General features: G+C 37.7%; 1 protein-coding gene across 8 annotated transcripts; it reads left to right on the plus strand.

Moving 5' to 3' along the window:
- The first annotated feature begins 2,534 nt into the window (after positions 1–2,534).
- Positions 2,535–242,671, plus strand: Kiaa1109 (KIAA1109 ortholog). Of its 8 annotated transcripts, none has more exons than XM_045130867.1 (88): positions 2,535–2,596; positions 3,771–3,847; positions 13,903–14,034; positions 32,600–32,716; positions 35,024–35,102; positions 36,424–36,488; positions 39,168–39,354; positions 45,166–45,247; positions 45,586–45,779; positions 48,120–48,199; positions 49,908–50,058; positions 54,016–54,172; positions 54,992–55,070; positions 61,145–61,236; positions 62,526–62,643; positions 68,105–68,260; positions 68,517–68,614; positions 70,236–70,414; positions 70,548–70,654; positions 70,806–71,014; positions 78,794–79,021; positions 79,813–79,950; positions 82,518–82,697; positions 83,664–83,792; positions 86,362–86,481; positions 87,374–87,654; positions 92,994–93,244; positions 98,279–98,534; positions 99,608–100,445; positions 101,607–101,677; positions 102,719–102,892; positions 104,508–104,628; positions 105,573–105,719; positions 106,041–106,168; positions 106,929–107,128; positions 109,570–109,767; positions 110,492–110,703; positions 111,116–111,267; positions 113,298–113,448; positions 113,844–113,996; positions 116,536–116,776; positions 118,198–118,340; positions 123,646–123,865; positions 124,305–124,463; positions 129,985–130,160; positions 132,847–133,022; positions 152,035–152,741; positions 153,050–153,295; positions 160,975–161,068; positions 162,906–162,956; positions 165,823–166,029; positions 168,936–169,174; positions 174,927–175,171; positions 177,502–177,607; positions 178,160–178,257; positions 179,153–179,338; positions 180,977–181,145; positions 182,413–182,624; positions 186,045–186,243; positions 186,835–186,894; positions 188,852–189,078; positions 189,650–189,850; positions 190,046–190,176; positions 191,357–191,480; positions 196,088–196,197; positions 197,273–197,363; positions 197,830–197,892; positions 200,593–200,846; positions 204,064–204,279; positions 205,897–206,077; positions 206,615–206,816; positions 213,193–213,354; positions 214,887–215,026; positions 217,444–217,645; positions 220,095–220,295; positions 221,012–221,191; positions 222,967–223,104; positions 224,510–224,767; positions 225,778–225,928; positions 227,672–227,829; positions 228,167–228,359; positions 228,534–228,751; positions 230,961–231,212; positions 232,789–232,992; positions 235,232–235,426; positions 236,110–236,244; positions 238,957–239,122; positions 242,253–242,671. In XM_045130867.1, the coding sequence occupies exons 3-88, from the start codon at positions 13,938–13,940 to the stop codon at positions 242,467–242,469; spliced, it is 15,279 nt and encodes a 5,092-aa protein (XP_044986802.1). In that variant the 5' UTR covers positions 2,535–2,596; positions 3,771–3,847; positions 13,903–13,937; the 3' UTR covers positions 242,470–242,671. The 8 variants fall into 8 exon arrangements, with proteins under 8 accessions (XP_044986802.1, XP_044986808.1, XP_044986804.1 ...); XM_045130873.1 differs by having other exon boundaries at positions 206,615–206,711; XM_045130869.1 differs by having other exon boundaries at positions 82,521–82,697.
- The last annotated feature ends 44,345 nt before the right edge of the window (positions 242,672–287,016 follow it).

Below are 287,016 nucleotides of genomic sequence, written 5' to 3' on the forward strand. Positions count from 1 at the left end.
AGCTCCAGACACATGCATCTGGCTTTACATGGGTACTGGGGAATCGAACCTGGATCCCTTGGCTTTGTAGGTAAGTGCCTTAACTGCTAAACCATCTCTCTAGCCCACTTGTTTTTATAAAAATGTTTTTGTGGACATATTTTTATGTTACTGATTGTGTGTTGTATATGTGGGTGTGCATATCTATGAGAAAGAACTATCATCAAACTTGTCATCCTAGTGTTCTATAAAGTACATACAACTTGAGGAATATTCTTGCAGAAGTGTTTTTGAAACAGGTTCTCAATACGTAGATCAGACTATCTTGGAAATTGGTATGTAATCCAGGATAACCTCATATTTCCAATAATCACCCTGCTTCAGCCTCTCAAGTGCTGGAATATCCCATGGTAATACCCTTGAATTTGAGGTCAACCTTTAGGGTGTTGGGATAATGGTGGTGTGTGCTTCACTATGCCTGGTTAGAATGACTCATATTGCATTGTTTGGAGGCCATTTCTTTTGTCCCTCACTTTAGTGGCAAGCTAGTGAAAAGTGCTGGAGAGAGACCTTGTCATGCAAATGAATGACAGGAAATATCAGAGCAACGATTTTTCCAAGATTGTAGGCCTTTGGAATAGAAAGGCTCTCAAATAAATACTTCATCTTTATTATTTCATCTTATGTGCACTTGTGGTTATGGGGTGGCAGGGTTGGGAAGGAAGTAGAGGCAGAAATGCTCAAATTCTCACAGTACTTTTTATGGGTGAAGGAAGGCCATAGTGAATTTCCTCTTTTCTATTATCCTTCTTAACTCTTCCTCTTAGCCTCAGAGCAGTTTACTTTCTTTAGTTTTTGTCTTGGAGGACTTAAACCACATCTAGGTAATTTCTAGCCCCTAGAACTTGTCTGAGACAATTTTCTGTGCCAGCCTCCATTCCATATATGCAATAAAAGTTAGTTATATTTCTTCTTCTTTTTTTTTTCTTTTTGCTTTATCTTACATTTGGATTCATACTTATTCCTTTTAAGAGTGGGACTTGGGGACTGAAGAAACAGCTTAGAGGTTAAGGTGCTTGCTTGGGAAGCCTAAGAACTCAGGTTTGTTTCCTCATAAGCCAGAAGCACATTATGGCACATGTTGAGGTCATTTGCAGTGTGCGCCCATTTACTCTCTCATAAATAAATAAAATAAAATAAAATAAAATATTAAAGAGTGTAACTTAAAGCCGGGCATGGTGGTGCATGCCTTTAATCCCAGCACTCATGAGGCAGAGGTAGGAGGATCACTGTGAGTTCGAGGCCACCCTGAGACTATATAGTGAGTTCCAGGTTAGCGTGAGACCCTACCTCAACACCCCCCCCAAAAAAAGAATGGAAATTGGGCTGGCAAGATGGCTCAGTGGAAGTGTTTGCTGTGCAAGCGTGAAACCTCAGTTCATACTCCCAAGTCCCCAGGAAAGCCCAACACTGGTGTGAGCATCTCTAACCTTAGCATGGCTAGGGCAAGAAGAGTGGTAAAAATATGAGAACCGCTAGAAAGCTGGTAGGCCCTAGCACAGTGAACAAAAGCCCTGTTTCAAACAAGTTGGCAGATGAGAACCCACATCTGAAGTTGTCATCTGACCTCCACACCTGTACTGTAGCATGTGTGCACCTGCACTCGCTCACATGAACACACACGCCATATTAAAGAAAAAAAAAATGGAACACTTATATGGAAGGGTTGAGATGTGGACACCTGAGCTCTCAAAGCAAGTCAGAGGTAGAGAATGAACTTTTGGGAGACACAGCACTTAAATTCAAATCCTCGTCTCCAATTTGGCCAAGTATTTCGCTCTGAGGACCTTAGTCTTAAATCTGCATCTTATAGAAAAATGAGGATACTCTTCGTAGGATTGAGGGAGGATTAATGAGTTCATAATCCTTGCTTGGCAGTTTGCTGTTACTATGGGCATTACATTTGCCTTGTGAGCACGTCCCCTTCGGGTCCACTTTTCCTCATACAGTTTGTGCAAAAGAAACGCACCAACATGTGTTCCAAGCCTGTAATTTTTATAGTTGTTTGCCTTGGTCACCTGCTAAACCATGTTAAAATGGCCAGCACAAACCAGTTTCATTAATAGAATAATCGTGAACTACTCGGTGTACAGATTCATTGTGTTAAAATTTCACAAAATGAGACACATCTCTGTTTTTTGTGTGGGCTCATTCACGTCATACAGCTCTCATTTACTGCCGTGTCCGCTCTGAGGCAAGGCAAGGTGATTCTCAAATCTGTGGTGACCTTGGCGCCACTGTTCAGGCCCGCCCCACGACCCACGTTTCCGCTCTGACCCAGGCCCGCCCGTGACCGCGTCCAAGTCCCGCGGGTTCCTGGGTGTGGCTTAAGAAGCGAGTCTGAGGCGCCTGCGCCCTGACGTGTGACGCGCCAGTTGACGCAGGCGAGTGCCGCCCGCCCGCCCTTCGCGGCGGTCCATCCTCCGCCCCCTGGGCGTCCGCGGTCGTCGGCCCCGCTGGACCCGTGGCCGGGCGGCGGGGTGAGGGTGTGCGCCCGCGGTGAGCAGCGGTCCTGCGCAGCTCGGGGCCGCCGCGCCATCAGAGCACCTGGCCCACGGTGAGAAGCCCACGAGCCTCCGCGCTGCGGGGCTGAGGGGTCGGCCTGCCGGGTCCGCGTCCCTGAGGTGGGCAGCGCCTTTCTCGGGGTGTCCGGGAGGTGTGTCCGGGAGGTGGTTTGTCCTGGCCGCGGTTCTTTGCCAGCCTTGCGGCGCCGGGCCTGCGCCCCGGGATCGGGTCCGGGGCGAGGCCTGGAAGCCCTGACAGCCTGGGCTGGACGGCGCGCGCGCGAGCGGCCTGCGGCCTGCGGCCAGCGGCGAACCCGGACCCTGAACCCGCCTCCTAGGGTCGGCTGTCGGGAGGTGGAAAGCTACGAGCCGGATGCGTTTGGTGTTAGGAAGTGATGCTTGGCTGTCTGCACTAGGGAAGGAACGTCTCCCTGGAAGAAGCCTTCTCTTCTGGTCGTGGGAAGGAAAAGAGCAATTATTTTCCTTCCTGAGAGTACTTACTGTCTCCCTTATCCCATTGGACAAAGTGTTGCCTGATGACTAGAGATGTTTTATGTAAATTTCCTGTGAACTAAGGGTGTAAGTTTCAGGAGGCTTCAAGTTCACCCAGTAGCATTGCGATGAGGCTGACTTGCTCAGCTAGATAAGTAAACTATGAACATAGATGAATCTATCATAGTACAGATCCAATGAACCCTTGGCTGGTATATGCTTTATGTACTTATATCACTTCATTTAATCAGCAACATTTTGTAAAGTATTACTCCCTTATATAAAGTATTATATAAACTTTCCAAATGAGAATTAAAGTCCGTAGCTCTAAATCACAACTTGTCCACAGAGTCGGATTCAAACCTGACAGTCTGACTCAGTTAGAGATACTTATTCTGTGTTATCCAAGCCTCTTAAGGTTTTACAAGGTAATTGTTATTGGGTAACATGTTCCATGTGCTCCGAACAGAAAGGAAACCAAGGCACCCTTTAACAGCAAGGATTCATCAGTTGGAGAGAGAAAGATTTTCAAGCCCACACCCTTGAGTTGTCTTGAAGGTAGAATTGGACCACCAAAGCCCTCAGAGTCCCACCTCCTGCTCTGTAAGAACAGTGGTTTTAAAACTTTTAGAAAATCTAGTCATTATTTGTGTGTTCATGTTTCTAAATCATTTAATTAGAAATTGTTTCACCACTATTAGAGCCTTTTATAATTGGTTAATTTGCCCTTTTCAGGTTTGTAATATGAAACACAGCAGAAGAACCTTCTGAAGAGAAGAGGAAGGATACATTTCAGATTGAAATAAAATTGGGTACAAAATTTTTTTTTTTTTTCAAGGTAGGGTCTCACTCTAGTTCAGGCTGACCTGGAATTCACTGTGTAGTCTCAGGGTGGCCTTGAACTCAAGGCGATCCTCCTATCTTTGCCTCCCCAGTGCTGGGATTAAAGACATGCACCACTATGCCCGCCTTGGGTACATACTTTTGCCTAAGACTTAAAAAATACCTAATTTAGTTAAAACTCAGATAGAGTAAAGATGACTTTCTGTTTCATTTGCCTATGGTCAGGGAATGGAATTCTAGTAGTAGTTGGTATATAATGTAACTTACAAGTCATTTTATCTGATTTTTGGTTTGTTGATAACCTGACAATTAACTCACCTGTTTAGCCTGTGCATTGGTAGTAGAAAAGCAAGGCTACATTACCAACTGTCAGCATGCTTGTCTCTCTTCTGCTTGTTCATAATCTGTCCATGTTTATAAAGGCTTTTAAAAAGTTTATTTTCTGTGCCCAAGTCTTTCCCTGTAGCCCAGGCTGGTGTGGAACTACTTGCTGTCTTACCCTCCCAAGTGCTAGGACTATAGGCTTGTGCCATCCAAGCTTCAAGTATATATTTTTATTGTGAGTTTTATGGAGAATAGTTGAAGAAAAGAGCTAAAAATCATGGTTAAAAAGTAATTTAGAGGGTCTGAAAGATGGCTCAATGGTTAAAGGCACCTGCATGGGAAGTCTGATGGTCTGGGTTCAGTTTCCCAGAACCCATGTAAAGCCAGATGCACAAAGTGGTGCATGCATCTGGAGTTTGTTTGCAGTGGCCGGAGGCCCTGGTGTGCCTATACTCATTCACTCTCTGGTTCTGCTTCTTTTTCTGTCAAATAAATAAAAAATATTTTAAAAAAGTAGTTTAGTACATTTAATAGATATTTATGGAGTGCCATATAGCAGGCTTCATTTCAAACTTCTAGTAATAGAGCACTAAAGTAGTGAATTCCTTTTTAGGAGGCAACATTTTTGTGAACTCATTTTCTTGCTGTGGTGTTTACATAAAAGACTAGAAAATGAGTACTGTCCCTGAAGTAATTGCTATTTTTTTTCTTTTGGTTTTTGAGGTAGCATCTCACTGTAGCCCACGCTGACCTGGAATTCACTATGGAGTCTCAGAATGGCCTCGAACTCATGGCGATCCTTCTACCTCTGCTTCCCAAGTGCTGGGATTAAAGGTGTGTGCCACCACTCCTGGCTACTAATATTTTTAATAAGCCTCTCAAATTATTTTAGCTAAGAAATTAGGGGACCTTATTGCTGACTTAAGGTACACTGGAAAGCTAGGATTCTTTTAGACGTTAGCATCCTGTTGTTTTTTATGTTTAAGACACGGGAAAATTTTTCTTGGGAGGTTAGGAAAATTCTTTTTTATTTATTTATTTTATTTTTTCAAACATTTTCTATGATTGTAAAAAATATCTCCTGGTAATACCCTTCCTTGCCCCCTTCCCCCTTTGAAATTCCATTCTCCTTCATATCCCCTCCCCATCTCAATCAGTCTCCCTTCCATTTTGATGTCATGATCTCTCTCCCTCCTCCTGTGATGGTCTTGTGTTGGTAGTGTCAGGCAGTATGAGGTCATGGATATCGAGGCCATTTTATGTCTGGAGGGAAGGAAAATTCTTTAATTTGAGAAAATTTCTATTCCAGAGGAAATTGAAATAGAGAACTAGGCACCAGTCTGAATGCCGAGTTGAAGAGTAGGGAATTTGGAAGCCTGGCAGTCACTGAGAGGCTGTCATTAGAATCTGAGACATGAGATCCAAAAGTAAAGCAGTGCAAACAGGAAGTGAGGGCTGGAAATAAGAGTCAAGAGATGTAAAGCAGATAGGATGGGTGAGTTTCTTGGGCTGTACAGGAGAGTGAAATCTTGTGTAATTGCTAGCTACTGTTGTGTTCATGCACATAATTAATGGTCAGTCAACATCTGTAGGATGAATGAAACAAGTTCTTTAATAATCTGACTTGAGAAATTGGATTCTGGGGTTATATACTGCAGTAGGCAATATAAAAGAATGGTTGACCAAGGAATGTGATTGGAAGAGATGAATTTACTTTGGGCCATTAATTTCTAAGCAATGTCATTAGGTAACTGTGTGTATGAACCTGAATTGAGAAGACTCAGTTTGAAGTGTAGATTTTAGAGACATAGTTTTCTGAAGTTTAAAAAAATTGTTTCACTAAACACTAAAGGTTAGCCAGCAGCATTTAGGCAAGATTAGAAAAGTGAGGTTTGCTTGGGGCTGAGGAGATAGTCCAGTAGACAAAGTGCTTGCCTTGAAAGCATGAGGAATTGAGTTTGATCCCTGTTACTTATGGAATGTACTGTATGTGTCTATAATCCCAGCACCAGGGAGAGAGAGAGATGTGGGCTTGCTGCCTAGCCAGTTGGTCTAGGCCAGTGAGAGTTCCTGTCTCAAAAAAGATGGATGAGGGCTGGAGATAGTGGCTTAGCAGTTAAGGCATTTGCCTGTGAAGCCAAAGTGCCCAGGTTTGATTCCCCAGGACCCATGTAAGCTAGATGCACAAAATGGTACATGATTGTTTGCAGTGGCTAAAGGCCTTGGTACACCCATTTCCTTCTCTGTCTCCTTGAAAATAAATAAGTAAAATATATATGTATAAAAAAGATGGATGACATACCTGATAAGCAACACCTGAGGTTGTCCTTGGGCTTCCATTTTCCCATGTGCACTTTGTTCCCACATACACATTATGAACACACATACACACATATACACTTATATGGTTTCCTGTGCTAAAAATTCTTCCATATATAGCCGGGCATGGTGGTGCACCCCTTTAATTCCAGCACTTGGGAAGTACAGGTAGGAGGATTGCCATGAGTTTGAGGCCACCCTGAAACTACATAGGTCATAGATCATAACATACATACATAGGTCAGCCTGAGTTACAGCGAGACCCTACCTCAAAACCAATAAAAAAAAGGAAAAAAAAGTTCTTCCATATATAATGTACAGGATATATATACAAATATATACACATACATATGTATCTGGGGGGGGTTGTTGTGATGCTGAGTATTGTGTCCAGCACCTCATGCATGCTGAACATGTATTGTATCATTTAGCTACGTCCTCCATCCCCAAATTTTCCTAGCTTAGATTATATTAAGATGTACTTCACATTTATTGAGTTTACTGATTTACAGTGTTTGGGTTGTCACTGCCATATTTGAATATTTGTTCTTTGTTGTATTTGATTTTCTTCCAAGAGTCATTCATGTTCACATTCATATTTGTGGATCTCTATTATTTGTGATAATTTAATACTTTTTTGATATACCAAAAGATTTGGTTATGAAATTCTATTGTTAAATGTATGTTTTTTTCTTACATATTATAAAGAATGAGACAGATTCTAATTACTGTTTTACTACCATGAATTATTATTTTAAAAAAATATTTACTTATTTGTTTGAGAGAGAGGGGGTAGGGGGAAGAGGCAGAGAGAAAGAGAGAATGGATGCTCCAGGGTCTCCAGCCACTGCAAACAAACTCCAGACGCATGCATCCCCTTGTGCATCTGGCTTATGTGGGTCCTGGGGAATCAAACTGTGGTCCTTAGGCTTTGCAGGCAAACGTCTTAACTTCTAAGCTATTCCCCAGCCCTCATGCATTATTTTAAACTTTATTTAAATAATTTTTCTTTTTTTGAACTGAATTTGCTTTTGTCCTTTTAAGAGTTTACCTATCTTGAAGCACCACAGGTTTTTGTGATATTTGTAGGTCCTACTTGTCATTGACAATAATGCTTTGATGAATTAATTTACACTAATAAAATATGGCAATAGTTAATGGTAGAAAATATTGAAAAGCCATAATGGGCCACATATGTTACTGTGTTCCCTTAAGATTACAATATAGCTATTGCCTAGATATGTTGTAGCTTATAAAGTGTTAGCACAGCATATTAGATATTTGTGGTGATGCAGTGTAAACAAACCCATGGCTCTTCCCATTTTATAAAAACATAGCATATATACTTATGTGCAGTACATAATACTTGATAATGATAAGCAATTCTTAAGTCCTTTTGTAAGCTTCATTTGTAGTAACCCATATTATCCTATACACATACACCATTTAAAACAACCTCTTATACCATATGTTAGTATAGTACCATTTCATTTTAGATGTTTAGGTATATAAAATACTGTGTTAGAGTTGGTGACATTATTTAATAAGCAATGTACTGTACAGATTTATAGCCTAGAACAAGTAGGCTGTACCATAAAGCCTAGGTGTGTAGAGGAGTGTATCATCCAGGTTTGTGTGAGTATACACTGACATTTTCAAAACAGTGAAATTGCCTTGTGACGCATTTTTCACCATGATTCTCAGTAATTAAGCACGGGCATGGATATATTTACATTTTAAGAGTATTAATATCCACTTTATGTGAGCATGGCAGAATTTTAGGCTTTGTATCCTGATGAATAAAAGTTTTTACCTAGAGATGGTCCTTTAAGTCACTGCTTGCTGTATGTGCAATGCTAATCTTATTATTATTAATTTTTAAAATGTATTCCAGGGCTGGGGAAATGGCTTTAGCAGGTAAGAGTGCTTGTCACATTGACGAGAGCCTGAGTTTCATTCCGCAGAACCCAAATAACCAGCAGAGCATGGCTGTTCACCTCTGTAACCCCAGACCTGTAGGGAGCAGTGTCTAAAGAGTCACTGGGGCTCAAAAAATCTGCAGCTCCACCTTCAGAGGGTGACTCAAGAAAATATACAGATGAGCTATAGAGTAAAGACACCTTGACCTTCTCCTCTGGCCTTTGTGCACCTGTAGAGGTGCATGCTTCTGCACATACATGTGCATATACCACACATACATACCATATCACTTCAGATATTACTACATACCAACAGAAATATATTCTAGTATTATCTTTTTTTGTTTTATTTATTTGAGAGTGACAGACAGAAAGAGGCAGATAGAGAGAGAGAGAGAGAGAGAGAGAGAGAGAGAGAGAATGGGTGCACCAGGGCCTCCAGCCACTGTAAATGAACTCCAGATGTGTGCGCCCCCTTGTGCATCTGGCTGACGTAGATCCTGGGGAGTTGAGCCTCGAATCTGGGTCCTTAGGCTTCACAGGCTAAGTCATCTCTTCAGCCCTCTAGGTGTAAAGCTTACATTTTATATTATGTGAAGTGTTCATTTACAGTGGGCTCATCACTTATGTTTGTGTACTGTTATTTTATTATTTATTTATTTGAAAAAGAGAGAGAGAGAGAGAGTGTGTGTGTGGGGGAGAGAGAGAGAGAGAATGGGTATGCCAGGGCCTCCAGCCACTGCAGATGAACTCCAGATGCATGGACCATCTTGTGCATCTGGCTTACGTGGGTCCTGGGGAATTGAACCTAGGCCCTTTGGCTTTGCAGGCATGCACCTTAACCTCCAAGTCATCTCTCCAGCCCTCATGTCCTTATTTTAAATATATATATATTTTTAATTATTTATTTATTTATTTGAGAGCGACAGACACAGAGAAAAAGACAGATAGAGGGAGAGAGAGAATGGGCGTGCCAGGGCTTCCAGCCTCACAAACGAACTCCAGATGCGTGCGTTCCCTTGTGCATCTGGCTAACGTGGGACCTGGGGAACCGAGCCTCGAACCGGGGTCCTTAGGCTTCACAGGCAAGCGCTTAACTGCTAAGCCATCTTCCAGCCCCTCATGTCCTTACTTTAAACACTACAGAACTGCAATGAGAGATTAGGTATTTTGGCCCCAGTCACACAACTGTAATGTCAGCTGTTACTTGAACACAGGTGAGATAGTACAGTCCCTGCTTTTAATCTATTTAGTAGGCTGCTCTCTTCCTCTTCTGAAGCAGGTCCTGTTGATCTTATCTTAAAGTGCCTCCTTTTTATCCCTCCACTCTTTCCTTTTAGTGTTGTTTGCCTTTGTCCTTGTTTGTTTATTTCAGAGTATTACAGGTTTATTGTTTACTCACTGTTGTGACCTGACAAGAAGCAGCTTCATTATGAAAGGGTTTATGTCAGCTTATAGTTCAAGGGCACGTGGGGAAGACAGCTGTAGAAGCAGGAGGCTGACTTGGTCACTTTTCATCTATAGTCAGGAAGCAGAGAGCAGTCGATGCTGCTGCTTAGCTCAATTTTTCCTTTTTAGTCATTTCAGACCCAGTTTATGGAATGGTGACACCCACAGTTAGAGGGGCTCCTCCTACCTCAAGCAAATACAGAAACTCCTTTTACAGACATTCTTAATGATTTGTTTCCACTCTAAATCTTGTCAAGTTGACAGAGATTAACCATAGATTCCTGGTTTACTAAATAGATTAAAATGTGTTACTTCCACTCATTTTCAAGTTGTTTCAGATTTATTAATTATTAATTAACATATTTATTTTGAGATAGGGTCTTGCTGTGTGGGCCAGGCTGGTCTTAAACTTGGGACCTTCCTGTTTATGGAATAGAGGGATTATAGACATGTGCCATCATTCCCAGTTTAGGTTGACCCAGAATTTGCTCCTGTGAGTCCCCTGTAGTTGGCTGTGTCTTTTTCACATGTCCCCATCATTCCTTGGGCAGGTCTTTTCTTTTTGGAAAACAGGCTCACCTTTACTTTCCCTGCCTTTTCTCCTAGGGCCTGGTTCCTCTTAGAGAGCCCTTTGGAGAAAGAGAGTTGTCTGCTCATTTCACTGTATTGCTACTGTCTAGCTATTAGTGGACATATACATGCATTTGTCACTCACTTGCTTTGGTTTTCTGCTTTCTCCTGAGTTCTCCCCACCACTGTATTAGGCAGCCTTCCTGTGAAGATGCTCTTAGTCTTCTCAAGCCCTCAGTCTCTCAGCCATGGAGAACTTGAGCTGGACAGCTTCTGGCCACTCCCAATGCTGTGGATGCTCTCCTTCTCTGGTACCTGTATGCTCTTCTCATCCTTCTCTGGTTTCACTTAGCCTGTCTGCACAAGTGAATCCTAATGAACTCTTACCAGATCCTGTCCACCGAGACTCCTGTCCCTGTCTAATGCTCATGCTGATGACTGCCGTAATCTACTTTCTGTTATGTGTCCCAGGATTGCTATTAATGCGGCCTCAACACGAATTGTAAACTTAAAACATTAGATTTTCTTTGTAAGTTGATTGCACAGTTCTCAAGTGCAAATCTTTTTGGTGAAGATGTCCCGTTACCATCAAAGTACTGGCATGAATGCAAAAGGAAAAGGAAACCAACTTTTTTTTTCCTGTTTCATCATTTGTTACATAAAGATGACATACTTTCCTTTATCTACTTCCAGCTCCTCTTCATTAAGCATTTGGTGGTGTACCACTAATTGTAGCTAAGCCCCAGCTCCTTAGGATGCTTTGTTGTCCGGATTGATTCCCTTATACCAGAACCCACCCTCTCTTACTTTAGGGCCCTTATTAAGCCTTAGCCTTCATTTCTATACTTACTCACTCAAGTATGAGCCATTATGTGATGATTTCTTCTAATGGCTTTTCATTAATCTGATATTTGGAGAAATATCAGTTGCAACTGATACTGCAGTTTTCTATCTTTGCAGTCACGATACTCTCTTCGATTCTCTTTGATGAGAAGAGTGAGTTGTTACAGTGGTGCTTGTTGGTGATTTTTGACGAGGACTGTAGATTCTTTTGTGGATAGATCACTATTTGGAATTGATTGGAAACATTTCACCTTCTAATGTGGAAATCCAATTTCAGTGCCCCTAAGTTATCATCAGTCAGTAGGCCATCTTGTCGTCTTCAGTGGTGTAGTCATAGGACACCTTTAACATGTTAAAATAAAATAAGGCTGAGGAGATGGCTCAGTGGTTAAAGGTGCTTTCTTGCTAAAAAATGAGCATATGATAGGCACATACATTATTTTACAACATATAAACCATTATAAAATATGTGAATATTTGGTTTACTTAGTATTTATGTTTTCAGATAGAGTTTCACTGTGTAGTCCATGCTGGGCTTGAATTTACCATTCTCATGGCTCAGCCTCCTGAGGAACTGAGATCACAGGAGTGTGTGATAGGCTTTACTACATTGATACTTTGCCTTCTTTTTCTTCAGTGCTATCAAATCCATATTTGCACACAATTTTTCTTAAATGATGGGTCTTTTCAAAGTATTTTCTTTGATCTCAAGTTTTGTCTTTGTTTTTAATAGCTAAAAAGGATAAAACAGAAAACTCATGTTATAAAGAGGTCCCTTTTCCAAATTTTAGGCTGCTGGTTGATGAATTTTTCAGAGCTTTGAGAAATATGAGAACATGTTTTTACTCAGTTTATAGAAAAAAGATTTAAAAAGCAAAACCATTCTTTAATGGTCTCTAGCTCTTTTACTGCTGGTTTTTCATATAAGTATCACTTTTTATATTGATCTTCTTTCTCTCAAAGAGATGTTTAGTTAGCCTTTCTAAGTTATGCTAACATTGTGATAACATATGAAAGTAGAAAATTGTAATCTGTTGTAGAATGGCATCTGGCAATATTGTCTTACTCAGTTTCAAGACTTTTGTGTTCTCTAAATATGAGGGTTGTAGTGAATAAATAGGAAATACATTTAGAAATGTTACAAGTCATTTTTGAATTACAGAGAAAACCCTGTCCTTATATATTCTTTTTGCATCCAGAAAAACATTAACTATTTTTCTAGTTTTCTGTAAAAAATAACTGTGCTACTGGGCCATGAAGCAGTATTAACTGTATAATTCTTTTTATGATTAGGTCTAACTTTTTCCCCTTTTTTATGTTTCATTTCAAGATAATTTTCTTATATAGTTGTACTGGGGTTATTATGTTGGTATTGTATTAACAGAGAAATGATTTTCTCTTTGGGATCAGGACATAAGAACCTTATTCATTAGTTTTTTAAAAAATTTTTATTTTTACTTATTTGTTTGACAAAGAACGAACGGGGGGGGGGGACAGGGAGGGAGAGAGGGAGAGAATGGGTGTGCCAGGGCTTCCAGCCACTGCAAATGAACTCTAGATGCATGCGCCCCCTTGTGAATCTAGCTAACATGGGTCCTGGAGAATCGAACCTGGGTTCTTTGGCTTTGCACACAAACGCCTTAACTGCTAAGCCATCCCTCCAGCCCTGATTCGTTAGTTTTAATGCATTCTTGGTTTATTTAAATATCCCTATTCATCCTGCATATGTCTGTGTATACACATATATATGTACACATAATATGCATGCACAGTCATATGCGTTCAGTTTGATAGTCTTATAATTTGTCTTGAACCTGTGATGGCAGATCTTTTTACTGTTCAAACTCCCTAGAATGAATCTAAACTAAGAAGATTATTATCTTGTGACATAATAGAACTCAGAGGTGTTAGCAATTGAGAGGACTTATCCCACCTAATATACAAATGTAAAATTATTAAATAAAACCTTTAGGGACGAAAAAATCAAGACATTTCAAATATGATTCATTGTCTTATATTTTAGGTAGAAATATAGACATTTTTGTTATATATTTGCATTCACATTCAAAGAAACAAATTGCTTAAATTAGCCACGTAATTCACCTTTTATTTGTTTGTTTTTATTTTATTTTTTCTTTTTTGTTTTTTCGAGGTAGGATCTAGCTCTAGTCTCAGGGTGGCCTTAAACTCATGGCAGTCCTACTATCTGTGCCTCTCAAGTGCTGGGTTTAAAGGCATGTGCCACCACACCTGGCTTAACTCACCCTTTTTTTTTTTTTTTTTAAATTTTTTTTTTGTTTTATTTTTATTTATTTGATAGTGACAGACAGAGAAAGAGGCAGATAGGGAGAGAAGAGAGAGAGAATGGGCGTGCCAGGGCCTCCAGCCCCTGCAAATGAACTCCAGACACTTGCGCCCTCATGTGCATCTGGCTAACGTGGGACCTGGGGAATCGAGCCTCGAACCGGGATCCTTAGGCTTCACAGGCAAGCGCTTAACCGCTAAGCCATCTCTCCAGCCCTTAACTCACCCTTTTAAATTTAATTTTTGTTGCAGTTTTGTTAATGTTTGATTCTAAATTCTACTGTTAACTTTTTTAGGCTTTTAGATGCTTTTTTCTGGACAAACTTAAGTAATGGATCAAAGAAAGAATGACAGTATTGTCCCCAGTATCACTCAGTTAGAAGATTTTCTTACAGAACACAATTCCAATGTTGTTTGGCTTCTTGTTGGTAAGTAGAATGTATTTTTCTTGTACTTTATTGTGTTTTCTGTGTGGTTTTTAAGTAGTGGTTGCCTGAACTTGGAATGCTACAGTACCATTCATTTGATTTAGGAAAGGAGCTTTTATATATGTTTTTGAATATTTGCTCTGGAAGGCTATTGAGCAATGTGAGAAAAAAGATAATTGTATGTAGCTTATTTTTCTTAATTCAGATTTCCTAGTTCTCTGTTCCTACCCCAGCATATACTCAGACCATTTTAGTGTAAAAGTAATAAGTCTTCATAGAAAATACATTATATAGTAAAATAAAATTTTTTTTTTTTTTTTTTTTTTTTTTGCTTTTTGAGATAGGGTCTCACTCTAGCCCAGGCTGACCTGGAATTCCCCATGTAGTTTTAGGCTGGCCTTGAACTCATAGCGATCTTTCTACCTCAACCTCCCAAGTGCTGGGTTTGAAGGCATGCACCACCATGCCTGGCTGGATATGCAATATTTTATTCTGTTTCTTTACTCCTTGTGCACTAGGCAGTGGGTTCTACTACTCATAATTATTTTGTATACTATTCTAGAGGTATTTTAGGTATACTGCACACAAATAATTCAGAATGATAGAGCAGAGAGAGGGGAGAAGAAGGAATGAGCAATGAACAAATGAATAAGAATGGAGAGGAAGAAATACAAAGATTATAACAAGGAAGGGAGAGATTCTGTAGGCTATTATTGACAAGGAAGTTGCCATGAAAGAATGGTTTTTGGTTTGAATTTTGGCATATGAGATTGACATGTAAGAAGATTAAGAAAGGATAAGGAGGGTAGTGGAATTTATTGAGCATCACTGTGTGCCAAATAACAGAGGAACCTTGCATTTGTAGTCTGTGCTCAGAGCAGCTTTATGAAGGTAGATTTTAGTTTTTCCCTTTTAATATGTTGGACAATTGACGCTCAAACATTAAATAACTTATGTAGATTATACAGTTGTTTTTCCTTTCATTATGTTTTATTTATTTATTTGTTTGAGAGAGAAAGAGGCTTTGTGTGTTTGAGAGAGGGAGAGGGAGAGGGAGAGAATGGGCACTCCAGGGCCTTCAGCCACTGCAAACGAACTCCAGGTGCATGCGTCCCTTTGTGCCTTTGGCTTATGTGGGTCCTGGATAATTGAACTGGGATCCTTTGTCTTTGCAGGCAAACGCCTTAACCACTAAGCTGTACTCCAGCCCAACAGCTTAAGTGAAGATTTATTATGCTTATTTCATGGGGGAGGTATATGGGTAGAGGTGAAATAGATAAAAATCTAATGCTTCATCATTTGTAGGTAGGATTGCATTACAATCAAGTTCTGTATGTTTTATTTGATAACAAACTAATGGATATTGCTAATGAAATCCAAACAATAAAATGACTACTAAATATTAGCATAGAATAGCACTTAAATATTAGCATGCAATATACCTCTATAAACACAGCATTGAAAATTACCTTGTAAATTTAGTAAATTGCAGCATTCTTCTTTATTTCATATCTGTCCCTTTTTCTGTCATGTAGAATTTCTTACTATTTTCTGTTCTATATCAACCCTGTTCTTCAAGAAAAAAAGAAAAAGGAGAAACAAAGCAAAATAGCAATAAGGAATAAAAGAAATTTTCTATAAATAAGTTTCATGGAGAAATTATGGTGCTTCCCATAACAATGCTATTATCAGTCTAAGAAATGTCACATTTTATTATGCCAGTGACTGCTTTGCTTTTATAAATCATAATAATTTCAACAGTTAAGATCTTATTGGGATGTTAACTAAAAGTTAAATGTATATTATTTTCAACTAATTTAGAAAGTAGTTAATACATTTAAAAGTAAAGAAAAAATTATTAAACTTCTTTCTTTTGCTTTTTATATATCCATGAGATAGATTAAAAAATTATTTGTGTGTTTGTTAGTTAAAAACCAACAATTTTTCTCACTTAAAAAAAAACAAAGCAAACTGTCACTGGAAGGCCATCGATGAGGTAGTAGCTAAGGCAGCCATGCAGGATAAAATGAATGAGATGGGGGCAGTTTGGAAGATGGGTAGGACCTTGACCTGTCTACTTGTTCCTGGAGCTGAGATGTTTGCTTTTCCTTACTGGCACATTGCACCAAGCCTTAGCTGGTTAAGGAAGTATGTTATGTCAATGAATTTAAAATCTGGTGACTGGGAGAGATGGAAGATGGTGAATTATTCTCATTGCTGCACTGCTAGAATCTCTGGAAAATAAATCAGAGATACTTGGAGAGCAGCCATTCTATAAGGTGGGTGACAGTAGAAAAATCATAGTTTTAGTAGTAATGAAAGAGGAAACTTTGGGCAACAAGTTTCCTTTGTGCTATGCAGAGAAAGGCCAAGCCACCAGGCACATACTAGGAACTATGTATGTACTCTGCATCTCCACCTAGTTCTCTAGTTCTCTTTCTTTTACTTTTATACTTACATTGTATCTAGTTTGTTTAGTGAACCAGCTTTGTTCTGCCTGATTCACTTTCTCCTTTTATTTTGGACTTTCTCAAAAAATGGCCTGAAGATGGAGGTCTTTTTTCCTCATCTCCCAAGTGAAGGGTTATTGTAGGTTTTCTGATTGCTTTTCATATGGAGTTGCTTTATCTTCTCCCTTTGTCTTTATTGTTTCACCCTTTGTTTTGGTTTGAATGTGAAATATCTTTCATAGGCTTATGTATTTGGACACTTGGTCTCCAGCTGGTGGTGCTGTTTGAGAAGATTGTGGAACCTTTAGGAAATGGAACTTGCTGGAGAAAGTGGCTAACTGGGGATGGGCATCAGGTTTGTAGTCTGGTCCTGCTTCCTGTTCCCACTCTCCTCTGACTGTTGATATCAGCTGGTATCTATGATGGAATGTATTCCCTTGTTACTGTAAGCCAGAATAAACCCTTTCTTCCTTTAAATTGCTTCTTGGCAGGAATTTGGTTACCACAAGTAAAGTAACTAGTATATCTTTCTGTTGGCTGCTTCTGTTTTCTATATGTTGCTTATTTACTAATGGTTAATCTTACTTTATTTTAGTAACAAATATCTTGCTTGGTACAATGTACTATATTTTTTCTTCTATTCCCTCAAATTATTGATGTTGGAAGGATGATTGTTTTTAATCAGCTGTTCCTATATTTTCATAGTAGTGTATCCATTAGTTGTGGTTGCTTCTATAATTCACAGTAGTCTACTCTTGAAGACTACTAGTCCAGTCCAGTAGGGAGAAATAACATCTCAATCCTACTGCAATGCAGTCCCACTTGAACACTGCAGAGACTTCCACTGAAGGAATCTGGGTAATTAAAAAAGAAAATTCTAATCTAAGATTTAATCCCAGGTGTGTTACTCCCAAATGAAACACAAGAAACATGAAAAGTTAAAGCAATATAACTCATTTGAAAATTGATTCCAGGGCTGGAGAGATGGCTTAGAGGCTAAGTTGCTTGGCTGCAAAGCCAATGGACTCAGGTTTGATTCATAGGACCCACATAAGCCAGATGAACAAGGTGGACATGTGTCTAGAGTTTGTTTGCAGTGGCTGAAGGCCCTGGTGAACCCATTCTATATTTCTTTCTTTTTTTTTTTTAATTTTTAAATTTTTATTAACATTTTCCATGATTATAAAAAAAAATCCCATGGTAATTCCCTCCCTTCCCACCTCCACACTTTCCCCTTTGGACTTCCATTCTCCATCATATTACCTCCTCATTACAATCATTGTACTTACATATATACAATATCAACCTATTAAGTACCCTCCTCCCTTCCTTTCTCTTCCCTTTATGTCTCCTTTTTAACTTACTGGCCTCTGCTACCAAGTATTTTCCTTCTCACACAGAAGCCCAATCATCTGTAGCTAGGATCCACATATGACAGAGAACATGTGGCGCTTGGCTTTCTGGGCCTGGGTTACCTCACTTAGTATAATCCTTTCTAGGTCCATCCATCTTTCTGCAAATTTCATAACTTCATTTTTCTTTACCGCTGAGTAGAACTCCATTGTATAAATGTGCCACATCTTCATTATCCACTCATCATTTAGTTGAGGGACATCTAGGCTGGTTCCATTTCCCAGCTATTATAAATTGAGCAGCAATAAACATGGTAGAGCACGTACTTCTAAGGAAATGAGATGAGTCCTTTGGATATATGTCTAGGAGTGCTATAGCTGGGTTATATGGTAGATCAATCTTCAGCTGTTTTAGGAACCTCCACACTGATTTCCACAATGGCTGGACCAGATTGCATTCCCACCAGCAGTGTAGAAGGGTTCCTGTTTATCCACATCCCCGCCAACATTTATGATCATTTGGTTTCATGATGGTGGCCAATCTAACAGGATTGAGATGGAATCTCAATGTAGTTTTAATCTGCATTTCCCTGATGACTAGTGACGTAGAACATTTTCTTAGATGCTTATATGCCATTCGTATTTCTTCCTTTGAGAATGCTTTAATTAGCTCCATAGCCCAGTTTTTGATTGGCTTGTTTGAGTCCTTATTATTTAACTTTTTGAGTTCTTTGTATATCCTAGATATTAATCCTCTATCAGATATATAGCTGGCGAAGATTTTTTGCCATTCTGTAGGTTGCCTCTTGGCTTTTTTCACTGTGTCCTTTGCAGTGCAAAATCTTTGTAATTTCATGAGGTCCCAGAGATTAATCTGTGGTTTTATTGCCTGAGCAATTGGGGTTGTATTCAGAAAGTCTTTGCCAAGACCAATATGTTGGAAGGTTTCCTCTACTTTTTCCTCTAGCAGTTTCAGAGTTTCAGGTCTGATGTTAAGGTCTTTAATCCATTTGGACTTAATTCCTGTGCATGGCGAGAGAGAAGAATCTATTTTCATCCTTCTGCAGATATATATCCACTTTTCCCTACACCATTTGCTGAAGAGGCTGTCTTTTCTCCAATGAGTATTTTTGGCATTTTTATCGAATATCAGGTGGCTATAGCTACTTGGGCTTACCTCTGGGTCCTCTATTCTGTTCCACTAATCTACATGTCTGTTTTTGTGCTAGTACCATGCTGTTTTTGTTACTATGACTCTGTAGTATAGGTTAAAATCAGGTATGGTGATACCACCAGCCTTATTTTTGTTGATCAGTATTATTTTAGATATTCGAGTTTTTTTGTGATTCCAAATGAATTTTTGGATTGTTTCTTCTATTTCCATGAAGAAAGGCTTTGGAATTTTGATAGGGATTGCATTAAATGTGTAGATTGCTTTAGGTAAGATTGCCATTTTCACAATATTGATTCTTCCATCCAGGAACAAGGGATTTTTCTCCACTTTCTAGTGTCTTCTGCAATTTCTCGCATGAGTGTTTCTCATTGTAGAGATTCTTTACGTCCTTTTTTTTTTAAAGCTTAGTATTTTATTATTATTTTTATAATTTTTATTTATTTATTTGAGAGTGACAGACACAGAGAGAAAGATAGAGGGAAAGAGAGAGAATGGGCGCGCCAGGGCGTCCAGCCTCTGCAAACAAACTCCAGACGCGTGTGCCCCCTTGTGCATCTGGCTAACATGGGACCTGGGGAACCGAGCTTTGAACCAGGGTCCTTAGGCTTCACAGGAAAGCGCTTAACCGCTAAGCCATCTCTCCAGCCCCTTTACGTCCTTTTTAGGTTTATTCCAAGGTACTTTATTTTTGTTGATGCAATTGTGAATGGGAGTGATTCTCTGATTTCATCCTCTGTGTGTTTGTTGTTAGCATATATGAAGGCTACTGACTTCTGTGTATTTTTTTTGTATCCTGCTACATGGCTGTAGGTTTTGATCAGCTCTAACAGTTTGCTAGTAGAGTCTTTAGGGTCCTTTATGTATAGAATCATGTCATCTGCAAATAATAACTTGCTCTCTCTTCCTTTGAAATTTGTATCCCTTTTATGTGTGTCTCTTGCCTTATTGCTATGGCTAAGACTTCCAAAACTATATTAAATAAAAGTGGGGACAGTGGACACCCTTGTCTTGTTCCTGATTTTAGTGGGAAAGCTTCCAGTTTTTCCCCATTTAGTAATATGTTGTCTGTAGGCTTGTCATAAACAGCCTTTATTATATTGAGATATGTTCCTTCTATCCCCAGTCTCTGTAGGACTTTTATCATGAAGGGATGCTGGGTTTTGTCAAATGCTTTCTCTGCGTCTAATGAGATGATCATGTGATTTTTGTCCGTCAACCCATTTATATAATGTATTACATTTATAGATTTGCGTATATTGAACCATCCCTGCATCTCTGGGATAAAGCCTACTTGGTCAGGCTAAATGATGTTTTTGATATACTCTTGTATTCTGTTTGCCAATATTTTGTTGAGAATTTTTGCATCTATGTTCATGAGGGAGATTGGTCTATAATTTTCCTTTTTTGTTCTAACTTTGCCTGGTATGGGTATCAGGGCGATTCTGGCCTCATAGAAGGAGTTTGGTAGAATTCCTTCTTTTTCTATTTCCTGGAAAAGCTTAAGAAGCAATGGTGTCAGCTCTTTTTTAAAGGTCTGGTAAAATTCAGCAGTGAATCCATCTGGGCCTGGGCTTTTTTTAGTTGGGAGATTATTGATAACTGTTCGGATATCCATGTTTGTTATAGGATATTTAAGTGATTAATCTCATTTTGATTTAATGTAGGTAGGTCATGTAAATCAAGGAAATCATCCATTTCTTTCAGATTTTCATACTTTGTGGAGTATATGCTTTTATAGTATGTCCCTATGATTTTTTTGAATTTCTCTGGCATCTGTTGTCATGTTACCTTTTTCATCTCTAATTTTATTAATTTGTATCTCTTCTCTCTTTCTTTTGGTCAGGTTTGCTAAGGGTTTATCAATGTTGTTTATCCTTCCAAAGAACCAACTCTTTGTTTTATTAATTCTTTGAATTTGTTTGTTTGTTTCTTTTTCATTAATTTCTGCCCTAATGGTTTTTATTTCTTCCCGGTCTACTGATTTTTGGTATGCCTTGTTCTTCTTTTTCCAGGGCTTTAAGATGAAGCATTAGGTCGTTTACTTGCGACCTTTCTTAATTTCTTAATATAGGCACATAAGGCTATAAATTTACCTCTTAGAACTGCCTTCATTGTGTCCTAGAGATTTTAATATGTTGTATTCTCATTATCATTTGACTCTATAAATTTTTTGATTTCCTTCTTGATTTCTTCATTGACCCATTCATCATTTAGTAGTGTATTATTTAGTTTCCATGATTTTGTGTATGCTCTATAGCCTTTCTTGCTACTGATTTGTAGTTTGATTCCATTGTAGTCAGATAGAATGCAAGGAATTATTTCAGTTTTCCTGAATTTGTTAAGATTTGCTTTGTGTCCTAATATATGGTCTATTTTAGAGAATGTTCCATGTGCTGCTGAAAAGAATGTATATTCTGTAGCCTTTGGATGAAATGTCCTGTATATATCTGTTAGGTCCATTCCTTCTATAACCTCATTTAGTCCAGATGCCTCTCTGTTTATTTTTTCCCGGGATGACCTGTCAATTGATGAGAGTGGGGTGTTAAAGTCACCCACCACCACTGTGTTTGGTGTTATCTGTGACCTTAGTGTTTGATGAATTTGGGAGCCCCCATGTTAGTGCATATATGTTTAAGATTGTAATGTCCTCCTGTTTGAGTGTGCCCTTAATCAATATAAAGTGACCTTCCCTATCTTTCTTGACTAACGTTGGACTAAAGTCTACCTTGTCTGATGTTAGGATAGCAACCCCTGCTAGTTTTCTAGGCCCATTTGCTTGAAACACCGTCTTCCAACCTTTCATGCTAAGATAATGTCTATCCTTTGTAGAAAGGTAATTTTCTTGGAGACAACAAATTGTAGGATCCTGCGTTGTTTTTTTTTAATTTTTTTTTTTATTTATTTGAGAGCAACAGACACAGAGAGAAAGACAGATAGAGGGGGAGAGAGAGAATGGGCGCGCCAGGGCTTCCAGCCACTGCAAACGAACTCCAGACACGTGCGCCCCCTTGTGCATCTGGCTAACGTGGGACCTGGGGAACCGAGCCTCGAACCGGGGTCCTTAGGCTTCACAGGCAAGCGCTTAACCGCTAAGCCATCTCTCCAGCCCAGGATCCTGCTTTTTAACCCAGTCTGCAAACCTATGTCTTTTTTTGGGGGCATTGAGGCCGTTGATATTAAGAGATATTATTGAAAGGTGTGTATTTATGTTTGCCATTTTTTTTTTTTTTGTGGTTGTTGTTCAGGTTCTACCTGTGCTCTCTTCTGTTAACTAGTATTTGAGTATTGCTTGTTTTTTCTAGGTTCCTTATATGTGCTTTTCCTTTTCTTTAGCATGGAGGATTCTATCAAGTATTTTCTATAGAGCTGGGTTTGTCTTCAAATAGTCCTTTAACCTGCTTTTGTCATGCATTGTCCTTATTTCTCTGTCTATTTGAATAGATAACTTTGCAGGATAACTTAACCTTGGTTGACAGTTGTTATCTTTCAGACCTTGGAATATATCACTCCCAGCCCTTCTGGCTTAAAAGTTTGTGTTGAATAATCCGCTGTAATCCTGATGGGCTTGCTTTTGTAGGTAATTTGATTTTTCTCTCTAACTGCTTTCAATATTTTTTCTTTGGTGTGTGTGTTTGGAAGTCTGATTATAATATGGGGAAGAGAGGTTCTTTCCAGGTTTTGTCTGGCTGGGGTTCTAAAGGCTTCCTGTATCTGCATTGGCACCTCTTTCCCAATTTGGGGGAAATTTTCTTCTATGATTTTGTTGAAGACACCTACTATGCCTTTGGAGTGGAATTCTTCTCCTTCTAATATACCCTGAATTCTTATATTTGATCTTTTCATACTGTCCCGAATATCTTGAAATTCCCACTCATACTTTTCTATAAGTTTGTCTTTCTCTTTGTTGGACTGTATTAGATCTGCCACCTGGTCTTCTAGCTTAGATATTCTGTCCTCTCCCTCATCAATCCTTCTGGTAAGATTTTCTACAGTTTTTTTATTTCATTAACTGTGTTCTTCATTGCTAGTAATTCTGACTGGTTTTTCTTTATTATTTCTATTTCCTTATTTATGTCTTGTTTTGCTTTCTTTATTTCATTAAATTGGTGTCCTGCGTCTTCTTTTTTGATTCCTTTGATTTCCTGTTTGATTCTTTTGATTTGTTCTTTGACCTCTTTGAACATATTTACAGTCATTCTTTTGAACTCTTTCTCAGGCATTTCCTCTAACTCGTTCTCACTGGAGTTCATTTCTGATGCATTGGTACTTTTTTTTTCTTGCTTTTTAGTGTTTCTTGTGTTATAATGTATACATTTTTGCATCTTGGATTAAGTTAAAGCTTGGATTTTCTAGCTAGCTGGGTATTCTTAGCTGTATCAATTGATTTGATGTTATATATTTTCAGGGTAGGAGCTTAACGTGTTAGGTGTGGCTCTTAATACTCTCAGAGTATCTACCAAGGTGTTCCCTAGGGGTTGAGTTTTCCTGCTGTGGGAGTATTCAAGCAGGCTGAGTGGAATAAAGTACAGGTAGATTCTAAAATTTAACTAAACACTGTACACATTCAATCAAAACCAGCCCCAAGTATGTATGTAGTTATTATAACGACCAGATCCTCTGTCAACAAAGAGGTTAAGATTTCTGGTCTGTTGAGGGATCCAAGTTAGCTTGTGACCAAGTGAGACCCTTCCCTGGTGCAATCCCAGTTACCTTGGATAATTTTGGTCTCAATGAAGTTGCTGCCTGGGTTGTCGGGCTGCTGTTTTGATTTCTGGAGCTGGGCACTGTCTTTTCCTGCGGGGGAAACCGAGCCTGGCAAGTGTGGCCCTGCAGATCAGCACTCCTGCTGCTACTAAAGCTGCCGCTGCTGGGTCTGTGGCCGCTGCTGCTGGGCCCACCGTTGCTGCTGCCTCTGCTGTTGCTGCTGCTGTAGCTGCCACTGCTGGAGCCACCACTGCTGCTGAAGCTGCTGCTGCTATGTCCACTGCCGCTGCTGCCACTGAAGCTGTTGCTGTGGGATCTGCCGCTGCTGCCGCTCCTGGGTCTGCTGCTGCTGGGTCTGCCGCTGTTGCTTCTACTAGATCTGCTATTACTTATCCTATTACTTATCCTCTTCCCTTCCTTTCTCTTACCTTTATGTCTCCTTTTTAACTTACTGGTCTCTGCTGGGGCCGCTGTTACTGGTGCCAGAGCTACTGATGTTGCTGCTGAACTCTGCTCCTGCTTGGGTCCCCTGTTGGCTCAAGTTGGTGTGGCTGGGTCCCTGGACCGCTGCTCTGTTCGCTGGAGCTGGGCTTAGGTGGTGGGGGGGGGGGGAGGGAGCCACATCTGCTCTGGTTCTCTCGCTGTTCCATGTGTTCTTCTACCTCGTGGTCTGTTCCTCCGTTGCTCACTGCCGCTCTCCCTTCACGTTTCCTGAGTTGTGGAAAGCGCCGGTGTGAGGGGAAGCTCCTGCGCCTGGCTTTTCCTGCGGCTGGAGCCGAGCCTGGTGGCTTTCTGGTGCGCTGCCACTGCGGCGGTTGGCGGAGCTGCCGGGCTGCTTTTGCCGGCCTGTGCGGGCTCTGGATGCTCTGGATCTCTTCTACTTCTCCGTTGCCGCTTCAATTTCCTATACACCTCACTTTTTAGTAAAAGTGTGTATTTTGCTGAGTTATTTTGGTCTTTTTTCCCCTTAGGCTGCTTTGGTGTGATACCTACACCACTATCTTAACCGGAAGTCTCTATATTCTTTCTTTTTTTTTTTTTTTTTTTGCAGCTTTCATTTTTTATTTATTTATTTTTAATTTTTAAATTTTTATTAACATTTTCCATGATTATAAAAAAATATCCCATGGTAATTCCCTCCCTCCCCACCTCCACACTTTCCCCTTTGGACTTCCATTCTCCATCATATTACCTCCTCATTACAATCATTGTACTTACATATATACAATATCAACCTATTACTTATCCTCTTCCCTTCCTTTCTCTTACCTTTATGTCTCCTTTTTAACTTACTGGTCTCTGCTACCAAGTATTTTCCTTCCCACCAGAAGCCCAATCATCTGTAGCTAGGATCCACATATGACAGAGAACATGTGGCTCTTGGCTTTCTGGGCCTGGGTTACCTCACTTAGTATAATCCTTTCTAGGTCCATCCATCTTTCTGCAAATTTCATAACTTCATTTTTCTTTACCGCTGAGTAGAACTCCATTGTATAAATGTGCCACATCTTCATTATCCACTCATCATTTAGTTGAGGGACATCTAGGCTGGTTCCATTTCCCAGCTATTATAAATTGAGCAGCAATAAACATGGTAGAGCACGTACTTCTAAGGAAATGAGATGAGTCCTTTGGATATATGTCTAGGAGTGCTATAGCTGGGTTATATGGTAGATCAATCTCTAGCTGTTTTAGGAACCTCCACACTGATTTCCACAATGGCTGGACCAGATTGCATTCCCACCAGCAGTGTAGAAGGGTTCCTGTTTATCCACATCCCCGGCAACATTTTTGCTCATTTGTTTTCATGATGGTGGCCAAACTGTGTATATTTCTTTATCTGACTCTTACTCTCACCTCTTTTTATCAAATAAATAAAATATTTTAATAATTACAAAAAAGAAAATTACTTATTCTAAAGCAGTAAATTCCAGTAAAGTCAATTAGATGACATCCCAGTGAATTTAAAAGAATGATTAGAAGAAGGTTCAGAGGACTCAAGGAGTACCTGAGTAAACTCCTGAGTTAACTCTGAGAGAATACAAAATAGCCAAATGAAATAAGGAAGTCAATACAGGATATGAAAGAGTAATGAAATAGAGATAGAAATATTTAAAAAAATCAAATTTAAAGTTTGGAAATGGAAAGATCAGTAAGTCTCATAAAAAAAAAAAATTGGAAAGCCTCACAAATATATTGAATGATCATGTATAAAGATCCAGTCATCAGGGTTTGAAGACAAGGTAGATGAGTTTGAATATTCAGACAACAATAAAGTAATAAGGAAGTACAAACAACATTCATGAGATACTATTCTAGGGCTATATTTATAAATTGTGGATATAGAAGAGGGTGAATAAGTTCAAGCCACGGGCATTAAAAAAAAAAGCCATATCATTGTAGAAAAGTTCCTAAGTTTAGGTAAAGAAATGGCCATTTAGTAAGGGGACATTTAGAACATAGAATGACTACTTCAAAAAAGAACTTCCCAACAATATATTATAATTAAAGCATTCCATATAAAGAACAAAGAAAGAATACTGATGGCTGTAGGAGTGAAGTAACAATATACGGGTAAAACCATCTTAATAATAGAATTCTCAATAAAAAAACTAAATGCCAGGAAAACATGGACAATATGTTTCAAGCTCTGAAAGACAATAGCTGCCATTCCAGGTTACTATATCCAGAAAAGCCATTCTTTGTAGTTGAGTGAGAAAGGAAATCTTTCTGGAATACAACACAGACTAAAAAAAAAGTTCATGGCTGCTAAGCCAATGCTACACAAGATAATTGAAGGAATCCTATCCACTAAAAAGAAAGATAAATTCAAGCCTGAGGCTATAGGAAAGGATAAACAGCCCTAGAACAATAAATGAGCAGTGAGGGTCAGGAAAGTGCCAGACAATAGAAAAACAACAAAAGAATACTGTCAGTATAACTCAGTAATAACAAAGCTAATGGTTTCAGTTCTTTATTCAAAACACAGATTAGCAGACTGGAATATAAAACCAGACTCATCTATTTGTTGCACACCAAAACACATTTTACTATCAAAGATAAACACTGCTTTAGGGTGAAAATAAGAAAAATTTATTCCAAGTTAATGTAGCTAGAAGGTAAGCAAGTATAGCAGTACTACTATGTGACAAAGTAGACTTCAAACCAAACTTAGAAGAAATAAGGAAGGGTTCCTTCATATCAACTAAAGGAGTAGTCCATCAGTGTTTACCATTCTAAATGTTTATGCACCAAAACATCTTTTCACCCAGTTCTATAAGATACGCACTTTTGTATGTAAAGGCACACATTCATATCAACACAGTAGTGGTTGGCTTCATTATCCCATCTCACCAACAGACAGGTCTACCCCTGCTTCCAAATCAACAATGATATATCAGAATTAAATGATGTTATAAATCAAATGGACTTACTACATCTACCAAACATTCTAACCAAGCACTGTAGAACACACATTTTTCTCAGCAGTTCATGGAACTTTCTCTAAAATAGACCATGTAGACAAAGAAGGTTTTAACAAATGCAAATAAATAATAACAACAGTAATAACAATAATAATATTAATGGTAAGAAGAAATTTCTTGTGTCCTGTTTGACTCCAATGAAATGAAACAAGAAAACAACAGCAAGGAAATTCTGGAACATACAGAACATCCTGTCATGCAGATTGCACACATGCTTTGGAATAATGAATACCATTAAAGAAACCTGAAGGGAAGTTTAAAAATTCCAGAATCAAATGAAAAGCAAAACAAAACTAAAACCCCCACAAAATCCCCAAACATGTAGAATAGGATAAAAGTGTTTCTAAGAGGGAAGTTTATAGTTACAAATGACTACATTAAAAAAAAGCCAGAGGTCCTGGAGAGATGGCTTAGTGTTTAAGGCAAAACCAAAGGACCCTGGTTTGATTCCCCTGGACCCACTTAAGCCAGATGCACAAGGGGGCACATGCACCTGGAGTTTTTATTTGCAGTGGCTGGAGGCCCTGGTGCTCCTGTTCTCTTTCTCTCTCTCTTTCTCTTCCCCCTCTTTATCTCTTTCTTTCAAATATATATATATGTTTTTTTTTAAAAGCCAGAGAATTCTCAAATAGTGATATACCTCAAGGCCTTAGAAGAACAAGAGCAAGCCAAACTTCAAATCAACAGATAGAATAGACTGGGGAGATGGCTTAGTGGATAAAGTACTTGCTACACATATACGAGGAAAAAAAGAGTTCAGATCATAAGCACCCATCTAAATGCCAGGTAAGCATAGTAATCTGTTGTAATCCCAGCTGTTGGAAGGTTTCAGGGGATTCTCTTTATCAGCTGGCTAGCTAGAATAGCTGAATTGGCTATCTCTATATTCTAGTGAGAGACCTTGCTTCAGTAAAATAGTGATGGAGGAAGACACCTGATGCTAGCTTCTGGTCTCCTCATGTACTCGCACACACCTGCATACATATGAACATGCACATATACCACATGTAAGAAAAAAAGAAATAGTAAACATCAGCGTTGAAATTAATGAAATACAAAAAGAACGATATAAAGCATCAGTGGGATAGTTGTTTCTTTGAAAAGGAACAATATTGACCATCCCTTAGTCAAACTAACCAAAAGAACGAGAAGACCCAAATTAATAAAACTAGAGATGAAAAAGGAGATATCATTGGAATTCAGAAGATATTTTTCAGTAAACTAGAAAGTCTAGAAAAAAGTGTAAATTTCTATACACATGACCTATGAAAATTGGGGCTGGAGAGGTGGTTTAGTGCTGCCTGTGAAGCCAAAGTACCCCGGTTCAAGGCTTGATTCCCCAGGACCCACATAAGCCAGGTGCAGAAGGTGGTGCATGCATCTGGAGTTTGCAGTGAGTAGTGGCCCTGGTGCACTCATTTTCTCTCTCTCTCTCTGCCTCTTTCTCTTTCTGTCTGTTGCTCTCAAATAAATAAAGAAAATTTTTTTTAAAAATTGTACTAAGAGAACATAAACATGTTAAGTAGATATATGATAAGTGATGAGTTTAAAGCAGTAATAGATACTCTTCCAGCTATAAAAAGCCTAGGTCCAGATGGAATCACTGCTCATTTTTACAAAACTTTTAAAGAACTAACATCAGTGCCCATAAAATTTTCTGTAAGATAAAAAGGGAAGGGATATTGTCAAACTCATTTTACAAATCAGTTCTATCCCGATACTAAATGCAAATAAAGACATGACAGGAAAAGAAAATTTTAGTCTAATTTCCCTGATGAATATGAAATGAAAGCTTCCTGCTAAAAAATACTTTTAAATCAAATTCAGCTATACATCAAAATATCATTCATCATGACCCAGGTGGGCTTCATTCAGGAATGCAAGGCTGGTTAAGCATGTGTGAAACAGTAAACAATAATGCATCATATTAAAAGACTCACGGACAGACACCACATCTGTCATCTCAGTAGACCCAGAAAAGGACCTTTGGCATATCTAGTATTCCTTACCCCCCCCCCAAAAAAAAAAAACCCTTGAGGAAAGCAGGGAGTAAAGAGACCTGTCTGAACATAATAAAGATTATATATACAACAGACCTGAAGCCAACATTATAGTAAATGGGAAAAATACAAGCCATTTTCTCCAAAATCAGAAATGAGACAATGGTCTTCACTTTTACTCAGTGTAATCCCTGTAGTCTTAGCTCATCATGCAATTACACAAGAAAGAAATGGGATACAAACAGGAAAGGAACAGATCAAATTGTTCCTTTTTGCAGATGATACAATCCTGTACTTAAGAAACCCTGAAGACTCCACTAGATAAACTGATAAACACTCTAAGTAGCAGGATACAAATCAACATAAAAAAAATCAGTAGCTCTTCTACATACCAACAGTGAACATGCTGTGAAAGCAATCAGGAAAACAATCTCACTTACAATAGCCTTAAAAAAAAAACATTAATTAAGGCATATGCCTGCGAAGCCTAAGGACCCAGGTTCAATTCACCAGGACCAGATACACAAGGGCCACATGTGTCAGAAGTTCATTTGCAGTGACTATTGGCCGTGGCATGCCCATTCTGTCTCTGTCTTCTCTCTCTCTCTGCTTGCAAATAAATAAATAAAATAAATTATAAAAAAAAACACTAAAATTATGTTAGGAATAGACCACCCATCTAGGGAAATTAAAAATCTCTAAGATAAAAAAATTTTAAACATTAACAAAAGAAATAAAAAATATTACTAAATATTGTGAAAATGGCTTTATTATCAAAGACAAATTACAAGTTCAGTTTAATCCATATCAAAATTTTAATGGTATTCTTCCTAAAAATAGGAAAATAACCTTAAAATTCATGTTGGAATACAAAAAACTTAGATAACCAAAGCTATTCAGAACAAACACTGATATAGATACCACCATACTTGATTTCAGGTTGTATGATAGAGCCCTACTAAACAATAACAGTATAGTACTGGCACAAAAGTAGAAATTTACATTATTGGATTAGAAAAGAGGACTGAGAATTTTACCCACATAGCCATAGCCGCCTGATTTTTGACAAAGATGACAAAAGCATATATTGGAGAAAAGATAGCCTTTTCAACAAATAGTGCTGTGAAAGTTGATTATTAACTTATTGAATAATATAACTGTCCTGTCTCTCACCCTGTGCAAATAGCAACTCAAAATGGATCAATATCTTAATGTACACCTTGAAACTGATACTTTTGGAGGAAAATGTAAGGAAGATATTTTAAGATAAAGGCATAGGAAGGAACTTTGCTGAAAAGGAAATAGGAAATAACAGCATAAAGGACAAATGGGATCCCATGAAATTAAAAAGCTGCACAGCAGAAGAAATAATCAAATGTAGAGACAGCATACAGAACAGGAGAAAATTTATGCAAGCTATTCATATGACAGAGGAACAATCTTTAAATATATAAAGAACCCCCCAAACCCAATCAATAAATGGGCTAATGAACAACCAGTTCTCAGATGAAGTACAAATGGTCAGTAAGCATATGAAAATATGCTAAACTCTTTTGCCATGAGGGAAATGCAAACTACAACTCCACTGAGATTCCATCTTATACAAGGCAGAGTGACTATCTAACAAGTATGAAGTGCAGTAAGGATTTGAGGAAAGGGGACTGGCGCAGCCATTATGGAAGTCAGTATGAAAGTTCTCCAAAAAGCTAAAAGTAATTATTGAGTGACCCAGCTATATCACTTTTGTGTACATACTTGAAAGACATTTTTTAAAAGTTAAGATACCATGGAGGTACTTGCACATCCATGTTTGCAGCACTATTCACAACAACCAAGATACAGCCTATTTGTCCATCAACAGATGCATATAGAAAATGTGCTATACATACACAATGGAGTTTTCCTCAGCCACAAAGAAGAATGAAATTATTTTGCTTGCTAGAAGTGGATGCAACTGGAGATCATGATATTAAGTGACATAAACCAGATTCCAAAGCTTTACATGTTTTCAAATTATTTATTTGTACATTCTAGGTTTTTGTAGACACATAAACCATATGTGTATATACATATTCTTATACATATATGTGCATATATATGTATGAATACACATGACATGAAACAATGGAGATTGGGTGAAGTAAGGAGACTAGTGGGAGTGGGAAGGCAGAATAATGAGAAATAAGATGGAAGGGTAGAGGAGCTTAGCTGTTAAGGCACTTGCCTGCAAAGCCAAAGGATCCAGGTTCGATTTCCTAGTACCCATGTAAAACTAAAAGTGCAAGATGGCTCATGTGTCTGGAGTTTGTTTGCAGTGGCTAGAGGCCCTGGCTCACCCATTCTCTGTCTCTCTCAAATAAATAAATAAAATACTAAAAAAAAAAACAAAAAAAAAAAAAAAAGAAAGATGGAGGGTTGTATGTGAATATGGTCAAAATACATGATGTACCAGAAACAAATTATCTTTGTGAAACCAAAAGAATTCTTTTTTTTTTTTTTTTTTTTTTTTTTAGTTTTTCGAGGTAAGGTCTCACTCTAGTCCAGGCTGACCTGGAATTCACTATGTAGTCTCAGGGTGGCCTTGAACTCATGGCGATCCTCTTACCTCTGCCTCCCAAGTGCTGTAATTAAAGGCATGTGCCACCGTGCCCGGCAACCAAAATAATTCTTAAAAAATAATTACCAGGTGGTCTCAGGCCCTTTCACATTCTCATGTCTGCATGACTAGATTTAGTTATGTGTGGTTACACCCATCTGTTTAAAAAAATTTTTTTTTGTTTATTTATTTGAGAGCAACAGACAGAGAGAGAAAGAGACAGATAAAGAATGGGTGCGCCAGTTCAAACGAACTCCAGACGTGTGCACCCCCTTGTGCATCTGGCTAACGTGGGTCCTGGGGAATTGAGCCTTGAACCAGGGTCCTCAGGCTTCACAGGCAAGCATTTAACCGCTAAGCCATCTCTCCAGCACCACCCATCTGTTTTTATATGGGTGCTTAGGAATTGAACTAAGGTGGTCTGAGGCCCTCTCAGGCTCTCATGTCTGTGCAGCAAGCATTCTTGCCCTCTGAGTCATCTCCTTAGTCCATGTATCAGCTTTTGGCCTAACATAGGCTAGTGGTGTTTTGAATATTTTAAAATGTCTTTTTTCCTCTCAGAACATAAATACATATGTTTAGTAACTAAAATGGTGCATACATAAAGCAGTGAAAAAGGAAGTAAAAGCCAACAAAACAAAACAAGCAGATACACTTGAAACATTGTTCTTTTGTTCTCATTGAAATATTTGTTGTTCTTGTTAATCACTAAAAGACTACGGAAAGTTGCATAAGATAGGATTAACCTGTTACCATATGGTAGTTATCCTGTCCTTACTGATTTTTTTTTTTCCCTCCCAACAGCTACCATTTTGTCCTGTGGCTGGATTATTTATCTCACATACTATAACTCCCGGAATGTTGGTCTTATTTTAACACTGGTTCTAAATAGACTGTACAAACATGGCTATATCCACATTGGTAAGTGTGAGTAACACAGTAATTTTTTCCTTTTACATAATTATAAAATGAGATAAATTTATATTTTGTAAATAGTAGTTTTAGAAATTTAGTAGGTAAATACCTGTGGGCACACATGTGTGGAGGTGTGTGTGCATGTATATGTGTAGGTCACATGAGGCCAGAGGTTTACATCTATTGTTTTCCTCAGGCATTCTTTTTTTTTTTTTTTAATTTTTTTATTTATTTATTTGAGAGCGACAGACACAGAGAGAAAGACAGATAGAGAGAGAGAGAGAGAGAGAATGGGCACGCCAGGGCTTCCAGCCTCTGCAAATGAACTCCAGACACATGCGCCCCCTTGTGCATCTGGCTAACGTGGGACCTGGGGAACCGAGCCTCGAACCGGGGTCCTTAGGCTTCATAGGCAAGTGCTTAACCGCTAAGCCATCTCTCCAGCCCAGGCATTCTTTTTTTTGACACAGGGTCTTTCACTGAACCTATAGAGTTCCATCAGTTCAGCTAGACGAGCTAGCTACCAAGCCCTGGGGATTCTCTTTTCTCCACCTCCCTCTACCACTCCACCTGGCTTCTGTGCAGGTGATATGGATCTGAACTCAGGTCTTTATGCTTGTGTTTCAAATCCTTAACCAAGTGAATCATGTCCTCTGCTCACTTTCACCCATTCTGATTCCTTTAAAGTATTTTAAAAATAATTTTGCTTTTTGATTTTTGCTCATGAAAAGTACTTAGGAAAAATATTTGGAACATCTGAAATATAGAAAGTTTATGTCTACTATCCAAATAATATTTTTTAAAGAACTTTAAAAAGTATTTAACGCACACACACATGGGGGGGAGGGAGGGAGGGAGGAAGGAAGAGGGAGAGAAAGAAAACATGAGTGGGTACACCAGCTCCTCCTGCCACTGAAAATAAGCTCTGGATATATCTGCCACTTAGTGTATCTGGCTTTATGTGATTACTGGAGAACTGAACCCAGGCCATCAGGCATCTATCAGGCTTTGCAAGCAAGTGCCTTTAACTGCTGAGCCATCTCTTTAGCCTCTACCTTCAAATAACGTTAATGTTCAATTCATTTTTTATATAACTCATACTAAAATTCTCTATGTGGAGATCATCTTGTATTTCATTTTGTGACCAACTTTATTCATTTAATTTCTGTCAGTGGAAAATATATTAGTATATTAGAAAGCCATATTCTTTGAGAAACCCTATACCAGGGATAGAATGGAGGTGGTTAGGAAGTGACTGGTTAGAACTCTTCCTTATAATTGAATACTATTACTACGACTTCTACCTCTTATTCTTTTTTAAAAAATATTTTTATTTATTTGACAGAGAAAGAGGGAGGGAGGGAGGGAGAGAGAGAATGAGAATGGGTGCACTAGGGGCTCCAGCCACTGCAAACAAACTCCAAACATGTGCGCACCCTTGTGCATCTGGCTAAGGTGGGTCCTGGGGAATTGAACCTGGGTCCTTTGGCTTTACAGGCAATTGCCTTAAGTTCTAAGTCATCCTTCTTTTGTTTTTGTGAGGTATAGGCCCCGTCTCTGGCCTAGGCTGACCTGAAATTAGCCTCAGGGTTGCCTCAAATTCTCGGCAGTCCTTCTACCAAGCCTCCAGAGTGCTGGGATTAAAGGTGTGCACCACCACGCCTGGCTCTGAATACTTCTTGATGAACACAAATGAATCTTTTTTTTAAAAAATTTTTTATTTATTTATTTGCAAGCAGAGAGAGAGAGAGTTGGAGAGAGAGGAGAGAGACAGAGAATGGCCATGCCAAGGCCTCTAGCCACTGCAAACGAACTCCAGACACATGTGCCCCTTGTGCATCTGGCTTACATGGGTCCTGGGGAATTGAACCTGGGTCCTTTGGCTTCACAGGCAAATGCCTTAACTGCTAAGCCATTTCTCCAGCCCAACAAATGAATCTTTTAAAACTAAATTGTCTTCTATTAATTTGGGACAGCAACTGGTTCCTAAAGCCAGAGAGATTAAGGTAAAAAAGTAGTGAATCAGGTACTGCCTTGTGTTTAATGGCTGTGTATAATTAAGGGACTTGTCCCTACAAAGCAGTTACTTATGTGGTTATTTAATAGTAGCTCAGTCTATAATGAGGATATTTCTGGCATTTTTTGTTACACTGGAGAAAGAAAGATGAGAATTTGGTAAGACTGTAAGAATATTGGGAAGGAAGTAGACAGAGATATTGAATAAATTGAATGCTAAAATTATTTTAGCTGTAAGTGGTTTACTGTTTATTTAAAAAACTACTCAAATTACTATTGTTTTTCCTTCTACAACAGGTTCCTTTTCTTTCTCTGTTCTTTCTGGAAAAGTCATGGTTCGTGAAATCTATTATATTACAGAAGACATGTCTATTAGGTAACAAAAATGAAAATGAAAAGACTCAAACGTACATGAAATATTCTAAAAATGTTCTGAGCATGATTTCTGTTGACTGTGACTTGTTTCTTGAAATAAGCTATACATCCAAAATCATTTTCAGTATATTATACTTATTGAATTGATATTTAACTTTTTTAATCAGTGAGTTAATTTAGCTAAGGTTTATTTAGATTAACAAAAAGTTTCTTAAACATTTATAGAAATGAATAATTTCATTTCATTTCTAGATGGGGAATTAAAGTTAACTGACCATGTTAGTGGTTTGAAATAAGGGTCAAGGGTCTTTGTAGTTCTTATTAAGTAGCTCCTTATTCAAGGAAAGCTTAAAGAAGTATTCAGCATGTGTTAAATGCAATTTTACTGTGAGAAGGAAATAATAATCTCAATAGAATAGGAAATGATAACATACTTATTTTCTGTGATCTTTGAATAAAAGCCTACCCTAATTTTATGCTATCATGAAACTTGTGACCTCGAAAAATTATTGAGCTAGTTGAGATGTACTGTCATTTGACAATGTTCATTCTTCCTTTAAAACTGTAGAGAGCTACTTTTATGCTAGTCTGAAAATTATTTCCAAATCCGAAGTAAAAAATAAAAATTAAGAGGTGTAAAAATTAAGAGGTAGAGAGTGCATCCTTTGAGGGTATGAAATCAGAGGTCATTGACAGATGAGAAGTGTTTTCGAAAGTTTTCCCTTAGTGTGCTAACATCTCCCTTGAAGATTTGACTTAGTTTTAAAACTTCATTCTTAAAATACTATTTAAAGTGAACATGGAAAAATTCTTTTAGCATTTCATTTTACTGCTAGAAGTAATCTAGCATTGTATTTTACCTAAATTAAAATAATCTAATAATTCAAACATTGTTTGACTATATAATTTTGTCAATTAAATAAAAAAAATTTTCCTAATTAGGTATGTAGTCTCCTTTTTTTAAACTGGAAGATTATGAAATATACATTATAACTCATAGTTTTGAAAAAGTATAAACTTACGTGTGTTAGGGTTTTTTTGAGAACTTTCTGGTTTCCCTTATTATCAGTTGCCCATTTTTTGTAGGAATAATTAACCAATGGGTTAAGTACAACCAGGTGTGGTCATTCACACAGGTCATTCTAGTACTCAGGGGTTGGAGACATGAGGCTTAGAAGTTCAGGGCCAGCCTGGACTACCAGTCTCCAAAAACAAAACAAATGGGGAGAGAGGGAGGGAGAAAAGGAAGGAAGAGGGGGAGAGAGGGAGGTGTTAAGTAAACTATTACTTAAGCGCTCATTTTTGTTATGTACCTTGTTTAGAATTCAAGATGGATTTATTATTTTTCGATGGTGGAAAATGTATAACCCAAAGCAGAAGCAACATGGTAAGCTTTCAATTTTATGTGTAGCTAATCAAATAATTAGAATGTTCACTTAGATGGTTCACATGTTATAAAACATTTATTTTTTTGAAGGGTTAGAGTTTACAAAGCTGAATCTTTTGCTTACTTGAAAATTCTTGAGCCTGATTTTAGCATATTATTCACTCATGTTATCCTCACTATGATCTCTAACCATGTTTCTAGCCTCCTGCTTTTGAGTCTGTGGGCCTAAGCATATTATAGCAAAATATGGGGGAGGGGAACTGCACAACACTGGTACAGGTACTGATGGCTAGGCTTAACCCCAAAAGCATAGGCAACAAAAGCAATTCAATATAATTACTTGAAAATAGGTCTTAGGTGCAACAAATAAAATAATTAACAGAAGAGACAAGTAATGTGTTGGGAGAAAAATATTTTTAGCCCACCTATCTATGAAAAGATGGGTGCACAAAATATATAGGAAGAAAATAAATTATGTGATAGACACTTAGGCAAGGGACATGACAAAAATTAGTTTGATGGAGGAAGGGTTTATTTGAGCTTATAGTCAAGTCCATCATGGCAGGGAAGGCATGGCTACAGGAGCCTAAAGCAGATTTAGTCAAATTCAGCTCACAGTGAGGAAGGAGAGAGGGATGAATGCTGGTGCTCAACCAGCTGCCTTCTATATACACAGTCCATAACCTCAGCCCATGGAATAGTATTATCCACAGTTAAGATGGATCTTCTTACCTCAATCAACCTATCAAGATGGGCCTTCACAGGCATGCCTAGAAGTTAACCCAATCTAAGTAATCCTCATAGGTGATTTTAGGGCCTGCCAGGTTGGCAATCAATATAAACCACTGAGGAACTTAGTAGCCATTTCTCAAAAGAGATGGCTAGTATATGTGAAAAGGTACTCAACATCTCTAGTCATCAGGGAGATGTAAGTTAAAACTGTAATGAGGCATGGTGGTTTGTGTCTATAGTCTCAGCTATTTGAGAGGATGAGCCAGAGCCAGGAGGATCACTTGACCTGGAAGCATAGCATGTATGAATAAAGAAGTTGAAGGGTATGTTTGTTTGGAGTACTAAACCTTTTATAGATCTTTTTGCAAGTTATTTGAAATAAGTAATTTGGGTGAAATATGATGTCTTACTTAATATACCTCCTGTTTAAATGACAGCTTCATCTATGAAAGTAAAACTTAACAATTTTATTCACTCCTTTTAAAAAATTAGTATTTTAAAGTTGGGTATGGTGGTGTACACCTTTAATCCCAGCACTCAGGAGGCAGAGGTAGGAGGATCACTGTGAGTTTGAGGCCACCCTGAAACTACATATTGAATTCCATGTTAGCCTGGGCTAAAAACCAAAAAAAAAAAAAAAAAAAAAAATTAATATTTTATAACCGGTCATCTAATAACAGTTTTTAGTAGGATTTGTTGGATAAAAGTAAAAATGTATCCAGATTTTAAAAAGTTGTTATTATAAAAGGAATGATTTTATTTCAGGACCAAAGAAAGCTATGGTATCTTTCTTATCTCTTTGATTGACATGAGATACACTGCTTTAAATTATTTCTTCCATAGAAGCAATGTACCCTACCTTTTACTTTGTAAGTGGATTTATTAATTAACTATAGGTTCAGTATCTCTGATCTAACAATCTAAAATCTGAAATACTCCAAGATGTAAAAACCTTTGAGTGCTGACATGGCACCAGAATTGGAACAAACTGCAACTGACCTCATGTGATAGGTCTGTCAAAATGCAAGTGTAATAAAAATACTTTGTAAAGTACTTATATAAACTTCAGGTTATATAGGTAAGGTGCCCATGAGACACATTATGGGCTGGGCTGGGCACAGTCTGGAATGCACATGATCCTAGCTTTTGGGAGGCAGAGGAAGGATGATTGAGCACTTGAATTTAGTGTGTATTATATGGCAAGACCCTGCCATTAAAAAAAAATCTGGGTTGGAGAGATGGCTTAGCAGTTCAGGTGCTTGGTTGCAAAGCCTAAGGACCCATGTTCAGATCCCCACAAAAGCCAAATGCACAAGGTGACACAAGCAGACAGGTCGCATATACACACAAGGTGGTGCGTGCATCTGGAGTTCAGTCGCAGTGACTGGAGGCCCTAGTGTGACAATTCTCTCTCTCTTTCTCTCATAAAAACAATACAAAAAAAGTCTGAAAAATCTAACATTCCAGTCCCATTTGTTGGATAAGGTATAACAACCCATGTTGCTATTTCTATGAAATGTAATTCTGTCTTTTTTTTAGAACATTATTGTTTGAAATCTACAGTATAAAATGTGTTAGCATTATGTTTTTTAAAAAAACAAGTGTTTATAAAAACCATACTTTTGAAACTTAAATGAATTTTAAACATTTTACTATGTGTTTTTTGGTTTAAAATTATGTATATATTAGGGCAAAGTTCCACTTTCTCAGTGGCACTTTTCTGTTCATAGTATAAAACACTTTAATTTTATCAATATGTAACTAGAATCCAGCAACTCCTAAATTCAAATGTAATGGTAACATCAGCTCTTTTCTTTTTTCATTATTTTATATTTACTTTAATATCTGTATATCATAGGACTCTTTATAGCATATTTGAGACACTTTGTGAAACAAAATTTGACAAAACTTTGAAGCCTTTTTATGTTTTGTAATTGGTGTCTTTAGATCCAAAGGCAGAAACCAGATTGTATATCACAGTTAATGACTTTGAATTTCATGTCTACAATCGTTCGGATCTTTATGGACGTCTTCAAGAGTTGTTTGGTTTGGAGCCAACGATAATTCCACCCAAGAAAGATGATGATAAAACCCGGGAAAATGGAAGAACCAGAACCCAATCCAAAATTGAAAGGTTCAGTGGCACACTTGAATTTTATTAGTTTACAACATTTAAACACTTATTCTTTATTAGAATATCTTCTGTCTACCCAAACAGAGTGAAATCATAGTAAAGATAACTATATAATTTTAAATATTAAAATGGTATAAAATTATTTAATGTCTAAAGTCCTGTTCTTCCTTTAGCTCTTGTTTTTCTTTATATTAATAACTACTGTTTTTAATTTGGCTTTTATCTTGTAAATACATGAATGTATACATACAACATTTACATATTGAAAATATTCATGTCATGATAAATTTTTTCTGTATGTTTCTAAAAGTAATATGCATCCTCTTACAGTATCTGATGTTAGTGTGATTTGCTTTTTTTGTGAGGGTCCAGTGGTTAGCACTCTAGACTCTGATTTTCTTTTTTTTTTTTAAGACTTTTTATTGATAGTCTCCACAAGTATAGACATTTAACAGTGATAATTCCCTCTTACCACTCTTATTTTCCCCCTCCTGAACCCACCTTCCATTAAATCCCTTCTTACCAATTAGTCTCTCCTCTATTTTGATGTCATCATTTTTTTCCTCCTTTTGTAAAGGTCTTGTGTAGGTATTTTCAGCCACTGTGAGGTTGATTTGCTTTTTTTTGTGGTGCTGAGGCTCAAACCCAGAGCTTTGCATATGCCTGGTGAGCACTCTACCACTGAGATAATCCCCAGCTCTGTAATTTTATTTCAAAGGTTTTTTTTTTATGATTTATTTTTATTTATTCATTAGAGACAGAGAGGGAGGGAGGGGGAGAGAGAGACAGAAAGAGAGAGAATGGATTTGAGGTGGAGGAGCAGGTACAGGTTAATGAGGCTATATTAAAAAAGAACTACACCTTTTCCTGGGATAACAAGGAAGCAAAAGATGACACAGAAATATTTTGAAGTAATGATGGCAAATCTAGACGAAGTATTGATGACAAAATTAGAAAATAAGCCACATGCAAATTCATTATTAAATTGGATGACTCATAGCTTTTGTAGAAAAATGAAAATTTAACAATTTTTACATAAATGGAAAACAAATGAAAGAAGAATCTATAACTAAAATAGAAAAAGGTGAAATGATTTTGATTCTTTTTATACTGTGCTTGTTTGTATGTGCCCAAGTGCATGTTTGCTGTGAAGGCCTGAGAATGACCTTGAGTGTTATTAGGAAAACTTCACAGTTGTTTAGAGACAGGGTCTCTCATTGGTCTGGAACTTGCCAATTAGGCTAAACTGGCTGGCCATTGAGCTCTGGGGATCCTTCTGTCTCTGTCTTGATTTTGAGTTTAAAACCATAGTTTCACAAAAAGAAAAAAGCCTCTTCAATAAAATTTATAACTCAGGAAACTATTTGTGGCTAGCATTCAGATTATCCAAACCACTTACAGTATCTTCATTACTCAGTTATTCATGTCAACTCCAACCACCATACCTTAACCCCAGAAAAATATTTGTTTTTACAGTTAATCATGAAAACATTTTCCCTCAGGTTACTGCTTAGTAATCCCTTCTTATGTGCCAGGCAGAGATCTGAGATACTGGGATGCAACAGCTATTCTCCTGTACAAGAGTAAAAATAGTAAATAACAAAGAAGTGATCTCATTGAACTCTAGATGCATGTGCCACCTTGTGCATCTGCCTTTATGTGGGTATGAGGGAATTGAATTTGGGTCTTTAGCCTTTAAAGGCAAGTGCCTTAACTGCTGAGCCATCTTTCCAGCCCAAGAACAAGATTCTTAGATAAGGATCAGATAGGGTTGGGATCCAAGGGTGAAGGAATTAGGCTAAAGAGAACCTTCCACAGAGAAGAAGAAAGGATAGTATTCTTACTGTGGATTATTAAGAGTGGATTATTTGAACTGTGGATAAATTAGACCAAACATTTAGAGGGTTCAGGTGTTAGAATTTGATTTTTCTCCAAGGCCTGTGATGTAGCAGTATTATTGGAGGGTGATAAAGGAGAGAGCAGGGAAACTACATGGATGTTGTCACAGTTGTCACAGTTCCGTTAAAAGAGAGCTGGCTGTGGTGGTGCAGGTCTAATCCCCAGCACTGGAAAGGCTGAGGCAGTCAGATCTTGAGAGTTCAAGGCCAACCAAGGCTTCATAGCAAGACTTTGTTGCAAAGTCCAAACTTTAAGCAGAAATGATAGACAGGCTGGGCATGGTGGTACATCCCAAACCCAGCACTGAGGAGGCAGAGGTAGGAGGATTGCCATGAGCTAGAAGTTACCCTGAAACTATATAGTGAATTCCAGGGCAGCCTGGGCTACAGTGAGCCACTACCTTAAAAAACCAAAATAAATAAATAAATAAATTAAATTAAATAAAAAGAAAGGACAGACGGTTTAGAAAAGAGAAAACCTTCAACCTTGTTGGTAGCAGATAAGGGAGAGAAGTGGATGGGTTCCAAATAATATTTTTGAGATTGAAGCCACACAATCAGTTAGATATAGAGAATGGACAAGTCCATATCATTTTTGGACACTAATCTTTATCAAGTGTGTGATCTGCAAATGCTTTTACCATTCTTTAGGTTTGCTTTTGGTTGTTCAAAAGCTTTTTGGTTTGATGGAATCCCATTTGTCTCATTTGTTTTTGTGGCCTGTGTTTTAGGATCATATCCAAGGATTCTTTGTCAATAGCTTTTTCCCTGTTTTCCATTATCTCTTAAAATATTTTATATATTTATTTGAGGGGACACAGAGAAAGTGAATATGGACATGCCAGGGCCTCCTGCCACTGCAAATGAACTCCAGGTTTATGTGCCACTTTGTGCATCTGGCTTTACATGGGTACTGGGAAATAAAATCCAGGCTGCAGATCTTTGCAAGCAAGCACCTTTAACTATTGACTCATCTCCTCCAGCCCCTTTCCCAGTATTTGTATAGTTAAAGGTTTTATGTTTATATCTTCAGTACATTTTGAATTCATTTTTATGTGGTCTGAGAATAAGGATCTAGTTTCATTGTATATGTAGAAACCCAGTTGTTCCTACACCATTTATTGAGTAGACTGTCCTTTCCCCATTGTGTCTGACATTTTTGTAGAAAATCAGTTGCCTGTGCATGAATTTATTTCTGAACTCTGCTTTGTCTGTGTGTCTTAATGCCATTGTCATGCTGTTTTGATTACTATCCATTTGTAGTATGTTTTGAAGTCTAGTGGGATGCTTCCAACTTGCTGTGTTTGCTAAAGAATGATTTGGCAGTTGCCACTATTCTGTGTTTCCATATGAATTTTACATGTTTCCCCATGTTATTGAAAAGTTTCTTTGGAGAGCTGGTTCAGCAGATAAGAGTGCTTTCTGCTTGAACATGAGGCCCTCTCAGGCTAGATACTACTATGTTCTACTCCTTAGAACCCACATGAAAAGCTGGGTCTGTCACTTCTGCAGGGGGCTCGAAGAGGGAGATTTGGGAATGGCTGGGGTTTGCTGATGGACAGCAGCTCCAGGTTGAGGGATAACCATGTCTCAAAGGAAAGTAGTACACAGATAAACACCGTAAGGTGAGGACACCCAACATTCTCCTCTGGCTTCTGTACACATGTGCATTTACACATGTAAATATACACACCACGGGACACATACCACGCACGGGCACGGGGGGCGGTGGTGTGGGAAGAAAACAACATTGGGACTTTGACAGACATTATAATCTGTAGATTTCTTTGAATTGCTTGAACATTCAAATGGTAGCCTTATGATGATGGACTTAATTTCCGTTTCTTGCATCGACGTTTTATACTTTTGATTTATATCCTTGGTTACATTAATTCCTAAATATTAGAGTTTTTGAAGTTATTGTAACTATATTTTATATATACATATATATATTTTTATATTTACACTAAGGCATATATATATTTTATAATATATATATGTTTATAATATATTTTATATATACATATATATATTTTTATATTTACACTAAGGCATTCCTACAACCTCCTACTGGCCCTTCTCCAAGCTTCCATGATGCAAAATGACGACTATTTCAGTTAGAAACTTATTACTAATTCTGTAATATATTCATAATACATGTAGGGAATCTAGTAGTTAAAACCAACCTGATTTAAAAAATGGGCTAAACTTGTAAAGAGAAATTTCAAATGACTAACAAGCTTATGAAAAACTCAAAATTATTAATTATCAGGGAAATACAAATTCAAACCACAAGATATCATCTCTTACCTGTTAAAGATGGCTATGATCAAAAGAGTTATAGGATGTTGGGGAAAGGACGTTCTTTAGACTAAGATTATTAGATGACTGAAGCTATTATGGAAATCAGTTTTGGGTTCCTCAAAAAGAAAAAAACCCATATATACCATATTGTCTGGTAATCCTACTATGTATGTCTGTCCCAGGGGCATGAAATAGCTGTTGAAGACACCTGTATGTCTGCCCTCTTTTCAGTACTGCTCTCAGTAGCAAAGGTGCCCATTAGTGGATGAATGAGTAAAGAAGTTGTATACAGATTGTGTGCATTTCAGTGGCAGAACACTTGTATAGCAGTATGCAAGGCTGTGGATTCAATCCTTAGTTATCCCCCACACCCCACACCGACACACTGGTAGGTATAACCATTCAGCCTTAAAAAAGGAAAACAGCACATGGTGTTGCTTATGTGTAGAGTCTAAAAAACTTGAACTCAGCCATTCATGATAGCACATACCTGTAGGAGAATTATGAGTTTGAGGTCAGGCTAGGCTACACAGTGAAACCTAGTCTCAGAAAAAAACAATTAAAAAAAAAATAAAGTACATATGCCTAGACATGGAGTAGATTAATGGATACCAGGGCCAGAGGTGGGGGGGAGGGGGCTAGGGAGATCTTGTGCTAAGGATCCAGAATTTCAGATAAGAATGATTTCAAGAGATCCATTATGTACAAGATGACTATATTTGAAAATACAGTATCCTTTAAAACAGTGGAGTAGATTTTAAGTATTCTCACCATGAAAAATGATGTGACTTAATATTTGTATTAGTTCAATTTAGTCCTTCCGCAAAAAACAGAATTAGTAATAAGTTTCTAACTGAAATAGTCGTCATTTTGCATCATGGAAGCTTGGAGAAGGGCCAGTAGGAGGTTGTAGGAATGCCTTAGTGTAAATGGTTTCAGAGTAACTAGGTTATTGGAGATACACCATAAGTTTTTTTTTCTGAAATTTTAGTGAGTTGTTGTGAACTTTTGCTTCTGTATGATCAGTTTTCTTATTCTCAGCCTATCATTTTCATTTTATCCAGGGAAAATTATTTTAGCACAAGTTAATGAGAGGAAGGAAGGAAGTGGCCCTACACTTCTGTTTTCAGAAGTGCTTACAATTGTAGAAACCATCAAAATGACATACCTGTTTTTGCTGTGTGTGTTCATCTGTGAGTACAGGTGCATGGATACCACAGCCTACATATGGAGGTCAAAGGACTGCTTTCTAATGTGGGTGTTCACCGTCCACCTAGTTTGAGGCAAGGCAGTGACACGCTTGATGACATGAGTCACCTTGCTGGTTTCCTAACTTTGTTGTTTATGAAATGTGTGGAAGGTAATGGGCACCTTCATCTAGTAAGGATAGTAGCATGTTCTGTTTTACAGTGTGGTCTTTAAGGCTTTTATTCTAAAAGCAGTCCAGTTATCATAGTTTGTAAATTTAAAAGTCTGTTGCTTTTACTGAAATAGTCATGAGATGTGTTTGGAAATTTCAGCTTGCATTAATAGTGTATAATGTGAGATGTTAATTGAATTTTCATGTGTTCAAGCTTTTCTTTATGTCACTTTTATTTTTTCTTGTCAGAGTTAAAGTAAAAACAGAATCTCAAGATCCCACTTCTTCATGGAGATCACTTATTCCAGTCATAAAGGTCAATGTGAGCACAGTAAGTAAATATATTACAACTGATGTTTGATGGGTTAAAATAGAACTTATTTTTGCAAATACAATTTTCATGTAAGAAAAAATAATTTTATATAAATTTTCATTCATATTTCTGTGAAATATGAGAGAATAATTTTAGTATCAGCTAAATCACAACCTTTAAACTTCTCTTTAGATTTCTTTGAATATAGGTTTTTAGACCAGTATAACGATTTAACTAGTATATAGTGCTGACAGGAATCATTTACTTGTTGCTTGAAAATATTTATTAGTGGGATGACTAAGAAAAAGCAGTATGACCAGAATATCATAGTATAGTGTCTCTTCTGATTATTTTAGGGACGATTGGCCTTTGGCAACCACTACCAACCTCAGACTTTGTGCATCAACTTTGATGATGCTTTCTTAACTTATACTACAAAACCTCCTTCAAGTCATCTGGACCAGTTCATGCACATTGTGAAAGGAAAGCTGGAAAATGTTCGTGTCATGCTTGTTCCTAGTCCAAGATACGTGGGTCTACAAAATGACGAGTAAGAAAACATCGTAATAAAAGCAATAACTTGTCTAAGTTAAGTAGATAATATAAATATCACCTGAACCTTAACGTGCATCTAATTTCTTTGGTAGAAGTTGTACAATATTTAATGGCTATTTCTCAGTCTATTAAAGCCTTTATGTTATCTAGTGATAAGCTATACTTTTAAATATGTTTCTGTTATGATTAGAACTACAATTTTTTTCACATTCTTCTGCTCATTGTACTTTGGAAATTTATATTTTATGTCTAATTTAAGCCTTGCTGTTTTTATGTTAGGAAACAAATATTTTGATTTTTTTTTTCTTTTAGTCTAGAAGGATTAGATAAGTAGTAAATTGAAGAGTATAATTGTAATGGAGTTAGTGAATGTTGAAAATTGAATCAAAATTGCTTTAGGGAAAACTGATGAAGTTAGGGTAGTGCAGCTTTGAAACTCGCTAGATTATTCTTAAAATACCCAAGTTTCCCACCTAACATTCTGTTTGCATTTAGGAGACACGTTACCTGAATAGTGTATACTATACTCACCTCACTATGGTGCGATGTTTGCACAGGGTAAATTGGGCCCTTGAGGAGAAAGCCTCTTCTTAAATCCCATGGTATCAGTAGATATACTTGGGTGGAATGATGGGCTCCAGTGGATTTTGTTTTTCTCTCAGTCTTCTTTTTTTGGATGGGAACTCTGGTTGAATCTGTGTCACTTAACATTTTCTGTGGCGTTTCTCTGTTGTAGTATTTTAGCTTTTATTATTTATTTTGCTTTTTCGAGGTATGGTTTCACTCTAGCCCTGGCTGACCTGGAATTCACTGTATGTCTTAGGCTGGCCTTGAACTCATAACCATCCTCCTACCTCTGCCTCCTGAGCTAGGATTAAAAGCATGAGGTGCCATCCAGCTTTTGTGTCTGGGTTTTTTTTTTTTTGTGTGTGCATAGACAATATGACAATATAGGAAGCAAGTCCTAGCTCTTGAGTACTTGCTATTACATGTTTTTGTCTAGCATAATGGAAAAGGTTTTCCCTTGATGAGTTCCAGGTGGCTGTGTCTACTTGGCCTGTGTAGACTTGGTTAGACATTTTCTATAATGTGGGATATGTGTACAATTCTATATATATATATATATATATACATATATATATATATATATATATATATATATATATGTAAAAATATACTGAATAGAACTGGATTTTTAAGTCACCAGAGGGTAAGATGAAAAAGTATTCTATTGGTAATAATTGGTGTAAAGATATTTAAATATGGGACTGGAGAAGTTTCTCAGTGGTTAGAGATGCTTGCTTACAAAGCCTGCTAGACCTGGTTAAATTCCTCAGTACTCATGTAAAGCCAGGTACATAAAGTGGCACATGTGTTTGGAATTTGTTTGCAATAGCAGAAGACCCTGGACTTTTTTTTTTTTTTTGCCCTTTCTCTCTCTTTCTCAAATAAATAAATAAATATTTAAAAATAATATTTAAAGTTTTTCATTTTTAAAAAGTGTGGCTGCTGGTTATGGGATACATGTCTATAATTCCAACACTGGAAGATGGAGGTTAGAGGATCAGGAGTTGAAGGTCAGCCTTGGCTATGTAACCTGGGTTACATGAGACCCTTTGTCAAAAAAAAAGTTTCAAAGTATGCAGATTCACAAACCTTTGTGATTTAATACATGTTATAAGGAAATTGTTGACTTTGTGTATGCTATCTAATGATTGAGAAGTTTTTGTATAAACATTTATTATAGTATGTATGGCAGAGAAAAGTTAAGTCTAAGAAAAGATTAATAATTTTGGGGAAGCTGATGGTAGGAAAACTTTCCTACCAACTTTTAAGTTCAAGATGTTTTCTTGAAACTTAAGTTGATTAGTTAAATATTCTTAGAAATTATTCATTGTTTCTGAATGGTTATTTTTATTACACTAATAGAGGAACTATTAGGATTATAGTGCTACTAATATAAAATGGTTTAAGTTTAATTTGTTATAATGCAGAATGTGACTATTCTGTTCAATGATAACTATTGTATTTAACTTTTGTTTTAAATGGATTTATCTTCATTTATTAAAATGAGAGTTGTAAACCATTTTTGAGCTAATTTACCAGATAAAATTCCAGTACCATTTTGTTTAGCCTAATATAAGTACATATAATGAAATAATATAATGAAACAGTTTAGAGTGCTTGTCTGTGAGAAAGATACACTTCCTTTTTCATGATGCTGCCTGTGATGTGCTTTGTAGTTCTTTCTCTTCTCACTAACTAACATCACCTAAGGTACTGAACATTTTATTCTAGAGATGTATTTAGTTTGCCTCACTTCTCCTTCTCATAGACCACCAAGACTAATGGGAGAAGGCTTTGTGGTGATGCAGTCTAATGATGTTGACATCTATTACTACATGGATGAGCCAGGTACAGTTCTGTTTCTTATATGAAAGTCTTACTCAGTATCTAAGTGGTAAATAACTATGAACATTTCTTCTTAAAAAAAAAGTCACTCTAAGCCGGGCGTGGTGGCGCACACCTTTAATCCCAGCACTCGGGAGGCAGAGGTAGGAGGATTGCCATGAGTTCAAGGCCACCCTGAGATGACAGAGTTAATTTCAGGTCAGCCTGGCCCAGAGTGAGACCCTACCTCGAAAAAAAAAAAAAAAAAAAAGTCACTCTAAGCCGGGCGTGGTGGCGCACGCCTTTAATCCCAGCACTTGGGAGGCAGAAGTAGGAGGATTGCCATGAGTTCAAGGTCACTCTGAGATGACAGAGTTAATTCCAGGTCAGCCTGGACCAAAGTGAGACCCTACCTCAAAAAACAAAAAAAAACAAAAACAAAAACAAAAAAAAATCACTCTGTGCCATGTCTCAAAAGTTAAATATTACAGTAGTATTTTAGACTGAAAGACTAAATCTTCCAAATTCTTTTTGAAACAGAATACTTCAAAAACTGAGTGTTCAGGGGACTGGAAAGATGGCTCAGCAGTCAAAGTTGGCTTGCTTGTAAAGCCCAACTGCCCAGGTTCATCTCCAGAGCACTCATGTAAAGCCAGATGTACAAAGTGGTGCATGCGTTTGGGGTTTATTTGTAGTGTCAAGAAGCCCTGGAACACCCATCCTCAGCCTCTGTCTCTTTGCTATCACATAAGTAATTTTTTTAATTGAATGTTCAAATAACCATGAGTGAAAACCTTTAGGGAATGTAATGATAGATAAAGGCATTTGACCTTATTTTAGGAAAGAAAAAGTCCATAGTATGTTAGATTTACATTCTAAAGCTTACAAGTTGAAATCTACCTAGTTATAGTGCTTTCTTGATAGGTGGCTTCTTTATGATAAACATTCCTAAATGCTAGATTATTTTAGGTCTATTTATGTCTTTCGAGGAGATTGTGTGGTCACGTTATTTTCAAAATAAAAGCAGGGTGTTGTCTTAACTATGACATTGCAGACGCATGTGCCACTTTGTACATCTAGCTTTACATGGGTTCTGCGGAATCAATCCCAGGCCCTTAGGTTTTGCAAAAAGCACCTTTAACCACTTAGCCATCTTTCTGCCTTTACACTTAAATTTTATTAAATTTTTCTTATATCAACATATTGAGAGTTTATATTCAAAATGAATTTCTTAAAAATTGTTGAATTTTAGTTTTTTTAAAAATTTTATTTATTTATTTGAGAGCAACAGACACAGAGAGAAAGACAGATAGAGGGAAAGAGAGAGAATGGGCGTGCCAGGGCTTTATATGAGAGTGACAGACACAGGGAGAAAGACAGATAGAGGGAGAGAGATTGGATGGGCGCGCCAGGGCTTCCAGCCTCTGTAAACGAACTCCAGACGCGTGCGCCCCCTTGTGCATCTGGCTAATGTGGGACCTGGGGAACCGAGCCTCGAACCGGGGTCCTTAGGCTTCATAGGCAAGCGCTTAACCGCTAAGCCATCTCTCCAGCCCGAATTTTAGTTTTGAATCACTAAAATTTGATAGATTATATAGAGATTCCTTGATACTCTTTAAGTGTTTAAATATAAAGGTTTTCTGGGACAAACATTTAAGAGCTGGTAATCTAAGGGCACTCTGTAATGGTGGTATTAACTGACTGCTTTTATATCGTATGTTCCAAAACATAGGGCTTGTTCCAGAAGAAACAGAAGAAAATATTGATGGAGAAATAAGCAGTGAAGATTGCAAATTACAAGATTTACCCCCATGTTGGGGGCTGGATATTGTATGTGGTAAAGGAACTGATTTTAATTATGGACCCTGGGCTGACAGGCAGAGGTAGTTAATTATATTTTTAATAAAGTCTTTTAAGTGCATGCCATACTTTATTATATATTAGCTTACTATTTTTGTAACCTATTATGGCGTACATTTTGGTCCAGATATTAACTTGCTTATAGAAATACAAACAGATTTACTCTAAATGAATAGCATATTTATTGGTTTCCTTGTTTTTTCTGTTTTATTTAATCAGTAATTTATTTGTTGGCCTTCTAAGTGATGGGAATTATTTGTGATATAGGGATCCTGACAAAAGATTTCCAGCTGTTCATTTTGGTGGGGCAGGGAAAATTCAAGAGTTTTTTTCAGTGCTAGCAGACTAAGTAAAGGGTTTTGGTGACAGCTCTAGACTGTGTTAGTTTCTTAGAGCTGTAGCAAAGTACCAGAAGTGTAACATGTTTTCTCACAGTTATGGTTGTCAGAAGTCAGTCTTTAAGGTACTTGGTAGGTTGGTTCTGTGTGAGCCCCATGAAGGCAGGATGTGCTCTAGGCCCCTCCTTGAGGCCAAGGAGATTTCTGTGCCTCTTCCTTTGCCTTTTCTGGACCTATGTGTAGTCAGGTTTCTTCTTTGTGTGTGGACACAAGCCACACAGGGTGGCGTGTGCCCTGAAGGTCCTACTTTAACTTTCTCACCTCTGAAAAGAACCGTGTTTGAAACCAGGAACCAGGTTTGAAATTTAAATATGCAGCTTTTTTATCATAAGAATTCATCTTATGATATCTGTCACATATTGAAGGCTAGAGAGAGCCAGGAAAGCCCTTAGTAGAGGTAATATGTGCATATAATTTTGAAAGGTAAGTAAAAGTTTGCCAGGGAAAGAAAAAGGGTGTGAAGAATCGAGGCAAATGACTGAGGACAGTGGAGAGTTGGTGTGTGGGTCTTGTAGAGTTCAGAGTTGTGTAATAATTAAGAAATATGGCCAGATACAATGGTTCATGGCTATATTTCCAGCACTTCAGAGAAAAGACAGGAGGATTGTGAGTTAGAGACCAGCCTGGTCTACACATTGTGAGAAAACCAAGGGTTGAGGGTTTAGCTTTGTGGTAAAGTGCTTGCCTAGCACATGCAGGGCACTGGATTAAATACCCAGCATGGGAAAAATGAATAAGTGAATGAATAAATAGATAAGAGATTTTTATCATAATAGAGAGTGTCTGAAAAATTTTGTTTGTTTTGAGGTGGGTTCTTACTATAGTCCTGAGCCTGACCTCAGACTCCTAGCTCATATGATCCTTCTGCTTTAGCCTCCTGAGCTGTGTATCTGGGGCTATATATAGTGTTGTGTTACAATACTTTTCTGTCTGAATGATTTTTTATTAGTTAGTCTATTAATTGTAAAGTCATTTTTAATTTCAATATATTCTACTTCAGAAATTTAAAGGAGGGGACATTTTGAAGGAATATTGAAATTATTAAGTGTACATGCCTTACTGTTTATATTCATGATCTAGCTTTATTGAATAGAGAAATAAAAGTCAGGTTATTCACTGAATCAGATATTACTGGCCTATTGATAGACTAATGAAAGAGATGAAATTGACTCTTGATGAATTAGCTTTTTAAAAAGTACTTATTAATTTCAAAACGAGCTACTTATATTATTATAAAAAGTACATACTTTGGAAAGTAATAGGGTTTGCTTGTTTATATATATTTATTGTGATACTTGCAAATCAAATCCTGGGCCTTGTATATACTAGGCAAACATTTTCAGTAAGTTCTTTTAATATTAGTATTTCCAGCATATAGAAATATATGCCTCAGTAAGTAGTTAATTAACAGCTGTTAGATAATTGAATAAATTTTTTACTTGAAAACTCTTGGAGTATGATATTATGGTATTTTACTAACTTCTAGGTAAGATTATTTATTAAACTTGAATGTAAACAAAGCTTAAATGTTAGATTAGAAAACATATTCTACATTATTTGATTGTTTTTCTTTCATGGTAAATTTTTTCCTTTAGTAAGTTGTCCTGTATTTATTCACTGTCCCATCAGCTAAAAATGAATGTTTTTTACATTTTATTAAGTAATCTAATTCAACTATATTCAGCTAAAAATGAATGTTTTTTACATTTTATTAAGTAATCTAATTCAACTATATTCAGAAATCTTAAGAGAAATTAATTTTTTGTCTGTCTTGGTTGTCTAACATTATATAGTGAGAGAAAAAAATTACAATAATCCTTTAATAGACACATAATAAAATCTTGCATTTTAGTGCCTGAATAAAGCATGATTCATATTCTAAATTTAATTCTATTACATTAAAAAATTAGTATATATTTACAAAAACATCCAAACTAAAATCCTTATAATTAATTCACTTTGGAGACAATCTAGTATTAGTGTTGTTTAGAGAAATGACACTGAAGTTAATGTGAAATAGAAATCTGCTTTAATTACTCCCTTAGCAGATTCTTCCCTTGCAAAGCAAGACCTGCAGTGTGTTTTTAATTTAGACTTAGCAGGAACATTCAAGTTTTAATCATTTGAAACATGGAACTTAGTTTCAGTGTGTTTTGTTTACTCATGTCAGTTGGCCCCATTTGCTTCCTTACTTGCGTAGGCATATGACTGTGTACCATTTTATCCTTTCTCATCTTAAGTCTCCTCATAAATACAAATGATAGTTGGCAATCAGCTTCCATGTGTGAATGATGTCATAAATATAGGGGAAAATGTCAGCTGTTCTGTTCCTGAATCACTTACCCAGCATTGTAAGAAGTTCTGATCTAGCATCATTATAGCTTGTAGATATTGACGTTGGTTCCAGTGTCTATAAATGGTTTTTTGAACCTTGAAGATATTACTCAGTTTTTGTGATGTTTTCTTTTTATAACTTTTCATGACAGTTGAATATAAAATTATCAGAATGAAACTTAATCCTTAGATAGTAATTTCAATAATTTTGGTTGTGTCAACTTAAAGGACTTTCATTTAAATTTCCCTAATTGAACCAATGTGATGATCTCATGTACTTGTGAGGAAGTGGCGATGCTGAAGGTGCAGTGATGTGGAGAAGGTATTAAAGCCATAGCAGTAAGAGCTGAGGTTCACACCAGCTCTTCCAGTTCAGTACTCCTTTCAGTGAACCCATTAACCACCTGTAGGTGGCTGTAGTCTAGTGAGCATGTTGTCATATCTGTACTTGATACTGTTACTATAGTATGTTTGTGAGTCTTATCAGACATTTGCATACTTTCATTTTCTCATACATTTTCATCTAGTGAAGGCAAATTATGGTCTGTGAGTCTCAGTTCTCAAATTTGATTTTACTTTTTCCCAGTCTCTGATTCCAAGTGACATTTCCTATCATTACTTCCTTAACCTCCTATTTAAAAGCCAGAAACTGACATCTTGTCTGACCTTAAGAGTAATATTATATTAATATTGGCTAACATAATATTTTGAATTGAACATTTAAGTTCTTTCATCTTTGCTAAATGATGTAAGAGAGCAAATATACAGCACTCAACATCTAAATACCTCTTAAGATTTTAGAAATATATTGCCCTTTAGTCTTTCATTGATATTGCATGGATTAAAAGTACCTGTGAGTATACCAACAGTTCTCCTGTGTGTCATAAACTGCAGCCTTCATTGGTATGTTGACATTTAGTCCTCAGAACTACTCTGAGACAAGTTATTCCTGTCTTACAGACTAGGAAACAGGTCAGGTTTTCTTAGGAAAGCTAAGCAGCTAGTCCAGTGAGGAGTTGATGATTTGAATTAAGCTATCCTCTTCTGCTCTTTATCATTTGATTTTACGATTCCTAGTGTAAGTAAATAGTCCTGCCTATAGCTTCTTGGTAATCTCATTGATCTTTGGAAGTATAAAGGCATGGGAAAAATGTCAAATGATAATGTAAAGTTAGAATATGATTTTGATCCCTTATTAAAGGTAATTTTGTTTTGAATAACTTGTTATTCTTTTACCTCTTTATGTAGAGATTGCTTATGGAAGTTTTTCTTTCCACCTGATTATCAAGTTCTGAAAGTTTCTGAAATTGCACAGCAAGGAAGACCAAGACAGATCCTTGCATTTGAACTACGAATGAATATAATTGCAGATGCTACAATTGACTTGCTGTTCACTAAAAACAGGGTAGTTATTATAATTGCATAGTAAAAAATGGTGTTTACAATTTGAACATTACTTATCAATACATATTTTTTTGGGTGACTAGATCTTTGCTTAATTTCTATGAGCTCCTTTCCATTACTCCCCAAGTAATGTTATTTGTCTTTCTTTTAAAATTTGTGTGCGTGCGTGTGTGTGTGTGTGTGTGTGTGTGTATGTGTATGTGTATGTGTATGTGTATGTGTATATGTATATGTTTGTGGTAGAGCCTATTGCCACTGCCAGACACTTGCTCCATTTTTTTGTGCCTGGCTTTATGTGATTGGCTTGGGAATTGAACTTGGGTTATTTGTAAGCAAGTACCTTTAACTGCTGAGCCATCTTCATGGCCTGTATCTTATTTTTTTTATTTTTTGGTTTTTCAAGGTAGGTTTTCACTGCTGCTCAGGCTGATGTGGAATTCACTGTGTAGTCTCAGGGTGGCCTCAAACTCATGGCAATCTTCCTACCTCTGCCTCCCAAGTGCTAGGATTAAAGATAAGCACCACCATGTCCAGCCTATATATTATTTTCCTAATATTTTTTATTAAATGTCAAATAATGGAAAGAAATTACTAATAGTTAATAGTAACTATAATAGACTTTCATGCTGTGTTCTAGGTTCTCATTATACTTTGCAAAATTATTTCAGTGTAATTTTGGTATAAATTTGAACTTCTGTTCATAAGGATTTTTAACACTTATATCATTACTAATTTACATTTATTTTATAACTTGAAAGTAAATATAATGGGACTATAACTCTAATAAATAATATATAAATGAATTTTGTCCTTTTGGTAGGAAACAAATGCTGTACATGTAAATGTAGGTGCTGGATCATATTTAGAAATTAATATTCCAATGACAGTTGAAGAGAATGGTAAGTTATCATTTTAATCTGAAATGACTAGTATATAGTAGTTTCTTAGTAAGTTAATATCATTTGTTTTATTTTTAATTTAAAAATTTTATTTTGTAATTTAAATTTAATTAGAAATTGATACATAAAACAAAGCTATGCATGTTTATGGCCTGTTATATGATGTTTAAACCCATGTATACACTGTTTAACATTCAACTCAGGGATAAACATGTCTATTTCCTTAAACATTTATAATTTCTTTATGGTAAAGACATTTAAAATCTTTTCATCTAGCTTTTTTTTTTATTAGTTATGTACACAGTATATACAGTTATGTTGGTACCATTGTTAGCCTTCTCCCTGTCCTCCCCACTCCACAGAAACCCTCCTTGTTGGGGAATATGGGTCATGCATGGTGGGGTTAGCCATCAGTTATGGGTAAGAGACCTGTCTCTGTTCATAATGACCCAACGTGTGGCTCTAACATTCTTTCACCATGTTGGGTTCATTGTAGGTCTTCTTCAGTGATGGTCTTGGGAGCCTCAGTGTCTCTGGACATCTGGTTTGGTAGGAGTTGAGTGTTCTCTGTGTCTATCTCCTTCACCCTTGTACTGCTACCAGATTCACCTAGAAAGTAGCACTCTTGCTCATTTCCCCAGTTACTCTTAGGGTTCAGCTGGGGTCCTTTTGAGATGTGTTGGGCTGGTTCTCTCCTTAGGATCTGCATCCATCTGAAAAAGAGAAGCAAATTCTCTAACAGATTGAAGTCAACACCAGATAAATGGGATAACCATTATTATTTTAGGGAGATTTTAGTAGCCCATGATTGGTGGGTGGGAGCTTGATAATGGAGAGCAGGCATAATTTTGGATATGGTTCTGCTTGTTTCCCAGCTCTAGCTATGGGCTCCTTTCCACTGAGCAGATCATTTAGCTAAATCAAGGCAGTTGTTTCCCTCCATGGCTATGTGCCACTATTGCACTTGTGTGAGCATCGTGTCAGCTTGTTTGTTGTTGGGTAGCTTAGACCATGAGTTGCTTGGACAGATGTTGGTCATTTTCCCCCAGTTGTTCATGCACTACCTCTGGGCACTAGACAAGCTAACTGTCAGAGTACTGACAACTCTCTTCCAGATTCCAGCCAGGTCTCTTCATGTTCTGTACCAACAGCATATGGTGTTTTCAGCAGTAGGGTCTTACCACTAACCTTTGGTGGGTCATGAAGTACTCTGATAGAAATGTGTCTTCCTTGGGGAAACCTTACCGGACTCTCTGATCAACAGCTCATTGTGGATGTTAGCCATATGCTGGTACTGGGAATTACAGGTCAGTGCCAAAGAAAAGAAGGAAGAAAAAGATAGGTAATATAAAAGAGATAGAGAGAAGAAGGAGAGGAAGAGAAAGAAAGAGAGAAAGAGAAATAGAAGATTAAGGTTAGTCTTCATCATAGTCTTTCCAGGGCCTTGTGATTTAGGTGTTCCCTCTCCGGACCTGATGAAGGTTCAACCATTTAGTCTGTCTTTTAGGATGTAGACTTTCATGGTACCATTGCCATTTGGGTCCAGTTTTGTGTCTCTATCCCCTCCTTTAGCCTCCCCTCCTGCCCCACCCACCCTATTGTCTGGTCCTCGAGATGCTTATTAGGTATGTTAGCATCTTGGGTAGATTTGGGTTAGCTGCACTAAATGAGTGAGACTATGTGATGATCTGTTCCTGAACTGACCATTTTTCTTCAAATTTCATTGTGTCATTTTTCCGTACTGCTGTATAGAATTCCATCATGTAGATATATGACATCTCGGTTATCTATTCATGTAATGATGGATATCTGGGTTGATTCCAGCTCTGACCTGGAATTCACTTTGTAGTCTCAGGGTGGACTTGAACTCACAGTGATCCTCCTGAGTATTGGGATTAAAGGCATGTGCCACCACACCCAGCTTTGTTTACTTTTTAAAAGAACCAGCTCTTTGTTTCATCAAGTTTCTTTCTTTCTTTCTTTTTTTTTTTTTTCTTTTGAGGTAGGGTCTCACTCTGGCTCCGGCTGACCTGGAATTAACTATGTGGTCTCAGGGTGGCCTTGAACTCACGGCGATCCTCCTACCTCTGCCTCCCAAATGTTGGGATTAAAGGCATGTGCACTATGCCCAGTCATCAAGTTTCTTAATTGTTTTCTTAGTTTCCAGTTCATTAGTTTCTGCTCTGATATTAATTAGTTCTTTCCATCCTGAGCTTTTTGGGTTGGATTCTTCTTGCTTTTCCAGTGCCTTTAGGTGGATGGTTAGCTTATTGTTTTGGGAACTCTATCTTTGTTCTGAAGTCATTTAGTGTGATGAATTTTCCCAATAGGACCACCTTCATTGTGTTCCATAAGTTTTAGTAGGATGTGTTCTCATTGTCATTCATATCTAGAAATTTTGCAATTTCATTTTTTATTTTGTCCACTACCCATTTATTGTTTAAAAGTCTGTAGTTTAGTTTCCAGGAGCTGATGAGATATCTGGATTCTTGTTAATTTCTAGCAGTACAGTGTTGTGATCTGATAACAAGCAGGAAATCATGTCAGTCTTCCTAAATATATGGAGGCAGCCTTTGTGACTCAGTATCTGATCTATTTTAGAGAGGGTTCCATGGGCTGCTGAGAAGAATGTGTAATCCATGGATTTGGGGTAGAATTTTCTGTAGATGTCCATTAGGTCTAATTGGTCTATAGTGTTGTGTCCATAGCACATTATCATTGTCTCTAGTCATTCCACTTTGCAGATGTTTGCTAGAACTTTTTCTCTGATCTTAGTCATTGGCTGCTGATTGTCCACCTTTCTTTCCCTCCTTATTCTCCCCAGCTTTGGATCTATCATTCTACTTTCATCTTCTGTGAGATCAAATTATTTAGATTCCACTTAGTGTGATTGTGTCATACTTCTATTTCTGTGTCTGGCTTTTTTCACTTAACATAATGACCTTCAGTTCCATCCCAGTTGTTACAGATAACAAGATTTCATCTCGTCTTATGGCCAAAGAGAATTCCATTTTGTTTATGTACTATGGGTTCACCAGTTGATGGATACTTAGGTTGTTTTCAATTATGGGTCATTGTGAAAAGTACATGGGAATATAGGTCTCTTCAACATACTTACTTCATTATCCTTGGATATCTACCCATGAGGTTGCTAGATAATCTGATAGCTGTAGTTACAGTTTTTTTTTTTGTTGTTTTTTTTTGTTTTTTCGAGGTGGGGTCTCACTCTAGCCCAGGCTGACCTGGAATTCACTATGGAGTCTCAGGGTGGCCTCGAACTCACGGTGATCCTCCTACCTCTGCCTCCCAAGTGCTGGGATTAAAGGCGTGTGCCACCACACCTGGCTAGTTACAGTTTTTGATGACTTTATATGCTGTTTTTCCGTAACAGTTATACTAACTTGCTTTCCTACCTACCACCTGATGTAGAAATATTTTGATGTGTCTGTTTGTTGTTGTTGTTGTTATTATTTATTATATTTATTATTTTTATATATTATATATATTTATTATAATTATTTGATCACTGAGTGAGAATACCTTTATAGTCAAGTTATGTCTCTTAATAGCTTTTCTGTGCTATTATTATATCCTGTATGTTCTGAACATAATTTGCACAAGTCATTTTTTCCTGTGAGGATTTCACACTGTGAGATCAGATGCTGTGTTTTTTACAGCAGCTAAGTGCTCCTGTATTGAACTTGGCACTAAGTGTTTGGACAGTAATTAATTAATTGGCTTATGTATTTAGGTTGTAGTGTTATGTCTGGGGTAAGCTGGGCACCTAGAATGGTGTAGCTATTGCCTCACACCTATAGTTTTATTTGAGCACAGATAATCTAGTATTTGTGTGTGTGTGTATATGTGTATGTCATACATACTATTAATAAGTATGAAATTTAGACACTTAATCAGTAATGTGAATAAATTATTTTTGTGAAATGTATCATATTATTCTGTAGCCCTCTATTTTGTTTTATTACTCCCATCTTCTTAGTATATTTTAAAAATATTTGTATTTACTTTTATGAGAGAAAAAAAAGAGGGAGGGAAACAGAAAAAGGATGTGTTCACCAGAGCCTCTTGTGTGTAAACAAATTCTAGGTGTATGTACCACTTTGTGCATCTGGCTTTATGTGGGTACTGGGGAATTGAATCCAGGGCATCAACCTTTATAAGCATGTACTTTAAATGCTCAACCATCTCCCAGCTCCCAGTGTATTTTTAACCAAGAATAATTAAAATGAAACATTGGTCACTTTCTTGAGAGTAGAGAATAGTAATATTCCAATATTTTGAAACCATTAAGTGGAAGTGTTAACTGTGGAAATTTATAATTAATTTCATGTATTTTCTAGTTCTCCTGTGTGGCCCTGTTGTTTTCTGTTGTTGCACCAGAGGGTTCAGAGAAGTTGGCAAGATTTCGTAGATTTCCATAAAGTGGTAGCATTTGGGCTCATGTACTTAGATAATCAATTTAAATAGTAGCTGATAATGCAATAATATATCTTTCCCTATAATTTTGGGTCCCTTTTTGTGAGGAACTAAACATTACATTAGCTGATTTCAAAATAATCATGTGAGGTTATGTAGGAGGGATTGAGACTCGGTAAATTACCTGATTTGGAGGAGTAAGTTGGCATAAAGCATCTTTTAGAAAGCCTTAATAAGTTGCAGTGTGCCATGAAGAATTAAAACCATGGGTGGTTGTATAAAGTTGATATCTTAATTAAAGAAGTGCTGCCATTTTGTTTGGTAACACACATAGCAAATGTGTGTGCATTTTTGTCGCATGTAATTATTGCACAGATATTGGCACATTGAGATAAGCAGGGCACCTGAGGACTGAGAGGTCAATATTGAGTATATATTTGTGTTTTGCCTGGTTAGGTTTTAAGCATAAAGGTGAGGTGGCTTTTAAGAGACTGCCTGGAGATAAAAACGGACTTAGTCTCAGAAAAGAATAATACATGTCTCTAAACTCAGAACCTAAAATACTTTTCTGATTTAGGTGTTTAGAGAGGGAATAAAAGACAATATGCATGTGGAAGTAGCTGTAGAGTAATGACTAGTGTTCTTAGAAAGGACCCTGTACAGAAAGGAAATGTGGTACTCTCTTTCCTGCTTGTGTTGAAAATGGGCTGTGTTATTGGGAAATGTTCATTATGTGATGAATAGATGTTATTTATTAACTGTCAGTTTATACAGAGTAGAAGAAAATGATGAGAATGTATCTTCAAGGCAGTGGGTAAAAGAAAAGCACGGAGCTTGTATTAAATAATCCAAAAATGTTTAGAATAAACATGCCCAGTCAGTCCTCCATATCCAACGGTTCTGCATTTATGGTCTTGATAAACCAACCATGTGATAAAAATAGTCTAGAAAAGTTATGTTTGTACTGAAAACATATGCTTTCTTCTTGTATAGTATAGTGAATGTTTATATAGCATTTACATCTCATTAGGTATCATAAGTAGTTTAGAGATAATTTGGAATATGTGGGACAGTGTCTGTAGGTAAAATGCAAATGCTGTGTTATTTTACAAGGTTTTGAGCACATGCAGATTTTGGTCTCATTGTGAGGTCCTGGAACCATCCCATATAGACACTGAGAGGCAGCTATATAAGCTTGCACTTAAAAGAAAATCAGAATAGCTGTTATGTGGTGAAAATTTCCACCCAGAACTATCCAAAATGAGAAGGATGCCCTGTTATATTAGCAAGTCCTCATTGCTGATACATGTTAAAATAGTGACTAATCACCATTGGTTAGGGTTTTCATTTTTGAATAGTAGGACTTGGTGATACTCCAGATTTAAATGTTTTAAATATTATTTAAGAGGGGGGAGGGAGAGAATTGGCACGTCAGGACCTCTAGCCACTGCAAACAAACTCTAGATGTATGTGCCACCTTGTGTATCTGCCTTATGTGTGTACTAGGGAATTGAACCTGGGTCCTTAGGCTTTTCAGGCAATCACTTTAACTGCTAACCATTTCTCCAGCCCACTCTAGAATTTTTGAATGTATAGTTTTAATTCTGATTCTTAAATTTTATGTTTTTTTTCTTAATTAGGTTACACCCCTGCAATTAAAGGACAGCTGTTACATGTTGATGCCACTACCAGCATGCAATACCGGACCCTTTTAGAAGCAGAAATGTTAGCAGTAAGTCTTGCAGATACAATGATATACATAGGCTTGGTTTTAATTTCTACTATCTAATTTAAATAACCAGAAAGTTGAAGGACTTTTTTTTTTGTTTTTTACTCAAGAACCAGTAGATAATCTTGCCTCCATCTTTGGGGAGAGAGGCAACAGACTTCTCTGCTATTGATTGCCTTGGGCATGTCCATCACTCTGCTTTGAATATGGGGGTAGTGATTGCTTTATGTTAGACACAGGAACAATGGGAATGCCCATGATTAAAATTGTAGATTAGGCCGGGCATGGTGGCACATGCCTTTAATCCCAGCACTTGGGAGGCAGAGGTAGGAGGATTGCTGTGGGTTCGAGGCCACCCTGAGACTCCATAGTGAATTCCAGGTCAGCCTAGGCTAGAGTGAGACCCTACCTCGAAAAACCAAAAAAAAAAAAAAAAAAAAAAAAATTGCAGATTAGGAATTCATCAGCACTTTATTTTTTTCATATGACGGACAGTAATCATCAAAACCACTTTGTAGAATGATTGATTTTCACGGAAGATTTATTTATATAGATGATGCCGTAAGTTTCTTTCTTTCTTTCTTTTTTTATTTTAGGGACTGTCAGAGAGATTGAGAGAGTCAGAGAGAGAGAGAATTGGCATGCCTGAGCCTCAGCTATTGCATTTGAACGCCAGATGCTTGGGCCATCTAGTGGGCATGTGTGACCTTGTGCTTCACTCATCATTGTGGTCTAAGGCCATCTTACCCATGAGCTATGTTTCAATTAAGACAAAAATTTCACAATTACCAAGAATACATCATATCGTAAATATATATTAAACTAATAAATTCAGTATTTATTAAAATCCAGTATTCCTTAGATTTCTTGAGCTCTTGGCAATAAATGGACCTATATGCATTACTGTTTCTAAGCATGTGGCGTTTTCATTTAGAGAAACTCCAAGGTCAGTATTTTGGCAGTGTGCATGGCTTCCATATTCTACTAACAGATGAAGCCTGAGGAGGAATTGCAGATATCAGTTATTACCCTGCTGCATTAGCTGGACTTCAGTGCCAAAGCAATAACTTGTTTCCTTGTTCTTAAAGGTTTTTAGCCATGTCACAGCTTAATATTTCAAAGACCTGGGTGTTTACTAGATACTGACCTCCAACTGCACATTGTTAGAGTTTCAAAGGGACCTTCTGTTCAGCTCAGTAGGAAAATGAGTTTTAATTACTCACCAGTGTGTGTGATTCATTTCCAATGCTATTCACAGCATTACATTTTAAGCTGTAACATTTGTTTTATAGTTCCACATCAATGCCAGCTACCCTCGAATATGGAATATGCCACAGACATGGCAGTGTGAATTAGAAGTTTATAAAGCTACCTATCATTTCATCTTTGCACAGAAGAACTTCTTTACAGGTACTTTCTGGGAAATATAAACTGCATTTTATTGTAGTGAGCTTGTTTAGATTCAGCAAGCTTTACTCTTAAATTAATACAGGATTCAAGTTTTCTCAGTTTGTTTTAGGTTAAGATTATTAAAAGGATTCTTTCAGTACAAACTTTTACATTCTTTTTTAACTAAACTTGGACAACAATAAAAATATTAACCGAAGCTGGGCACGGTGGTGTACATCTTTAATCTTAGCACTCGGGAGGCAGAGGTGGGAGGATCGCCGTGAGTGTGAGGCCACCGTGAGACTACATAGTGAATTCCAGGTCGACCTGGGCTAGAGTGAGACCCTACCTCGAAAAACAAAAAACAAACAAAATTAACCCAATTTTAAACTTAGAAGGAAATGAAGGAACTCAGTTTCAGCTGGTACTTTGTTTGAGGCTAGATGGAATTAAAAGATGGCATTCATGAATCACTTTCTGTCTTCCTGAGTATGACACTAGTGTAACTTTGTTGTTTTGTCTTGATTATTGTCATCTACAACAGAATGCTCAAATGGTCAAATATGTTATTTTTATATTTATAGTCTTTTATTCTTTTCTGTTAGTATTATCACTAGCTAGAATCATATTTCTTGGTGCCCTCATTTCACATGCAATAGTCATTTACAAGCGTCTAGATTTTTCCAAGTTCCATTAGATATTTGGATGCATACTGATTAAAAGACACGTAGATGGTTGTGTTCATAGATGATCCTTTCCAGACATTTACCTACTACCACTATGGTGCTGGCTAAATTACTTCATTGGTTTCCACTTATTTGTGAAGCAGGAATAAAAGTTTTCACCCTGATTTTGTTAATGCTAGAGTTTTGACCTTTTTACTACAATATGTTCAATCCAATCATAAGTTTTTTAGGTTTCTGTTTAAAATTTTTTTTTAAACAAGGAGCTTATTATCTTGGGATATAAATAGAGTACTACTTTCTTGGAGCATATACTATTTTTCCAAGATGTGTATCAGTGGCTCAGTAGTAGAAATTTTAATTCTTGAAAGTAAAATAAAATGTTGAATAAACACTTGAAGTTTATAGAAAAAATAGCTAAAACTTATAATATATACTATGTGTCTGGCTCTGTCTAAAGAAATTTGTAACTATTATGGTTGAATCTTCTCACTAAGTCTGAGACAGTTTTGGTATAATCCCTGCTTCACAAATGGGCAAGTGAGTTACATAGATGGCCATGCAGCCAATGTTAGCTGAGCTAGGATTCCAGTTCAAGTAGTCCAGCCCAAGACCCTGCTTGTGTTAGCTTCTCTCACCGTAGCCTTTTCCTACTCATGTAAAATTCTGTAGCTTTTAACTTTGTAAGTGTTTTGAATCAGGCTTCTGTTTTCAGATATTTAATATTTCACATCATTTCTCCTTCAGACATTTCCCATCTGCAGATAAGAGGTGCTAAAAATAGCTGGAGTGGAATGAACTTGATGTAAAACTCCCCCCCCCCCCAAGGTAGGGTCTCATTCTAGCCCAGGCTGACCTGGAATTCACCATGTAGTCTCAGGCTGGTGATCCTCCTACCTTTGCCTCCCTAGTACTGGGATTAAAGGCATGCACCACCATGCCTGGTTTAAATTTTTTTGTTTGATTTAAATTTATTTGATATAAACATAGTATTGTATTACTTACTTTTAAATAGCCAAATGTACATCTTCAATTACAACAGATTTTTCATAACCTACTTTTCTGTCACTTCAATTTTTATGCGTTGCCTATTGAAATTCATTATTTTTTTCTAAAATACATTTGGAGAAATAGTTTTTAAAAATATTAAGCATGTTATAACAATAAGCATGATCAACATTTAAATTCTCATCTCTTAGAGTGGATATCCTTCCTCATAGTGTTAGAATTTTTTTTTTCTGTTGACATATTTTACAGAAAGGTAGTTATCAATTTGGCATCTCATACCAATATGCCTGGTATTTCTCTACAGCCACTTATACCACTTACTAAGATAAAATATTTAAGAGATTTTGATGCAGAACATAGTTTAATTAGAAACATACAGAGCCTTAGGAGTGAAAGCTACAGGCTAAAATTCTTTTGTGGAAATAAACAAATTGACTTGGCTTTATTGTGAAAAGGGTAGAATGATGTATTGACTTTCAAAGCTCTAGTATTGATCAACATTTTGTAAGGTTTTTACATAATGCTAATTATAAAGTAAGTCATTGGTATATATTTCAAATTTGAAATGAGCTTTTTGCCTTTATAGCTTTTTAAGATCTTGTCCAAATGAGTAAGATGGTCATGAAGAAAGTGTTCCTTTTCAAAATCAGGCTATTGGATAAAACCATCTGCAATGAGAGTAGCTTTTGATTTCAAGAGAAATGCATATTAAGGGCTGGAGAGATGGCTTAGCGGTTAAGCGCTTGCCTGTGAAGCCTAAGGACCCCGGTTCGAGGCTCGGTTCCCCAGGTCCCACATTAGCCAGATGCACAAGGGGGCGCATGCGTCTGGAGTTCATTTGCAGAGGCTGGAAGCCCTGGCGCGCTCATTCTCTCTCCCTCCCTCTGTCTTTCTCTCTGTGTCTGTTGCTCTCAAATAAATAAATAAAAAATTAAAAAAGAGAAATGCATATTAAAATGATTACTGTGAATATTAGCAAAATATTTTTCACCATAACTTAAAAATATTTTGTTTGTTTATATATTTCTTTGAGAGAAAGAGAGAAAAGCAGATAGGGAGAGACAGAGAATGGACATGCCAGGATCCCTAGCCACTGCATATGAACTGGACACATGCCCCATCTTGTGCACACGCTGCCCTGTGCATCTGACTTTACATGGGTATTGGGGAATTGAACCTGGGTCCTTTGGCTTTGCTGGCAAGCATCTTAGACACTAAGCCATCTTCCCAGCCATCACTATAACTGTTGATACTTATGACAATAAGGAATCCTAAACCACTGTGACTTTTACATGAAATAAGTGTATTTAATGTACATTAGATACAAATTTCCCTTCTGTGTTAATAGAATAAGTTAATACCCATCTGCTTTTATTGTTATATGTGCTTAATTAAATTAATTACATTTAATATTGTCATTATATTAATTCAGGAGTTTCCATGGCAGGTAGATTTTAAATTGTTCTTATGATATTATGTAAGATTTATTTCTGATTTTATTAATGGGTATAGTTGACATTTTTAGTTTACAGATCCCCTTTAAAATTCAGAGAAAACTATATTAAATATTTAATACCTCTTACCTATAATTTTCCTTATAATATCTTTGCTAACAAATGCCCTTATCTATAAAGTGCTTACTTGGTGTCATTTACTTTATTAAAACTTTATGGGCTGGAGGGATGGCTTACTGGTTAAGGCGCTTTCCTGCAAAGTCTAAGGATCCAAGTTCAATTCCCTAGTACCCACATAAGCCAGGTGCACATAGTGATACATGAATCTGGAGCTCATTTGTAGGGGCTAGACACCCTGGTGCACCCATTTTCTCTCTGCCTCTTTCTTTCTTAAGTAGTCATCTTATTTCTCCTAATAAATTGAGAAGTTGTCCTCATTTTGTAAAAGGAAAAACTGAAAGCGCTTAAGGTTTTTGTTTTTTTTTTTTCAAAATTAAATGTCTGATAAAAGCCAAACATTGAACTCAGCAGTATGTGGTGATAAAGTCTGGTATGACTACACTGTGTCTAATAGTTTCTTTGACACATACACTTCTGATTCACTGTGCTGAACCAAAATGAGTGTGGCACTTCTAGGAATAGAACTACTGTGGAAAGATACTGGCGAGTATATAAAAGACATATGGATGATACTGATGCCAGAAGAAAAAGTTATAGAAACTCCAGTAGACTGGAGCAAATATATTTATAGAGAAAGCTTTTACTTCCTTAATTTAAAAATAAATTAAGGTACCAACATAAACAAATTTAGCATGAATACAAATTTTAAAAGGTCCCAATTAAAAGATGGTTGGTTATAAATTTTAGGTCAAGTTTGTGTTTTATTCATTATATCAGTCCCAGTGACTAGAACAGAGGCTTGTACCACAGTAGGTACTAAGTAGATACTTGTTTCATGGGAAAAAAATTCCCATTAAATTACACTTGCTATTTAAAAATTCAAGTTGAGTTATTATTTTTCATGCATGAAATAGCAAGATTCTGTGTACCCTTATGTATTTAAAAAAATAGGTAGAAATAAGCCGGGCGTGGTGGCGCACGCCTTTAATCCCAGCACTTGGGAGGCAGAGGTAGGAGGATCACCGTGAGTTCGAGGCCACCCTGAGACTACAGAGTTAATTCCAGGTCAGCTTGGGCTAGAGTGAGACCCTACCTCGAAAAACCAAAAAAAAAAAAAAAAAAAAAAAAAAAGGTAGAAATAAACACAATGCATGAGACAGTTCAAAGAAATAATTTTGGGACTGAGAGATGTAATCATAAAGGCCCAAGCAGGCCTTGGTTTAATCCCAGCTGGCATTTTTAAGGTAGGCATGGCCATATAATGACCCTAACCCCAGTCCTGTGGAGGGTGGATACAGGAGAATTGCTAGGGTTCTCTGATCAGCTGGTCTGACCAAAACACACCTACCAGGTTCAGTGAGACTCCATGTGAAAAAAATCTGCAAGAGTGATAAAGGAGGCCACCCAGTGCTCTTCACTGGCCTCCACATGCACACACGGGGTGCATGCAGTTGAACATATACATGCATGCACTGTATATACATGCAGCCCACACAAAATAAGTGTAAATACATTCTTGGTAGTAGTATAAGTGGATTCAGTTGTTTTCGAAAGTAGAAATTCTATAGTTTACAATTGTCTTGAAATTTGCCCAAGTTGACTGATCTGTTCTACTTCTAGGATCTGTAATGAAGAAATGGTTATGAGTATGTAAAATATATTGCAGAAATAGGCATTAAAATATATGTAAGAAATATTTGGAGAGTTTAAATATCCAAATACAGAAAACAGCTAAATGAATTTTAAGATAGTTTTTTTTTTCAGTGAACCACTAATGCAAAATCTATGTTAATGTGTATAAATTAACTAGGGAAAGTATCTTTTCCTCAAAATCAACACATAAAACACGTACATGGGATTCTATGTAAATCCATCTAGAAAAACAAGTGGAACGAAATGAATCCACATTAATTGGATTATTAGTCCAAAAGGTGATTTTTTTTTTTCTGTTTTCTTATTCAAAAGCTGATTTCCCCTCGTTTTCGAAAATGTCCTCAAAATAATATGCATGATATATAAACTTTTCTTACTTTGGACTATTAATAAATAAACATTTGTTTACTGCCACATTATACTTAGTACTATCCCAATCACATTTAAGATATTTGGTATAAAAATTCTCTTTTTAGTTACAAAGGAATAATTCATTTTTGACTAGAATTTCTGTGTTTCTTCATGTCAACTAACTTCACTTTCAATTCTATGCCCCATATTCAGATTTAATTCAAGATTGGTCTAGTGATAGTGCCCCAGACATCTTTTCTTTTGTTCCATACACTTGGAACTTTAAGATCATGTTTCATCAGTTTGAAATGATCTGGGCTGCTAATCAACACAACTGGATTGACTGTTCCACTAAACAACAGGAAAATGGTAAGAAATTTAAAAATGTGTTCACTTACTTATTTTGCTTATTAAGACATATGTCAATAAAGAAAATTAGTGTTGATTTTGAAGTTTTCATAGATACTAGATTTTGATTTTTTTTCCCTTACTATTTTGTGAGGCTCTCAGAGGACTATTTCAGAATTGGCATCAGACTGTCCAAATTGTTATACATTTATGGCAACTTTTACATTTAACATTTGTTGATATTAAGGTAAATTTGCTTTTTCTTTTCTTTTTGTAGTGTATCTGGCAGCCTGTGGAGAAACATTGAACATTGATTTTTCTTTACCTTTTACGGACTTTGTTCCAGCTACATGCAGTACCAAGTTTTCCTTAAGAGTATGTATAATTGGACCTATTGTTTATTAGAAAGTTTTTTACCCCCAGAGCATCTCTTTGCTTTCTTTCTGTCTATCTCGTTGCCACTCTTAGAGTTTAGCTGTTGTCCAATGTCCACTAAGACTCAGTGTCATAGAGAGTTCCTACTCTCCTTTTTGTTGTTAAAAGCTCCTAAGAAACTGACAAATAAAAATATCTCAAGTTGATGTTCTTAGAACTAATTTCTGGTCTCTGTTGATAATCTGTATGTTCTTTAAGAACCTCTTCCATTCTAGCTGTAATGAAGAATGAGCAAAATTTATGCTTCCATGTATTTGAGTCATAATTGAACCATGAATTCAGGGACAAACTGTAGGTACCTTTCTTCTATTTATCCAATTCTTCTAAGCTCAGAATGTTAGAGAATACCTAATAACAGGATATGGATAACCATTAGCAATTAATTGTAGTATTAATGTGGATTATTGTGGTAAAGGCACTAATAACGAGAGTGTCTGATACCTATTAAGCATTTTCAATATACCAGGCACTATCATGAGTGCTTTATGTATAATAGCTTATTTAATTCTTTAAAAAAAACCTATCTCGCAGTGGTTATTGTCTGTATTTGCACATTAGAAAACAGCTGTAGTTGGGTGAGGTGCCTCTAACCCCATAGTCAGTACATGGAGACAGGAGGATCATGAATTGAAGCCAAACTGGTCTACAGAGAAACTCAGAGAAAAGAGGGAGGAAGAAAAAAGGAGAAATGGAAGGGGGTAAGCAACGAGTAACAACAGTGTTTATGACAACTATCAGCTAGTATGTTGCACATTGGGTTTTGAACACTGACAACATAGCATCAATCACAACATTCTTTTTAAAAAATATTTTATTTATTTATTTATTTATTTATTTATTTATTTATTTATTTATTTATTTATGAGAGAAAGGGGGGCAGATAGACACAGAAAGAATGGGTGTGCCAGGGCCTCCAGCCACTGCATATGAACTCCAGACACATGTGTCACCTTGTGCATCTGGCTTATGTGGGTCCTGGGAAATTGAACCTAGGTCCTTTGGTTTTGCAGGCAAGTGCCTTAACCCGTAGGTCATCTCTCCAGCCTAGTCACGGTAACTACTCTGTCATGCTGTCTTTTAAGAAAGTGGGGATCAACTGAGTAAAGGACCCATAAGGAAGAAAGTGAAACTTGGTAAAGGTCCTCTCACGTCAATTTAGAATTCTTAAAATGGAGCAATAATACTGCTCTAAAAATTAAAAAATATATATGTAGGACATACTCCTCCTGAGCTTATATTAGAGAAGTTTTGCTTTTTCTCCTTAAGTAGATTTTGATTAAAAATATCTATGGATCACCATGGAAGATAGTCTTTTTATTGTAATTTGAAAAAAATGTGCCATTGTGTTCTGTAATATTTTATGCAATCAGAAACTAGTTTTAGGTATTGTAAATACAATTTCAGGTATTTGTTTGACTTTTCAATGTAAAATAAACCATTGAGAGTTTCTCTAATTTTGAACTTATTTTCAAGGTTATTATAGATAGAATTGGCTGTATAAAATGGTCTAACATTTATTTATTAATTTTATTACTTTGGGACATTATGAATTATTTTTTAGGGAGAAGATGTTGATCTTCATTTGTTTTTACCGGATTGCCACCCTAGTAAATATTCATTATTTATGTTGGTAAAGAATTGCCACCCAAACAAGATGGTTCATGATACTGGTATTCCTGCTGAGTGTCAGAGTGGTCAGAAAACAGTTAAACCAAAATGGCGCAACATTACCCAGGAAAAGTAAGTACTTCACATTAGTGATGTAAGTATTTTGTCCTAAATATATAGACATTTCTTCTTCCAAGTACTAATGAAGTTTCTATAGGATTAAAGAAATAAGTGTTTGATCAGAAACTGTTTTATTCCTTAATAGGGCTGGTTGGGTTGAATGTTGGACTGTTCCAAGTGTCATGCTTACAATTGATTACACATGGCATCCAATATACCCACAAAAAGCAGATGAGCAGCTAAAACAATCATGTAAGTGGATTTTTTTAAATAACAAGTCTTAGAGATATATCAAGATTATTTTATATTTGAAAGCAACTTGTTTTAGAATTTCCTTGAAGAACATCTAAGAGGTTATTTTCTCCTTTCTTCAAACCTTCTCCCCACTTTGAATTTGTTCCAGTATCAGAAATGGAAGAAACAATGCTATCTGTATTAAGACCAGCCCAGAAAACATCAGACCGAGTTGTTTCTTCTCCATCTACTTCTCCACGCCCTCCTGTTGATCCCTCTGAACTTCCACCAGATAAACTTCATGTCGAAATGGAACTCTCCCCAGATTCTCAGATAACTCTCTATGGACCTTTGTTAAATGCTTTTTTGTGTATAAAGGTATGATTTTTCTTGGGGGGGGGTTGAGGTAGGGTCTTGCTCTAGCCCAGGTTGACCTGGAATTTGCTATGTAGTCCTCAGGATGGCCTAGAACTCACGGTGATCCTCCTACCTCTGCCTCCTGAGTGCTTAAAGGCATGTTCCACCATGCTTGGTCTAAAGGTATGTTTTTAAGAACATTATAAAAAAACATTTTATTTATTTATTTGAGAGATGCCGCGGACTGACTCTCGGGGAGATCAGGACCGAGGGAGAACAAGGGCGAAGGCTCAAGGAGAACTCGGGATTCGGCGAGGAAATGACAGACAGACACACTCTAGGTAGAATATGCTGCTGCAATTTACTGAAGGTTTCATGAAGGTTTTATACAGATTGAACAGGGAAACTTAGCAAGCCAACAAGTGATCTCAGAAATCATTAATCTAAACAGTCTTAAGTATTGTTCTATTGTAAGCATACATGTAATATTTATCAGGCAGGAATGTACCCATTTTTTAAGAAGGACGCCTTGCATCATTGACCACAGCTTTACATGAATAGAGCTTGGGGTAAGGGATGTAAGGTGAACAATAGGTTATTTATTTTTTATAAACCGAGCAAAGAGCCATCTCTTTCCACTTATAAGATTATTTATATAATCCTTATATTCATTATAAAAGTGTTTCTATCCAAAAGACCACCAATATTTTAAGGCTGGTTTAATGTTTTCCAGGAATTCTTTTCTTACTTGTCTAGAGTATAAGCACCAAGGCTTATGTGTCTTTGCTAAGCATTTCATAAATGGAAGAGAATGCCATAGCCTCCTTATTCCTTCATAATTCATTCATCTATTACCAAATTCATCATATCCTCCCTCATAGGGGAATGGAACTAAGTAGATTCCAGCTCTAGGAGTCCACCATCTGCCCTTGATCAAATACTGAACATATCCCCCAGGAAGTTTCCTGGTGGGAATGCCTAAGTTTTGTAACTCCTTTTCTGTAGAACTGTCATGTTCCTTATGAACACTACCGATTAACATTTCTACTTTCATATTCTCAGGCTCAGTATCGTTCTCAAACATCATAAGCTGTTTTTACTTTACACCATCTAAAAACTGTTCTAGAGTTAATTTTTTATTCCTAGTAGAGTTATACATTCTCTCCATTGCCCTAATCATAGGAGGGGCACATTTAATGCTTAGATTGTTTCTTGTACTCTGATTGCGTGCATGATTACTAATAAGTGTTGAATTAGCTGTTCTTAGACAAACAGCTAGAAGAAAGCAGGAAAGAAACAGCATTGGCGCCAGCAATTAGGTCGTCGTGACTTCATGGGCAGCAGGAACCTTTACAGTAACTGACTACCAAGGGGTCACCGGGGGCATCCCTCTGAGGAGTGCTGGCCCTCTGTCCTCAGCTCTCTTCCAGTACAGAAGCATCTCTGCTTGCTACACAGGCGAGGTCGCCGTGGACGTAGCAGAGAGAGATAAAGAAAGAGAAAGATAGGGAGAGAAAGAGAATGAGAATGCCCTTGCCAGGACCTCCAGGCACTGCAAATGAACTCTAGACACATGCACCATCTTGTACATCTGGCCTACGTGTGTACTGGGGAATTGAAGCTAGGTCCTTAGGCATTGTAGGCAAGCACCTTAACCACTAAGTCATCACTTCAGCCTCCAAGAACATACATACATACATATGTGTGTGTGTGTGTGTGTGTGCATATATGTATATGTATATGTACTTTTTTTTGGTTTTATAAGGTAGGGTCTTACTCTAGCCTAAGCAGGCCTGGAATTCACTGTGTGGTTTCATTCTGGCCTTGAACTCACAATGATTCTATCTCTGCCTCCTGAGTGCTGAGATTAAAGGCATGTAGTACCATGCCCAGCCATATATATTTTTAAACATAGACAAAACTGTTGTAATTGAAAACTAAGGCCACATGAAGTAGCTAGTTGAATGATTTACATTGTTGGAATATTATGTATTTTACAGAAAGAGTCAGTTGCAAAATTACTTAAAATAGTACTCCTCAGTTTTTTGAGTATTTAGTATGTTTTATGAATGTTTCTAGTTGCTAAAGGGATAACTACAGGCATAGGAAGGGTAGACAAATATGTGGTCACATTTTAACACATGGTAACTAATACTGCTTATTACCTGAGAATAATTAGTAGCAGGCAATCTATTGAAAACAGATGACAACCTTTTGTGATAAACAATAAGCCAAGCTGTGTTTGGAGCACTACTGTAAAAATGGAAACTAATAAAATCAGGTTATCTTAGAGTATTCCAAATTTAGGTTCTTGTTCTGCTTTCTTGGCATTATTTTGCTACTGAGCTTGTGTCATTGCACAGCATGACCGCACTTCAGCACTTTTAGGTTGATGTCTTTAGCATGATTATGAAGAGATGCTGTTTTTTGGAAAACACCTTTAGGACCTCAGTTTTCTAGAAATCACTTGTATTCGTTTGCTAATCACTCCTTTAGAAAGCCCCCAACAAGTCAAGTCTTTCCAGTATGTTCTATAACTCTTCAGCTCCTATCACTAATAGCTTTACCTGTGGTTAGTTTTTCAGTTTCTCATGACACAAACTTCATGAAACTATACTAGCACAGGAGTTTGCAGACTCACTGTGCTTTTATTTTTATTGCTACTAGATGCAAACTGTTTGAAAAAGAGGTTTTCGCTGTCATCCTGAAAGTAGAGGTACTTTAGGGAAAGATGTTTGGTGAGTCTGTTCTTTTTTTATATATATAATGGATTTTTTTTAAAAAAAACATTGATTTGAGTGAGAGAGGTAGATATATATATAGAGAGAGAAAGAGATAGAAAGAATGGACACATCAGGGCCTCCAGCTGCTAGAAAGGAACTCCAAACACAGGCACCACCTTGTGTGTCTAGCTTATGTAGGTCCTTTGGCACCCTAACCACTAAGCCATCTCTCCAGCCCAGGTTAGTCTATTCTTAATTTATGTGCTTCCTTTTTCAAGTTTCACAGCTACAGAGATTTGGCCAGTACTTAGTTAAAAGAAAAATTCTTACAGTTGGATTCATGGGGACACCTAAAGAGATAATTACCTTATATGGAGAGGACAGCAATAGTCAGAGAAGTGATTCTATCCAAGTCTGGTTTGGTGAATCAAGGAGTTTACTGTGGTTACATACAGAAGCATAGGTAACTCAAAGGTAGCTACATTTGAAGTCCCATGGTCAGCTATACCACTGAGCCTCTAAGTCTCTGTCCCATTCCCTCCCCACCCCTGCCCCATCAACCTACCACAGCCTCTTTATTCTAGAACAAGGATCTGTGGTGAAGTTCTTGTGACTTTACCTGCTATTACTACCTTATTACCTTTACCACAGACCTACTTTTACCATACATCTACCTTTTAGTTGCATTACACTTATTGATAGCCAGCATCTTCTGTGGCTCACCGTAGCCACTCTGCTTCATGACAACGTGGTCATGCCATGTCCAAGGAAATTGTTCTACTATATTTTCCCCTTTCTATGGCTCTTTTATGTTCCTCTGCTCCCACTTTCACAGCATTCCCTATGTCATGGACACAATATATATATAATAACTCTTGGTCACTGTGCCACAGCACTAGATACTTATTCTCAGCAGTTTGAAGAGTTGTGTCTCCATAGCAATGCCACTTGTAAAAAGAAGCCTCCCTTGACCTTGGTTAGCAGAAGCAATAATCTATAAGCATAAGCATAAGCACAAATGTTTAGAGGAAGATTTGGTAAGCACACTATACCTGTTTATAGTAGTAGTAGCTACCCTGATGAGTTTATTTCTCCAATCACTAGTTTACTTTACCAAACACAGGAACTCTCTTGCAGAGAGGACCTCAAATCTGATTACAAAGTTGGTTGCACCAGTAATACTCATACTGCTATTGTACCAGTAAGTGCATCTTACGTGGTGTGCTGATAGCCTAACACATAGCAAGACCTTTGGCAACAATTCTCTCTCAGCAGCCTGATAACTGCCTTCTGGCATTATGAAAGTTATCCAGGAGGGAGCTTCCAGCTCTGTCCCAGCTTGATTTTTCTTTTCCTGCAGCTAGAGGATGTGGTGACATCAATGATGGGGACTCATCCTGTAGTTCTGGTGGGCAGCCAACAGCAGTGGCAATTGACTATATAATGTGGTTATGTGTATGTTATGTGTATGTTGGGTGTGGGGGGAATACTTGCACTTCTCTAGCCAACAACTCAAGTTGAAAGCTTATCCCTACCACTGGGATTTTTATTCAATAACCTCATGATTTTAGGCATACCTTTTTCTACTCTTCTGTGCTTTACCTAGTTTGCTGTTCTTCTAGACTCTTTTCCAAGATCTGTGGGATACTTAAATGTTGGCATTATATCATATATGTAATGAAAGTTTTTTAAAGAGGGTAAGTGGTGTGATTCATAGACAGAGGACCAGGACTTGACTCTTTATGTTATACTTGATTCAGAGAGAAGACAGTTGATTAATATCTCAAAGATCTGCCTTGCCCAATCCTTCTCTTGTTAGCATTTTGTAGGAAACTGAAAAAGGCAATGAATCTGTTCGAAGTTTTATCTTATTCTTCTGGCTAGATGGGTCTTGTCTCTGTGAATCTGCCTACCTTTATTATATATAGTCTTTCTGTGTAGTAGGACAGGAGTTCCATATTCCAAAGGCCACCACTGAGTCCTCTTAAGAACATTAGCAATGTTACACATACTGATTATAGTTTGCTCTTTCATCAGGTAGTCAGGACAAAAAAGCAAAGTTCCAGGTCACATCTCATAAAAAATAACTAAGGAAATACTCTGGAGTTCTACTGCCATCTTTCCCAAGTGACTGCAATTGTTCTTGGAATTCAGCAACTAAGGGAATATTTACAGAACAAAAATGAATGTTAGCAAGGTTTAGTAAATCCTGGAAAAATCTCATCACTTGAAACAGTGTCAGGTATAGCAATGTAGATGGTGAGGAAGTACTACTTTATTTAGCTTTTTTTTTTTTTTTTTTTTGATTTTCAAGGTAGAGTCTCACTCAAGCTCAGACTGCCCTGGAATATACTATGTAGTCTCATGGTGGCCTCAAACTCATGGAGATTTTCTTAACTCCGCCTCCCAAATATGGGGATTAAAGGCTTGTGCCACCACATCTGATTTATAGCCCTCTTTAGCTCAATGACTGTGGCTATTTGAATGTAAAATGTCCCCCATAAATTCATGTGTTTGTATACTTAATCCCCCAGTTGGTAGTGCTACTTTGGAAGGTTGTGGAACCTTAAAGAGGTGGAGTCTTGCTGGAATGTTTCCCTGGGGTTGGGCCTTGAGGTGTTACAGTCTAGCCCTATTTGTTGTCTCCTTCCTCTTTGTTCATATGAAATGTGATGCCTGGCTGGCTGCTCCAGCTATGCCTTCCCTGCTGTGATGGTACTTCCCTCACAACTATAAATTGAAATAAACCCTTCCCTTCCATAAGCTGCTTCTCATAGGGTATTTTGTCCCAGCAACAAGAAAATAACTGATACACTTTCCATGTCCATACAGCCTCCTCCCTGGCCATTGGAAGGGCCTTGGACTAGGAAAATACTCTTGCAGTTTTATAGACTCCCATGTTGTGTCCATCCATTTATGACTGTCTCTACAGTTTTCACCTATAGGCCAAAGCTCTCTGACAATGGTGCAAGGTGTTTCAGCAGTCTATCCACCCTCAGTAGATTCTCAGGATAGTGAGGTTAACTTACCCTTAGGGCAAGCGTAATCTTTTTCACCTGCACTACTCCCATCTTTACCTACTGTTACCTGCTATCCCATGTACTTTTGGGGATTGCTATGAATTGAAGTAGTCTTTGCTTCAGCATCTATTCTGTACATTAGTAGGGTTTTTTTCTGTCTTAAGGTCAGATCTGTGGGGTATCTTCTATCACTTCTGCCTGATTTTTTCCCTTTTTCTCTGTCTCTGTCCCCATGAGTTCCAAGTTTTTGTATCCTAGGAAGACCTCTATAAAAACACAGAGCTAATTTGTGTTCTTTCCTTTACTGCCCCTCCCCTCCCAAATTAAGCTAATACCGGAATCTCAGCCTCACTCTTCTTTACTTTTCCTACCAAACTAGAAAGCTAACATGGAGAATATCTCCTGCGGAACTATTTCCTACTGAGATTCCTTTCTTATGTTGGCAGGTCCCCTCTGGGCAGACAGCTCAGCCTCAGTTCTATGTCTTCCCACCACACAGCTAAGCTGTTCCACCTAGACTCATCTTTGGTTCTTTTGGTTCCCTGTTCTGATCTTATATTTTTCTGGTGAGACACAAAGGAACAACTAATTACCCCCACGTAGAGAGATCACTGACAGACCAAAGAAATGATTATGTCTAAGCCCAGCATGGTGAGTCAGTGAGGTTATCAGGAATACTTACAGGAACAGAGGTGATTCAAAGGCAGCTACACCACTGGAAATTCCCAGCGGAGTCAAGCTTCTGTCTCCTATGTACTATAAGCAGGTGCAACTCAAGTGTTGTGATCCTGCTCCCTACAAGTGAATGCTACTAGCCTCCTTACCTTGTCAGAGACCTAACTATTACTCTGCTAACTTTGTTGACAGGACTATGGGTCAAGGTCTTCTGTAGGTCACTATAGCAACTGTTCATGATGGTGACGAGAGGAAATACTGCCACATAGAATTCCATAGTGTACAGTAATTAGAGCAGTAAATTCTGGAGTTAGGACTAGGATGTTGAGGGTTGGTTTGAGAAGGTCAATTAAGGTTTGTTAGTAAAGCTATCTGGAGGAAGTGCTGACTACAATGAATTTTGATGGTATACTGTATTTACCAAAAACTTTTAAATCATTAGATAATTTAAGATAAAAGATGCAAGGGAAATATGATTTATATTTGTGGAAACTGAGAGTTTTGCTACTTTTTCTTCCCTCAGAATTTTTTTAAAAATATTTTTATTTATTTTGAGCAAGAGACAGGGAGTATGAACATGCCAGGAACTCTTGCCACTGCAAACTAACTCCAGATGCATGCACCACTTTGTGTATCTGGTTTTATGTGGGTACCTGGCAATTTAAACTGGGCTGTCAGGCTTTGTAAGCAAGTTCTTTTAAGCACTGAACCATCTCTCCAACCCTCTTCCTCAGCATTTTAAAGGGTATTTCTGAAGTAAATATTCAGATTTAAGGGGGAACACAAATACACTTTTCTTTTTCTTGTGACCACTGTTTGAAGTAAAATGTTTTTCAGGTGTTTCTCCCAGTGTGACTTTCTTTCATTGCTAGCTATAATGAGAGCCATCTCCTTAACACTATAGTGATATATTTATTGTTAGTGGTAGGAGTTTGCACAACTCTATACTGTCACTTGGCAACTATGCATAGATTTGTTTTTATATCTCTATTTTTTTGCATGTGGTCATGTGTATGTATACTTAAATTTTTGTGGATGCACATGTGTGTGGATATGTGTGCACATATATATGGAGGCCAAAGGTTGATGTTGGGTGTTTTCCTCACTTGCTTTCCATGTTATCACTCTGAACCTAAAGCTGGAATAGACTTGGTTATACTAACTAGCCAATGAGCCTTAGGGATTCCCTGTCCCTGTCTTCCCAGAACTGAAATTACAAGTGTGAGTCACCATACTTCACATTTTACATAAGTATTATAGATCTGAGCTTAGGTCTTTGTACTTGCACTAAAAACACTTTACGTCCTGAGCCATCTTCTCAGTTCTTTCTCTCTCTCTTAATAGCAGCTCTTTTGTTCTTTTTCTTTTTTAACTATTTATAGGAAAACTACTTTGGGGAAGATGACATGTATATGGACTTTGAAGAAGTCATTTCAAGCCCTGTTCTGTCACTCTCAACATCCTCCAGTTCTGGGTGGACTGCTGTTGGAATGGAAAATGAAAGAAAGGAAAATGAAAGTTTATCCAGGTCAATTCATCCACTTACGTTGCGTCCTTGGGATATTACTGTACTTGTTAATTTGTACAAAGTTCATGGGCGTCTTCCTGTGGTAAGTATTTAAATTCAGAATGGTCTGGGGTATGTTATGGCATCTATCTAGCATAGCAAAATACATGTTTGTACTTGGGTGCACACTCCTACAACACACGTACACAAGAGAAAAAAATCAAATTTTAAAGCTTCTAAATTTATCGTACTTGTTTCCTCATTATGTGATTATTTGATTATTGATAATTATACTTCTGTATCTCTTCTTCACTTTGGCTCCTCTCCTATTCTTTGTAACGTTAAAATATTTTTGCCATAACTTTAAAATATTTTTGCCATGATGCTAAATTAATCTGGTAGACATTCTAGGCTTTGCATTTTCTTAGCTTATGTCATAAGGGTATAGACCAGTTTTGGTCCTTGAGGCTGCCTGTACAAAATCAAGTTTCAGGCCTGACCTAGGTGGTTGCATTGTGTCATAGGTTTGGAGTCAGCACAGTATCCTCATTTACTTTAAACATGCCCTTGGGTCTGCTGAGCCTCACATAGCCTGTAATAGATTGCCCCATGAAATGAGGGGCTTCAAAGTTGGACCAAATAGGAAAGAAATGGTTCTGGAGCATTGTGCTATGTACTGGCTCCATGTCACACCAGCATTGCATAGCAGACTGAGTCATTTCTGGCTCTATGTCCTTAACTAGGGTACAGATTTTTTTTTTTTTCCAGTATGCACTGTTATTCCCTTGAAAAATTAAATTCTCCTAATTATGAAAAATGCGGTTTTTACTTTCTTGTACCTTTTCACTCATGATGTTTTCTATGTCTTGTTTGTGGCATTTTGATTATCGGCAGCATGGAACTACTGATGGTCCTGAGTGCCCAACTGCTTTCTTGGAAAGACTATGCTTTGAAATGAAAAAAGGATTTAGGGAAACCATGCTGCAACTAGTCCTGTCACCCCTGAATGTGTTTGTCAGTGATAACTATCAGGTAATATGAAAATGAGATCTGGTAAAGACTTAGAGGTTTATTATTAATATTTATGGTATCAGAGCAATATGCTTTCTCCTTAGTTTGTCATTTTATTTTCACTGTAGTATTAAGTTTTGTGTGTATGCATGTGAGAGTTTTCTCAAGAATCTACTTTGTTTCTGTTTGTGATCTTTCCTATTTATATAGTATTAATGGTGTTTTATAAAACTTTTTCACTTTTAGAAGTAGAAATGCTTTATAACTTTCGGATATATTTATAGAAAGGGAAATGAGCTAGATTATAAAGTTTTAAAACATTTATAGTCATAAAATTGATGAGTTAATTGTTATTTATCAAAAAATACCTAAAAAGCATTTAAAATTTTTCCCTTATTGTACTTCTTGGGACTCTTGGAAGAGAACCATTGATATTAATCACATGAACCTTTCTGGGTTTGTAGATATTTCACTCAAATTTCTGTCTCCATTTTTCCATGACATCTTCTTTATGTCTTTTTATTCTATTTTTTAAACATATATTTATTTATTTATTTATGAGAGAGAGAGAATATGAATGGGCATGCCACAGCCTCTAGCCACTGCAAATGAACTTCAGACACTTACACTACCATGTGCATCTGTCTTAATGTGGGTTCTGGAGAACTGAACTTGGGTTCTTAGGCTTGTCAGGCAAGCACCTTAACTATCTATCCAGCCCTATATATATATATTTGTCTTAATATGAACACTGGTATACCAGGGTCTACTCAAATTCAGCTTAACATCACCTTAACTTAATTACACTTGCAAAAACCCCATTGAAACGAAGCCACACACACAGTGTTTAGGGCTATGTACTTAGCCTTTTTAGGAACTGCACTTCAGCTTGATGTAAAATGATTCATCATAATACAGTTTAAAATACAATCCTGTTTTTATTGTATCAGACAGACTTTACTGGAGAATAGGCTAGGATTTATGTGTATTTGTAAACTCTCCTACACCCCAGAAAAAAAAAAAATCTATAAATTTTTTGGCCAAAAGAATCTTTTACTGATTATTCTTTCCAGCTGTTTCTGATAAAAGGTTAAGGAATTAATACCTAGAGAATAGCTAGTTTTATGTAAAGTCACACAGTTTCTATAAAAAATTTTATCTGAATGCTTCTAGAATTATTATAATCACAATTTGAAATGTTCACAGATTAGCTCTTTAAGAAAATTGTTTCCAGGGCTGGAAGAGATGGTTCAGTAGTCAAGGCACTTGCCTTCAAACCCTAAAGACCCAGATTCTATTCCCCAGAGCCCACATAAGCCAGATGCACATGGTAGCTCATGTGTCCAGAGTTGGTTTGCAGTAGCTAGAGGCCCTGGCACTACCATTCTCTCACAAATAAATGAGTAAATGATTTTTTTAAAAAAATATAGTTGTTAATACAGATGTGTTGCAAGGCAGGAACTAAGCTTGTGAGATGACCTACATATGAAAAGAAATGCCATAGAAAAATATTTCTGAACTATTTCAATGTGTACTGGTATGTTGTAATGCTAGGAAAAGAAATCTGCTTTTTGTGGTTACATTGTTAGGTAAAGCAAGAGTCCTGGTGAACAAGACAGAAATGGTTATTACCCTAATGATTCTGGTGGAGAAAGTAAATATGGAGGAAAGTGGAGTTAAAATAAGCAATTTCAAGTTTTAAAAAGTGATGCAGGGAGAGGCATACAATACCTTAGTACTATATGATGGTCTTAGAGGCAAGCACATGATTTGATTTTCACTTTTTACTCTTTGGTTGTTGTTAGAGTATGGAGCAGAAAAATGAAAAGTGAATTCTGGGAGTCACTGCAGAGGTCCGTGCAAGTTTATTGTACTGATAGACAAAGATGATAATAGTAAAGATGGAAACGTGCATGTGTTTTGTTCATTTCCTAAGTAACTTATACCACCCCACTTCCCTGCCAGGGGGATCAAACTTAGGGTAACCGTTCTACATTGGGCTATATTTCTGGGTTTGTATTTATGCTGTATGTTCTGTGTTTCATAGAATACACTGATTTAGAATGCAGCTTTATCTCTCTGAGCATGTGACACTTACTCTAAGCCAATATGTTTGAGAATTCTGAATGTCTTCGAAATTTTTCTCTCTGAAATGTATGCTTCTTTTTCATAAGTTGGAAATAGCCTTCTTTGATTTACATATCCTTAAAATCTGTATGGACATTGGCTGCCCCTCAGCTCTTGTTTTTAATGGTCTTAATTTTCTCTGTTACCTTCTTTTAAATATTTTAATTTTATAATTCCTAGCCTCCCTACCAAAGATTGGCCTCTAACATTTGTTACAGAGTACTAGCTTGTTTCCATTTATGGAGGCAATTGTCAGTATGAGGTTTGCATACATTCAGGACTTAGCTGTCTGTTTTAGGCTCCCATAAATACTGCACTACAACTGCTGGATATATGAAGAGCTTGTAGGTCCTGACATCTTACTTTCCAGATAACATGATTTCAGTGCACATCTTTGTGGGGATAAAGCAACAAATTCCAGCATAGTTTGCTTGTGCTTCTTACCATTTTGTTGTTTTTAGCAGCGCCCCCCAGTGGATGAAATACTCAGGGAAGGTCACATCAATTTGTCAGGTCTCCAGTTGAGAGCACATGCCATGTTCTCAGCAGAGGGTCTTCCCCTAGGAAGTGACTCCTTAGAATATGCATGGCTGATTGATGTGCAGGCTGGAAGCCTTACAGCTAAGGTCACAGCACCACAGGTATGGTTTTCATAGTACTACCCTGTTAGTTTCTCTGTCCTTGCTGTGCCTTCCAAATGTCATTTTTAACTAATGGCATTTTCATGATGTCATTCATGTCATTCACAATATTGTTAGCAGTAGACGAGTCATAAGTTTTATTTTCTGAGCCACATATAATTGACAGATGTAATGCTATGTAGTTTTTTGGGGGTATGAAAAGTGTTTCAATATTGCAGTTATTTCATTTTAAAAATATTTGATTTCTAGAACATTCTTATTTTGAGCTTTTCCCAAGGAAAGTCTCAAATTCATGTATAAATGGAATTGTATAACATTACATGGACACATAGATAGTTTTGTATTTATTCTCTATATTCTGAAAACAAAATGTATATTGTATAGTTGATATTATGTGCTTCTGAGTAACACCTTATACCCATATCTTAATGTGCTTATTATTAATGACTAATAAATTATTTAATCAAGGTTTTTTAGTCATTATCTGATTGTTTTATGATAACTTAAGCTTCTATTTACATAAACTTCAAAGTACTTTAATATTTAAAATACCTAGTTTTCTAAAATTGTAGCTCAGTGTTATACATAATTAGATACTCAAAAACTTAAATCAAAGTTTGATTATTAGATAGAGAGTTTTAGGTGCCTTTATATACAGTTAGATATACAAGGAGACTGCTATAACCTTGAAAAAAAAATATTTGCTTCAGCTGTAGTAGAGGAATTTTCAGGTAAAATGAATTCTCATTTTAAAATATAGTTTGCCATTCACAAATAAACAGTAGTAAGTTTATAAATATAATATCAAGAGAGAAAAATTACTAGCTAACAGGTAGATTTTTCAGCAACAGGTATAAGACAGCATTTGAATTCTTTCAAGCCTTGTTATTATGTATTAGCTTTTGGATGCTGATCACTTCTTCAGAGTGTTAACAGAATTGTCATCCTGTCACTGATTATCTGTAGCTGGCATGTCTCCTGGAATGGGGACAGACATTTGTTTTTCATGTGGTATGTCGGGAGTATGAACTGGAGAGACCAAAATCAATAATAATATGTCAGCATGGAATTGATCGCCGGTTCTGTGAATCCAAGGTATGTTAACAAACATAGTAGGCTTTTTAAAAAGGAAGATTGATATTTAGCCTTAATTCAGATACACATAGCCAATTCAGTTCAATATTTCTCAGTTAATCATTTTGTAAATTCTTAGCCAGTTATGTCTAAAATATAAGGAAATTATGAAAATATTCAAGTTGCAAGTAGGGATATTATAACAAGTTTATCTTATTTTTCAATGTAAAAATACATGTTGCCGTATTATACAGTCTTTTTGCAATATTAGCTATATATAGAAGATTTAGAAACAATCATGATGTGAGATGATTTGCAGACCTCTAAAACTTATCTCCTTTCTAGTTTTGGGCATTTGCCAGATTTTTTTAAATTTAATTTTTTTTTTTTTTAATTTGAGAAAGAGAGAAAATCGTCACACCAGGGCCTCAGCTACTGATATTAAACTCCAGATGCTTGTACCCCTATTAGGAGAAATAATTAAAAGTAAAAATGGGATGTTAGAAGCAATAGTTAGAAGTAAAATGGGAACTGCTAGAAGCAATAATTGGAAGTAGAAATGGAGCACTCACTAAGCAGTGACAAGGTTGCCTTGGTAACCAGGGGCCAGGACCAAGACTGACCAGAGACCCTCTGCATGCTGATATGCAAATGAGCTAACCCTAAGGTGGCTATCAGCAGCCAGGATGAGGAAAAAATGGGTATAAGAATTCCAGCAAAGACTCAGGAAATTGCCACTCAACTCAGAGGCAGATTTCACTCTCTCTCTCCATGTTGACACCCGTCCCTAGGAGAAGCTGCAGCCCATGGGACCCTTAGGCAGCCTGGTACAGAGAGGAGCTAGGCCCAGACCCAGAAGTTGCTGCCTGCAAACCTAGTGTAGTCCCTTTTGAGTGCCCCAGGGGGTTAAGGCCAGGAGGCTAGGGTAGTGTTGAGAGGATAAGGAAAAGGGAATTGGCTTAATTAACATGTGTGAGGAGTGAATAAAGTTTGTAAACTGAATCTACACAATCTGCCTGTAGACTAATGAATTTAGCGCTCGCAACAGCCACCTAGTGGGCATTTGCGACCTTGCGCTTGCCTTACCTTTGTGTGTCTCATTTGCCAGATATTCTGACTCTAAATCTTAACATTTCTTTCTGAGTACTGAGCTGCCTTCAGTGAAGGCCCTTTCATCACCTTCACACAATTTATGAAAAGTAGGCATTAGCTCCCAAAACCCTTGTACAGAGTGACAGAGAAACATGCAATGGTACTATGCACTGCATGTCCCTTCTTGTGGGCTTGGAATGGGTTATTTTCTCCCTTGATTCTAGAAGTATACTTATTTCAGAAAACCAAGAAAATATGGCAGTTTCAAACAAGGAAAATGTCATAGTTCTATAATTAATTTTTCTTTCTAGTGCTTTCCCTGATACGTACCTTTCCTCTTCTGTTGCCATGCAAACCATTTGATTTATTATATTGCTATGAATTTTATGTCTAAAATGCCCTAATCCAATTAAAGAAATAGCTCTGTTTAGCAAAATCTTTTCTGGTGCTGTGTACACATTTGTAGGCTCTAGGGAACTGGTTTCTTTCATTTGTCAAACAATGAGTTTCTCATGGATAATTCATCTCTTTTACATGCCACCCTCTTAAAGAAAAAAAAAAATCCACAAACCTTTTTTTTTGTGTTATATTATTAATGTTTTAAATAATTAAATTTATCGAGATATAATTTACATACATTAAATTCACGCTTTTTAAACTGTGCAGTTTAAGTTTTGAAAAATTCTATCTAACTACATGTAAATATTAGCACTGGTGAAGATACAGAACATTTCTATGCCTTGAAAATGCTCTTGTTTTTTCATTTCAGTCAGCTGTTAGCCCACCCATACATTTACTGATCTGACTTTTTTCACTTCAGATTAGTTTCTATAGCTCTCTTTTTGCCTGGAGGAACTGTATCAGCATATGGCACTGCCTGTCTTGCAAGGCACCTGTTTCTAGCTTTGGCTATGCTACTAGGGAGACTTTACATGCTGTCTTGCCAGCAGTTTACTTGGGGCTGCCATTTTCTCAAGATGCTCATTAAAGTGGGTGATAGTGTTTGTTTTCTGACAACGTAAACATTATGAAATCTATGTTCTAGGAGCAAAGTAAAATGAAATTTGTGTGCATTATCCCAGATAAAAGCCAAAGTATATACTGTTGATGTCTGTGTGAGTGGGTATAAGAATGTGTGTATATATCTTTGTATGGTTCTCATAGGAAATTTTATAAATGTTAAGCATCTTCTAATTTTTGCTAGAATTTGTAATAGTTTATCGGTTTGCTTTGACTAGTTTTGAGTATCAATAATAGGTTAGTTACATGTACTATGTCAGATTTACCACTTGCCCCCTTTGATTGAAAGTGGTACATGGTTACTTAAGACTAGTTTTTTTATTGTAACATCTTGCTTAATTATCTCATTTATCATTATAAAAGAATGAAATTTAATTAATTAAAAATATGTAAATTGAGTTTATTCAAGGAGATTTACTTCAGTCAAAATAATACCATGATGGCCAATAAATGAATTACACACTATTTTTAATTTTAGTTGAGTTGCATTCCTGGGCCTTGTCCAGCTTCGGATGATTTAAAATATACTATGACTCGTTTAGCAGTGGATGGAGCTGATTTTTACATTGTGGAGCATGGTTGTGCTACAAATGTAAAGGTAAAGATTTGTGTTCTTCTTGGCCATAGTAATTTTTTTTTCCTTGTATTGAACTAAGCCTCCACATCTTAAAACACAGTATTTATTTGTAGACTTGTCATCTCTTAGATTACACGATTCTAGAAGATATTCCTGCTGTTCACATACCCATGTTCTCATGCAGTACTATAAGCACTTTACCACTTTTCACTCTGAGTTATTAAATTTGATTTATGGCAGGAATGTAAAATACAATTGTGCTTATATCATAATATAAACTGTGGTAATGTTTTCCAGAGATTATACTTTGAATAGCTTTTTGTTTGGATACATTTATTTTTCCTGCCTGGCTGCTGAAAGGATTTGCCACTTTACTTCATGGATTGCTATTTTTTTATCAGCTCTCATTAAATTTTATTGCTTAATACCCATCTAACTTTTCTTTCGTATTTTTCTTTTGTATTTATGCTGCTTTATTTTTATCCACTTTTTAAAATTGTATGTTTACTTTTCTTTTCTTACTATATTTTTACTTTTTTATATTTCCCCTTTCCCTTCCTAATTTATCCCCATGATTTTCTGTATTCTCTCTTTTCTTCCACCTTTTACTCTGTTTTTTCCACCTATCTTTCATCTGTTTTTTTGTTTTGTTTGTTTGTTTTGTTTTGTTTTGTTTTTCAAGGTAGGGTCTCACTCTAGCCCAGGCTAACCTGGAATTCACTATGAAGTCTCAGGGTGGCCTTGAATTCATGGTGATCCTCCTAACTCTGTCCCCTGTTGGGATTAAAGGCATGCACCAACACACCCGGCTCTCACTCTGTTTTATATTATCAGTGGTTCTGTAATTTGTGCTAACAAGCTACCTAAAATACTGAAATTACAGCTGTATTTTGTTTTCTTAATTTAACTTTAGATGGGTGCCATTCGGGTTGCAAACTGTAATCTCCACAATCAGTCAGTTGGGGAAGGAGTAAGTGCTGCAATTCAGGATTTTCAAGTGAGACAGTATATTGAGCAATTAAATAATTGCAGAATTGGACTTCAGCCGGCAGTGCTACGGAGGGCCTGTTGGCTTGAAGCTGGGTCAGCCAACCTAGGACTTATTACTGTTGACATTGCATTAGCTGCTGACCATCATTCTAAGCATGAAGCACAAAGACACTTCTTGGAAACTCATGATGCTAGAACTAAGAGGTGGGTATAAATTTTAAGAATGGTCACGTTCAGATGAAAATTATTGGATTTTCTATTAGTGATGGATTAAGAATATTTTAAATACATGTATGTATGTATATGTATAAAATCTGATATTCATTAACTAAAGGAATCATATTATGTCATCTGTCAACAGTATGGTTTCTGGAAATAACAGTTTTTCTAAACCCATACTCTGTATTCCAACAGTTACACAAGTTTACATTACTGCTTCCCAGAGTAGGGTCTCACTCTAGCCTAGGCTGACCTGGAATTCAGTATGTAGTCTCAGGGTGTCCTTGAACTCATGGAGAGCCTCCTACCTCTGCCTCCCCAATGCTGGGATTAAAAGCAGCATTTAATTTTTTAAATGTATTTTGTTTATTTATTTGAGAGAGAGAGAGAGTGATAAAGAGGCAAAGAGAGAGAATGGGCATGCCAGGGCCTCTAGCCACTTTAAACGAACTCCAGACTCATTGCCACCTTGTGTATTTTGCTTTATGTGAATACTGGGGAATTGAACTTGGGTCTGTAAACATTGTAGGCAAGTTGTCTTAAACGCTGATGCATCTCTCTAGCCTCAAGATAACATTTTATAAGGTACTGTTTATTCTTTCCTGACCTACTTACCATTCCTAAAAGCTGTCATACTCTCATATGTTGCAGAAAACTCTTAGTACCCTTTGAAATTGCAGGCACATAAACCTGTTTCCATTGGTCCTTAGGAAATGATTATATCTCTTTCTTAAAGAGTTACCAGATTCTCTGACTGAATCATTTCCTTTTACAATAACATATGTTTCTTTTCATCCTCAAATCCCCATTTTAGGGTTAATGCATGCTTATTTTAAAAATACAGGAAACTATTAAGAAGCAAAGGAGGTCTGGAGAGATGGCTTAGCAATTAAATGCTTGCCTGTGAAGCCTAAGGACCCTGGTTCAAGGTTCGATTCCCCAGGACCCACTTTAGCCAGATGCACAAGGGGTGCATGTGTCTGGAGTTCATTTGCAGTGGCTGAAGGCCCTGGCATGCCCATTCTTTCTCTTTCTATCTGCCTCTTTCTCTGTCTGTCACTCTCAAATGAATAAATAAAAATGATTAAAAACTTTAAAAAAAGAAACAAAGGAAAATAATGGGCTTAATTTTACTTTCTCAGAAGTTTATATTTCTTACCAAAATCATTTGTTTTTTATATACTTAAAATCATCTTAAAAGCCAGGCGTAGTGGCGCAGGCCTTTTATCCCAGCATTTGGGAGGCAGAGGTAGGAGGATTGCTGTGAGTTTGAGGCCACCCTGAGACTCCATAGTGAATTCCAGGTCAGCCTGGGCTAGAGTGAAACCCTACCTTGAAAAAAAAAAATCATCTTGTATTTGCATTTTAAAATTATGTTTGTTTGTATTAACTTATATTACTGGCATCTACCCACATGATTGAAATTTAATAAAGATCCTTTTAACAACAAGATACTATCAGAATTACATGTCATCTTTTACTCATTTATCTGTTGTCCTGTATTAAACATTCAGATTATTCTGCCACGTGATTGTTGTAAGGGAAACATTTCTACATAAAATATTTTCTGTGCCACACATTTTGTCTATTTCTCTCTCTCTCTTTCTTTGCAGTATTTTCAAACTTTTTATTTGTGTGTGTGTGTGTGTGTACACATACCAGGGACTTGTCCCTGCAAACAAATGCCTATCTAGCTTTTTATGGGTAGTTGAGGAATTGAACCCTGGCTGGCAGGGTTCTCCCCAGACCCTACAGTGTGTTTTTTTTTTTTTGTTTTTTTTATTGTTGTTGTTTTGTTTTGTTTTTAACTTTCTGTTGACAACTTCCATAAGTATAGACAATAAAACCACGATAATTACCTCTTTCTGTTCCCATTCTCCCTCTCAAATCCATCGTCTATCAAATCCCTCCCTTTCTAACTAGTCTCTCTTTTATTTTAGTGTCATCATCTTTTCTTCCTTATGAAAGTTTTCTGTAAGTAGTTTCAGGCTGTGTGAGGTCATGAATATTAAGGCCATTTATAGTATTTTCCTAGAGGTTATGACGGCTTAAAATTGAGTCTTTTTTTTAGAATGTATATTTTCAACTTATTTTCCTTAACAATGATTTTAGCTTTATCCATGGATTTTAGGATTTCCTATATCACAATTGCTTGCAATCTCTTGAGTGTTCTTTGGTAACTGAAAAATAGGTTTTTTTTACTTGTATTTATTTACCTCTGAGGTAATTCTTTATATACTTATTTGCTGTTTGAACTTCCTTATTTATGAATTTCTTTTTCGTAGACTATATTGCATTTGTGTGGGCTTTTTAAAACCAATTTTAAGAGCTCTTTCTGAATCACCATTTTTTAATGATCCCTGTTTGCTAATATTTTATAGTTTATTTCATCCTTTAATTTTCTTTATTCTCATATACAGATTCTTTTTTGTTTATTTTTATTTATATGAGAGCAACAGACAGAGAGAGAAAGAGGCAGAGAGAGAGAGAGAGAGAGAGAGGAGAGAGAGGGGAGAGTGGGCACACCAGGGCTTCTAGCCACTGCAAATGAACTCCAGACACATGTGCCCTCTTGTGCATCTGGCTAATGTGGGTCCTGGAGCATTGAGCCTTGAACCGGGGTCCTTCTCAGGCAAGCACTTAACCACTAAGCCATCTCTCCAGCCTTCATATACAGATTTTATTTTTTATGTATTCAAATATGTCGGTTTTTTTCCCCGTGGTAATATCTACAAATTTCAGAATGTACTTTTGATAGTAAATAAGTAGCACTTGTATTTTATTAATATTTTTCTCTTTAAAATATGAATCTTGATCCATCTTGGCTTTTTGTTGACTTCTTATTTTTCTTACATAATTTTATTTATTTATTTGCAAGGAAAAGAGAGGAAAGGAAAGGAGAGAGGGGGAGGGAGGGAGGAAAAGGAGGGAGAGAGAAAAAGTGAGAATGAATGAATAAGAATGTGTGAATGAGAATGGATGCCTTTTGCCACTGCACACAAATTGCAGATGCATGTACCACTTTGTGCATTTGGCTTTATGTAGGTACTGGGGAATCAAACCTGGGCTTGTTTGTCTTTTCAAGCAAGCACTTTGAGCTGCTGAGCCATTGATCTAGCCCCTAATCCACTATAGATAAAGTTATGCCAATTCAAATCCATTCAGTTCTCTATTTTATAAAATGTTTAGTTATTTTACTCTATTAATTTTCCCAAAAGAGCTTGATGACTTTTTTGTTCTTAACATTTATTTTCATTATTGAGATCACATTAATCTTTTAAGTTAATTTTAAAAAATCTCATATGAGCATGAAAGTTCATGTGTGCAAATGCCTAAAAGAACTCGGATTTATCAAGGCTCTGGGCTTGATCCTTATCACCACTCAAAAGAAGCTGGGTTTTCTTTTTGCTTTTTTAAACTATTTATTTATGTGAGAGGGATATATATATATACATATATCCATATGTATATATATATGGAGAGAGAGAGAAGCAGGTAGAGAGAAAGAGATTGTACTCTAGGGCCTTTGGCCACTGCAAACAAACTCCAGATGAATGCACCACCTTGTTCATCTGTCTTATAGGGGTCCTGGGGAATCGAACCTTGGTCCTTAGATTTCTGGGCAAGCACCTTAACCACTAAGCCATCTCCAGCCTGGGTTTTCTTGCTCAGGAACCAGGTAGTGTGAACAGAATGTGTGTCTGCCATTACCTTAGGTGTCAAATTGCTAATAAAACTACAGAGCTGGGCTGGAGAGATGGCTTAGCGGTTAAGCGCTTGCCTGTGAAGCCTAAGGACCCCGGTTCGAGGCTCGGTTCCCCAGGTCCCACGTTAGCCAGATGCACAAGGGGGCGCACGCGTCTGGAGTTCGTTTGCAGAGGCTGGAAGCCCTGGCGCGCCCATTCTCTCTCTCTCTCCCTCTATCTGTCTTTCTCTCTGTGTCTGTCGCTCTCAAATAAATAAATAAATAAATAATTAAAAAAAAAAAAAAAAAAACTACAGAGCTGGCTCCTATGACTTAGATTGACCAAGGGCTCTCTTGGATTGGTTTCAGTGCCTTACTCTGTCAGTAATTGTGGGGAGTCTAATTTTATCCTACTTATAAGCTAGCCTGCTAGCCACTTACTTCACATGCAGTTTTTATGTGTTACATAATTTTAAAAAGTTACAATGGAAAACATTGAGTCTTAAAATATTTACTGTTAGGTGGGCATGTGGCACAGGCCTTTAATCCCAGCACTTGGGAGGCAGAGATAGGAGGATCACCATGAGTTCAAGGCTACCCTGGAACTACATAGTAAATTCCAGGTCAGCGTCAGCCTGGGGTAGAGTGAGACCCTCCCTACCTCAGAAAAACAAAAACAAAAACAAAACAAAATTACTGTTACTTAAATCTAGATCTAAATGCCTGATTTGGTGGCTGAAGAGATGGCTTAGCAGATGAAGATGCTTGCATGCAAAAACCTGCTTGCCTGGGCTTGATTCCCCAGTACACATGTAAAGCCAGATGTGCAAAGTGGCAAATGCATCTGGAATTCATATAAAGCAATAAGAGGCTCTGGCATGCTCTTTCTCCCCTTGCAAATACATAAATAAAAATAATTTAAAAATAATATCTGATTTTTGCATTTGCTTTTTTTTAAGGCGTGCACCACCACACCTGGCTCCTTGAATTTTTTTTTTTTTTTTACTTTTTTTTGTCCATTATTTATTTCTTTGAGAGCGACAGACATAGAGAGAAAGGCAGATATATATAGAGAGAGAATGGGTGTGCCAGGGCCTCCATCCACTGCAAATGAACTCCAGATGCGTACGCCCCCTTGTGCATCTGGCTAACATGGGTCCTGGGAAATCGAGCCTTGAACCAGGGTCCTTAGGCTTCACAGGCAAACACTTAACTGCTAAGCCATCACTCCAGCCTTGCATTTTTTAATGCTTTGCTTTTATGTATATCTCTATGATTATGCCTTATTTCTGTCTTGCTCCAGTAAAACATTTTTGTAGGTTTTTTGAAATGTAAAGTTATTAAAAAGACAATACATGGGCTGGAGAGATGCTTGCCTGAAAATGGTAAGGACCTGGGTTTGATTCCCCAGCACCAGTATAAAGCCATATGCATAAGGTGGCACATGCATCTGGAGTTTGTTTGCAGTGGCTGGAGGCCCTGGTGCACCATTCTCTCTTCCTCTCCCTCTCGAATAAATGTATAAAATATTTTAAATAAAAAATACAATATTTCAATATGTATTAACAATTATTTTTTTAAGTACCCATGAACAGCTTTATTCATGAGTTTTCTTCTATGTTTTTGTTTGTGTGTTTAGGTTGTGGTTTTTGTGGCCAGATGATACTCTGAAGAACAAGAGGTGTAGAAACAAGTGTGGTTGTCTTGGTGGCTGCAGATTCTTTGGTGGCACAGTAACTGGCCTAGATTTCTTCAAACTTGATGAGCTGACACCTTCCAGCAGCTCTGCATTTTCAAGCACAAGTGCAGAGTCTGATATGTATTATGGACAGTCTTTGCTACAGCCTGGAGAGTGGATTATCACTAAAGAAATTCCTAAAACTGTAGATGGTAATAAAATGTGCTGTATTTCTGGTGTTAATCTCTTGTTATCTCTGTCCTTTGTCATTCTGAGAGAGGTTGTTCAGCTTATTTGAGTAGTCGTATGTGTATGTGGCTTAGTAGCATCTATATTATTTTACAGGTTACTTAAAGCCAGGTTAGTAATTGTTTTTCTTCTGAAGTAGGGTCTTGCTCTAGCCCAGGCTGACCTGAAATTCACCATGTAGTTTCAGGCTCAAACTCATGGTGATCCTCCTACCTCTGCCTCTTGAGTGCTGCAGTTAAAGGTATGTGCACCCATGTTTAGCCAAGTTCAGTAATTTTTTAAAAAATACTTTATTTGTCCTTCTTTATTTGAGAGACAGAGAGAGAGAATGGGCACACCAGGGCCTACGGCCACTGCAAATGAACTCCAGATGCATGTGCCCCCTCATGCATCTGGCTTATGTGGGTCCTGGGGAATCAAACCTGGGTCCTTTGGCTTTGCAGACAAATGCCTTAATCACTAAGCAATCCCTGCAGCCCAGATTATTTTTGAGGTGAGGTTACTGAGTCAAAGTAGGTAGTTCACAATGGGTAGCTTTCTTTGCAAAGGTTATATTTCCTTACATATCACTTCCCTGTCACCCAGGTTATAGAGCTACACTTAGGAATTGCTGTGCTTTATAGCTTCATCTTATTACCTTGCTTTTACAGGGAAGCTCATTGGTAGTGATGTTTTTATTCTTGACCCCCTGCTACCTACTAGTTTTGCAAGCTGTTTTTCTTATCACTGAAATTGAATGTGTCAAGAAGAGAAATACCTTCTCTTAAGAGTGTCTAGATTTATTTCACAAATGCACTACTTTGTCATGAGCAGCTTTGTAAATTTAAGTATGTTAGATGTGGATTTAACTAATAATGTATTTTCTCCAAAGACTTCAGAAGTGAGTTTTTCTTTGGGTTTCTTAGTTGTGTCTTCCTATGATAATTGTCATATTTACTGCTTAAGTTTACATGTTGCAAAGATGTGAAATATAGAAAACTCTTGGTGTCTCACCAGTGTTTAGCTTTCCCTTCAGTTTACTCAAAACACTAAGTTAGTTGTACCTTTTGTCAGTGGAAAAAAAGGATAGGAAAGAAAGAGTTGTAAGAGTTTATCAGGTTGATTTCCCATATGTTGGAGGCTCTTACAGGAGACAGCTGGGTGACATGCTGACTTGCTGTTTAATGACAATACTATAAACATGTGCATGTTATTTTAAGTTCCTTTAACTTCACTGTTACTTGAATATAAGTAGATCATCTTAAAAAATCAGAAAGTAGCCAAAGGTTTTTGACATTTTAAGAATAAAATGGATAGTAGCTGCTTAGCAATTCTTGGTAACTTTATTCTCTTACACTTTAATGCTGTTCTTCAAATGTTAACACTGGCATTTTATCCTTTAATCTTTAAACTACCATGTAAGATGGCTTTCTTTTTTTTTTTTCTTTCTTTTTTTCTTTTATTCTTTTTCTTTTCCAGGGTAGAGTTTCTTTCTAGAACAGGCTGACCTGGAATTCAATATGTTGTCTCAGGTTGGCCTCAAACTCATAGCAATCCATGTTATCCATGTTTTATTATTTTTAGTTAGGTATTTTTGAAGCATGATTTTGCTGTATACTAGTCCATGTGGTCTTCAAATTCATAATTACCTTGCTTCTGAGATTATAGGCATGAGCCATCATGCACATTTTTTTTATTTTAAAGTAAATATGGTTTTATTGTACAATAATAAAGGGTACCATTGGAGAAATTTATGGGGCACAAAGAATTTTCCAACTGATAGGAAGCTTCTCCCCATGAAATACACAATACCTACATTTATAGTGTTGATAATTTACTCATTTACATAGATGTGTTTGATTGTCAATCTGTTTGGGCAGTACTCAGTTCTACTTTGCTTTTATAACATATTCCTTTTTTTAATTAAGTAGAAAATTATATGGACACCTATGTTAGTACCATCATTTCCCTCCTCCCTGTCCCCATTTGACTAAGGGTCATCCTTGGTGGGATTGCTGGTGTTTTAGGTTTGTGGCTTATGAGACATGAGACCATTAGTCAGTCATTGTAAGAGCACTGGAGGATGGGTAGGTAGAAGTGCCTGTGGATATTCCCTTCCACTCTATGGCTCTTACACATTCTTTCTTCATCCTCTTCCACAAAATTCCCTGAGCTATAGTGGGTGTATTTTAAGTCTACTTTAGTATTGTGCTCTCAGCAGGGCCTGGATTTCTGCTTTTGTGCTTTTTGAGTATCCTCAGTAGCTGTCTCCATGACCCTGGCACTGGTTGCCAAGCTTGCCATTGAAGCAGTACTCTTGCTCATCTTGCTAATGCCTCTGTGGTTTCACCTGGGCCCTGGTTGATGTGCAAGGGGTGGTATATCTCCTTGTTCTAGTTGCCTTCTGACAAAGAAATACATTCTCCAAAGGAGACTGAGGTCACCATAGCTTCTTTGGGATAAGCATTATTAATGAAGAGAGATTTTGGTGAGTGTAGCCTTTCTTTTGGCCAAAGACTAGTGGTAGTTTCTTATTGGAGTCCATGATTTTGGTTGCCATAGGATTCTGACTCAGTTCCAGCTGGGTAATCAAGTCCATCCATTTTCCTATGATTTCATTGTATCGTGTTTGCTAGTGAGTAGAATTTTATTGTGTAAATGTTCCACATCTTCATTATCCAGTCTTCAAATGATGGGCATCTGGGTAGATTCCAGGTCTTAGCTATTGCCAATTAAGGAACTATAAATACAGTTGAGCAAATATCTCTGCAGAGAACCTTAAGGATAGATGTCCAGTATAGGAATAGCTGGGTCACTTGGTACCTCTTGTACAAGCTTGCACTCCCACCAGCAGTGCATGAAGTTTCCTCTTTCCCCATATCCTTACCAACATTTATTGTTGGTTGATTTTTTTTTTTAAATGATTGCCATCCTCATGGGCATAAAGTGGAATCTCATAGTTGTTTTAATTAGCATTTCCCTGATGATTAAGGATGTTGAACATTTTAAGTATTTGCCATTTGCATTTCTTCCATTGAGAATTTCTTACTCAGTTCCTGCCCCATTTTTTGAGTGGTTTGATTTTTTTTTATTGTTAGTTTTTCTTTCAGTTCTTTGTACTTTTTTAGATATTAGGCCTCTCTCTGGTATAGCTGGTGAAGATTTTCTCCCATTTTGTCAGTAGTCTATGAAGTCTGTTTATGGTATGTGTGTCCAAAAGCTTTTGAGCTTCATGAGATCCTACTGGTTGAGTGATTGTTCATTTTCCTGGGTTACTGGGGAAGTTTTTCTCCATTCCTATATCATAGTTTCCTCTATTTTTTTTTCAGAAATTAAGAGTTTCAGGTCTCATGTTGAGGTCTTTAATCCATTTGGAGTTGGTTTTTGTCATGCCCAGTTTTTAATATGTTTTAGCAGGAGTAAATTGAGTTGTGTGCTTTTTTTCTTTTGCTAAGACTAAATTATACTAAGTCATACAGCCAAACGGCCATGTGTATGTCTTGTAGAAACTGGAATTAGAGTTATTGAGGCTGCATTGGTAATTCTTCCTACTATCCTACAGCTGGCACAAATTATGAGCACTGCTTGATTTTCTGATCTGCAGATAAAAACTTAACCACTTACAGACTCAAGATGAATATGTACAGGGATTGTATAGATGGTACAAAGTGGGAAAGATACTAATTTCCCTTTTTAACCATGAACTGAGCAAAGACAAAGCTAACTACGATTCTCACACTGTAATCAGTAGTATATAAAAAAATCCCTTAGTGATTTTTAGTGGAAGATTGTGGACATTAAGTGACCCTAGGTTTCTTGTATAGCAGAGATTGGAATTAGTATCTGCATGTATATGTGAGTCTGCCTTAGTCTTTCCAGAGCTGAATACAGATGTGTAGTGTCAGTATAGAACAAGCAAGTTCATCCTGCTGGAATTAAGGATCCACTTAGTTCCTATCATTTTGAAGTGAATAAAAGCCATTTTTGTTTTAGCTTTTGTTGTGTTTTGCATTTATGGTAGTAGAATTAAATACTAGAATAAGTTTTTAAGTCATACTCCTCTTTGAATTTCATTTAAAACTGTGTTCTGATTGGGTTATATTTTCTCCTTCCTATCAGGTTCTTGTTCTTGGGTAGCACAGGGATGATTGGAGAAGAAAGGAATTTGAGCAAGTTCTTTATTGTGGGAACTTGCTAAGGAATTCTCCCCTGTTGAAGTGTCATGTTACAGAGCTTGTAGGAAGCTTTGAAACCGTGATACTCTACTCTGGCTGTGATGTCATTATTTATTCATCCAGTATTGAGTACTTACTGTGTTTAAGTTGTTCTAAGCACTGAAAGTACATCAGTGAATGAAAAATGCTACTATTCCTGCTTACAGTGAACTTTTTAAAAAAATTTTAATTTTTTTTGTTCATTTTTATTTATTTGAGAGTGACAGAGAGAGAGAGAGAGTGGGCGCGCCAGAGCTTCCAGCCACTGCAAACGAACTCCAGACGCATGTGCTCCCTTGTGCATCTGGCTTATGTGGGTCCTGGGGAATTGAGCCTTAGGCTTACAGGCAAGCATTTAACCGCTAAGCCATCTCTCCAGCCCTTGCAGTGAACTTTTACAACAAATACAGAACAATGTCTAAAACAAACTAATATCAGTAAAAAATATGTTCTTGGTATTAAAGTTTTCTGTAAATTTGAATTGTGAGTGTGTATGTGTGCTGGGGATGGAATCTAGGATTTGCACATGCTGTAAGTATTTTCTCTACCATACCCTTAGCTCTGATTTTTAAAATTTTTAAATAAATAAAAGGTTAACGCGAGAAACTTTACCATCTGTAGATCTAGATCCATACTTACATGGATATCTGTCTGTCATGCTTAACATATTACTGTGTGAAATTAGATACTTGTGCTTTTATAAAATGAGTTTACTTAAAAATGGACCTATATTAAGTTGCCATATTTTTCATCTATTGAACTGTAAATGTTTATGTTAACTTAACCCATGTTTTGTTTATGTAGGTAATATGAATGCAAAAAGGAAGGAATGGGAACACAAATCAGTAGGAATAGAAGTAGAAAGAAAAACTCAGCACCTTAGTCTCCAGGTGCCCTTACGATCACATAGCTCATCCTCTTCCTCAGAGGAGAATAGCAGCTCTAGTGCTGCTCAACCATTACTGGCTGCTGAAAAGGAAAGCCCCTCCTTTGTTGCTGATGACCAATCAGTTCAGAATGATGTCTTACATGGTACAAAAAGAGATGAAGGCCAAGGAAGGTGAGTGTTCATGTTGACTTAGAAACTTAGTCATAACCTGATTACATGTGTTTATGTCACGAGTAACAACTTCTTTCGCTACTTGTATATGAACATATTTTGAATTTTTAATTTGCCTTTTTGAATAAAAATAACACATTCTTTGCAGACATTAGGAAAATGCAAAAGAAATGGAAATGCTGCTTGTCATCTCTCCTCTGAGACTGAATTATAGTTTCTGTTCAGATACTGAACCAGTCTACTGAATGATTTTGCTCCACCTTTTAACACATTAACTATTGGCTACTCCCTTCTTTTGAAGCTCACTTGACTTTTGGCTGACAGTAGATTTCACAATTTCTTTAATTGCCTTGGATATTCCTTCTCTCTCCTTTTCCAGGATCTTCATTTTTCCTTCCTCTTTTTTTTTTCTCCTGCAGCCTGCCATTTCTTGAGTGGTGGTATCACTATTAGCTGCACTGTACATCTTTACTCATTCTGTACAGTTTTTCTAGACAAGTCTCAGTAGTTCTTTGGCTTCACTTATGGCCTTTATCTTTTGAATGTAAAACTCCAGCAAAAGTCTTTGTATCTCAAGCTTTTATACTTGCTGGCTACTTCTACTTGTGTGTTTCATGGAGACCTTAATTTCAGTGTATTTAAAAATGTATTTATTATTATAGTCTGAACTTGTTCTGCCTCAGTTAGTGGCACTACTACCTCAGTTGCTGAAATCAGAAATATTTTTCTATGACTTCTCTCTTTTCAGTCCCTCTCTTTAGTCAAAGATCTCTAGTGTGTTTTGTTGAACAAGCTTTTAGAGGAAGTAGAAAGAAAAGGCATATAAACCATATCAATATGCTAGTATCCTGGCTTTCTTTACATTTTCATTGTGTTCAAGATGCCTCAGTTGTTTTTGGAGCTATGTGGGGGATATGAACACATATTGTGCTGTTTTGCTATTGTTTGCTAATATTACATTGTAAAATCTAAAATTCTCCTTTGTAAAATGGTCAAATTACTAAGCAGTACTCTGTGTACATTTAAATTACGTGTTGCTCTGAAAATAGAAATCACTTTTCTTTTTGATTTAGTATTCCTACAGAAATTTCAGGAACCAGCCCTGTATCTCCTAACATCCAAGACAAATCAGTAGGTCAGTCTCCTCTCAGATCTCCTTTGAAGCGACAAGCCTCTGTATGCTCCACTCGACTTGGAAGTACTAAGAGCCTCACTGCTGCTTTTTATGGGGACAAACAGCCAGTTACAGTTGGCGTCCAGTTTAGTAGTGATGTCTCCCGAAGTGATGAGAATGTACTAGACTCACCAAAGCAGAGGAGAAGTTTTGGTTCATTCCCATACACACCATCAGCTGACTCTAATTCATTTCATCAGTATCGATCAATGGATTCCAGCATGTCAATGGCTGATAGTGAAGCCTACTTCTCTGCAGCTGAAGAATTTGAGCCTATTAGTAGTGATGAAGGCCCTGGAACTTATCCGGGTAGAAAAAAGAAGAAAAAGCAAACACAGCAGATTGACTATAGCAGGGGTTCCATATATCACAGTGTAGAAGGACCTCTCACTGTCCATGGAGAAAGCATTCCAGATCCCAGAACTCTTCCATTCAAAACACATCCTTCCCAGGCTTCATTTGTTTCTGCATTAGGTGGAGAGGATGACACAGTAGAACATCTGTATGTCATAGAAAGTGAGAAGACAGTAGAGGGTGAGCAGATTACGTCTCAACAACCTGTGATGAATTGCTACCAGACTTACCTAACTCAGTACCAGGTAATTAACTGGTCTGTTAAACATCCCACCAACAAAAGAACCTCTAAGTCATCATTGCATCGTCCCCTTGACCTGGATACACCAACCAGTGAAGAAAGCTCATCATCATTTGAACAGCTTTCTGTTCCAACATTTAAGGTAGAAATCAAATCATTTATTGTGACTGGCATATTTACAAGCAAATTTTTAAAAAGTTATTTTCAATATTGCTCGTGTCAGCTACCTTTCTGAATGAGACTTTTTGAAGTCATGGTTCCATTTATAAGTTAAATCTTAGGGTTAGTATTATAAATTTAAGCACGTTGAATTGATGAGTAGATTAAGATTTTATTGCATTATTGTAGCAAATATAGTTTGTGCTTATTTATATTATACAGTACTGCTAAGGTTAAGATCAAATCTCTTTTGTGAACTCACATATTCTGTCCTAAAGATAAGATTTGGGGTATATTTTGAATAGTATTCTTTCAATTTATACCTAACTGCTTTAGTCAAATCTGGCTTCACTCATTGGACTTGAGTTCTTATAATTTAGTATGAATGATTATTCCCATGTCTATAATATGTTCTGTATATAACTTCCTTAGAAAAGCTAAAACCACCCCCAAATAAATTTAGTGCTAATAACTAATATAAAAACTATATTTAAAATGAGTAAGACAAACTTGTGACCTTGAAGATTAAAACTATATGTATAGAGTCTTACATAGTACATACATATGCATACATTCATGTACATTTGTTTATAGCCATTTGTTAACTTGAAGTATCTACATTTTAATTTGTTCAAACATTCTTAATTATATCATATAATTATAATTGTATAATTATTGTGAGGCAGGCATTAGATGAGAAATAGGGAGGGAAGTAGATGCAATGTTTATAGTGTAATAAAGGTGGGAGACAATTAATAGATAAGCAAATAGACATATGGTTTCAAGTTGAGAGGATCTTGAAAAGATAATCAAAGGGATGTAGCATTAGATAATAGTGGGGATAGAGTGCCCAGGATTGTATTGACATGGAAAGTCAACCTAGAATATGTATGTAAACTGAAAATTGAAGCATGAGGAGTAATTGAGGATGAGAGGATTTGAATAGACAGTGTTATCATCAGTTGGATATTTTCTGTGAATTTCTCAGTGTTTCTGTTATTTATATTGAAGATGTCAAAATCATTAATAAAGTAACTTGAGTATTCACAAATGTGGGTTATCATAAACTCCCCCAAAATAATATCAAATAATATTATTAAATAATATTAAAATTTTAGACTAAAAGCATTGTTTTCCATTCTAGGTTATTAAACAGGGACTCACTGCTAATTCTTTGCTAGATAGAGGCATGCAACTTTCAGGATCAACATCAAAGTAAGAAAGAATTACATATTTTCATCTTTTCACTCTTTTTGTTGTTGTTGTTTTTAAGGATAGGTCTTGCTGTTTTTCCAGGGTTGAACTTGAACTCCCAGGCTAAAGGAACCCTCATGCTTCAGTCTCCCAAGTAGATGGGACTATAGGTGCATACCACCATGTCCAGCTACAGATTGCATATCTATGATCTGTTCCATTTCCAACCCTGGGCTATTTTACCCTACCTATCTAAGGTAGTCTGGTATTACCCCACCCCTGGGAAGTCATCATATTGATTCCAAACTTAATGCAGAAGATACTCCATGTACATAGTATACTCTAACCCAGCACTCCTAGACTCAAGCAATCCTCCTGCCTCAGCTTCCTCAGTAGCTGGGAGTACAGGAGTGGGCTACTCAAATTGTATATTTACAGAGATAAGTCAGACCTTTTGGATTGTAGGATAAGTATATTTATTCTAATAATAACCATTCTTTACTTGAAGTATCACCTTTTAAGAATGAATTACCAGGCTGGAGAGATGGCTTAGCAGTTAAGCGCTTGCCTGTGAAGCCTCAGGACCCTGGTTCAAGGCTCGATTCCCCAGGACCCATGTTAGCCAGATGCACAAGGGGGCGCACGCATCTGGAATTGTCTGCAGTGGCTGGAAGCCCTGGCGTGTCCGTTCTCTCTCTGCCTCTTTCTCTGTCTGTCGCTCTCAAATGAATAAAAATAAACCAAAAAAAGTGAATTACCTCAAATAAATTCCCATGTTTTAGAACAAATGAAAAGTATTTTTTGTATTCTAGGATAGGTCCATCAAGTAATTATATAAAAAGCAATTTTTCCTCATTTGATATATATCTTTGGCCAATTTACATCTTATTAGTACGTCATTTGGATTATCTTGGAAAATTATTTGGGATATGAAATATTAAGTCTACTTCTGTGAATCATATTGAAATAAATGCAGTTTAAGTGTGTATTCACCTTAAGGAAGTCCTAACTTCTTTTCTTTGTTTTTAAATATATGCTTGCTTTGCTTATTAAATTTTGTAGTACACCATATACTCCACTGGATAAGAAAATTGTTGATAACACAGATGATGAAACAATAACAGAAGAATGGACTCTGGATCAGCCAGTTTCTCAGACCAAGACAACAGCCATAGTTGAAGTGAAAGGAACTGTTGACATTGTTCTGACTCCACTGGTAGCTGAAGCCTTAGACAGGTAATGCTTTTGTCTATATGCATAGCTCTTACCTTATAAACTATCATTATAAGCAGTATAAGTAAATATAATATGATATGTTTGTATAGAAATGAAAACACAACATACAGAATGGAAGAAAATATTTGTGAACAAATAGCTAAACCAGGTTGAGACCCAGAATATATTAGGAACTCCAAAATCTCCAAAGCACAAATCCAAACAACCCAATTAAAAATGGATAGTAGTCCTACATAAACATTTCTCAAAAGAAAACATACAAATGGCCAACAGGTATATGAAAAAAAAAAAGGTAAGCATCACTAATCATCAGGGAAATGCCGCTCAAAACCACAATGAGATATATTACCTTACCCCAGTAAGGATGGTTGTCATTGTAGTGCGGTTGCAACCCCACTACATGACATATATATATAAAGTTAATGAAATCAATATGTGAAGAAGACCTCTTTCCTCGATGTAGCACTATTTACAGTAACTAAGAATGGAGTGACCAATATCCACCAACCAACAATGTAGGAGGTCATTATGGTAACTGAAATAAGCCAGGCACAGACAGATACTGCTGCATGATCTCACTCTTGTGGAATCAAAAGTAATTGCTATTAGAACTTGATGGTAAAATGGTTATTATCAGAAGTCAGGGAGAGTAGGGAAGAGGAAAGGCAGAAAAAGAGTAATCAGTGGGTTCTGAGTTAGAGAGGAAAGAAGTTGTGGGTGCACCGAAGAAAAAATTTTAAGTTTTTACCATAAATAAATGATAAATGTTGAGGAAGTAGATGCTTAACATAATGTAAATGTTTCATAATAATTACATGGTATTCTGCTAATATGTACAATTTTAGTGTCTGGTCTGTTTCCTAGTTTGTAAAGCTTGGATTTTAAAATTGGGTGTTAAGATATTAGATACTATGTAGATGGCCATGGGGAACAGGGTAGTGAGAACACATGCTTGTTTGATGATGGAGAAATTAGGAGAAAAGAATGCTTGGATAGGAATGTTAAAATAGAAGCTTGTAGAAAAATGTAGGACTTCATTAAAACCATGCCCAATCAGATGTGTTTCATCTTGGGATTAAAGTGGTAAACAGAGAGGTAAAAATCTCAAAAATGTCTCTTACATAATTCGTAAAAATGTAAAGTGAGCTTTCACATTTCAGTACTGAAAATTATCGTGAAAACTCAAATGAGGCTAAATTTCACTGATAGGTTTAGAAGAAAGATCATATATAGCAGTTACCTTCTTGTTGTTAAGACCAAACACACCCAACCAGAAGCAGTTTATGAAAGGAAAGATTTTCTTTCTAGCCTCCAGTTTCTAGGGGAAGTTTCGTCATAGCAGGGAAAGCATGACAGGCCTAATAGGAAGCCTGGGTCACATGGTCCTAAGGATTTAGTCAGAGGCAAGTGAGGCTATATTTTAAAATCCCAAGGCTCTCTCTCAGTGACATATCTCCTTCAATAAGGCTCTACTTTCCAAAGGTTCCACCAGCTGGAGGACCAAGTACGTTTAATCATAAACACTTGAGGCTATAGGGGACATTTCACCTTCAAACCCCCACATAACAGTTTTAAGTGAAATTGTAAGTTTTCATTTCCTTTTCCCTTTCCTCAGATATATTGAAGCAATGGTTCATTGTGCTAGTACTAGACATCCAGCTGCAATTGTAGATGATCTTCATGCTAAAGTCCTTACGGAAGCTGTGCAAAATAGCAAGACTACCTTCTCAGAAAATGTAAGTTTTTTTTAGTAGTGGGCATAGCAAGTTAAGATTTCATTATGTATACCAATACTGAAACTTGATTAAACTTAAATGTATCAAAATATTATCTGTAAAGTAAGTTAGAATCCATAGACATGTTCCACAAGCTTCTGTATGTCTTCATAAAAGATAGCACAAATAACTCAATTAGCAGGTAGTACTTAAAATTATAGCTTATTCTTTTTATTTTGACTTTTTTTCAAACCTTTTGTAAAGAGCTTTGGCTCTTAGGTTAGTGAACATTCTTTATGACTAGTACCTTAGTGCCTTTAAGAAGCAAACAATACTGTCCTCTTTCTCTCTGTTTTAATGTTTTGATAATCCTCATGCACACTCCTTGAATCAAGTCACTGTCTCCTACAGTGTGATGCATCCTTCTCTGCTTTAGTCTGGCTGTAAAGTCAGTTGCTGAGCCTGTGCTCTTCAGGTTTAACACTTTTTTTTTAAATCAGTATCTTATTTGGATTAGAGAACAGGTGAGTGGAGAAAATGAGCCTACTTATTTTTGGTGAGCCATTTACTCATTCTATATTCTGTACCTTTCATATGATAGGTATTTAATATACAGTAGTATGAGAAAAATATATTTGGGAATATTCCCAGAAACCAAGTCAGCTTTCAGGACAGTAGAGTTTAGTAATCCCCAAAATAAAACAGGCTGTTTCTGTTATCATCTTTGTTTCTCTTTGGGGTGATTTCACTTTACTATATATGATTTTTTTTCCCAGCCCTGAAACTATTGTATTTCCTGCCTTTTGTATGGCTTAGATTTTAACATTGGATATTAAGATGTTGGCTGGTATATAGATGGGGCAATAGGAATACAAGGAGTGCACCATGGATACACATGCCATTGCTGTTGGTGATGTAGAAATTAGGAAAGGCCTGGAAAATAATTTCACTTTGAATCCTTTCAGTTTTCTTCTAAGCAAGATGTTCGAGGAACAAAAACTGAGCACCCTATAATAGGAACAACTAACCAAGGACCAGCACAGACAAATCTCTCAGTGAAGCATGATAATGTAACAATTAAAGGTCTTCAGGCTAATGTTAGCATACCAAAGGTAATATGCATTCCAGAAATATTGTTTGACTACCTTCTTTTGCATTTACCAGAGTGAATAATGGTGGACCAGTTAATAATATTTAAAAATGTATTTCATTCTTTTGGTGATCTAATATAGACTTAGTATATATAGCTTACTTGAGGAGACACTATAGTAAAATGTTCTGTGTCTATCCCGTTTGATGATTTTTTTCAGAATCTATAAGCTTTGTCTATGTATGGGTATGCCATTTTTAGTAGTAGTTTATCTTTATTTGTATTATAGGTGTGTCACCTTTTTGTTTTTCAACTCATAAATTTATGACATTCTGTGTGTTAGGTTAACTTATGCTTGTTGCAAGCCTCAGTGGAAGAATCTCCAACCACAGCTCATTGTAGAAGCGTGACTCATGTTTCCCTCGTGGCTTTATGTTTTGACAGGATTGCTACACAAGTTCGTATGAACAGGTGAAAAGATCTTATTAATCTGAGCCATAGTTATTTTGTTAGATGTGAAAACAAGCCTTTGTTATCTATACATTTTTGAGAATTGTAATGATAAAACTCAAAATGTTTTGGAACTTCTCTTTGTACATGAGTGTAACATAATTTAAATTTTTTGATTTTTATAGTTATTTTCAATAAACGCTGGGTAATTTGTTACTAATGTTATTTTATTTTATTTATTTTGGTTTTTCGAGGTAGGGTCTCACTCTGGTCCAGGCTGACCTGGAATTAACTCTGTAGTCTCAGGGTGGCCTTGAACTCACGGTGATTCTCCTACCTCTGCCTCCCGAGTGCTGGGATTAAAGGCATGCGCCACCACGCCCGGCTTAATGTTATTTTAGTTATAATAGTGGAGTTCTTTTCAGGCAAACTCAACAGACAGGCTTGTTTCTTTATTTTTCTTTTTATGCATGCACACACATGTGAGAGAGGGAGGGAGAGAATTGGTGTGCCAGAGCCTCCAGCCACTGTAATCGAACTCCATCATGTGGACCACCTTGTGTACTAGTTCGACCTTGCGCACTTGTGTCACCTTGTGCGTCTGGCTAATGATGGACCTGGAAAATTGAACATGGGTCCCTAGGCTTTGCAGACAAGCACCTTAACCACTAAGCTATCTCTCCAGCCCAATAGTGGAGTTTTTAAGTAAATTATTTTAATGTTTTCATTCAACTATATTACTTAAATGTTAATTATAATATACTTTTTCTTTTTTCTAAAGGGGTGTAGTTGAAGAAACTTCAAGTAACACAGACCCTAGCAAAACATCAAGTTTTGATAGATATGTTCATGCCAGTAAGATGCAACCTCAGTCATCTGGCTCTCTCAGGTCAAATGCTGGAGCAGAAAAAGGGAAAGAAATAGCTGCCAAGTTAAACATCCACCGAGTTCATGGACAGCTTAGGGGCCTCGATACTTCAGGTAGTATTCTCCAAGTATGTTCTTCTTTTAGTATAGGTAAGCATGATACAGTTTTATAAACTAGAACATGATTTTTTTCCCACTTAAATATTGCTACAGTTTGAGAGCTGTATAAGAAAGAGAAAGCCATTTCTACATATATTAAGCACTGATATTTAACAACTCATTGCTCACAAACTGGTCAGAATGGAAAGTGAGTGAGTGGTATTGCCCTGGATTAGGAGTTGTTTCTTATTGCCTCCGTTTCTTTATGACAGTGTCTACTTTTTCTTGTAGAGCAAAGCTAAAATGATCTTTAAAGCCCTTCTGCTTCTTTTCCTTCCCCTCCTCCATCTTTCTTTCTTCCTCCTTCTCTTTTTTTTTTTAATTGTAGCTTTAAGCAGGGTATGGATTAATGGCTCACATCATTAATATAACCTTTGTAAGGCTGAGGTAGAACGATTGCACTGAGTTCAAGGCTAGCTTGTGCTATAAAGTGAGGTCCAGGTCAGCTTGGACTAGAATGAGACCCTGCATCAAAAGTTAAAAAAAAATTGTTTATAACTTAAAGTTAAAAAGTTCAAAAAGATCCAGTTGTAGTATTAACCCAGTCTAGATAGATATTCTTCTTAAATTCCCTGATGAGCAAAGGAAAAATATAGGTTTATATACCATTTAAATATTCTTGACTCTATTGTCTTTTCTAACATAGAGGGAGGCTTAAATGACCTCTGATTGTCAGATTTAATTAAGTTAAATAAGTTATGCTCATTGGTCTTGTTTGGTTGAGATGATCTGTCTGTTAGACATATGACCATTCTTGAATGAATAAATGGATTCCTTGAATCTGCTTGTTATATCTTGTAGGTTCTAAAGGTATTATGTTCCTGTCTGTATTCTGGGTCTGTATAACTGTTAATGACTTTCACAAGTTTAGTTCACTATCCTTGTGTATGAAGCCACAGCATTTGACTTTTAAGGATTTAAAAAAAAATTTTTTGTTTATTATTTATTTATTTGAAAGTGACAGACAGAGAGAGAAAGAGGCAAATATAGAGAGAGGGAGAGAATGGTCACGCCAGGGCCTCCAGCCACTGCAAACGGACTCCAGACAGGTGCGTCCCCTTGTGCATCTGGCTAATGTGGGTCCTGAGGAATCGAGCCTCGAACCATGGTCCTTAGGCTTCACAGGCAAGTACTTAACCTAAGCCATCTTTCCAGCCCGACCTGAGGATTTTGAGAGACTAATAACTACCTGCAAACCCTATTTGTAAAACTAATGGAAATTATGATGGCTAAAGTTGAAAAGCTTTGTAGTTTGCACTGATAACCAGTTTGCACCCGGTTGTCCTACAGATTGTGCACAATACCTTATGTTGTTTGAAATGCATCATCCAGAGAAAATATGGGTGAATATTTATTCCTCAAATAGGAAATAGTTTCTAATGATAAATGCTAAGAATGGTATTTCCATGTAATGTAATAATACATACTATTTAAAATGATACCTTGGAGGAATTTTTAGTGATCGGCCTGAGGAAATTATTGTGGTTTCTTGTTACAAGAACAGCAGAAACCAAAGCTGGGTTTGCAAAATGATCTCTAAAAGGCTAGAAGGCGGTTTAGTTCAAATGTGGATAAGTTATCCTTGGGCTCTAAATTTGCATGCGTTTTTATATTCCTTTTCCTTTTCTATATTAATGAGCTTTAGTCAGAGAAAGAAACAAAAAAATGAAAGGTAAACTAAAAACTTGTCTTATCCATCTCATTATGTTTGTGAATTAGCAAATGCCTGTGACAATTTCATTTATGTAAACTATATTAGCATAAGTAGTCTTAGTCACAGGCATAATTTTCCAAGAAAATAATGTTTTTCCTAAGGCTGGATAATGAATCAAAGTACTTGTTCTTCTGTAAAATGACAAAAAGTATTTTAAATACTTGATCACAAAGCTGATTTGGGAGTTTATTAATGTTGTTGTTAGAATACTTTGTGATCTTTTAGAAACAAATTGATACTAACTTTGAACAATTTCCTTCAAATATCAAATCTTCTTTACTTCTTTGTACAAGCACATAATGTATGTAGCATTATTTTAACAGTAAGTTTGTTTGTTTTGACAGACTACTAAGGTATTGTTTTAAATCAACCACTGTAACAGTTCTTTTCTTTTTTTAAATTTTTTTTTGTTTTTATTTATTTGAGAGCGACAGAGAGAGAAAGAGGCAGATAGAGAGAGGGAGAGAGAATGGGCGTGCCAGGGCCTCCAGCCACTGCAAATGAACTCCAGACACGTGCACACCCTTGTGCATCTGGCTAACGTGGGTCCTGGGGAATCTAGCCTCAAACCGGGGTCCTTAGGCTTCACAGGCAAGCGCTTAACCACTAAGCCATCTCTCCAGCCCAGTAGCAATTCTTTTCAAATGTTTTAAAAAATATTATTTTCCTGTCTTTATAATAGACATTGGGACCTGTGCCATCACTGCCATTCCCTTTGAGAAGTCTAAAGTTTTATTTACTCTTGAAGAACTGGATGAATTTACTTTTGTAGATGAGACAGATCAGCAAGCCATGCCAGATGTAACTCGGATAGGTCCCAGCCAAGAAAAATGGGGTTGGATAATGTTTGAATGTGGACTTGAGAACCTAACCATAAAAGGTAAACTTTTATTTCCTGATTTCTGCTTAAGTGAGGACAGTTAGGCCTCACAATGCTAACTAATGTGTTTTGAATGGTTGTTGCTTTGAGTGACATAAATCAGCATTAGTATAACAGAAAGCACTACCTAGTATCATTAATTATCTACCTGGGTAGATGGTTACCCATCCTAACAACAAAAAAGGCATTTCCTTCAGTTGTGAGATACAAAACCAGGCAGGGTTCAGACATATAAACCTCAGGGCCAGACCAGAAGTTAGGTATCAGAAACTCCCAAGTAAATGATGGAGCCTCCAGCTGTTTGAAAGTTTATATCTTTGAAAACTGGCCTTTGAGTTTTAGAGCTTTTCCATGTAAGGTGTAAATATAACTCCTTTGTTTAGTGAAAATTCTTATACTTGCTTCTTAGGAAGAGTGAAAGTATTGGGAAAGAAAAGTTTATATTTTTGTTAAAAATGTAAAGTGGAAAGGCTGAATTGTGTATTAAAGTTTTCAGTTTAGTTTTGTAAGATACAATAACTACTATGTTATTAGTTGTTATATATGTCTTTAAGTATTTATATGATAAATCAATTGTATATAACCATTTTAGATAAGGGCCAAGTCTTAGTGAAGAAAGATACAATCTTGATGATATTTTATACAGGTGTAAAATGTAGCATTAAAACACCTATTTGTATTTAAATAAATAAATTTGTATTTAAATAAATCCTTTTTTTAACAGGAGGAAGACAGTCTGGTGCAGTTTTATATAACAGTTTTGGAATTATGGGTAAAGCTAGTGTTACAGAAAGGGGTGGAGTGCTGACATCCAATAATTCTTCTGATTCTCCCACTGGCAGTGGCTATAATACTGATATTTCTGATGATAATCTTCCATGTGACCAGATAAGCCCTTCCTCAGATTTGAATGGAAATTCGGTCTCAGATGAACAAGTGGGTGAATTTCTTTCTTTTTTTAAAAAAATTATTTATGAGAGAGAGAGAGAAGACTCTTATTGTTGCAAACAAACCCCAGATGTATACACCACTTTGTGCATCTGGCTTTATGTGGATACTGGAGAATCAAACCCAGGCCCTTAGGTTTTGCAAGAAAGTGGCTTTAACCACTGAACCATCTCCCCAGCCCTAAGAGGGTGTAATTTCTAATGATAATTATGATGCTTTAAAAATAGAGAGCTTCACACTTGATTCAAAATTAATTTCTTAGAATATATTTACTTATGACTTTCTTTTTATCAAACCTGATGGATGAAAACATTTCATTTTAAAGCACTAGTAAACCTCTGTGTTAGTGGATTTAAAAGGACTCTACATTGGTATGTTTTTGGCTTTCTATGTTATATAGGATGAAGGAGTTGAATCTGATGATTTGAAGAAAGACCTACCTCTGATGCCTCCACCTCCAGACTCATGTAGCATGAAGTTGACCATTAAAGAAATCTGGTTCAGTTTTGCAGCTCCCACCAATGTGAGATCTACCATACATGCATTTTCTAGGTAAAAAATGTTCAATGATGTTTCTTCTTTATTTCAAATATACTTTTATGCGTCATGTACTTCTTTATGTTGTATGTTGTTATAAAATTTTACTGAACCATAACCACACTTTTTTTATATATTTGTACTTTTGCATTACAAAGACAGAAATATATGGCCACAAAAATCCAACTATGTAATCTGTCCCTTAACAAAACTCAATCCCCTATGTTCCGCAAATACAAACAATTTAATATGTCTCTTTGCCAAAAAAAAAAAAATATGTTGCCAGCCCTTGCTTGAGATCATTTTGAGACCTGACATGTTGATAATACTGTTTCATCTATAAACATGTTTCCATTTATCAGGTCTTCCAAAATGTTTTGTACCTCTTTGAACACCCTCCTTTTTCCGTGTTTTCATCCTTCTGTTTTGATGCCTTATTCTTTGTGTCCTCTTATATCTTCTATGCCAAAATGTTAATGATCTTGTGGGGCTAAAAATTGCTATTAAGGATATGAATGCACCAGTGAGTTAATGTCCATATGACAATGCTCCAGGGTATTCTGTTCTGCTCTGTGCCTGCTGCCTTTTCTGCAATATTTGCTGAGCCTTAGAGCCTGTGATACAGGCCTCTCCCCCCCCCCCCCTTTAATTTTTGAGTTAGGGTCTCACTCTAGCTCAGGCTGATCTAGAATTCACTATGTAGTCTCAGGGTGGCCTCGAACTTACGGCGATCCTCCTACCTCTGCCTCCTGAGTGCTGGGATTAAAGGCATGCATCACTACATATATTTCTTGTTAGTGTTGAGTTCTCAACAGCCATTAGCTTTCTTGATTTGAGTCTACTCCCATCTCTATAAAGAAGCTTCTCTGACTAGCAGTGGGAGCTGCACTAATATTCTTTCTATCACCTCTACAATGTTCTCTGAGCCCTGGGGAGTATGATAGAAATAACTTGTCTAGTGCTAAGCACTGGGCTTTCTCTTTTTAACTCCTTGATGTCTTAACTCCTTAGGTCTTCCCAGTATTCACTGCCACTTGTAAAAAGAAGCTTCTCTAACTAAAAGTGAGAACAATATTAATCAAGCAGACATGAATTTTCTTCATTGAGTGAACCTCAAATCCAATCAGAGAGCAGTTGATTACTCCTGCAAATTATGTACCACTTTTGCCCCCATAGGCACATTTGACTGCCTGGTTGATTGGGTAGCTTGCAGGATCCAGTGCTTGTTAAGACTGTTGATGATTTTCCTCCCCCAGCAGTCAGCATAACACTTGCCAGTACTATAGCAGCTAGCCAGCAAGGAGGTAGCTTCCAGCTCAATTCCCGCTTGATGTCTCAGTGTCATGAATCATGTGTGTCTTCAGCAGTCAGGGCTTTCCATTTAGTTCTGGTGGATAACCAATTGGCAATGGCCTTCATTGTTTTGGGTACCTCTTGGGCCATCCTAACAAATAACTTATTGGGGGAGAGACCCACCCCTGGCACTACAACCTAAGGCTTCAGGGTATAGAGCAGCGTATGTCTGCTGTCTCTTTTAAATCATCTATATGTGTGTGTGTATATATAAATATATATATATATATATATATATTTTTTTTTTTGGTTTTTCGAGGTAGGGTCTCACTTTAGCCCAGGCTGACCTGGAATTCATTATGTAATCTCAGTGTAATCTCAGTGTGGCCTCAAACTCATGGTGATCCTCCTACTTCTGCCTCCCAAGTGCTGGGATTAAAGGCGTGAGCCACCACTCCTGGCTTATATTTTTAACTTACTAAATGACAGAATATGTTTCTTAATTCATAAAGTATTTCATTTTGTATATCCCACTCCCCTTCTTTTTTCTCCCTCCATCTTTCCCCCTTTTCCTTTCCAAATGTCCATTTCTTATATTTCTTACTTAGATTTTCATAATTTGTCAGCAATCAAATGGAAAACAAAGTGATTTTACCTGAATAAAATAGTGGTAATTACTGTATATATCAGAGATTATTTGAAATATAAAGGCTGAGAGTTGTTCTTACACTTTTATAAATTCATTTTAAAAGACAGCTGAACCTTTTAAGCACAGCAACCCCAGCTGTTGGTGCATGGCTGGTTCCCATTGATCAACTCAAGTCATCCCTGAACAAATTAGAAACTGAAGGAACCTTAAGAATTTGTGCTGTTATGGGTTGCATAATGACAGAAGCTTTAGAGGTATGTCTTTTGATCATATTAAGGTATCAGATATGATTTGTTGTTATATGATCCTTTACTATTCATAATTGTTAGAAATATTAGACTTGGAAATTTTTAAATACCAGCTATCATATATTCATATATATATAATTGTATTTATTTATTAGAGAGAAAGAGATACAGAAGTAGGCAGGTAGAGAGAGAGAATGGGCATGCCAGGGCCTGCAGCCACTGCAAATGAACTCCAGATGCATGTGCCCCCTTGTGCATCTGGCTTATGTGGGTCCTGGGGAATCAAACCTATGCCCCTTGGCTTTGGAGGCAAGCACCTTAACCTTTAAACCACAGATATCTTTTATTGTATGATCTTTCATACATATCATTCTAAATCTGTTAATGTTATTTGGTTTCAGAATAAAAGTGTACATTTTCCCCTAAGGAGTAAATACAACAGACTAACGAAAGTTGCTCGCTTTCTTCAAGAAAATCCTTCATGTTTACTGTGTAATATTCTACACCACTACTTGCACCAAGCAAATTATTCCATCATTGAAGATGCCACAATGGTGAGTCAGCATTAAAGAAGTCAGTATTCTATAGTAAGAGTACTGTTGTCTAGGTTGAGATGCATAGGGAGAGATATGATTAGAAATACTGACCAATAGACAGTATTGTTGTTGTCAGACTAACAGTTTGGCTATTGCCAATATACAGGTGTTAGTAGAAACTGTGAACATGGATGAGATTTCTCAGCACAATATGTTCAGTGAAAACCTGATCAAGGGTGGAATTATAAAAAAAAGCCAAGCTTCAAGGAGGACAAGCAGGTTTGTTTACAGAGAGCAGAAAAGGAAGGGAAGGGGTAGGAAAAGTAGAACAGGTTTTTCTTGAAGTTACAAACTGTTTCAAGCCAGTTTACTTCACATAATGGTTTAATAACATAAAGACTAATTAATGATAGAGGGGAGGTTATATAATTACAAAATTTTTCTTTGCTGTAATATAGCATAAAAAGAATAGTCAAACTAGAGACCAATATAAACATTTTTAATGGCCAACTCAACATTGACCAGGCAAGAATCTAGAGGCTGGGGAGATGGCTCAGTGGTTAGAGGCACTTGCTGGCAAAGTCTGCCAGTCAGGTTGTTTCCCATTACTGGGAAATTACATACTGAAAGGTACACAAGTAGTGCCAGCCTGGCTTGCCCATCTTAAGTATTGGCAGAGAAGCTAGAACAGAAAATGGCAGGCATTTACTATGGATGCATGCTCAGCTAGATGTGCTTTTCATGTGAGAGGAACAGGTAGGAAGGAAAGGACAGGCCTAACATTCCTCAGAAAGTAAATGGGGTGATTTTTGCCCTGTAGACAATGGTGCTGTTTGTGACCAAACTGGCCATTTTGTTCTAATATGAGGAATTATAAGTTAATATATATTTTAAAGCCTGAATCATTAGGCTTTGCAAGCAAGTGCCTTTAGCTGCTGAGCTATCTCTCCAACCCAAGTATATTTTAAATTATATAATTGTTACTGATAATACATTTAAGTTTTAAGACTAGGAAATCCCTTTATGTCCACCATTTTTATTAGTTTATTTTTATATGTTTAAAAGGTTGCTAGCTAATCTTTGAAGTATGTGATTTTGCCAGTAGCTCAAATACGTTTTGAGTCTTCATTTGGAACAAAAACTAAAGTGAGTTAAATGCTTCTTTAAAAAATTCTAATTGTTTTTCTTCTTAAAATTGTTTGGGTTTGTGTATGGTATATGCACATGCCTGTATAGAAGCATATGCTCTTTGTGTGTAGAGGCCAGAGGAGAATGTTGGGTGTCCTTTTCTCTTACTCTTCCACCTTATTTCCTTGAGACAATCTTTCACTGAATCTGGAGCTTTTTGTTACTAGACTAGCTAAGCATTGAGCCCTGATGATCTTTTTCTCTATCCTGGGGTCACTGGCATGCATAGTCATGTCCACTTTTTTACATAGGTGCTGGGGATTGAACTCAGATCCTCATACTTGGTACTCTTAACATGCCATCTTTCCTGCCCTCAAATTTCAGTTTTGTAATTTGTGTTTTGTGTCCTAAGTACCTGGTGCTGCTGTGTTTTATAATGGAAATAAGCAGTGTCGAGTGCTCCATCAGTAAAGTAAGTCTAAGGACCTGAGTTCAGATCTCCAGCACGAGGTAAATGCTGGGTGAACATGGTGAGCTCCCTGTCATCCTAGCACTTAGGAGGCAAAGGCAGGGTTAGGGGATTCCCCAGGGCAAACTGGCCAGCTAGACTAGCTGAATCAAGCACCTTAGAGTGAAGCCACAGACTTGGTTTCAGTAAATAAAGTGAAGAGCATTCAAGGAAGGCACATGCACACACTCCACATATCCACATGCAAAAGTCATTTATAAATTTAAAAAGTAAATATGAAATGTTATATTTAGGGTTTGGGTTCTTTGTTATTCTGTTATTAGATTGAAATACCTGGAGCTGGTACTTTATGAAGAAGTTTCCATGTTTTATTTAGAGTTTGGGTTCAGTGTCAGTCTGTTTTCTGTTACCATTACCATAATGAAATAATTGGCACTGCTACTTTATGAGAAAAAGTAGTTTCCACAGTTCTAGAGGGTCCAGGTTATGGCATTGACATTTGCTTGGGTCTGGTGAGGGCCCCTTGGCAGCCAGCCTCATGGTGGGAGTGAGCACAGGTGAGAGTGATAATGTGATAAAACAGGACACAAGAGACTATGGAAGCGTAGAAACTAAGCAAGGTCCCACCAGAACTGTGGTAATGCACCCTAAGATCACTTACTGTCTCTAGTTGTTTCTACCAGGCTCCACCTCTTACAAGGTCCTTCTGCTTTTTCATAGTGCCACACTGGAGACCAAGCTTCCACCACACAACCCTTGAGGGCATGCTCATTCTCTGTCCAGCCAGAGCAGGTTCTATAGTCAGCTTGAAATCTGTCTGACTTTGTACAGAGTATCTCAGTTTTACTGTCTTCATCTTTAAGTGGAGGTTTTGAAATTTAAATAAGGAACTGTCTGCTGAACCCTTAAATGATAAGTTTCTATTTTAGTTTACTTATCAGTTCACTATCATTATTACAGAGTGATGGACTTCCTGCTTTGGTAACTTTAAAGAAAGGTCTGGTTGCATTGGCAAGACAGTGGATGAAGTTTATTGTGGTAACTCCAGCCTTTAAAGGAGTTAGCTTGCATAGACCAGCTCAACCACCAAGACCTCAAGCCGCTGTGGACCGTGAACATGAAAATGGAGTTGGCATGGACAATGGGGGTGGTCTTCAAAGTGATACCAGTGCTGACGGAGCAGAATTTGAATTTGATGCAGGTAATGTTAGTATAGATGTTTTCTTTCCTTAGCGTAGTCAGTGTGTATATATTCTGCTTAGGTATGTATATATTCTATGAGTCATGTGTCTCTTGAGGTGGTATCATTCAAGATGTTTACCTATTTTATATATATAATTATTATATATGTATTTATTATATATATTATTTATATATATTATTACATATTATATATACATAAATATATTATATGCTGTATTATATATTATACAGCATATATTACATTAGTAATATGAGCAAAATCCTTTAGATAACTGTTGCATACTTGGGAAATGGTACTTATGATAATTTTAATAATTTTATCCCAAATTGGAAAATCCTATGGTGTAATTATACAAGTGTGAATTTTGTTAAGCTAAATTTATGATAGTGATATGGGATCTTTTTATTGATGGGCTTTATATGTTTGATCTTGTTAAATGAAGTAGATATCTGCTCTTCCCATAAAAGTACATCTTAATATAACAAATGCTTCCAATGAAACCCACAAAAAATGTGTTTGTACATTTATCTGTTTTTAAAAATTATTTTTCTTATTACCTATTGCCTGTTTGATCCATAATTTAAGCAAATTTGGGGCCTGTGTTATGCGTACAATTATTATTTTTAAAATTTTTTTGTTTATTATTTTTATTATTTATTTGAGAGTGACAGACAGAGAGAGAAAGAGGCAGATAGAGAGAGAGAGAATGGGCGCGCCAGTGCCTCCAGCCACTGCAGACGAACTCCAGATGCGTGTGCCCTCTTGTGCATCTGGCTAACGTGGGTCCTGGGGAATTGAGCCTCAAACTGGGGTCCTTAGGCTTCATAGGCAAGCGCTTAACTGCTAAGCTATCTCTCCAGCCCCTTACAACTACTTTAATAAAATGATTATATCTGAACAAGGTGGATAGGTAATGCTGAAATGTATATATATACTTTTTTTTGCCAAAAGCTAATTGTTATTATTATCATGGTATATAAATTAGTGCCATGGGGTGAGAAGGGTTGTCTTAAAATTTTCAGAACATTTATACAGCTTAATTTAAAACACAAAACTTTATATTTAAAAGAAATTTGGCTGGAGTTTATTGCTTATTTTGAAGAGTCTACACAAAGTTGGTGACTATCCCTTTCTAATTCCTCACAGTTGCCTGTGTGTATCTATAGCATTCTGTCCATTCTCAGGTTGGGCTTTGGTCTGTACCATTTGTATGTAAAATTAAGTAGAAACTCCTTATCCCTTCCTGAGGAGTGAGTAAGGATTAAAGTTGGGAAATAAAGGAGAGAAAAGAATAAATATAACAATCCTACAGTTGGTGAAAGATGAAAATTGAATTACAGTTAAACAACCTGGGACATCAGTTGCTGTTTCAAGACATGTCAATAATATATAAATTTATTTCTTTTGAACTGTTTCAGCCACAGTCAGTGAACACACAATGCTACTAGAAGGAACAGCTAACAGACCACCACCTGGTAGCTCTGGACCTGTAACTGGAGCTGAGATAATGAGAAAGCTTTCTAAAACTCACACCCATAGTGACTCTGCACTAAAAATAAAGGTATATTGCTGATTACTTATTTATTTCTTTTGGATTTTTAAGGTAGGGTCTCACTCTAGCCCAGGCTGACCTGGAATTCACTCTGTGTTTTCAGGGTAGCCTCAAACTCACGGCGGTCCTCTTACCTCTGCCTCCCAAGTGCTGGGATTAAAGGCGTGCGCCACCACGCCAGGCTACTATTATTGCTGATTTTGGTTAAAGGCTTAACCTTACACAGAAAACCTAAAACTTTATTTCAGTATTAAATATTAGGTATAAATATTTGAGTAATTTTTATGTTGAAATTAATTTGACCAGTAAATTTCAGTATATATGTATATGTGTGTGTGTGTGTGTGTGTGTGTGTGTGTGTGTGTGTGTGTGTATTTCTGGGAAAACTACATCATTAATAATTCATGTTTAGGGACTTTATTGGTCTCCTGTTTCTTTATTTAATGTGTGTGTGCCTGCTCATATGTTTGTGCATGTGTGTGTGGAGGCCAGAGGGCAACCTCAGAAACACCATGTGCTTCCTTTGGGAAGGATCTCATTGGCTGAGAGTTAACCAGTTCAGCAACAGTGGGTGTCCAACAGGTCCCCGGGATCCTCTTGTCATCACCTCACCAATGCTTGTATTATAGTCAGTACTTGGGTATTAAGCTCCAGGTTGCAAAGCAAGTACTGACTGACTGAGCTATTTTGTTTCCCAGGGTGCTCCTTTATTATGCAGTGAAATCCATTATTAAAAATATTAATATTCTTGCCATTTTCTGTTTTAATAAAAAAGATATTGTTTGGTAAATACAGCTTTTAGGCTAGGTAAGTTTTATGGCTTTAATTGTACTCTTTTGTCTTAACAAATTTAATAGTGGCTTCATAAGAGTCACCATACAGCAAAGTGGCTAGTCTAATCCTTGGTAGCCATTCTGCCCTGGTTTGAAGCTCACTCTGTGACTAAAAAGATTTCTAAATGTACTGTGTCATATGCTTTATCTGTAAGGTGGACATTTTAACATGAAACTCATTTGGACAATTTTTAACAAATGACAGTTAAGACATGAAAAAAAGCATAGAACAAAGCTGGGCATGGTGGTGCACGCCTTTCTTTAATCCCAGCTCTCAGGAGACAGAAGAAGGAGGATTGCCATGAGTTTAAGGCCACCCTGAGAATACAGAATGAATTCCAGGTCAGCCTAGATTAGAGTGAAACCCTACCTCAAAAAACCAAAAAAAAAAAAAAAATAAGATGAACCATATCTGGAAATTAATAAGCTGGGTTTTATGGCTTATTTATTTATTGTGCTAATTTAACTTTTTTGAGGACTGAAAACAGTCAGGTTTATCTTCTCAAAGTCTGCATTACATTGATACTTAGAATCTATAAGGTAAGTTGATCATTTTGATAATATTAAAATTTTTAGATAAAAATTAAGCAGTGGAGCTGGAAAGATGGCTCAGTCAGTAAAGCATTTGCCACACAAGAATGAGGACCTGAGTTCAGATTGCAAGCACCCACATAAGTGTTGGGCATGGTGATATGTGCCTTTAAGCCCAGCACTGAGGAGCAGAGACAGGAGAATCCTTGGGGTTTGCTGGCCAGCTCATCTAGATGAATCAATGAACTCTAAGTTCAGCAGGAGAACTTGTCTGAAAGAATATGGTGGTATGCTGGGCATAGTGGCTCTCATGTGTAATCCTAGCTAGCACTTAAGAGGGCAAGATAGGAGGATCACTAAGTTCTAGGCAAGCTGGGTTTAGAGGGAGAACCTACCTTTAAAAAAATAATAATAAAGGAATAAGGTGGAGAGTGACTAAGGCAGACCCTGGACGTTTACCTCAACACACATGCATAACTGCACATATGTACTTCCACACACATACGCACATGCACTAAAGTGTAAACAAAATAGAAAAGTAAATGAAAAATGCCTATTAACCTAAAACAGACCAAAAAAATTCTTGTCCTAGTCCTAAGAAAAAAAGACCAAGTAGCAAAAAGAAAATTAAGATGGTTAAGTCACAGGAAAAAAAATATTTGTGTACATACTGAAGATGTATTCTCTTACTGGTAAAGAAATGTAAGACAATGGGGTTTCCATTTTTACCTTTGAGATTGGAGAACTAAAACTTGGTATTATATATTATTAGTGAGAATTTAAGAAATTAGGAGCTGTATTATAATATAGTATAAATTATTGCAGCATTTTTGAAGGACAGTTTGGCATATATCAAATTTAAAATGGGATGCCTTTGTTTAGCACTTGTATGTGTAGTAGTTCACTCTGGAGAAGTGCTAGTAACTGCTCACACAAGGGTAAAAGAGTAATCTTTGTAGTACCATTTTTGTTGTTGGTTTTTTTTGGTTTTTCTTTCAAGGTAAGGTCTCACTCTAGCCAAGGCTAACCTGGAACTCTGTAGTCTTAGGGTGGCTTTGAACTCATAGCAATCCTCCTACCTCTTCCTCCTGACTGCTGGGATTAAAGGCCTGCGCCACCACACCTGGCTGTAACACCATTTATATTGGAAAAATAGTGGACCCACTGACTAAGCATTAGAGGACTTACACATTAGCACACACTGATGCATATGTACACTCTGAAGTCTAAAAAGATGAAGTACATCCTTAAGCAGATATGAGGTATCCCCAAAGTTACTTGAATTGAATTAATAGAAAAATATAGGCCATTATGTACTTGTGTGCATATATCTGTGTGTATGCATGCATACATGCAGCACATATATATTTTACAGCACATGAATGTTTTATGAAAAGTAAGATTCTGTTTTGTTTAGATAAATATTTGAAAGATTAGAACACAACTTTCTTTTGACTAGCTTTTTATGCTTTTAAAGTTTTTAATTCCATGTATTGCTTTTTAAATTAAAATGTTTAAAATATAATTATTTTTTAATCTTTTAAAAACTTTATTTATTTATTTAATAGCAGAGAGATAGAGAGAGGAGACAGACAGAGAGAATGGGTGTACCAGGGCCCTTCAGCAAAAGAGCTCCAGACACCTACGTCCCCTTGTGCATCTGACTAACGTGGGTAGTGGGGAATCAACCTGGGTCCTTTGGCTTCATAGACAAGCACCTTAATTGCTAAGTGAACTCTCTAGCCCTAAAATATAATTCTTAAAAGAAATCACAGATTTAGGACACTGAATGATAGATTGATATGCTGTTGTTGGACATTTGGGTTGTTGGGCTTATTCTCTTTTCAGGTACCTTACATTCTCAGTTTCAAGTCTCTGTGCTTTCTTTTTATTGACCATTTTTAAAAACCCTCAGTTCATATTGAGATGTGTTACTATTGATGTTCTACTTCAGACAGATTTAAACTTTCTTTTACTTATGAATTATATAACCTTCCAAAACAAAATTCCAAATTCTCCATTTCAGATCTCTGCTTTTTAAAAAAATATATATTTATTTTTAAATTTTTATTTATTTATTTGTGAGTGACAGGCAGAGAGAGAGAGAAAGAGAGAGAGAGAGAATGGGTGTGCCAGGGCCTCCAGCCACTGCAAACGAACTCCTGATGCATGCACCCCCCCCACCCCGTGCATCTGGCTAATGTGGGTCCTGGAGAATCAAGCCTCGAAATCGGGGTCCTTAGACTTTACAGGCAAGCACTTAACCACTAAGCCATCTCTCCAGCCCAGATCTCTGCTTTGTGAGACCTTTTTCTTTGTATATCTTCTTTTGTATCATATTTTAAATTGATCTAAGTATGGAATATTCCATGAAGAATTCTCTCTAGGACTGGTTTGGTGCTCATGTAGTCATACAGCTGGCTAAATTTACGAAAGGTTTCTCCTTAACCTTCTAATATGAGGCATAGATTTGCTAGGAATAATAATTTGGGTTGGCAGCCATGGTCATATAGCTTTTGAAATACTCCATTTCAAGCTCTTCTGGCTTTAAGAATTTCCAATGGAAAAATCTGAGTTAATTCTGATGGGCTTACTTTGTATGTTATGAGCTGTTTTTCTCTGTAGCTTTTAGTACTCTTTCCTTGTTTTCTGTGTTTCTGACTATTATGTGATGAGGCCTTTGGTCTTATTTGGTGTTCTGTACTCCTCCTGTACCTGAATTGGTCTGTCTTTTGGAAGGCTGGGAACGTCTTCTTCAGTAATTTTGTTCATTCTCTATGCCCTTGGCCTTTATTTTTGTCTTAGATGTGGCAAAATAGGTAGACATTGCAAGAGTCAGTACTTTTTCATTGAAGAATTGGTAGACATTTTTTGGTATTTTAGTGCTTTCCAGACAATCAAATGTTATTAGATTTTTTTTTTTTTAAGTTAAGATGCGAGAAGGAACAGTATAGTATTGGGATTTTTGGAACAGAAGTAAGGTAAAAAAAGGTTCGACTTTTCCTGTTCTTGGTTATCTGAATGCTTTTCTTTTTTGAGACAGAATTATCTACTTTAAGAACTTGTTTAATAACGTATGAAATATGTATATTGAGTAGTTAGCATGTTACAAGTGCTTTTTTTTTTTGCCTCCTACCTCAACATGCTTCTTTCCCTGTCCCCCACCAAAGTGAGCATGTGTAAATAGCAACAAAAACTTGATGGGCCTTTGCTCTGCATTCCCTGTTATTATCAAAAATCCCTTCACTTTTAGGTGACTTCCAGTGAGAAAGTACATAGAAGATTGCTGAAGGAAGATAGCTTTCCTATCTTTAGTTTTGTTGCTTTGTTTATTTTGACAAATGTCTTGCTATGTAGACTTGGCTGGCATGGGATTTGCTTTGTAGACTTTCTGAAGTTGTGATGCTCTCTGACTGCTCCTTAAACATTAACCAGTATTTTATTTATTGCATTTAAAAAAATATTTATTTATTTGACAGAGAGAGAGAGAGAGAATGAGAACGGGCACGCCAGGGCCTCCAGCCACTGCAAACAAACTCCAGATGCATGTGCCCCCTTGTGCATCTGGCTAACATGGGTCCTGGGGAATTGAACCTGGGTTCTTTGGCTTTGCAGGCAAATGCCTTAACCACTAAGCCATCCCCTCCAGCCCTATTTACTGCATTTTGTTTGATATGCTGTTCTATGCCCTATTGTGTCTTTACACTCCCTCTTCAGATTTAAAAGTGAATTAATGATACATTGTTAAAATAAGGACTATGCTTCAATATAATAATGATAGCAAGAGTGGCCCTTATTACTGTACTGTGGTGCTATAGGAAATGATTATGTTTACTTGAGACTACCATGATTATATATATACAGTTTGGATTTTAATAGGTAGTCATGGTAGTTGTAGTCATTATCTTTTGTTTTTATATGTTTAAGAAAGAATCTTGTATTCTTTGTAGGGCATTCACCCATACCATTCTCTGAGTTATACCAGTGGAGACACTGCTACAGATTCTCCTGTACATGTTGGACGTGCTGGTATGCCAGTCAAGGAGAGTCCAAGGAAGGAGAGCCTTCTCAGCTACCTTACTGGAAGCTTCCCAAGCCTGCACAATCTGCTGGAAGGCACGCCTCAGAGAAGTAGTGCAGCTGTAAAAAGTAGCTCCCTAACAAGAACAGGTACTTCCTCTAGACTTTATAAATTTACTTTAATGGAGGAGTTTAATAAAAAACAGGACAAGGACAAGTTTATTTATATACTTTGGTTGCATAACTCATCTATTGTTAGTATACTTTAATTTTTAAACAGTATTATAGGAAAAATTGAGCCTATCTTTAACCCTTTATTTGCATTTTCAAATTGTAATGCTGGCTGATGTCTTCCTTGGTGTTTGGCATGGGATGATAAGATTTACCAACATAGAATTGTTACCTTGTGACAATAAAAACAAGCTCTTTACCATTGCCCTAGTGTTTAGATACCATCAATATTTGGTGGAAGTTTATGAATATCTGCAAAGAAAGACATTTTAATCTGACATTTTGAAAATAATTGTAGGTTGCATTTTTTATTTCTTAATGCATAAGTAATTCTGTACTTAGTGATCCTTGTTTATAGGAAATACAATGGCTACTGACATGTTATCTGAACATCCTCTGCTATCTGAGCCATCATCTGTGAGCTTCTATAATTGGATGTCAAATGCTGTGGGTAACCGAGGAAGTATGGTACAAGACTCTCCTGTTACAAAGTCAGGGCATAACAGTCTTCCAACAGGTATTAAATTACTGGGTTTTGTTTTTTTGTTTGTTTGTTTTTGCTTAACTGTCTTGAGTAGCATAAAGCAGTTTCAACAAAATCCCATTTTTCAAAGGACAATTAAACTGTCATAAATTTTAAGTGCTTTTTGCCCTGTTTAGAGAATAGTGAATTGTCACTTAACTGTACACATGGAAAGGCAAAATATCTCAAATATATGATTATATAGAATTCAAACTTTCCGTTTAAGGTGGGTCGTTTAATAGTTACAACATCACAAGAAGGCAAATGAAAAAATGCAAAGTGTAATTACAACATCATGTGCCTACAATTCAGAATATGTGTTTTAGTTTGTCCATTTCCCTCTAGGACATATTATCTATTATTAACATATACTTAACTCTAAGGGAGTACTAAGAGCAATAAAGTAAGATTTCTTCCTTCAAGGAGAGACAAATGAGGGCCACTTACTAATTTGAAAGGATTGTGTGTACATGTGAGATGAAGACTTGGCAGGAAATTCACCAAAGAAATAGTGGCTGACTATATCCAGAGTATAAGTGGACCTGCCTTTCTTTATCAGTTGTTTTAAGTTTTTCCATGTTTATTAAATATATGTATTTTTTAAGTATTTTATTTATTTAAAAGAGAAGAACAGATAGAGGCAGACAGAGAGAGAATGGGTGTGCTATGGCCTTATGCCACTGCAAACGAACTCCAGACACGTACTATTTTGTGCCTCTGGCTCTATATGGGTACTGGGGACTTGAGCCCAGGCAGTTTGGCTTTGCATGCAAATGCATTTAACCACTGAGCAATCTCTCCATTGTTTTTTTTTTTGTTGTTGTTGAAGTATATTTTTTAATTTATTTTCAAGCAGAGAGAGAGGGGGAGGGGGAAGGCAGAGAATGGGCATTTTACTGTCTGGCTTCAATGCCTGTACATACATGACTGATGTTTTTCTGAAATTTTAATTTTATTTTTTCATTAATCACATCTGTACAATAATCTCTTATTACTAATTTTTAAAAATATTTTATTTATTTATTTGAGAGAGGAGAGAGAGAAAACATGTGTGTGCCAGGGCCTCCAGCCATTGCAAACGAACTCCACATGCATGCGCCACCCTGTGCATCTGGCATACGTGGATCCTGGGGAATTGAACCGAGGTCCTTTGGTTTTGTAGGAAAATGCCTTAACCACTAAGCCCTCGTATTCCTAATTTTTAACATTTATTATTATTATTAACAAACTGTTTCATATGGACATATCATGTTTTGATGCCCCATTTTCCCTCGTCCCTGTCCCCATTCCATTGGGGACACTCCTCAGTGGGGTTGTAGGTATTCACCATGGGGTTGTAGTTATGTGTTGTGGGAACAGCAGTCAGTTATTTTTAGAGGGCAGGAGGGAATGTCTTTGGGCATGATATCTCACCCTGTGGCTCTTACAATCTTTCCGCCACCTCTTCCACACAATTCCCTGAGCCATGGTAGGTGAGTTTTAAGTCTACTTCAGTGATGAGTTCTTAGGAGCCTTTAGATCCCTTGGTAGGTATAGAGTTTCCTCAAGGTCTGTCTCCTACCTCCTGGTGCTGATTATCAGGAACAGCATGAAAGCAGCACTGTTGCTCATCTCCCTATTTCTGTGTGGATTCAGTTGAGGATTGGCTGAAATGCGAAGGATAGTTTATCTCCTGTAGTCTCACTACCTTCTGAAAAAGGAACAGGTTCTCCAATAGAGAGTGAAGTCAGCATAGTTTAAATGGGATCAGCATTATTAATTTAGGGGAGAATTAGATATATGTAACTCTTGTTATCCAAAGACTAGTGAGAGCTTGACACTGGAGAACATAATCTTTGTGCCCATAGGATTCTGATCTGGTTCCCAATTTCAGATATGGGTTTCTTTATACTGAGCGGATCTCTTAGCCAATCAGAAAGCTATTGGTTATCCATTGAGGCTGTGTGCCACTATTGCACTGGCATCAGGATATTTGCTTCTGAGTAGCTTAGACCTCTGGTTGCTCAGACAGTTGTTGGCCATTTTCCCCAGTAGCCCATATAGCGCTTTCCACCACTAGACAGGTTAACTGCCTGGGGACTGTCTTTCTTCTGAATTCCAGCCAGGTCTGTCCATGCTCTGTCAGCAGCATATGGTGTCTTCAGTAACAGGGTCTTAGCTTTTGCCTCAGGCAGGTAATCAAGTACTTTGACAGAAAGCTGTCTTGATTTAGAGACCTTGTAGGTCTCTCCAATCAACAGTTCAGTGTGGGTAGCAACCAACCAATCTCTGACACTGGAAGTTACAGTTCAGAGACCAATAAAAAAAAATTTCTTTTAAGCTTAGGCTTCATCCCACCCTCACCAGATACCTACTTTCCAGGTGCTCCTCCTTACTCCTCTTGAGGGTTATGTCTATAAAGCTATCTCCAAGGATAAAGATTTCTGTGGTATCATTTCAATTTGGATTTAATTTTGTACGTGTTTTCTCCTCCCTTTTCTCTCTTCTTCCCCCAAACCCTTCCATTCCTATTGTCTAGGCCTTGAGTTGCCTATCAGGTATGACTGCAACTCGAACAGGTCTAGTTTAGGAATCACAGATAAGTGACACCATGCAGCATTTGTCTTTCGGTTCTTGTGTGAGTTCACTGCGTATGCTGTGTTTCAAGCCTGCTCATTTTTCTGCAAATTGATCATTTTTTCTCATTGATGAGTAGAATTCCATTGTGTAAATACACCACAACTTTGTTATCCAGTGATGGGCATCTGGGTTGATTCCAGTTCTTAGCTATAATGAATTGAGCAGCTATAAACATGGTTGAGCAAATATCTCTGTATTGATGCATAGAGCATTTATGATAAATGCCAAGTAAGGGAATAACTGGGTCTGTTGGTAGCTCTATGTTCATCCTTTTCTGGAATCTCCAGATTGATTTCCATAGTGGTTGTACAAGTTTACATTCCCACCAACAATGCATGAGGGTTCCTCTTTTCCCACATCTTTACCACATTTGTCATTGTTACATTTTTTAATGATTGCCATCCTTATTGGAATAAGGTGAAATCTCATGGTTGTTTTAATTTGCATCTTTCTAATGGTTAGGGATGTTGAACATTTTCTTAAGTGTGTGTTAGCCATTTGTAATTCTTCCTCTGAGAACTCCCTATTCAATTCTCTGCCCCACTTGGAGTGGGTTGTTTGATTTTTTATTGGTTAGTTTTTTGAGTTCTTTGTAGATTCTAGATATTAGGCTTCTGTCAGTGGTATAGCTGGCAAAGATTTTCTCCCATTCAGTGGGTAATCTGTTGGCTCTGCTTATGGTGTGTTTGTGGCAAAGATTTTTAGTTTCATGAGATCTCACTGGTTGAGTGGTTGTGTAATTTCCTGGGCTACTGGGGTTTTGTTCAGGAAGTCTTTTCCCAGTCCTGTATCCTGGAGAGTGCTTTCTATTTTTTTTTTTTTTTCTTCCAGTAGTTGAAGAGTTTCAGGTCTTATATTGAGGTCTTTAATCCATTTGGACTTGTTATTTGTGTATGGTGAAATGAGTGGGTCTAATTTCATTTTTCAATATATGGTCATCCAATTTGTCTAGCACCATTTGTAGAAGATGCTGTCTTTTCTCCAGTCTACATTATTGGCACCTTTCTCAAAGATCAAGCAGCTGTAGTTACTTGATCTAAGGTCTGTCTGGGTCTTCAGTTCTGTTCCATTGGTCTATATTTCTGTTTTTATTTCTTCAACTCTGTTCCATTGGCCTTTGTTTATGTTTTTTATGCCAGTACCATGCTATTTTTGTTAAGAGTTTTAACTGTGATGTGCCTTGGAGAGTTTCTTGTTTGGTCCTGTCTATTTGGTGTTCTGCAAGCATCTTGTATCTACATGGATCTCTTGTGAGAGATTGAGAATATTTTCTTCAATAATTTTGTTGAATATGTTCTTTATGCCTCTGGCCTGGATTTCCTCTCTTCTGGCATACCCATGATCTGGATGTTTGGTCATTTAAAGGTATCCCACAGTTCCCTCATAGTCTGGTATTCACTTGAATTTTAACTTAGCAAATTTTTGGCCCCCTGTCCAATTTCTTCTGTCTTGTCTTCCAGGTCAGAGGTTCTGTCTTTCGTATGAGTAACTATGTTGGTGAGGGGTTCTAGAGAGGAAAGAGAGAGAATGGGCACACCAGAGACTCCAGATTCATGTGCCCCCTTGTGCATCTGGCTTATGTGTGTCCTGGAGAATTGAACTGGGGTCCTTTGGCTTTGCAGGCAAACGCCTTAACTGCTAAGTCATCTCTCCAGCCCCCTAGAGAGGTTTTTATAAGTTCTGTTTGAATTTTTGGTTTTTGTTGTGTTATTAAGTTTAATGAATCAGTTATTGAGATCTTCCATTTGTTGACTTACCTTCAATTCATTCATACCACTTTTGAGGGTTCTCATGTTTTCTTCACTCAAGTTAAGCATACTATCAAAAGCTGAATGCTCCAAGAAACAATTCTGTTCAATTTCATTAATATAATTGTTGGTTTTTTGGTGGTTTGCTGCCAGTTCAGCAATTCTTTTGACCAGGGTCTCATTTATTTTCATTTTGGAATTGAATTTCTGTTGATTTCTCTATGATTTCATTGGAGGGTTCCATTGTGGAACTATGCATCCTTGGTGGAGACCTCTCAGATTTCTGACTTCCATTGGCTTTTATTGCATTGTGGTCTACCTATCTGTGGGAGAAACTTTATTCTATAGAGAAGGAAGCAAGTTCTTGTCCTTGTAGGATCTTCAGAGGGTGTTCTGTTTTAAATGTGAACCAGATTGGTATACTGGTGTATGATGGGGTTATAAGCAAAGATGCGCAGATTGTGGAGATTGCAGGTACATCAAAGGTACCTGGGGAACTGGGAGCTCTGGTCTCCTCACTCCACTTGCATGTACTTCTCAGCTCACAGGAATCACAGGTTGGGGAACCAGGAAACTGGAGAGCCAGAGGCAAGAGGCCTGCTCCTACAGTGGCCCATGTACCCTCTGACTCAAGGAAATAGAGATGTTGGTACAAAGGGGCCAGTCAGGATACCAGAGCAGTAGGCTTGTTTCCACAGCTCCCACACAGGGATCATGCCTCTCTAAACCAGATGCAGGGGGACCTATAAGGACCAGGAAATGGGGAGGAGCCTGGAGAACAGGGATCTGCCCTACTTTTCCCACAACTTCTGCAAGCACTCCCTGGCAGAGGTTATCTGGGAACTGAGGAGCCAGGTCAGTTTCGATCAGGAAGGTGGAACAAGGGGCCTGCTTCTTCAACGGGCTCATGGTCCAAGCAGTCCTTAACCAGCCATAGGGGGACCTACTGGGACCAGGGAGCTGGGAGGAGCAGGGATCTCACCTACTCACTACTTGCCTGCTGTGTCACCCCTCATTACTGAGTTTTATTTTCATTTAAAATACTCTGTTAATGGTGCTATAGCATAGGTTTCCAAAGTTTACTTTGCTATGCTTTATTGTTTCTATTTCCTAATGATTTACATTTGCTCTTGAAATTTTGTTGTTAGGTGCTGCACCCAATCTTCCTACAATCCCCTCAGCATCTGATTTCAACACCGTCTTGTCTAGTGATCAGAATACCCTGGATGGGACACATTCTCAGCGTAGCACTAGTCAAGATGATGTGGCAGGTGTAGAGGAAGCAAACCAGGGGTTTCCTGCCGTTCAGCTTGCTGATGCACAGGTGGGCTAGTCTGCTTTTCCTCAGTCCTAACCATCCTTCCTCAGCAGGGCTTAGCACCTGGAACTAATAAGCAGTAAGTACCTTGGAGTTAAGTGAAATCTTTGTTCTGTGAAGAACAGGAGGACCCTTTAAAAACATGTAAATTTACTACCAGCAGATGATCATTACTTGAGAGTTCATATAGTGATGTTTTTGTTTTATGCTAAAAATTAGCTGTCATGACTAGAAAGTTAAGCTTAATCATATTAAATCATAATTTAATCTTGAGTGCAAAGTTGAAACTTAAGTGGATAACTGGGAAGCATTGGCTTTAGAACAATGTGAGTAATATTGTGTTAAATGGGTCAAAGAGGGGATAATAAGATTCTAAGCTTCAAAGGTATGACTTTGAAAAGGTAAGAAAGAAATATTGTGAGATCATTTGAAATGTGTTTTAGTTTGAATGAATAGAAGGCCAGTGGGAGAATGAGATATGAGAGTTGAGAACATTCAGTTTTGGGGGATAGAGGAGGCTTAAACTATGTACATACCTATGAGAGACTGTCATTATCAAAACAAATACTGGGAATAAGGGTTAGATAATGGGATGACATTTGTACAGAAGTTAGAAGTATTGGAATGTAAAGCCATTTAAATAGAGAGCTTTTAGTCATGCTATATATTTTTTTCTTTTAAAAGTTTTTTGAAGGCAGAAATTCTCAAATTATTAGCTTTGCTTTTTTTCTTATATAAGGAGGAAGCATGTTAAGAAATCCACCAAGCATGTAAGTTTTCATTAGATTTACTACTCTGAAATATTGGAATAATTCTTATGGACTCCATTTTTTAAAAATATTTTTTTTTTATTTATTTGAGAGTGACAGACAGAGAAAGAGGCAGATAGAGAGAGGGAGAGAGAATGAGCATGTCAGGGCCTCCAGCCACTGCAAATGAATTCCAGACACGTGTGCCCCCTTGTGCATCTGGCTAACGTGGGTCCTGGGGAGTTGAGCCTCAAATCGGGGTCCTTAGGCTTCACAGGCAAGCGCTTAACTGCTAAGCCATCTCTGCAGCCCCGACTCCATTTTTTTGTAATGGGAGAGAAGGAAAAGAATCATAGGGGTGTTGTATATCAAACTCATTGTACTTATTAGTATTCAGTAGGTATTTTAGAGATTACTACCATGTGTTACTGATGAGACTCCAAAAATTTCCAAGGACATGAATATTAACTAATCTAACAAAAGATTATGTAAGGCACGGTCTTTGTGGAAAACAGAATGGAGATTCTTCAAAAAAATTAAAGATAGAACTGCCATTTGATCCAGTAGTCCCATTGCTGACTATATATATTCAAAGGAAAAATTCTCCCTAAGCCTCCAGACTAGTGCTAAATTGTTTGAATATTTTCATTCTAGACCTTCAAAATAAGAGTGGCCTGTCTTTTTAAGCACACACACAAATGCATTGATCTAGGACAAGTGAAAATATGGACTTGGGTTTCATAGTACAAATGGTCCTTTTCCATTTTGCTAGGACTTTTTAAGCTTCAAGAGAACATCACTTGGGAGAATAGATGTAGAAGGATCTGAGTAACATCCTGGCTACACATAGAAGGAGGAGGCAGACAGCACAGAATCAGTAGTGACAATGATGGTGGTACTCTTGTCTATGAAGTCAGTTAGCAGTGTAACCAAAGGAGTGCATGTCCATAAACATCTAAGGATGGGCACTTTAAATGGAAACTGATTTCTCTGGTAAAAAAGAAAGAAAGAAAGAAAGAAAGAAAGAAAGAAAGAAAGAAGGAAGGAAGGAAGGAAGGAAGGAAGGAAGGAAGGAAGGAAGGAAGGAAGGAAGGAAGGAAGGAAGGAAGGGAGGGAGGGAGGGAGGGAGGGGAAAAGGAAAGGAAAAGAAAAAGAAAAAAATCAAAACCAAATGGTAAACAACTGATACATCCCAGTGATGCTATTTAAAATGGATTAGAAACATTTCCGGTGTTTTTTATTTTTATTTTTTTATTTATTTGAGAGCGAGAATGGGCATGCTTAGGTCTTCAGCTGCTGCAAACAAACTCCAGATGCATGTGCCTCCTTGTGCATCTGGCTTATGTGGACCCTGGGGAATCAAACCTGGGTCTTTTGGCTTTGCAGGCAAGCACCTTAACCACTACACCATCCCTCCAGCCCTCAAATGTTTTCATATTACCATAGAAAGTTGAAGAACTGCTAGTGAAGTGAATATATTAGTTTCAATTGGTGGAGAGGCAGTTGTTGTCATTGTTTTTCCAGTGCTGGGGATTGAACCTAGGGCTTGCTCTTGCTAGGCAAGTGTTCACTAAGTTAACTCAGGTCAGCCTTGAACTCAATAATCCTCCTGTTTCAGCCTCCCTAGTAGCTGGTATAATAGACTTGTGCCACCTGGCTTGGATAATGTACCAGTTATGTTTTGCTTCCTTTTCTTTTTTCTTTTCTTTTTGACAGGAACACACCAGATATCCCTGGCTTTTAAAACAATAGCAAGTGGTGTAATTTATTTTACTTACAGCCAGGCAGGTTAAAGGGTAATCTTTGTCTTCAGTAAAACAATTATATGAAACTTTCATTTTTTTACTTCATACTATAATAGTAATATTTACTCTGTGGTAGGATAAGAAAAAAGTAAATAGTAAGCATATATTATAATAATATGTGTGTTTAATATCTTTCAGGTTGTTTTTAAACCTCTTCTGAGTCATACAGGCATCCAGTCACAGGATTCAATGCCACTCTGCTACCGCATGTACTTTGGTGAACACCTTTCATTTTCAGGAACTTTGGACTGCCTCAGAGCAGATATTGTTGATTCAGACACAGCCAAAGAGAGGAAAGGCAAAAGAGCAAGAAGGTGCATCTTTGTATTTGTATAAAATGTTATGCAAGTGTTTTAATTTTTCAAACTTTCCTTTATTTTGTGTGTTTGTGTGTGTGTGTGTACACAATGTGTATATATGTGGAGGAAGGGGTGCACATGCCATGACATGCTGTTTGGAGGTCAGAGTGTCAATCCTCTGCCTCCACTTTGTTTTGAGGTAGTATCTCCCTTGTTAACTACTATGTTCGCCAAATAGTTTGCCCACAAGCTTCAGGATTCTCCTGTCTCTGCCTCTCTTCTCACTGTAGGTATATAAATGCTTGTCCTACATATCCAGTTTTATATGGCTTTTGCAGATCTGAAGTTAGGTCATCAGGCTTGTGCAGCAAGTGCTTTACCCATTGAGCAATCTCCCAGGTTCAGTTTAACTTCTAGATCTAAAGAGGGTGCTGGACTCTGAGATCACCAAAGGTCTGCTGAGTCAGAGACTCTGGGTTCTGAATCCCACTGAAGTTGCAAAATAAACCTTATGGACAAAATGATGCATTTTAAAGGAGAGACTTTATTGTAGAGAGAAAGCAAGTTTGATTAAGAGCTTATTGCAGAAAAGAAGCGAACATTATTGTATACAAAAAGCAGAGATAAGAGCTCTCATATGGGGATATTCAATACAAAGAACAAGTTGCACATTGAAAAGTAAGACTTTATGAGAGTAGTGCTCTCTGCAACAGAGAGAGTTCCCAGAAAGTCTTAGAGCTTTTAAGGTTTTCTGACTAGAGAAATAAGTTGATCTTTAAAAGGACTCTAAGATAGGGAGAAGTGAAGGTCTGGCTCATCATCATTCCCCACGAGCTATTCATATTTCTTCCTTCCAGTCATCAAATTGACCTTGTTCTTTGTCTTGGTGACTGAGCCAGTGGGGGGAGATTTTTTGGCACTTACCTACAAGCTTTGCAATGGAGAATCAAAATAGAATCTAGAAGGGAAAATAAGGGGGCACTTTATGGGCACCAGGCAGAGCCTGCTGAGACTAGCTTTGTTATTTTTCCGAGTCCCCATCCATCCTTCTTACCTAGTCAGGTTGGCTGCCTCACGCATAGCTACAAAACCCTCCTATTCTTCCTTCTCAATGATTTTGACTTTACCATTTTAACCATAACATTCACTTTAACTGTCACGTAAGACTGCCAATTTTCAAGGTCATTTCCCTAACAGCCTAGTAACTTTCTTCCTTCTACTCTATCAACCATAAAGGTGAAACTGTGAAGTGATTCTAAAGATTAATGGGGAAAATTTTGTTTGACACCTTGATCAATGTTGATTATAAATGTGTAGGAAGGACTGGAGAGATGGCTCAGGAGTTAAATACTCACTCTTGTTTGTAAAGCCTAATGGCTCAGGTTCAATCCCCAGTACCCATGTAAAGCCAAAGCACAAAGTGACGCATATATTTGGGGTTCATTTGCAGTAGCCGGATGCCCTGGTGCATTCATACTCACTTTGTCTGCTTCTTTCTCTCTTCTCCTCCCAAAACAAATAACTTAAAAATATTTAAAAAAAAAATAAATGTGGGGCTGGAGGGATGGCTTAGCAGTTAAGGCATTTGCCTACAAAGCCAAAGGACCCAGGTTCGATTCCCCAGGACCCACATTAGCCAGATGCACAAGAGGGCACATGCATCTAGAGGTCTTTGCATTGGTGCACCCATATTCATTCTTTTTTTTTCTCTGTCAAATAAATAAATAATAAAAAACATATAAATGTGTGGGAAAATTTTTAAAAAATAGTATTTGGTATAAAACACTAGCAACATCGAGAATTGAGCTTTTCTTTCTTTTTAAAAAGCATATTACAGGGTAGTTTGAATGGTTCTTTCCATCATATCATCTTGTAACTTAGAGTACAGGATAAGCATGTTTTCAGTGTGTGCTAGAAGGTCACAGTCCATTGTACAGAGCAATATGCTCAAGCATCTGGTCTCTGCACTTGCAGCTTCTTGGAGTGCCTGAGATCCTTTACTGGAAAGTTTTAATCAGCATTATTTCCACAGACACATTCTCATCTTTCCTCACATAGCCACTGTTTTCTGAATGTCAGGCTTTGTTTCTTTGCTTCATTTTCATCTTTGTCCATTTTCCTCTTGGAACTATCCATTTTTATAAAATTCTGCAAGGATTTGTCACTTTAAACTGCCTTAAAAATGCACTCATCACTGACAGACTTTGAAAGAAATAATGCAATTAGCGGTGATTATGATGTATACCTGGTATTTATATACTAACTTGTAAGCAAAGAACAGGTGATAGGCTAGTACTTTTTCAACAGTAAGTTAAATTTTTGTATCTTGTTAGGGAATTTACTTAACTGCAGCAACTGACGTTTATCTTATTCATATAAAACAGTCAGATCTAGACATCAAAACACTTGTGTCTCTACTCTGTATTTAGGTTATTTTAAGTTTCTATTTGAAATTTTGGTTTTCAGAGGCAAATGAATATATTTGTGTATAAATGTATGTATACAAGTACATTACGCCTATTTACCTATATGATTATTTTATATACAACTATATTACATGTACCTAGCATATATTTAAAAACATATAAAAATTGCATGTAGTGACACAGGTTATGTATGTGTATAGTTAAGGGACAGTCACAGCTTGCTTCCTGGCCTAGTAAATTCTGTACAGTATTGCCCAAGCCAGATCGGCCACACTTTCCTTTAAAAAAAAAAAAAAAAGTAATTCATTTGCAAGCAGAGAGATAGAGAGAGAGAGAGAATGGGTGCACCAGGGCCTCTAGCCACTGCAAATGAACTCCAGATGCATGTACCACTTGGTGCATCTGGCTTTACATAGGTACTAGGGAATCAAACCCAACATTACGCTTTGCAGGCCAGTGCTGAGCCATCTCTCCAGCACTACACTTCCCTTTTAATGTCCAGTGATTCTATGATCTTGATTGCCTTTCCAGGCAAGTGTAACATTATTTGTGCTTCTAGCACATCAGCTCTGAGTGTTCCACATTATTTATTTGAGAGAGAGAAAGACCGAGAGAGTGAGAGATTATGGGTGTACCAGGGCCTTCCACTGCTCAAACAAACATAATACACATGTGCCACCTTGTGCATCTGGCTTGCATGTGTCCTGGGGAATTGAACCTGAGTCCTTTGGCTTTGCAGGCAAGCGCCTTAAAGCTAAGCCGTCTCTCCAGCCCTTCTCCACATTCCAAAAACTAACTTGGGCTGGAGAGACGGCTTAGCGGTTAAGTGCTTGCCTCTGAAGCCTAAGGACCCCGGTTCGAGGCTCGATTCCCCAGGACCCACGTTAGCCAGATGCACAAGGGGGCACATGCGTCTGGAGTTTGTTTGCAGTGGTTGGAGGTCCTGACACGCCCATTCTCTCTCTCTCTCTCTCTCTCTCTCTCTCTTTCTGCTGCTCTCAAATAAATAAATTAAAAAAAAAAAAAACTAACTTGTAAGTGGCTTTTGTTTCTCATAGGTGTTGAAATTTTACCCCAAGCTCTCAGTAGTTTTGGAGGAGATATTTACTAACACCCTACTTTTCTCAATCATTAATTTCATTCTTTTTTTTTTTTTGAGATAGGGTTTCAGTCTAGCCCAGGCTGACCTGGAATTCACTGTGTAGTCTCAGAGTGGTCTTGAACTCACAGTGATCCTCCTACCTCTGCCTCCCCACTGGGATTAAAGGCACGTGCTACCCCGCCTGCCTTATTAATTTCATTCTTGATCAGTTTGTTTGTTAAGGTTCTGTGGTACATCATTTATTCTGCTAGCTGTTGCACAATACTTTCTGATTTCTTATATAAACATGTATAACTCTTGTCAGGCTGCATAGCATAGGCATTTATGAAACCTTTTAGCATAGAGGTGGGCAAGTGGTAAGTCTCATAAATACTTTACTTTGCTATCTCTAATATGTAGTTGCATATTAGGAATTTAACAAACAACTTTTAAATTTTAATTGTACCTTTATCTTCAATATCCACCCAGCATATTAGTTACCTGGCTGCTTTATTACACACCCAGCTGTTTTTTGGCCATAACGTAACTGTCCTGCCTTTAAGATTTTGTTGTCATCAGTTGTGGAGTACTCTTACTATCTTTAAGTGTTCTGCCTGTTCTAGATCTGTGACTAGTTTTTCTTACTATGATCACATGCTGATTTTCAGCTTCCTGTGAGCATATGCATTTGTATAAATTGCAGTACTTACTATTAATAGGAATACTAACACTTGACAGGGAATTATATTCTCTGATAATAAATTCTTAGACTTGATAATATCAGAGCAGTCTTTGTTACCTTGACCTATCTATTCACAGTGCACATAGAAAAAGGAGGGAAAATACTACTTCACTAGGTATTTATTGTTATTATTGGTGGTTGGTTGTGAGACGTTCTGGCTTTTTAAAAAATAAAATATTATAGTTGACTGCAACTGTAACATTTTTAGATGAAAATGTTTAAATAATCAGAAAGATTTACCAAAATGATTTTGTATAAGATTTAAATTTTTTTCGATGTGTGTATTTTCTTTCTATTGGTTTACCTTTCCACTTGCAACTGGGAAACCTAGCATGTGAGGATAAATAAAATTATATTCAATGTGAAGAAATTGAATACATAGTTTAATATATGGGATGAGGGGCAATCCTAATTGTTATGAAAGTAAGTCTAAATTTCCATAATGTTGGGTGTGCCATTGGGTAGCAAGAATTTTTTTTCTCAATTTTTATTAACATCTTCCATGATTATAAAAAATATCCCATGGTAATACCCCACTTTCAGCTTTTTTTTTTTTAAATTTTTTATTAGTTTTCTATTCAGCAAATACAGTCAGTTTGGTACCATTATTAGGCTCATCCGTGACCTACCCCCTCCCTAATGGCCCCTCCTTGTTGATGTATATGGGTCGTGCATTGTAGAGTTAGCCCACAGTTATTGGTACGATAAATGTCTCTGCATATTATGGACCAACATGTGGCTGTGACATACTTTCCACCCCCTCTTCCGCAAAATTTCCCTGAGCCATGTTGGGTTCATTTTTGGTCTGCTTCAGTGATGAGGTGTTGGGGGCCTCTGAGGCTCTGGCTCTCTGATTTGGTAGGAGTTGATTTTTCTCTGCGTTGATCTCCTTCCCCTTTGTGCTGGTATCCGGTTCATCAGGAAAACAGCACCCTTGCTTGTTTCGCCAATTTTCCTTAGTTTCAATCAGCCCCTTTCGAGGAATGTTGGGGCAGCTCCCTCCTTAGGATCTGAATCTATCTGAAAAAGAGAAGCAGATTCTCCAACGGAGAGTAAGTTAGCACCCGGAAAATTGAGATAACACTTTTTTGATAAAGAATTTAATAAGTATAGGCCCTCTTGTACCCCATGATTGATGGTAGCTTGATATTGGAGAGTGGGCTTATGTTTGGATATGGTTCTGACTTGTTTCCCAGCTCCTGCTATGGGTCTCGTACCACTGAGGGGATCAGTTAGCCAAATCAAGAGCAGTTGGTTTCCCACCATGGCTGTGTGCCACTATTGTACTTGTGTGGGCATCACACCAGGTTATTTGTTGCTAATTAGGTTAGACCATGAGTTACTTGGACAGATATTGGTCGTTTCCCCCAGTCACCCATGTAGCACCTTCTGGCACTAGACATGCTATCTGGGGGCTGACTCTCTCCTGGCTTCCAGCCATGCCATCCATTTTACATGTCAGCTGCATATGGAGTCTTCAGCAATAGGGTCTTACCATTGACCTTTGGTGGGTCATCAAGTACTCTGACAGATGTCTGTCATTGTTTTAGGAAACCTTGTAGGTTTCTCTGATCAAAAGCTCATTGTGGAAGATAGCCCCATGTTGGTAGTGGGGGTTACAGGTCAGTGCCCACTAAGAAAATGAGGAAAAAGATAACTAAATATACAAGAGTTAGGGAGGAGGGGGGAAGGAGAGGGAGGGAGGGAAGATGTAGAAGATTTAGGTTAGACTTGATCCTACCCTCTCCAGTGTCTTGTGGTTTACGTGTTTCCTGTAAGGGCCTGGTGAAGGTTCAGCCATTTGGTCTGCCTTTTAGGAAGTAGAATTTTATGGTACCATTGCCATTTGGGTCTAGATTAGTGTTTCCCATCCCTTTGATGCACTCCCCTCCCTCCCCCTCCATCCTATTGTCTAGTCCATGAGATGTTTCTTGGGTATGTAAGGTATCTTGGGTAGATTAAGGTTAAGTGCTGTAGATGAGTGAGAGTATGTGGCAATTTTTTTCTGTGATTGGTTAGTTCACTGAGAATGATCTGTTCTAGGCTCAACCATTTTTTCTCAAATTTCTTTGTGTTATTTTTTCTTACTGTTGTATAGAATTTCATTGTGTAGATATACGACATCTTAGTTATCCATCCTTCTAGTGATGGACATCTGGATTGATTCCAGCTCTTAGCTATTAAAAATTGTGCTGCTACACACATGGTGAGCAAATCTCTCTGGCCTGTGGTTCGAAGGTTTTAGGGTAAATAACCAGTAAGGGAATAACTGGGGAGTCTCCATATTGCTTTCCAAAGTGGTTGTACCATCCTACATTCCTACCAACAGTGGATGAGTGTTCCTACTTCTCCACATCCTCGCCAGCATTTATTTTTGTTTGATTTTTTGATGTTTGCTGTCCTTACTGGGGTAAGGTGGAATCTCATAGTTGCTTTAATTTGCATTTCTCTGATGATTAGGGATGATGAACATTTTCTTAAGTGTGTGTTTACCATTTGTGTGTCTTCCTCTGTGAACTGCCTGTTAAGCACTTTGCCCATTGTGTGAGTGGGGTGTTTGACTTCTTACTGTTTAGATTTTTTAGTTCTTTGTATATTCTAGAGATTAGGCCTCTATCAGTTGGATAACCCGCAAATATTTTCTTCCATTCTGTGGATAGTCTATTGGCTTTGCTTATTGTATGCTTGTGTATAAAGAAACTCTTCAGCTTCATGTGATCCCATTGGTTGAGTGACTGTTTAAGATCGTGAGCTACTGGGGTTTTGTTCAGGAAGTCGTTTTCCATTCCTATATCATGGAAAGTACTTCCTAAATTTTCTTCCAGTAGTATTCGGGTTTCTGGTATTATATTGAGGTCTTTGATCCATTTGGATTTGAGTGTAGTGTATAGGGAAATGTGTGGATCAAGTTTCAGTTTTCTGCATGTGGTTATCCAGTTTGTCCAGCATCATTTGTTGAAGATGCTGTCTTTTTTCCAGCCTATATTGTTCAGGCCTTTGTCGAATATCAAGTAGCTATAGTTGCTTGACCCAAAGTCCGGGTCCTCAAGTCTATTTCATTGGTCTATACTCCTGTTTTTATGCCCGTACCATGCTGTTTTTATTACTATGGCTTTGTAATATAGCTTTAGATCAGGTATGGTGATGCCACCAGAGGTATTTCTTTTGCTGAGGATATGATTGGATATGCGAGGCCTTCTGCCTTTCCATATGAAATTTGAGATCATTTTTTCTATCTCTGTGAAGAACACCGTAGGGATTTTAATTGGAATTGCATTAAATCTATATATTGCCTTTGGTAGGATTGTCATCTTCACAATGTTAATTCTGCCTATTCAGGAGCATGGGAGGTCTTTCCATTTTCTCAAGTCCTCCTCAGTTTCTTTTTTGAGTCTTTTTATGTTTTTGTTGTATAGATCTTTCACTTCCTTGGTTAATGTTGTTCCAAGGTATTTTATTTTTTGTTGTTGTTGCTATTGAAAATGGGACTATGTGTCTTATTTCTTTCTCTGTATCTTTGTCATTTGCATATAGAAATGCTACTGATTTTTGTGCATTGATTTTGTATCCTGCTACTTTGCTATAGGAGTTAATCACCTTCAGGAGTTTTGGGATGGAGTCTCTCGGGTCTCTTACATATACAATCATGTCATCAGCGAATAGAGCTAACTTAACTTCTTCCTTTCCAAATTGTAACCCTTTTATTTCCTTCTCCTGTCTTATTGCTTGAGCTAGGACTTCTAGTACTATATTGAAAAGCAGAGGTGAAAGAGGACATCCCTGTCTTGTTCCTGATTTTAATGAGAATTCCTCCAGCCTATCTCCATTAAGTATTATTTTGGCCTTTGGAGCTTCGTATGTTGCCTTTATTATGTTAAGATATGTACCAACTATGCCAATTCTCTCCAATGTTTTGATCATGAAGTGATGTTGTATCTTGTCAAAGGCCTTTTCTGCATCTATCGAAATGATCATATGGTTTTTATGTTTAAACTTGTTTATGTGGTGTATTACATTGACAGATTTCCATATGTTAAACCACCTTTGTGTTCCTGGGATAAATCCCACTTAATCAAGGTGGATAATGCTTTTGATGTGTTGTTGGATTTGGTTTGCGAGTATTTTGTTCAGGATCTTTGCATCTAAGTTCATTAGGGAAATAGGCCGGTAGTTTTCTTTTCTTGTGGCATCTCTGCCTGGTTTTGGGATCAGGGTGATACTAGCTTCATAAAAGGAGTTGGGAAGCTTTCCCTGTTCTTCAGTTGTGTGGCACAGTTTAAGGAATGTTGGTTTGAGTTCCTCCATGAAGGTTTAATAGAATTCGGCTCTGAAGCCATCTGGTCCTGGACTCTTCTTTTTGGGGTGGTTTTTTTAATTACTTTTTCAATATCCGTGAGTGTGATGGGTTCATTGAGGTGATTAATCTGCTCTGAGTTTACCTTTGAAAGATAGTATGTGTCCAGGAATTTATCCATCTCCTCCACATTAGCCAGTTTTGTGGAGTAGAGGTTTTTGAAATAATTCCTGATGATTCTCCCAATTTCACTTATGTCTGTTGTGATCTCCCCTTTTTCATTTTGAATGTTGTTAATTTGAAGCTTCTCCTCTTTTTGCTTGATCAAATTGGCCAGTGGTTTGTCAATCTTGTTTATTTTTTCAAAGAACCAGCTTTTTGTTTTGTCAATTGTCTTAAATGTTTCCTTGGTTTCCAATTCATTAATTTCTGCTCTGATTTTAATTATTTCTCTCCTTCTGGAGCTCTTTAGGTTGAATTTTTCTTGTTTTTCCAGTGCCTTTAGGTAGATGATTAGGTTATTGATTTGGGATCTTTCTGTCTTTTTTATGAAGGCATTGAGTGCTATGAATTTTCCCTTGAGGACTGCCTTCATTGTGTCCTATATGTTTGGTATGATTTGTTCTCATTGTCATTCAATTCCAGGAATTTTGCAATTTCATTTTTTCTTTCATCTACTATCCATTTATTGTTTAATAGTGTGCTCTTCAGTTTCCAGGTGCAATTGGGATTCTTGGTGGGTCTTTTGTTGTTGATTTCTACCAATATAGCATTGTAATCTGATATCATGCAGGGAATTATGTCAATTTTCCTAAATATGTGTAGGAAGTCTTTGTGACCCAATATATGATCTATTTTGGAGAATTTTCCATGGGCTGCTGAGAAGAACGTGTAGTCTGGATTTGGGATGGAAAGTTCTGTAGATGTCTGTTAGGTCTAAGTGATGTATGGTTTTGTTGAGCTCTCTTACTTCCCTTTTGAGTTTCTGTTTGGTTGATCTATTACTGATAACGGTGTATTGAAGTCCCCAGCTATGATGGTGTTGGTGGTTATTTCTGTTTTATTGTCAAGTAGGTTTTGTTTTATGAACTGTGGTGCCCCTGTGTTTGGTGCACACAGATATATGATTGTAATATCCTCTTGATGGATCGTTCCCTTAATAATTAAGAAGTAGCCTTCTTTGTCTTTTTTGATTATATTTGGTTGGAAGTCTATTTTATCCGATACTAATATAGCTACACCTACTTGTTTCTTATTCCTGTTTGCTTGGAATATTGTTTTCCACCCTTTCACCCTGAGGAGGTGTTTGTCTTTAGTGGTGAGGTGGGTTTCTTGAAGGTAACAGATTGAGGGGTCTAATTTTTTGATCCATCCTGTTAGCTTGTGTCTCTTGATGGGTGAATTAAGGCCATTAATATTTAGACTTGAGATTTGATTTGATCCCTGCCATGTTGTGGTGGTAGAAGTGTGTTGGTGTTTTCATGGGCTTTGAAGTTTTTTGTGCCTACTCTGGGTTTGGTTGTTGTGATCTGCTTCTTGTAGGCATTTGAGTTTGGTTATTTGTTTCTTCTCTTTGAAAAATTTCCTGATATACTCTCTGTAGGTTTGGTTTTGTGTTCATATAATTGTAAAGGTTCGTTTTGTCATGGAAAGTTTTTCTTTCACCATCTATTATGAGGGAGACTTGCCGAGTAGAGTAGTTTGGGTTGGAATCCATAGGTTCTTAAACTTTGGAGGGTTTCATTTCAGGCCCTTCTAGCTTTAAGAGTTTCCATTGAGAAGTCTGAAGTAATTCTGATGGGGTTACCTTTGAAAGTAGTGTGCTGTTTTTCCCTAGTTGCTTTTAGGATTTTCTCTTTGGTGTCGATGTTTAACGTCTTAATGATAAAGTGTCTTGGAGAGTTTCTCCTTTGGTCCAATCTGTTTGGAGTTCTGTTCGCTTCTTGTATTTTGATGGGCCTTTCTTATAAGAGACTGGGAAACTTTTCTTCAATTATTTTGTTAAATAAGTTCTGCATGCCTTTGGTCTGAAATTCTTCTCCTTCTGGGGTATTCCAGTGATTCTGATATTAGGACGTTTAAGTTTATCCCACAATTCCCTCATGTTTTATTCACAGGAACTTTTGAACTTACTGAAATTTTTGAACTCTCAAACTGTTTCTTCCATCTTGTCTTCCAGATCAGAGTTTCTATCCTCCACTTTGCTGAGTCTATTCTTGAGAGCCTCTAGAGAATTCTGGACCTGTTCAATTAAGTTTGCATTTGCTACTACTTTTTTATGTTTCATTTCCATCGCTATGTCAATCTCCCTTTTCACATCATTTTCTGATTTTCTTGATGATTCTTAGAATTCATCCTTGCATTTCTTTATGTCTTCATTTAGTGTGGCCAGATGATTTTAAAGGTCCTCTTTTTTTTTCACTCTCCCTCAAATCTTTTAATTCTCTTTGAACTTCTTCCAGTTGATTATCAATTTTTTTCTAGCTTAGTGATGGTAGTATCCACACGATTTTTGGTCCTTTGTTACTTTTCTACAAGTTCTAGCAGTAGGTTGGTCAGGGTTGCATTGCTCATAGCTTCCATTTGATGTTCTGATCCTAACGACTCTTCTATGTTTTGGTTAGATGTATTCTTTGTAGGACTGGGTGATCTATCTGGATTTTCTTGCATTTGGTTTTTCATGGTATTTCTTTTACACTGTGGTCTACCCATGACAGTGTACCCGTGGGCAGGTAGGCTGGTGGATCAGCCTAGGCTCTAACGCAATGGGAATCTGAGGCAGGGGCAGTTGCCAAGCAGCCTGGACTGTGGCTCTCACTTGCCAAAGCCGCCTATCTACTGCCTGACAGGGGTGCCAAAGTTGCCTGAATTCTCATGTGGTAATGCTGCCAAAGCTGCCTGCCTTAAGAGCTTGGAGGGGGACTGAGATACCAAGCCCTGAAGCGGCCCAATCTGGCTGGGAACACTGGGACAGGGAAACAGTTTGTGCTTCCCTGCCACAGAGGAGTGGGGGATGGCCAGGGACAGACAGGTAGGGGATGGCACCTGAGCTTCTGCTAGTTAGAGACTCAGTCTGGGCTTGTGTGGCCCTTGCTGTGGGACTGGGCCCGCTGAATGTGCGATCGGAGCACAGAGGAGCGCAGAGGCACCTGAGTCGGCGTGTGATTTTTAGCACAGCAGCGGGCCTGAGAGGCACACGATCAAAGCACTGCGCAGCCACCAGGCGGGCGCAGGATTGGAGCATAGTGGCGGCCAGCCGGGAGACACAAGATCAGAGCACGGCGGATCAGAGCACAGCGGCGGCTGTTCAGAGGAGGGGGTGGTGTACCCGCCTAAGAGGGGATCCGCGATTCCCTGTTTTTCCCCGTTCTGTGCCCTCCCACTAACTAGAAAACTCTTAATGTCTTGCCTTTCTTTCCCAGGTATTTTTCAGGGCAGCTAGGCGGTTGCCAACTTGGCCAGAAATCCTCTACTTTCAGCTTTGAAATTCTATTGTCTATCATATCCCCTCCCCATCTCAATCAGTCTTTTATTTTGATGTCATGATCTTTTCCTCCTGTTATGATGGTCTTGTGTAGGTAGTGTCAGGCACTGTGAGGTCATGGATATCCCGGCCACTAAATGTCTGGAGGGAACACATTGTAAGGAGTCCTACCCCTCCTTTGGCTCTTACATTCTTTCCGCCACCTCTTCCACATTAGAACCTGAGCCTTGGAAGTTGTGATAGAGATATTACTCAGTACTCCAGTCATTTCTTTCAAGCACCATGATATTCTGAGTTGTGCCAAGGTCACTGCCATCTGAAAAGAGAAGTATGAGTAGCATTAATATAAGTTGTAAACATTAACAGAAGTGCTTACTGGGAAGTTTGATAAGCATATTATATACATTTAGCCAGATAGCATCAGACGTTACACCCTTAGGGCTCATGACTACCCCTGTTTTAAGTTTTCAGTATCAGGGATGAATTCTGTCCCTTGGAGCGGGCCTCCAGTCCAAGTAGAGGGTAGTTGGTTTCCACCATAGTAGACATGCCACTATTGCACCCATTGGCTCATTTGGCCTGGCTGACCAAATATGAGGCTTGCAGTATCCACTGTTGAGTATCTTCACTGGTGATTTCTTCTCTCCCATTGAACTGCATGTAGAATGGCTTCTTCCAGCTTTCTGTCAACTGGTCTACATGGAGGAGGTTCTCAGTTCAGTTCCACCAGGATTTCTCAGTGGCCTTACAGCCCAAGTATGTCTTCAGCAATAGGGTCTTACCATCTATTCCTGGTGGGAAACCAAGGGCCTCGGCAATGGCCTATAATGTTTTGGGGGCATAAGGGACCTCCCTGGGCAACAGCTCCCTGGAAGGTATTCCATCCCTGGCACTGAAAATTTTCTAGCAACAATCTACAGCTCCTGAGTATTCCATTGTCCAAAATGGAAGATTCCATCTGATTTATTTATATCCTCTTAGATTTTGATTAGCCCTCTCTCCACCTTTCCTTTACTCCATCTCTTCATCTGACCTTTTCATCTCTGTTAATCTGCCGCTTAAATATATACAACACCATCCTATTAAGTACCCCCCGCTTCCTTCCTTTCTCTTCCGTTTATATCTCTTTTAGCTTACTGGCCTCTGCTACTGAGTTTTTCCCTTCTCACACAGAAGCCCAATTATCTGTAGCTAGGATCCATATATGAGAGAGAACATGTGATGCTTGGCTTTATGGGCCTGGGTTACCTCACTTAGTATAATCCTTTCCAGATCTATCCATTTTCCTGCAGATTTCATAACTTCATTTATCTTTACCACTGAGTAAAACTCCATTCTATAAATGTGCCATATTTTCATTAACCATTCATCAGTTGTGGGACATCTAGGCTGGTTCCATTTCCCAGCTATTGTGAATTGAGCAGCAATAAACATGGTAGGGCATATACTTCTAAGGAAATGAGATGAGTCCTTAGGATATATGCCTAGGAGTGCTGTAGCTGGGTCATATGCTAGATCAATTTTTAGCTGTCTTAGGAACCTGCACACTGATTTCCACAATGGCTGGACCAGATTGTATTTCCACCAACAGTGTAAAAGTGTTTCACTTTATCCACATCCTTGCCATCGTTTATGATCATTTGTTTTCATGATGGTGGCCAACCTGACAGGAGCGAGATGGAATCTCAATGTAGTTTTAATCTGCATTTCCCTGATGACAAGGGATGTAGAACATTTTTTTAGATGCTTATATGCCATCTGTATTTCTTCTTTTGAGAACTCTCTATTTAGCTCCATAGCCCCCTTTTTTTTTTAAATTTTTTATTTATTTATTTGAGAGCGACAGACTCAGAGAGAAAGACAGATAGAGGGAGAGAGAGAGAATGGGCGCGCCAGGGCTTCCAGCCTCTGCAAACGAACTCCAGATGCGTGCGCCCCCCTTGTGCATCTGGCTAACGTGGGACCTGGGGAACCGAGCCTCGAACCGGGGTCCTTAGGCTTCACAGGCAAGCGCTTAACCGCTAAGCCATCTCTCCAGCCCCCATAGCCCATTTTTTAATTGGCCTGTTTGATTTCTTATTTAATTTTTTTGAGTTCTTTGTATATCCTAGATATTAATCCTCTGTCATAAGTATAGCAGGCAAAGAATTTTTCCCATTCTGTAGGTTGCCTCTTTGCTTTATTAAAAGTGTCCTTTGCACTACAAAATCTTTGTAATTTCATTAGGTCCCAGTGGTTAATCTGTGGTTTTATTGCCTGAGCATTTGGGGTTATATTCAGAAAGTCTTTGCCAAGACCAATATGTTGAAGGGTTTCCCCTACTTTTTCCTCTAGCAGTTTCAGAATTTCAGGTCTGATCTTAAGGTCTTGAATCAATTTAGACTTAATTCTTGTGCATGGAAAGAGAGATGAATCTATTTTCATCCTTTTATAGATACATCTCCAGTTTTCCTAGCACCATTTGCTGAAGAAGCTGTCTTTCTCCAATGAGTATTTTTGGCACTTTTATTGAATATCAGGTGGCTATAGCTACCTAGACTTACATCTTGGTCCTCTATTTTGTTCCATTGATCTACGTGTCTGCTTTTGTGCCAGTATCATGCTGTTTTTGTTGCTATGGCTCTGTAGTATAGGTTAAAATCATGTATGGTGATACCACCAGCCTTATTTTTGTTGCTTAGTAATATTTTAGATACTCGAGGTTTTTTGTGATACCAAATGAATTTTTTGATTGTATTTTCTATTACCGTGAAGAAGGCCATTGGAATTTTGAAAGGGATTGCTTTAAATTTGTAGATTGTTTTTGTTAAGATTGCCATTTTCACAATATCAATTCTTCCGATCTAGGAACAAGGGATGTTTTACCATTTCCTAATGTCTCTGCAATTTATCACTTGAGTGTTTTATTGTTTTCATTGTAGAGATGCTTTACTTCCTTGGTTAGGTTTATTCCAAGGTGCTTTATTTTCTTTGGTGCAATTTTGAATGGGAGTTATTCTCTGATTTCGTCCTCTGTGTGTTTGTTGTTAGCATATAGGAAGGCTACTGATTTCTGGGTATTTATTTTGTATCCTGCTACATGGCTGTAGGTGTTCATCAGCTCTAACAGTTTGCTGGTAGAGTCTTTAGGGTCCTTTTTATTCAGAATCATGTCATCTGCAAATAAAGATAACTTGATCTCTTCCTTTCCAATTTGTATCCCTTTTATGTCTGTCTCTTGCCTTATTGCTATAGCTAAGACTTCCAAAACTATATTAAATAAAAGTGGGGAGAGTGGACACCCTTGTCTTGTTCCTGATTTTAGTGGAAAAGCTTCCACTTTTTCCCCATTTAGTAATATGTTGGCTGTAGGTTTCTCATGAATAGCCTTTACTATATTGATATATTTTCCTTCTATTCCCAGTCTCTGTAGTACTTTTATCATGAAGGGATGTTGGATGTTGTCAAATGCTTTCTCTGCGTCTAATGAGATTTTGATTTTGATTTTCGTCCTTAAATATAATATATTGCATTTACCAATTTTTGTATGTTGAACCATCCCTGCATCTCTGCGATGAAGCCTACTTGCTTAGTCAGGATGAATGATCTTTCTGATATATTCTTGTATTCTGTTTGCCAATATTTTATTACGAATTTTTCATCTATGCTCATGAGGAAGATTGGTCTGTAATTTTCTATTTTTGTCCTATCTTTGCCTGGTTTTGGTATCAGGGTGATGTTGGCTTAATGGAAGGAGTTTGGTAGGATTCCTTCTTTTTCTATTTTATAGAAAAGTTTAAGAAGCAGTAGTGTTAGTTCTTCCCTGAAGGTGTGGTAAAATTCAGTAGTGAATCCATCTGGGTCTGGACTTTTTTTAGCTGGGAGATTTTTGATAACTGCTTAGAACTCCATGCTTGTTTCGGGTCTATTTAAGTGATTAATCTCATCTTGATTTAGTTTAGGTAGGTCATATAAATCAAGGAAATCATCCATTTCTTTCTTATTTTCATACTACCTCTGTGTTTGGTGTTATCTGTGACCTTAGTTTTAATAGCATTTGTTTGATGAATTTGGGCTCCCTATTTTAGGTACATGTATGTGTAGGATTGTAATGTCCTCCTGTTGGAGTGTGCCTTTAATAAATCGTAACACATGTTGCACTGAAATCTACTTTGTCAGATATTAGGATAGCAACTCCTGCTTGTTTTCTAGGTCCATTTGCTTGAAACACTGTTTTCAAACCTTTTACCCTAGGATAGTGTCCATCCTTTGTAGAAAGGTGGGTTTCTTGGAGGCAACAAATTGAAGGATCCTGATGTTTAACCCAGTCTGAAAACCTGTCTTCTGGGTATGGCATTTTGGCTGTTGATATTAGAGATATTATTGTCAGGTGTGGTGGTGCACGCCTTTAATCCGAGCACTCGGGAAGCAGAGGTAGGAGGATTGCTATGAGTTCCAGGCACTGTGAGACTCCATAGTGAATTCCAGGTCAGCCTGGGCTGGAGGGAGATCCTACCTCGAAAAGCAAAAAAAAAAAAAAAATTATTGAAATTTGTATATTTATTTTTGCCATTTTTTGGTAGTTCTTCCAGTTTACCTTTGCTCTCTTGTGTTAACTAGTATTTGGGAGTTTGTTTTTTCCAGGTTCCTTATATGTGTGCTTTTCTTTCTTTTCAGCATGGAGGATTCTTTCAAGTGTTTTCTGTAGAGCTTTTTGCGTCTTCAAATACTCCTTTAGCCTGCTTTTATCATGGAATATCGTTATTTCTCTGTTTGAATGGATAGCTTTGCAGGATAATGTAACCTTGGTTTACAGTTGTTATCTTTCAGAACTTGGAATACATCACTCCATGCCCTTCTGGCTTTAAAAATTTTTGTTGAATAATCTGCTCAATCCTGATAGACTTGCCTTTGTAGGTAACTTGATTTTTCTCTCTAACAGCTTTCAATATTTTTTGTTTGGTTTGTGTGTTTGGTAGTTTGATTATAATATGGCGAGGAGAGGTTCTTTCCAGGTTTTGTCTGGCTGGGGTTCTAAAGGATTCATATATCTGCATTGGCACCTCTTTCCCAATTTGGGGGAAGTTTTCTTCTATGATTTTGTTGAAGATGCCTACTATGCCTTTGGAGTGAAATTCTTCTCCTTCTACTATGCCCTAAATTCTTATGTTTGATCTTTTCATAGTGTCCCGAATATCTAGATCTGCCACCTGGTCTTCTAGCTTAGATATTCCTTCATCCATTCTACTGGTGAGATTTTCTACAGAGATTTTTATTTCATTAACTGTGTTCTTTATTGCTAGTAATTCTGATTGGGTTTTTCTTCATTATTTCTATTTCCTTATTTATGTTTAGTATTAACCTCTTTATTTCATTAAATTGGTATCCTTTGTCTTCTTTGATTCCTTTGATTTCTTTTTTTTGACTTTTTGAACATATTTATAATGATTCTTTTGAGATCTTACTCAGGCATTTCTTCTAACTCGTTCTCACTGGAGGTCATTTCTGGTGCATTAATACTTTTTGGTGAACTTATATTGTCTTGTTTTTTTGTGTTTCTTGTGTTATAATGCATATATTTTTTCATCTTGGATTATTTAATGATTGGATTTTCTAATTATCTGGGTATTATGAGATATATCAATCAATATGATGTTATATATCTTCAGGGTAGGAGCTTAAGGCATTAGGTGTGGCTCTCAAGACTCTCAGAGTATCTACAAAAGTGACCCTAGGTGTTAGGTTTGCCTGCTATGAAAGTATTCAAGTAGGCTGAGGGGAACAAAATATAGAAAGTTTCTAAAATTTGACTAAACAGTATACACATTCAATGAAAAACAGAACAGTGTTTATCCAAGAGTAGGTATTGTGATAACAAGATCCTCTGTCTGCGCCTTAAGGCGTGTGGTGCCCCACCCTGTCCCTTAATCCTGACAACAAGGAAGTTAAGATTTCTGATCTGTAGAGAGTTCCAAGTCAGCTTGTGACCAGGTGAGGCCCTTCCCTAATGTATAACAGAAGAGGAAACAAAGCTACTATAAATCTAGAAGCAATAAATAACAAGCCCAAAATGTAGCTTATTTAAGAATGGCAAATCTGACCTTCCATCAGATTTAACACATAATTTATCCTGATATGGATGGTGTAATTAGCACTTCTGGTTCAGGCCTATATACCAGGTTTATTAGGTGGGTCCTGACCTGGTGTAATCCCAGTTACCTTTTGGGATGATTTTGATCCAGTTATGCTGTGCTCCTGCTTGGGTTCCTCTTTGGTGCACTGTAGGTTCAAGTAGGCTGGTGGGATTGCTGCTCTGTTAGCCGGAGTTGGACACTGGCATTGGGGGAGGGGTGGCTGCCTATGCTAGCTCTAGTTCTCTCGCTGGTCCATGTGTTCTTCTACCTTGTGATGCTCCTCCGTTGTTCACTGCCATTCTCCCTTCACGTTTCTTGAGTTTGCGGAGAGTTCCATTGTGAGTGAAAAATCCCCTCACCTGACTTTGCCTGCAGCTCAAGCTGAGCCTGGTGGCTGCACTCCCACAGACCTGACAACTGCTGCTGCTGCTGGAGCCGCTGGCCTGTGTGGGCTTTGCGGGCTCTGCATCTCTCCTACTTCTCAACTGCCATTTCAGTTTCCTATACACCTCACTTGTTAGTACAAGTGTGTATTTTGTTGTGTTTTTTTTGGCTTACCCCCCCAGGCTGCTTTGGTGTGGTTCCTACCCTGCCATCTTAACCGGAAGTCAAGTAGGAAGAATTTTTAATCATTTAAGTGAAATTATTTCATAATCCAAGATAATTTATTTTAGAAGAAAGTCACCAAGAGAAATTTAAGGTGCAGCTGGTGACGTATAACAAGGTTTGACAAGGTAGAATAGAATAATCTACTAGATACCTTGTTTAAGATTAAAAGGGCTATACCACATTTTATCCTGGAAGTTATTTTGCTTATAAGTTTGCAAAAATGTGCAGTTTTACTAAACACTAATCATTACCTTGTCATTTTCTTTTGGACTTTTTAGGCAAGGCCATGTGAATCTTCCCCCACTTGAGTTCAAACCTGCATTAATGTTGGAAACCTTCAGCATCAGTGCTGTTGTGATGGAAAAATCAGTGTGCACTCCTCAGACTTCCACCAGTGCCCTTTCCTTTCATGATCTCAACAAGCGTTATTATAATACCTTCCATTGCAACTTCACCATTTCTTGTCAGTCAATAAGTCAGCATGTAGATATGGCTTTGGTTCGCCTTATTCATCAGTTTAGTACGATGATAGATGACATCAAAGCAACTCAGACTGACATTAAACTCAGTAGATACACAGCTGGATCAGCTTCTCCAACTCCTACCTTCAAAACCAGGAAGCACCGGGATTTTCGTTCATCTGACTTCAGCCGGAGTTCCAGAGGAAGTCTCAATGGTGGCAACAGAGTAAATAATGTTAAGAACAAACGAGCCAACAATGAGAATAACAAAAAGGAATCTCGAAACAAAAACTCATTAGGACGATCTGAAAGGAGAACCTCCAAAGTATCCAGGAAAGGTTCAAGAGATGTGGTAGATCACATGACTGTTCATATGGATGACTCAGACTCTATTACAGTGTCAGAGCAGAGTGAGCCTTCAGCTGAGTGTTGGCAGAATATGTATAAATTGCTTAATTTCTACTCACTCATTTCTGATCCAACAGGAATATTGGAAAAATCTTCAGAAACATTTGGACCAGCAGGTAAGACGTTTTTATAATTTTAAAATTTCTATTCAGAAGTATAATAAAGCAAACAATAGGTTGTTCATCATATCTTCCCAGTGTTAAAAGTGTGTAATTGAAATGCAGAAAAATTGTCAATACCAAACAGGGAAAACAGTACTGATTCAGATACCATGCCAGTGACTTCTTTTTGGTGAAAAAGTTGTATCAGAAAAGGAAAGGAAGAGAACTAGTGGGCAATTTGAGGGCAAGAAAGGGAATATGCTTGGAATGTTCTAGTTCTCAATTTTCATATCTAAAACTTCACATTTCCCTTTGCTCATAAGGAGTCCGGAGCCCTACAGAGGCAACATGTAGAGTTGTGTTTGAGAATGAACAGGACAACAACAGTTTGACTAAAACACAAAGGAAACGCAGCCTGGTAACATCTGAACCTCAGCATGTGACTCTAATAGTTTTTGGGATTGGTATGGTAAACCGCACACACCTTGAGGCTGACATTGGAGGGCTAACGATGGAGTCAGAACTGAAAAGGATCCATGGCAGTTTCACGCTTAAGGAAAAGATGAAAGGTACAGTGCTTATCTAGTACTGTGATGCTGCTTTGCTGAAAGGAAACCAATACCATGTTTCTGAATTGGGAAGGAGCAAGGTAGAGTACCAAAAGTTTTCAATGTCATTGAAGATCAGTAGTTGAGGTAGCCTGAATATCCAGTGAAAACTTTTGGGCACAGAGATATGTAGATAATATCTCTCACATACCTTTTTTTACTCTATTTGAATATCAACTAATAATAATGACTGAAAGTATGAAGAAAATAATTTCTGCAATATTTGCTTTTCTCCTAGTACTCATTTTAATAGACTTATAAAAAGGTTCATAGGCTAATGAAAATGTGCTGTCATCTAAAGAGTGATCACACAGTGGTGGCAGTACATCAGGTCTAAGAGAACAGCTGTCTAAATATGCAACATGACTTTATGATCACAAGAGAAAATCATGGTGCCTGATACCGTTCATTGTAAAATTCATCCCAGTTTTAGAGATGCTAAAATAAATCTGAATGCTTACAATGTGTGGATATAGCAGTGTGCAATTGAGCCTGCAGAATTCTAGTGTTTTTATTCTGGTCTGCAAAAGAAATTTTGACTGACCATGTGTTTTTGTTAATTTTATGATTGTTGTATATATTGATCTAAGCCAAAGTTATTTTGAATCTATTGTGTATTGAATATTGTCCTTTAACTGTTTTGTTTTATACTGTACCATTTATGATTTAAAAGAATATTTTACATTGAAATTTTTGTAAATAAATGGGATGGGCCATAAATTGCTAAGAAGAATGCAAGCATATTAGCCTCAAGGCAAAGGATATGGACAGTGTACAAGAGTAGAGATGACTAAATTGATGTAAAATTTTCTCTGACTTGTTTTAAGAAGAAAGAATGATATTGCCCAGTTTTGGTGAGAATGATTTTTTAAAATCTTGTTTATTTATTTATTTATTTGAGAGCAACAGACGGAGAAGGAAAGACAGAGAGAGAGAATGGACACGCCAGGGCCTCCAGCCACTGCATACAAACTCCAGATACGTGCGCCCCTTGTGCATCTGGTTTATGTGGGTACTGGAGAATCAAGCCTCGAAGCAGGGTCCTTAGGCTTTATAGGCAAGCGCTTAACTGCTAAGTCATCTCTCCAGCCCAATACATATATTTATTTGTTGACACCTTCTATACTTACAACAAACCATGGTATTTCCTTCCCCTCCCCCACTTTCCCCTTCATAACTCTGCTCTCCATCATATCCCTTCCCTCTCTCCATTAGTCTCTCTTTTAATTTGATGTCATTATCTTTTTCTGCTAGTATGAGGGTCTTCTGTAGGTATTGCTAGGCACTGCGAGGTCTTGGATATCAAGGCCAAATTCTGTCCAGACAGTTATATGTAAGGAGTGGTACCCTGCCTTTGGACCTTACATTCGTTCTGCCACCTCTTCCTCAATGGACCCTGAGCCTTGGAGGGTGTGAGATGTTTTAAGTGCTGGACACTCCTTTGTCCCTTCTTCTCAGCACTGTGTTGCCTTTTGGGTCATCCCAGTGGTCATCACCATTAGAAAAGAGAAGCTTGGGCTGGAGAGATGGCTTAGTGGTTAAGCGCTTGCCTGTGAAGCCTAAGGACCCCGGTTCGAGCCTCGGTTCCCCAGGTCCCACGTTAGCCAGATGCACAAGGGGGCGCACGCGTCTGGAGTTCGTTGGCAGAGGCTGGAAGCCCTGGCACGCCCATTCTCTCTCTCTCCTTCTATCTGTCTTTCTCTCTGTGTCTGTTGCTCTCAAATAAATAAATAAATAATTTAAAAAAAAAGAAAAGAGAAGCTTCTCTAACCAAAAGTGAAAGTAGCATTAATATATGACTATGAACATTAAGTGTAGTGCTTTCAGGGAAATTTGGTGAGAGTAAAACATTCATTTATCCAGGCAAGAACAGGCTTTATATCCCTAAGGCTAATGACCTCCCCTGCTATAGGCTTTTGATTAAGTTTTCAGTACCAGGCTTGTATTCCCTCCCATAGAGTGGGCCTTCAGTCCAATTAGAGAGCAGGTGGTTTCCCCCAAAGCAGGCATGTCACTGTTGGACTTGTTCAGTCATTTGGCCTGTCTGGCCAAACTTGAGGCTTCCAGTGTCCACTGTTTTCACCACTGATGACTTCTGTTGCCCATAAGGTGGCATACAGTGCCGCTTTTTCCAGCTTTCCATTAGCTGGGCTATAGGAGAAGGTTTTTTGCTCAGCACCAGCTTGATTTCTCAGTGACTTTGCTGCATAGGCATATGAAGTCTGCAGCAATAGGGTCTTACCATCTCTTTCTCATGGGAAACCAAGGTCCTTGGCAGTAGCCTATAATGTTTTAGAGGCAACAGGGACCTCCCTGACCAACAACTCAATGGAAGGTATCCCATCCCTGGCACTGAAAATTTTCTAGTAACAATCTATGGCTTCTGGATGTGCTATTATTCAAGAAAGTAGATTTTCATATGTCTTATTCAGAATATCTTGAATTTTGATGGACCCTCCCCCACCTTCCTTTTATATAATTTCTTCCCCTGACCTCACTTAGGCCTTTCCCCTCCCTGTAATCTGTTCTTTTACTTACATATATATAATACCATTCCCTTTCCTATCTCCCTTACAGCCTTTTCCTAGCTTATGGGCCTCTGCTACTGAGTTTTATTTCCAGATCACACACAAGTCTATATACACTAAGATAGTAAGACGAGTCAATAGGATATATGCCTGGGAGTGCTATAGCTGGAACATATGGCAGATCTATTTTTAGATGTCTCAAGAACCTTCACACTGATTTCTATAATGGCTGTACCAGATTACATTCCCACCAACAGTGTAGAAGGGTTCCCCTTTTACCTCACCCTCGCCAACATTTATTGTCATTTGTTTTTTGATGGTAGTCATTCTGATGGGAGAAAGGGGATCACAAGTTAGTTTTAATTTGCAATTTCCTGATGGCTAAGGATGTAGAACACTTTTTGGTATGAGGGTGATGCTGGCTTCATAGGAGTTCAGTGGAGTTCCTTCCTTTTCTATTTCATGGAAAAGTTTGAGAAGCAGTGGTGTTAGTTCTTCCCTGAATGTCTGGTACAATTCACCAGTGAATCCATCTAGGCCTGGGCTATTTTTAGTTGGAAAACTTTTTATAACTGCTTGGATCTTTGTACTTGTTATAGGTCTATTTAAATGGTTTATCTCATCTTGATTTAATTTTTGTAGGTCATATGAATCAAGGAAATCATCCATTTCTTTCAGATTTTCAAACTTAGAGGCATATATATTCTTAATGTATATCCTTAAAATTGTCTGAATTTTTTTGGTATCTGTTGCAATGGTGACTTTTTCATCTCTAATCTTTTTTCTTTTTCTTTTTGAGATAGGTTTCTCTAGCACAGGCTGACCTGGAATTCACTATGCAGTCTCAGGGTGGCCTCTGAGTGCTGGGATTAAAGGCATACGCCACCACGCCCGGCCCTCATCTCTATTCTTATTAATTGCTATCTCTTCTCTCTTCTGGTCAAATTTGCTAAGGGTTTATCAATCTTAGTTATCCTTTCAAAGAAACAACTCTTTGGTTCGTTGATTCTTTGGTGGTTTTTTTTTTTTGTGTGTGTGTGTGTGTTTCTATTTCATTAAGTTCTGCCCCAAACTTTATTATTTCTTCTTGTCTACTGTTTTTTGGATTGTCTTGTTCTTCCTTTTCAAAGGCCTTAAGTTAAAGCATTAAATTATTTGTGTAATCTCTAACTTCTTAATATAGGTACTTAGAACTATAAATTTCCCTCTTAGGACTACCTTCATTTTGTATCCCAAAGCTTTTGGTATGTTGTATTATTGTTATTTGATTCTGTGAATTTTTTTATTTCCTTTTTGATTTTTTCAATCACCCATTGATCATTCAATAGTATACTATTTAGTCTCCATGAATTTCTGTATCTCTTTAGATTTTCTTGTTGCTGATTTGCGTTTTAATCCCATTGTGGTCAGATGGAGTAAAAGGGATTATTTCAGTTTTCCTATATTTGTGGAGATTTGCTTTGTGTCTAAATATATGGTCTACTTTAGAGAACGTACCATGCGCTGCTGAGAAAAATGTATGTTCTGTAGCATTTGGTTGTTATGTTCTGTAGATATCTGTTTGGTCCATTTGTTCCATGACATGATTTAATTCAGATGTCTCTCTGTTTATTTTTTGTTGGGATGACCTGTCAGTTGATGAGAGTGGAGTATTGAAGTCTTCCACTACAATTGTTTGATGTTATCAGTGACCTTAAGTCTATTAGTGCTTGTTTGATGAAACTGGGAGCCCCTATGTTAGATGCATATATGTTTAGTATTGTAATGTCCTCCTGTTGGAGTGTTCCTTTAATCAGTATAAAATGACCTTCTTTATCTTTCCTCATTAATGTTGGTTTGAAGTCCATCATGTCAGTTATTAGGATAGCCACCGCTGCATGTTTCCTAGGCCCATTTGCTTGAAATACCGTTTTCTATCCTTTCACCTAAGGTGGTACCTATCTTTTATTGAAAGATGAGTTTCCTGGAGGCAACAGATGGCAGCATCCTGACTTTTAATCCAGTCTGCATGCCTTTGTCTTTTGGTTGGTACATTGAGGCCACTGATATTAAGAGTTATTATTGAAAGGTATGCATTTATTCTCACCATTCTTCTTATTTTGTAGTGTTTCCTGTTTTCCCTTTGCTCTTTTGTTTTAAGTGTTGAGTGTGGTTTATGTTTTCCTATTTCTTCCTGTGTGTGTTTTGCTTTTTCTTCAGCATGAAGAATTCCTTTAAGTATTTTCTGTAGAGCTGGTATAGTTGTCATAAATTCCTTTAGCCTGTTTTTGTTGTGCAATGTTCTTATTTCTCCATCAAGTTGGATAGATAGCTTTGTAGGATAAACTAATCTTAGTTGACAGTTGTTATCTTTCAGAACTTAGAATACATCATTCCAAGTCTTTCTGGCTTTTAAAGTTTGTGTTGAGTAATCTGTAGTTATTCTAATGGGCTTGCCTTTGTAGGTGATTTACCTTTTGTCTCTAACTGCTTTCAATATATTTTCTTTGGTTTGTGTGTTTAATAGTTTAGTTATAACTTGATGAGGAGAGGTTCTTTCCAGATTTTGTCTGTTTGGTAATCTAAAAGCTTCTTGTATCTGCATTTGCATTCATTTCCCAATTTGGAGAAAATTTCCTTCTGTGATTTTGTTGAAAACACCTACTAAGCCTCTGGATTGAAATCCTTCTCCTTCTGTTATACCCTGAATTCCTATGTTTGATCTTTTCATAGTGTCCTGGATATCTTCAACTTCCCATTCATACCTTGCTATTAGCTTTTCTTTCTCTTTGTTGGACAGTATTAGGTCTGCCATCTGGTCTTCTAGCTTAGATATTCTGTTCTCCTCTTTATCCATTCTACTAGTGAGACTTTCCACAGGGTTTTTTATTTCACTGACTGTATTCCTCGGAGCCTGGTCTTCTGTGATTTCAGCCTGGTTTTTCTTCAATATTTCTATTTCCTTCCTCATGTCTTGTAATGACCTCTTTATTTCATTAAGCTGGTTTCCTGTGTTCTCTTGCAGAAGTTTTTTTCTTCTTTAATTCCTTTGTTTTCTTCTTTGATTTCCTTCATTTCTGCTCTGATGTCTTTGCCATCATTTTCTTAAAATCTCTGTCAGGCATTTCATCCAAAACAGTCTCATTAGTGATCATTTCTGATGGATTTATAGTTTTTGGTGGGGCTGTATTGTCTTGATTCTTTGGGTTTCTTGTATTATACTGTAGACTTTCGCATACTGAATTGATTTGATGGTTGGGTTTTCTCCTTATCTGTAGTGTTCCCAGAAGTGGCAGTTCACCTCTATATCCCCTCAACATATGATTTCAATGTGCTAGGTGTAGCTCTTGTCCCCCAGTCAAGTCACAGTAGTACTCCTTGGTGTTGAGTTTGCTTGCTAAGCAAGTATTCTAGTCGACTGGGTGGAATAATTTACTCTCAAATTCTAAACTTCAACCATGTAACATAGACAATAAAAACCAGCCCAAAGTATGCAACTGTGGGGATTAAAACAAACAGATAGTCTATACGGGCAAAATCCCTAAGGATGTGTGTTGTTCTATACCCTTAATCCTGTCAGTTGGGAGGTAGAGATTTCTGTTTTGAATTGAGTTCCAGGTAAACCTGGATCTGGATCAGATCCTGCCCTCAATAATGACAGAAGCAAAACACAAAGGCCCTATATATATATGAAAGCACCAAAGGCAATAAAATTCAACCCCCAAATACAGGTTATTTGAAAATGGTAGAGCCAACCAAGAATATATGCCCCATAACCTGCCCTGACAAGGAAAGAGATTAGCTCTTGCAGGACTGTGTTCCTGTGGGTTTTTGTTGTTGTTGTTTGTTTATTTATTTGTTTTTTGTCAGTCAGCCTCATTACCTTTTGGGGTGGCTTCCGCTCTCATCAACGCTGAGTGCCCACTCAATCCCTCCATGTTGTGCTGTGCAGCTGTACCTCTCTCTGACCTGCTCTCCTGGCTGTGCTGCCACTGGGGGCTGAATGCTGTAGGTTCGATATTCTGATGGTGGGGGATGGGAGACTTCAGACTTTCCGAGTTGCTTGCACTTTCTGTAGCTCTTTAGTTGATCTCAGCTATCTTTCCTTCAGAGTTCTTAACTTTGCAAGAAAGCTGATGGAGTTGAAAAATCTGTTTTTTGGTCACTGCTGCTACTGTGTGCCTGGTGGCGTGGTGCTGGGCAGACCCCGAGCGCCTCACTGGGACTCTCACCATTTTTCTCCTTTCTGGGGATCTTGGTCTCTGGCTTCTCCTCTATGTCTAAGAATAACCTATACTCCTTCACTTTCCAAAAGAGTGTATTTTGCTGGGGTTTTGCTTAAATCCCTCCATCGGCTGGTTTGGTGTGGTTCCTATGCCGCCATCTTACCCAGAACGAGAATGATTTTTTTTTTTTTTTTGCTAGAAATGGATGTTTGCATTCACTTTTAGATAGATATAAATTAGTTTAGCCTTCCAGAATGTTACTTTTAATAGGTTTTATCAGTAAAACCTTTAAAAACGTTAAACTACATACATCTGTTGGTTTGGTAATTTTAGTTTTACAAACTCAGATAGAAGAATCAGAGGTTTGTGAACCTGTGTGTACACAGAAGCAGACAGTTGTCTGTTAGAGAGTTGATTGCTTGACTACGTATAGTTCACCCATTACAGATTGATTGCATTGTGGAATCTCCTTATGAAAAATGCTAAATGAAAAAGGCACAATTACATGTTAACATATTAACTTTTGTAAGTAATGAGAATAGTTATACTTTCTATTTAAGTCCTAGGAGTTTTATGTGGACTAATAGCTCATGCCATTTCTTTTTTCTTTCCTTTTTTCATTTTCTAAATGTGTGAGCAATAGGGACTGTTTCATAATAGTAATTTAATTAATGCATGCTGCTCTGTCAAAATTATCTTTGCATAAGTGCAGTTTCCTATAGCCGGTCATGGTGGTGCATGCCTTTATTTCCAGCATTTGGGAGGCAGAGGTAGGATGATCAATGTGAGTTCAAGGCTACCCTGAGACTACATAATGAATTCCAGGTCAGCCTGGGCTTGAGTGAGACCCTACCTCAAAAATAAAATCATATTTTCAGAATTCAAATTGTTTTTTCTCATATTTAAGATGTTCTACATCAAAAGATGACTGAGACATGTGCCACTGCTCATATTGGTGGGGTTAATATTGTGCTGCTTGAAGGGATCACACCAAATATACAGTAAGTGTGTTATTTTAATATTTTATTATACATGTTTGTTATAGCTTTATAGAAAACTAGAAATTCTTTGCATGAATTGACACTTTGTGAATTTTGAGTTTTGTGCAATGCTACCAAGTATTGACATTTTGTCATTAAGAATATCACCAAGTAAAATGTTGTTTTGCTACCTGTGCTCACCCAGCCTCCCCTCCAAAAGAGAATCTGACTCCTAGTAAAATTATCACATACAGATTTCTGTTTTGTACATACTATGCAAGTAATCATATAATTCAAATAGTTAATTCAAATTAAGGACATAGAATACAGGTTTTCTTTAATCATTACTCATTTTCACTTGAATTTCAAAACTTCATCATTTTTACATTTAATAAGCATAACAGTAAAGTCTTTCAAATCCATGTTATACTGTACATTATGCCTTATTTATAGAACATAAACAAGCCAGGTGTGGTGGCTCATACCTATAATTACAGCACTTGGGAGGCTGGGCTACACACTGAGACCTTGTTTCAAAACAAACAGAAAGTATATCCTAAAGCTTTTATTTTGACTTTTTCTCATAAGCTTTGCTTTTGGATCTTTGAGAATTACTCTAGAATGATAACCTTTGCACATGGTATGCAGACCATTTATCTGTGATAGATACGTTTAACCATTGACTTGCTTATGTCCTTGATCATATGTCATTCCTGACTTTCTTACAATGGAACATTTTATATTATAACTGCAAAGTGTTTTGATAATTTAGATCATATTTCAAGAAAATACTCTCTATGGTATACTAGTTAATGTGCTAGTGTTATTCTGTAATATATCATCCTGCTAAATAACCACTAAGTAGAATTTTGGTCCCATACATTAAAAAATATTCATAGACTAACTAAAAACTGTCATCAATTATAGCTCCAGTCATAATATTTTGAAAATATGGATAATGCAAAAGCTATCTTGGGCAAAATTTCCCTTAAGTAGATGTTGATAAGTAGGCCATAGACTTCTGTAGGGAATTTTGGTTAACATAGGGAACACTTGAGCCTGTTCAAGGCTGTGCTTAAAACATCTCAGGTTTAAGACTTCCTAGTAGTTTAGTCCTATAAATTATAGAAGTAATGATAGTACATCTCACAATAGCTTTTTAGGGTCCAGATCCTACTTTCTAAGCAGTCTTTTCACAGAAGACCAGGAAATTCCCATCATTGGAACAGAGACCTCTCTGCATTCATTGAGGAAATGGGATGGGGTGAAGTGCTTGCTGTGAGCCCGGAGCCTCACATGAGTTCTTTTATCTAATACTCACTGCAATCTTGTGAACTGAGGAGGTTCTATACCTGTTTTATAGAACAATAAGAATTTGAAGTTCTAAAATATCAAAATATTTGGTTAAAATACTTAAAATTATACATTGACAAATGATGCCCAAACTATGTTTTTCCTGAAGAAAGCTACACAGGTGGCAGATTCTGTGAATTCTCCATTAACTCTAAATCTGAAGAATCATGGTTACTAAACCATGTGCTGTATTTACTGTGTCCTCTTAAATCTTTATCTGTTCTCTTTCAAGTAAAGGGCTTTATATCAACTTTGATTTTGTAGAGCCTTGTAAAATGTCTATAAAAAAATATGTCATGGATACTTCTTGCCTTTTCCCCCCTCAAGTAAGGGTCTTTATTAATTTTAATTTTTTAAGTTATTAATTTGTCATGGCTAGTCTCATAGAATTAAGAGTGGAAATTAGTAAAGCTTTTCAGATTGGCCATGTTATAACTAATTTACATATGAATGCTTACTTCCTTCCTTTTTGTTTTCCTGCTTTCTCTTGAATCTTCATCTGTAGACTGGAGGATTTTCCTACATCTCCTACAAGTACAGCCAAACAAGAGTTTCTGTATGTCATATTCTTTTTCATGGCTTGTAGTTAACATAGTATTGAATGATTAATTATCTCAGGGATGTATATTGTTACAGACACAAATTCAAAATGGCAGTCAAAGAAAGCCCAAGGGAGGTTTTGGGGCCAGGTTGTAACCATATAGTTAGTTGAATGTTGTTTGTGCTCCTGTACACATATTACTGTGAAGTTTCTATTTTCACTGATGTTTGTTAATGTTTGATATGATAATAGAAACCAAAAAAATTATTTATATCAAAGAATCCTCCTAATGGCAAAGTAGTTTTCAGCTTTACAAAAACACACCTGTATATTTCAGCTAAGTCAGTTTTTGGGGAAAAGAGTTTATTTTCCTGTTGACAAGTTTTATCTATGGCATTTAGTATATGCAACTTTATATTTTGAGTGGCTTAATTTAACCCATTTTGTATCTGATATTTTGTGTTGATAAACTGTAATTGCAGTATGTAATTAGATGTTCATCACGAGTCTATCACCATGACAAATTCATAAGTTACTTAGCGCTAATTTTTTCACTGTTTGAATATGCTGAATAAATAGGTAAATCTGCATATTATGTTCCCTGATGGTAAGAATATCATATTTGATGAGACAACAGGCCATAGACAAAACATTAAAAGTCTTTTGGTAGGCTTATTATGATGTTTTTATACTTCATCAGTCAACTAAAAGTTCTAAGAGACACTAATATTAAATAACAGGATTTTCTACAAATTAGTCTTATGTATTTATGTTATTTTAACAAAACACACACACACACACACATTTAATTCCACTTCAGAGCTAGGAATTTATTGTTTTCTTTCCTTTATTCACTGTATTCTCTGGATATTTAGCAAAAAAAAAATATCAATATTGACTTGAGAATATTTTTAGTAGCTGAAGATCACACCTCTGCAATAATCATTTATTTATATATTATGTGCTAAAAATTATATTTGGCTTCTGGAAGGCAAAAGAGGCAATCTTTATTGTGATGTCACTTATAGACCACCTTCTTCCCTTTGAGAGATTTATGCTGACAGGTAAACATGTGAACAGCAGTTGCCAAGTTTAAAGGAGGTTTTGGTGAGTTTTAATCATTGACTATGGAGTATGGAGTCATTGCAGTCACTCCACATCCCATTGTATATGGGCTCTTCATGCATAGCTAATTTTAGGTAAACAACATAGGCAAAGTTAAATCAGTTTGTGTACTCCTTCTTGCCTCTAAGGTTTGGGGTCTACCTGTTGAAGGAGAAGGGATAGGCTAGTGATCAAGTTGGAACTAATGGTAGGTGTAAGACAATCATGTTGTCCAAATCCAAAGAATGTCTCTTGAATTAGTTGACATCGTTGGTATAGGTATCAGTATAAATGAGCCTCACTAATATTGGGCATGACAGATCCCTGAAACTCTTTACATCAAAATTTTCATTGGAAATATCTCACTAGGATCTGCATTATCAGAGCAGACAGTCCCATTTGTTTTCAGTTCTGACTCTGGGGTTAAATTGAAAATCAAGCATTATATATGTCTTTATGAAATTTAAAGTAATATTTATGCAGACTACTGTTAAGTTATAAAAGTAGACTGGAAAATAAAGAATAAATTCAGTTTATATTTTTACTATGTTGAAGAACTAACTGATACATAAATAGCAGTAAGCTTTCTGGTATAGTCAGCATTTTGGAGAGTCAAATTATATTATGATCTTGCATTGATCAAAGTAATGGAGGCTTTGGGGAAGGGGTGTAAAGAGACCTGGACTATTAAATCATTGACACACTATCAATAAGAGTCATCTGCTCATTGTTTTACTATAATTCTTGAAGAGATTTTTCAGTTAGTCTAAGCCATACAACATTTAGTATATATTGAAGAGTTTCCTTTTGTTGAAGAGTTTTCTATAAGAAAGGAGTAGCCAAAATCTTTCCACAGTGGTGACTTTAAAAGTTTGTAGGATGCTAGTTATTTGCTAGATTCATGAAAAGTTCATGTCAGATATCCAAGAAGACTGAACGATTCTGTGTAATTCAGTCTATTTCACAGGGCTCTCCAAGATCCATTGTGAGCCTCCACTACAACCACCACAGTGCCCCATCATACAAGGACCCATTTCCAGTTTCTTTTACTTTCTGAGTTCAAGCAGTAGTCTTTTTAAAGGAAGACAGGGGCTGGAGGGATGGCTTAGCGGGTAAAGTGTTTGCCTGCAAAGCCAAAGGACCTAGGTTCAAGTCCCCAGGACCCACGTTTGCCAGATGCACAAGGGGGCACATGAGCCTGGAGTTCCTTTGCAGTAGCTGGAGGCCCTGGTGCACCCATATTCTCTCTTTCTCTCAGTCTCCCTCTTTCTCTGTCAAATAAATAAATAAATAAATAAATAAAATATTTTTTTAAAAGCAGGACAGCCTGCCTTCAGCTTGTTTCAACAGAGTATATGATTGATGATTTGTTATATTCTTTGATAAGACTAGAAGTATAGACAGCAGTTTTTTTTTTTGTATTTGGTGTTTTTTCTTTAGATTCCTAAAATAAGTTGGAGAAAAAAAGGTAGTTCTGTTTGGCAAAAAAAAAAATCTGAGTGGAATTTTATGTGTGTATGTACTTATGTGTCAAGTTTTGTGCTTTTACTTACATGTTTTCTATGATTATAAAGGAATAACATGCTATTCAATGCAATATCAAACATGAATGCTTTAATATCTTTAGAAAATATTTTCAGTACATCTTTTAATACATAAAATAACTCATTTTAGCTCATTGAATGATTTAAGAAAATGTCTCTTGCTCTTGACTTTTTTCAAAAGTTTTGTTGATTTGGGTATATATATTTTAATGATCCTCCTTCTCTCTTTATAGAACTGTAGTGAAATGTAGCATCGCCAAGTCCCAAGCTCTCTACAGTGCCCAGAGAGGGCTGAAGACAAACAATGCTGCAGTGTTCAAAGTAGGAGCTATCAGCATCAATATTCCTCAGCACCCTGCCACCTTACATAGCATGATGGTTCGAAGTTCTCACCAACTATCCAAACAAATCTCAGACCTCATTAGGCAACCTTCTGCAGTGTAAGTTAGTGTAGTTTGTTCCTATTCTCTTATCTGATGATACTTTTTTTTTTTTCTGTGACATGAAAAGTGTATAGTCAAATGAATGGATACTGTAAGCATTAACCATTATGGACAGTGGGGCAGAGGAAGATTAGACAACATCATGGGAATATTGATGGATATTGTTAAAGCATTAGTTTAGAAAGGCTACCATCATCATTCCATATGCATAAATACAGAACATAAGCCTAAAGCTTCAGAGATTCTAGAAATTTGTGGATGCGCAAGAAATACTAATAAAAAGCAAATTGATGAATTTTAAAACTGTCAATTCCTGTATACTTTTAGTTCATTGAAACTTATGACTGAATAATTTTAAGAAATTGCAGTTGTTAGTCCTTTGCATGGCTTTGTGCTCTCATTTATAAGAAATCATTACATATTATGAAAACATTACTTAAGATACCAAGGAACAAATATTTTAGGACAGTAAATCAGACCTCTTCCTTTTGTCTCTTGCCACTTTTCATGATAATGTGCATTGCTTAGCTTTATTCCTAGTCTCCAAAAGCTATAACAGTTTGTCTATGTGTTTAATACTTTTAAAGTCATTATGTGTTCCCCCAAAGTATAAAATGATAAAATGTTAGTATGCCCTGATAGGTGAGTGATTTTTCCCCCAGGTGTTTTATCTAGGTCTTTAATTTTCATATAATAATAAATTATAATTTAAGCTGACAAAATCTTAAAAGAATTGACATATATTTCTCCTGAGAATGGGATATGGAGTGTATGAATCTTAGTTTTAAAATATTCTAGGAATGCCAGGAATGATGGCACATATCTATAATCTCAGAATTGTGGAAGCAGGAGGACCAGGAATTCAAGGCCAACCCGGGTTACATGAGATCTGTCTCAAAAAGTAGTTATAATATGGGGCTTGGAAGATAGCTCAATTTCTAAAGTATGTGCTATTGAAGCATGAGGACCACATAATAGAAGCTAGCTAGTGTGGCATATGCTTATAATTCCAGTGCTAGGAAGTCAGAGTATCCAGTTTAGCCTAGTTAGACATGTTCCAAGGCAGTGAGAGGCCCTGCCTCAAAACAAACAAAAAAATAAAAGAATTTGAGCCGGCCATGGTGGCGCACATATTTAGTCCCAGCACTTGGGAGGCAGCAGTAGGAGGTTCGCTGTGAGTTTGAGGCCATCCTAGAGTGAGACCCTACCTTGAAAATAACAAAACAAAACAAAACAAAAAAAAAAGTGCTTTAAAATGGGCATAGTGGCACATGCCTTTAATCCCAATCTGGAGACAAAGGTAGGACCACCGTGAGTTGGAGGCCTCCCTGAGACTACATAGTGAATTCCAGGTCAGTCTGAGCTAGACTGAGACCCTACCTCGAGAAAGAAAAAATTTAAAAAAGAAAATGCTTTATGGCTAGGTTTGGTGCATGCCTTTAATCCTTGGGAGGCAGAGGTAAAAGGATTACCATGAGTTCAAGGATACCCCAAGGCTACAAAGTGAGTTCCAGGTCATCCTAGCTAGAGTGAAATGGTAACTGGAAAAAAAAAGTGGAATGTGAGCCAGCAAATGTCTTAATGGGTAGGAGTACTTGCTGTGCAAGCGCAAAGGCATAAGTTCAGTACCTAACATCCACATAAAACCTGGGCTAACCTCACATACCTTTAGCACCAGTGCTGAGGCAGGCAGAGACAAGAGGATTTCTTGGGCTTGCTGTTCAACCAGTCTGTCCAAAAGTTAGATAGCTTCAGAATCAGTGAGAGACCCTTCTGAAGGAAGTAAGGTAGAAGCGCAATAGAGGACAGCCAGCATCCTCTCATATCTACCAGTGTATGCACGTGTGATGTTTGCATGTGACCACACATGCATATACTATGTGCAAACGCACCACACATTAAACTCATGTATTAAAAAGGAAAACTGTGGACAGCACCAGCAGTCAAGTTTGTCCTTTGGCCTCCACACATATATGCATACATGGGCATGCACACGCACACTAAATGTGGCTCACACCTTTAATCCCAGCACTCAGGAGGCAGAGGTAGGAGGATTGCCATGAGTTCAAGGCTACCCTGAGACTCCATAGTGAATTCCAGGTCTGCCTGAGCTAAAGTGAGACCCTACCTCAAAAAACAAAACAAACAAACAAACAAACATACATACATACATACATACATACATATTTTTTTCTAAGTAATTTTCTTGATACTAATTGTCAGAGGATATAGTAGTTAAAAGTCAGGCTTTAAAAGCTGGGCGTGGTGGCCCACACATTTGATCCCAACACCTGGGAGACAGAAGTAGACGTATTCCTGTGAGTTCAAGGCCAGCCTGGGCAAGACCCTACCTCAAAATACCACACACACAAAAAATGCCTGGTTTGGAGTCACACAGATTGGGTTCAAATACTACTTTTAACCACTTTCTAGCTAGGCGTCTCATTTGAAAAGTGGAGATGAGATAGCTGTATCACTTTAAAGGATTTTGTGAGACAAAACTATACCAGGTAGACAAATGGTGATGTTGGTGTTTTTATTAAATCGTAGTACTAGTAGTGGCAATTTTCGTAGCATTGTGGTCAGCTGTCGCATGCATAATGGAAGGGTCAGAATTTGTAATTGGGTAAATCTGAGCTTAATTCCAGCTGTATGTTAATGATATGTATCACACTGGAAGGGCAGCAGCCCAGGGTTCTTATCATTTCTTCCTGTTTGCTTTTCTAGATCACTAGTGTTCAGTAGTTGTTTTTTTAACTGGGAAATCTAGTGAGTTTATTCAATGTGCTACATCTCCATTCCATTTCCTAGGTATTGTGAGTAGAGTGGCCATAAGTGTTTATTTAATAAAGTGGTTGCTATTAGTTACATAAAAAAAACAAACCTCTTTTTTTGATTTATAGCCCACAGCCTGTGAAAGAAGATATTGCCACCCCATTACCTTCTGAAAAAACCCCAACTAGTGTCAATCAAACACCTATTGAAACAAATGAATTTCCTCAACTACCAGAAGGCTTAGAGAAAAAGCCTATTGTTCTTAAATTCAGTGCCATGTTAGATGGGATAGCCATTGGAGCAGCACTTTTACCATCTTTGAAAGCAGAATATAAAATGGGAAGAATGAGAAGTCATGGGATGACAGGTAACATTAAAATTTTGAATTCAACCTGTTAATATTGATAATAGTTTTGAAAAGAAACTTTAGTTTTTAATTCTTATTTTTAAATTTTATTTATTTATTAAAGAAATGGGGGGGGGTAAGAATGAATAGGTGTGCTAGGGCCTCTAGCCACTACAAATGAACTCCAGGCACATGTGCCACCATCTGTATCTAGCTTATGTGGGTACTAGGGAATCAAGCCTGGGTCCTTAGGTTCCACAGACAAGTGCCTTAATTGCTAACTCTCCAGCCTGAAACTAATATTTTGATGAAAGATAAACTTGGTTTTTAAAATACTATATTTATATGAAATAATTTTGATTACTTAAATATCAGTAATGATGTTCTTTTTTTAATTTTTTTATTTGAGAGAAAGAGGGAAAGAGAAAGAGAGAGAGAATAGGTGTACTAGGGCCTCTAGCTGCAGCATACGAACTACAGAGGCATGTGTCACCTTGTGCATCAAGCTTTCATGGGTCTTGGGGAGTTGAACCTGGATCCTTTGGCTTTGCAGGCAAGCACCTTAACTGCTAAGCCATCTCTCTAGCCCAGTAATGATATTTTTAGTCAAATAAAAGATTTCAATAAGCCTCCTTATAAGGTTAATCCTCCTTGAATTCCTCAAAATTATTCAACTGTTGAGGCCCTGTCTTCAATTTCAATTTAAAGTTGGATAAATGAACCAATTTCTAGATCTATCAAGTTTGTTTTGTTGTTAGTTTTTATGAGGTAGAGTTTCAATCTATCCCAGGCTGACCTGGAACTATGTATAGTTCCAGGCTGTCCTCAAACTCACAGTGATTCTCCTACCTCTGCCTCCTGAGTGCTGGGATTAAAAACGAGCACCACCACACCAGGCTTTGTCAGGGTTTTAATCATCTGAATTTCTCAATTTTTCACATTGAATGCCTTTAGTTTAGAGATTGATGCCTTTAGAATAGCTACTTCTATCTCTCCAAAAACTTTTCAGTTCTTAATTTTTATTATGAAATTTGTCATTTATACCAACATACACATTTCAGTAGATAATCAAGTAGCATGAATTTGCCAGTCTGACAATGACAACTCTTCAGCAGGTGCCTCAATGCCTGTTTAACTGCTTAAGGAAGTCACTGTTGGAAATTTTATTTTTTTTTCCCACCACATGGGTATATTGACAAATTATTTAAAATTTGCCTTTACCATTTGTGACCTATATACATACATATATGTGTGTATATGTGTGTGTGTATGAAATCACACTAGATGTTTTTTCCTTTTGCTGTCTGTTGGGCTTAAGATTCATCCCTGTCCATTCATCCATCTAACTTACTCATTTTCTGTAGAAATTTAATTATTTATTTGAAGGGATGGGGGAGGAGAATGGGCATGCCAGGGCCTCTAACTGTTGCAAATGAACTCCAGATTCATGTGCCACTTTGTGCATCTGGCTTTACGTGGATACTGGAGAAATTAACTTGGACCCTTAAGCTTTGCAAGCAAGTCCTTAACTGCTGATCCATCTTTCCAGCCCATCCACTGAAATTTAGCAGCACAGTGCAGTAAGTGGTTATGTAATAGCTTACTTATACATTCTGTTCTTTGTTGGATCTTTGGACTTTCTTTGTGATTATGAGGATGCTCACACACAGTTGCAAGATGTTTTAAGGTTTCTTATGTGGCAGCACAATTAGGTAATGAAGTAAATGTACTTTCAGATTTAGTAGGAAATGGAAAACTTCCTCCTAAAGTATCTTTTCCAACTTTCTTTTCCACCAGCATTAGAGTTTCCATTGTTCCACCACTTATACTACACAGACATGGCACCATAGTCTGGCTTTTTAATTTTTGCTTGTGTAGGGTCACATTGTAGTTTTAGTGATTATTAGTGAAACTAAATTTTTATATGATTAAGAAACCCTTGTATTTTTTCTCATATTCTTAATGGTTTTGTGCATATGTTTAGTCAAATATTTTCAATCCATTTGTATTTTTTTGATGCAGAAGATTATTTATGTGTTGTGTATAGTAAATCTTGGATTGTATTTCCTTAGCACATATCATCACTCAGTTAAAGACATATTATTTTGCTTAATATTTTGATAAAAACATATACCTAAATTTAGTATAACTGAATTTACCAATATTTCCTCTGTGTTATTTTTTATTTTCATTTTTATTTTTTTATTTTTTTTGAGGTAGGGTCTTGCTCTAGCCCAGACTGACCTGGAATTCAATATGTAGTCTCAAGCTGCCCTTGAACTCACAGCGTTCCTCTTGCCTCAGCTTCCCAAGTGCTAGAATTAAAGGTGTGCACCACCATACCTGGTATGTGTTGTGTATTTTTGAAGAAGTCATTCTCTTCCCAAGATAGGAACATATTCTCATTGTTTTTGTTTTTGTTTTTGATTTGGTTTTACGAGGTGGAGTCTCACTCTAGTCCAGGCTGACCTGGAACTCACTATGTACTCTCAGGGTGCCCTCCAACTCAAAGCAATCCACCTACCTCTGCCTCCCAAGTGCTGGGATTAAAGGCGTGTGCCACCATACCCGGACATTCTCGTATTTTTATTCTTCTGAAATCTTTTGAGCTTTTCTATTCTTACCTAAGTACATACTGTATCTAAAGCTGATGATGTTTAAAAACTTGCTGTGGCATACTTTAAATAACTTGTTATCTCAGTATCAATTATGGACTATTCCAGCCCTGTTTTTAGCAATACATGAATCTGTACTGTGTTAATAGTTGCATGTGGGAATCTTTTTCTTTGCTTGCCCTTCCATAGATGTTTTACATTTGTAAAAGAGCCCTTTTACATTTCTTATAGGAATTTCTTCTACGAATCTATAGGTTCATTCAGGAAAAATTGATACCTATACAATATTTAACATTCATATTCTTGAATAAGTCTGTTTTTCTGTCACTGTGTCTTTAAAAATGTTCTGCATAGAATTTAAATTTTTCTCCCTAAAAGCTTTTATGTATCTTTTGCAAAGTATGATTTTTCTAAACTGTTGGTATTTACAAATGTGTTGGAAGATATGGTTATGTTAATCTCATATTCAGAGACCATCTTAAACAATTATATTACTGGTAATAAGTTTTCTTTCTCTCTAGAGCATACTATTTTATATATAATTTTTATTAGATCTTTTTTCCCCCTTTCCACCTTTTATATCTTCTTTTTGCTGCTTTGTGGCAGGGTCTCACTGTAGTTCAGGCTGATCTGGAACTCATTCTATAGCCCAGAGTGGCCCTGAATTCAAGCCTGTTCTCCTACCTCAGCCTCTTGAGTGCTGGGATTAAAAGCATGAGCCACCATACCAAGCTTCTTTAATGTCATTTATCTTCTATATTATGCTTGCCTTGTCTTAATCTCATCTTCACTGATGATGCAGATATTTGCTGTAGGTCTTTCATAGGTCTCCTTTGTCATAATAACAAAACATAATTCTTAGCTAGTGGGTTGTGATTTTCTGTGAAGAATAATTTCTGAATATGTATAGGTATTCTTACTTCTATATCTGTTGAAATGGAAATATCTTTTACCTTTACCGTTTTTTTTTTTGTTTGTTTGTTTGTTTTGAGGTAAGGTTTTACTCTAGCCCAAGCTGACCTGGAATTCACTGTGGTAGTCTCAGGCTCGAGCTCAGCAATTCTACCTCTGCTGCCTGAGTGCTGGGATTAAAGGCATATGCCACCGTGCCTGGTTTCCCTTTTTTTTTTTTGACATAATAAATTACATTAATTTTTTTAAAAACTCATAATACATTCTTACATTTTTATGCAAATATGTACATATATGTATATATTCCTGTCTCTCACATTTCAGATTTTGTTCATTAAAAAGGAGTTTTTCTGGCTATAGAGATTGCTGAGTGGTTAAAGGCATTAGCTTGCAAAGTGTGCCATCCAGCTTCAGTTCCCCAGTACCCAAGTAAATCCTGACCATCTGCAGTTCCATTTGCAGTAGCTTAAGACCTTGATGTGCCCACACACACATTCATGCTTGCATACAAATAAAGTTTTTCGGAACATTTAGACCTTTTTATTGCCAGAAACAGAAGCACTGTCAAGTGAGCATATTGATTAGGCAAAGTCAGGACTGAGCTTTCAGATATTAGATGCAGTGCTAACAGTATGATATGCTGATTTGCTTGTGGCTCCTGTGAAATGCAAAGGTCAATAGAAGCAGCAAGTCAAAAGCCAGACAGGCAGTTTAGAACTACAAACAAAGAAATATTTAATATCTGTCAAATATCCAGACAGATTACAACCCTAACTTCTTGCTGAAATGGAGGAAAACAACAAAAGCAGTGAAAGAATGACACTTGTGATTAGGAGTATTGCCAGAGGCTTGGGGCTGCTCTGATCTAGGTGTTATCTAGTGACTCCAGCGGGGCAGTGCATGTCAGATTGTCCCCATCTTTTGCAGCTTTCAGGAGATAGTTGAAGAATCTCCCTAGCTATATTGGAAATAAGAGGAGTCAGTGTGCTTTCTGGCCATTTCACAGATGCTGTACTAGGAGAGTGGCAGCTTCTATTTATGATTAACTCATTCCCAGTAGGAAGATTATTGCATAAATAATGACAGTGAATGGCTATGGATTAGTGTTTGAAAAAAATATTATTTCTGCTTAGATGAGAGAATTGGAAGTATATCATAAATTATATATGTAGGTAAAAATAACCTAACGTTGTTTAAGCAGAGGCAGTTTTAAGAAAGTCAGTAAGTACTATGTATATATTTATATATGTAAAGGGTAGTAACTGATGTTGTCTGTAAATATGGCTTCTACTGCTCCCTCATGCCTGTATACACAGGTGGAAAGTATGGGCATAAAAATGGTAGAGGTTGTATGTTCAGATTTGTTTGTGCAACTATGTGCCAGATAGCTAGTTGATTTAAAGAATTAATACATTAAACTAAAATTCATAACATATTCTTGTTTGGTGTATGGCCTCATTAATAGTTGTTAAGCTCAAAGGAATGTGTGTTTGTTTCTCTTTATGATGTTTTTAGTGAGTTAACTATAATTGATTAGACAATTTTTACTATGGGCTTGGGTTTTTTTTAATGAACTGATTTCTGTTGGTGTAACTGTTGTATAATAATTTTTCCCTCCTGCCTTCTATGTATACAGACATGTGTGCTTCTCCATCATCTGATAAAGTGTTGGCTAGTAATACTTGTTGACTGATATATAGTAAGCATAAATGAATTTAAAGTTAAGAATTTTGTAAGCAATTCAAATATGCCTTTATGTGCTTCACAGTAGATTGTGAGGAGACTACACATCTTTCTTAGACACTATTTTTTTTGTGAAAAAGAAAAAAATATGAGCCCCTTTTAATCTCAGCACTTAGGAGGCTAAGGTAGGAGGATCACTGTGAGTTCCAGGTTACCCTGAGACTACATAGTGAATTCCAGGTCAGCCTGAGCTAGAACAAGACCCTACCATGACAAACCAAAAAGGAAAAAAAAAAAATGCTTGAATAGGGGCTGGAGAGATGTCTTAGCAGTTAAGGTCCTTGACAGCAAAGCCTAAAAACCCAGGTTCAATTCCCCAGTACCCAGGTAAGCCAGATGCACAGTGGCACATGCATCTGGAGTTCGTTTGCAGTGGCTAAAGGTACTAGCAGGCCCATTTTCTCTCTATCAATGTCTGTGTTTTTAATTTTTTTCTCTCTCTCAAATAAGTAAATGCTTGAAATAAGTACTTGTACACACATAGCTTTCCTTATTTCTTGCAGGTGCACAGACAAGATTTACATTTGAATTACCAAATCACAGGTTGCGTTTTACTTCAAAAGTTTCTGCCACAGATATGTCAACAATTCCACCTTCTGCCAGTCTTAACCTTCCTCCTGTTACTATGTCAGGGAAATACATAATGGAAGAACATGATAGTTATTCAGACCAAGTATGGAGTATAGATGAGCTGCCTTCTAAACAAGGGTACTATTTACAGGGAAATTATCTACGTTGTGTGGCAGAAGTAAGTTTATTTAAAATTCTTTTACTCTTTGTAATTTACATCTTTTCAAGATTCAGGTGCATCCAAATAATGTAATGATCCAACTTTAAAGGTTAAGCATTAATCATTGTCTACAGAAGACTAATTACCAATCAGGAGTAAGAGTACTTGTATCTGTCTCTCTCTTTCCTTGTATTGTTATTCAAGCATGCTTTTTGAAACAGTATATGTCTCTTTGAATTTATGTCTAAACTTTTATGGTCCTTTACCTTGTGAAGCAAACATATCTTCTCTTTCTAAGTGAGGGAGACTGAGTCTCAATGAAGTTACATGATTCAAATAGATACACATAACTATTAGAGATAATCTAAAGGTCTTATGGAAAGAAAATGGTAAGATTAGTACACTGTATCTTCTTTTTTACTTTATATGTACACATCTATAAAGAGCTAAAAGTACTTGAGCACTTGTATCATTTGGTTTGAAACTCTCTAACAAACCACTTTGGGTTCTTTAATAGAAATATTAGACACAGTTAGGAGAGTCTGGTATGCCTTCCATAAACTGTACTTGCTATAGACCCAGCAAGTGGGATTTCTATATGTGAAAAATGAATATACAAAGAAAGTATAGAGATTCTAAAAAGCCAGAAATTTACTTAGGAGATTTTTTTAATCTTTTTAAAAAATTATTTATTTTATTTATTTGAGAGCGAGAGACAGAGAGGCATATAGAAAGAGAAAGAGAGAGAAAATGGGCATGTCAGGGCCTTCAGCCTCCACAAACAAACTCTAGATGCATGTGCTACCTTGTGCATCTGGCTTATGTGGGTCCTAGGGAATCTAGCCTGGGATTGCTAAGCCATCTCTCCAGCCCAAAATTTTTGTCTAAGTGCCCCAAACTCTAGGTGAACAATACTACTGTTAGTGCTATTCAAAAGTAAAATAAATTTAATTGAATGTTTTGTACAATTCCATACTAAGATATTAGAAAGCAATAGAATTTATAATTCAGGTAAATACAATCCCAAACTTAGCACAAAGGCAATTGATGCCAATGAAACAAAAGTCACATCCCTATTTTAGAGTTGCCTATTTTACTATGGCTAAACCTGTTTCTGCAACTCTATACAAGATAAAAATGCCCTATTCATGTAAGTTTTCTGTGACTTGTTATTTAAGATGCAAGATCAATTTTGTTGGTTTAGTTTTAGATCAAAATATGAGTCCTACCAAAGTGGTAAATGATGAAGGCCTTTGACTTAATCTTAAGGATGTTAAGTCTATTTTTCCTGTAATGGCAACTTCAGATATAGATTTTTTCTATTTCAACTGTTGGCTAATTGTTATCAGAAATTAATACCTGTACTAATCACAGGGTAGATATTATATGTAGCAGACAGCTTCAGGTTTTCTGAGATGAATTTCTAGACCAGGCACAGTTATGGAGGAAGGGATTTATTGAAGCTTACATATCCAGGGGAAGTTTCATAATGGCAGAAGAAGCTGGTCTGCTTTCACAGGTCCAAGCAGAGAGAGAGAAAAAAGCCACAAGCCAAAACCACACCATACAGCATACTTTAGGAACTCCAGGTGGCACAGGGCACTTTGCATATCTTTAGATTGGAATTTCAAACCCACCATCAGATCTGCCCAGTGACACCTCCTCCACCCAGGTGGCTGCAGATTCAAACTACAAACTAATAAAACACTGAATATATTGAGGGCCATCTATTCAGACATTATATAAACTTCATTAGGTTTGCTAATTCACTTATATGTAATCCTGAGATCTACAGCTTGGTGTTTTGAGTTCTGTTTTGTTTTGATTTTATTTATGACCATTAAAAATAAATTTTACTCTTAAGAAATTTAATTTTGAAGTTTATAAATTTATTTTCTTTTATTAACTAGTCTTTTATGAACTAGGTTTTTTGTTATTATTATTTATTTATTTATTTGAGAGCAACAGACAGAGAGAGAAAGAGGCAGATAGAGAGAGAATGGGTGCACCAGGGCCTCCAGCCACTGCAAACGAATCTGGCTAATGTGGGTCCTGGGGAATCAAGCCTTGAGCTGGGGTGTTTAGGCATCATAGGCAAGCACTTAACCACTATGCCATCTCTCTAGGCCTTAACTAGTTTTTTTAATGCACATCATTTAGGGAATGGCTCCTATCCATAAATTATTTGGGACTGAATATTTTCAACCCTTTATTTTATTGTTCTCACATAGTATGGAGATTGTTATCTCTGTTTTCCTCAGAGATTGAGGTGACTGGCTTCAGGGGAAAAGTGTAAAGATAAGATATATCATGTAGTTATAATCTAATAGTCCGGTTTTGCTTGGCAGGTTGGTTCTTTTGAGCATAATCTCACAACTGATCTTCTAAACCACTTGGTGTTTGTACAGAAAGTGTTCATGAAGGAAGTTAATGAAGTAATACAGAAGGTTTCTGGTAAGATGGTCTGGCACTTCACAGTGTGATGCAAGTGTCCATTCTCACTGGCTACATGACATTCCATAATCTCAAATAAAACTAGACTGACACAAAAAGTACAAAAAAGTACAAAAGAAGAAAAATTGGTTAAGTAACTCACCCCATGGATAATCATAAAACTTGATTAAGATTTTCTTCAGATTTATTTGTATTTTATTAAATATTTAGATTGTCATACAAGGTAATGAGTTTCATTGTGGAATTTTTATACATAGATGTCATTATACTTTGTTTTCATTTGTCCTTTTTACTGCCCTACCCCCATGCCTATCAAAGGAGCTACTTCGACAGCCTAATGTCTTAATTCTTTTATTTTGAGGTATATGTAAAATGTTCTTAATAAATTTCTTTGTAGAATCATCATCATCTTAGACACTTTCCTCTTGTGAAATTTAAGTTGGTTAGAGGTTGTAGTTGAAGATTAGGTTATGAGTAAAAGGAAAATACGTGTTTAAATGGGATTTTAAAAAATGCATCAGATAGTACTTTTTACTGTTCAACCTCTTTTAGGTGGGGAGCAGCCTATTCCTCTCTGGAATGAGCATGATGGAGCAGCAGATGGAGATAAACCCAAAATCTTGCTCTACTCCCTTAACTTACAGTTTAAGGTAACATTGCAATAGTAATGTTTTTGGAAGTAATTTTCCAATTTGTATATGTTTGTCTTAGAAAATTTACATAACACATAAATTACAAAGTAAAAATGTTCTAAAAAATATCCATTAAGAAGAAAAGTTTAATAATTATTTAAATACTCTGTCAGGTTGTTTCTTGTTGTTTTCCTTTTCTTTGGTATTGCTGGGTTTTGAGCTCAGGTCCTCACATATGCCATGTAAGAAATCTAGCACTGAAGTATACCACCATTGCTTTTCTGTGTGCATGTATTTACACATTTTGAAAACTTTCCATACCACAATAATTAGATCAATTTTGTCTTTCTAAATGGTGTTGTATGTTACATAGCTATAGCAATTTATTTTATTACTCCCTTCTGATGAACATTTTCTCCTAATTACTGCCTTTTATATTCCATAGGAAATAGTTACTGTATTTGTTCAGGGGCTGGGGATACAGTTCTATAGTAGAGTATTTGCTTAGCATTTATAAGGATCTGGTTTCCACCCACAGCACAAATACATACACAAGTAAATAAGTAAATAGGTAAATAAATACAAAAACTGTAATATTTTAATTAAGACCTTGGAGTTGAAATATTAGTGCTCATAAAAATAGACATTCTTTCCAAATGGCTGCATAACTTTAATTAATGTATTCATCCCATGAATATTTCACATTTTAAATATAAGATACTAAGATGAAATTTAATAACTAAAAGTTCTACGCGTATGAGTAATAGAATATTGCCTTAACTATGTCATATACATAGTTATACGTATTTAAAACGGTACCATTTTATCATATATTGGAAGACTACATTTGGATGAGAGTATATATATTTTTATTTAAGTTCTTTTTTTTTCCTCATAACATGTAATCTGCTAGGGCATACAAGTAACAGCCACAACCCCATCAATGAGAGCTGTGAGATTTGAAACTGGATTGATTGAACTGGAACTTTCTAACCGACTCCAAACTAAAGCCTCACCAGGAAACAGCAGCTACCTGAAACTATTTGGTAAATGCCAAGTGGATTTAAATCTGGCATTAGGGCAAATTGTGAAACATCAGGTTTGTATATAACATATTGGTATTAGAACTATTATTTTGAATTACTTTAACTCATGAATAGCTTTAGAAGATTGTAGTTATAGGGGGCTGGAAAGATGACTCAATGGTCAAAGGTACTTGTTTGCAAAGCCTGCCAACTGAAGTTCAATTTCTAAGCCACCCATATGACTCCAGATGCCATGGTGCACCATATATACATACATGCATGCAAACAAATAAAATTTTAAAAACTATTTAGTGTAAGTTCCTAAAATTTATGTTGAAAATTCTAATGAAAACTCACTTAAGGCCCTTACTGTTTTACTCTGCTAATTTCGTGTGGGTATTGACCACATATTAGAATAGGTTAGTGTGAAAGCAGTCTCGTGAAACTTAATCTAGTCTATTTTATTGTCTTCCTCCCCTCCCCCATAGTTAAGGGTCTCATTGTATCTCAGGCTGTAGCACTAGACTGTCCTCTCATTCACAATGAGCCTCTCAAGTGCTGGAATTAAAAGTATGTGCCACCACGCCTAGTTTAATCTAGTTATCTTAATAAATGTTTGTGTGTAATTATTTTAGTTTGTTAAACATTATTTTTTTACTTCATTGCCTTATCAATTCTTAAAAATGTTGCCAAGCTATCACTTCCTTGTAGAATATTTTCAAATCTCACATGTAATAATCTTGAATTTATAAAACTTGAGAAAATAATTTAATTCTCTAATAAAGTTGATTTGTGCTGCTCATTAGAAATATTTTTTGGTTTTCCTTTTATTAAGAGGTATGTAGCTTTTAATCCCTCTCCATTATTTGGAAGAACCAGTTTTTTAAAATGACACTTATGGTTTAAAATTGAATTGCTACATTAATTTTTTTTTAATTTGGCTGGAGAGATGACTTAGTGGTTAAGGCACATGCCTGCAAAGCCTAAGGACCCAGGCTCAATTCCCCAGTACCCATGTAAGCCAGATGCACAAGATGGTGCATGTGTCTAGAATTCATTTGCAGTGGCTAGAGTCCCTGGCACACCCATTTTCTCTATCTGCTTCTCTTTCTCTGTGTGTGTGTGTCTCAAAATAAAATAAGTAAATAATATATTTTAAAATTTTTTTCAATTAAGAACTTATTGTCATCTCTTTCTTCAAATGGATACTTTTCTTTTTTTTTTTTTTTTTTTTTTTTTTTTTGAGGTAGAGTCTCACTGTAGCCCAGGCTGACCTGGAACTCACTCTATAGTTCCAGGCCGGCCTTGAACTCACAATGATGTTCCTACCTCTGCCTCCTGAGCGCTGGGATTAAAGGCATGCACAACCACACCCAGCAAATGGATACATATTTTGAGAGAAGAAAGGGTCTAATTATTTTGAGATAGTTAACATATTGCCATGTTTGTCTCTGTTCGATTGAACTCATTTTGCTAGGATGTGCTCTAGTACTGAGCCACACCCTAATTCTATATCCAGTTTTTACTTGTTTATTTCTGTTGTGAAGTGATTTAAGTATTTATGATGCAACATATAAAGACTAATCATTAACTACTGGCCTTGAGGGAAATGTATTATAGTTCTTTTGGTGAATAATACCATTAATGATTTTTAATTTTTTACGATAAAAATTCCATTATTTGATTTTATTGAGCTTTAAATTCTATTTTAGGTTTATGAGGAAGCTGGTTCTGATTTTCATCAAGTTGCCTATTTTAAAACTAGAATTGGATTAAGGAATGCCCTTCGAGAAGAGATCAGTGGTTCTTCAGACAGGGAAGCTGTGCTTATTACCTTGAATCGACCAATTGTCTATGCACAACCTGTGGCCTTTGATAGAGGTAAGCCATCCATTACTGTCTTCTCAGCTTTAGGGCATGCCCAGGTTTTCCTATAGTTTACTAGTGTAAATGCTTATCACCTAGCTAAACCACTCCCTGATCTAAAATGTGACCATCCAGAACAACTTCTTGCTCAGTTTCCATTAGTTTTTAAGTCATTGTACAGTGATTTTACTTTCTACATAGATGAATAAATAGGAATGTCTGATTCTGAGTTTCAGTTTTGATACAATTACAGTTTTTCTTTTATGGAGAATCTACTCATTTCTGTTCTGGCATTGGTCAATTCATTTACTCTATAAGCATTTATTTAGATTAAATCTATATACAAATGGGATACAAAGTAGATAGCAGAAATCTTGTACTTAAGGACCTTAATCTGGCTGAAGACTGAAATAGACTTCAAAATCTGAGGAAGTCAGTCACTTCCTGTGCTTTTTAGAGGAGAAACAAATTCTCCAGATTCAACTTTGAGTGAGTTGTTCACCAAGAAGATATGGAAATCGGTGTCTGTTACTCACCTTTGTATCTTACAACTTGGAGCAGTCCTAATGTGCAGGTAGAGCAAACTAAACGTTTGCCAATAATGGTTGAGTATATGAGCACAGAGGCCTAAGAAAATGTGGCAGCAGCTTTCAGAAAAGAAAATAATTGGAAAGTGCATAGACTATAACGTTTTAAGTTGTTTCCTAGTGGCTTTGAGGAGACATTTTTGAAACCATTTAAAATTTCAGTAAGTAGTGGCCTTTGGCTAATGATTAATCTGCTTGTTAGAAAATTACCTTTTTGATGGTGTTACAGCCTGGCACATATTTTTCCAGCCTGATTTTACTAACCATTAATTGGCTTTCACTAGCTTCTTAAAATCCCATTTGTCAATGAAAAATATTCATTGTATTTCTTTACTTTAAAAAAAAAAACGAATTATTTATTTATGTGAAAGGAGAGAGAGAGAGAGGATGAATATGCATGCCAGGGCTTCTAGCAACTGCAAACGAACTTCAGATGCATGTACCACTTTGTACATCTGGCTTTATGTGGGTACTGGGGAATTGAACCCTGGATCATTAGGCTTTCTATGCAAGTGCCTTAACTGCTGAGCCATCTTTCCAGCCCTCTTATTAGTTACTTTCTGATCCTTATACCCAGTGATTTAGAAGTAATTTTTATTAAAAACAGGATTTTGCAGTTGTTAAGATTTGTTTACCATAGTAAGCCATTTTTAGCATTGATTTTAATTTTTCTGCTTATCCCTAATTTGCATAAGCTGTACTGTTTTGGCTGAATTATAAGGCTGCCTATGACAATTGGAATGAACAACGATTGGCTTTACATAAGGATATTCACATGGCTACAAAGGAAGTAGTTGACATGCTCCCTGGTATCCAGCAAACCTCAGCCCAAGCCTTTGGGACTCTCTTCCTCCAGCTCACTGTGAATGATCTAGGAATTTGCCTGCCTATCACAAATACTGTACAGGTACAGAAACATCAAGTCATGGAATCAAACTCCACATGCTTGCTCCACCTAGTGGACATGTGTGACCTTGTGTGTTGCCTCACCTTTGTGCATCTAGCTTAAGTGGGATTTGGAGAGTTGAACATGGACCCTTAGGCTTCACAGGCAAGCACCTTAACTGCCAAGCCATCTCTCCAACCCATCTTTTATATTTTTATTGAGAACTTTAATATGTGAACATATTTTAAATTGATATTATTCCCATTGAGTTATCATCTTATTTCCCCTCTCCCTCACTCCCATTCTAGTGAGGACTCTTCTCAGTGGGGTTATCAGTAACCATTTGGGGTCATGAATACAACAGTTACTCCCTATTGGGTGGACAGTGTCTCAGAGTATACCTTATACCCTGTGGCTCTTAGATTCTTTTTGCACCTCTTTCGCAATGTTCCTTGAAACTTGGAGGGCAAATTAGAAGTTTCCTTTAGTGTTGAGCTCTCTTAGTAATCTAATTTTCTGCTTTGATGAGTTTTCAGTTGCTTCAGTGTCTACCACTATTCCCTGGAGAAGGTTCTCAGGCTAGCTATGAGAACAGCACTTGGGTTTAATTCACCACTTCTTCTATAGTATTTTCTGGGCCCTGAGAATTATGATAGAGATTTTTTGTAATGTTTTTATTCATTTTTTATTTATTTATTTGAGTGTGACACACAGAGAGAGAGAGACGCACAAACACACACACAGAGAGAGAGAGAGAGAGAGAGAGAAAGAGAGAGAGAGAGAGAGAGAGAATGGGCGCGCCAGGGCTTCCAGCCACTGCAGACGAACTCCAGACACGTGCGCCCCCTTGTGCATCTGGCTAATGTGGGTCCTGGGGAATCCAGCTTTGAACCGGGGTCCTTAGGCTTCACAGGCAAGTGCTTAATCGCTAAGCCATCTCTCCAGCCCGAGATTTTTTTTTTAATTTGTCTCATGATAGGCAGTTGGTTTTCTTGTCATTCTGATGCGTCTTGGGTCTCCTCAGTATTCACTGCCATTTGTATAAAGCAGATTCTCTGGTCAAGACTGAGAGCAACATGAATCAAAGGGGATAAATGGACATTTTCAAGACTTTTTCATGGGTAGAACCAAAGGACAATGGAAGTTTCCCTCTAGATCTATGACCTTCCAAACCACAGGCTTCTGATTTGGTTCTCGGTACCAGACATGAATTCCCTCCTACTGAGTGGGCCTCAGATCCAATCGGAGAGCAGTTGATTACCTTATAATCTATATGAAACTATTGCACAGGCATGTACATCTTTCCAGACTCTAATTGTTATATTAATTTTTGTAGCTTGTGGGATCCATTTCTTGTTCACTCTCTTGGTGACTTTTATCCCCAACAGTTAACACAACATTTTCTAGCACTATGAGGGCTAGTCAGCAGCAAGCTTGTTTCCATCTCAGTGCTGGCTTCATTTCTTAATGTGGTTACAGCCTTTGGTGTTTTCAGCAATAGGGTCTTACCATTTAGTGCTTTGACAAGGGCTTTGACAATGGCCTGCATTGTTTGGGGGCCTCATGGACCTCCCTGACCCATAGCTCACTGTGGGAGATAACCCAGTTCTTGCACTGGGATTTAAGAGCAACAGCCTATAGTTTCAGGCTAAAGCTTTTTCCACTCCTGTAGGGTATTTCTTTCCAAACTTACTCTCTTTTTAAGGGAGTTACATATTTTAATTAGTAATAAGAAGGTAGGCTTCTGTACTACTAATTCCTACCATCTTTAATTTTGTGTATCCTGTATCTCCCTCTTCCCTCACTCTCTTACCCATGTTCTCCCCTATGCTCTTTCACTCACAGTGTCCCTCCGTTTACCTGTCTACTATCCCCTCCTCTGATACCTCCTTACTTCTCTCTGGAAGCTTCATTCTAGCTATAAACCAGTACCACTGATACTTACTATAACTCTTAAATCACATTATTCCATGGTAGAATCCACATATGGAAGAGAACATGTGGTGTTTGCTTTCTGAGCCTGGATATCTACCTCAGTGTAATTTTTCCTGCTAATTTTATAATTTCATTTTTTTCTTACCACTGTATAGAACTCAGTTATGTATATGTACCATATCTTGACCTATACATTAGCTGATGAGCATCTGGGCTGATCCTATTTCCTAGCTATCATGAATAGAGCAGCAACAAACATGGCTGAGCAATTATCTCTATAGTAAGGAGTAGAAAGAATCTTTAGGGTTTATGCCCAGGAATGCATACCTGGGCCAAATAATAGATCTTTTTTTTAGATTTTTGAGAAAAATCCACATTGATTTCCATAGTGGGTGTACAAGTTTACACTCCCACCAACCGTGGATGAGGGTTCCTCTTCCCCCATATCCTCCCTAGCATTTGTTGGCATTCGATGTTTTGATGACAGCCATTCTGACTGGAGTGAGATGAAATCTCAAAGTACTTTTAATTTGCGTTTCCCAAATGGGTAAAGATGTGGAACATCTCTTTAGTTGCTTATTGGCCATTTATATTTCTTTCTTTGAAAACTCTCTATTCAGTTCCTTGCCCCATTTTTTTAAGGATTACTTCAGAGATACTCTTGTGTTTTTATTTTTTGAGAGAGTGAGTGAGAAAGAAATGGGGGGATCGGGGAGGAGAGAGAAAATTGGCGTGCCAGGGCCTCAACCACTGAAATCAAATTACAGGTGCTTGTGCCACCTAGTGGGCATGCGCAGCCTTGTACTTGCCTCACCTTTGTGCAGCTGGCTAAAGTGGGATCTGGAGAGTAGAATGGGGGTCCTTAGGCTTTACAGGCAAGTGCCTTAAATGCTACGCCATCTCGTCAGCTGCCCCATTTTTTGAGGGGGTTGATTAATTTTTTATTGCATAGGTTTTAAGAAATACTTTATTTATTCATTAATTTGAAAGACAGAGAAAGAGGCAAATAGAGAGAGAAACTGAATGATCACAACTCTAGGTACTGTAAATGAACTTAATACAGATATATATACCACCTTGTGCATCTGGCTTTACAAAGATACTGGGCCATTGAACCCAGTTCCTTAGGCTTTGCAGACAATTGCCTTAACCACTGAGCCATCTCTCCAGCCCTATTGCTTAGTTTTGTGAGTTGTGTATTCAAGATATTAAACTTCCATCAGATGTGTAGCTGGCAAAGATTTTTCTCCCTTTCTGTAGTTGTCTATTGATTCTGTTGATAGCTTGCTTAGCTACACAATATTTTTTTAGTTTTCTTAGATCCCAATGATTGCATGATCCTTGGCTAGTATAGTCTTTTTCAGAAAGTCTTTCCCTACACATACATCTTGTTTTATAATGAGTATTTCTAGGCTTGATCTTTTCTAGATTTTCATAACTCTGAATGTCAAGATTTCTCAATTTAATGACACCTTTGGTCTCATTTCTTCCTTATTGCTTTTGCAGTCAAATCACACTGGAGACCTTGACACTGGCTCTGCTCTAGTACTAACCATTGAAAGTACACTCATTACTGCTTGCTCTTCAGAGTCTCTGGTCAGCAAAGGGCATTTCAAAAATTTTTGTATTCGTTTTGCTGATGGCTTTGAGACATCGTGGGATGACTGGAAACCAGAAATTCATGGAGACCTAGTAATGAATGCCTGTGAGTGTGTTTTATTTTCTACATGAGGCTTACAACTTGAAAAACAAAATACCTACATTTTAAAACTAAGGAATGCTGAAATACAGGAATTTTTTAGACTGTGAAATTAGGTAGATCCATGATCTTGAAATTAAAATAATCAGGTGTTTTTCCCCCATAAAGTACTCATCAAAGTGAATACAAAACTGATAGATCATGTGTCTGACCTAATGTGGCAGTTCTTAGTTGTCAAGATTTTTTTTTTACTCATTTCCATTGTTAAAATACTATTCATACCTGATGGCACAAATTGTCATGAAATTCTAGAGGTCATCTTGAATAGACCGGATGATGTGATTTGGATCAGGAATTACATTCATAAAGTAAACTTATAACTGCAGGAAAGTAGTTAAAATGCTGTGAGATATGGAAGAGCTAATGGGTAATTAAAAGCAGCTTCTGCAGGTTAACAGCTGAAACCTAGAGAGGCTAATCATCCTATTTGTGTTGAAATATTTATCTTTGGGTGAAAATTGAGTATAGCATTTAACCATAGCATTTTTTTATTTTTTATTTTTTTTTACTATAAACTGTTGGGTCATTTTCATGCAGGTGTCGTTCCAGATGGCACCTATGAAGTTTGTTCAAGGACTACAGGACAAGCAGCAGCTGGTAGGTTAACATTCAATTACTTTTGCTGCATATGTTGTTTTGCAGTCTACCTAAATTGCATAACGTAGCTGAATTATAGCCAAACTACTTTTGGTTTCCACTAATTTCTTAAAAACGATTTTGTGATAATATCAGCATGCATTTCATGGGTATTAGTTAGACATTTACATTGTATAAAATGCACTGCAAAATATTTTTGGGAAAGATAAAGATGAATAGGATGCATTTACTCCTCATACATTTGCATTCTGATGATATAGTTAAGGTACATGTGTGAAATTATGTTGGAATAAAATATGTTCAAAATCTCAATTGCTGTTGAGATGTACAGGAATGTGCGAGTATTCCAAATATTGCAGAATTTGAGTATCAGATAAATCATCTTAAAATAAGCATTCAAATACAGACTCTAGTTGTGTACAGGTTCTGTACACAAAAACTGAGAGGTGTGGGCCAGAGAAAATTTAGACAGAGGCTGGGCATGGTGGTGCATACCTTTAATCCCAGCACTTGAGAGGCTGAGGTAGGAGGAGTGCCATGACTTTGAGGCCACCATCCTGAGGCAACAGAGTGAGTTTCTGGTCAGTTTGCGCTAGAGAATAAGACCCTGCCCTGCCTTGAAAAATGAACAAACAAAAGAATGAAGGAGGAAAGGAAAGGAAAGGCAAGGAGAGGGGAGGGGAGGGGGAAGGAAAAGAAGGAAAGAAAAGGAGGATGAGGGAGGGAGAGAGGGACCGAGGAAGGAAAAGGAAGGAAGGAATTCAGAGAGTCAGGATACCACAGCTATAATGTCTGCTCAAGAGTTGCTCAGTTTGGCTGAAACAAAGTTAGGTGAAATTTCTATCTAGAAGATAGAAATTGTCTTAAAGATAGAAAGATGGAAGATATAAAATGTCTTAAATGACAACTCCAGAGTTGGTTTTGACGTTCTGGGAGTGAGGAGGTCATTGAATATTGGACAAGAAAGCATGAAAAACCATCAAAGGGACACTTCCAAGGATTAGAGGACAATAAAACAGGAAACTGTGGAAGTATAATAGTATATTGGGTAAGTGATAACACAATGTAAAATTTTTATTATTTTATAAATTTAGACAGTGAGCTAAAGGCAAACATTTACTTTAAGACTGTTAAAATGTTAAAAAGAGTAGAAACTAATTAAGGTTCTCTCTCCATGCTATTGTCTTTTGCCCTCCCCCCTACAACATTAACCACAGGGTTCATCCTATGAAAGGTATCTCATATTGCACCAGGGCCTGCAGCCCCCAGTGACAGAGAACTGAAAATTTCTTACAGTATAAGAAAAGGCTGGTCAAGCATACATTTTGAGAGCAGTGTCACATGTCTTTGTCAGGACCCTTTGCTTATAAGTAACAACCACATATTTAAGCTTTAAAGGACATTTTCATATTACATACATTTATAGGAATGCTATCTTAGTGAAGAGAAGGAACCAGTTAAACTCAGGGGCCCTGAGCAACAGCTGGAACCAAGATCCTCACTTGACACCAGGACTTGTACAGCTCTTGCATTTGATCTACTCTGGCTACCTCACTTAATTTTTAATTATGTATTTTATTTCATTGATGACCTCCTTACATATGGCAAGGCACATGGCTGTCAAGAGGTCATGTGACCCCCATCTGTCATTAAATTGTTTCTCCAGAGAAAGATTTATTCTTCCAACTTGATACTTATTTGGACCAGTTACCTAGTTACTAAGGAGCTAGGTCATGGCAAAGAGGAAATGTGTAGACCTCAGTATAAAGAAGGGTGCTGAACACAGGAAAAAGTAGATACACACCAGGGAACACATGGAAGTCTCTAACGGATCACTCTGAGAAGTACCTTTAGGTGTCACATATGGCTAGCATATTTTATTTTTTAAATGTAGTATTACTTAAGTTCTTCTTTTTATAAGTTTGTAAACCAAAAAATTTTTCCACTTCTTAAACAGAAAGTAGTAGTGCTGGAACTTGGACACTAAATGTATTATGGAAAATGTGTGGGATTGATGTACACATGGACCCAAACATTGGCAAAAGGCTCAATGCTCTGGGCAATACGCTTACAACACTGACAGGAGAAGAGGACATAGATGACATTGCTGACCTAAACTCAGTGAACATAGCTGACCTGTCAGATGAGGATGAAGTTGATACTATGTCACCTACCATCCATACTGTAAGTACATTCACTACCTGGTATTTCGTAGTGGCTTTACATTGAGATAGGGATATTAGTTTATTGTTATTGTTGCTATTTGTGGAGGAAGGGAAAGAGGTGTGGTTCCCTAGGTCTGTATTTCATAAAATTGTTATTTGAGTTTTGTATTTCATGATGTCATTCAACTTGTGCCTTAATAAACATGTAGTGTATAACATTAAAGGTGGGTGCAGGCAAATCTGTAGACACAGATCTATAGAAAACATATCAGTGGGACCTGGCACTGGGAAGATGGGGGTAACTAGGAACAGGATGGGAAGAGACTATTAAAAGGAATGAAGTTCCCTTTTGGGTGATGAAAATGTTCCTGCTGAGAGTATGATGGTGATTGCACAGCTCTGTGAATATGCTAAAAACCACTGTTATACATTTTAAATGAGTGAACATTATGGTAGGTGAACTATATTTTAGAAAAATGTTTTTACCTATTCTATCTATACTGTATATTCTATAGTATTGTTATTTATTGCATCATGAAATAATGTTGTTTTAGAAAGTTTTAAAATTAATAATACTGTTTATTATTTAGAGTTCAGATGGAAGTTCAGTAAATGGAGATGGCCACAAGCTTACATTTGGGCAGCGACTTGTAAATCATCTACTAGGCCTGACACCCCCAAATCAGCGCTATTCTGTTCCTGCAGAGTATCTGTGTGACTCAGAGATGCGGGGCTCCCCTCAGTCTAGCCAGTCCCATTTGAAAGCATGCAGAGCACACTCATGGGGAAATGTAGGTAGCAATTCAGTAGATTGCTTCTGAAATGAGGGGCTTTGAATGAGTGGAGAATCACAGTCCCCTTTCCTCTTGTAGATGGCTTTGATTCTTGCATGCCTTCTTTGATCTGAGGTGCTAATTTTGTATTATAGATTGGCTATGTGAATTGAGCACGGTATTGACAGATGCTTTTGATTTTTTTTTTTAAAGGAAGCTGTAGATTATCGAAGACAAGGAGCATCTTCTAGCCAGCCAGGAGAACCTAGAGGAAGAAAAGTTATGAAGCGTTTGGTGGACATCAGAGAGCTGAATGAACAGGCCAAAGTTATAGATGATCTTAAGTATGTCATGATTTTTAACTTAATACAGCATTTCTAATAATGGAATCATAGAATGCTGAAAATTGAGCAAACTGGATCTGGGCTAATGCAGAACCCTTTAGTTGGTCAGTAAGATGACCAGCATGTAAAGATTGTTATGATAACATTGAGTCTCAACTACTAGTCTGCAGTTCTTCACTACTCTTGATTTCTGAGCAGTGTATAGCTTACTTTATATCACATATATATATCCACATGTGTATATCTACATGTTTACACAAATCTTCACGTGTATATATGAATTGCATTACTAGCTTACTGTTTTTGAAATAGAATTTTTAGAAAAGAATCAGCTTTTATTAAGTACCTATTCTAGGTTTGACATGTATAGTCTTAGTATAATCCTCACAATGTAGCTGCGAGGGTAGACGCATTTTTAAAAATTTTTTGTTCATTTTTATTTTTTAATTTGAGTGTGACAGAGAGAGAGAGAAAGAAACACACACAGAGAGAGAATGGGCACGCCAGGGCTTCCAGCCACTGCAAACGAACTCCAGACATGTGCACCCCCTTTTGCACCTGGCTAACGTGGGTCCTGGGGAATCGAGCCTCGAACCAGGGTCCTTAGGCTTCACAGGCAAGCACTTAACCACTCAGCCATCTCTTCAGCCCCTAGATGCAATCTAAATGAAGAAAACTCTTTTAGAATAAAGAATTGAAATTTGGATTTATGTGTAATATTTAACATGTGTAACTTGAGTTCATTTTTCTTCCTCCTGTGTGGGTCATAAGTTGTCATATAATGATTCACAGTTTCCTGTTGGCTTATATTACAACTTGTGTTTTATCCTCAGGAGAAAAAATGGCTTGGAGCAAGGTGTATTTTTCCAAAATCTTACCTAAGGTTTATATGTAGAAATTTACATAAAGACATACAGACATTTTTCTACATAGCAGGTCTGTGATTTCCATGAGATTGCTAGACTGAATACATCAGTGGATAGAAAGCATTTCCTTAATGGTAGTAGTATCTCTTTGTAATCTATCACATATGAGTTTTAAGCACACAGGGGGTTTGGGCCTGTCCATACATAACTCTGCTTTTTTGAGAAATGAGGTAAGTAAAGGAAATAGTCAAAAATCATTTCTGCTTTGTTACGTCTTTATAGTAATCCCCTGCCCCCTTTTTCTTTGCATTCAGAAAATTAGGTGCAAGTGAAGGAACCATAAATCAGGAGATTCAGCGATACCAGCAGCTAGAGTCTGTGGCTGTGAACGACATTCGGAGAGATGTTCGTAAAAAATTACGGAGATCCAGTATGCGAGTGAGTACATGTTTAAGAGTTCATGAATGAAACTGATTGCTGTTCTCTTTCATACTGTTGATAACACCAACTGATTTATACATATCAGAACAACTATGCACACTTAACAACCTATAAATTATCACAATAGTCCTGTGAGGTAGTTTTATTCATTTACTTTCCCATTTGAAAGATGAGAAAAATGAGACAAAGGTGAAGTAATTTGACCAAGTTTATGCTGCTAGTAATCCTAGCAGAGCCAAGACACAAACACAGAGTGCCTAAGCCACTCTGCTTTTCCAACCTTTCATGAAGTCACACTGGCTTTTTACCTTCTAATATGAACTGTGAAAATGTGAAGTCTTGTCTGTTCTTCCTGTTTTTCATAGTTGGTATTTTTCAGACAGCATTTTCTCCCTTTTCTGTTTAGATAAACACAATTTTTAGAGCAGTTTTAAATTCATAGCAACATAAAGAAGAGCATAAGGATTCCTGTGTGAGCACATGCATAACCTCAGTATTCTGTTCTGAGCTTCACTCATGGTGTGCATTCTATATACCTTGACTTTGTTTATTCATTTATTTATTTACTTTTGATTTTTTGAAGTAGGGTCTTGCACTAGCCCAGGCTGATCTGAATTCACTATGTAGTCTCAGGCTTGCCTTGAACTCATAGCAATCCTCCTACCTTGGCTTCCTGAGTGCTAGGAATAAAGGTGTGTGCCATCGTGCCTGGACAAATTGACTTTTATATATTAACTTTATATCCTATAATTTTCTGTAATAGTTATTTACTTCTAGGATATTTTTGTCAATTTTGGGGGGCTTTATATATAGACAACTGTTATATCTGTGAGTAACAATGATTTTTTTTCTTCCCAATCTGTATACCTTTCAGTCTATTAGTTAATATTTCCAGAACAATATTGAAAAGGAATGGTGAGAGGGGAAATGTCAACTTTCCTTTATTGTGATAAAATACCTGAGATAATCAGCCCTGTTGTTACTGTAGCTTATAAATTTTACTATTATAGGTCTATTTTTATTGTGTGTGTGTGTGTGTGTGTGTGTGTGTGTGTGTGTGTGTGCGTGTGTGTGTGTATTATATGCATGAATATGTTCCCTTGTGGAACCCCATACGGTCACCTACAGCAGAGGTTGCTTGCCTGGGAGTGACTGTAATGGAACATTGGATATCCCACTCCATGTTTTGAGCCGGAGTCTCTTTATACATATTCTGGAGCATGTAGTGGTCCTACAAGCTTTGGTCTCTGCTCCCCTGTGCAGCTGGTATTATAGTCATGTGTGGCCATACACAGCTGTTTTGTATGGGATCTGGAGATGAGCTCGGGCAGTCTCAGGCCCCCTCAAGCCCCCATGCTTGTACAGAAGGCACACTTATATGCTGAGCTATCTCTCCAGTCCTGTAGTTTGATTTTTATCTAGTTTAAAATAATTTAAAATTTCTCTTGAGATTACTTGTTTGTACCCTTGCTGTTTAGCAGTGTGTTAATGCAGTTTTATATTCTCCTGGTATCTTTCTGAGATACTTGTGTACACACAAACAGACATGGATACAAACACACACACATACATATGCCTGCAGACATGCATGCATGTACATGTTCCAGATATACCTTACTGATTACTGGTCTGACAGCAATCATCATATGGCTTCAGTTCTTTAAATTTGTTGTGTCTTCTAGCCTAAAATGTAGTAGATCTTGGTGAGTGTCTTATGTTTACTTGAGAAGAAGAACATTTTGCTATTGTTTGAAGTTGTCTATAGATATTGATTTATAGTGTGACTGAGTTCAGGCATGTCCATGCTGATTTTCTTACGTCTGTTAGAGCTTCCATGTCTGATAAAGGGTCACTAAAATATCTAACCATGACAGGGAATTCATCTATTTTTGCTTCACATAGTTTGGTACTACGTTAGGCACATAGAGTCTTCTTAGAGAATTGGCCCTTTAATCACTATATGATTTTCTTTATCACTCGTAACTTTCTCTTTTTGAAATTAATCTAGCTACTTGCCTTCGATGATGCAGTGTTAAGGTACCTGGAGAGGTAACATGTTTTATCATCCTTTTCTTAGGACTCAGTCTTTAGTAAGTCTCTGTCTAGGCTATGAACCTCTGAAGTGTTTTGTTTTGTTTTTTACTATTTCAGTGGGATAGTATGATAGAGCTTTCTGGATCTCAGTATTTTCCTTTTCTTTGTCAGTTATGCTTTTGCAGTGCCACACGGAGCATGTTGGACTCAGGTAGCTAGTTTCTCAGATATTCCTATCTCAGCACTGGTGTTGTGGCATTCTCTACTTGTTGAAACTCCCCATAATGCTTATCTAACATATCTTGGAGGCAGCAGTTTGCTCTGGGTCCTCCCCAATCTTACAATATAGGAAGAATTGTTGATTTTTGTCTGCTCAGCTTTAGTATGGAGTGGTGACTTCCAGGGTTCTTATATAGAACTGGAAACAAGAAAGAAACAAAAAGTGACTTTTCACGTTGGAGAAATAGATGGTTTAACGGGTAAGGCATTTGCTGGCAAGACAAAGACCCAGGTATGGCTCCCCAGTAGCCACATGAAGCCAGATGCACAAAGTGGTGCATAAATCTGGAGTTTCTTTGCAGTGGCTAGAGGCCCTGGTATGCTGGTTCTTTCTATCTATATATAGCTACCTTCCTCTTTTTTTTTCTCTGTCTCTAAATAAATAAAATTTTTGAAAAAATGACTCTTCAAAAGAATACATAGGTTTTTAACTTTTTTGAAAATTGAAGAATCCCAAGGAGATAAACTGCCCCTCACACTTCAGCCAAGCCACAGCTAAAACCACAGAGGAATTGGGAAGGCGAGCAAGAGTGCTACTTCCATGTTGAACCTGATAATCAGCACCAACATAAAGGAGACAGACCCTGAGGATACTCAACACTTACCAAAGCAGAGATCCAGAGGCTCTTAAGAGCTCCTCACTGAAGTAGACTTAAAACTCAGCCACCAAGGCTCTGGAAATTTTGTGAAAGAGGGGGTAGAAAGATTGTAAGAGCCGCAGGTTTAGACATCATGCCCAAAGGCATTTCCTCCATCAAAAAATAACTGACTGCTGCTCCCATAATACATAACCCACAATGCCATGGGGAATACCTGCAACCCCACTGAAGAGACTCCCCAACGAAAATGGGGGTAGGGACAAGGGAAAAGAGGGTGCCAACACATCATGTATCTATACAAACTATATTATTAAGAATAATAATAATAAGGGCTGGAGGGATGGCTTAGTGGTTAAGGCGTTTGGCTGCAAAGCCAAAGGACCCAGGTTCGATTCCCCAGGACCCACGTTAACCAAATGCACAAGGGGCACAAACGTTTGGAATTTGTTTGCAGAGGTCGGAAGCCCTGGTGTGTCCATTCTCTCTCTCTCTGTCCCTCTCTCCCTCTTTCTCTGTCAAATCAAAAAATAAAATTAAATTAAAATATACATATATTTAAATAATAATAATAATAAAATAGAAGAATCCTTCCTTTTTTGTCAGAATGAAGTTTTGTTGGTACCCTCATACATAAAAAATAATATATATATATTAGCTGATTAGGCTGGAGAGATGGGTTAGTGGTAAAGGTGCTTGCCTACAAAGCAAAAGGACCCAGGTTCGATTCTTTGGTATCCACGTAAAGCCAGATGCACAAAGTTGCACATGAGTCTGGAGTTTGTTTACAGTGGCTAAAGGCCCTGCACACCCATTCTTTCTCTCTCTCTCTCTCTCTTTCTCTCTTACTTTCCTTCCCTCCCTCTCTCAAATAAATAAAATTAAATTTAAATTTAAAAACAAAAGCTCTGATCTGCTGCACTTAAAAGAAAGAGAGAGATTGTGGGGAATCAGGAGGCACTAGCTTTTGACCTTCACTCTAAATTCCCAGAAAACCTTATTTAAGTTAAAGATAAAATCTAATTTATTTATTGGTATTCTCTGAAAGTAAGAGACTGTTGAGCTATAATGCATAGTTCTGTATTTAAATTTTTGATAACAGTCTGTAAGTAAAAGACTGCTTGTGTGCTATTTGAAAGTTATCCTTGTTAGTAGATTCTTAGAAATTAAAAAGTAGAGGGAATTAAAGAAATTCTTGAAATTATATGTGCATTCTTGTCTCATTCAGCACTTCCTCTTTAATTCTTATGCCCTTATTTGAATCCAAGTCTCAATTATATTAATATCTTTTTAATAGCTAGGCCCTTAGCACATCTGAGTGTCCAAATCTTCTCTTATTTTCTGAGCTTTTTCCCAGACTAGCACCTTAGCTCATTTTCTTCCTCCAGTCCTTTATAATGATTTCATTTCTTCTCACCTTGTTTCTAAACTCCTGACTCTTGCCCCCAGTCTTTTTTTCTCTCCTCTCTGGTCATCCAGTGGCTCTTACATTGCACAGCCTCCTCAAATATGTTAGGACCTAAAGACACCTGAGCATGGCACTATTTAGAACTCATCTATACTGCATAACAGCAGATGAAGTCTCCTGGGGGTAAGCAAGCTAACTTAATTAAGGTTTTGTTGTAACTGCAGTGAAATGTCACATCAATATTCAGCTGCCCACAGTCAATTTTTTTTTCTCTACCATTTCATTAGGCCGCTTCCCTGAAGGATAAGTGGGGTTTGGGTTATAAGCCAAGTTACAATCGATCAAAGAGCATTTCTGCTTCTGGAAGACCACCTCTGAAAAGAATGGAAAGAGCAAGGTAATTCATATTTAAACCAATGAAACAAATAATAAAGTTGCTAATCGCTATTAAGATTCACAATTTTTAACTATGTTCTAATTTGGTATTAAAAATGGGGGATGGTTACAATTAAAATAGCAATTACATTGGTTTCTGCTAGACTTTGTTTATCTTTACTTCTCAATGCAGTGACTACCTTTTAGTAACAAAGCATAGTGTAATTTAGATGAGCTTTATGTGTAAACTTGTAGACTACCCATCAAAAAGAAAACATGCACACTGGCAGATACTGTCTAAATAGTCAGTGTAGTAAAAGTATGCTTATTCACATTAAAATCCTGTTTCAGTATTAAATCAGAAATATAAAAATAAGTATAATATAATATATATATATATATAATATCTGTAATATATATAATAATATAATAAGTAAATATAAAAATAAGTATAACTGGGAATTTAGCCCAGTTGGTAGACTGTTTGCCTAGCATACATGAAGCCCTGGGTTCAGTCTCCAGCACTACGTGATCCAGGCATAGTGGCTGACACACACCTGTAATCCCAACACTCAGAGAAAGATCACTTCTGATCTTTCTGAAGGCAGAAAGATCAGAAGTTCAAGGTCATCTATGGCTACATGGTGAGTTTGAGGCAATGTAAGAAACATGAGACCCTGTCATAATAAAACTTTTTTATATGATTTAATTTTAGAAAAATTTGAGTTAATCAAAATGGTAAGTCTTGCTGGGCGTGGTGGCACACACCTCTAATCCCAGCACTTGGGAGGCAGAGGTAGGAGGATTGCCATGAGTTCGAGGCCACCCTGATACTACATAGTTAATTCCAGGCCAGTCTGGGCTAGAGTGAGATCCTACCTCAAAAAGTCAAAAAAAAAAAAAAATGGTAAGTCTTTGTCATGAAATGTTAAAGGTTAAGAAATTAAATGCAAAAAATATCTTTTAATTAAAGTCAGTATGTAGAAATAAAAGGCTAATATTATCAATAAGACTTCTATAAAGCCCAGGGATTTTTAAAACAAGAATATTAGTACTTTATATTATTTATATATCATAACTTTACATTTCACTTCTAGTTCTCGACTAGGAGAGACTGATGAGCTCCCAGAAATCCGAGTGGATGCAGCATCTCCCGGACCCAGAGTAACTTTTAACATCCAGGATACAGTAAGAGAAAGAGTGTTTGTCAGAAATTCTTGTTGCTAAATAGCTCCTACTAATTACAAACTTACAGTATTACAAAGTCTCAAACAACCAGTTCTTGCCTGTGACTAAAGTGAAGATTTTAGTAGCTGAAGTACCTGTATTTGACTGGCCACCCGTTGTTGCCCCATGCCTCTTGAGCTGTGTTGCAGGTAGTTGTGCTTCACATGCACAGTAAAGAACCCATAGGTACTTGTGAGGATCCACATTAACTATGTCTTTTATATGATTTTAGATGTGAAATATGTGCTGACTTTTGTGTATTTTAGTACAAAATGTATAAAAATGTAGAAGAAAGTACAACTTCAAAGTTTTATTCTAAATTCATAGCAGGTTAAATTTATGTTAAAATGTTTCTTTATTTGTATATTTATGTTGTCTTTTTATTTTTCATGAGTTTTTATTTTATTTTCTTATTGCTTTAATTAAGTTGAAAAATACACTATGGGGAAGTTCGCCACAGTCCAGGTCTCCTGGGAAAGGGTACTTCCAGGTACTTATGAAGAACAACATACAATTTTACTTTAAAGCCAATTTAATTGCCCTGAAAATCTACTTTCAAAATATCTTCCTTTCTCTTCAAACTTGAGACCTCAGGGATATTGTACCTAAAGATTTATGATTGTTTGGATTCTTTTTCATGTATAGTTCATAATATCTTGCATGCACGTATTTTTGTTTTATACTTAAATGTAGTTTAATATTATTTTGATCTTCAAAATTAAGAGGCTTAAATCAGCTTATCAACTCAACAAAATCATAAATCAAAAACTGTCACTTATGATGTATAGATCCTGAAATTAGTCTCTCTTTTCTTATATTCAACCCCAAAATGAATCTTAAAAATCCAGAATCTTGTTAAAGTACTTCAAACTAGAGTCAGGTCTTAACTCAGAGCAATAAATTAATCAACTGGTATTTCTTTTGTATCACTTGATAAGAAGAACATTTATTAAAGGATCTGCTGGGCCAGGGTCCACATGCCTATAATCACATCTACTATGGAAGACAAGTCACAGAGTGACTTTAAGGTCATCCCAGACAACTTGTTTTGTTTTGTTATTTTTTTTTTAAGTTTTTTCAAGATAGTCTCCTGTGACCCAGACTGGCCTTGAGCTTACTGTGTAATCTAGAATAGCCTTGAATTCCTGATCCTCTTGTGATTATAGGCATGTAACACCACACCCTGTCCTCAACCTGGGCAATAGAGTAAGACCCTGTCTCACAATAAAGAGAGTTGGGAATATAGTTCAGTAGAGGAGAAGTTGCTTGCCAAACACAAGGCCCTGGGTTTGATCCCTAGCTCAGTGACAAGGGGGAGAAAGATTGATTTCAAAAATTGTTTTGTGTTCAGAACAGTGAGAAAATATGCTACATAAACTTACAAATATGATTAACATTGTTAAAATGAAATTCCCCCAAATATTCATAAATCTAAAATAAACTTTAAAGATATCAGACATTTTAATTCTTGCCTAGAATTTTTCTTGCCAATTACAGTTTAAAAGTTGGTACTTAATCCAAATATAATTTGTTTCCTTGTCTTTGCACCTTAAGAATTAAGTCTCAACATCTGTCTCATAGTTTTATTGAATTTAGATTATGATGTAGCAAAGTTGACAAATACTTCCTTTTTTTTCAAAAAGCAAAAATCTTAGAAGCAGCCAGGCATGGTGGCGCACGCCTTTAATCCCAGCACTTGGGAGGCAGAGGTAGCAGATCACCATGAGTTCAAGGCTGCCCTGAGACTATACTGAATTCCAGGTCAGTCTGAGCTAGAGGGAGACCCTATCTTGAGAAAAAAAAAAAAATCTTAGAAACCAATAATTCATATGAATTAAATTTTATGTTTTTGCTTTTTGCTTGGTTGGTTGGTTTCTATGATCCTGAGGATGGAACCCAGGGCCTCCCACATATTAACCAAGTGCTCTACCACTGATTGGGTCTGGGGCTCTAGTTTGGTGGTCCTCACAGGCATTAATATTTAATGTGCTTCACATCCTGTTTTTTTTTTTATTAATTAATTAATTTATTTATTTGAGAGTGACAGACACAGAGAGAAAGACAGATAGGGGAGGGAGAGAGAATGGGCACGCCAGGGCTTCCAGCCTCTGCAAACGAACTCCAGACACGTGCGCCCCCTTGTGCATCTGGCTAACGTGGGACCTGAGGAACCGAGCCTCGAACCGGAGTCCTTAGGCTTCACAGGCAAGCGCTTAACCGCTAAGCCATCTCTCCAGCCCCACATCCTGTTTTTAAATACCAATGTTCCTTCTAAAAAATGGCATATTAAAAATCATAAATGAGATGTGAGGTTAGATGTTAGAATTGCTGATTATAAATTAGAAAATAGATTTATTTTAAAGGTTTTCATATAAATATCAAACAAGGAGATATTTTGTATGGAATTTTTTTTTAATGTTAGAAGATGTCCTAATAGCTCAATTACTTAATTCACTTAGTAGCTTGTTTATTTTTATACTGAAGAACTCCTGATTTATACAGATGTGTGAAGTTTTGATTATAGGATTTTGCTTTGAACTTCACAGTAGCATCCATATTTTTAATAATAATAACATTGCCTTACTCATTGCATTTACTAGAGTAGGTCATTTTTACATGCTATTTAAGCAACACCTACAACTTGGAATTTAAAGTAGGTCATGAGAAGTTTGGGTGGTTTCTTAGGCACATAAAAACAGTGGCTCCAGGTCAAATCATGAGTTAGTGACATGGTATTTATGTAAATTATTTACCTAAGTATGCAGTAATATTAAGTTACTTTGGTTGATGCATGTTTTATTACTCAACTATATACCTTCCCTCAACCAATGAGGGCTTATTTTTAAAACTACATCCACAAAAAGTTCCTACCAGCCTGATGCAATAACTACTCTGTACTGACAGGCCAGCATGCTTATCACTAACTGCTCTTCTATTCTGATAGTTGATCATGTTGCTTTTCTTCCCACACATTTAACTTCTGCTCAGTGTGTATTAATGAATATGATGCTGTATGTTTCTATAAACTAAAATTTCATTCTGATTTTTAAAGTGTCAGCTCAGAGTGAGAAAATACAACTCTGAGGAAATTTTAAAATGTTAGACTTACATGTTTATTATTTTTTTCTCTTTCTCATTGAAAAGGGACTTGAAAATGAATTTGATCCATGTTTTCTCTTTTGATAATCAGTTTCCAGAGGAGACAGAACTGGATCTTTTGTCAGTAACTATTGAAGGTCCATCTCACTACTCATCAAATAGTGAAGGATCCTGTTCCGTGTTCAGTTCTCCCAAAACTCCAGGAGGTTTTTTGCCAAATATTCCTTTACAATCTGAAGACGGCCGGCGGGATGATAGTCTGTCTTCTAGTAGTGAAGACTCTGAGAAGGATGAAAAAGATGAAGATCGTGAGAGGGAAAGGTTCTATATTTATAGGAAACCCTCGTAAGTAGCCTTTATGATCCTTAGGTAGTATTTCAGAATCCAGAACTAAGCCTAAAACATGGTATCTGACATAACATTTGCCAAGCTGGGTATAGCGGTGCACACCTGTAACTCCAGCAATTGAGAAGTAAAAGAAGTAGGATCAGGTGGTCAAAGTCATCCTGGACTACCTAGTAATTTCCAAGACATCCTAGGCTATGTGTGACTCAAGAGAAAGTCAGGGAGAAAGTGAGGGAGGGAAGATACAAAAAAAACATTTGATTTTTGAGTAAGACTAAAAAAAATACACATAATTTCTAATATAATGTACATGCATATGGTGTTATTTTCTCTTTTATATAAATGAGTTTATTTAAATTGCTTTAAATCTTCACAATAATTTCTGTCAATAAACTGGAAACAGAGGTGTGATTATGAGTTAAAATAAAGAATGGACACTTTGTTTCCTGGGCTTAGAAAGTAACAAATTGCAAAGAGGCACAGAGAAGCACTATATAATTAAGAAAGATAGTGAAGAAGAAGTATTTAGCAGTAAATGAAGATTACAGCAAATTAGAAGAAATAAGGTGAGATGTTATCGATGAAGTGAAGGACACATATATGAAATCTTGCTCTGAATGTGCTCTTAAGAGAAGCTGGAGGGCTGGAGAGATGGCTTAGCGGTTAAACGCTTGCCTGTGAAGCCTAAGGACCCTGGTTTAAGGCTTAGTTCCCCAGGTCCCACGTTAGCCAGATGCACAAGGGGGCGCATGCGTCTGGAGTTCGTTTGCAGAGGCTGGAAGCCCTGGCGCGCCCATTCTCTTTCTTTCTCTCTATCTGTCTTTCTCTCTGTGTCTGTTGCTCTCAAATAAATAAATAAATAAAAATTTAAAAAAATAAAGAGAAGCTGGAAGGATCTTTAAAACTTCTAAACCACAGCTCAACTTAGGTGGTAAGATTAATACTGACAGTTTCTAATGGAAAATGGGCTAGGTACAAGAATGATAACTCCATTTCCTGTCTCCTCTGTCTGAGTTTAGAAGACTCTCTTCTCAAGACTGATGTCACTAGCTTCTCAGTCTCTTGTATCGGCACATTTTGGATTTGCTTCATGTTTTGGGATACAGCCTCAAATAACTTTCTAACAAGAGTTATAGTATTATTTTCTTATTTTTTAAAGAAAAAATAAAATTATGGCTCATATGTTTGATTGTTGTATTGAGTACAGAAGTCTACTCTATTATTTCTTCAAGAAAAACTTTTTCAGCATTAGTATTTAGCATCTGACATTGGTAACCCTTTTTCAATTCTGCAAATATGACTTGTTTTATTTTAATATCTATTAGAATAAATGTATCTGCATATTTTAATTTTATTTAATTTTATAGTGTTATGTCCCAGTTTGGGTCTTTTCTAAATAGTTTTCTAGATATTTTTATATTTTTCAAAATACTTTTTTTTTTTTTTTTTTGCTATAGGAAATACCATTTTATCTTTAGGTAAATTCTTTGCCTTATGTTATGTTCTTTTAATAGTAAATTAGGCATTTTCCCTGGTGTGTGTGTGTGTGTGTGTGTGTGTGTGTGTGTGTGTGTGTGTGTTATATTCTCCTTTTCAAAAATACTTTATTATTGATGTGGATATAATTTACAGAGGCCTCTAGCTATTGCAAACAAGCTGCAAATGCATGTGCCACCTTGTGCATCTGGTTTTATGTGGATACTGGGGGATTGAACCAGGGTCATCTGGCTTTTCAGCCAAGCACCTTAACCACTAAGCATCAGTCTAGCCCATGTATTAAATTTTATTTTGGCACAAACACTCGGCATGAGATGTACATGAGTGCATGTACAGCACTCCACTATTCTCTTAGGAAGTTACTCACAACAGATCTTTGGGCTTGAGTAATGGATTTAATGCCTGTTGGTTGGTTGCTCCCTGGGGTAACTATCATCCCATTCATTTCTTCTATTATGTTGACAATTTGAGCTTCCTTATCAAAGTATTTATCCTCCTGTGACTGAATTGTTCACTTGGTATAATGTCCTCAAGTTCATTCATTATCATTGCATATTGTAGCATTTCTTTCTAAGGATGAGTAATCATCATTGTGTATGTACACTATTAACTAGATATTTTTTCTACATCTTGCTTCCTGTGGAGAAGGCCACAGTGAAGTGGAAATGTCTTTTCAAGATATTGCTTCCCTTATTCTGGATAAATACCCAGAAGAGGACTGCTGATCATTCAGTAATTCTGTTTATAAGGAACCTCTACACTGTTTTCTCAAGTGGCTGCACCATTTTGCAGTCCTACCACATATGGAAAGTGGATCAGTTTATCCACATCCTGGCCAACACTTGTCTGTTTCCAATAGTACATAGTTGATATTAGAAATGCATATTTAAGTCTTTAGCCCATTTTGTAATTGTGTTACTTACTTTTTCGCTTTTGGGCTATAGGAGTCCCTTATGTAGTTTAAAAATTAACTTGTCATCAGATTTATAGTTTACAGATATTTTCTCTCATTCCATGGGTTTCTTTTTTACTCTTGATTATTTTCTTCACTATGCAGACACTGTTTTGCTTTGATATAATATTTTGTATAATATTGTCAATTTTTGCATTTATTTTCCTATGCTGTTAGTTACTATCATATCTGTGAAATCATTGCCAAGTTTAATGTCATGAAGATTTGCCTTATAGTTGCAGTCTTAGATTTAAGTCTTTAATCCATTTGAGGGGTCTTTTTGTTTTGTTTTGTTTTGTTTTGTTTTGTTTTGTTTTGGAGACAAGGCCTTGCTATATTCCAGATGAAACTTTTAGTTCTCCTGTCACAGCCTCCCAAGTGTTAATCTAATAGGGTCAGTTCTACTTCCTAAAAGCTTTGACATCATTTTTCTTTATTTTTATATTCTGTCTTTGAATAAGATCAGGAAATTAGCATTAATATTTTACAATTTGGAAAAATGAAATTTCTGGCATACAGAATGTAGCCATGCACTAATACTTAAGCCCACTAATAGCAGTGATTATGTCTTTGTCCTCATCACTTAGCACACTGCTGGGCATATAGTAGTTGTTCATAGTTGTTGTATAAATTGTAACTCCATTAAATTTAGGGGGAAAAAAATCAACCATTTACTAGTTGAGTAAGTTGTATGAATGTATAGAATAATAAAATTTCTTTACAGTTTTGTCTCTTTACTGCAGTGTGGTAACCCCTTGTTCTCTCTAGGCATACCTCTCGCAAGAAAGCAACAGGCTTTGCTGCTGTTCATCAGCTGTTTACAGAGCGCTGGCCTACAACACCTGCCAACCGCAGTCTGAGTGGCACAGCTACTGAGAGAAACATTGATTTTGAACTGGATATAAGGGTTGAAATTGACAGTGGAAAATGTGTACTCCACCCAACCACCCTTCTACAAGAGCATGATGATATAAGTTTGAGAAGGTAAAAAGTCAAATGTAATTCATTTGAGATAAATGCAAATTTTAAAAGTAATTGTTGATAATTATCGTAATTATTTGCATAGCATACAATTTTTTAAACAAATGAAAAATGGATATCTGATTTAATCTTGGTTAGTTTGTTAGTAAAAATAGTTTTATTTGAGGCTGGGAATGCAGCTCACTGGTACAATCCTTGACTATCAAACTTGAGCTCCTCAGTCTGCCTCCTACACACACAAAATGTTATGTCTTCGGAATTCCCCATTTAAAAAGCATGAATTTCTCAGTCTCTACCTTTGTATTGTGTACATTTCTGTTTTATTTTTTTTAATTTTTTTTGTTTATTTATATGAGAGCGACAGACAGAGAGAGAGAGAGGAGAGTGGGCACACCAGGGCTTCCAGCCACTGCAAACGAACTTCAGATGCATGCGCCCCCTTGTGCATCTGGCTAATGTGGGTCCTGGGGAATTGAGCCTTGAACTGGGGTCCTTAGGCTTCACAGGCAAGCGTTTAACCACTAAGCCACCTCTTCAGCCCCTACATTTCTGTTGTAAATAACAGTGTGGTATTCTTGGTTATGAAGACTTTTGATGTGTTCCTATAGAAAGAAGAAAGGTTGGAAACATTTGCACAGAATATTCAGGGTATAACCATATTCTTACCATTTGTTCTACCATTAACTAAACAGTGATACTAACAGATTTAACATTGTTTCTTTGAATATTTGTTTCAACATCTAAAAATGAATTTTACAACTAAAAGTTACTAGTGAGCAAGTGGATAAAAATGTGACTGGAAGAAGAATGGCAGTTTGTCAGCAGTTGGAGCAGGACTTAGTTATTCTCTATACCATTCTTTGCTTTTTATATGTTTGAAATTTTTCATACTAAATTTTTAATGACCTGCTTGTCTAATGAAGATTTTATTCCGTGAAACAAACAAACAAACAAAAATCTTAGGTGGTTAAAATGTCTTACAAAGAGTGATGCTTAAAAGAATGACTGATAGGTCTTTTGTTTTGTTTTTGTTTTTCAAGGTAAATTCTTGCTCTAGGCCAGGCTGATTTGGAATTTACTATGTAGCCTCCTACTACCTCTGCCTCCCAAGTGCTGGGATTAAAGGTGTGCACCACCACACTGGGCTTGGTAGCTCATTTTAAATGAACCATAAAAATCCATATTTTAAAAAAATCCATATTAAACTGCTGGTATTTATCTCATTTTCTACCTACTTAAAGGACATTTTCATTAGGTTTGTCCTAATATGCTCAAGTGAAACAGTTTATTTAACCTTAGAAAAGTATAAGGGCAACTGGATGTGACTGTGTACATAATCCCAGAATTCAGAAAGCAGGAGGGTGCCTGAACTTGGTAGTATGACCCATTCTCAGACAAACAAAAAATAAATAAAGATAGCTGCCCAGTGTCATTATAAAGCATACACTAATGTCATTCATTCAAGGCATTAATCAACAATCAAGACACTGATCATTACTTTTTCAACTTTTTAAATAATTACTTTCTATTGACAGTGTACAGTTGGCTTTAAAACAAAAGGGCTGATACATGGTTTTTTTTTAAAAAAAAAAAAATAAAGCATTTGTCTCTTTTTCATAGGAGTTATGATCGAAGTTCCAGGAGCTTAGATCAAGATTCTCCTTCAAAAAAGAAAAAATTTCAAACGAATTATGCTTCTACCACCCATTTAATGACTGGCAAGAAAGTGCCATCATCTTTACAGACAAAGTCTAGTGACTTAGAGACAACAGTATTTTACATTCCTGGGGTGGATGTAAAGGTAAAAACCTAGTTGTCTACAATAGAGACTAGATTATTGCTAGGGGTATTTATTTTTTGCCATATGTATTCTTCTTTTGCATATTATATAAAAAGTGAGACTTCTTGGGTTGTGTAATATAGTCATAGTCTAAACATAATATGTAAATTGCAGATTGCAATTCCCCTGACACAGATTTTTTTCTTTATTAGTTTGGCAGAAAGAAGTTATATTGATACTTGTAGTAGGCATGCTAAGCCTTGTCTAATGAGTGCATCTTCCTTAAGGATTTTTTTTTAGGTTCTAAAACTATAGAATCTTAGACTAGTAACCTCAAAAGAACATTAAAGATTATCTGGATTGATCCTTTAAAATGATTTTTTTTTAAAGCAGATACTTGACAGGATCTTACAACCAACTTGTGAAAGTTAGGACCGAGTCTTCAGATACCTGAGCCAGAAAGAGAACAAATATTCTTCTAAGCTAACTTGTCTGTATTTCATGGTGTTTGCTCATCTATAAGATCTTAATTTTAAAAGCATATTTTTTTCATTACAGTTGCATTACAATTCCAAGACTCTAAAGACAGAATCACCTAATGCTTCCAGAGGGTCTTCATTGCCTAGAACTCTCTCCAAAGAGTCCAAGCTGTACGGTATGAAAGATAGTGCAGCACCTCCTCCTTCTCCTCCTTTACCTTGCACTGTTCAGAGCAAGACTAACACCTTACTTCCTCCCCAAGCCCCGCCTATTCCCTCAGGTACTGAAGGAGAATTTACTCCACTGTTTGTGTGCTTTTCTTACTTTTTAGTTGTCCGCTTGCTGTATTGAGACTTTGGAATTCAAATGTTTAAGAAAAAAGGACATATTTAGTGACTATACAAAATTCATAAATGGAAGTGTGGGACAGTTATTCTAGACAATATATTAAATTGATATTATTTTAGAATACCAGTTATTAACATAGTAATTAGTTTACTTAACCAGATTTTTAGGATAGGTATACTTAGGAAGGGGCAGCTTTATGGGGTTCAAATTTTGGAGCTATGATCAGATAGAATTATCAAATTGATACATATACAAGGACACTAGAACACATTGATTGTGGGGACTGGAGAGATGGCTCCACAATTAAAGGTGCTTGCTTACAAAACGTGATGGCACAGGTGATTCCCCAGTATCCATATAAAGCCAGACTTACAAAGTGGTACATACACCTGGACTTTGTTTGCAGTAGCAAGAGACCCTTACACACCCATTCCCGCCACTCTCTTACTCTGTCTTTCTCTGTGCTTACAAATAAATAAACATTTTTAAAATGAATGAATATAGTGGGCTTAGCAGTAATTATTAAGTATCTGTTATGATATAGCATATTACCTAAAACTTAATTTTTTTTTAAATTTAATTTATTAGTTTTCATTTCAGTGAATACAGGCAGTTTGGTACCATTATTTAGGCTCATCTGTGATCTACCCCCTCCCATTAGACCCTCCTTGTTAATGAAAATGGGTCGTGCATTGTGGAGTTAGCCCCCAGTTATTAGTGTGATAAATGTCTCTGCAAATCATGACCCAACATGTGACTCTGACATTCTTTCCGCCCCCTCTTCCGCAAGATTTCCCTGAGCCATGTTGGGTTCATTTTTGGTCTGCTTCAGTGCTGAGGTGTTGGGGGCCTCTGAGGCTTTGGCTCTCTGATTTGGTAGGAGTTGATTTTTCTCTGCGTTGATCTCCTTCCCCTTTGTGCTGGTATCCGGTTCACAGGAAAACATCACCCTTGCTTATTTCGCCAGTTGTCCTTAGTTTCAGTCAGGCCCCTTTTGAGGTATGTTGGGGCAGCTCTCTTCTTAGGATCTGCATCCATCTGGAAAAGAGAAGCAGATTCTCCAACGGAGAGTAAGTTAGCACCCGGAAAATTGAGATAACACTTACTTTTTTGATAGACAGTTTGATAGGTGTAGGCCCTCTTATACCCTGTGATTGATGGTAGCTTGATATTGTAGAGTGGGCTTGTGTTTGGGTATGGTTCTGACTTGTTTCCCAGCTCCAGCTAAGGGTCTAGTACCACTGAGTGGATCAGTTAGCCAAATCAAGAGCAATTGATTCCTCACCATGGCTGTGTACCACTATTGCACTTGTGTGGGCATCACATCCGGTTATTTGTTGCTAATTAGGTTAAACAATGTGTTGCTTGGACAGATCTTGGTCATTCCCCCAGTCGCCTATGTAGCGCCTTCTGGCACTAGACATGCTGACTGTCTGGGGACTGACTCTCTCCTGGCTTCCAGCCATGTCATTCCATTTTACGCGTCAGCTGTGTATGGAGTCTTCAGCAATAGGGTCTTATCATTGGCCTTTGGTGGGTCATCAAGTACTCTGACAGAAGTCTGTCATTGCTAAATCTTAATTTTTAAAAAATAGCCTTTATCACAGTTTTTGTTGACCAGAAACTCAGCAGTTTGGCTAGCTGAATCTTTTTTTTTTAATATATAGATAGAGATGTAGATATAGATATAGATATTTAGATTTTATTGACAGTTTCTATAGTTATAGAAAACAAGCCATGGTTATTTCCCTCTCCTCCCCCACTTTTCCCTTCATAACTTTGCTCTCCGTCATATCCCCTCCCTCTATCCATTAGTCTTTTAATTTGATGTCATTAGCTTTTTCTCCTATTATAAGGGTCTTGTATAGATATTGCTAGGCAGTGCGAGGTCTTAGATATTGAGGCCAATTTCTGTCCAGTCAGTTCTATGTAAGGAGTGGCACCCTTCCTTTGGCTCTTACATTCTTTTAGCCACCTTTTCTGCAATGAACCCCAATCCCTGGAGGGTGTGAGATGTTTCTGTGCTGGGCACTCCTCTGTCCATTCTTCTCAGCACTATGATGCTTTTTGGGTCATCCCAGTGGTCATCGCCATCTGAAAAGAAAAGCTTCTCTAACCAGAAGTAAGAGTAGCATTAATATATGAATATGAACATTAAGTATAGTGCTTTCAGGGAAATTTGGTGAAAGTAATATATGTAATATATGTATTTATATGTATTTATCCAGACAAGAGCAGGCTTTATACCCCTAAGGTTTATGATCTCTCCTACCATAGGTTTTCAGTATCAGGCATGTATTTCCTCCCATAGAGCAGGCTTTCAGTCCGCTTAGAGAGCAGTTGGTTTCCCCCAGAGCAGAAATGTCACTATTGCACTTTTTTCAGTCATTTGGACTATCTGGCCAAATGAGGCTTCCAGTGTCCACTGTTTTCACCACTGATGACTTCTGTCTAGCATAAGGCTGCATGCAGTACAGCTTTTTCCAGCTTTCAATTGGCTGGGCTACAGAGAGAAGGTTTTCTGCTCAGCACCAGCTTGATTTCTCAGTGACTTTGCCACTCAGGCATGTGAAGTCTTCAGCAATAGGGTCTTACCATCTCTTTCTCATGGGAAACCAAGGGCCTTGGCAGTAGCCTATAATGTTTTGGAGGCAACAGGGACCTCCCTGGCCAACAACTCAATGGAAGGTATCTCATCCCTGGCACTGAAAATTTTCTAGTAACAATCTATGGCTTCTGGATGTGTCATTATTCAAGAAAGTAGATTTTCACATGTCTTACTCAGAATATCGTGAATTTTGATTGACCCTCCCCCACCCTTCTTTTATATAATCTCTTCCCCTGACCTAGGTTAGGCCTTTCCCCTCCCTGTAATCTGTTTTTCTACTTACATATATACAATAAAATCCCCTAAAGTCCTTCCCTCTCCTTCCTCCCTTATAGCCTTTTTCTAGCATATGGGCCTCTGCTAATGATTTTTGGTTCTAGTTCATGCACAAGTCTATACATTTGTAGCTAGGATCCACATATAAGAGAGAGCAAGTGATGCATGGCTTGCTGGGCCTAGGTTACCTCACTTAGTATAATCCTTTCCAGAGCCACCCATTTCCCTGCATATTTCATAATTTCATTTTTCTTTACTGCTGAATAGAACTCCATTGTGTAAATGCACCATATCTTTATCATCCATTCATCTGTGTATGGACATCTAAGCTGGTTCCATTTCCTAGCTATTATGAGTAGAGCTGCAATAAAGATGGTTGTACAAGTATCTGTAAGGTACTGAGAAGAGTCATTAGGATACATGCCTAGGAGTGCTATAGCTGGATCATATGGTAAATGTATTTTTAGCTGTCTTAAGAACCTCCACACTGAGTTCCACAATGGCTTTACCATATTACATTCCCACCAACAGTGTAGAAGGGTTCCCCTTTTACTGTATCCTCACCAATATTTATTGTCATTTGTTTTCTTGATGGTAGCCATTCTGACAGGAGAGAGATGGAATCTCAAGGTAGTTTTAATTTTCATTTCCCTGGTGGCTAAGGATGTATAGCTTTTTTTAGATGTTTAAATGCTGTCTGTATTTCTTCTGATGAGAACTCTCTTATTTGGTTCCATGGCCAGTTTTTTAATTGGATTTGATTTCTTATTGTTCTGTTTGTTGAGTTCCTTGTATATTCTGGATATTAATCCCCTGTCAGATGTGTAGCTGGCAAAGATTTTCTCCCATTCTGTAGGTTGTTTCTGTGCTCTATTCACAGTGTCCTTTGCTTTACAACAGCTTGTAATTTCATGAGATCCCAGTGGTTGATTAGTGGCTTGATTTTCTGAGCAATTCTGGTTATACTCAGATAGTCTTTACTTATGCCAGTATGTTGAAGGGTTTCCCCTACCTTTTCTTTCAAGCAATTTCAGAGTTTCACGTCTGATACTAAGGGCCCTGATCCACTTGGATTTGATTCTTGTACATGGAGAAAGACAAAGATCTATTTTCATCTTTCTAACTATAGATATCCAGTTTTCCCAGTACTACTTGTTGAAGAGGCTGTCTTTTCTCCAATAAATAGTTTGGGCATTTTTGTCAAAAATCAAATGGTTGTAGCTGCCTGGATTAACATCTGGATCCTCTGTTCTGTTCCATTGACCTATATGTCTGCTCTGTCATATAGCTTAAAATCAGGTATGGTGATACTACCAGCCTTATTTTTGTTGCTCAAAATCATTTTCGCTATCCGAGGGGTTTTGTGCTTCCAAATAAATTTTAAGATTGTTTTTTCTATTAATGGAGATTGCTAAATGTGTAGCTTGCTTTGGTAAGATTGACATTTTAACAATATTGATTCTTCCAGCCCAAGAACATGGAATGTCTTTCCATTTCCTTGTGTCTTCTGTAATTTCTTGCTTGAGTGTTTTAAAATTATCACTGTAGAGAGCCTTCATTTCCTTGGTTAAGTTTATTCCAAGGTGGGTTTTTTTTTTGTTTTTTTTTTGAGGCAATTTGTGAATGGGAGAGATTTCCTAATTTCATCCTCCGCATCATTGTTGTTAGTATGTAGGAAAGCTACTGATTTCTGTGTACTTATTTTGTATCTTGCTACATTGCTAAAAGTGTTTACCATCTCTAACAGTTTGCTGGAAGAGACTTTAGGGTCTTTAATGTATAGAATCATATCATCTGCAAATAGTGATAATTTTCTCTCTTCTTTCCAATTTGTATCCCTTTTATGAGTGTCTCTTGCTATAGCTATTGCTATAGCTAGGACTTCTAGTACTATATTAAATAAAAGTGGGAACAGTGGACACCCTTGTTTTGTTCCCAAGTTTAGTGGAAAAGCTTCAAGTTTTTCTCCATTTAGTATTATGTTGGCTGTAGGTTTTTCATGAACAGCTTTTATTATGTTGAGATATGTTTCTTCCATTCCCAGTTTCTGTAATACGTTTATCATGAAAGGATGTTGGATTTTGTCAAATGCCTTTTCTGAATCTATTGAGATGATCATGTGATTTTTTGTCCTTCATATCATTTATATGATATATTACATTTATTGATTTGCATATGTTGAGCCATCCCTTCATCTCTGGGTAAAGCCTATTTGGTCAGGGTGAATAATCTTTTTGATATATTCTTGTATTCTACTTGCCAATATTTTGTCCAGAAGTTTTGCATCTATGTTCATGGGAGAGATTGGTCTGTAATTTTCTTTTTTTGTTCTGTCTTTGTCTGGTTTTAGCATGAGGGTGATGCATGAATCTTAATTCATGGCCTTTCATGGTGTTGCAGTCAAGATGCTGATTAGGCCTTCAGTCATCAGAATGCTTGCCAAGGCTGGACACAACTGACATCCTCTCCCAATCACATGACTGAGTTACTGGTGTCTCAGTTCCACTCCATATGGGCCTTTCTAACACTGTTGACATCCTTTGAACAGAATGATCAAAACCTGGCTGAACCTGCAGTATTTTTTTATAGGTTAGCCCCAGAAGTCACATACCACCACATTTTCAGTGTCTTACTGATCATACAGGTCATGGATGGAGCAAGTGAACTAGGGATTGAATATGAGCAAGGGTCATTGGAAGTTGTCTTTTTACCAGCTACCATACTACACATATATAAGTAGTATACAGTACAATTTCCAAGACAAGGACTGTTCAGCTTGAAAAGAATTATTTGAAGAAGTTTTACTTGGGAGACAGAATTTGATACGTCAGCCCTTTAAGAGTCAATAAACAATCATGGCAGTGACACACCTCATGTTTGTATATCACTTTTCAGCCAATAAGGCACAACTGAATCTATTAAGTAAGTGCAGATGGCAGTATCCCATTTTATAGGTAAAGTTTATAGGTAAAGACATATACAGTTTGAACATTTTTCCTAGATGTACACAAATAATAAATGCTCATCTGGGAGAATTTCTTAGGTATTTCTGTACACTATATGAAGTGGAAATAGGAAGAATTGAAGACTGGGTATCCTATAGGGAGTATTGTATATGTCTGTTCCAGCTATGTACAGGAGAGCTGAAGACAATGACATTGTCCTCACTTGTCACTATTATTAGTCAAGGGTCTCTAGCTTTTTAAGAGAACAAAGGGATTAGTGTTAATCAAAAATCTGGCCAAGTATTGTTAAAATTGAGCCAAAATTTGTGATACTGAGCAAGCCAGAATAACCAGTATATCATTAATGATAACTAACATAATATAGTCTTTATGCTGTCATATAATTCTGATTTCTCGGAAACTTGCCATGTTTTGTTGGGAGCTTTCACTGAATTTCATTACCTGACATTTATTTCTAGCCAAAGGAAAAGGAAGTGGAGGAGTAAAAACAGCCAAGCTGTATGCCTGGGTAGCACTTCAGTCACTGCCAGAAGAAATGGTGATTAGTCCTTGTCTATTAGACTTTCTGGAAAAGGCTCTGGAGACTATCCCAATTACACCAATTGAAAGGAATTATACAGGTAACATCCTCCACATTTGCTCCCCCATTACATGTATTTTGTATGTTGGGGATCTTGTGCCTTAGAAGGATTTCCTAATGCTATTATGTATTATGTATTTAATTTTTAAAATACACTCTTATAGAACTAAAAAAGAGCCTAAGATATCATCTACCCTTCATTTTCTTTTTTAATTTTATATTTTTAGTTGGCATACAGAGATTTAGGTATCTAAACTCATTCTGGTATTTTCAGAAACTGTTTGTTTTTATTGGTTCTTGTCCCCATTCCTCTCTGCAATCTCTCCCTCCCCACAGTATCCTCCTTCCTTCTATATACATGTCACATGTGTCCCTTTGCCTTTTCTTCATCCTTCTTTCTACTCATCTCTTTGTACTCTTGGTTATCTATCTGTGTATGTTTGTCCACATTTGCTCCTTATATAGACATACTTGTAGATATTATAAGCTGGAATCCTCATATCAGAGAGAACTTGCAGTTTTGTTCTTTCTGAACTTGGGTCACTTCATTTAATGTAATTCTTTCTGGGTTCATCCAATTTTTTTGCAAATTTTATAATTTCATCTTTTTCATGCTGCTGTATAGAATTCCATTGTGTATATATACTACATCTTTGTTATACATTCATCTGTTGGTGGACATCTAGGCTGATTTCAGGTTCAAGGTATTGTGAATAGAGCAGCAACAAACATTGGAGGAACAAGTATCTCTATAGTAGATTGTAGAGTTCTTTAGTATGCACCCAGGAGTGATATAGCTGTGTGACAGTTCTAGTTCTATATTTTTAAGAAACTGCCATACTGATTTCCATAATGGCTGTAATAGTTTGCACTCCCACCCTCACATCCTTACCAGCATTTGTTGTCAATTTTCTTCATCATAGTTATTTATACCATTCAGTAAAGAGGAAACACAAATGGCCAATTTGTACTTTCAAAAGTGTTCAACATCTCTAATCAAATGAAATGCAAATTAAAACCACTTTGAGATACCATCTTAGCCTAGTCATAATGATTGTAAAAAAAACTTTTATTTTCAAATGAAGAAACCAGACAAGCTGAGGATATATGCTTTTCCCATGGCCACAGCTAGATGATAGAAATTAACACCATAGTTCTGTTAGTGTGTCTCTCACTGGAATCTCTTTGTGGGCAAGGGAATAATTTAGTTTTCTTGTTCAGTGTGCAACGTGGTGGGAGAATTTGAGTTCAGAGAATGAACAAGAGGTTTGAGTAGGCAAAGATGCAGAATAATGGACTTCAGAAGCAAATATTTCTGGGGTTGATGCCTGTGAAATCAATGCTAGCGTATGATATAAGGGTCTTTAAAAAGTTTGCCCTTAGCCAGGCGTGGTGGCGCATGCCTTTAATCCCAGCACTCGGGAGGCAGAGGTAGGAGGATTGCCATGAGTTCAAGGCCCTGAGATGACAGAGTTAATTCCAGGTCAGCCTGGACCAGAGTGAGACCCTACCTCGAAGAAAAAAAAAATGTTTGCCTTTGATCTAGAAATTAAATATTAATTATTTTAACAGCTGTCAGCTCACAGGATGAAGATATGGGACATTTTGAAATACCAGATCCTATGGAGGAGTCTACAACCTCATTAGTGTCATCTTCAACCTCTGCTTACTCTTCCTTCCCTGTAGATGTTGTGGTATATGTACGAGTCCAGGTGATATGCTTCACTTCTTTTTCAAGAAAAAGCTTTAAGTTTATTTGAAACTTTCAAAATTACTTCCTGTTAAAGTTTTCATAGTTGCAGTTCATGGTCCCTTAGAAGGCCTAAAAGTGACTTAGAGGTTAGCTAAACTCTGGGAACTAAATTCAACTTCTGTTTGTGTATTTACTGTTCCTCTGAGAAGTTTCATAGATCTGGGATTTTCAAAATTCAGATTTTATCCTTTCATGGCAAAATTTTGAATAATATATAAGATAAAACCTTTTTAAGTATTTTATTCCTTTTTTTAAGGCACCCTTAGCTCTTACCATTGCACTTCTTTCTGGGAAGATATAAAATGTAATTAAGATAAAAAGTCACAGTAGAATCTGTGATAAAATTTACATAAGCTTGTGTTTAATTATTTATTATTTGGGTTTTTCAAGATAGGGTCTCCCTCTAGCCGGGGCTGACCTGGAATTCACTATGTAGTCTCAGGCTGGCCTTAAACTCACAGTGATCCTCTTATTTTGCCTCCTGAATGCTGTGATTAAAGGTGTGCCTTTAATCATGCCTGGCAGAGAGAGAGAATGGGCATACCAGGGCCTCTAGCCACTGCAAACAAACTCCAGAAGCATGCACCAATTTGTGCAACTGGCTTTATCTGGGTACTGGGAAATCAAACTTGGGTCTTTCATTAGGCTTTAAGCATCCTACCCATTGAGGCATCTCTCCAGCCCTGGTGTTTTATTCTTAAATGCAGTCTTATCAGTGGGTCTTTGAAATATGTATTAGCTTGTGATTAAATCTGTTAAGGGAGATGTGAAAGCTACTTGTGTCCAAATTACCCTCATTTATAATCATATAATCAATCTCAAGAATACAAAGCAAGCTGATGGTCTTCTGTTCGAGCTAGTTTTTTCTTTTGTTCTTTACATGTTGGAGGTGGTGAGGTGTAGAGGCCAGATACTGAAACTGGGTATCTTCCTTGATTGCTCTCCACTTTATTTCACTAATGTACTGATGCATGTTCTCTCCTTTTGACCCTGGGTCCACTCACAGATTCAGCTAGTCTGCCCAGCTAGCTTGCCCTAGGAGTTCCCTGTATTCCCTCCACTGGGATTTCAGGCAGCTTCCACACCTATTAGTGTTGGGGATACAAACTGCAGTCCTCACATTTGCCAAGCAAATGGTTTATCCATTGAGCCATGTCTCCAACTGTACCCTGCCCCCTCAAGCATTTTTTAGAAAAGAAATTTGGCCCAAAAACATCTTAAGTCTGATACTCAGATCTATGAAATTATTTACTGAAAGAGTATTTGAAAGGTTTATGGAAGCTTTGTTACTAATACAACAGCATTTTCAAATGTTTAATCTGAGATTGCTCCCTTTAAAAGATTTGATTATGAGCAATAATGTATGAGCATAAATATGGTTTAAGTTCTGAATTATGTAAGTGCTAATGGCTCTTCAAATATTTAGCTTTTTTTATTTAGACAAGTGTCTCACCCCTGTATCTCTGGCTACCCTAAAACTCACTAGGTATCCTTGTTACTTATTCTCATACTTATTCTTCTACCTTGGTCTCCTAAGTACTGAGATTATAGTAAACCTTCATGCCTAGTAAATATTAAGCATTTTTAAAACTTACACCATTTTAAATGGAAGAGAGAATGGCAGAAAAGAGGGGGGTTCAATGTAGGGGGATGGGCACTGGGGGACATGGGAGAGTATTAAGTAAATTCTTTTAAGTTTTTTTTATTTTAATTAAAAATATTTAAACACTTAAAAACAATAAAGTGAAATAGTCCTAATACAGATAGGTCAGGCACCACCAGGGCATCTTTCCTTAACTTTTCCTAACTTTTCACTCTAAGCTAGTATGCTATTGTATACAACAAACTCTTAAGTGTCTCATTGTCTTACCTTCTGGCATTCACACTCTTGGGTAAGCCCTTTTCTTTGAGAGTATGTGGACATGTAACATACTACTTTAAAAAAAGAAATGTCTGGACTGGAGAGATGCCTTAGCAGTTAAGGCATTTGCCCTCAGAGACATAGGACCCAGGTTTGATTCCCTAGGACCCACATAAGCCAGATGCGCAAGGTGGCACATTTGTCTGGAGTTGATTTGCAGTGGCTAGATGCCCTGACATTCCTATTCTTTCTCTCCCCCACCCCTCCAGCCTTTTTCTCTCAAATAAATTAATAAAATATTTTAAATGAAAAATCACACCATTTTGTGAATACGTTTCCATTTATGTATCATACTTCTGTTTGAAAAAGTTGTGACTTTAAATAAATAATCAGATGAGTAGTATACTTGCTATATGTGGTTGAAGTGGAAATTCAGTATAATTTGAAATCCAGTATCAAATTCTTAACCCCGCAGTTCCTAGAAACCTTTTATTTCTGCTTTCTGCTCTCTTTAGCCTTCACAGATCAAATTTAGCTGTTTACCAGTATCTAGAGTAGAATGTATGCTGAAGCTGCCATCTCTGGACTTGGTGTTTTCTTCAAACCGAGGAGAATTAGAGACTTTGGGGACTACATACCCTGCAGAGACTTTATCCCCTGGAGGCAGTGCTCCTCAGAGTGGAGGAAAGACCTCTGCTAACAAAGCTGGCATACCAGGTATAGAAACATTGTTTAATTCACATGATACAAAAACCAAGCTATTTTTATATACATTTGAATGTTAAATATATTAAGTAAATCTGGAGACAAAGAATTTGAGAATTAGAATATTTATAGAAAAATATATGTAAACCAAAGTTTTGAGTATGTTCTATGTGGCTAGAACACAAACCCCCTCTGGATTATAGTTTTAGTTCAACAGCAGTTAGAAAGCATTTTGTTTTCACTTTGAAAGTACACAGTAAGCACCATGATAAACATGATTCAAACACCTAAGCACTTTAGAATGTAACATCAAGTTAGGTTTTGTATTTGAGGAATAATCAGTTTTGCAAAGGTAACATAAGGGACATAAGATTTCTTATCCACTATCACTATTGTATCTCATATTTAAATAGTAAATTTTGTTTCTTAATACATTTGTTTTGTGAAAGGCTTTTGTGGTAAAATACAGCTGATTTCTTAATGAGGTGGCATGGATCACTAAAAGCTCTGTGCCCTTAACTCATAGAGATCTATCTACATGTAAATGAATAAAGCTAAGGCTAGATTGAGAATGTTAATGGAATTGAAATATCTTTAAACCCTGTGTCTTAATCAGGGCCAGTTTTGTCCACTGGAGGTGTCTGGCAGTGTTGGGAGGCAATTTGGATTTTCTTAGCTGAGTGGCTTTGTATAGAAGATTGTGGGAAAGCCAAGGGTATACAAACATCCTGCCAGTACAGCCCCTTCTCTCCAAAGGGTTATGGATGTAAACACCAACAGTGCCAGTATTGAGAACACCTGCATTGGAGTAAACCAGTAGATAAAATCCTAAGGGAGAGATGGCAACAGTTAGTAGATTTTTTACTATATAGGTAGGCTGCATAGTTAAGGAAGTAGCCCTATATTAAAGAGAAACTCAATGGAAGTTGGAAGAGATAGGATTTAGTTATTTCAAGTCATTCAAAGATAGCATCATTACCATTGTTAGCTCCCTGTCATGGTTTTGTTTGTTTTTGCTTTGTTTTTCAGTAAAGATCTTTTGGTTACTCTTGCTTACCAGGCTCAAATGTGAGAGTGAGTAGCAGCAGTAAGGTGGAAGGAAGTGGAAAGATGCACCTTTGTGAAATGTAGGAATGATATAGTGACACATTACATGATGGAGACAGAGTATTTCTGGTTGAACAGGTTTCTAGTTGAGCATTTTCCCAGAAGAGTCACTTAGAGGAATACTTGTAGGTGCAGATTTAGAAGAAAAGATGAAAAGTTCACTTCTAGCTAGTGTAGTGGCACATGCCTAGAATTATGGTACTTTAGAGGCTCAGGCAAGAGAGAGTAAATTGAAGGCCAACCTGGACTATATAGCAAGATCCTGTCTCAAAAAAGCAAAAACAGGGCTGGAGGAATAAGTCAGTGATTAAGGCACCTGCCTGCAAAACCTAATGACCCAGGTTCATTTCTCCAGTACCCAGGTACAGCTAGATGCATAAAGTAGAGCATGCATCTGGAGTTCATTTGCAGTGGCTGGAGGCCTTGGTGTACCTGTTATCTCGCTCTCACTCTCATTCTCTCTCTCGCTCTCTCCTATCTTATCTGCTTGTGAATAAATAGATAATATATACTTTAAAAAAACAATGTGCCTTTGTTCTAGTCAGGGAAGCAGTTGTGTGATAGATGAATAGAGGAAGTCTGATCTGAAGGTATACTTTGGAATCATGAACAAAATTATACAATACTTTATTCAGATGTTCGCATTTTCCATGCTTAATGCATATTTGGAATTAGCTTGTCCTTTCTTGGTGAATGTTGCCAGTTGGAACATTTTTTTCTAAGAGAAAATCATTTACTTTCTTCATTCTTGTAACTTGCTTTATGTCACTAAACACCATTACCTAGTGAGATACAGGCTGCAGCTATACAACACATATTTTTTCCAAGTTGCTTTCATCTGTGCTTAATCACCAGCTGTGTACTTTTGTACTGTTTGCTTCTGGTGAAGGGAACAAAGAAGAAAATAGGAAGCATGTATTTGTTCAGCCAAACATGTATGTATTAATTGTTGTAAAGGTGAACAAAGTTTCTAATCATGATTTACTATTAATTCAAAGTATGCCCTAGTTCTTAGTTTGATTTTAAGGCTTTAAGTTTATATTGTGTGTCTTCCTTAGTTGCTGTCCACCTTTTTTTTTTTTTTTTTTTTTTTTTTTTAATATGCTCTTACTAAACCTAGAGCTCTCTCAGTTTGTCGAGGCTAGAGAACCAGCAAGCCTCAGGAATTTTCCTGTCTCTGCTTCATCAGTACCGGAATTATAGCCATACCTGACTTTTACTTCAGTGTTCAGAATCCAGTTCAGGTCCTCCTGCTTGCATAGCAAGCAACTTTACATACTGAGCAGTATTAATGATGGGCATTTTAGATTTTTCTCATGGTTGATGACTAGTGGAATTTCTTTGTTTACTGTAGGTTCCTCAGGATTAGGCAGTCCTCTTGGGCGTAGTCGACACAGCAGCAGTCAGTCAGATCTTACCAGCTCCAGCAGCAGCTCATCTGGTTTGAGCTTCACCGCGTGCATGTCTGATTTTTCCCTGTATGTGTTTCACCCCTATGGGGCAGGGAAGCAAAAATCTACTGTATCTGGCCTCACATCTGGATCAGGTGGATTAGGTATGTATATTTATGCATTTGTGTCTTTTGTTACATCTTTTCATAAACCTTATTATCTTTATACACATTATGGTATAAGACCAAACTCATACACTTTGTATTTTTTTGTTAATATCTATTTTGTCCCTGTAAGTAAAAATATGAACCTAAAGAATTTAGGTAAATTCATTATACAAGAATTTAAAAATTAAGACTCTTTCCTAAGTAACAGTGTATCTTCAGATAGTAGAGGTCTCTTATGTTATATGTTTAATGTCTTGCCTAATTACTATCCGTATAAAAATTATATTCCATAGAAAGTTAAATTTTAAAGTGTGTAGATCATTTGTTAATTTAAAATGAAATGATTAAGCCAGTGATTAAGTAAAATTTTTCTGCATTTCAAACTGCCAACATTACTAGTAAATATTTCTTATATTTAGATAAGTAATGAATGCACTCCATTCAAATTCTAGTTTGGGGCTGGGGAGAGGGTTCAGAATTTTATGGTACTTTCTTAAGTTCTAGTTTTGTGGTTGAAGCAGGGTTGTCAGAATCATCACTTATGTCCATAGACTTCATTCATCCTGCTAAACTGCTGTGAAGACTACTGATACTCATCAGGTCATTTTGCTAAATTCCTCTTAACTAAAGTGTACTGAACAATTCACATATAACAAAGTGGTATGTGTATTAGCATATATATGTGGACATTTTGGGCTTTTTTTCCCCCTTAGGGAATGTGGATGAAGAACCCACTTCGGTTACTGGTCGAAAAGACTCACTTAGTATAAATCTTGAATTTGTAAAAGTGAGTTTATCTCGGATAAGGCGTTCAGGAGGTGCCTCATTTTTTGAAAGTCAGTCTGTGAGCAAATCTACAAGCAAAGTGGACACTACATTAATAAACATATCTGGTATTCAGTTTTATAGTTTTTAATTACAATGTTGTTTTTAAGAATTAAATAATGGCTTCTGTTTTAGTTGGGCTTAAGTTTCAAGTGCATTTACTATTAAGCTCTGATGGTAAATTAATTTAAAGAAAAAAGTGACAGTTCAACGTACAGAACTGTATCATCTAAAGCAGTCAATGTTAGAAATATAATTTCTAGATAGAAATATCATTTAAGGACCAAAATATTGCCAAATTAACTAAAAATTGCTTCTTTTCCTCACTTCTTCTCTACCATGAATTAGTAACCTTTTGGCTCTTATGTTTGACTCTTACAACATTAAAGAGGTATAAGTGGCCTTAGAATTTCTCTGCTTAGTATCAGAATGTCTTAACTTGCTGGCTTAATAGCTAATTATTTAAGTATGGACAAATCACTTGTTTTCTTTACATTATAGCTTGAATATTTAAAATGAAATACAAGTATCAGTCTTACAAATATGGTATGTTCGCTTAACCTGGTAATTGTTTAGCAAACATCTTAGCTTACGTTTTACTGGGAACTTTTGTAAGGCACTCTGCTAGGTTCCTGGTGTGAGCAGATACAAATTCAGGCAAATCTTGTGTTTAGACAAACGAGTCACAGTGCAGGATGTGAAATGCTGTAATAGTAGTGTCTATAAAGAACAAACAGTAAATTCTGGCTTATATGATAGATCAAGGAAGGTTTTCCTATGGAAATAATATTTGGTTTATAACAGAAACAATAACAAATACCAAACACCATTTCCTGAGGAATTCTTGATGGTGGCAATGTAGTGTTCTTTGTCACAGAAGCATCCCAAAAGGATGTTTTGAAACATGTATTGGCTGCTTATGGCTGGATGCATAGGGTATAACTACTTCTATAGTATAGGTAGAACCAGAAGGAAAGAGGCTTGGCTAAAAGTAGAGGTGATGGAATAGATGAGGACCAGATGGTGGAGAAACTCATACATCAGGCTGAAGAATCAGATTCTGATCCTTCAGGCAGTGAGAAGTCACTAGAAATCTTTGATAAATGAAATGATGCTTCAGGTTGGTATTTTTGAAAGAGCTGATGGTACCACAAAAAAAAAAAAAATAGTAGGTGGGAATAAATAGGTGAGGAGGCTAATAAAGTTGGAATGCATGTAGGGACCTGCCAGTGGAAGGCCCTTGTGGGCCTGTGGGTACAGGCTCAGGATAAAACAGGGACTGCAAGTCACTGATGTGTGAATCTTACAGTATCTGTCAGAGAGGAACAGCAAAGCAAAAACAACAGGAATGGAAGGACATCTGAGCAGAGTCCTGAGAGACCATCAGCATACTTTTTATCTATCTATCTATCTATCTATCTATCTATCTATCTATCTATCTATCTACCTACCTACCTACCTACCTACCTACCTACCTATCTACCTATCTATTTATCTATCTGGTCTAAAGAAAGATAGCAATCTCTGTCACTCGGTTATGTGCTTTGCAGTTCTACTTGAGGAAGTTTCTATACTAGAAACTGTTAACTCATTTTCCATATCTGAGTGAAGCTAGAATTCCAATGCTCCATTCCCTCAAGAAAAAGGCTTAGAGCTAGTAGTCATACTGTATTTCTGTAATGGTGGAAGGGCATATAATCACTAGTTAAATACGACTTGTTTTGGTATTTTATGGCTTAGAATATTAACTCTCCTATATAATATGACTGATAACCGTCATGTAAACCTACTCAAAGTTTTGCAAATCTGTTCTAAGCACTAACAAATTTTATTTATGTACCAGCTGTTTGTGATATAGGGTCTGCCTCCTTTAAATATGATATGCGCCGACTCAGTGAAATTCTGGCATTTCCAAGAGCCTGGTATAGGAGAAGTATTGCAAGACGCTTATTCCTTGGAGACCAAACTATAAATTTGCCAAGTAAGCTTGTTTTGTAATTATAATTAGTTTTTTATATAAAACTTTGCTTATTATATTAGTCAACTTCTCCTTGCTAGGACAAAATATCTGACAAAAATCAGCTTAAGGAAAGAAGGGTTTATTTCAATTTACAGTTCCAAATTATAATCCATCATGGTAGGGGAGGCATGACAGCAGGAGCTTGAAACAATTTAAAGCAGGTCCACAGTGAGGAAGCAGAAGGCACTGGATACTGCTGCTACTTAGCTAGCTTTCTCATTTTTATACAGTCTAGGAACCTAACGCATGGAATGATGCCCACCCACAGTTAGGGTGAGTCTTCCTACCTCAGTAAATCTAGTCCAGATAATCCCTAATAAGCAAGCCAAGAGAATTGTTTCTATGCTGATTGAAAATTCTGTCAAGTTGACAATAGAATTTAACCATCTTAGTTTGTTGTAGGCAGCTCTGGGATGAACAGACACAGTTTTTGGGGAAAGGGGATTTATTTCAACTTATAAATCCATGGGACATTCCATCAAAGGTGGAAGAAACTGCTTACTTCTGTGGATCCAAACAGTGAGAAACAACTGCAGCAGGCAAAACACCAACACAAATCCACTAGAGCACAAACCTGCTCTCTACACCTTTGAGTTGGAATTCAGAACCACACAGTGACATGCACCCTCTATTAGGAATCTGTGTGCTAGGGACAGAAGTTGCAAACCCAGTTTTAATAATACTCCTAAGTATGGGGCCATGCATTCAAACTACCACACAATTAAAATAGCAAGACCCATAATTGCTAACACAAACTTTATCTTACTTGATAAGCTATAGCATTTAATTCATTCATTCAAAAACATGTGTGTTAAGTTCCTTTGGTATACCCAGCCCTAGGCATGTAGCACAGAGACAATGAAAGACAGATTTACCCTCTTAGATATGATATTCTAGCTACCATTTTATTCTGATTACTCTGTAATCTTTGTAAAATTGGGAAGTACAGAAATATATTTAAGCCATACAAGTTAATCATAATTAATTAAAGCACATAAAAAAGAATGTTGACATGCCATGTTGCCTTCATCTGTCTCTTGCTCTTAGATGTTTTGTTGAGCTAAAGAGATCATTATGGAAGTGAAGAGTAGTCAGCCTGATACAATGGGAAATATTAAAAGTCCTAGAAGTGTGTCTGTCCCCTCACTTAAATAATGGAGCCAAAATATCTCCATTGACTTCCTCGTGCTTCTTTCAAAATTTATTAAAATAATGTCCTTTGTAAACTGTGTAGTGCCATAGATTCTGAATAGAGAAGTGGAAGGAATATGTAATGTAGTTAGAACTGATGTCTGGATAAAATAACTGTCACTTAGTGATCTTACCTCTGGCTTTTATTTGGTTTTGTTTTCTCCTGTTATGCTAGCATCTGGTCCAGGGACACCTGATTCTATTGAAGGGGTAAGCCAGCACCTTTCCCCTGAGTCATCAAGAAAAGCTTACTGCAGGACCTGGGAGCAGCCCAGTCAGTCAGCCTCCTTCACCCACATGCCTCAGTCACCTAATGTATTTAATGAGCACACAGCCAACAGCACCATGTCACCAGGGACTGCAGCACAGAGCCTGAAGTCTCCAGCTTCTATAAGATCAAGAAGTGTGTCTGACTCTTCAGTTCCTAGAAAAGGTAGTACTATTCTTTTTGCTATCAGAATTGTACCTTCCATTGTCCCAAAATAAACAAGTTAATTACTCCCAGGTGTCTGCCCTATTACTGAAGATTCACTGTTGGAGTTGTCATAAGTTAAAAATACCAGTACCAAACGCTTAAAAGTTCTGCCAGCAGAAGAGGCTGCTAGATGGCTAGTAGCTTTGCAGAGGGATAGAATGTTGTCAATATGCTCTATCTGGCCCAGTTGCTTTTAGAAACCATCCCACAATGTTTTTAACTTCCCAGAAGATATTTTTTATATCAGAAAGCTAATCTTTGTATTTATTCAGACATTCTTTTATTTAGTTGGTATTTTTTAAACATATTTTATGATTTGAGAGAGAGAAAGGGAGGGAAAGAGAGAATGGACATGCCAGGGCATCCAGGAACTCCTGGGGGTCCTGGAGAATCAAACCAGGATCCTTTGGCTTTGTAGGCAGATGCCTTAACTGCTAAGCCAACACTCCAGCTCTTAGTTGGTATTTTTTTCCAAGTCTTATGTTCTTGGCCTTGGCCTCATTCTTGTGCTTGGATGTATACAAATTAGTGCTATAATTTTTGCCACAGGCCAAGATAAAGCAAAAGAGGCAAAGTCAGTTCTCAGTTTGCATATTGAGTCCCTTTGACACATTACAGGCACTCCAGCCAGTGCCTGCATTTCAGAATGGTTCCTGCTTTTGATGCTCCTATTTGTTAAAAATGTATAGAGATTTCTACTTTGTGAAGAGGATCCTAGGGTGATAAATTATCTGTGCACCTATATCCTATGTATCTTAAAATTCCCTCATACAAAGTGGAAGTCATATAGCAGTTTATGAGGTTTTATTTGAATTCAGCAAATGGTAACTGTTTTCTTAGAGGCAGCATGACAACTATTAAATAGTAGATTTTAAGACAAGGATATCTTATTTTCTTATTTTCTTTCTGATTATAGAAATTAGTGGTATTTTTGTAAATGAATGCATATTGGATGTTTCTGTCTTTAGATTCAATTTCAAAAACATCAACTCCTGTTAACAAGTCAAATAAAGCAGCAAGCCAACAAGGGACCCCATGGGAGACACTTGTCGTATTTGCTATCAACTTGAAACAACTAAACGTCCAAATGAATATGAGCAATGTAATGGGGAACACAACGTAAGCTATTCAGACCCAAAGAAAATATATTTAATCCTGATTTTATTTTTTTTAATAGTGTAGTAAAACAGTTCAAAACATTTTTAAAATATTTAATTTATTTATTTATGAGAAAGACAGAGTCAGAGAGAATGAGCATGGGCATGCCAAGGCCTCTTGCCACTGCAAACAAACTCCAGATGCATGCACCACTTTGTACATCTAGCTTTACATGGGTACTGGGAAATCAAATCTGGGCCATCAGGATTTGCAAACAAGCATCTTTAACCAGAGTCATCTCTCCATCCACTCAAAACATTTATTTATTTGGTTGGTTGGTTGGTTTTTCGAGGTAAGGTCTCACTCTAGCTCCGGCTGACCTGGAATTCACTATGTAGTCTCAGAGGGTCCTCGAATTCATGGCAGTCCTCCTACCTCTGCCTCCCAAGTGCTGGGATTAAAAGTGTGCATTACCATGCCCAGCTTTAAAACATTGTCTGATGCTGAGGTCTTTCTTTGATAAAGTAAAGATAGGAGGTAAAAGATACATACTTTATATACTGAAAATGAAATTGTAAATACATTGTAATATAAAATAGAATGAAATATGTCCTTAAAAGATGAAAATTATAAGAAAAATAGTATAATTTTTCTGGCTAGCTGAAAGCATTAGTGTTAATATCTAAGCATCTTCCACATAGTTTTATAGAAGTGTGTGGAGCTGGTTGAGGCGGTGTATGCATATCTGTAATCCCAGCACTCAGGAGGCTGAGCTGGGAAGATCACACAAAGTCCAGAGTTCAAGGCCAATTTGGACAACATGGTGAAGCCCTGAGTCAAAATAGGAGGAAATGATTCATTGCCAAGCCTTACTTTCGCCTTAAGTAATCATATTTAGCTACTTTTGTGTGTATGTGGTGTATAGGGGTGGGTTTGTATGGGTGGGTGCATGGTTGTATAAGAGTATGCGTGCATGTGAGTGCATATGTGTGTGGAGGCCAGAGGTTGACATCAAGGATCCTGTTTTTATTATGAAAATTTACTGGGCTGGAGGGATGGCTTAGTGGTTAAGGTACTTGCCTGAAAAGCCAATGGACCCAGGTTTACAAGGGGGTGCATGCGCCTGGAGTTTGTTTACAGTGGCTGGAGGTCCTGGCGTGCCCACTCCCTGTCTCTTTCTCTGTCAAATAAATAAATATTTTTTAAAAAATTATTTTGAGTGATTAGTAACAAAAAAGAAAGCCCTGACTGTGGTGCTGCATACCTTTAATCCCTGTATTCTCTGGGCAGCAGAGATAGGAGGATTACTGTGAGTTTGAGACTACAGAGTGAGTTGTAGGTCATCTTGGGCTACAGTGAGACTCTACCTCAAAACAAACAAAAATACGGAAAAGCTCCCAAGCTAAGAAAGGTTTTCCTGTCCTGAATGGGAGGGGTCCTCATAGAGTAAATCTAAAGAAATCCCAATATAAGGTATCTTCCTCAGTTGTTCCCCACCATATTTTTTGAGACACTGTCTCTTGCTGAACTCATCAGAGCTCATCAGATTCAGCTAGACTATCTAGTTAACAAACTCCAGGGATCCTCCTGTCTCCAGTTCCCCAGCCCTGAGATTACAGCTTTTACAAGGATTATATAACTTGAAGTCAGGTCCACGTGCTAGTGTGGCAAGTGCTTTACAGACTGAACCATCTCCTCAGCCCCTTAATTTCTTTTTTAATTCACTGGCAACAATTTATCTAACAACTATTTCCTTTGTTCTAGCTGGACAACTAGTGGTTTGAAGAGCCAGGGTCGGCTATCCGTAGGAAGTAACCGTGATCGAGAAATTAGCATGTCTGTTGGTCTGGGAAGGTCACAGTTAGATTCTAAAGGAGGAGTAGTTGGTGGCACCATTGATGTCAATGCTCTGGAGATGGTTGGTATGTTGAAATTTTATAAGTCATTAAGCATATCCTCAAAATGTCATAATGGAAAAATGTTTCTGAAAATTTAGTTTGATGAGTTTTTCTCCATAGACATTTCTTTAAAAAAGTAATTTTTTTTATATGAGAGAGGCAGAGAGTGGGTGTGCCAAGGCCTCTAAGACACTGCAAATGAATTCCAGATACATGTACCACCTGTGCATCTGGCTTATCTGGGTACTGGGGAATCAAATCTGGGTCTTTAGGCTTTGCAGGCAAGTGCCTTAAACACTGAGCAATCTCTCCAGCCCTCCACAGACATTTCTATGGAAACTAAATATTCTTTCTTCTTTAGCTCATATTTCTGAACATCCAAATCAGCAACCCAGCCACAAAATTCAGATTACCATGGGTTCTACTGAAGCACGAGTTGATTACATGGGCTCAAGTATCCTCATGGGTATCTTCAGTAATGCTGATCTTAAGCTGCAGGATGAATGGAAGGTGAACCTGTATAATATGCTGGATTCAAGCATGACTGATAAAAGGTATTTCCTACTTTCAGAACACTTTGTGTGACAGCTCTTAATATGGTTTTTAACAATCAGTGGGGGAGAAAGCAGCTCATTTTTCTGTAGAATGATTATATATGGGGGGAAGTAGTTCTGCTTTTTAAATATCATCTGTGAGATACATGATAAAGATTTTGTTTTATGTTCTAGTGAGATTTTTGTGCATGGAGATTTGAAGTGGGATATTTTCCAAGTAATGATATCAAGATCAACTACACCTGACCTGATAAAAATAGGAATGAAGCTTCAGGAGTTTTTCACACAACAGTTTGATACCAGCAAACGAGCTCTGTCTACCTGGGGACCAGTTCCTTATCTTCCACCTAAAACAGTGACTAACAACCTAGAGAAAAATTCACAAGAACAATGTAAGACTTAGAATTCAGCCTTGATATACCCTGTATTTTCCACTGCATGTCACATTCCTTGTTTAAATAATAGTTTATATGCTACACTTAGTATCCTATGGACTCTGCATTCCATCCTCTCAGCAAAAGACTGATTACACACTTTCCAGTGGTATCTATGGTGCTTTGGGAAGCTAGCAGTTTTTACCCCCTCTTGCCAGAGCTCATCTTCAGCCATACCCAGTCCATGAGTGTCATGTTCTGGCTTAGAGCATGGGCTGTGAAGTCAGAATAGCTGAGTTTGGGTTTAATAACTGGGACATTGGGAAGGTCATTATTTTCACTTAGTATTCAGTAATTAGCAAGTACTAATTAAGCAGCAACCCTGTTCTTGGGTATAAGAGATAACAGTGGTTAGGCAAAAGCTCCGTACCAAGGGGAAGAGGAGGCAGGAATGGAGGGAGAGAAGGAGAGAGGAAAAACTGGAGGAGAGAAATGAGAATCACTAAGATGACACTGCAGTTAAAGCACAATGAGCAATGAGGAAAATGTTGGACATGAATTCAGACATATAGGCCACAGATAAGACTTTAAAATGATGAGAAACTGTTGAAGAGTTTTCAAAAGATTTGTTATCATTTGATGTACCTTGTCTTAAAATACTCATTTTTTAAAGCATTATTCTGATACTATGTGGAGAAAGATTGGAAACCTTACTGAAGTTAACTTATTAAACCACTCTGGCATACATTGTTACATTACGTGGCCTAGAAGGACATGATGTGAGTCTATGAGATGGTACTTTCACCTAGGGTGACAGTGGTAAAAGTGATAAAAATCAGAATGAGGATAGTTCCTTAATAACTTTTTTAACCACAAAAGTAATTGTGTACAATAAAAGCAAACTAGCAAATATAAGCAAAGAAATCACTGTACGTACCTTAGAGCATATACCTCTGAAATTTTTGTACGTATTTTTATACTGATGCATATCTTTTACCAAAATAAATCTACATTGTTTGTCACCCATTTACATTCAGTAATCTTCAGCTTTCCATTTGCTAATTATCTATTCTGGTTTCCAAAGTACATTCAAATTTCATGACTGACCTAAAAATATCCTTTACAGCTGTTTTGTCCAAACTATTTTCTACTGTTTTACTTCAGCAGTTCCTTTTCTATGACTGGCCTTGCTGTAGAGACCTACCCAATTTCGTGGCAGTGCACCCTTCTTCTGTATTTATTCTTTTTTGTGTCTTCCTGTGTCATTTATCTTGTTCTTCTAGCCCCTATATTTCATATTAACCGTATTGATACTATGCATATGCAAATTGAGTGTTTTGTTTTGTTTTGTTTTGTTTACAAAATGCTTGACCACTAGGTGTATCTGTAAAATGGTTCTTGTGAAAAGCAATCACTGGTTTTAGGGAATTATTTTAAAGACAATATGCCAGTTAAATATAAAGCATAGTCCTTGGTTTCCTTGGTTGGATACAGGATGAGAAGTATAGCAATAAAGGACATTACTAAAATAAGTAAATATTTTAAGTATGAATTCTGTGTTTGGTATAAGTAAATCACTTTATGGGCACCTGAAAGTCATCTTAAACACATAGAAATCTTTATTTACTTATGTTTGATGGTACTGTGGAATGAATCCAGGACCTCATGTATGCTAAGCAAGCGTTCTGCCACTGAGCTAAATTTCAGCCCTGGAAATCTCTTTGAAATGCATATCTATACAGTAGATATGGGGTGGACTTAACAACTACCTTTCGAACAAGATCCCAGGTGAGGCTGATGGTACTGGTCCTCTGACCACTTTGAGTAAGTAGCAGAAGCATAGAAGAGTAAAAATAGACTTATAATCCTTTCACTGATGTTTTGCTTCTTCACTTGAGAAAAAAAAGTGCACCTTACAATTATTTGTTATTGTTACATGAAGATTATTATATAAAATTTCATACAAACATTTTGTTAATCAGTGAGCATAACACAGTGTGCGTTGCAGGTGTTAATAAGTTACTACCTTCCCAAGCTCTGTCCATCTTTATGCAACTTTTCCCTATCTATTTTGATGGCTTCTTGTCACAGCCAAGTGTTAGATAGGATTTTCATCCATTCCCTAAGTCACTTTCAACTCTAAAAAGAAGCCAACTCTGCCTTTTCACCCAGCTCAGAAATCTTCTGAGGATTCAGGACTAGTAAATATTTCTTGGTTCTCTTGCAGTGCTTGATGCAGCTCACCATCGACATTGGCCTGGGGTACTGAAGGTGGTATCAGGATGCCACATATCCTTATTTCAGATTCCCTTACCAGAAGATGGGATGCAGTTTGGAGGATCAATGAGCTTACATGGGAATCATATGACTCTGGCTTGTTTTCATGGTCCAAATTTCCGTTCAAAATCCTGGGCTCTTTTTCATTTAGAAGAACCAAATATTGCCTTTTGGACTGAAGCTCAGAAAATCTGGGAAGATGGTAAATTGGCACATTTTTCCAGCTTTTACTCTTGTCTCTCTTCTGGTGTGATTATAAGTGACAATAATATTCCTTTCCTTGGATCTTTTATTGTTTTTATTTTATTTTTTTTATTTGAGAGAGCGAGAGAGAATGAGGCAGAGAGAGAGAGGAAGAAAATGGGCACGCCAGGGCCTCCAGCTACTGCAGAGGAACTCCAGATGCATGCACCACCTTGTGCATCTGGCTTACATGGGTCTTGGTGCTAACTGAGGTCCTTTAGCTTTGCAGACAAACGCATTAACCGCTAAGCCATCTCTCCAGCCCCTTTTGTTGGTTTTTATTGGCAAAATTTATGCATTTTATAAGTTGTCTATCTCAATTTGTTATCATGTGCTTGTCATGTCAGTGAAGTCTGGAAGATGCTAAAGAAACATATTGAAGCTGGGTGTGGTGGCACACACACCTTTAATTCCAGCACTGGGGAGGCTGAGGTAGGGGGATCACTGAGAGTTTGAAGCCAGCCTGAGACTACATAGTGAATTCCAGGTCAGCCTGGACTAAAGTAAAATCCTACTTTGAAAAAAAAAAGGAAGGAAAGGAAGGGGGAAAGGAAAAGAGGGAGGGAGGGAGGGACGGAAAAATACTGAGCTTGTTTCTGAGCTTGCCATCATGATCCTTATGTAAATTTAGTGCTTCTGTGATTTGCATTAACATAATAATAGGCCTGAATATTTCTTATAAAAACATGAAGATAATTTTAGGGTAAGGAGATTCTTTGCAAGCCAAGACTATGTTGTAAAACCTGTGGACAAAGTTGTACCTGGATATGGTGATAAAACCCAGTTGCTTTGAGAAATGTTCTGCTCTGTGGTTTCTTAATCACATTGAGCCATCTCCAAGCCTGCTCTGTGGTTCTTCCTCTTCCCCCTTCTGTTCTTCCCACTCTTCTTCCTCCTCTCCTCCCCCCTCCTCCTCCCCTTCCCACCCCTTTTTGTTCCTTCTTTGTTTTTTTAAATGCATATTTTATTTATTTATTAGAGAGAGAAAGAGAAAGAGAATAGGTGCACCAGGGTCTCCAGCCACTGCGAATGAACTCCAGATGCATGCGCCCCCTTGTGCATCTGGTTTACATGGGTCCTGGAGGATCGAACTGGGATCCTCTGGCTTTGCAGGCAAATGTCTTAACCACTAAGCCATCTCTCCAGCCCTTTTTTTCCTTTTTTTTTTCTTTTTCTTTGTTTGTAAATTTCTTACTCTGTAGCCTAGACTAGCCTGAAATTTTCTGTGTAGCCCAGGGTGACCTCACCTCCAAAATTCTGGAATTTCAGGTGTGAGCTACCGCCTCCTGCATATTTGGTGATTTCTTAGTGATTAAGGATAAAGGAAAAACATAGCTGATAATCTTCATGTCACTGGGATACATCCTGTTATAATTAAGGAAATAATCTGTTTCCCTCATTTATTTATTCTTTATTTTCATAGCCTTCCTATCTGTGTATGTTTTAGCTGAATCTATTACTTTGAGGCCACAATTATTTTCTTGGATCCAAATATAGTTTGACACTTCTAAGAATGTATTTTTGTTTTGCTCTAGGCTCTAGTGATCATTCTACATATATTGTACAAACACTGGATTTTCATCTGGGTCATAACACCATGGTTACAAAACCATGTGGTGCTCTGGAAAGTCCCATGGCAACAATAACCAAGATAACAAGGCGCCGTCATGAAAATCCACCCCATGGAGTAGCAAGTGTGAAAGAATGGTTTAATTATGTTACTGCCACAAGGAATGAAGGTTGAAATATAAGTCTTTGTAGATCTTATTTTCTTTTTTTCCCCCTATTTATTTTTGGTGTTTCGTTGACTGTTTAGAATTTAAGTGGAGGTTAAATTTTCATGATTTGACACAATTTTAATTTTATGTCTATTGATAAAGGAATGATTGCTTAGTACATGAATCACCAATCTGGTAATATAGCATTTCATAGGCTCAGATTATTTTATATGTAACAAAAACCATTCAAAATAACATTGATTTTAAATAAATAAGATAAAATTTGTTAGGTTCAGTAACATTTTTGGTAATTTGGAAGGTTTTAGAAAATAATATTAGAAAAATAGTTTTATAGTTGTGTAGTTATGCGAAAAATTGGTTTGGCAAATTTATTGTACAGGTAACTAAAAGAATGCTACAAACATAAGTTTCTGCCTGTCTGGAACAAAAGAGTAAATCAGTTTTTTAAATTTGATTAGATATACCAGTTCTGTGATAACTTGCTTGGTAGCTCTTTTGTGTTTGTTTTTGAGTTTGTACTTAAGTATCGATTCTATCAATCAGCTTGTGTTTTGGCAAGCTATTAAGAAATGTTAATTAAGACTAAAATGTTTTGGACTAGAGAGGTGGCTTAGTGGTTAAGCGCTCGCCTGTGAAGCCTAATAACTCTGGTTTGAGGCTCAGTTCCTCAGGACCCATGTAAGCCAGATAGACAACATGGTGCATGCATCTAGAGTTCAAGGCCAGGCGTGTTGGCACACACCTTTAATCCTAGCACTTGGGAGGCAGAGGTAGGAGGATCACTATGAGTTTGAGGTCATCCTGAGACTACATAGTTAATTCCAGGTCAGCCTGAGCCAGAGTGAGACCCTACCTCACAAAACCAAAACAAAAAGACTAGAATATTTTATTTCAAAATGGCCCTCTTTCACAATGAAAAAGATGACTTGAATCCATGGAAAGAATAGCTTTCATGTTAAAAGGTAGATGTTAGGGACAATTAAAAATCTTATGAGAAAGCCAGGCATGGTGGCACATGCCTTTAATCCCAGCACTAGAGAGGCAGAGGTAGGAGGATCAGCGCCGTGAGTGTGAGGCCACCCTGAGACTACATAGTGAATTCCAGGTCAACCGGGGCTACAGTGAGACCCTACCTTGAAAAACCAAAAAAAAATCTTACAAGAACAAAGGAGTGTAAGGGAGAAAATTAAATGACTGTGCCTGTTTTACTGTTTTCCCAAGTAGAAATTTTAGGAAATTGTTTCTTTGGGACCAGGAGATTCCAAAGGTGTACCACATATTGAATTGCTGCTGGTATATCTAGAAAAATAATTTTATATGATAGTTATAATGTATACATTTGGTAAAATTAGGACTTCTATCTAATTTCAAGGGTCAGGATCATATTTAATCCCCAAAACTATAATATTGTGAGGTATTCAATATACGGAGATTTTAGGTTTAATAAAATCCAAGTTCAAGCATGAATGCAATTGAAAATAATAGGTGGTTTTTTTTTTTGTTTTTTTTTTTTTTTTTTGAGGCTGACCTAGAATTTACTCTGTATTCTCCGGGTGGCTTTGAACTCATGGCGATCCTCCTCCCTCTGCCTCCCAAGTGCTGGGATTAAAGACGTGTGCCACCATGCCCGGCTGAGAATAATAGTCATTTTAAAGCTGGAAAAATCAAAACCAGTTATAACTTGGGTTTATATTTATATATATCACATTACAGAGTTGTGGTTTTTAACAATAGTGATATGTGTATGTATACAGCTTTTTTTATGTATGTGCACATGTTTGTGTGTGAATGTACATGTACATGTTCTCAGGTGTGGACACCAAAGAACAACCACTAACGTCATTCCTCAGGAATGTTGCCCCCCACTTTTTTTGAGAAAGTTTCTCACTGTCCTAGAGCTTTTCAATTAGGCTAGACTAAACAAGGAGTTCCAGGGTCATGGCTGTATCCATACCTGGCACTTTTTAAAAATGTGGTATTGAGGATGAAACACATTTCTTCATGCTTGTGCATCAGTTATTTTCTGGCCTTCTTTCAAAGCTCTATATACAGCTCTTTTTAAAACTGTGATTATTTCTAACTTGAAAATGATAAAGTTCCCCCCCCCCTTGGTTTTTTTGAGGTAAGGTATTGCTCTAGCCTATGCTGACAAGTTTGTTGTAGTATCTTTAAAGCCAAACGTGTATCAGGGTCCACTGATTTAACCTGACCCTTACCTATCTTTATGTTATGCATGTAGAGCTGAACTTACTTCGCAATGTTGATGCTAATAACACGGAGAACAGTACTACTGTGAAGAATTCTAGTTTGTTGAGTGGATTCAGAGGAGGCTCTAGCTACAACCATGAAACAGAGACTATCTTTGCATTACCAAGGATGCAGCTTGCCTTCAAATCTATTCATGTTCAAGAGCCACAAGAACCATCATTACAGGGTGTGTGGAAAAATAGTCTTTCATTTTTATAGTTACTACGACAATTCTAAAAGTCTTCAAACTACTACTATCTCCTCAACAGTCATTTTCATATTTATTAATTTAATGAAGTTGATTTTTTTTTAATTTTTATTTATTTATTTGAGAGCGACAGAGAGAGAAAGGAAGAGGCAGATAGAGAGAGAGAGACAGAGAGAGAATGGGCGCACCAGGGCCTCCAGCCACTGCAAACAAACTCCAGACACATGTGCCCCCTTGTTTATCTGGCTAACATGGGGTCTGGGGAATTGAGCCTCGAACCAGGGTCGTTAGGCTTCACAGGCAAACACTTAACTGCTAAGCCATCTCTCCAGCCCTGAAGTTGATTTTGTAAGTCAGATTGATTGATTGATTTTCTTACAAGCTATATGTCTCCTGACAAATTAGACTGTGCCTTTTCTCACAAATCCTAGGAATAATTATTGAATTTTACTTACTGAGCTATTATGAGGAACAAATGACACATACTAGGTGTGTTACTAAATTATCATCAGTTTTTAATCACATGTAGAAATTACTCATTTCTGTACATTTGCATTTCAAATGGATGTATTTTCATGGACCTGTATATAAATAAATATTTTGGATGTGAAGAAGACTTGTTCATGAAACCTTTTACTATTAAAAGAACTTTGTCATTGTAGATGCCAACTTGAAGCCAAAAGTAGAGTGCAGTGTGGTGACAGAGTTCACTGACCACATCTGTGTGACCATGGATGCCGAGCTCATCATGTTTCTCCATGATCTAGTGTCAGCTTATCTGAAAGAAAAAGAAAAAGGTGGGTTGCATGTTATTTTCTTCTCTCAAGTTGAAGGAAAAGCAGCTATTAGTGGATTTACATGGAGGGAGCCTTTAGGGTCTAGTGATATAAAGATGAGGCTATGTCCCTTTTCTTTATAGGTTTTAAATGTTAGTAGCATTACTAAGACTATAGGACAGACTTTCTGTGTATGTGCTGAGTGCATGGCATTCTTTCTACCCATACCTGACACTGAAGGGTATGTTGTACTTTACTATATACATTGTGTCATAAAAGTCTTAAATTAGACTTTGTGATTCCTTCAAAGTAGGAAAATGTGAGGAATACTGAAAATTTAAATAAAGTAAGTAAAGAAACAACTACATAATAAAGTTGATTAGTTACCCACATAATTGGAAACACTTAGTTGAATAAGAACATAAATCCTTTTTGAATGCAGAGAGCATTTTGGTTTCATAAATCAGACCTCATTGGGCTTGTTTTACATTGATGAGCTTGCTAGCACATTTCCTCACTGGGAACTTGTTTGTTCATTAAAATATATATATACATTAACCCTAATATATATTTGGAACTGATTAAGTATATTGCAGTACTCTATAGCTGATTAAAAGAATGAAGTAGTTGGAAATGGGATTCTGTCCAAAATACATGGTGTTTGATTTATTTAATAAATGAATATATATTACACAATTGGATATCTATTCAAATATTAAGATATAATGATAAGGCAACAGATGTGATTTTTTTTTTCAGTACTGGAGATTATATCTAGGGCCTTTGCATGCGAGGCAGACACCTTACTACTTAGCTATATCTCCAGTCCCTTTTACCGTTTTGTTTTGTTTGTTTGTTTTATTTGAGAGCGACAGACAGAGAGAAAGAAGCAGATAGGAGAATTGGTACGCCAGGGTCTCCAGCCACTGCAAACGAACTCCAGACGTGTGTGCCCCTTGTGCATCTGGCTAACGTGGGTTCTGGGGAATTGAGCCTCGAACCGGGGTCCTTAGGCTTCACAGGCAAGCGCTTAACCGCTAAGCCATCTCTCCAGCCCTGTTTGTTTGTTTTTGAAACAGTGTCTCTCTCAGAGTTATCTAAGCTGACCTTGAATCCTTTCTGTAGCCCAGGAACTCCTTGAATTTGTGATGTGTCAGTGTCCCAAGTAGCTGATTACAGAGCTATGCTACAAGACCTGGCTCCACAAGATTCTAACTAAAAAGTACCTTAGGAGAATATAATTGGTGTAGGTCACACTATCATACTATGTCATTGTTTGAGGAAGTAAAGTTTACCTTGCAGATACTTCACAAATAAAAGCAGATTATCAAAAGATCATATTGAAAGAGTACAAAGTTAGCATGGTACAGATCAAATTGCTCTTCCATTACTATGCCAAAGTTTAGTGAGAGAGTAAAGTCAATAATGATGATAGTAAGAGTTACATCAGGCTTTAGTCATTGTTCTGCATCATACCTACTATATGTATACTATACATATACTATACAGTATTTACAAAATCTGCTGTAAAATGTAACAGTCACTAGTCATCTTAGTTTTTTCCCTTTGCTTTAATATTTAAACTTAATGTAGAAAAACAGATTCTGTATGAGCTTATGATATTCAGAATTCTTTTTGATCTACTTATATTTGAAAGCCTGCCAGTTTTTTCTCTCAAATATGAAACCTTTGAAATATTATATTGGTCTTAGTCTACCTAGAACTATATATCTGAAACAAAATCTCTTTTAATGTAAACTATTATAGCTGGACCTGATGGTACAGGCCTATGTTGGGCTTACCATATACTCAGGAGGTTAACATGGTAAGATTGCAAGTTCAAGCTCAACTCAGGCAACTTAGTAAGACTATACAAAAAACTATATGTGTGTGTGTATGTGTGTGTGTGTGTGTGAGAGAGAGAGAGAGAGAGAGAGAGAGAGAGAGAGAGGGATGTAGCTTACTGGTTGACCATTTACTTAACATGCAGGAAGTCAGAATTCAATCCTACATACTATAAAAATAATCAGTTATAAAACATTATTTGGGTAGAAAAAGAGAGGTGATTTTTTAATAACAAAGTGTTGTAATGTGTGGGGATTTTTTTTTCTTTTTTTAATTTTTTTGTTTATTTTTATTTATTTATTTGAGAGAGAGAGAGAGAGAGAATGGGCGCGCCAGGGCCTCCAGCCACTGCAAACAAACTCCAGACGTGTGCGCCCCCTTGTGCATCTGGCTAGCGTGGGTCCTGGGGAATAGACCCTTGAACCAGGGTCCTTAGGCTTCACAGGCAAGTGTTAACCGCTAAGCCATCTCTCCAGCCCAATGTGTGGGGATTTTAGTGATAAAGGCATTGTAATACCTATAAAGTATATATTATAAGTTTTGGCCAAAATAAGCATAAACATTCCTCAAACCAGTAGTTTCCCTCTTCAGCCTCCCAGGTAACTGGGATTATAGATGTAGCCTGCACACCCAGTCACTAGTTACTAGTCACTCTTTAGGAAACCTCCTCTGTCAAGGATCTTAGTATTCTTTCCATGGTATCAACCTTTTTTTTTCCAAAGAAATACTAATAATTGGTGTTACCTATGGATTTTAAAAGATACTTTTTAAGAAGTATAAATAGGGCTTTTCAAGGTAATAGATAAGATGAGAGAGCCAATTATTATATTGTTACAATGATTTAAAATAAATTTATAATACATATCTGTCTAATATCTTTTCATATAGCAATTTTTCCACCTCGGATTCTATCTACTCGACCAGGACAGAAAAGTCCAATAATTGTACATGATGAAAACTCCTCTGACAAAGACAGAGAAGATAGCATCACTTACACCACTGTGGACTGGAGAGATTTCATGTGCAACACATGGCATCTGGAACCTACTCTTAGGTAAATGAATAGTTGGGTACATACATCATCACATCTGTAGGCTTACTGTATTAGTTACTTTTCCCATTGCTGTTACCAAATATTTGACCAGAAGCAGCTTAAGGGTGGATGGTTATTTGGCTCACAGTTTAAGAAGGGATAGAATCCATTATGTTAAGGAAGACATGGTAGCACAAGCATGTCCCAGCTGGTCACAATGTATGTGGCAGTTAGGAAGCACCAGGTAGATAAGAAGTGAGCCAGGCTATTAAACCATAAGGCCTTCCCCAATGACCCACTTACTCTAACAAGGTTCTACTTTCTAAAAGGTTTCATAGCCTTCCACAGTAGCACCACCAGCTAGGTACCAAACATGCAAATACATGAACCTATGTAGAACTTTGCATTCTGTCTCTCTTGGGCCCCATAAAGTCATGGCCATATTATAATGCAAAATGCATTCACCTGAACTTCAAAAGTCCCCAAGGTCATTAAGAGTTCCCTAGTAGCAATCTAGGGCTATTCTGTCCTAAGGTCCCAAACTCTTCTATTTCTTCTAGCAAACCAGTTTGAAAGGCCTCTGAACCACATGGCCCCACTCCTATTATTTCATTGCTGTCACCAATCCCTGACAAGCAACTTAAGGAAGGAAGGAGAAGGCATGGCAATATGAATGTGAGGCAGCTAGTCACACTATGACTGTAGTCAGAATGCAGAGAACAACAGGAAGTGTTGCCAAGCTATTAAAACCTCAAGGCCTAACCCCTCTGATTCACTTCCACCAACAAGGATATATTTCCTAAGTTTTTCAAAACAATGTGCCGTTCTGGGGACCAATGTTCAAACACATGAGCATATGGGTAACATTTCACATTCAAACCACAAGTATTATAAGAAAACATTTGAATAACATATAGGTTAACTCTGGTTACCTAATAAACTAAATGTACAAGTTAGCTACTCTTAACCTCTGACTGCTATTTCTGTACTTCTTTCCTGCCTTTGTAAGTGCTTCCTAGATGAAGAAAAATAAATACAAACACTGGGAATATAGCACTTATTAGCTGCCTAGTGTGGCAGTCTCAGTTAATCACTAAAAGTCAAAAATAACTCTCTTTATACTGGCTGCTTTCACAAATCTCACCAGGATGTTGTTTTAGGTGTTTTACACAGCCACAGTGACAAGATGCAATAGAAGTCATACCTCATCAGTAAGGAGCCATGTTATAACAATTAAATAGAATCCACAGTGTCATAGTATCCTCCTGCTTGCATGCTAAGCAGGTTAAAACTATGCTTAGAATGTTGAATTTAATGTTATCAGATACATTTTCCTTTACTGAGTCATGTTCTATACTAATGAAACTTAACTTTCCTTCAAATTTTAATTGTAATATTTGCTACAATTAGTGGTACTTGCTTTGTACACTATTTATAATTAACACAGCCTTCCTGTTTTGTACTTTCATCTGCTTTATGATTCAAAGTACAACTGTCTGAATCCTTAGATAGTATCCAAAAAAATCCCATTAGATGCCAGTACAGTATTGTGCATTGTGACACTGAGCCATATTTCCAGCCCCTGTGAGATGATTTTTTTTATTTTAGTCATTTATTTATACTAGAGAGAAGAAGGCAAATATATATTAGGGGGGGGGAGTGCACACACACCAGGGCCTCCCACTAGCCACTGTAAATGAACTCCAGATATCTGTGCCACCTTGTGCATCTGACTTTACATAGGTACTGGGCAACTGAACCTGAGTCCTTTGGCTTTTCAGACAAGTGCCTTAACCTCCAAGCCATCTCTGTAGCCTGATGTTTTTATTTAAAGTTATTATTCAGACATTTAATGCTACAATAACTCAAAAATAACAAATTTCCATTATATGATGGAACCTTGTATATAGGGGAAGTAATGGCTTTGTTAGTAATTATTATTATTTGTTTGGTTGGTTTTGGGAGAGGTTGGGACAGGAGCAAAATGTTTATTAACTGTGGGGTTTTGGAAGATCAATGCATGGAAGAGAAACAGCTAGAAATAAATATAGTTATAGTTCAATTATAGGTTGGCTGTCTGACAGCATTGACTTTCTACTACAGAGTCCAAACTTTGACTTACCTGTGGTGCTTCAGTAATGCAGGACTCGGGGTGAGGGTGGACTGGAGTTGTATAGTCAGCAGGTCTGTGAATTCACCTAGCCACAGACAGTGACCAGTTCCACCCAGTTCTTCAGCTAACTTGCTTAGGGACCTATTCTTAAAAACATACAGGAATAGACCTAAATAAGTGGCTTCCAAAGAAAGTGAGAGTGCGTTATTGAGCCACACTACTCACATCCTCTGTTAACTTTGCTGGTCTGATAAATATCAATACAGGAAGAAAAATATCAGGAGTTGGACATGAATACCTTGTCCTGCACATGGAAGGACACATTAGGAAAAGAGAAAATGTGTTTCAGTTACCTTCTCATTACTGGGACAAAATACTTGACCCAAAGCAGTTTATGGAAGGAAAGTATTTATTTTGGCATACAGTCTGGAAGGGAAGCTTCATGATAGCAGGAAAAAGATGGCATGAACAAAGGCTGGATGTCATCTCTACCACAGCAGGTAGATACAGCCCACAGGAGAGTGAGCCCACTACCACTGGCAAGCTAGGGCTACTAAAACTCAAGGTCCACTCACAGCAACACACCTCCTTCAGCAAGGCACCACCTCCCAAACTGCCATCAAGCATCCAGAACACAAGTTTATGAGGGACATCTGAGTCAAGCCCCCACAAAATGGTTCTCCCTTTAAACATGTTGAGCACATAGCACTCTGGGAAATTTTAGCTTTTCTCCTGTTGTGCTACTTGGCACATCTTTTAACCAGTATCTTTTTTCAAATGTTTAAAATAGCCATAAAACAGGCCGAAAATGAATTAGGTAAAATGAAATTCCACCAATACTATTGCTGTCTTTCAGAGATACTTATACACATACATTATTTTAGGAGTGATATGACCCTGGTGAATCCGGAACGCTTAAGCTCAAACATTCAAGCATACCTTTGGAAAGGACACTCAGTGATGTGCATAGACCTACCCTCAGGGCTATAGAAGGGTATACCACTACCTGACAATGATCATCTGTAATTATTATTTTAGGCTAATTTCTTGGACTGGAAGAAAGATTGATCCAGTAGGTGTTGATTATATTCTTCAAAAATTGGGCTTTCATCATGCCAGAACTACTATTCCTAAGTGGCTTCAGAGAGGAGTGATGGACCCCCTGGACAAGGTTCTGTCTGTTCTCATTAAAAAGCTGGGCACCGCACTACAGGATGAAAAGGAAAAAAAAGGAAAAGACAAAGAAGAACACTAACATAGTAACTTGACCTGTGAGGAAACTGACTGTGTCCATTAAATTTTATGACACTGGAGTGGTTTTAAGTATAATTTTAAATAGAACTTCAAAAGAATTCAATTTTACCCTGAGACTATATAGTGAATTCCAGGTCAGCCTGGACCCGAGTGAGACCCTACCGCAAAAAAACAAAACAAAAAAAAAAAAAAATTTTGATTTTGTGGCCATTATTTTAAAGGTTGATAAGTTAACCTGTTTGTTCTAGCTCCACCATTCTGGGTATAGTGAGTATTGCATGATAATGTGAAGTTTGTTAAAAACAGTTATAATATAAAGATATGTTCTTAAGGTTTATAATTGTATTATGTGCAATATGATTCCTGCATTTAAGATATTTGCAGAATTTGTTATTGGCCATAACTTTTAGAAAAAAATCTTGTTGATAATATGATTTGTGGGGTCATTAATTGTTTTTTTTAATGTAGATTTGTACAAATACCTATTTGTATATAGTTTGAGTAATTGTAATATGATTGTATACTTCTAAAATGTTGATAACCATTGTAATAAAGTCACAATAATGACTTCAGTCCATGTGTTTGGATCTTTATGTCATTTTATAATATACTTTGTAATTTGTAGATGCCTATCCTGTGTTATATTTTCATAGATAATACTTATGTAAGTATATATAACAAATAGCTCTAGGAAGATATAGCCAGGACATGGCTCAGGAGAGGCATCATTAGGTGTTCTGTGCTTGATGGTGAGTGTATAGATGTTCAATTTTGTCATTACACTGCATTTCTTACATATATGTTTCTATGTATCCTTTTGTGCATATGAAGGTATAATTTGTAAAACATATGTATATGTGTATGATGTACATGTATAAAAATACATTGTGTACATGTGCATGTACACAAAATAATTTTTAAAAACTACAGAATTTAAAGTAATCCTTCAATCTTCAGCACTAATAAATAACAGTGAATAAATAAAAATAAAAGTTAAAGGGGAAATAGTGGGAGTGGGAGGATAAAAGCAAGGAAGAGTAGTGTTGAGTGAAAAGTTTGTGGAGGAAGGGGGTTGACCAAAATTAAGTACATGTTATTAACAAAGAATTGTTTTCTTCTTTTTAAAAATATTTGTTTATAAGCAGAGAGAGAGAAGAGAAGAAGACAAAGGAGAATGGGCATGCCAGGGCTTCCAGCCCTTACAGACAAACTCCAGATGCATATACCACTTTGTGCATCTGGCTTTACGTGGGTGCTGGGGAATCAAACCTGGGTAATTAGGCTTTGCAGGCAACAAAGAATTCTTTAAGAAAACAATAAAAGTAAATGTTCAGATGTAGGTATAAATGCAGTTTGGAAATCTGGCTAAGCTAAGACAGTCTAAAGATTGCACAGATGATAGAACTGAAGAATTTAGAGCTAGAAAATAATAAAGCCTCTGATAGATCTTTGCATGGGAAGTGGGAAAGATGGCTTTGTCCATGGCAGGTTAAATGACAGAACATCATCTCCAGAAGAACCACATAGCCACAGGCCTGTGCATAGTAAGTATCAACAAGGGCGTTGACCACAATTCTCTCCTCCTCCTGCTAAACTGTCTCAGTGGTCACCAGGTAGATCTCTGAATCCCCTCCAGCTCACCTGACAGCTTCTGTCCAGAGGTATGTACTCTTTCTGCTAGTGAAACCTCAGTTCCTACTTTGGTTCTAGTGCTTCATACTGCCAGAAAGCTAGTTGCCTCATAAAACAAATATTGATTAATTAGTTCTCTAATGAGTCCTATTATATGTGTTAATTTTCTGCTTCAAAGAAGCAATATGCAATAGTCTAAATAATAAGAAATTTTCCATACTACTGATGTGACAAATAAAAACTCCATTTCTGGTATTTATTGTGATAATGGTATAAAAAGAGGAGAATGTAAAATCTGTATGGCTGGAGATGTGGCGCAGTGGTAAAAGATGTAGTCAGCAAGTTCAAGACGCTATGTTAAATCCCTAGCAATAAATAAAAAGTTTATTAAAAATGTCTGTGATTGTATTGGAAAAACAAATAAGAACGTTAGCACATTTGTGCACTACCACCAGTGGGAATATAAATTGCTATGAAGTACAAGTAGGTAGTAGCTTTCAAACTGCAGATAGCTAATAAACTACACAGGCACACAATGAAAGAATAAAGATAATCTCGGTGATTTGCCCTTGGAAAAACAGCATAGCCAGCTGTATAGATTCCAGAGGTCTATTGGTTAAATTTTAAGTAGCATGTGGGTTGTTTGTTTGTTTGTTTGTTTGTTTGTTTGTTTGTTTGTTTTATGAGGTAGGGTCTCACTCTAGTCCAGGCTGACCTGGAATTCACTATGTAGTCTCAAGGTGGCTTCAAACTCATGATGATCCTCTTACCTCTGCCTCCCAAGTGCTGGGATTAAAGGCATGAGCCACCACACCTGGCTAGCATGTGTTTTATTCTAATTGATAATTCACATAATCTTTAAAATTGTAATACCTTAGGTTTACTATAGGGCTTATTTCCAAACTATTTGTCATGAAGCACCTTTATTTTTATTTGTGTGAATATGAGCATGTCAGGGCCTTTAGCCACTGCAAATGAACTCCAGACACATGTACCACTTTATGCATCTGGTTTACAGGGATACTGGGGAATTGAACCTGGGTCCTTTTGCTTTGCAGGCAAGTGCCTTAACTGCTAAGCCATCTCTCCAGCCCTGAAGCACCTATTTTTTTTTTAACTTGTCATCAGACATAAGGCAAGTTAAAAACAAAATCAAAATGGCCTGATGTGGTAGCATAATCTTTTAATCCTAGCACTTGGGAGGCCAAGGTAGGAGGATCACCACGGGTCACCCTGAGACTACAGAATGAATTCTATGTCAGTCTGGGCTAGAGCGAGAGACTACCTTGAAAAACAAAGATCTCAAAATGATTTCATGCAAAATATAGGATCATATTTTTACTTATTAGATTCCATTGTACTGATAAATGTATTTTTATTTTATTGACTTTGTAAACTAGAGTTCCCAGAAAACAGCTTTATCTGCTGCACCTACTTCTAGCAAGGCTGAATGAAAAGCTCCTGTGATCACAGAGAGATGGAATGTTGCAAGTCAGAGTCAAATTACCTTGGGCTACCTTTAGCCCCTTGATAGCCATTTATTGCCCACCTCTGTGTCTGAATTAGCATCCTCACGACTATCAGTTGATCAGGTGTAATACTTTTTGGGATAAAAGAACATACTTCAGCTTCCACCAACCCAAGGGTTAAGAATGTCATCAGATAGCATCTTATGCTGATGGTGGAGATTGCCCCACTTTGCTATAACCTGCCTACCTGATGGTCAGCAAATGTATGTGAAAAGTGCCTTGATTTATAGCTTTCTTTTGTTCTGTAACTATAAAACCTTCATAAAATTGTTAACACGTAGGAACATGGAATTTGGGGTAACCTAAATCTGTGTTCCCAAGCCATGGTCACTCATATTTGGCTCCAGAATAAAGTATCTCTTATCCCTTTTGAGATGAGAGCCATGCTTTTGGCGTAGTCAACTGCTATAAGCATGTCTAAATACCTTTACTCAATTTCTGTACTTGACAGAGAACATTTAACTAGCAGAGATACCTCAGTCCATAGAGCGCTTGTTAGACTTGCTTTATCATGATCCTATCTTTGCTATAGAATGGTGTCTTCTAAAGTCTAATAGAAGGAACCTGGTTACCTGGATATTATCTAAGATAATTAATAGTGCCTTACCCAAAGTGCTATGCTAGATATCTGCCATATCCTTGATTCCATTACATAGAACCCTATTACCATGAAAGAACTAAATCAGCGCCATGAAAGGCTTCAGCAAAACACCTCCCAGGCTAAGCCTAAAATTATAACAAAGGGCCATTAATCGGTGACTGTCCTGACCAGAGAGCTGAGTCACTTCCTGGAAATTCAAGTCCTCTTGGCCCCAACCAATCAAGGACGTACAGATGTAATTGTAGACCAATCATAATAAGGGTTACCTCACCTACTCAGAATTCCCCTTAAAACCCAGGCTCAAAGATCTTAGAACAAATCAAATTCAACCTTTGTTCAAATTAGCCAATCAAACTGTAGAACTAATTGCCCATCAAAATCTTCCTTATTTATCTTAAAGGAGCCTGCGAGCTCCTCTTGGGGTCACCATTTTGTATGAATGGTCAACCCCGCATGCTGGCTGATTCTTCAGAATAAACGCTCTTTGCTTTTACATACTATTTGAGTCTGGGGTTTGTCTTCAGTGGTTCTCGGACCCTTACAATTGGGGCCTCATCCAGTATCACTGAGGCCCCACCCCAACCCCTCTGCCCCCAGAATCAATAGTAGAGCATTTTCTGGAGGGCATTTAGCTCTCTGCCTATCAGTGAATTGGATGCCTCTTTGTGTGTCTCTGGTCTGCTTTGTTTCGTTTTCAGCAAATCTGGCTTCTGGATGCAATCAGGAAGCCCAGGGAAGTAAGCTCAACAAGCCACTAATTACCTAGGGCTAGGGGGTCCCAAGGATGCTCCAGACCCCTTCTGGTGGAGCTGGAAAGCTCTGAACTGGTGGGGCCTGAAAATTCCAGGCTGACCTGGAATTCACTATTTAGTCTCAGTGTGGCCTCACACTCATGGCGCTGATCCTCCTACCTCTGCCTCTCTAGTGCTGGGATTAAAGGCGTGCACCACCATGCCCAGCCTGACTCTGGTTGTGATAAAAAGGAGATGGGTCGTGCCTGTCTGGCAGAGCCCATTCACTGGACAGGCTACCAACTGCAGCATTTAAGTATCTTTTTTGTTTCCTGGGAAATTTGTCTTTATGTCTGTGTATCTGTGTGCTGGTTGTCCTTTTTTGGTTTCTAGAAACTATTGTAGAGAAGTATTATGGGACAGGTGCCGCGGACTGACTCTCGGGGAGATCAGGACCGAGGGAGAACAAGGGCGAAGGCTCAAGGAGAACTCAGGATTCGGTGAGGAAATGACAGACAGACACACTCTAGGTAGAATATGCTGCTGCAATTTACTGAAGGTTTTATGAAGGTTTTATACAGATTGAACAGGGAAACTTAGCAAGCCAACAAGTGATCTCAGAAATCATTAATCTAAACAATCTTAAGTATTGTTCTATTGTAAGCATACATGTAATATTTATCAGGCAGGAATGTACCCATTTTCTGAGAAGCATGTCTCACACCATTGACCACAGCTTTACATGAATAGAAGCTTGGGGTAAGGGATGTAAGGTGAACAATAGGTTATTTATTTTTTATAAACCGAGCAAAGAGCCATCTCTTTTTACTTATTAGATTATTTATATAATCCTCATATTTATTATAAAAGTGTTTCTATCCAAAAGACCACCAATATTTTAAGGCTGGTTTAATGTTTTCCAGGAATTCTTTTCTTTTTTGTCTAGAGTATAAGTACCAAGGCTTACGTGTCCTTGCTAAGCATTTTATAAATGGAAGAGAATGCCATAGCCTCCTTATTCCTTCATAATTCATTTATCTATTACCGAATTTATCATATCCTCCCTCATAGGGGAGTGGATCTAGGTAGTTCCCAGCTCTGGGAGTCTACTATCAGCCCTTGATTAAGTACTGAACATATCCCCCAGGAAGTTTCCTGGTGGGAATGCCTAAGTTTTGTAACTCCTTTTCTGCAGAACTGTCATGCTTTTTATGAACACTACCGATTAACATTTCTACTTTCACTTTCTCAGGATCAGTATTGTTCTAAAACATCATAAGCTGTTTCTACTCTACACCATCTAAAAACTGTTTTAGAGTTAATTTTTTATTCCTAGTAGAGTTATACATTTCCTCCATTGCCCTAATCATAGGAGGGGCACATTCAATGCTTAGATTGTTTTTTGTACTCTGATTGTGTACAAGATTAATAGTAAGTGTAGCGTAGAAACTAGCTGTTCTTTGACAAACAACTAGAAGGGAGCAGGAAAGAAACAGAGCGCAGAATACAGCTCATTGGCACCGGCAATTAGGTCGTCGTGACTTCATGGGCAGCAGGAACCTTTACAGTAACCGACTGCCAAGGGGTCACCGGGGGCATCCCTCCGAGGAGTGCTGGCCCTCTGTCCTCAGCTCTCATCCAGTACAGAAGCATCTCTGCTTGCTACACAGGCGAGGTCGCCGTGGACGTACCAGACAGGCAACTAGTTTTTTGGACCTAGTCCAGACACATTTTAAGGACTTCCGACACATAGCAGAGAATTTGAGTCTACAGTGCGGTCGGGAAAACTAACCATCTTTTGCAGGAATGAATGGACAACTTTCAACATAGGATGGCCTGAGGGAGGCACTTTTCATCTGCCTACTATTTACCAGGCCAAAGGTATTGTGTATGGTAATCCTGGACACCCTGACCAGGTCCCATATATTACAGCTTGGCAATATCTAGTAGAAAGGGCCCCCTCTCTGGTTAACTCCCTTTTTGCCACCAGCCCCAGCCATACTGCCTATCAGGGAACCAAAACCACCAGAGGATCATAAGCTGGCAGGACTGTCCCCCTCTGCCCCTGAAGAAGATCTCTACCTGCTTCCCTATGTATCTGCCCCTGCACCGCCTGTACCATGAGCTAGAGCTGCTGATCAGGGTCCTGGAGAAGAAGGAGAAAACATGATCAGTCCTCCCCACACTCAAGCCTGAGCCACGAGAGAGGCAGACTCCACTCTGGTCACACTGCCTTTGGGAGCCAAAGCCCTTCCTCCCATCAGGACAGCCAACAGTTCATGACTCATATTCCTTTCTCTACCAGTGACCTGTATAATTGGAAGATGCAGAATCCAAAATTTTCAAAGAAACCCTCAGCCCTCTTAGACTTGTTAGGTTCTATAATGATAACTCACTTGGGATGATTATCAGCAGCTTTTTCAGGTTCTCTTTACAACAAGAAAAGAGAGCGAATTCTAGCCACCACTCACAAGGTAGTTCCTGGACCTAACAGTCAACCCACAGTCATGCAGACCATCATAGATGTGGCTTTTCCCCTGACCCACCCTGACTGGGACCCCAACACACTTGAAGGTAAGGAGAGACTCAAAGACTACCGCCATGTTCTAATGGGGGGGTCTCTGAGAGACTGCTAGGAAGCCCACAAATTTATCTAAGGTAGGACAGGTTATACAAGGTAAGGAGGAAAGCCCAGGGGCCTTTTAAATAGGCTACTAGAAGCCTACCAGACTCATACGCCTCTGGACCCAGAAGCAAGAGAAAACCAGCCTGCCATGAACATGGCTTTTGTCAACCAGGCAGCACCAGACATCCACAGAAAGCTCCAATTATTGGACAGTTTTGCAGGTAAGCAAATGTCAGAGCTAGAAGCAACAGCAGAAAAAGTTTATAATAACAGGGAGATTCCAGAAGGCAAACAAACTAGAGGCCAGGCCAAAATATTATTGCCTGCCACAGGAAATTCTGACCCAAGGAAATTAAAGAACATGGCTTATCGGAGAAACAGGGACAGACCAACCCCCTAATCAAGAGAGGAAGGATCATACTGATCCTGTCTCCAAAGGACCAATGTGCTTATTGTAAGGAGATGGGACATTGGGAAAATGAGTGTCCACAAAAGAACGACAAGAGTCCTAAAGTTCTGGAGATAGGAGAATTCAGTGACTGAGGGCATCAGGGCTCATGTCCCCTCCATGAGCCCTGGGTAATCTTGATGGTGGAGGGGAACCCAATCGATTTTTTAGTCCACACTGGGGCCCAACATTCAATTCTGAATTGAATGGGACCCTTGTCCACCAAAAGGACATGGGTCGAGGGGACCACTGGGACAAATCAATACTCATGGACTACCCAAAGAAAAGTGGACTTAGGAATGGGACAGGTAACCCATTCATCCATGGTCATCCCTGGGTGCCCATATCCACTCTTGGAGTGAGACCTTTTGATTAAAATGGGGGCACAAATCCATTTCAGCCCCAAGGGAGTACAGGTTCTTAACTGTGTAATTGGAGGAAGAATATAAACTCTACACCTCTCCCTCCCAAGCCACCTGAAAGACCATATCTGAGGGAACTATAGGAAAGGATTCTGGGTACATGGGCAGAAAGAAATCAGACCCAGCTGGCCCCAATCATAGTCCAACTGAGGGCTAATGCCAGCCCAATCTGAGTCCACCAATACCCTATGCCTTGAGAGGCCAAACTAAAATAATACCTCACACAACTTTGGGAACAAGTGATATTAGTCCCTTGTCAGTCCACCTGGAATACTCTTCTGCCAGTAAAAAAGCCCCACTCCAGGCTGGAGAGATAGCTTAGTGGTCAAGCGCTTGCCTGTGAAGCCTAACGACCCCAGTTCGAGGCTCAACTCCCAGGACTCACGTTAGCCAGATTCACAAGGGGGCGCCGGTGTCTGGAATTCATTTGCAGTGGCTGGAGGCCCTGGCGCACCCATTCTCTCTCCTTCTCTCTATCTCTCTCTTTCTCTGTCTGTAGCTCTCAAATGAATAAATAAAAATATTAAAAAAAAAAAAAAAGGAAATCGCCTAACCAAGAGCATCTTGTGGGCTTAAAAAAAAAAAAAAAAAAGCTCCACTCCAATGACTACTGGCCTGTACAGGATCTGAGGGAAATTAATAAATGAGTGGAAGACATCCACCCCACCGTGCTGAACCTGTACACTCTGCTAAGCACTCTGTCACCTGAGCACAATGTGTACACAGTACTGGACCTCAAGGATGCATTCTTCTATCAGCCACTGGCCCCAGCCAGTTAATCTCTATTCGCCTTTGAATGGAACAATCAAGAACGTGGATTTAATGGACAGTTGACTAGGACCAGACTGCTGCTAGGATTTAAAAACTCACCCACCATGTTTGATGAGGCACTCCATGAGGATCTGGGTGAGTACTGCCAGGCCCATCCCCAAATAACCCTCTTGCAATATGTAGATGACCTTCTCATAGCAGTCTCAGATGAAGAAGCCTGCAGCTCAGTCACAGAGGCCTTGCTGAGAGAATTGGACCACAGGGGGTATCGAGTTTCAGCCAGAAAGGCACAGCTCTGCCAGAGGAAAGTAATGTACCTTGGGTACATACTCAAGAGGGGACAACATCTGTTGTCTCAAGCCCACAAAGAGACAATCCTCAACATTCCCCACCCCAGAACCTGGGGTCAGGTACATGAATTTTCGGGGTTGGCGGGATTTTGAAGACTCTGGATACCCAGATTTACAGAGATTATCAAACTTCTCTATGAGGCCATGAGGGATCAATAAAATTACCTTGAATGGACCCCAGAAAGGTAATTTCTCCAGTTAAAAAAGGCCCTCGTTGAAGCCCTGGCATTAGCTTTGCCAGACATCCACAAACCTTTCCATCTTTACATTGATGATAACAAAGGCATAACTAAAGGGATATTGACTCAAACACTAGGCCCTTGGAAAAGGCCAATTGCTTACCTGTCAAAAAAATTAGATCCAGTGGCAGCAGAATGGCCCCATGCCTCCGAATAATAGCAGCCACCACTTTATTGGTCAAAGACTCAGATAAACTGACTTTGGGCCAAACCCTGAGAGTGACTACTCCTCATACTATTGAAGGAGTGCTAAAGCAGCCCCCTGACAAGTGGCTGACCAGTGCCAGACTGACTCATTATCAGGCTCTTCTTCTCAACCCCCCCCCCCACACACACGGGTTCAATTTGCCATCAGTCAGCCCCTCAATCCCATAACACTGTTACTTGACCCATATCTAGACAGTTCCATACTTTGGAGATCTTGAGTAGTTTATAAGGGACTTGACCAGATCGCAAAGTCCTTCTCCTTTAAGGGGCAGAACTGACCTGGTATACAGATGGAACCAGCTTCTTTAAGGATGGTGCCCAGTATGCAGGAGCTGCAGTGACAACGGAAGAAACAACTTTATGGTCAGAAGCCCTCCCTCCACGTATGTCTGCCCAGAAAGCTGAACTTATAGCCCTGACCATGGCCTTACAGATGGGCCAAAGAAAGAAACTTAATATCTATACTGACAGCAGTTATGTTTTTGCAACGGTACATGTTCATGGGGCCATTTATACAGAAAAGAGAACTACTGACAGCAGAAGGAAAAACCATTAAAAATAAACAGGAGATTCTGGACCTCTTGTGGGTTATATGGCTCCCCAGAGAGACAGCAATCATGCACTGCCCTGGTCACCAGAAAGGGGAGGATCCTATTTCCTAAAGGAACAACAGGACTGACAAGGCAGCTTGAGAGGCAGCCCTCCAAGTCACTACTACCCTAGTGGCAATATTACCTCCAATGATGGCACCCACCTTGACAGAAATGCCAAACTACACTGATTCGGAACTACAGAGGATTGAGACCTGCACAGCAGCCTATAAAAAACAAAGATGGTATAAGACTCCTGATGGAAAGACTATCCTCCCATTGGACTTTGCTAACCAACTCATCAGACAAATACATCAGAGTACTCATCTAGGACAACAGAAGATTGAGGACTTATTGAGATGGACCCACCTGAAAGTTTTTGACTTGAGACAAAAAACAATGGAAGCCATAACCTGTATCATGCCTGCCACCTATCAAATGCAAAAAGCAGAGTTTCTCAGTAAGAAACTAGGGAAAGGGGGACTCAACCAGGAATAAATTGGGAAATTGACTTTACAGAAATAAAACCTGGTTTGTATGGGTACAGGTATTTACTAGTGTTTATAGACACCTTTTCAGGGTGGACTGAAGCCTTTCCAACCAAGAATTAGACAGCTTCAACTGTGGCTAAAAGGCTATTAGATTACATCATTCCAAGGTATGGTTTACCTGTTCTTTTGGGATCAATGGAGCAGCCTTTATCTCGCAGGTAACCCATGCTGTAGTTAAAATTGTGGGGACTAATTGGAAGCTTCATTCTGTGTATCATCCCCAGAGTTCAGGACAGGTAGAAAGAATGAATTGGACCTTAAAGGAGACCCTAACTAAATTAACCCTTGAAAATGGCAGTGACTGGGTATCTCTCCTTCCCTTTTCCCTTTTCTGAGTTCAAAACTCCCCCTATACCATGGGGCTGACTCCTGTATGTATCATGTATGCAAGACACCCACTCTTGTTACCTAATATAAAATCAGAAATGTTAATTGAATTTGATGACCAGAGATTCTTCTCCTCCTCACAAGCTTTACTCCAGGTACAAGAACAACTCTGGCCTCAGCTACAGGCCATTTATGAGAAGACACTTTCACCCACATCCCATGAATTCAAGCCAGGAAATCTAGTGCTCATCAAGAGACACTGGAGAGGGACTCTTGAACCTAGCTGGAAAGGAGCCTACACTGTGATCCTGACCACTCCAACTACAATCAAAGTAGATTGATTTCCTACCTGGATACACCACTTTCATGTGAAGCCTATCGACCCCAGGCAAACAACCCAGATGACTGCAGCCTTGAAGAAAAGCCTGGACTGTGGTGTGCTGTTGCACATCCACAAGACCTACTCAAACTAAGGATTTGTAATCTAAAAACTAAGACTTAATGATGGCTAAATCTTTTCATGTAATGATAATCTATTGTTGCTTAATAACCTCTATTGTTACAAACCCACATCAACCCTATAATCTCACACGGATACTCACTAATATGGACACAGGGAAAATAGTCAACTCTACTTACCATTTAGCACCTCCTGGAAACTGGTTTTCCAATTTGATATTTGATTTATGTGATTTAGCAGAAATCTCCTGGGATTATGCATACATAGATGATGATGGGGAACCCAGTACCTCCCCAGCCTATGGATGTAACTCACCTGATATCCGAACTAATATGAAAGGACAGGTTTTCTATGTATGCCCTAGTCACGATACAAACCCCAAGCAACAAGCTAACTGTGGTGGCCAAGAATCATATTACTGTGGCTCATGGGGATGTGAGTCCACAGGAACTATCTATTGCCCTCCCCCACCCCACATAAAGACAGATCACATCACTGTTACTATAATCATGGAGCCAATCTCTTGCTCTAGGTTCCAAGGATGTAATCAGCTACTGATTAAACTTACTGATAAGGGGAAATTGTCACTAAATGGGAAAACTTGGTGAAAACTGGGGATTAAGGTTATGCATATCAGGAAAGGAACCAGGGACATTATTCACCCTACAACTTCATGTCCAACCATTAGAGACCACCCAGGCTGCTGTAGTACCTGTTGGACCAAATCCCATTTTGGCCTTACCTCCCATCCCAAAACAGCCCACATTATCTTCCCCAATCCTTGATGGTTCTATTGCCAGGAGCACCAATATGCCCTTGGCTATGCCACCTCCCAGGTTTCAGACACTTCCCCCGCATTTGAGTTACAGTTACTCAACTTCACCTATGGGTTCCTTAACTCCACTACTAACTTCACTAGGGAGGACTGTTGGCTTTGCTTAGACCCATGACCCCCTTATTATACTGGCTGGGCCACTACAGGAATTCTATCAACCCCAATGAGAGGCCCACCACGATGTTTGTTTATGGGGAAAGTCCCCAGTCCTTACCATACAATCTGTCACTGGGAAAGGACTATGTGTACTAGGTGCAGGAGGAGAACTGGATAACTTTCCCCTACTCAAACATCTCTGTAATTACACTCTTACTGCAGACACTGGTAACTTCTATCTGGTGGCCCCTAATGAAACTTGGTTTGTATGCACTATGGTACTAACTCCTTGTATTCACCTGCAGATTCATCAAAACACTACCAGTCTCTGTATCCTGGTTATTCTGTGTCCTCAGGTTTACTACCTCTCCTTTGATGATTATATAGAAACCCTAGAATATCATCATTATAGATAGAAATGTGATTTTGGAATATCAGTAATTCTTCTTACATCTTTGATTGGGACTGGTATAGCTGCAGGGATTGGTACTGGTACTATGGCCCTATGTAAAGCAGACCAGACTTATCAGGCCTTGACTATCCTAATAAATTCTGATCTTGCCCAATTAGAAAACTCAGTCCATCACTTATAATAGTCTGTGATTCACTGGCTGAGGTGGTACTATAAAACAGAAGGGGACTAGACTTAATTTTCCTACAGCAAGGGGGACTCTGTCAGGATTTAGGAGAGCAATGTTGTTTCTATGTCAACAAATCAGGTGTTATTAGGGATAGCCTGGCCATAGTCAAAAAGAGACTAAAAGAAAGGGGCCAAAAGTAGACAAGAAAATCAAAGCTGGTATGAGTCATTATTCAACTGGTCCCCTTGGCTAACGACCCTGATCTCCTCCCTAACAGGCCCATTTATTCTCCTGTTGCTCACTTTTACTTGTGGACCATGTATCATCAATACATCAATCAAATTTGTTAAAGAATGCTTAGCAACAGTACAACTAACGGTCCTAAGACAACAATCTCAACCTCTGGAAATATCTCAAGGGTTTGAGATGAGACCATTCTCAAGGGGAGGAATGAAAGAACTAAATTGATGCCATGATACCTCCCAGGCTAGGCCTAAAATTTGAACAAAGGGTCATTGATCAGTGACTGTCCTGGCCAGAGAAAAGCTGAGTCACTTCCTAGAAATTCAAGGCCTCTCAGCCCCAACCAATCAAGGATGTACAGATATAATTGTAGACCAATCATAATAAGGGTTACCTCACCTACTCAGAATTCCCCTTAACACCCTGACTCAAATATTTTAGAACTAATCAAATGCAACCCTTGTTCAAATTAGCCAACCAAACTGTAGAACTAATTGTCCACCAAAACCTTCTTTATTTATGCTTAAAGGGGCCTGCGAGCTCCTCTCTGGGTAGCCATTTTGTATGAATAGTCAACCCCCGCATCCTGGCTGATTCTGCAGAATAAACACTCTTTGCTTTTACATACTATTTGAGTCTGGGGTCTTTCTTCAGCAATTCTCAGACCCTTACAACCACAGCTAAATCTGTCTGACATATGGTTTACATTCCTCAGTTGAGTAATAATGGTTTTGCCTTTGTGAGTTTTAACTGCATTAACTTTTTTATATTATGTTTTATTTCATTTACTTCTTTATTGACAACTTCCAGAATTATAGACAATAGCCCATGGTAATTCCCTCCCTCCCTCCATTTTTCCCTTGGCAACTCTACTCCTCATTCTATCCTTTTCCCCTCTCAATCCGTCTCTCTTTGATTTTGATGTCATCATCTTTTCCTCCTATTATGATGGTCTTGTGTAAGTAGTGTCAGGCACTGTAAGATCATGGATATCCAGGCAATTTTGTGTAAAGACTCCTGCCTTCCTTTGGCTGTTACATTCCACCTTCTCTTTGGCAATAGACCCTGAGCCTTGGAAGGTGTGATAGAGATGTTTCAGTGCTGAGCATTCCTTTATTACTGATTGTTACCACTATGGTTCCTTCTGAGTTACCCCAAGGTCACTGCCATGTGAAAAGAGAAGTTTCTTTACCCAAAAGTGAGAATAGCATTAATATATGGGTATGAACATTAACAGAAGTGCTTACCAGGCAGTTTGGCAAGCATACTTTATATATATTTAGGCAGACATTACACACTTAGGGCTTATGACTATCCTTGCCATAGGTTTTTGATATCAGGCATGTATTCTGTCCCATGGAATGGACCTTCATTCCAATTAGAGAGTGGTTGGTTTCCCCCATAACAAACATACCACTATTGCACCCATTGACTCATTTGTCTGGCTGACCAAATTTAAGGCTTGCAGTATCCACTGTTAGTTATCTCCACTAGTGATTTCTCTCTCTCTCCCATTGAACTACATGCAGTGCACCTTTTTCTAGCTTTCTGTCAGCTGGTCTACAGGGAGAAGGTTTTCAGCTCAGCTCCAGCAGGATTTATCTGTGACCTTGTAGTCCAAGTATGTGGAGTCTTCAACAATAGGGTCTTAACTATTTCTTCCTGGTGGGAAACCAATAGCCTCAATGGTAGCCCATAATGTTATTGGTGCATCAGGGACCTCCCAGGTCAACAATTCACTGTATCCTATTCCTGGCACTGAAAATTTTCTAGTCAATTAATGGCCTCTGGGTGTTCCATTGTTCAAAAAAGTAGGTTTCCATATCACTTATTCATTACCTCTTAGATTTTTATTAGCTCTACCCGACCTTTCCTTTATTCAATCACTTCTCCTGACATCACTTAGGACTTTCCACCCCCACTAATCTGTTCTTCCATTTACATACATACAATACCATCCTACTAAATCCCACACCTCCCTTTCTATTTCCTTTATAACCCCTTTCTAGCTTACTGGCCTCTGCTACTGAATCTTATTACAACTCATGTAGAAGTCTAATCATTTGTAGCTAGGATCCACACATGACAGACAACATGTTATGTTTGGCTTTCTAGGCCTGGATTATCTCACTTAGTATAATCTTTCCAGATACATCTATTTTCCTGCAAATTTCTTAATTTCATTTTTCTTTACTGCTGAGTAGAACTCCATTGTGTAAATGTGCCACATCTTCATTATCCACTTATCAATTGAGGGATATCTAGGCTGGTTCCATTTCCTAGATGTTGTGAATAGTGTCAATAAACATGGTTCAGCAAGTATCTCTAAGGTAGTGAGATGAGTCCTTAGGATATATGCCTAGGAGTAGTATAGCTGGGCCATATGGTAAATATATATTTAGCTGTCTCAAGAACCTCCACACTGATTCCCAAAATGGTTGTACCAGATTGTATTCCTGCCAACAGTGTAGGAAGGTTCCTCTTTTTCCACATCCTTGCCAGCATTTATTGTCATTTGTTTTCTTGATATTAATCATTTTGACAGGAGTGACATGGAATCTCAAAGTAGTTTTAACCTGTATTTTCCTGATGGCTAGGGAAGCAGAACATTTTTTTAGATGTTTATATGTCATCTATATTTATTTTTGTGAGAACTCTCTATTTAGTTCCATAGCCTATTTTTTTAATTGGGTTGTTTGATTTCTTACTTAGTTTTTTGAGTGCTTTCTATATCTTGGATATTAATCCTCTGTCAGATATATAGCTTACAAAGACTTTCTCCCATTCTGTAGGTTGCTTTATTGCTCTATTCACAGTGGCCTTTGCTGTAGAAAAGCCTTGTAATTTCATGGCTACTAGTGTTTATCAGTTCTAACAGTTTGCTGGTAGAGTCTTTAGTGTGCTTTATGTACAGAATCATATCATTTGCAAAGAATGAGAACTTTATCTCTTCCTTTTCAATTTGTATCCCTTTTATGAGGGTCTCTTGCCTTATTATTATAGCTAAGACTTCCAGTACTATATTAAATAAGAGACAGTGGAACCCTTGTCTTGATCCTGATTTTTGTGGAAAAGCTTCAAATTTTTCTCCATTTAGTATTATGTTGGCTGTAGGTTTGTTATAAATATCCTTTATGATGTTGAGATATGTTCCTTCTATTCCCAGCTTCTGTAGGACTTTTATAATGAAAGGATGTTGGATTTTCTCAAATGCTTTTACTACATCTCATGAGATGATCATGTGATTTTTATCCTTCAGTCCATTTATGTACTGTATTACATTTACTAATTTTCATATGTTGAAACATCCCTGCATCTCTGGCATAAAGCCTACTAGGTCAGGGAGAATGATCTTCTGATATATTCTTGTATTCTGTTTGCCAATATTTTGTTGAGAATTTTTGCATCTATGTTCATGAGAGAGATTGGTCTGTAATTTTATTTTTTTTGTTCTATCTTTGGTATCAGGGTGATGCTGGCTTCATAGAAAGAGTTTGGGAGGATTCCTTCCTTTTCCATTTTATGGAAAAGTTTGAGAAGCATTGGTATTAGTTCTTCCATGAAGGTCTGGTAAAATTCACCAGTGAATCCCTCTGGGCCTGGACTTTTTTAGTTGGGAGATCATTTTATTTTTTTTTTTAGAACAACAGACAGAGAGAGAAAGAGGCAGATATATATAGAGAGAATGGGCACACCAGGGCCTCCAGCCACTGCAAACGAACTCCAGATGCATGTGCCACCTTGTGCATCTGGCTTATGTGGGTCCTGGGGAATTGAGCCTCGAACAGCAGTCCTTAGGTTTCACAGGCAAGCACTTAACCACTAAATCATCTCTCCAGCCCTAGTTAGAGATTTTTTTCAAAATAATTGCTTGAATCTCTGTTCTTGTTATAGGTCTATTTAAGTGGTTGGTTTCATCTTTATTTAATTTTTGTAGGTCATATAAATCAAGGAAATTATCCATTTATTTCAGATTTTCATACTTAGTAGTGCAGTGTTCTTATAGTATGTCCCTATAATTTTTTACATTTCTCTTTTATCTGACAAATGAGATAACACTTACTTTTTTATAGAGAATTTAATAGGTGTAGGCCTTCTTATAGCCCATGATTGGTGGTAGCTTGAAAATGGAGAGTGGGCTTATGTTTGGATCTGGTTCTGACTTGTTTCCCAGCTCCAGCTATGGGTCCCGTACCACTGCGGGGATCAGTTAGCCAAATCAACAGCAGTTGGTTTCCGACCATGGCTGTGTGCCACTATTGCACTTGTGTGGGCTTCACAACAGGTTATTTGCTGCTAAGTAGGTTAGACCATGAGTTGCTTGGACAGATATTGGTCATTTTCCCCCAGTCACCCATGTAGCACCTTCTGGTACTAGACATGCTGACTATCTGGCATCTGACTTTCTTCCAGCTTCCAGCCATGCCATTCCATCTTATGTGTCAACTACATAAGGTGTCTTCAGCAGTAGGGTCTTACCACTAATCTTGGTGGGTCATCAAGTACTCTGACAGAAACCTGTCTTTCTTTTAGGAAACCTTGTAGGTCTCTATTGTGATGGTGACTTTTGCATCTCTAATTTTATTAATTTGTGTCTTTTTCTTTTGTCAGATTTGCTAAGGGTTTATCAATTTTTTCTATCCTTTCAAAGAACCAACTCTTTGTTTCATTGATTCTTTGGAACCGTTTTTTTTTTTTTTTTTTTTTTGGTTTCTATTTCACTAAACTCTGCCCTAATCTTTATTTCTTCCCATCTACTGATTTTTGGTTTGCCTTGTTTTTTCTTTTCCAAGGCCATAAGGTAAAGCCTTAAGTTGTTTACTTTTGACCTTTATAATTTCTTATTATAGGCACCTAAAGCTATAAATTCCCTCTTCCTGCCTTCATTGTGTCCCAATTGTTTTGGCATGCTTCATTCTCATTTGGTTCTATGAATTTTTTGATTTCCTTCTTGATTTCTTTTTTTTAAATTTTTTTTTGTTCATTTTTATTTATTTATTTGAGTGTGACAGAGAGAGAAAGAGACAGAGAGAGCGAGAGAGAGAGAGAGAGAGAGAGAGAGAGAGAGAGAGAGAGAGAAAATGGGCACGCCAGGGCTTCCAGCCACTGCTAACAAACTCCAGACGCGTGCGCACCCTTGTGCATCTGGCTAACGTGGGTCCTGGGGAATCGAGCCTCGAACCAGGGTCCTTAGGCTTCACAGGCAAGCGCTTAACCTCTAAGCCATCTCTCCAGCCCCCTTCTTGATTTCTTTATTGACCCAGTCATCATTTAATTATAACATGGCAAGGAGAGGTTCTTTCCTGATTTTGTCTGTTTGGAATTATATAGGCTTCCTGTATTGGCATCACTTTCCCTAGTTGGGGGAAGTTTCCTTCTATGATTGTTTGATTGTTAGTATTGTTTAATTTCCATGAGTTTGTGTATGCTCTATAGCTTTTCTTGCTATTGATATGTAGTTTAATCACATTGTGATAGTATAGAGTGCAGGGAATTATTTTAATTTACCTTTATTTGCTAAAATTTGCTTTGTGTCCTAATATATGGTATATTTTAGATAATGTTCCATATGCTACTGAAAAGAATGTGTATTTTGCTTTGGGGTGAAATGTTTTGTAGATAGGTGTTAGATCTATTTGTTCTATGACTTAATTTAATCCAGATGCTGCTCTATCTATTTTTTGCCAGCATGACCTGTCAAATGATGAGAGTTGGGTGTCAAAGTTACCTACTGCAACTATGCTTGGTGTTGTCTGTGACCTTACTTCTAATAGTGTTTGTTTGATGAAATTGAGAGTCCCTATGTTAGGTACATATATGTTTAGGATTGTAATGTCCTCTTGTTGGCACATTCCTTTAATCAATATAAAGTGACATTTATTATCTTTTCTAACTAATGTTGTTCTGAAGTCTACTCTGTCAGATATTAGGGTAGTAACACCTGCTTGTTTTCTAGGCCCATTTGCTTGAAACATTGGTTTCCAGCCTTTTACCCTAAGATAATGTCCATCTTTTATAGACAGGTGAGTTTCTTGTAGGCAACAAATTGAAGGATCTTGCCTTTTAACCCAGTTTAAAAACCTGTGCCATTTATGGGGCATTGAAACTCTTGGTATTAAGAGTTATTAATTGAAAGGTGTGTATTTATTCTTCCCATTTTTCATGTTTCATAGTACTTCCAGTTTTGTCTTTGCTCTCTTGTATTAACTAGTATTTGATATGGATTTTTTTTCCAGGTTCCTTATGTGTGTGCTTTTCTTTCTCTTCAACATGGTGGATACTTTCAAGTATTTTCTGTTGAGCTGGTTTGGGCTTCATATATTCCTTTAACTGCTTTTGTTGTGGTGTGTCTTTATTTCTCCATGTAGGAGAATGGATACTTTGCAGGATAAATAGTTTGGTTGACAGTTGTGATCTTTCAGAACTTGGAATACATCACTCCAAGCCCTTCTGGCTTTTGAAGTTTGTATTGAGTAATCTGCTGTTATCCTGATGGGCTTGCCTTTGTATATGACTTGATTTTTTTTCTCTAACTGCTTTCAATATATTTTCTTTGGTTTGTGTGCTTTGTAGTTTAATTATAACATGGCAAGGAGAGGTTCTTTCCTGATTTTGTCTGTTTGGAATTATATAGGCTTCCTATATTGGTATCACTTTCCCTACTTGGGGGAAGTTTCCTTCTATGATTTTGTTGAAATTACCTGTTATGCCTTTGGAGTGAAATTCTTCTCCTTCTACTATACCCTGAATTCTTATGTTTGATCTCTTCTTAGTGTCCCAAATGTCTTAAAATTCCCATTCTTGCCTTCCTATTAGTTTGTCTTTCTCATTGTTGGACTGTATTAGATCTGCAACCTGGTCTTCTGAACTAGATCCTCTGTCCTCTTCTTGATCCATTCTACTGGTGAGACTTTCCACCGAGTTTTCTATTTGGCTTACTTTATTTTTCATTTCTAGTATTTCTTGGTATTTTTTCATTCTTTCTATTTCCCTACTCATGTCTTGTAATGACCTCCTTATTTCACTAAGTTGGTTTTCTGTGTTCAGGAAACTTCAGGAGTTTTCTTCTTTGATTTCTTTGAACATAGATATAATCATTTTTTTTAAAAAAAAAAATCTTTGTCAGGCATTTCATCTAAAGCCGTCTCACTGGAGGCATTTCTGATGGATTTATAACTTTCATGGGATTGTATTGACTTGATTTTTTGTGTTTCTTGCATTATTTATGTGGATATTTTTGCATCTTGAGTTATTTTGATGCTTGGGTTTGATAATTACCCATAGTGTTCTTAGTGGTGTAAATCCGACTTTATAACTTCAGTATAGGATTTTAAAGGGCCAGGTGTAGCTCTTATATTCCAAGAGAAACAGCAGAAATGACCCTAAATGTTGAGTTTGTCTGCTATTCAAGTATTACAGTAGACTAGGTAAAACAAATTACTGGCAAATTCTAAAATTCAACTAAGCAATACAGACATTCAATCAAAACCAGCACAGAGTATTTGTATAAGTGTGGAGATTAAACTAAACAGATAATTTAGTAAAGCCAAAGTTCCTAAGGATGTGTATTGCTCCACACCCTTAATCCTATCAACTAGGAGGTTGAGATTTCTAGTTCAAAACAGGTTTCAAGTCATCCTGGAGCCAGTCAGTCCCTGCCTCCAATAATAACAGAAGGAAAAAGACAAAGGCCCTAAAAATCATAAAATGTAAAAGACAAAAATAGTCAACACCAAAATACAGCTTATTTGAGAAGAGTAAGGCAGGCCAATAACATATCATTCAAATGTAATTCATAATCTTTCCTGACATGGAAAGAGAGATTAGCACTTCCTGTGCAGACCTATGTATCTGGCTCTCTGTAAGTAGGCCCTATTACCTTTTGGGATGGCTTCCTATATCACCAATGCTGAATGCCCACCTTTATCTCTCTCAGTGCCGAATGGCCAGGGGTGAATGACTTATTTAGACATTCACAACCCTGATGGTTGCGGGATGGGAGACTTTTCAGGGTGCCTGGAGTCATACCAGAGCTGCTCAGCTGATCCCTTTTGTATTCTCCTCCAACAACTGGTCAGCTGGTCCCTGCTATCTTTCCCTTCAGGTTTCTTGACTTTGTGAAAAGGCTGATGTGAGTGGAAAATCCTCTCACTTTGTTTCTGCTCTTGCCACTCTTTGTTATTGGCTGGGTGGGATTGTAGATCTGGGCTTCTGGGGCCTCAGTGTGATTCTGGCCAGTTTCCTCCTTCCTGGAAGATCTTAGTCTCTCTTGCTTCTCTGCTGTAGTTGATAATAACTTATATACCTTCACTTTTAAGTAGAAGAGTGTATTTTGCTGTGTTTCTGCTTATTCTTTGTTGTGGCTAGTATGCCACCATCTTACCCTGAAGTCCTGCATTACCTGTTTTTAATCAGGCAACTCAAGGTCAGGGAGAGCTTTACACTTCCAGTGCAAATGGCTTGCTCAGGGACTCAACAATGCCTTAGCAAAACTCTCATAGAACTTTTAAAATGTTTCAAGATCTTTCATGTTTAGTTTTGGTTTGTTTTTGAGTAAGGTACTATTGAAACCCTCTTGGGGCTGGGAAAGATGGCTTAGCTGTTAAGGTGCTTGCTAAGGACTGAGGTTTAATTACTCAGAACCCATGAAAGCCAGATGCACATGGTGGCAAAGGCATCTGGAGTTCATTTGCCATGACTAGATGGCCTGGCACACCAATTCTCATTTGCATGCTCTTCTCTCTCTCTCTCTCTCTCTCTCTCTCCCAATCTTTCTTTCTCTCTCTCACACACACACACAAATAGAAATAAAAAATATTTTTAAAAACCCTTAAAGAGTAACTGCAGTCAATAGTAATGACTAGTAGACCTGGACTATTAGACCATCTAGTGGTCTGCATGTCGAGATAGGTGTTAATAGATAATAATAAAGTTTGGGTCACAAAATGAATACAGATTAACAGTTCAAAAAGCAGGTCATACTGTGATGTCCAATGCTACTGACTAGAGCTCTTAGTATTGTGGCAGGAATGTTTTTACCAAAGAAGCAGTTGTCCCACTGCTAGACTGAGTCATCATTTGGGTTTCCAGATGACAACTGGCTGAACTGTTACAAAAGTGTTAGCTATAGTGCCTGTTCTGATAACTAGGGAGATGGGCTGATGCTACATACCCAGGCAATAGGAGGCATGGGTCAAAGATAAAGAAGTTTCTTAGGGACAGAGTATAGATTGCATTGAAATATGTGTCCACTGACAGATCTCTCAAAATAAAGGGGATTATGTTGGAACATAGTTGGGAAATTGTCCTATGTTCTACACATCTTGCAAGCAAAATAGTAACTGCCTTTGCTCAGGACTATATTTTCAAGCATTCTTATACAATAAGCAATCATAGAGAACAGAGATAAGAGTCTCTCTTCAAATGTCAGCTTTATCTACATTCCTTAAAAATAGTATCTCTAAACTGGGCATGGTGGCCTTTACTCCCAGCACTTGGGAGGCAGAGGTAGGAGAATCGTCATGAATTCGAGGCCACCCTGAGGCTCCATAGTGAATTCCAGGTCAGCCTGGGCTAGAGTGAGACCCTACCTCAAAAAACAAAACAAAAACAAAAACAAAAACAAAACAAACAAAAACAAAAAATTGTATCTCTGTCTATTTTTAAATAGACTCAGGGCTCTGTAATACATACCAGTGAATGACCCTGTTTATCTGGATCCAAGTAGGCTGGTTCTATTTCCTTGCTACTATGTGCAAGTTATCTCTGTGGTAAAACATACAACTGTTAGGACATATGCCCAGTATTGATAGAGCTGGATCATTTGATGGTCCTATTTTTTATTATTTTAATTTTTATTAGACATGGACATATTTAGTATGTAAACAACACATGTTGGTACCATCCTTTCCTTCCTCCCTGCCCCTTTTCTGAAGAGGCCTTCCTTGTTGGGGCTGCAGGTCAATCCCATGCATCATGCATTATGGGGGCAGCAGTCATGCATTATGGGGGAGAGGCAATGTCTCTGTGCAAAATGTTTCAACTTGTGGCTCTAACAATCTTTCTGCCCACTCTTCCACAAAATTCCCTGAGCCATGCTGGGAGCATTTAAGGACACTTTAGTGATGGGCTCTTCGGAGCCTCTGGATCTCTGGTTTAGTAGGTGTTGAGTGTCCTCAGTGTCTATCTCCTTCACCCTTGTGCTGATATCAGATTCACTAAGAAAGCAGCACTCTTGCTCATTTCCCCAATTCCCTGTGGTTTCAATTGGGGCCGAGGTGGAGTGCACTGGGTCATTTATCTCCTTATGTCCAGCTCCCATATTAAAAAGAGAAACACTGTGCACACTGTCCACGCAGGGAATACAGACTAGAGAGGTAGGAGGAGCTAGGAGACAAGGGTCTGGCCTACTCACTCCAGACTGCCATGTCCACCCATATACTGTCCACACCAGACCTGATGTTTCTATTTTTAAATTTTTGAGAGATTTCCATAAATGCTATACTAGTTACACTCCCACCACCATGTAAAAAAGAATTCTTCTTTTCCCACATCCACATCAATATTTATTGCCCATTTTCTTGATGATAATCATTCTGACAGGTGATATGATATCCCAAAGTAGTTTTAATTTGCCTTTCCCTGATGGCTAAGAATGATAAGTACTTTATAAATAAGTATTGTCTGTTTGCATCTCTTCTTGAGAGCTGTCCATTTCGTTGGCTTATTTCTTGCCTGGGAATTGGGAGATTTAGGGGAGGTGTTCTTCAACTTTTGTGGTTTTTTTTTTTAATAAATTCTAGATATTAACCCCATCTGAATTATAGGTGGCAAAGACTTTCTCTCATTTTGTAGATTATCTAGTTACTCTACTAATAATGTCTTTTACTATGTAGAAACATTTTTTGCTTCATGTAGTCTTATTTGATGTGTGTGTGTAGTTTTACATAGGTTTTAGTTTTATAACCCCTCACTCACATCCCCATTTCCCTAAGTGTCCTCCTCAGTAAGGTTCTTTGTATTCACTAAGGGGTACTTAGGACCTCTGTTAGTTTCACAGGGGTCCTGTACCTCAGGATATTTCTATTTACTCCGTGGCTCTTAAAATCTTCCTGCCACGTCTTCCACAGCAATCCCTGAGCCTTGAGTTAGCAGTTTGTTTTTAATGTTGAGTTCTTTGTAGCTTCCATACTGCTGTTTTGATGTGTTTCAGTTGGTCTCCATGTTTGTTTCTATAGCCCTACAGGAGGTTGTCAGACTAGCATTGGGATCAATACACATGCTGCTGCTTCCTCTACCATTTCTTCTGGACTTCATAAATGTGGTAGAGTTGGCACATGATGTGGTGAGCGGTCAGTTGTCTTTTTTTTGTTGAATTGGTGGATCATAGATCTCCCCAGTATCCTGGGTCATCTGTAAAATAAAACAGATTCTCCAATTGCCATTTGCTCTCCTACTCAGCTGGTCCATTTTAGGAGGCATATATGAGAGAAAACTTTTGGCATTTGACTGTCTTTGATGTCACTTAGGATGATATTTTCCAAGCCCATCTATTTTCTGGAAATTTCATTCTTTCATTTTCCTTGACTATTGAGCAGATTTCCACTGTGTATATGTACCACATCTTCATTATCCATTCTTCTGTCAATAGGCATCTGGGTTGATTTCAATTCTTAGCTATTGTGAATAGAGCAGCAATACACATGGTTGAGCAAGTACCTCTAAAGAGTAGAGTATTTGGGGTAAATGCCCAGAAATAGAATGGCTAAGTCATATGGTAGTTCAATTTTATTCTTTTTCAGGAATCTCTATACTGGTTTCCATAATGGTTGTGCAAGTTTGCACTCCCAACAGCAGTGAATAAGGGCTTTTCTTTACCCACATCCTCACCAATATTTATTATCATTTGATTTTTTGATGATTACCCTCCTGACTGGAGTAAGGTGGAACTTCAGAGTTGCTTTAATTTAATTTTCACTTTCTTGATGGCAAAGGATGGTGAACATTTCTGTAAGTGAGTATTGCCCATTTGTATTTCTTCCTGTGAAAGTTATCTGTTTAGTTCTCTGTCCCATTTTTATGTGGATTGCTTGATTTTTTTATTGCTTAGCTTTTTAAAAAATAGTGTATTTATTCAAGAGAGAGAGAGAAAGATAGAGAGGGAGATAATGGGCACATCTAGACCTTCAACCACTGCAAACAAACTCCAGACACATGTGCCACCTTGTGAATCTTGCTTATTTGAGTATTGGGGGATCAAACCTGGGTCCTTAGGCTTCACAAGCAAGCACCTTAACAGCTAAGCCATCTTTCTAGCCACATTGCTTAGCTTTTTGTAGATTCTAGATATTAGGCCTCAGTAAGAGGTACAGCTGGCAAAGATTTTCACCCATTATAAGTGTTGTCTGTTGGCTCTGTTTATGGTATGCCAGCCTACACAAAAACTTAAGTTTCATGAGATCCCACTGGTTGAGCGTGTTTGTTTAATTTTCTGAGTTAACTGGGGTCTTAAGAAGTCTTTCCCATGCTTCCAGGTAAGATGGCAGCATAACAGCCATACCAAGCCAGCCTAGGGAGGGATTTAAACAAAACCACAGCAAAATACCCTCTTTTCCTGAAAAGTGAAGAAGTATAGGTTATTTTTAGACATGGCAGAGAAGCCAGAGAGACCAAGATCCACCAGAAAGGAGGAAAATGGCCAGAATTTCACTGAAGTGCTTGTGGCCCGCCAATCTGCATGACTGCTGCACCCACCCAGCACCACCCTACCAGGTGCACCAAGCAGCAGCAGCAACAGAAACAACAGAGACCAAACAAGGGGATTTTTCAACTTCATCAGCCTTCTTGCAAAGTTAACAAGCCTGAAGATCAACTAAGGAGCTATTGAAAGGGACGCAGGTGGAATGGTGTGAGCAACTCCAGAAGTCTGAACTCTTCAGTCCCCCGCCATCAGAACCATGAACCCCAGGCATTCAGCCCCTGGTGGCAGCACAGCCAGCACAGCTGATCAGAGCTCCAGCCCCACAGAACAACAGAGAGGGATCAAGGTGGACATTCAGCATTGGTGAGAAGCCACCCCAAAAGGTAATGAGGCCGACAGATTAAATCAATCAATCAATCAATCAATCAATCAATCAATCAATCACAGGTATATAGGCCTGCATTGGAAGAGCTAATTCCTCTTTCCTTGTCAGGGAAGGTTATAGGCTATATATTCTTGTTTTGTTTTGCTATTTTTAAATAACCTATATTTGAGGGTGGAATATTGTTGCCTTTGATACTTTCATGTTTATAGGGCCTTTGTCTTTGCTTCTGTCATTATTGGGGGCAGAGTCTGATCCAGATCCAGGGGACCTGGAACCCAATTCAGAAAAGAAATCTCTACCTCTCAGCTGACAAGATTAAGGGTGTAGAACAACACACACGCTTAGGGATTTTGGCTTAATAAGAGTATCGTTTGTTTTAATCCCCACAGTTGCATACTTTGTGCTGGTTTTTATTGAATGTATATATTGCTCAGTTGAAGTTTGGAATTTGCCAGTAAATTGTTCCATGCAGTCCACTAGAATACTTGCTTAGCAAGCAAACTCAACACCTAGGATTCCTTCTGGGGCTGGATTGGGATACAAGAGCTACACCTCACACCTTAAAAATCATATCCTGAAAGTATATAAAGGTGGATTTCCACATATAAGAACACTGCAGATTAGTAGAAAACCCAAGCATCAAATCAATTGAGGTTGCAAAAGTCACTACATTATAATACAAGAAACTCAAAGAATCAGGACAATACCGTCACCAAAAATTATAAATCCAGCAGAAATGATCAATATAAGACTGTTTTAGATGAAATGCCTGACAAAGATTTCAAGAAAATGATGGTATCTATGCTCAAAAAAAAAAAAAAAAATGAAGGGAATCAAAGAAGAAAACAAAGGAATAAAAGAAAAAAAAAAAACTCCTAAAAGAGAAAGACATGAAACCAGCTTAATGAAATAAGGAGATCATTACAAGACATGAGTAAGGAAATAGAAATACTGAAGAAAAACCAGGCTGAAATCCTAACTCTGAAGAATACAGTCAGTGAAATAAAAAACTCTGTGGAAAGTCTTGCCAGTAGAATGGATGAAGGAGAGAACAGAATATCTAAACTAGAAGACCAGGTGGCAGACCTAATACAGCCTGACAAAGAGGAAGACAAGTTGATAGCAAGGTTTGAATGGGAATTTCAAGATATCTGGGACACTCTGAAAATATGAAACATAAGAATTCAGGATATAACAGAAGGAGAAGAATTTCAATCCAGAGGCTTAATAGATTTTTTTCGACAAAATCATAGAAGAAAATTTTCCCCAAATTGGGAAAGAAATGCCAATGTAGGTACAAGAATCTTTTAGAACACCAAACAGACAAAACCCGGAAAGAAGCTTTCCTTTCCATGTTAAGGTTAAACTACTAAACATGCAAACCAAAAAAATATATTGAAAGCAGATAGAAAGAAAAATCAAGTAACCTACAAAGGCAAGCCCATCAGAACAACTGCAGATTACTCAACACAAACTTTAAAAGCCAGAAGGGCTTGGAATGATGCATTCCATGTTCTGAAAGATAACAACTGTCAAACAGTATTATTTTTCCCTGCAAAGCTATCTATCCAAATTGATGGAGAAATAAGGACATTCCACAACAAAACAGGCTAAAGGATTTATGACAACTAAACAGCTCTACAGAAAATACTTGAAGGAATCCTTCATGCTGAAAAGAAAGCAAAAGACACACAGGAGGAAACAGGAAAAAATTAACCATATTAAAATAATAGTTAAAACAAGAGAGTAAAGGGAAAACAGGAAGTATTACAAAATAAGAAGAATGGTGAGAATAAATACATACCTTTCAATAATAACTCTTAATATCAATGCCCTCAGTGCACCAACCAAAAGACACAGACTTGCAGGCTGGAGTAAAAGGCAGGATCTTGCCATTTGTTGCCTCCAGGAAACTCATCTCTCAATAAGATATAGACACTGTCTTAGAGTGAAAGGATGGAAAGTGTTATTTCAAGCAAATGGGCCTATGAAACAAGCAAGGGTTGCTATTAATAATAATCTGACAGGATAGACTTCAAATCAACATTAGTGAGGAAAGATAAAAAAGGGTCATTTTATATTGATTAAAGGAATACTCCAATAGGATATTGCAATCCTAAACATATATGCACCTAACATGGGGTCTCCCAGTTTCATCATACAAATACTATTAGACTACAGGTCACAGATAACATCAAACACAATTGTAGTGGATGACTTCAATACCCCACTCTCATGAATTGACAGGTCATCCCGGCAAAAAATAGACAGAGAGATATCTGAATTAAATGATGTCATGGAACAAATGGACCTAATGGATATCTACAGAACTTTCCATCCAGATGCTGCAGAATATACATTTTTCTCAGCAGCACATGGAACATTATCTAAAATATATTAGGACACAAAGCAAATCTCAACAAATACAGAAAAATTGACATAATCCCTTGGACTCTATCTGACCACAATGGGATTAAACTGCAAATTTGCAACAAGAAAAGCTACAAAGCATACAGACACTCATGGAGACTAAACAGTATACTATTGAATGATCAAAAATCAAAAAGAAAATCAACAGATTCATAGAATCAAATGAACAAAATATTGGCAAACAGAATATAAGAATATATCAAAAAGCTTATTCACCCTGACGAAGTTGGCTCTATCCCAGAGATACAGGGATGGTTCATCATATGCAAATCAATAAGTATAATACATCATATTAATGGTCTGGAGGACAAAAATCACATGATCATCTCAATAGATGCAGAAAAGACATTTGACAAAATCCAACATCCTTTCATGGTAAAAAGTATTACAAAAACTGGGAATAGAAGGAACATAATTCAACATAATCTGTTACAGCCATTGTGGAAATCAGTGTGGAGGTTCTTGAGACAGCTCAAAATAGATTTACCATATGATCCAGCTATAGCACTCCTAGGTATATAATCCTAATGACTCTTCTCACTGCCTTAGAGATACTTGTACAATCATGTTTATTGTTACTCTATTCACAAAAGCTAGTAAATGGAACCACCTTAGATGTCCATCCACAGAAGGATGGCTAATAAAGATGTGGTACAGTTACATGATATACCACATTACACTATGACACTTTGCTGAAAGAATGTCACCTGAATGTGCATACTTGCCTGGTGGGCACAGAGCTGCAAGAGCATAAACCAGGTGAAAGGATTTTCCACTCACATTAGCCTCTTTGCAAAGTCAAGAAACCTTAAGGGAAAGACAGCAGCAGCTACTGAAGGAAAACACAAACAGGACCAGCTGAGAAACTCCAGTAAAACTCCAACCATCCTGCACAGCCCCCCGCCCCATTCCCCAACCAGCAGTGCTGTGAACCAACAAAGAACTCTTTCAGTCCCTGGATGCATGGCATCTAGCACAGCCAACAAGAACATCAGATCTGGTGACCCAAGCAGCCTAACAGTCCACAGCAGAGAAGGATTAAGGTGGGCACTCAGCATTGGTGAGATTGGAAGCTATTCCAAAAGGTAACAGGGTCTACTTACACAAAGCCAGGTACATAGGCCTGCACTGGAAGTGCTAGTCTCTCTTTCAATGTCAGGGCAGGTTATGTATTACATTTGATTGATTTATTCTTGGTTTCTTTACCCTTCTCGAATAAGCTGTATTTCAGTATTGACTATTGTTGCCTTTCACATTTCCTGATTTATAGGGCCTTTGTCTTTTTCTACTGTCATTATGGGGTGCACGCAACCCACTTCAGACTGATATCTCAACCTCTCAGTTGATATGATTAAAGTTGTGAGGCAATGCATACTCTCAGGAACTTTGGCTTTATTGGACTATATGTTTGTTTTAATCCTCAGGCTTGTATAAATGCTTGATTTGATTGAATGTCTATATTGCTCAGTTGAATTTTAGAATTTTCCAGTAATTTGCTCCACTCAGTCTACTACAATACTTGAATAACAGGCAAACTCAACACATTGGGTCAATTCTTCTTTTTCTCTTGGAAACACAAATTAATAAAATTAGAGATGAAAAAGACACCATTACAACAGATACCAAGGAAATTCAGAAAATCCTAAGGACATACTTTAAGAACATGTACTACTAAGTTTGAAACTCTGAAAGAAATGGATGATTTACTTGATTTATATGGCTACCAAAATTAAATCAAGATGAGATTAACCACTTAAATAGTTCTATAACAAATGCAGAGATCCAAGCAGTTAGATATATAAACAATCTCCCAACTGAAAAAAAATAAAGTCCAGGCCCAGAAGGATTTACTGGTGAATTTTACCAGACCTTCATGGAAGAACTAACACCAATGATTTTCCAACTTTTCCATAAAATGGAAAAGGAAGGAATACTACCAAACTCCTTCTACAGGAAAAGGTATGGGAAACCCTTCAACATATTGGCATAGGTTATGACTTTCTGAATATAACACCAATTGCTCAGGAAAGAAAACCACTAATCAACCACTAGGATCTCATGAAATTACACAGCTTTTGTACAGCAAAGGACCTTGTGAATAGAGCAAAGAGACAACCTACAGAAAGGGGAAAATCTTTGCCAGCTATACATCTGACAGAGGATTAATATCCAGAATACACAAAGAACTCAAAAAACAAAACAATAAGATATCAAACAACCCAATTAAAAAATGGACTATGGAACTAAATGAGAGTTCTCAAAAGAAGAAATACAGATGCCATATAAACATATAAAAAAGTGTTCTGCATGGTTATCCCACAGGGAAATGCAAATTAAAACTACTTTGAGAAAACAAATGACAATAAATATTGTCGATGATGCCAACAAAGGGGAACCATTCTACACTGTGGGTGGGAATGCAGTCTGGTACAGCCATTGTGGAAATCCATGTGGAGGTTCTTGAGACATCTAAAAGTAGATTTACCATATGATCCAGCTATAGCACTCCTAGGCATATATCCTAATGACTCTTCTCAGTACCTTAGAGATACTTGCATAACCATGTTTATTGCTGCTCTATTCACAAAAGCTAGGAAATGAAACCAGCCTATATGTCCCTCAACAGATTAATGGGTAATAAAAATTTGGTACATTTATACCATGGAGTTCTATTCAGTGGTAAAGAAAAATGAAATCATGAAATGGGAAATGGATGAATCTGGAAATGATTATACTAAGTGAAGTAACTCAGGCCCAGAAAGTCAAATGTCACATGTTATCTTTCATATGTGGATCCTAGATACAAATGTTTATACTTGTGTTTGAGCTGGAACCAAAACTTGGTAGCAGAGGCCAGTAATCTAGAAAAAGGGTATAAGGGAGGGAGGAGAGGACTTTAGGGGATGGTATTGTGTATGTCAGTAGAAGAACAGATTACAGGGAGTGGAATGGTCTAAGCGAGGCCAGGGGAAGAAACTGAGTAAAAGAAGGGTGGGGTGAGGGTCAATCAAAATTCAAGATATTCTGAATAAGACATATGAAAGCCTACTTTTTTGGATAATGGAAAATCCAGAAGCCATATATTGTTACTAGAAAATTTTCAGTGCCAGAAATGAGATACCTTCCAGTGACCTGTTGGTCAGGAGGTCTCTTACTTCCAAAACATTACAAGGTATTGCTAAGGCCCTTGGTTTCCTACAAGAAACAGATGGTAAGACCCCAGTGCTGAAGACATCAAATGCTTGGGCAATAAGGTCACTGAGAAATCAAGCTGGGGCTGAGCTGAAAATTTTCTCCATGTAGACTAGCTGACTGTAAGCTGGAAAAAGCTGTACTGCATGCAGCCCTATGGGAAACATAAGGCATCAGCAATGAAAACAGTGGACACTGAAATCCTCAATTTTGGCCAGACAGGCCAAATGACCTAACAGGTGCAATAGTGGCATATCTGCCCTGGAGGAAAGCAACTGCTCTCTGGACTAGAGACCTGCTCTATGGGAGGGAATACATGCCTGGTAATGAAAACCTAATCAAAAGCCTATGGCAGGGGAGGTCATGAGCCTTAGGATTATAAAATGTACTCTTGTCTGGATAAATGCATATATTATGCTCACCAAACAGTCCTGTAAGCACTACACTTAATGTTCATATTCATATATTAATGCTACTCTCACTTTTGGTTTGAGAAGCTTCTCTTTTCAGATGGCAGTGACTACTGGGATGACCCAAAAGGCAACATAGTGCTGAGAAGAAGTGACAGAGGAGTGTTTATCCCTGAAGTATCTCTATCACACCCTCCAAGGCTCAGGGTCTATTGTGAAAGAGGTGGCAGAAAGAATGTAAGAGCCAAAGGAAGGATACAACTCCTTACCATGCAACTGTCAAGACAGAAATTGGCCTCAATATCCAAGATCTCACAGTGTCTAGCAATACCTTCACAAGACACTCATAATAAGAGAAAAAGATGATGACATCAAAATAAAAAGAGAGGAAATGAGCAAGAATGCTATGCTCTCAGTTAAGCTGATATCAGCACAAGGGTGATGGAGAAAGATACTGAGGATACTCAACACCTACCATACCAGACATATAGATGCTACTAAGTGCCCATCATTGAAGTAGACTTAAAATGTTCCCAGCATCAGCCAAATGTGGTGGCACACACCTTTAATCCTAGCACTCGGGAGGCAGAGGTAGGAGGATCACTGTGAATTCGAGACCACCTGGAGACTACATAGTGAATTCCAGGTCAGCCTGGGCTAGAGTGAGACCCTACCTCGAAAAACAAAACCAAAAACAAAAATATGTTCCCAGCATGGCTCAGTGAATCTTGTGGAAGAGTGGGTGGAAAGATTGTTAGAGCCACAAATTGGGACATTTTGCACAGAGACATTGCCTCTTCTCTATAACTGACTGCTGCCCCATAATGCATGACCCACAATCTCCATAGGGTTCACCTGTATCCCCAATGAGGAAGGCCTCTTCAGAGGAGGGGCAGGGGAAGGGAAAGGATGGTACCAATATGTTCCATTTATATACAAAATATGTCCATATATAATAATAAAAATAAAATATGGTCTGGAGAGATGGCTTAGTGATTAAGGTGCATGCCTGCGAAGCTTAAGGACCCAGTTTCAATTCTCCAGGTCCTATGTAAGCCATATGCACATGGTGGCACATGAATCTGGAGTTCATTTGCAGTGGCTAGAGGCCCTGGAGTGCCCATTTTTTCTCCTTTTCTCCTCCTCCTTCTCTCTCTGTCTCTAATAATAAATAAATAAAAATATTTTAAAAATAAAATACATTTTTTAAAAAGAAGGAAAGGTCTAAGGGTGCCTTGTGTTACATAAGCCAGAGCCACTGATAAATACTTGCTTACTGGGGGTGTTGACAGATACAGCCTGATACCAAGAACTGAAGGCAGGGCTTTGAAAGCACAGCACACTTTGAAGATGGCAGCATGTTAGCAACTTGGGACTTTCACCCATATTGTTTGGATTTAGTTCTAAGAAGTGATGCAGAGAAGTATCACTCCTTTCAGGATGACAAATGGAAGTATGCTCTGAGTCCTCTGCTTCAAAGACTGAGACCTGGAAGAGTAGGGAGAAGGGTAGGTTGGCCTGACCATTCTGTGATATGTCCTAGAAAAACAGCTATGAAGCTTGGTGTGTTGGTGCATGTCTAGAACCCTAACATCTGGGAGACCATCCATACCTGTGATGCTATGGTCTTCACAACACAGAATACTAATCATTACAAAGCTACCTCCCACTGTCCCAGAGACAGCAATGGTCACCAAAGAACTTTGCTTCAATGGACAGTGACACCCCACCAGGGCAGAGCAGCCTGCTTGAAGACTTTGATGCCCAAGACACCCAAACCATCAATCTGGATAAAGTGACACACATGATGCCTGCCTTTCTAAGCAACACTGATCATGGCAAGAAGTGGAAGACTCAGGCTGGGGATATGGCTTAGCAGTCAGTTAAGGCACTTGCCTGCAAAGCCAAAGGACCTAGGTTCAATTCTCTAGGACCCACATAAGCCAGATGCACAAGGTGGCACATGCTTTGGGAGTTTGCAGTGGCTGGAAGCCCTGACATGATCATTCTCTCCTCTCTCTGCCTCTATCTCTCTTTCTTCTCTCAAATAAATAAAAATATATATTTAAAAATAAATAAAAGAAAACAAAAAATAAACTTTAAAATAATAATAAAAAATAAAAGGGAGAATAATGGAGAGAGGGAGGATATATGAAGGAGAGTGGAGTTGTGAAGAGGAGTATGGGGGAGGGGAGGGAATTATCATGGTTTATTGTTTGTTAGTATAGAAGTTGTCAATAAAACAAGCAAAAAGAAAAAAATATTTAAAAATTAATATAAAATAAAACATGGAACACTTGGAAAATAATTCATTTGGAAGCACAAAAAGAATCTCAAATATCCAAAACAATTTTGAGCAATATACATAAGGCTGGCAGAATCACCATATCTAATTTTAACCTATACTACAGAGTCATAGTAGCAAGAACATTATGGTACTGGCACAAAAACAGACGCATAGATCAATGGAACAGAATAGAGGACCCAGTTGTAAGTCGGGGCAGCTACATTTTTCTTTTTTTAAAAAAATATTATTTATTTATTTATTTATTTATTTGACAGAGAGAGAGAGAGAGAGAGAGAGAGAGAGAGAGAGAGAGAGAGAGAGAGAGAGAGAATGGATGCTCCACTGCAAATGAACTCCAGATGTGTACACCCCCTTGTGCATCTGGCTAATGTGGGTCCTGGGGAATCAAGCCTAGGTCTTTTGGCTTTGCAAACAAATGCCTTAACTGCTAAGCCATCCCTCCAGCCCTAGCCACCTCATTTTTGATAACAATGCCAAAAATAGTCATTGGAGAAAAGACAAATAGTGCTGGGAAAACTATATCCATATGGATAAGAGTGAAAATAGATCCTTAACTCTTACCTTGTACAAGAATCAATTCCAAATGGATCAAAGCCTTTAATATCAGACCTGAAACTGCTAGAGAAAAAATTAGGGGAAACACTTTAATATATTGGCCTAAGCAATGACTTTCTGACTATAACCCCAGTTGATCTAGAAATAAAACCACTAATTAACCACCAGGACCTCACGAAGTTAGAAAGCTTTTCTACAGCAAAGGACACTGTGAATAGAGAAAAGAGGAAAACTACAGAATGGGAGAAAATCTTTGCCAGCTGTACTTCTGACAGAGGATTAATATCCACAATATAAAAAGAACTCAAAAACTAAGTAATAAGAAATCAAACAGCCCAATTAAAAAATGGGCTATGGGGCTGGAGAGATAGCTTAGCAGCTAAGCACTTGCCTGTGAAGCCTAAGGACCCCGGTTCAAGGCTCTATTCCCCAGGACTCATGTTAGCCAGATGCACAAAGGGGCACACACATCTGGAGTTCATTTGCAGTGGCTGGAAGCTCTGGCATGTTCATTCTCTCTCTCTCAATCTCTCTGTCACTCTCGAATAAATAAATAAAAATGAACAAAAAAATGGGTTATGGAATAAAGTAGAAAGTTCTCAAAAGAAGAAATGCCTATGACCTATAAACATCTAAAAAAAATGTTCTACATTCCTAGCCATCAGGGAAATGCAAATTAAAACTCTTTAAGAATCCATCTCATTCCTGTTAGGATGGCTATCATCAAGAAAACAAATGACAATAAATGCTAGTGAAGATGTGGAAAAATAGGAACACCTATAAACTATTGGTGGTCATGTAATCTGGCACAACCATTATAGAAATCAGTTTGGAGGTTCCTGAGACAGCTAAAAATAGATTTGCTTTTTGATCCAGCTATACCACTCCTAGGCACATATCCTAAGGACTCATTGTACTTCCTTAGGGATACTTGCACATCCATCTTTATTGCTGCTCTATGCACAATAGCAAGGAAATGGAATCAGCCTAGAAGTCACTGAACTGATAAGTGGATCATGAAGATGTGGTACATTTATATATTGGAGTTCTATTCCAATGTGGAATAGAAGAATTAAATTATGAAATTTTCAGGGAAATGGATGGACCTGAAAAGAATTATAGTTAATGAGGTAACCCAGGCCCAGAAAGCCATGCCACTTGTTCTTTCTCATATGTGGATCCTAGTTACAAATTTTTGAATGTGTGAATTGGAATTAAACTCAGTAGCAGAAGCAAGTAGGCTAAAAAGGGCTGTAAGGGAGGGAGGAGAGAGGAGAACTTAAGTGGATATTATTGTATATATGTAAGTAGAAGAACAGATTACTGGGGATGGAAAGGCCTAAATAAGTTAGGGGAAGAGATTTAGTAAAGGAAGGATGGGGGAGGGTTAATCAAAATCTAAGCAGGTATGAATAAGTCATATGAAAACCTACTTTTTTTTTTTTTTACAATGACATACCCAGAGCCATAGATTGTTACTAGAAAATTATCAGTGTCAGGGATGGATAACTTCCAGTGAGTTGTTGGCCAGGGAGGTCCCTGATGCCCCCCAAACATTACAGGCCATTGCCAAGTTTCTTGATTTTCCACCAGGAATAGATGGTTAAGTCCCTATTGCTGAAGACTCCACATACTTGGGCTGAAAGGTCATGAAAAATCTTGCTGGAACTGAACTAAAAACCTCCTACTTGTAGAATAGCTCAAAGAAAGCTGTAAAAAGCTATACTGCAAGAAGCTGCATGGGAGAGAGAAGTCATCAGTGGAAATAAACAACAGTGGACACTGCAAGCCTTAAGTCTGATCAACCAGGCCAAATGAGTGCAATAGTGGCATGTCTGTTATGGCAGAAACCAACTTCTCTCTAATTGGAATGGAGACTCATTCCATGGCAGGAAATACATGCCTGATACTGAAAACCTATGAGCCCTAGGAGCATAATGCCTGCTGGTGTCTGACTAAACAAATACTTTATGCTCACAAAACTTCCTGGTAAGCACTTCTCTTAATGTTCATATCCATATATTAATGCTACTCTCACTTTTGTTTAGAGAAGCTTCTTTTTTCAGGTGGCAGTGACCTCTGGGGTGACTCAAAAGGCACCATAGTATGGAGAAACAAAAACAGAGGAGTGCTGTACAAGATAGCTTCAGGTTCACTGAGATGAACTTCCAGACCAGGCACAGTTATGGAGGAAGGGATATTTATTGAAGCTTACAGATTCAGGGGAAATTCCATAGTGGCAGAAAAAGCAGGCCTGCCTTCAGAGGACCAAGCAGAGAGACAAAAGAAAGAGAGGGGCAAAAGCCTAAAGCCACATAGCACAGCACACTTCAGGAACTCCAGCTGGGCACACTTTGCATATCTTTAGATTGAAATCTGAAACCCACCACCACACCGTAAGATCCACCCAGTGACACTGCCTCCAGCCAGGTGGCTGTAGATGCAAAATATAAGCAACTGAATATATTGGGGGCCATCTATTCAAACCACCACAAATGCTTAGCACTGAAACATCTCTATCACACCTTACAAGGCCCAGGGTCCATTGAAGAAGAGGTGGCAGGAAGAATGTAAGAGCCAAAGGAAGGGTAAGACTCCTTATACTGTACTCTTCCAGACACAAAATGGCTGGATATCCACGACCTTGCAGTACCTGGCACTACCTACACACAGACCCTCATAATAGGAGGAAAAGATGATGACATCAAAATCAACAAGAGACTGATTTAGAGGATGAGGGGTATGATGGAAAGTGGAGATGTGAAGGAGAAAGTGAGGGAGGAGACAATTATCATGGTCTATTGTCCGTAATTATGGAAGCTGTCAATAAAAATCTTACAACCTCCCCCCCAAATAAAAAGTAAAATAAAATTTAAAAAATGAATTTTTCACCTGTAGAAGTTTTTTGATAGTTTTTCTGGTCACTGATGTATAGGATCATGTCATCTGCAAATAGGACTAGTTTGACTTCTTCCTTTCCAATTTATATCCCTTTTATTTATTTCTGTTGTCTTATTGCTTGGGCCAGGACTGCTAGCACTATAGTGAAGAACACTAGTAAGTGTGAGCACCCCTGTGTTTTTCCTGATCTCAATGGAAATGCTCCAGGTCTTTCCACATTCACTATGATTTGGGCTTTAGATGATTTATATATACTGTTCATTCTGTTGAGATAAGGCCTTTCTATGCTTAGTTTCTCCAGCATTTTGATCATTGACATGGTGCTACAATTTTTCAAAGGCCTTCTCTTCATCTGTTGAAATGATCATGTAGTTTCTTGTGTTTAAGTTTCTTTATGTAGTGTATTACAATTATCAATTTCTGTATGTTGAACCAACCCTTGCATCCTTGGGATAAAGCTTGCTTGCTTGAGGTCAATAATGCTTTTGATGTATTCTTGAATTTGGTTCACATTGTTTTGCATCTAATTTGTTCAGGGATATAGGTGTATAATTTTCTTTTTTTGCCTCTGTCTGGTTTTGGTATTAGAGCAATGCTGGCTTCATAGGAGTTTCAGGAGCATTCCTTCATTTTTAATTATTCAAAATAACTTGAGAAGAAATTGCTTTAATTCTTCAGTGAATGTTTGGCAAAATTTAGCTGAGAATCCACCAGGTCCTGGGTTTTTTTGTTGCTGGGAGATTTTTAATTACAATGTTAAGCTTGTTTGATATAATACATTTGTTTAGAAATTTTACCTGTTCTTGCTTTAATTTTGGTAGGTGATCTGTTTCTAGGAATTTATCCATTCTAGATTATCCAATTTTGTGGAAAAGAAATTTTAGAAATGTCTTGGTAATTCTTCCTATTTTCTTGTTGTTGGTTGTAACCTCTCCTTTTTCATTTTTAATCTTGTTAATTTTAAATTTATCTGCTTTTCTTTTGTTCAAATTGGCCAGGGGTTTATCAATCGTTTATTTTTCAAATTGTTTTCTTAAGTTCCAATTCATTTATTTCAGCTCTGCTCTGAATTATTTCTTTCCACCTGGAACTCCTAGAATTGTATTGTTCTTGTTTTCCAATGCCTTTGCTAGTTCATTAAATTATTAATTTGAGATTTTTCTGTCTTTATTATTATGGTATTTAGTACTATAAATTTTCCCCTTAGGTCAGCTTTCATCATGTCTTATTCTTTTTGGTTTATTGTGTTTTTATTGTTGTTCAATTATAGAAAATTTTCAGTTTCCTTTTTGATTTCTTTCATGACCCATTCATTGTTTAATAGCATGTTGTTCAGTCTCCATGAGCTGGTGTGTTTTCTGCTGTTTATCTTACTGTTGATTTCTAGCTGCAATACATTGTGGTCAGATATAATGCAAGGAGTCATGTTGATTTTCCTGAATTTGTGGAGGCTTGATTTATGTGCCAATATATGGTCAATTTTTTAGATGAGCCCATGAGCTGCTGAAAAGAATGTATATTCTGTGGAAGTGGGGTGAAATGTTATATAGATGTCTGTCAGGTCTAATTGGCCTATGGTGTTGTTAAGTTCCATTATTTCCCTATTAATTTTCTGCTTGGATGATCTGTCTATTGATAGTGGTGGAATGTTTAAATCCCTAATATTATAGTGTCGGGATTTCTGATTTATTATCAATTAGGTTTTGCTTTATAAGGGTTTGTGCACTTGTGTTTGGCGTCTTGTTGGATCATTCCCTTGATGAGTAAAAGGTGGCCTTCTTTGTCTTTTTTGATTTCATTTTGTTTGAGGTCTATTTTGTCAGATAGTATAGCCACACTCACCTGTTTTTTTAATGTCCATTTGCTTGGAAGATCATTTTCCATCCTTTCACCCTGAAGAGGTGTCTATCCTTCATGGCGATGTGGGTTTCTTAAAGACAGCAGATGGAAGGACCCATTTTCCTGATCTCCCTGTTAACCTGTATCTTTTGACTGGGAAGTTGAGACCATTAATGTTGAAAGTTATAGCTGTGAGTTTGATTTAATCCTTGCCATACTGAAGGCTTTGTGGGGTTTAGTGCTTTATTGAGCTTTGAACATTTTCAAATTTGCTCTCATTTTGATTAGTGTGTATTCCCTCTTATAGGTTCTTGAGGTTGATTGTTCAACTCTTCTGTGTGGAGTATTTCCAGAAGTATTCTCTGTATGGTTGGCTTTGTGTTCATATAATCATATAGTTGGCTTTTATAATGTAAGTTTTCCTTTCCCCTTCTATTATGAGGGATACTTTCACTGAGTATAGTAGTTTGGGATGGAAGCCATAAGTTCTATGCTCTTCTAGACTACAGAGTTTCTGTTGAAAAGATCAAAGGTAATTATGGTGGGCTTTCCTTTGCATGTAATGAGCTGTTTTTTCTCTTGCTGCTTTTAGCCACCCATTTGTTTTCACTGTTTAGAGTTTTAACTATGATGTGCTGTGGAGAGTTTTTTCTTTGGTCCTGTCTGTTTTGTATCCTGTGAGCTTCTTGTATCTGGATGAGTTTATCTTTTGTATGAGTAGGAAAACTTTCTTCAATTATTTTTTTGAAGATGTTCTCTATGCCTTTTGCCTGAATTTCTTCCCCTTCTTGTATACCCATGATCTGGCTCTTTGGTCTTTTAAGGGTATCCCACAGTTCCCTTACATTCTGTCCACATGATTTTTGAACTTATCATAGTTTTTGGACTCATGGTCAACTTCCTTTGTCTTGTCTCTGAGTTCTGAAGGTCAGTTCCCCACATGATATACTCCATTAGTGATGGTTTATAGGGCGCTTTTAAAAGAGGTATTAGATTTTAGCTTTTGGTTGCATTTTTTTTTCTGCAACATAGCCATACTTTTACTGAGTTCCAATTTAAGGTCCATGTTGAATTGTCTTGATGTTTCTTGGAATTCATTCTTGCATTTGGTGGTCTTTGATTAAGCTTGATCAGCTGATTGTTGAGATGCTCTGTTTGTTGACTCACTTTCAATTTGTTTATCTGTCCTTTAGATCTCTCTCATTCTCTTCAATTATGTTAAGATGAGTGAAGAGAGCTATTTGTTTCTAACTGATGATTCTGTAGCAATTTCATTTATGTGATTTTTGGCTCTTTGGTAGTTTGCTCCCAGTTCTACTATTCATTTAGTCATGGTCTCATTAATATTGTTTAATAAGCTTATTGTGCTTTCATTTTAGGATTCTATGTCTGGTGTATCCTCTATGGTTTTGTTGGAAGATCTCATTGTGGGGCTAGGCATTCTTGGTGGAGATCTCTCAGCTTGTTGTCTTTCATTTATTTTGTTTTGTTTTTTGTTTGTTTTTGCATTGAGGTTTTCCCATCTCAGGTAGATGTCTTGTTCTGTTATGGATATAGCAGATGGTGGCTACTGTGGGATCTTCAATGCTCTGGTTAGATCCAAGTGTAAGTAAGTGGGTTGGAGTTATATCCACAGGTTTTGTTTGGGTTCCCTTAGGTCTGGGGAGGGTCATCCTTGTATGTACTGCCTCTTAGCAGTTCTGGCTGAGACCCTGGGAAGCCTGGCAAAGACCATGGCTGAGCAAGGTGTTTGTTTCCCTGTGCTGCCCACTTGCTGGTCCTTGGTTGTAGGATTAGCTGCAGCTGATAGTGACAGGCTCTGGAGGGAGGGGGGAGAGAAATCCCACCCTTGGAGCTGGGCCTTGATCAGGGGATATGGGGGTTGTCTGGCTCATGTGGTTATGTGGGTGGTTTGGAACTCAGTGATCCTATTCTGAACTTGCTGATCTCTTGGGGTGTGCAGAAGACACTGGTCCTTTGGTGAGGACCCCTTTGCATATGTGTGGTTTATTGGTCAGTGTGGGATTCAGGCACACTACCGACTTTTGTGGCCCAACAGGACGGTGTGTGGTGGTCTGGCAAGCTCAGACACTGTGGCCCTACTGTGCAGTATGTGGAGGTTACCTACTAGAGAGTGTAAAGTGGGGAGGGGTTGGGTGGCCCCAGCCAGCTTCAGCCACGCAATTTTGTGGAGGTCAGGGAGACCTTGAGCTTGTGTGTCTCCAGCTGTGTCATGTCAGTGTAGTTCAGGGCAGCCTACCTAGTTGCATCGAGATTGAGCTACTTGGCAGCACCCACAAGTGTGCCTAAGCTGTTCAGGCTGCAGATCTCCATGCCTGCTACTCTCCACACTGGGCCACAAGCCACCAGGCTCTCCAAGTGCCCACCTTCTGCCCTCCATAAGGGCTGCAGCCTTCAGCATGTGTCCACCGCCATCGCCCTCCACTCTGGCACCCTGCTTTCATCAAGTGCCCGCAACCCTCCCTGTGTAACTTCCAGCTTCTGCCTTCCATGTGTGGCCCCACTCATTGCACTCCAGTAACTGCTGCTCTGCACACTGCCTGCAGCCCTCTGAGTGTGGTTGCTACATTTCACTTGCGCCCCACCTTCCATGTAGGGCTGAAGTTGTCCTGCCTGACTGTGGGGCTTCCATTGCTTTTGTGAGGAAGGTCTGAAGACTCTCAGCTCGGGTGCTCCTCCAGCCCGGGCTGGGAGGAGGAGGTGAGGGAACAGAAAACCTCTGTGTAACCAACGCATGTTCCTTAGCCTTGTGTGAGCTGTTCTCCCCTCTAAGAAGAAGGCTGATCACCCACCCGCCCTGCCTGCTAGCCATGATGTATATAGTGTGTTAGACTCTGGCAGATTCCCCTGTGCCCACCCCGCAGGGGTCTGGAAAGGCCCCCCTGGTACTGGAGCCCCAAGACCCTGCTTTCTTTCTCCCCTGACGTTCTAGCATGGTTAGAAGCCCACCATTTTGACTGGAAATCCTATTTGTTAATTCTTTTTTTTTTAAAATTTTTCTTGGTTTATTTTTATTTATTTAGTTGAGAGCAACAGACAGAGAAAGAGGCAGAGATAGAGAGAGAGAGAGCGTGCCAGGGCCTCCAGCCACTGCAGACGAATTCCAGATGTGTCCGCCCCCTTATGCATCTGGCTAATGTGGGTACTGGGGAATTGAGCCTCCAACTGGGATCCTTAGGCTTCACAGGCAGGTGCTTAATCATTAAGCCATCTCTCCAGCCCTATTTGTTAATTCTTAAGACTATTATTTTCTGTGCTATTGTAGTCCTGTTCAGAAAGTTCTTGCTCACATTTATATTTTGGAGTGCATTCCTGGTATTTTCCTCTAATAGTTTCAGCATTTTGGATTTTTAAATTAATGTTAGATCCACTTTGTATTTGAATTGGACTTTTGTACAGGGTGAGAGATATGGATTTCATTTACTTCTGCAGGTGGATATCCAGTTTTGCAGCTCCATTTGTTGAACTGGTCACCTTTGGTCCAGTGTATGTTTTGACACCTTTGTTAACAATAAGATAGCTAAGAAAAGCAACCCCCAAATTCATGTGAAAACACAAAAGACCATGAATAGCCAAAGCAATTCTAAACAGAACAGAAACTGTTGAAGGTATTAAGCTGAAGTATTAAAATATCTACTCTCATACTACAGAACTATAGTGACAAAGATCACATGATTATAGCACAAAAACAGACATGTAGATCAATGTGTCAGAGTAGAGGATCCAGAAAAAAGGTTCTTATCAAAGGAAAATGGTTTGGTGGTTGATTTAGAGAAGCAAGGATGGGAAGCAGGAAGACTTGTTAGACTTGTGCAAGTCCTAACAAATGTAACAGTTGCTTGAACAGGAGCAGTAGCAGTGAATGCTGCAGAAATAGCTTAGCTGTTAAGTACACTTCCTGCACAAGCATGAGGGCCTGTGGGAGCCTGAGACTGCTGGAGTTCACATCTCCTGATTCCCAAGGAAAATAGTAGTTATCACCATGCACACTTGTAACGCCAGCTGAGCAGGGGAGTACAGACCCAAGAATATTCAGAGCCCTGAAAGCTTCAGGATCAGCAGATACTCAAGCTCATGACAAGGTGGGAGAGTCATAAAACAGGACCCTCAATGTTCCACTCCAGCTACAAGCAAGCGAACCCTGCTTCAGGCAAGCATATGAAGTCCCACAAGGGCACATATATATGTACATACCACATTACATACATGTGTACATGTACATACACAAAACAAAAGTAGTAAATGGTAACAATAGGATTAGAAAGAAATTGGCCCATTTAGGGCTTGTTGAACAGGAATCCATAAAAGGAGCTGATGGAATTGAAATTAGGGAAAACAAAGGAGTTAAGAATAATCCTTGGGGCTGAGGAGATTGCTTGCCTGCTGGCCTTGGCTTGATTGCCCAATACCCACATAAAACCAAATGCACACAGTGGCACAAATGCCTGAAGTTCATTTGCAGCATCAAGAAACCCTGGCATGTCTATACTCCCTCCCTCCTTCCCTCCCTCCAACAAATATATATAAAGAATACTTGCATTGCAAGAAAATTTGCACTGGGTAACAAA

The sequence above is a fragment of the Jaculus jaculus genome, chromosome 12 (assembly GCF_020740685.1).
Source record: "Jaculus jaculus isolate mJacJac1 chromosome 12, mJacJac1.mat.Y.cur, whole genome shotgun sequence".
Classification (NCBI taxonomy): Eukaryota; Metazoa; Chordata; class Mammalia; order Rodentia; family Dipodidae; genus Jaculus; species Jaculus jaculus.

Excerpts from the sequence above, each read along its gene's own strand:
- Kiaa1109 (XM_045130867.1), top strand. The coding sequence starts at position 13,938 with ATGGATCAAAGAAAGAATGACAGTATTGTCCCCAGTATCACTCAGTTA. Across the intron at positions 166,030-168,935 it reads ATTAGGCAACCTTCTGCAGT|CCCACAGCCTGTGAAAGAAG; the intron begins GTAAGTTAGTGT and ends TTTGATTTATAG. Across the intron at positions 200,847-204,063 it reads TATATTTATAGGAAACCCTC|GCATACCTCTCGCAAGAAAG; the intron begins GTAAGTAGCCTT and ends TGTTCTCTCTAG.